Source organism: Electrona antarctica (assembly GCF_951216825.1).
Source record: "Electrona antarctica genome assembly, chromosome: 3".
NCBI classification, from domain to species: domain Eukaryota; kingdom Metazoa; phylum Chordata; class Actinopteri; order Myctophiformes; family Myctophidae; genus Electrona; species Electrona antarctica.
In genome coordinates, this window is record NC_136808.1 from 27,969,879 (window position 1) to 28,258,236 (window position 288,358).

Below are 288,358 nucleotides of genomic sequence, written 5' to 3' on the forward strand. Positions count from 1 at the left end.
GACGTAGCGTGTGGAAGGAACACGTTATTCTGACCAGTTCCTTTCCCCTCCATCAGGCGCCCGGCTGGCCAGGGGGAGGTAGTTTAGAGACCAGGATTACTGCATGTTTTTTGTGAGGGTACCTACCCTAGGGTACACGGGGAGAACATGCAAACTCCACACAGAAAGCCCCTTTCGCCAACCCCGCCTCGGGTATGGGCACTGATGACGCGGAGGAGAGAACATTCTTGAGAGAATCTCCGAGGGGTGGTCGATAAAGTGCCTCATAAATGGCATTGGAAAAAGTCTTGAGAAACATCGGACCATAATGGTGAGTGTAAATAATAGTGTTACTAGCTGCTAGAAATGGTACAGAATGAGCTCATCAACGCTCCACTGCTCAGCCATCTTTAAGCATAGCTAACTGAGCCGCCAGCGATGCTCCGTAATTCAGCTCGATGCTGAAGCTCGACTTTCCCCTCGTTAATCCAGTCCTAATAGCTTGCCTTGATAACCTGCTTCTTATCCCGATCACACAACCCCCTGCAGTCTTCTCACTTTACATCTTAAACGTTACTTCATCCTCTAAATGTCTCTTTCTACACTTCCTTCCTTCAAACCCCTCTGTTTTTTTTGTACAATCCTTCATGCTTGGCTTCTCTTCCTGCATATAGACGCCTGAGTCATGTTGTCATAAGAGCAGGCCATCTTCTCTGCTCTCCCTCTCTCACCTCGTGCTCCCCTCTTGTCCTCTTTATTTGGCTCTTGAGTTACAGAACAAGACGATTGTTAAAGCAGATCTCTCCGCTCCGGTCCAACTCTGCCGTAAATCTGAGGTCGCTTTAAGCTGTATGAAATGAGGCAGCTTCCTGGAAGGGGTCAGCTCGATGACGGATGAGGACGAACTGAGCCCCCCCCCCACAGAGAGTGAATGGAGTGTGCACGCCATCTGCTACCATGAGGTGAACTGTGAGTGTGCCTTAAGATAGAGAGAGAGACTGGCAGAGGAGAATAGGTAATTGCAAAGTGCTACATTGACATGGGGGGGTTATAACTTATGACAGTGTGTGTGTGTGTGTGTGTGTGTGCGCGTGCGTGCGTGCGTGCGTGCGTGCGTGCGTGCGTGCGTGCGTGCGTGTGTGCGTGCGTGCATATATTATGTGTAAATGTGTATGTCGTGGGCTATGGACCGGGGCATGTGGAGAGCTGGTGCAGGAGGCTTAGGGCAGAGGAGGAGGAGGAGATGGTGGGGGTTGGTGATCGATAGGCCTGCCAAGCGGCATTAGCCCCCCTCGGCCCAGAGGGCCCGTCTCTGGACACAAGAGCACAGAGACTTTAACTCTGATCTTATTTATGGGCACACAAAGGGCAGCACAAGGGGTCCTCCGGCTGGGCCTGTTCAAACAGAGGGCCGATGCGGAGCGGCCTTTGAGGGGGCCGGCCCGCATTGACTCCGAGGGGGGTGAGGGGTGGCGGTGGGGGTGGAGGCTGACAGGTCGCTCTTAAAAGTCTAAAAAATGGGGCCAGGATCAGGGGGTATAGCGAGAGAGGGGAGGTAAAGCCCCCCCGCTCCCCAGACACAGACAGAGGCAGTGGAGACAATGTAGTTTGTGTGGTTTAGCCGAGTGGAGAGGAGAGAGAGAGCTGGCCGGAGACCGGAGAGAGTTAAAGAAGGGAGGGACCCTGCGCCCTGTCCCAGCTGTCACACAGTGGAGCAGAAGTGTGGATCATTTCCGATGCTACGTGGTCCTCCACGGATCCTGGAAAATAGGTGCTAAATCACTGAGTCATTCCGCATGCCCCTCTCCTCTCCAGCCAGGACAGGCCAGGATCAAAGCCCCTCAGGAGAGGAACTCAACAATTCCATCCTACTGAACGCTTCCCTTCTGTCACCTCAGTAGGGGGGCTGCCCAACACACAGCATTATAAAATACAAACCTGTGTGGTGTGCGTACGTGCGTTCATACGTGCGTAGGGGGGGGTCGGTTAAAGTCAGATGTGATGCTGTCTGAGCCAAAGCGCAGATCTGTCACGGCCGTCACTGTTGCTTAGCAATGAGACGAAGAGAGGGAGTGTGGCAAAGGTGAGAATGAAAGAGCAAGAATAGAACAGAGGAACTGAGAAGACAGGACGCATGAGGAGAGTGCAGTGAAAAACAAAAATAATTGTGAGAAATAAGACAAGGAAGTGTATCTGCTAATGCGAGTTCGCATTCAAGTATGCATTCTTATTTAGTCGCACGTGACAATCACATCTGCGGTTGTGTTTTTCACATTAGCAAAGTCCTCAAAATCCCATCCAGCAGAACACAAAAAAAAAGGTGCCCGGTCATCAGATTTATGGTTGCTCCGACCCCGGCGTGACCCTTTCACCCCACGTCCATTGACCTGGAAGTTACTTCCATTTGGGGCAGCCATTTCCTGACTCCATAAAGCCGCCCGGCGGAACTGAGGGAGACTCTAGGGTGAAAATGGAGGGGCAGAATCATTAACTACCGGCACAATGACAGCAACTGTGTTCAAGTCCGGACCAGCCTTTGGAGGGGTCAAACCTCTGCTCCGCTCAACTCATAAAGATCTGAGAGGCCCACGGCCGACCACAACACCGCCTTCACAGCTGAGGGAGAAAAACAAGCCGGGGAGGAGGGCCGAGGCGAGGCCAGTCCATTAACAGCTGGCCACGCTCGCAAACAACAAAGGAGGGGGCCCAGGGGGGGGCACTCTTTGGAGGGGGGCAATCAATCTTTGTTTTTTCCAGCATCCCGAAAACCTGGGACAGCAACTCCTTTTGCGTGAATTGCTGCTGCGACACACTCGCATGAGGGAATCAGATCCACATCCAACTGGAGAAGGCAAATACCAGTAGGCGTGTGACGGACCCGCATCAAGACTACTAATGTTCCTCACCCAGCACACACACTCTCACTGCCAGCCTACTTGGAGGTATCTCCAGTGTCACTGAGCTTTGCAACAGCATGGCAGCACCTCCAATCTCAGAGGCACCGGCAGGAATTGGGGGTGGCTCTTGTCTGGACATGACAGACTTAATACACTGGCCCAGCCTTGGAGCGGGCATGGAGCCCGGCCGCCCCACACCGTCTGCGCAGCCATCTCCAGTCCAGCCGAGGTCACATCGGTGGGCGGACAGCCACACACTTGGCCGGGCAGTGGAGAGAGAGCGAGAGAGGGAGATGGAAAGATGAAGATAGAAGGGGGGGGGGCTAGAAATAGGGAGGGGTGAGGAGAGCAAGGAACAAAGACAGGAGGCAGGTAGAACCAGTAAATTCTGGCAGTCATCCAACAGCCTTCCTTCCAGCGCCCATCTGTCCCTCCCCAAAACCTCGGCCACGTTCAATCCAAAGTCCAGTGAGGGCCAGATAACATTCATGCCTCTCACTCTCCCTCCGTCAATGGAGCTGCATATACAGGCACCGCTCACAAAAGGAGCCGGTGCTTGGCAGCAGCTCAGATAAGCCCTAAACAAAGTCAACAGTGTGATACAGCGATGGGCGTGTGATGGACAGGGAGGAGGGGAGGGTTCTCGCCATGCACAAAAATGAAAGGCGTAGAGAAAAAGAGAGAAAACCTGTTCATTAGATTCATTGCGGGGGCTCCACCTTCACTTTGCCTGCTTCTGTCTTCCCTTTTCAACTCAAGACTGCTGAACATGTTCTTTGAAATTGGGTTTGATATCCCACTGCTATCTACAAAGTCAAATTGCGAGTCCAACTGTCCATGTGTATCAGAATTAAATTAACACTCAGGATTTTACAGTGCAACTTCATATAGCGCTCATGACATGAATGAGATTGGACTTTACAAGGCAATGTACGAGAGAGAGTTTGTGTGTGTGTGTGTGTGTGTGCGTGTGCGTGTGCGCGTGCGCGCGCGCGCATCCTTGCAACACAGCTGCCCCACTTAATCGAAAGTTGTTTTGTTGTGAAGCAGCCTCCTGTAGCACAATATACATTGTGGTACTGTGCATTGTACTATATACAATGGCACTACACAATTTGTTTTGCCATCGCAAAGGGAGAATAGAGCCGATCTCAAAACGGACAGTGAGTAAATCTAGCGTTCCTCCCCTTCCCTTCTGATGTTTAATTTCAATCTCTCTCTTTGGCGTCTTTGTGTTACTTAGTCTCTCTCTTCGAGTCTCTCCCCCATTACACATCTAGTGTTGTTCTCTCCCACAGGAATGGGAGTATCTGCATGGAAACAGTAAGCCAAGCAAAAAGCACAACACCACTAACTCATTTGTGGCTCAGATCTAAAGCCTGATTCATAGTCATACTTCATCGTACAACGGTGTCGCCTGCCAAAAATAGGCACTCTACAAGCTCAAAATGCATCGTGCTGCGTTGTGAGCTTGAAGATCTTCTGTTGTATCTCACTGTGTGCATGATTGGCCAACAATGGACATATTATATGACTTGACTTGGCTATTGTTCACAATTGTGTCCAATAAAAAAAAAAGATGGGAAAATAAATTAAGCAGAAGATTCTGAGCTCACCAGAAGCTAGAGAGCAGCACAGGCTATATGCAGATTGTCACATCAGTGCATTAACATCAATGCAGATCATAGGGATCATTAATCAGATCTGAATGGCTTGATTCAAGCCCTCATTCAAACCAACAGCCTGGGAAAACATGTCATCTGCTGTTTGCACTGCAGCCCAGCTGATAGAGTTCGACATCAGATTCAGAATCACTTGGCTGCCGAGTGTGTAGTTCAGACAAGGTATTGGCATCGACAGTAGTGCTGCGACAACCCAACAACAAAGAAACATTTGACAAGGCTAATAACAATATACATGGACATACAGGACTCTTATTAGGCTTGTCACAATTATTGCAAAATTGTCAAATCACAATTATTTGACATGATCATTATTTCGCATAATCGTCATAATCATAAAATATTCATACATATTCAAACATTTTCCAAGAACAGAAGAAATAGCTGAACTACAAGCTTACAACACGTCACGTCAGCTATTTCCCAAAACATTTTACATAAAGTATCGTAATTGTTTATTATTATTATTTTTTTTTTATTGATATGTTCCAATGCTCAATGCCAATAGCACAATTAAATCGTTAATCGCAATTATTTGACAATTAATCGTCAACCTAAATGTGTAATCGTGACAGCCCTAACTCTTATTATTCCGACATTTCATTACATTCAGAGAACAGACTGCAGTACATTATACACAGACAATATACAATGCTCAACCAAACGATTAATGTCAAGGATGTGTTGTTAAATGTATGTTAATGCAGTTAATAATTATTTTACTTTTTTTCACGTTTTACTTAACTTTATAAAAAGGTAGGTTAAGTGATATTTCATGGGTTAAGTGTAAATAGCTCTCTATATTCAGATATAGTAATCACTGCTATAGAGTGTTTGTTCAGCAACAGGGGTCTTCTCCGTCTCTCCAGCTCTTTCGTATAAGCTGAACTGCATTTTCAGGTGGGGATTTTATCTCGACAGGCTCAAGGATGTAAGTGAAATTGGAAGAGATGACACGAAAAAATGAGCAGACAAATTGAAACTAGAACACTATAAAATGGATGCTGATTATGTTGCTGATTATGTTGGGTTTTTTTGGGGGGGCTTTTTATGCCTTTATTGACAGTGACAGTACTAGACAGACAGGAAAGGGGGAGAGAGATGGGGAGTGTTTTTGAGGGGCGCTAGCCCCTCCTATGCCCAGCTTTCTGGGTCTGTGTGAAGACAAGCATTGGCTTGTGATTAGCTGATCACCCCATAGTGATGATTTGATTGGCTGAGCAAAGTACATATTGAAGATAAATGTGAGGGCAGAAAAGTTGATGAGAGCGCCCCTGGTGAATTGAGGATGCCACAAGTGAGAAAAAAAGGACTCGAGGATAAAAAGTGAGGACAGAAAAGTGAAGACGTAAATTGTGAATGGCCAGAATGAGATGATGTATATGATGATAAGTGCCCCTCACTTCACACGGGTGTGATTTTTATCATAAAGTTACGACCAAAATATAGTGCATATAGTCATGCAACTTATGTGCACGCTGCCGGGTGTGCGTTTTGTCACCGTCAGCGGTCGTGCATGCCATGTGGTCCCACAGTGAATGGTAGTTTTGTTTAGCACACACGCAACCCTGAGCTCTCCAACGGAACAGCGGCAGCACGAGGTCGAGGCCGATGTCCCCTCGACATCATCTCAAAGCTATCAATCTCTCCATGGTTTTCCCCAAAGTCATGTGATGTGACTCCCAGACAGTGCACGGCTCCAGTAGGTCTCTGCGACTGGTATCTCTCAGGCGGGGTTAGTTAGTTAGCTAGTTGGTACTTGGTAGCACACCAGTCATGAGAACTGTTGTGTTTTGAGTTTTGACAATGCATGTTATCGAATTGAATTCCCTTTTTGATACGGCTTTTGACCCCACACGTCTCATTATTTGCCATTGACAATGAATGGGGAAACTAGGTCAAATGTCCGCTAAATGTTGTCCCCACACGGCTCAATATTTGCCATTGACAATGAAAGGAGAAATTAGGTAAAATGTCCGCCAAATAAGACGTAAATTAAACATTAAAACATTAAACGCCATTGACAATGAAGGGAAACTTTACGTCATATGTAGACGAGCAAATCGGCTAACCAATCACATAAATTCAGTTGTCATCTTACATGATCATTGTGAAAAGGGGGACTTTTTGAGGGGAATCAAACATTGTTATAATAAATTGTCATTATTACATTAATTAATAAATCCTTACTTTATGCCTCTGTGTGGACAGAACAGTCAATCATGTTCATCACCTAAAGGGCGGCAGTGTCTCAGGGGTAGAGTGGCCGGATGGTAACGGCAAGGTTGCCAGTTCGAACCCGGGCTCCCCCAGAGTTAGTGTCGAAGTGTCCTTGAGCAAGACACTGAACCCCTAATTGCTCCTGATGTACTGGTTGGTTCCTTGGTTACTGCCACCATCGGTGTATGAATGTGTGTGTGAATGTAATGCACAATCTATGTAAAGCGCCTTGGATAAAGGCGCTATTTAAATGCACTATTTACATCATATATCATCATATATCATATCATATATGTTGTAAGAGCGCCCCTCACTTCACACAGGTGTGATTTTGATTAAAGCTCCAAATTCGGGATTTATTTGAATTAATAAATCCTTACTTTATTTCTGTGTGGTCAATTATGTTTGCCAACAAAAAAAGGAGATCTGATTAAAACATGAGAAATGGCTAGGAAAACTCTCTTCAATGGTTAGGAAAACTCTCTTCAATGGCTAGGAAAACTCTCTTCAGAGTAAACTGCAGTTTAGTAGAGAGATACATTTGAGGTGAGCTACAGGCAACGTGGCTCACACCATGGCTCACATTGTGGCTCACACCATGGCTCACACCGTGGCTCACATCGTGGCTCACATCGTGGCTCACACCGTGGCTCACACCGTGGCACCGTGGCTCACACCGTGGCACCGTGGCTCACACCGTGGCTCACACCGTGGCTCACACCGTGGCTCACACCGTGGCACCGTGGCTCACACCGTGGCACCGTGGCTCACACCGTGGCTCACACCGTGGCTCACACCGTGGCACCGTGGCTCACACCGTGGCACCGTGGCTCACACCGTGGCTCACACCGTGGCTCACACCGTGGCTCACACCGTGGCTCACACCGTGGCTCACACCGTGGCTCACATCGTGGCTCACATCGTGGCTCACACCGTGGCTCACACCGTGGCTCACACCGTGGCTCACACCGTGGCTCACATCGTGGCTCACACCGTGGCTCACACCGTGGCTCACACCGTGGCTCACATCGTGGCTCACATCGTGGCTCACATCGTGGCTCACATCGTGGCTCACACCGTGGCTCACACCGTGGCTCACACCGTGGCTCACACCGTGGCTCACACCGTGGCTCACATCGTGGCTCACACCGTGGCTCACACCGTGGCTCACATCGTGGCTCACATCGTGGCTCACACCATGGCTCACACCATGGCTCACACCGTGGCTCACACCGTGGCTCACACCGTGGCTCACATCGTGGCTCACATCGTGGCTCACACCGTGGCTCACACCGTGGCTCACATCGTGGCTCACACCGTGGCTCACATCGTGGCTCACATCGTGGCTCACATCGTGGCTCACACTGTGGCTCACACTGTGGCGTGTCAGCTTGTAGATCTGCAGGTTTTTGGTGTGCAACACCCGCGTGCCACTACGTTTAACTTGGGCTTAAGGTCAACAACAGTTCAAGGGTAAAGGGGAGAATGTGTTTGCATTCCAGGGCCGCTCTCTGCTTGCCTGAGTGACCGGGTAGCTTGTGTTTGGAGTGCTGACAACATGGGGGGCGGGGCAAGGGGGAGTGGGGCAGTTGTATACAGTAAGTGTGTTACACCAAGAATAACCGTCGGTTCAAAAAACACCAGACGCGAGGACAGAGCGTTCTTACACCTTACGCATGAGATGGAGATGGGTACAAGGGGCTTGGCGAGGGATACGGGGTGGGTTTGGGACGGGTAGTATTACAGGAAGTCATATTACAGTATATGCAATCCATCATTCTCCGCTCCACGGCCAACTGATCAGTGGAACGCTGATCATACCAACACTCCCTGCATCAGAAAATGTAGCAGCCGTTGTCATCTCCACTCAGCACTCCCAACAGAAACATCTAGCACCCCGTAGTACAAAACGGTGTGAGAGCCGCGCGGTCCGACCAACCTCCTTTTCATATCAGCTCACCTGTTCCAATAAGTCTAACTGTATAGCACCAATTGATTTTACTGGCCATTATTAGATCGGACGTGTACAGGGCAAGAACGCGGGTGGGGGCGGGGGTCCCAAGGCTTTGAGACCGAGGCTCTTGAAGGAGCTCAGCTCAGTGGTTACATACAGCAGAGTATACCCCAGGCCCCGGCTCATAAATCAATGCCATCCGGCTGAGAGAGGAGGGGGGGCAGCGTGCCAACACTAAATCCAATTATACCCAGGCACTGGCACCACTCAGCCTGATGAGTGTCTCTACCTTAGCCCTTGGGGGACCAGAGCACAACCAGCGGTGCCAGCTTCAGTGGTGGCAGTAGTGAGCAGAGGGAAAAAAAGAAAAGCCAGGGAAAGAAGCTGTTGAGAAAGCCGAGTGTGTGCGTGTGTTCATGCAAGCGTGTGCATGTGTGTATGGCATGCAGCCAGGGCCACATATCTGACTGGAGGCGCCAGCGGAGTCCCTGTATTCGGCCTGCCACTATGGCTAGCTGGCAACTGGTCTGAGCCCTGCACTGCCACCTGTCACACACAATCTCTCACACACACACCCCCCCCCCCCTGGGATAAATGAAGACAACATATAGGGACACCTTTAAAGTGTGCACCCAGTCGAAGCATGTGAGTGGTACCCGTGTGATGCATGATGGGAACCGTTACATATTTCTTTATATATATATATATATATTTTTTTTTTAAAGATTTGTTTTTGGGGGCTTTTTATGCCTTTATTTAACAGTAGTCAGACAGGAAAGGGGGAGAGAGATGGGGAGTGACACACGGCAAAGGCCGTCAGGCTCAGGGGTTGAGCTAACCTTCCGGGCCATTTATATTTTATTTTTAAGTCTACAGTCTACTTACAGATAGACTCACTTAGAAGTAGGTGACCGGCGTGACCCCAGAGCTAGTAACCAACAATATGTTGAGATTATAAGAAATCAACAGGCAAAAAGAAGATTGAGTTGAATGAGGGGTCAATTGACTGACTATATGAAATGAATAGTCTTTCAGGGGCAAGCCTAATGGACATGAAGCCAACGCTTCTCTATTGAGTAACAGGGAGGGTGGCATGCGTAAAAAGCCTTGAAACATGCTATTAGCTTGCTGCCTGCTTCACTATGAGCAAGTGAGCCCACACAGCGACAGCGTCCCCATTAAATGAACCATTTCAGGAGCACTTGTGTATTATGAAGTTCCCTTCTAAAGTGTGTCCCTGCCTCCCCTTTGTCTGCCAAGGTTGCAACAATCAATCTGGCGTCTAAAGCAGCCTGCAGGCAGGCATTCAGAGTGAGAGAGAGAGGGAGGGAGCGAGAGACCACTGGCTGACATTGTCTGAAGGCATGCCTGTGGAAGAGCTCTATCTGCGAGGCATACACATAGGAGACGGTCTGTGTTAATCAAGTTCAGTGCCTAGCCAGTTCACCTATCGGGCTCGGTGCTGTAGATAATATGACCTTGCAACGAGGCCACGGCTCTAAAGATGCATTCATCTTTGCTTCAAGCAATTACCCGTCTTCCTGAACATCCCCACAGCCCCCGACCTAAATCTCAAGCATATAAGCCACAGTTAAGGTAGAGCTGGGAGATAAGATGGAAGTACTGTATATACAGCAAGAATGGCGAGGTCATATGATTGATGCATATACTACAACACATCTTATTAGCCCAAGACCCTCTCCGGTAGCCCCCATGCACTACAACACATCTTATTAGCCCAAGACACTCTCCGGTAGCCCCCATGCAGCCTCCATTCCAGACCTTTAATGATCTCAACTGGGCTGAACTTCAAACATGGTGGCTGTGTAAGTCGTATATTTTTCCCGTTAAAGCAAGTGCGAAAGAAATGAAAACAGTTTGGACAGATGGGCACCAACCAGGAAATCAGTAGAGGAATATTCCACTCATTGTTCCCCATTCTGATTTAATTCTGCTTAGGCCCTGCAGGGCTATATGTCCGATGCCTGCTTCCGATTAGGCCTTGTCCCAGATACCCAACCCCCTCCCAGGCCAACACCTGGACAGGATCTCTGAACAGCACCAACCTTCTGGGTCTGATCAACACTAACAACAACGCTACATGGCCCCCTCATCCCTCGTCCCCTCACAACTGATGAGTTAGTATCAGATACAGCACCAACATAGCAAAGTACAATTACTGTAACTGGAGCCATCTCCATTGTTCTTCCATCCGTGCATGAAATGTATCAAGCCACGGATTTCCATCAGGACAAAAAACAAACAAACCTTGCACCGTGACCAGCCTATGCATTAAATTCACCCAGATAACTTCTGGTTAGCTTGATTTCTGATCCATATGTCACACTGTCCTATGATCTACCTTTGGCCTCTCTCCTTAAATAAAAGCCAGAAGCTCAGGCATATTGTCTGGATTAGATTTAGGAAACTCCCAGAGCAGAGCCCCCTTGTCTGTTCCACAGCGGTTGGCCATTCGCAGGGCCCGTCTCCGCGGGCTTCCAGGAAAGCAATTAACCCATATGAGCATGTGGCGTCCCTGCCATGTGTGACAATGACAGTGAACAGACACACAAGGGCCGAGGCCTCCCAGTTAACAGCCATTAATACACATTACTCACAGAGGAACGGAAACTGGCCTTCAAGAACAACCATTTGGTATCATTCCTGAGCTTTTGGAGTATTGCAGTGTGCTAAAGGAAGATGAGGACTATTTGTGATCCTGGACTCTGATCCACAGTGCATTTCACCTCTGTGATACTAGGCAATGCAAGATAGGCAGCAGGCATTATACCTGGGATTTCAGAGTGGTTTGTGTCGAATTAACGCCCGTTAAACAAAGACAGGGCCAGATGACTTTCCCCAGACAAACAGCACATAGCAGCTGAATTTGCGATAACAACCGAAGGGGATACTCCTCAGAATAGAAACCCTATGCATCATACCATGCAGGAACAAGAGCCACTTTTGGTGACCCAATTAGAGCCAACTTTCAGCAGAAAATTGTTCATGCAATGTCCCAGTCAGTTCTGTCGTGTCTAGCAGATGGTCCCTCTAGTTGCGTTAAGAGACTGGTGTTGTTGTTATTTCTCCTCTAAGTTCCCCTCAAGGCATGAAGTGATTTAGTTTGTGTCCTCAGGGATCATTTAGTACAGCACATCCGTAGGCAGTGCCACTAAAACCTCCGTCCATATGACTTACACTCCAAGACTACTCTCTTCTTATCCTTGCTTCTAATGCTTCCCATCTTTAATATTGATTACATTTTGCAGAGGGACAAATGTATGCTATCCTCGCAGCTATGCACCCACATCCAATTAGACAAGTCACTCTGGATAAGGCTGGAAGGCCAAAAGGCTGGAATTTGAGGCCCAATCTAAATTTGTAGTATTTGTGTGTACTCTAATATGTAACCTGAGGGTACGGTCCATTTATGTATGTGGGATGGTGACAGGGCATTCTGAGGTTAAGCGAGACAGACTGGGGTCTTCTGAATACAGCCTTGTGTGGATAAACATCCGTTCCAAAGATCCCCCCACGGAAAAAACAATGCAGCTTTTGTTTGTGCTGCAGTGCTGCTTGGCACGAGTACAGGGGTCAACTGATGCAGGACTGCTGTGGGGTTATTTTGGCAAACGAAGACACGGCACACTCACTTCAGAGATAGCGTGGCAAATTGAGAGGACGATTGAATCGCAGATGAAAGCTGGCCAGCCAAAATGCCATTTAGTGAGTGAGTGCGATTGTATGTGCACACCTCAAAGAAGTCCTGACATAGCCTTCGTCAGGCCAACTCCAGGCTACTGTCCTCCGATCTCTAAAGTGAGTCACTGAACAAATTTACAGCATCAAGTTGTCTGTATTACAACTCCACACCACTGCAACGCATAAACCGTTTATTCAGCCAGCCGAAGAGCCGAGAGTCTGGGTGGGGGTGTGCATCTTATCGACCACTGTGGAAGTGGAACTGTGGGGGTGACTTTATGAAACAAGTGAGTAGGTGTCAAAGTATTACACATAGCTGCCGGTGGAGGAGGCTGCCTCTTTAATCAGCCACCATAATCGCCGGGATGGACTAATTGCCACTCTTCATCTGTGGTTACACAAGCGGACGGGGGCTGCCGGTCGGTGGCTGCAGCTGGGGGTTGAGAGGAGAGAGAGAGAGAGAGAGAGAGAGAGAGAGAGAGAGAGAATCTTCTAGGGGGTCACATACATGTGGGTAGAGTTTTGGCCAAGTGGGGGGGGGATCGGTGAGGAGTAGGGGTGTGTTTAAAAAGAGGGATAGAGAAGGACGAAAAAACCATGGCGAACGGAGAGGATGAGGCAGTACAGAGGTCCTCAGTGACAGATTGAGTGCTGCTGAGGAGCCTAAACTGGACTCTCCTCTGAATACTAAGACAATTCTTTTCTGGAGTCTGGCACCACACAAACACACACACACAGCCTCCCATTTGAGGCACCCCCTTGAAATGCATGGGCCTTTCAAACTCATGTGAGATAGTAGGTTCTAATTGGATGTAGTGGGCAATACATGATGGGGGGGTTTTAGGGGAGAGGGTTGGTGTTTGGTGGAAGAGCTAAAGAGGGAAAAAGAGGAGGCGAGGTGTTGGGGGGGCTGCCTGCTTAAGCTTAAGAGGCCATTGTTTTAAGAAGTGAATCGGCACCTCCCCCTGCCTTTCTCCCGTCAGCGTCCCCTTCAGGCACTCCACGCTCCGCAGAGTCAAAAGGCGGCGTTTAGCCCCAGCGAGCAGTGAGGGGCTGGGCTTGTTTTGACACTTTGTGGTCCCTGCCTTCCATGAAAAGAGCCCCCACCCCATGCTTCTATGGGACTCTCAAGTTCATTAGAGGGAGTGCAGCGCTTTCAGCCGCCACCACCACCACCCCCATCATCCAGTCCAAGCCTTCAATGAGGCCTCCACTTTAAGCTGTTTGTTTAACAAAAGGGAACTCTTACCCCACCCAACACCACCATTGCTCTCCTCCTAAAACTACCTGATTTGTGTGATTTGCGGGGTAAGAGCATGAGTGATACATGTATAGAAATGAAAGACCTGCAAGCAAACGAAAAGACGGCTGAGTAAGAGAGTGGGGTGGGGTGTAACTACAGAGCCAATGCGTGAACACGGTGTTAATTACACAGGTACTTCACACACTACTACTGCGAAAACAACAAGTGCAACTCGCTGCGAGGCAACACACATTAGCTCTCAACAGCCATTGTGCTGTGTCCAGCATAGAGTTTCAGCTCTCACACTCGAGGGTGACATCACCGCTCGCCGACGTTGGATGAGACAAAAGTGAGAGGTGTCACTCTAGAAGGGGCAAAGCTCTCTGAGATCATGCAAGGCCTGCGGGGAACACACTGCCCATGTGAGTGTGTGTTGTGCATGTTGTGTGACTGTCCTTGAGCTAACTCTGACTATAAAGAACCCTGTTATGAAAAAGATGAGCACATTTTCTCCATTATCCAGTGGACCTCCTCTATCGGTTCACACACTACCATCTTGTGGTCTTCATCAGAGTGTGTGTGTGCGTGTGCGTGTGCACTTTGTTTTGATTGTATTGTTGAATTGTTCCACTTTTTTCTGTACCAGTGGTTGGGAACCTCTGAAGTAGAGGAGTGGGAGAGGGCTGAGGACAGGTGATGTAGAGAGAGGGCAGGACAGGTGATGTAGATGAGATTTTAGATTTTTAAAGATTTTGGAGAATGCCACGATTAATCGAAAGATTTATTAAAATCAATCAATTAATTAATTAATGATTAATTATATGTGCCACCGACCGGCACATATATATATATTTCACACACACACAAAACATAAATACAACAACATTACTTCAACCAGCATTATTAAGAAAAAGATAAAGAATAGTGTGTGCATGGCTGCGTGCATGCGTGCGCTCATCTACTGTAGTCATTCATGGCTGGCAGAACGATAAAGCAATGGCAATAAGCAGTATATAACCATACAGTCCTCACAACAGTGAAAGGGGGGAAAACGACTCTTTCTCCCTCTTTCCTTGCGTGTCTTCTCAGGAAGCAAGGAGAAGTGTGCGGGGGCGTTGCAACAGAGAGCGCACAGGCGCACACATGGCCTCACCCCAATGACCTTGACGTAGTCAGTGCGGGGCTGTGTCCAGTTCGCGAAGAGCCCTGTGTCTGTTTCTGTCTGCCTCGGGAGTTATTTATACCCTGACCTCTCACCCAATCTCGTGTCTACTCCTACTGTATGGATAGTAGGAGGGAGCGAGGGTCGGGACACTCGGGAGAGAGACAACGGAGGGCAAACTGTGCTCTCCTGCCGATAACGGCCCTCTGGCTGTGGCCCCCGCCTGTGAGGAACCGACATGCCACCGCCTCCTTGTCCTGTGGCACTTTGCAAAACACAATGTTGGGAGTATAATTCACTGCACACAGATAGTTTTGATGTTTTCAAAGAAAAACTGCCTTACCATGATGACAGTATTTGTAAGTGGTTCAATTCTGATGTGTGACTGAAAGGCTGTCGAGATGGAGAGATGAGAGAGAGAGAGAGAGACACAGGTGTTTCTATTGTAACAGTCCTTATGTCTTTATGCCTTGCTCACAAACAAAGTGGGAGCAGCGAGGGCTTAGATTTGTCAAACTTCAGATTAAGGCCCAACCGATGGCAGATCTTTTGGGTCCGATGCCGATCCTGAGACTGAATCCTAGACCTGTTTTGACGGATATTTTGTCAAAAAGTCTAAAGGGGCTAAATCATTTCTAATCAATTTCCCAAATTTAAAAAGAAAACTTAAAAAAAGACAAATAATGTCTGATATCAGCCAGACCATACACAACACAAATATCATAACCCGGCCGGTCCGGCTCTACTCCACTCCATTGAGCCATGCACAACATAGGCCGACAACAACCCAAAAAGAAGGGAGAGGTGCATCCACTAATGCCTCCAAAAAAGAAGGAAATAAAAAACTGTTACCGTGTATTAACTGTATTTGTGTTTGAGTACATGTCCTTCACAATGTCATTGTCCACTATGCCTCCTGTGGGCTGTGTTCAGTCAGCAAGTCTCCACTTCCCTCCTCTACGCAGGCTTATCTTGTATGTCCTCTACAGCACCCCCCCATTGAGACCTTCGCACTCACACACAAACTCACAGTTTGAGTTTATTACAGCCTACAGATCCCCCAATAATCTATACAACCCAGGGGAAGTTGGATTAGTGCATTAGCGCTAAGTAGACAGAAACAAATAAATGTCCTCTTCAATGCCAACCCTTTCGCTGTACCGAGAGCATGGACCCCACTAGGGGCCGAGCGCCATTTGTTTGCTTGTGTCCTCTAAAAAACATGGAACATCGGTGACATATATTAGTGCAAGTGAGAACCTAATTGAAACAGGTCCCCGGGGACATGCCATGGCATCGTGTTCCGAAACCAGACACTCCCACTCCCAAGCACAGCACAGCATGTCTGAGGCTCTTCTCTGGTGGGGTGCACAGAGAGCCAGGTGATTTATGGGAAGGTTGTAGGAATAGGACGGCGAGTGGGGTGGGGGTTGGATTTGGCGTATGTATGGGGTGCTTGCAGGGGTGCTGTGCGCCTCTGTGTTGGAGGCAAGTTATGGAAATGTGCAGGGCGGACGGACATAAATCCATACCACACTCAGCCATCTGCTCTGTGTGTGCACTGTGCATGTCTTTTTGTTTATCTCCATTCTCTGCCTCCACCTTCCCAAATCAGGAAGAAAAAAGTCAAGCCCTTGAGGGTGGTTATGGTGGTGGTGGCGTGGGGATGGGGGTAGGGTGGGAAACTGAGTAATATCACAGGTTACCTCTCCGCTACCTTGGAGGTGCAATTCCATCCGTTGAACAGAGACACATGGTGCGCAGAGGGGGTATCAGGTGGCCGCACCCCCTCCCCTTAGGTGAAAGCAAGAGTCCTAGCACTAGCACATGCACTGACCTAACCAGCTAGACCAGGGGAGGGCACGCACACACACACACACACACACACACACACAAAACTACCTGATACACAGCATTCATAAGTAACAGAAACACAATAACACATACAGTACATGACGCACACACACACACAGTACATGACGAGCGCACACACACACACACACACACACACACACACACACACACACACACACACACACACACACACACACACACACACACACACACACACACACACACACACACACACACACACACACACACACACACACACACACACACACACACACACACACACACAGTCACGCATAGAATCAGCTAGAAACAAAACATATGTGCTCCCCGCATTTGTGTATCAGTGCTTTCCAGTTATACAAATGAAAAGAATATATAACACATGCACCCTCATAGTTACACGCACAAACCCACCACCCACTTATCCACATTTAGGCAGCAAACATCACATGCACTTATGCAACAGCAGCACGCAGCAGTGCTGGTCTCAGATCCATTATTAAAGTGTTCCCTCTCCCTTTGGGCCCCTCCACTAAGCAGAAAGAGAGCGTGCGTTTGACCAAAATAAAAAAGACAAAATACAAAATCAGCCAACCAACCATACAGTCGAAAGCAAGTTAACATGGTCCTTCACTCATTCCTAGGTCCTCTGTTTTGCTACATTATAGCCTGTGCATCAGACATTGTGTATCATAGCTAAAATGCTAGTTATGGATATAATCCACCCAGGTAAACTAATACAGCAATACATTTATTCTATACGCTATTAATAGCATTATAATTACACACAACTTCATGAAATGTGCTAGCTGCAATAACCATACATTTTCATATTAAGAGCCTAATTATAATCGTGCCTGCGGGCTCGGCGAACATCACACCGACGTGTCCGTGTGTTTTGCCCAGGCGGAGATGGATGGCGGCAGGGGACTAATCAATCCGCTCAGGGGAACCCAGGGCAACGGAGAAAGAGCAAGAGCAACCTGAGACCCAAACGAGTGAACACAAAAGACCCTCTCAAGCCCAGGATGGCCCTCCTACAGCGCTCTCCTTATCACTCACAGCCCAGTTTCAGCTTAACCTCAGTGTTCTCCAAACGCTTATTCCCCATCTGCATTTGTCATGTTTTGCTTCCCATCTCCCCCTCTAATTAATTGACCATCTCTGGTCACTCCTTCTAGAAATATGCTTGTGTGCATTATTTCAACTGTCAATACTACATTTAATAAAGGCGACATCCAAATGCAGCACGTGGATATTTTCCACGTTTCTCAGATGGACGATGATGACACATCTCTGGTTCAGTGTCCTGCCTCTCAGAACTATAGAGCAACAGCAGAATGCCTTCCTAAGTTCCTCGTCCCACCCACCTATACTCCAAGAAAATGTAGGCCTCATCAATAGTTGATTTGTAAATGAGTGGGACTTAAGGGATGAATGCAGGGTGCCTTGATTTTATTAGCGGTACAATAAAGGCCGGCCCCATTCCCAGAGCACATCATTAAAGAGCATAATACACTCTCCAACGTGCCCATTAGACCAACTGAGCCCCATTACTGTGAGACCATGAGACTTAGCTGAGAAGGCATCTTGACCACAGACACACATTGGAGACACAAAGACATCACACACACACACACACACACACACACACACACACACACACACACACACACACACACACACACACACACACACACACACACACACACACACACACACACACACACACACACACACACACACACACACACACACACACACACACACACACACACAGCTATTGTCGGATGGGACTGGCCTTTGTTACGCCACGCAAGATTTACATCCTTATGACTAGCTATATGAAAATCAAAACCATGTACCGCTCCATTCCTCTTTATTCTCCCAGATTCTACATCATGTTACACATAACACTATACAGAAAAATGTGCCTCTTATGTGCAAGAATGGAAACACTAACCGCAATAAAAATCAAAAACACACGCACACCAAGTCAATAACTTGGCAGAGAAAGATTACGGCCGGGGCCCCAGGAGACCTAATTGCTTTATGATAGGACACGTCTAGCATCAAAGCCTGCGTGCGTGACCCCCCCAGCCTAGAGATAAAGGGGGTGGGGGGACGGGGGCCAACGTTGATAAGTATGGCCTACAATATCTTTGAAGGACAACAAGAGCCGACTAAAAATAGGTTCCTGGATGATCCGAGAGCCTTTTTGTTTTTGATGAGATATTGAATCCTATCTGGCTGACATTTTGGCGCCAGGCTCAGGATGCAGGTGACATTTACGGAGTCTGTCACAATTACTGCTATGTAGCCCCCATCGGAAGGAGAGCAGCACAAGGCACAACCAGCCAATTACACAAGTATTTCACTAGTCTATATGGGTGTATTGTGGAGGTTGGGAGAGAGAGAGCGATAGACAGCAAGAGAGAGAGAGAGAGAGAGAGATGCTTCACTGGTGTTTCTTTAGAGGGGCCCTCTTCACTAAGGTCCTTGCATTCCAGCAGTTGTTCCAACATGTTGTAAATACAAGGTGTTAGAGAAAACATAGCAAGAAAGAAAACGGGGGTGTGTGTGTGGGGGTGGGCAGGGGGGTCACTTTCCCTAAAACTAGAGGTCCGCGGCGTGGGAATAGAAAATGAGGCTATGGACAGCCAAACATGACATGTATACAAGTTATCACATGGCATCCTCCAAGTGACAAGGGTCCAACTGTAAACACAACACACACACACACACATGCACACTCTCTCTCGCTCTCTCCCTCACCATTAAGCTAAAAGCCACGCCAACTGTGACCTATAATATATGAAAAACTGAAAAACTGAAATTGCCCGAAGTTTTAAATTTTAAAATATCCTCATTTGATTGAAATCTACAATATCCTTATCGTATTTGCTCAGTTGCAAAGACCATTCAGAGCTTGTTGAGTGATTTGACAGTTAACGTGTTGTCAGTCAGACTCAAACAAGACAAAGTACATTCTCTCCCACAACTGTCGTGCAGGTATTCTCCAACTATGGCAACATTTCTGGGCTGGCTGGCACATTTCGCCTGAGAAAATCGTAGACACCACACACACACACATCAATCAAAACAACCGAGAGATTCCGCACTCACTGTTCCATTCCAAACATGCATATGACGCACCTCCATGGTTTTTATTCAAGCAATGAGTCTTCGTAGACCCAAGAGAGTGTATGTAGTACTACTGTGTGCCTTCCAAATTCCATGGAACAACGTGGGGGTAAAGATCTTACCTTCTCCGCACAGCAACAAAGTTAAGAAGAGCGTGGCTCCACAGAGCACGGCGGCGGACTGCTGCTGCTGCTGCATCTTGGACCCCCTCTTTCTTTCTCTGTCGCTTCTCTCCGCGGTCCGTCTTCTCTTCTTCTTTAACACACTCTCTCTCTCTCTCTCTCTCTCTCATACACACTCTCTCTCAGAAATATAAACTCTGTTATCAGAGAGCGACGCGGACACAGGCGAGTGTCATAATTAAACTCATACCGTGACTGGAATTGCGGACTTTCCTGAACCGCCACGATATGAGAGAGCTGTAGAGGAACAAATGTTAAAAAGTTACCGCTGGACTCTCCAACATGTTGTGCTCCAGCTCCGACGCGGAGGAGCGATCAAAAGGAGCTGTGGTGGGCTGTACCAAATATACGTCAAAGCGGGAGGACTTCGCAACAGAACGCAAACATGTAAAGAGAACATAGCGCGTAAAAAGCCGAGACAACACGCCCATCTGCATTTGTACATCAAACGCAAAATATGCACTCATGTCACGTGGCAGCTTTTTAACAGTTACGCGTCATATGTCGCTTCTTTGTTTGCGGGACACCCCCATCCCGCAAAGTTGGTCCTTGAACCCCCCTCTCTCTCTCTCTCCCTCCCTCTCTCTCTTTCTATCTCTCGTCTCGTTGTGTCATTTAAAAGTTACAATAATTCTTAAAACTCTAGCGGCCACTCCGGCCAGTAAATCAAAGGATGCAGCTAGGACACAGCAGCTGCACATGCAGCAAGGACACAGCAGCTAGAAGTGGAAGCGGGCTTTGACGTATGTGCGTTCTCTTGTTTTTATTTTCTCTTTTTCCAAAGTGCAAAGCAGCAAAACCCTTCTCTCTCTCTCTCTCTCTCTCTCTCACACACACACACACACACACACAAACACACGCGCGCACACACACACACACACACACACACACACACACACACACACACACACACACACACACACACACACACACACACACACACACGCGCGCGCACACACACACGTTGATTGATTAAATTCTTAAATTCATCAATACATTTAAAGACACCGCCCCCCCTTTTCCCCTCACTGTATATGTTTCTTTTCCCTTTTTACCTCCTTTATGATGAATTCATGATCTGTTCTGTTCTTTGACTATATAGAAGTGTCTATTTGTACGTCTCTAAATGTTTTGATGAATTGAACATGGTGGACCCTCTTGTAAACAAGTGTAATGCTTAATTGGGTCGTCCACTCACAGTTAACAGTCTTTGTATTGAGTTTGTGCTTGAAATGTACTGTAATTCTGCAAACTGTTAATAAATATTTCAATCAATCAATCAATCAATCAACAAATATGCACATCTATAAAAGTAGTGTCTCTTCCCCATGACGAAAGCAATCGGTCTACCTTAAATATGTGACTTGTCTCAGAAGGCATGTTTTGGGCTATTACTAGTTACTTAACACCCTATATACAGCTGTGTGTAGCCTATCATACCTAGGCTATTATTATTATTATTATTATTATTATTATTATTATTATTATTATTATTATTATTAGTAGTAGTAGTAGTAGTAGTAGTAGTAGTAGTAGTAGTAGTAGTACTATTATTATTATTATTATTATTATTATTATTATTATTATTGACAATTGTTAAAATCATCAATGCCTGTGACAGTGTCCTCTTCTGCAGGGGACCGTCTTCTTCACTCATGTAAACTAGGGTCCTGGGGCAATTTCTGGTTATTTTTATACGCAACAGCCTGTTATTAAAACTCCATATAAAATGACTGAAACCCCGACTTGCCAGACATCCTGGCAGTTTCCTCCCCCACATTCCTTGGAAACGAGGCTTGACAATCCATTTCTAATTAGCGGCTTTAGCTGGGATATCAGTATACTACTCTCCTCTCTAAGCAGGTGATGTTCATTCTCAACACGGATCCATTCTGTACTTGCTGGCACTGTGCGAGATCCCCAGCATAAGACTGCGTCAATCTGATTCATTTTGTTATTCTGATGTAAAATGAGTATGAAAGAGACCATGTTTGTGTGAGAAACAAACACTTTTGTCTAGTTTGTCAAATTAGAAAATATAAACAGTAACAATTAAGGGGGTGTAAATGTTTTGTTTGTTTTTTCTGTCATAGAGTGTTTGTTTGCAGTAGCCTACAGGGTCCATCTGTCTCTCCAGCTCTTAAATAAAAAGAAAATAATTGTTTAGGTCGGGATACCAAATATATCCAATCAGGAGAGAGAAAACTACATAGGGTATAATCTGCTTTAAATCAAACAACAAACACCCTATATAGCAATGACTGTGTGTGTATAGAGCTATATATAACAACACTATTTTAACAAATATCACTTGTTACAACCCCTTTATGCTTGATGTTCATGGGGAGTACTGAAAACTTTAAGAGTACAGTTCAATGCAGTTGTTAGCTCCTGCTTTTTAACTTTGATTGATTGATTGATTGATTGATTGATTGATTGATTGATTGATTGATTGATTGATTAACAGTTTGCAGAATTACAGTACATTTCAAGTACAACTCAATAAAATAAACTGTTAACAGTGAGTGGACGACACCATAAAGCATTACACTTGTTTACAATAGGGCCCACCATTTTCAATTCATCAAAACATTTAGAGACGTACGAATATACACAACTATATAGTCAAAAATAAATCATCATAGGAGGTAAAAAGGGAAAAGAAATATATACAGTGAGGGGAAACAGGGGTGGGTGGGGGATTCAGATTTTTCGGGGGGCAGTTTCGAATTGCGGCCGTCCGTAGGTGCCCTTTGAGAGCAGTTTTGAAGGAGTCAAGGGATTCGCATGTCTTAATGACTAACTTCCCCCCCCCCCTTAATGCACCACATATCAGTTATGTATCTGCTGCTATTTGAACTGCCTCATCTGAACATGCACCTTATGTGCATATTAATACGTTAATTTTGGCGTGCCAGTGTTGCACTGCGACAAATGTCAATCGCACACGCTCAAAACGCATTGCATTGCAACGTGGTTGAGCTTGTAGATCTGCTATTTTTTTACACAACAAAGTATAAATCAGGCTTTAGCCACCAGAGCAGAGGTGATAGCTGCTGCACTGTTGACCCTTTAAACTGCGCCTGTCTTTGGCAAAAAAATAAAGAAAAAAAGGCAGAGACATTTTAATTGTGATTAATGTGTTCATAGTTAAGAGTAGCCTAATAGCACTCTGCTCACCATTCTGTTATTTCTACGGCACATATAACTTTCCTCTTATGACATCACACTATATTTATTAAATGACAAAACCTGTTATCCGTAGCTAATTTGAGGGCCGCTGTCAGATAGGGGCCCGGAGCCCCTATTCCCTTCACTTTTTATTCAGCTAGTGTAGCCTAGATTTTTGTCTTACACAAACATTAAATTCCCATTGACAATGAATGGAGAATTTATGTCATATAGGCCTATGTGTCTGAGCAAATCGGCTATTTTTGTCCTAACAAATATTAAATTCCCATTGACAATGTGTGTGTGTGTGTGTGTGTGTGTGTGTGCATGATACGTGCATGCATACGTGCGTGTCGTATCAGCTTACATTTTATATAAGGCTACATTTTTATTCCCTTCTTCTCTGGAGTTCTGCCTCAAAGCAGACCAGAGGTAGAAAACTGTCGTTCCCTGATGCCATCGCTAGGGACACAGGCATCGTAAGCAGGAACTGGGGATGGCAATGAAGGACCGGGAAGTCTGGCGTAATATTGTGAAATCCATGATCTCGACCGCGGTCGAAAAATATAGTATAAATCAGATTATTATACTATGCATGTGATTGCAGGAATCCATTCTTCAAACATGTCCTTACGTCTGTGTTTCTGGTCGTGTACGAGTGTACTTGTGTGTGCATCCATATATGCGTGCATGCGTGCGTGCAATGCGTGCATGTGTGGTGAGAACAGATGTGGCCTGATCACTGATATAAAACAGTTGGATGTGGACATGTGCTCTTATGTTGCGCTCAAACTAACAGCGACAAATGGACAGGCTACAAGTAATTTTCAATGGACGTCAGCAACATAAAGCTATAAGAAACACCCGACACTTCGCTTAGTGGTGGGGGTTACTATACCGAAAGAAAAGTTGAACAACTAACAAGCTTAAAAAATGTTCACTATTCCAATTAATGACACAATGAAGCGTCAATTAATTACGTATTTGTTTTAACATCTCCAATTACCTTCTCCCCCCACAATTCCTGCTCTATTCCATAAAAGTAACAAACATGTATGATGTATTTCTGATAAACAGTTCCCTGTGCTTAATTCTACCCATTTTATTTATGCAATGTGTACTGTATACAGCAATTAACACTTAAACAGTTCAAGAACCCTCTTTTTTACATACAGAACCTACATAAAGTTTGTGTGTTCCTGCTCCATATTCAATGCCAATGACTGCAGCTGTTCTGCAGGACAAACTCTACCGGCTGGTGGTGGATCACTACAATCTTGACAGATAGAAAGCAGCACACATGGCTGGATTAGCACTGCAGGGCATCATAAGGTCTTCCGTGGTCTTACCGTCTTCACCGTGTGTGTGTGCATGCACATGTGTGTCTGCCTGCAACGTGCGTGCACGTGTTGTTTTATGTGTGCTTGTTTTTGCCTATGTGCGTGCATGTGTGTATGTGCATGTGTGTGTGACATGACCTTTCGTTCCATTGCTATAAGGCTCATGAACAATTTTCCCAGGAACCTATGATTAACACAGATCGAGTTTAATTTCCTGAAGCCGAATCTCTATTTCTTTCTGTCTCTCTAGTGCAGGGGTGGGCAACTGGCGGCCCGGGGGCCACATGCGGCCCCCACCTTCACTAAATGTGGCCCTCAGGTTAATGTCACAATACTGATATAATATTGGTTTCAGCTGTTACAATCTATCTATCTATCTATCTATCTATCTATCTATCTATCTATCTATCTATCTATCTATCTATCTATCTATCTATCTATCTATCTATCTATCTATCTATCTCCCAAATATCTATCTATCTCCCAAATATCTATCTATCTCCCAAATATCTATCTCTCTCCCATGCTCCCTTTCCTTCTCTCTCTCTCTTTCGCTCTCGCTCTGCCTCACTCCATATTTTTCTAGAATATTCTCTCTAACCCTTTCTCTCTTTATCTCTCCATTTCCCCGGTCCATGATGTAACTACAGACACTCTTATTAAATGTAGTCAGGGAACCTCAATACACCACAACCCACATGATTCTGACTGCTGCAGTACCACAGTCTTATACTGTATCCCCTACCACACGCACGCACGCACGCACGCACGCACGCACGCACGCACGCACGCACGCACGCACGCACGCACGCACGCACGCACGCACGCACGCACGCACGCACGCACAGACAGACACACACACAGACACACAGACATGCGCGCGCAAGCTCACACACACATGACATGCATACACTAATCAAATACATGCACAGACGCGCACGCATAGACATGCATAAATCAAATACATGCACGCACGCACCCACGCACGCACCCACACACGCGCACACACACACACACACACACACACACACACACACACACACACACACACACACACACACACACAGAGTCGCCATGTCCTGGTGTGGTGTGGGTCAGAGCCCAGAAGCCTGTTCTGTGGGATGTGTATAACTACAGGCTCTTTTCTACATGAGGTTTATTTTAGTGGACGTTCTGCTCTCTCCGTGTTCCTCTCCGTACAATGGGCTCGTTTACGTAGGGCCAAAATCAAACATGCGCTGCCTGACACAGACATAAGGCTTTGCCTCTGGAAGCCGCCGGGCCATTTGAAGTTGCGGAGGCTCTGGGGTTTGTGAACCACAAGCCTGCCCCCCCCCCAAAGAAATGAGAAGGACCAGCGAAAAGCTTGTTGTTGTTTCAGATCGAGCCGTAACTGTGTCCTCTTTGTGTCTTTAAAATACGCTGCAGATCCTGTCAGGCGCGGCAGTTGTTTATTTTTTAATTTTTCTTTGTAGATTCGTCAATCGCTTTTCAAACAGCACCTGTGAAGTGACATTGTGATAAATGTGATTTCCATAAAACATTTGGGGAGTGTCCGATGTACAACTGTCAATGTCGGCAATGAGCGGCAAAGAGATTGTGTGTGTGTGTGTGTGTGTGTGTGTGTGTGTGTGTGTGTGTGTGTGTGTGTGTGTGTGTGTGTGTGTGTGTGTGTGTGTGTGTCTGTGTGTGTCTGTGTGTGTGTCTGTGTGCGAGAGAGTGCGAACATGCGCTTGCGCACATGTGGGCTATTTTATCTCTCATTCACTCATGCATTCATTCATTCACATTCCTCTCATACACAAAGTAAGTACATACACCACAAAAACCCACCTATACAGACTGCAGCACCTGGCTTGCTGGTATATAGCCTTTGAACTTCTTCGGCGGTGGAGAGAGCCGATGAGAGAAAGCCATTAGATCTTAAATGACTCACATTGCCAGAGGGCCCCCAGCTCCTGTCAGAGAGAGGCCCCGGTTTTGAGGCGTTGCACCCAAAGGTAGAGCATCGAGGTCTGGGTTGAGAGAAGAGGTGATGCAGGGCAGCTATGGAGGTTGTGGAAGAGACAGGGACTGAGCTTTTAGCTAAACCCCTGTTGAAATGGATACTGAGGCCTCAAACTCTTTGATATGGCTTTGTGGAGGGGATTACCTCTGAGGGCAAGATTATAGTTTGAAAAAAGTGGATCAATTGCTGGCAAACGTGTCACATGCAAACAGAGCAAAGTGGCATGCATTAGATAGGAAACATGCACAGACCTAACAACATGCATACATGTGTTGTGGCTCTAAAATATAATCTCTGCACACACACGTATACCTGTAAAGCATTCATAAAGACTGTCTGGCGATTAGCTCAACTGATGCATGTGGATACAGGTCTCTGTTATGTCACTGTTCACTTTTTGTGAACCCTTTTCTCTGTGAGGAAATTTCAACGGTTATTTTTTAAGGAATATTTCTCAAAGCGTATTATATAAATAGCACAGTGGGAAGAGGGGAGACATGCAGCAGTCTTTATGAGCATGACTTGAACTTGACTTGTAATGACGTTTCTGGAACACACACACACACACATGCACGCATGCATGCACACACACACACACACACACACACACACACACACACACACACACACACACACACACACACACACACACACACACACACACACACACACACACACACACACACACACACACACACACACACACAGTGAGAGAGAGAGAGAGAGAGAGAGAGAGAGGAGAGAGAGAGAGAGAGAGAGAGATTTTTGGCTGATGTGAAGCATAATCTTCATTAGATCTTGACTGATTGCCTGTAGATCAAGAATCAAGAACAGTTTTACTTGTCACTTATACAAGTACAAGCAGCAAAATGTTGGTGGGACCTGTTCCACAGAACTGTGCTAACATAACAATATTTCAGTACATTTGACTACATTTCAGTAGCAGGAGGAATAGTAATAAAATAAAATAAGGATAGAAATACTGGATGCATGTGCGACAGAAATAAAACTTAGAGTAGGGGTCTTTTTTTTAGAGACAGGTACAATGTCTTATCTTTTAGCAGCAGTGTCAAAAAGCGCACAAGCAGAGAACAACCTGTATCTTTCTATCTTTAGCAGCAGTGTCAAATCAAATGTGCAAGAGAAGGCAAAGAGAATCTTTGTTCTTCTGTTTTTGTTTTTTGACCATTATCCTTATTTAGAGCTCTGACAGCCGCAGAGGAGAATCTCTTTCTAAGCCTTGAGCCCGGCCGGGGCTGTGAGGCATCTTCCCATTTTGCATTATCACAAACAGTCCGTTGCTAGGATGATGTTTGCCCTTCATAAGGGCTCAAGCCTGTTCTCGTATATACTGTATCTTGCAGAGATGGGAGAGAGCTCCCTATGGTGCACTCCAACGACCACACATCTTCCTCCAGATGAGGAAGATGTGGGGCTAGGACTCCAATTAACAAATACACATTGAGCGTAATGCGCACCACAGCTCCAGCTACAACGCATGGAACCAAACATCAATGAGTCCTGCCTGTGCAATACCGGTCCCGTCACAAAGCTGGCTGGGCAGCGTGTATGCTCTTAGCGCAAACAAATTATGCAAATTATGCCTTCCATCATTTCATGGCTATCACCTGTTTTAAAATTGCTAGTACTTGACTTAGGTGTTATAGGCTACCCAACATTAGCGGGCTATCTAGCCAATGTAAACGATTATGGCATGATTTGCATAATTTGTCTGAGTGAATATACACAGGGTCAAAGTTATTTCCCAGAGGCTTTTGATTTAGAGTTCCTCCATCATGTATTGTTGAAATTAACATAACCCTATATGTACTGTACGTATTAACCAGGGTTTCCCAGGGCTCTATACTAGTATTTCCCTCTAGGCTACACCAAATAGCCGATCAACAATTTGCTTTGTTTTCTCCAGAATAGGGATGTTAGGGTCAATCGGTATACACACTCATCACCATTAAAGGAATTAAAGGGTTATTTTCATTTCTATCTCCATGTATTAGTCCTCACTAATGTATTTTGTCCAGTTTTTCATGTGTTTATGAGGTGACAGTACTTCATTAGACCCCTTGGTGTGGTTCTTATGTGCAATGATGTCTTCCCTTTGTATTTAGGGTTTCTTCCTGGAGGCTGAAACCTTGACAGTGCACTCCATCTTTAAACTATATCCTTTCTATGGACTGATGAATAGTAGCCCATGCAGTAGCCCTCACACACAGAGTTTGAAGTCTAGGGTTAGGGTAGTGTAAAACATCTCATGGATTGTTGTTGTGAATGATTGTGTCCATGAATTGTGTCCATCCAAGATAGATGGAGAGTGAGTACCACAGACGAATAACAGTCTAAGTCCACACTATTGATCCATAATATATAAATGATAGATAAGGGTTCAGGACAACGAGGCCTTTTCGTGGAGGGGTCAGTCTGAAATTTGGACTTAGACTGTTTTTCGTCTGTGGTACTCATATTATTAGACAAGCTCAGGAGCTTCTGACCAGAGTTGAGGCAGAGTGTGCCAAGGTCGGCCTTCGGCTTAATTCCAAGAAGACTGAAGTTATCAACTACAACATCCCTTCGGAAAATCCACCTCTGACAACAACAGAAGGCACTGCTCTGAAGGAAGTCAAAGACTTCAAGTACCTGGGTTCATGTGTCAACTCAACTAAGCAAGATCTTAAAGTGAGGAAGGCACTTTCATGGAGGGCATGGCCAGCGTATGGAACTCCAATCTCCCCCGTCAAATCAAACTCAGCTTCTTGATGTAGTACTTAACATCAGCAAGAGTATACATGTTACCAACATGAATCTGTATGATAGAATGCCAAGGGTGAGCCGAATAGCAGCCAGGAGAATGAGACAAGCAGGACACTGCCAAAGACACCAAGAGCTTCCAGCCAGCAAGTTAGTGCATGTGAACCAACACACGGGCAAAAAAACAATATGCATTGTATATTGCGATTGAACAGATGTGAAATTTCAGAGCCTCAATAAAAATACATACAAAAAAAAGAAAAAGATGCAGGGGCGCAAAGCACCAAAGAGCTGGCCAGATGTATGGAGAACATGGATGACAGGAAGCGACGATGGAGAACTCGTCTGAGGACACCTAGAGAGATGATGCCTTACAGTACAGAAACCTAAAGCCTGGTACACTAAAGTACAGTATCACATTCACTGTTGTATCTTTAATCCATTTATTGCAAATGACTTAGCAAAGACTGGGATTAATTACTCATTACATGCCTATGTTTTTAAGATATTTCAGGCTTGTGATGAACGATAAACAGGGATATTATTAAGGATATTTTATTCTAAAGATAAAGAAAATATATTTCATGGTCAATTAATATCATTTGCTGTATGGTTTGGTTTCATCTCCGCTAAACTATCGGCTTTCTTCTGCAACTGCTTGTGGAATAGAGCAGATCAAGGTCCCTTTACCCTTTGGCATTTCTTTGCATTTGTAAATCAATACCCTATACATAGGACTTGTGATGTTTGCTCTACTAAACCACTAAGCCTGTATACACACACATATAACTGAAAAAGAAAAAATATATATTTGAAATTCTTTGGCCGCCGTCAATAACAAAGCTTTCTGAAATGTGTCCTTTCGCATCTCTGCAAAATGATAGGTCAGACGCGTAACAGGCTGTAATTATGTAAAAATTTCCTTCATCCAAATGTATGGGGGTAGAATCATGCCAGAATTCAAAACTGTGCGTGTGTGTGTGTGTGTGTGTGTGTGTGTGTGTGTGTGTGGTGTGTGTGTGTGTGTGTGTGTGTGTGTGTGTGTGTGTGTGTGTGTGTGTGTGTGTACATGTGTGTGTGTGTGTGTGTGTGTACATGTGTGTGTGTGTGTGTGTGTGTGTGTGTGTGTGTGTGTGTGTGTGTGTGTGTGTGTGTGTGTGTGTGTGTGTGTGTGTGTGTGTGTGCGCGTGCGTGTGTGTACACTCCTCGTGTGCACTGTCTCTCTCCAGCTGTTTGGAGGAAAAGTGCCATTCCTGGAAAGATATGACACAATTACAACGTTACTGTACATTCTGAGGAGCACGAAGCAGGTCAACAGGCCGATAGAAAAGCCACGTGTTTTATCGGGACAGACGGACAGTGTGCACTTATACAGAGGCTGTGTCTGTTGTTTGTTTGTGATGGAACATGTGTATGGGATTTGGGATCATCTGAAAAATAATCTGAATCTCCAAAAAAACATTATCATCTATTTTAGCTTTCCTTCTTCACAAATGCAATACTCTTTTTACATTGTTTCTCCAGCACATTTTCTAATTTAGAGCAGGTTGGTGCATTGGCCGCAGGTCGGTGTGAATGGGTGCGTAATTTACATTTAAAGTGCTTTGGATAAAGGTGGTATACGTATACGTATACTTTACCAAGCCAGAATGGCAAAAAAACAAAAAACTTGTTTTCAGTTGTGAAGAAGGAAAACTAAAATACAAAATGATGTTAAATAAAAATAAGCCTATCAAAAGTTTATGCAAGCATTCAAAACGTTTCAATCATCGAAACCGTTTTTAGTCAAGCTTTCAAACACATGAAAATGTGTTTTTCAGTTTTGAATTATGGCATGATTCTGAATTCCATACACATGTTCAATCACAAACAAACTGACAAAGCCGCTCGGCCTCGGTTAGTGCACACAAAGTCCCTATAAATAGTTGGCTTTTGTAACGGCCGGGTGACCTGCTTTGTGCTCCTCAGAATGGAACTTGTAATTGTGTTGCATCTTTCTCTCCAAACAGCTGGAGAGCTGCAGTGCGTACACACACACACGCACGCACACGCACACGCACGCACGCACGCACGCACGCACGCACGCACGCACGCACGCACGCACGCACGCACGCACGCACGCACGCACGCACGCACGCACGCACGCACGCACGCACGCACGCACACACACACACACACACACACACACACACACACACACACACACACACATGTGTACATGGATAAGCCCGCACACAAATTCTCCTCCTCCTTTTCTATCCAGGTTGCCTCTTCAATAATCCACACAATAGCCACAGAGGCTCTAGTGGATATAAAGGATGTATGGGGTGTTTTATGCACAGGGCCCTCAGAATGTCTTCCAGGCCCTTGGACTCCCTTTTAACCTGCAAAATAACAGATTATTATGTCCCACGCAAGCTTCTTTTCTTTGGGGCAATATGGGCAAAGGGTGGGGCACACAGCTGTGTCAATAGGCTACCGAGAAATCCTAAAACCCCCTGGAAAACTGCCTTTTATCTCTCCCTTCTGGCGAGAATGGAGCAGGTATTTACATTTTGCATTTGTACAAGGCCTCCGTAAAAAGAGCCTTCCACCTGTGTTTGGTGGGGGTGAGAGAGGTGAATGGGGTGCACGCAGCTTTGGGGGAAGGTGTGTGCCTATTCGTGTTGAGTGATTTGCAGCACCTGTTGCGCAAACGGACTCTGTGAACCTCCAGCACCTCGTCCTGAGAAGGAGTAGACTGTCGGAAAGGCCTGAGCAAGATTCCTGAGATAACAGGGGCCAGGTATCTGTGGTGCTATTGTTTGTTGTATAATATAATACATAGCCTAATAATTTATACATTTATAACACCTTAAAAAGTACAAATCACCTCCATTTCTTTACAGAAGGGTAAAAAAACCAAAGCAGCCTGCTTATGAAGTATAGTGATTCAGAATCTTCTTGCGTTTTCTTGTATTTTTGAGTGGTGCAGCCACTTTATTGTCCAGCAATGTGTGTCCCTGCCTGCCTGGTTCCCTGGGTCCCTGGGTCCCTGGGTCCGTCCGAGCATGGAAATAGCGTCACGGTAACTCCATCATTTCTCAACCGTTTCGGATGCGGGTGGCTTGCCGGAACCGGGCTGGCACCCTGGACACGTTCTTGAGAGTCTGGAAGTTCCGGCGACCCCACGGGGACCCCCAGATGGAGTTGCACCACTCGGTTCACAAGGGTGTGATTTCTATTTATTTCTTAGCAAAAATAAAAATTATATACTCGAACAATACTGACAAGGTGGCCTCCAGTAACATCAATTATTGCCATCGTTCCAGAGTCAAATGATTACTTTTCTCTCTAATGACATCAATGCTATTACAATGCAAAATACTTTAATGGAATGCAGATTCTGAAGACAAAACCACCTTAAGTAGGCTAGCAAAAGTAATAAAAAAAAGATCACACCCGTGTGAACTGAGTGGTGCAGTGACGCCACACACTAACCATAGCAACCATGCTCGTTTTTTTGGTACGAACATGTGTACACGGGTACAAAGCCAGTTGTTGGAGTGGTTTGCACCACTCAATAATGTGTAAGTTTAAGTTAATAAGTATAACAATGTAAGTGTCTACTGGCAGATAGGAGCTGTGTCCATGATTGTGTTAAGTACTGTACAAAAACAGACTGTCCACAGAATTCATTTCATGCTTCATCTCTTGTCCCTAAGGAGCCTGGACAAAACAGTCCCTGAGTGATAATTGTAGAACTGAATCCAGCGTGAACAAACATATTGGTTACAGAGGAGGGGCTCCAATGACAAGCATGCAGACACATCCAATGACTTTCATTAGTGTAGAAAATAGGCGGACGGATATGCATTTACTCATGGTTGTCCTGTCTGAAGACCAGAAACATAATGGCCCTCATTTATCAAAGTGGTGTAGACAAAAAAAAGGGTGTGTGGCGAGATCACCACAATAATGTCTGCATTTATCATTCCATCGTGACTTTGACTTTTGACGTGAAAGTCTGGTCTGAGCTTGTGTAGGCTTTGTTTCTATACTCCACACCCGCTTTTCCACATAGACACGTGGAGCAGCATTGTCTAATAAATTGACAGGCATCTGGACAAATATATGCACTCCAAAATGTATGACAGTCATGTTTCAGGGCTACAAACTATATACTATATATATATCCTCTGGAATTATGTACAACCTATTGGATAAAAAACAGACGCTCCAAACCTGTGCCCAGCGCAACATTTGGGCCACTGGGAGATCGGAGATATAACCATCCAGCACACACATCAGCCTTCATCCATATGTTTATGCATTCATTCATCGCGCGCACGGGCAGACAAACATGACAGGCAGCGAGGCGGGCGGGGTAAACTCTTTCTTATTGGCTTTCCATACACTGCTTGGTACGGTTGTTCATGAAATTCAGGAGGTTACATTACATCTGAGCTGGGATTCCCAGTGACGTCAAGGTCAAATGAATGTAGTTCTGCCTGAAGACCAAACGCACACACACACACACACACACACACACACACACACACACACACACACACACACACACACACACACACACACACACACACAGCTTTTGAGCTCTCTGAGAAAGCATTCACTTGCTTAGAGCTACTGTAAGAGGAAAATGCAGAAAAACATTTCTAAATTGTACTGTGTGTGGCGTGCCATGGTAGATCAACCGGTTCTTGCACTGTCCACAAAAACGTGACATCCTGTGTTATAATGTGGCTAAAAACCTGGGAAGCAAACCACCACCCGCCCCCCTCTCTCTATCCTCTCCTTCGTGTCTCTCTCCACTGTATCTGAGTAAATGCCTTAGAAAAATGTACTGTGTCATGTTACGGATCAGATTGGCCACATTGAATTCCGCAAAATTCATACCACTTAGAAAAAAATACAGAGTCTGGGCCCAGCACCAATTGTTTAGACGCTTTTCTGTAAAGACGTATTACTCGAGTGTTAAACATTTTTGACAAAACAGCTTCGTCCTCAAATAATAACTGTGGCGTGGGCCTATTGAACTGTCTGGCGCCGTTGTGCCTAGCAACATGTCATTACCCCAACCACAAGGTCAGCAACAGCACAACCCCATGCCATTCATCAGGAATAAAAGACCCCTTTTCACTGTAAGTATGTACCAAAAGACTATGTAACACGCCACAAGTAAAACCTTACACATGACGTTAGTGCCAAGCATGTTGTGACATAGGATAATTGGATGACTATTTGTTATCAAGGTCTTATAGGTAACATCAGCATTCACAATGTCACACATGTCTTATTACATACAAGGCATTGCATGGCCTTGAATTTATTGCCAAACCTCTAAACCTAGTATTTTACAGTAGCTTCCCCAACCGCCAAGACGGAATTAAGTCAAAGGGTGATTTATGGGATCCTAAACCCTGGAAGACTGTACCTCCAAATGGTCAAATCAGTCATGTGTTGGATCGGAGTTCCCTACTTTCCCCAATATACTGTAGTTGTTGACAATTCCCCATGTGTGCTGTGGTTTATGTTGCTGCCAACATCCGCTGTTGGTCTGGGGATGGTGATAACCCCATGTCTCTTCCGAAGTCTCCAGAATTTTCACTAGGAGATTTTTCGGAGATTCACACTCGACTGTTCCAGATGCCCTGACCAAGCACTAGGACAGCTAATGCAAGGACGTGAACATTAATTTTGCTGGCTCCCTATACTCGGCTCTCGTGTTGGGCAATATATTGTCATCATCACATATAGGCACCACATAGGCACCATGTTCATAGGTTCATTTGGGTCTGAATGTCCCCGCACTATTGGGAGATAGTGTATTTATTTATTTTACACGACCGGCGCTGTTGCATGCTATGCCCAAGTGATTCAACTGGTTCAATTCAATGGCCTAAACCACACCAATGGGTCGCCATGCAACTCCTCACAACTGTTTGTCCGTTTGCCCCCCCAGAAAAATGTCCCCGCACTTTTTACGTCCCGACGGCGCCACTTGATCATCATATGTCAAAATTACCCATGCCATTGGTAAATAAAATAATACATATATACTGCATACAAAGATGCAATGGGAATTGACAGAATTATGGCGCGTGGGGTGGGTGGGTTGGAGAGTCCATGTTGACTTGTTACGCCACTGTCTGAAAGTATCCCATAAAGAAGCATGAAAGCCAACAGTATTCAGTGCTGTGAAAGGGAAATAGAATGCCTTTGAACCTAAATACCATAGCCTATATCTCCAGTGTATACTCACACTGTATGTGAAATGCAGAAGTGTATACCCAATGATGATCATCGAGGAACACTTTAGGATTTAGGTTAAAAAATGGAAATCAGCAAATCAGCATGGGATGGGAAGGACAAAGGAGCTAAAAATGACCAAGATGGTTCCTGTTCTGTTTCCCCTCCAGCAAGGTCTCTAATGCAGGCCTTCATCACTACTCCCTTGTCTCTCAATGCAGCTATGAGCATGAGGCACTCAAACTGTAGATGGAGAGCGTTTTGGAGATGAGTGTGTTGTGGGGAGAGACGAGAGAGCGATCGAGCAAAGAGAGAGAGAGAGAGAGAGAGAGAGAGAGAGAGAGAGAGAGAGAGAGAGAGAGAGAGAGAGAGAGAGAGAAAGACGGGGGGCTGGTGTGGGCGACTGCAGCCATAGCTCTTGCACCAGTGGTCTGTGGTGTGGTCGCCAATATACCCAAGAGGCTCATTTAGCCTTATTTCTCCTCTCCTCTCCTCTTCCCTTCCTTCCCTTCCCTCCCCTCCCTTCTCCTCTCCTCTATTATCCTCTCCTCCCCTGCTCCCTTTCCTTGACAGATTGGGAGAAATTAATGTCTGCAAATTGGTCCTGGTGGTGATGTGCAGGGCCACACTCCTCCAAGACACTGCCAGCTCTGCTTTCCCGACCAGCTCGCTTGCGGGTTGCTTCCCCCCTCACTCCCAGCTCTGCCCCTATGTTCAATTAGCATCACAAAGCCAACCCAGATTTGACATATAGCTGATTATATAGACTTTCAGCTGCGTGTTTAGATTAGACAGCCTAACTGTGGTTATCAGAGACTCATCACAGTGGAGCGGGTTGCTGTGATGGTGGAAATACTTTTTTTGTGCTGTTGTGCGCATGTGTGACGAGTTAGCAGTGCGCTGTCAAGACAATGAAGACTGTTGCCCCCATGAATATTACTTTATTTTGCCAGCCGGTAAGTTTTGGAGAGACTGTCAATTTATCCATTTGTAACTCTAAGATGTAACATTTTAATAACATGGACCTGTACATTTTTACACTGTCTGAATTCAATTCAGAGCGTAAACAGAATTCACTAACAAGGCTGTGCAAAAAGCAGGTAGTGTTGGGCTGTCTAGTAGGTTTGTTTGCTGAGAGTACAAAACGGTGTTCTGCATCGTCTGTGTTCCCATGTCCATATATAGCAGTGAACCTGCCACAGCATGCGGAGGCCTTCTCCCTATTAGCCCTTCACTAAGTCCCTCCCCAACCCATCATTGTCCAATAGGCACGTTAGCAAAGAAAGCTTGACCTGCATAGCAACTGTTGCTAAACTATTTGGATTGGCATTGGACAATCGCTTTTTGGGGTGGGATTTAGTGAAGGGCTAATTGGCTCCACCTATAGCACCAATCTTTTTTTGTTTGTTTTTGACAGATTTTCTGAATTGCTAATACTATACACCTATTGTTTTAACCAAAATGCTCAGTGGCCTATACTGTAGCCATTTGTCGAATCAATCACTCGTTTAGCAAAATCTTAAACAAGTTCAGGTACACACACCATTTGCAAATTTCTAATCTATCAAGACATGTGCTGCACCACATCTCTAAACATTTACTGTAGTGTTTAGGAATAAACACAGGATTGGTTGTCAACCGCCAATCAAGCCTACATAGACTGTAAGCCCTACACTACAGGCATATGTTGGTCCAATTGTCCAGAACTGTCAATCCGACCAATATGCCTATAGGACTGGTACAAGATGGGTACAACGGGCACTCTAACAATGGGTATGCCAGCACGGGTACTAGTACCACGGGTATTGTATAAGGGCATGCTTCCAAACTTGCATCGTTCCTGATTTGCATCATACCCGAGTAGGCCAGTGCCCAGTCTAGTTTAGCTAAATGTAAGTACATTTTAGCTACAGGAAGTGGTGTTGTAACATAGTCTTGCGTGAATATTACCAGATACAAAGCTGTAGCATTATGCTCGACTCCGTTTCTTTATGAAACTATAATTTCCATAGTGTACCAAGTTAACCATATCATACTGTGCACTTCCTCACAGATGGTGTTTTGCACCCCTCATGTGAAAATCATGCCCCTAATTGACTGCCTATGTCGCATCATTGTTTGAAAATGTTTATACTTTCAAAAGTATAGCAACATGATATAGCATATCCACTGAGTTTGTAGATCTGCTTTTTTCAGTGTGCAACTGCAACCGCAAGTGCAGCCAAGTATAATTCAGGCATTAGGGTTTGAATGAAAAGAAGCCTGGCAAAACCGTGGCATGCCCTTGCCACTCTCCACTCTCAGCAGACGTAGCTGCATGCTGTTAGACTTCCTCTTGCAATACCACAGCAAAAACAGACAGCACACAACAAGCATTCTGAGCCAGATTTGAACTCGCAACATTGACAATACATGGTAATGCTATGCACAATGACCACTCAACCGCCAACCGCCAAGTGATGTCCAGGAACTTTGTTGAAGTTCACTGCCTGTGAACTTTCTGCCTGTCCTCAACCTCAAAACATTCACAGCATGCCTGAGAGGGTATGCGTGGTGCTGTGTGACATTCAACCCAAGTCATCTATAGACCAGACCAAGTCACATGACAGCATTAATGGAAAGACAGGCCAGACAGCCGCTGACTTTAAGCAGGTTCACTGTCCCTGGCAATTGCTGCAAGGCTGAGCGAGTAGCCAAAACGTTGCCTTGCATATTGTTAAAGATGGAGTGTCGTGATTTTTGTACTTTTTCCAATTTTTCATGTGTTTAAGAGGTGACAGTACTTCATTAGACCCCTTGGTGTGGCTGTTATGTGCAATGATGTCTTCTCTTTGTATGTAGGGTTTCTTCCTGGAGGCTGAAACCTTAACAGTCAAACGTGCCAATGAAAAAAACAGTAATATAGTGACATCACACTATCAGCCCCTCCCCTAACCCCTCCCCCTTTATCATACAACAACAGCTGTGGGTGTGGCTTCAGTTCAGGTGGATCACCACCCACCAGGCAAACCAATAATGAACTTGTGGGCGTACACACATAAAAACAACATTTTAACAAATACTGTACACTTTTTTTTAAATAATTCTTCCTCCTTATATAACAATAAGACCTGATGATCATGTTTTAGGGTGGAAAAAAATCATGGCACTCCATCTTTAAGTGAGATTCCTATACAATTATGTTGCTTTTTCAATAAACAGAGATAGAGACTAAAATGTCTTTCTTTCTTTCTTTCTTTCTTTCTTTCTTTCTTTCTTTGTTTAGCAGGTCTCCTTCTGCTCTGCAGGGGTGGGATTACAGTAAGTTAAACTTTTGCTAGTTTTTCAGTAGGTATACAGTACGCTCCAGAAGAACCACAAAGACCCTGAGGCATAGTGCCCTTCGACCGTCAATATAATTTATTTCATTTGTACATTCTTACTGAAGGAGCAAACAAACTCACTAACTGACACACACATGAACACTAAAGCTTCCCAGCAATCCCTCTGCATACATCTGTTGTCCCATACAAAAGGAGATGGTTATGCCAGCAGCTGAGCTAGCCCAGACTCTGTACCGACCACAATGGTAAGATTTGTTGCTGCATGTGTGCGTGCGTGCGTGCGTGCGTGCGTGCGTGAGAGAGGGAGAAAGTTCATAATGCCATTGTGTTTATATGTGTAGGTGCGTGTAAATGTGTGAGAGACAGATTCATTCTTCCTTGCCAGTAACAAGTGAGTGATAACTCTATAGTAAAGCAGAGCTTCAGGCAAACATCGCTTGATCTACTTAATTTTGCACTTTTTGTAAACTTAAGACCTTGATAATTAACTTCAGCCAGTCTTTCATCTTATTCATAGCGATTACCTTTGACAGGACATGTTACCAGCTGGAAGCATATCTGATGTGCGATCCATTAGGACATTATTATCAGTGGTGGAAAGTAACTAGAAACTAAAAAAATACCTCAAAATTGTACTTAAGTAAATGTACTTACATTTACTTAAGTACAATTTTGTAAAAAAAAAATCAACTTTTTTCCCCATTCCCAATTCTTTTACTTCTACTCCACTACATCTCAGATCCAAATATTGTACTTTTACTCCACTACATTTATTTGAAAACTTTAGTAACTAGTGACTTTGTAGATTATTATTACAAAACATACAGTAACCACTTCAGCATATACATTGTTGGCCATTTGAAAATAGCCGATCTACAAGCTCACAATGTCAATGTCATTGTGAGTTTGTAGATCTGCTATTTTCAAAAGATTTATTTAATACATTTTGAACTTGTGAAATGTGTCATTCTGCACAATGAGTACTTTCTCCCTTTGGAAGTGTACATTGTGACATTTTAATTACCAGACTTTTACTTGTAACAGAGTAGTTCTACATTGCGGTATTGATACTTTTACCTAAGTAACACGCGTGAATACATTCCCCACCACTGCATGTTACCAGCTGGAAGCCTATCTGACATGTGATCCATTAGGACATTAGTTATCATCAATAGCAAAGTGTTGCTGTGTGCAGAGAAGCTACTTGAAAATAGCTCTTAACCACTTACAGCTGGGGTTCTGAACCTGAACATTAATATAAAAACCAAATGTGGCATATGTCAGCACACACACACACACACACACACACACACACACACACACACACACACACACACACACAGACACGCGCGTGCGCACGCGCACATGCACACGCACAGTCGCACACACACACACACACACACACACACACACACACACACACACACACACACACACACACACACACACACACACACACACACACAGTCACACGCGCGCGCGCGCACACACACACACACACACACACACACACACACACACACACACACACACACACACACACACACAGTCGCACACACACACACACACACACACACACACACATTTTTACAAACAGCCATACTCAACCTAACACCCCATATAATTTGTGGGGGCTCGCTCAGCATTAGTGTTAATGGATAGTTAAGCCCTCACAGTAAAATCCTCAGAGTTAATTAATCCATTTATAAACTCTCTATAACACAGGTGATTTTACAGTGCTGTGTAGATTATTATTTCCTGAGTCTGTGATGAGAGATGGGAAGCATACGGTTGACCACCTGATTTTTGAATTATGCAGAACTACGGTGTTCCTGTATACAGTATGTTCTTATTCTTAAGATATGAGACTCAATCAAGCTGTGTGTATGGTAGTTAATATACACTTCAATTTAAACATTCTCTACTTTGGTCATCACAACAAAACAGCACAGTCTTTGATACGTTTTGACCTGTATGTTGTCTGTATTGTGCAGCCCTAGCTGAAGCTCTCATTCCCTTTGTCTCTTTCTGTGCTTCTCAGTTCTCGCCCGGTTACAGACTGCAGTGCCAGGATAATGACCCAATTTCTCCCCGGTGAGCCATAAAGCATTTCACCCAATCTTACTTTGATTGGGAAATACCACACTAAAACATATTTAGGTGGAAAAGGCAAACATTTGAAGGCTAATTTCACAGATGAATGGGGCGACCTTTGGTGGCTAAAGCTGTGGCAGGCTTGGAATAGGAAAGGTATAGGCCGGCGGCAGCTCGTTAAGACCGGAGGGGCTCCAGCCCTGTGTCAGAGTGATGAAAGGAGGCGTGAAGGAAGGCAGGAGAGGGAATTGTGCTGAATGTTGACTCGGAGAAGCACTAAAAGATGTTGACATAGGAAAAGTTAAACACCCCTCGCTCATATTATTTCACCTCTGTCTCAGACTCCCTGATTAAAGTCAAATCCTCAGTTTCAAATTAACATTCAGGATATTACAGTATAGCTTTTCGCTCTCACACACTTTTTCTCTTTCCTCCTCTCTCTCTCTCTCTCTCTCTCTCTCTCTCTCTCTCTCTCTCTCTCTCTCTCTCATCTATCTATATGCCATCTGTCAGAACTGTCTTACTTGATCTAGGCATGTTGTGATCTGTTTGTGATGTCCCACAGCTAAACACTTTCACTCTTGCTGTAGTATGGATGACAGTGTGTGTGTGTGCGTACATGCGTACGTACGTGTGTGCGTGCGTGCGTGCGTGCGTGCGTGCGTGCGTGCGTGCGGCGTGAGTGCGTGCATACGTATGTGCAAGCACGTTGGTGTGGAAATGTGGGCCAGCAAAGTGCTGTGTGCCTTAGGAAAACATTTCCATGTTTCCACTGCTTTGGCTGCTCACACTAAATCCTATTACACCATACCCTTTCCTCAACAGCAGGCAGAATGTCTTTATGCCGTGACACTCTATCTCTATAACCAGCACTTGATTACAGTAATAAACTTTTCACATCAAATGGAAGTTTTCCACAATGGCAGTAAAAGTGCCGTACAGTATGATTTTGGGGAAAATGTCAGAAACCTCACTTTGAGATGTTCTGGGTGGATGTACAGTAGGCTACCTTTAGCTGTGATTCTCTTTGTTGCTGATGCATGGCAAAGCTGTGACTCCCCGTCAAGACTTTCTCATTGTAAAGGGATAGCCCTCCCAAAATCACCTGACGCTATACTTTACACAAACCGGACGAGTTTACATTTGCCTCAAACAACACCTTCTGGAAGGATTCTGCATGGACGCCAAAGCCCAAACAATTCTGAGGGTGAATTCCCAATCAAGACATGGATAGATCCTCTCCAGTTCCCTCTCTTAACAAAGGACAGTGTTGGCCAGAGTGGAACATATTCCAGAAGAGACAGAGGAGTAAGATTAAGATAGCAGAGGGGTGGTGATATGGTAACTCTTTGAAGTGCACTGTACTACGCCTGTCAAATGCTGCATTTACCGAAACACCAACTTTACATGTTGTAGTTATGAATGTAAAATCTATCAGGTTTTATTTATTATTTTGCAATCAGTACACCATTTCATGGCTGTGAACTGTATCCAATCATGGCTAATAGAGTCAGTGGCTGTCATATACGGAGAGGGATAGACAAGCTAGCAGAAATGAGTACAATCAAGGCAAGGGAGGGAATACATGGACCGAGAGGAGGTAGGCGGCCATGGAGGATAGATTTAGGGAGCAAGACAGTGGTAGAGAGAGGACCGTAAGCTGTGAAATTTCATAGCCATTATTTGACGGCAGCTTAAATGCGCCGCAGCACGGTCCACCTGGTCCTCTCTGAGCCCGCCAGGAACCCACACGCCGAGGAAACCATTTCCAGGTGTGAAATAGATCCACTGTGGCAAGGCTTCGGGGATTTAAGAGGGCGAAATGGAAACTCTGACTTGATGAAGACCTCAGCTAAGAGATACCCCCCCCCCCCCTCCCCCGAACTGGGTCTTCACAGCTTAGCTGTAAAGATATTAGCACCTGCTGTGGCTGAATAAGGAAATATTATACGCCGCTCAACCTGACTTTATAGTGATATATTTATTTAAATCTCAATGTCAGCTTTTTGACATTGGTAATTCTTTCACATTTTTTATTGGGGTTTTTTTTTCTTCAGTTTAAGCACAAAGGAATGCCTGAGAATTTAAATAAAATAATCATACAAATACAATACACTATACAATACCAAACTTTTACAGAAAAGATACAGAATACAGGATTGGCAGGGTTGCTGCATATGAAGAAATCATATAGGAGGTCCGACAGACTGGATGAACATATCCGTAAATGGGGAGGATATACTGTATGCATATTGCTGTAAGAGATCCCAATATGGTGTGAGCGCAACATACTTCTTTTTGTCTTTTGTTTTTCCTTGGATATAGTGCAAATGAATATTACCCAGGTTCAAATGGCATTGTCTTACTTTCTTCAGGAGGCTACAGTACGTGTATAAGAGAAGCATGCTCGTCTGGCATTGCCATACAGATCACGTGGGGGGAGCCCGAGTTCGAACTAGCAACCTTGCGTTTACCTGCAGCCAGTAGCCACTCTACTCCTGAGCCAACGCCGCCCCTAGATACACATACTGTATGATGAGACACAGATACACATGTAAAGCATTCCATGGCTTATAAGGTCAAGTACAATTATATTTCATAATTGATGAACATTCATCTGTTTGCAAGGATCAAAGTACAATTATCATATAGAAGTACAGCGAGATCTCTGTCCGCCGGTAATCCACGGATCTCAATAACCGTCAGACTTCAAACCTACTGCTGCAGGTTCCATGTTCCAAGTAAAGTAATTCCAGTACATAACTGTCTCAGCTGTTGGTTGCGCAAATGCGCCTCACATGCCTTTGATCTACCGTGCAGAAAACATTTTGACGACGCATGCGCACTGGCGCACCTGCTGTGTGCAGGCCTGATTATACAGTAGTAGGCTATATGATTATTTAAGTAATGACATTCCTGGAGTTGTAGGCAGAAACATTTGGTATGTGTAAATTGTTCTTCTTAGATATAATGAATAATAACATTTATGGCTACCGTATTCTTTTGCAGACATGTGACAGGTCAACAACTGTTCTAAGTCATGAAATGAATATTCATCAGTTCCCAGATATGTCCACCGTGTCAGCGGTGTCCCTGCTCTCCTAACCCGGGTAGGCTCATCTTGCGGCGACCGTCATGCCTCAGCGCTCCGGCCCTCACAGCACATATCATTACTGAGACCCGTGGGTCAGGAACACAGCAGCGAATGGCTGTTGCTACTCCACTGAAGGGAAGCAAGAGACTTGCCTTCAGGGATGTGGAGGATTTTGCCTCCACATGTGTGTGCATGTGTCAGTGATGGAAGAAGTACTCACATGTTTTACTTAAGTCAAAGTATCAATACTGCAATGTACTGTAGATATACTCTATTACAAGTCCTGTATTCAAAATGTACTTGAGTAAAAGTACAAAAGTATCAGTATCAAAATATACTTGCCAAAAGTATAGTATAGTATAGTATATATATATATATATATATATATATATATATAAAATCTACAAAGTAACTAAGTTTGAATTTAATTGTAGTGGAGTACAATATCTTCCTCTGAGATGTAGTGGATTAGAAGTAAAAGTATTGAAATTGTACTACTACACTAAAAAAGTAATACATACCTCAAAATTGTACTTAAGTACAGTACTTTACACCGTGCGTGCGTGCGTGCGTGCGTGCATGCGTGCGTGCGTGCGTGCGTGCGTGCGTGAGTGCGTGCGTGTGTGCGTGCGTGCGTGCATTTGTGTGTGAGTGCACTGCAGCAGCATTTGTGTGTGAGTACACTGCAGCAGCAGAGTTCTCACAACAGCCAGTGCCACAAGGGACTGTCATAAAACTTAACAGCCCTTTTCGAAAACACCATGCTCCCCTGGCCTAAGACTGCTGGAGGATGGCAGAGGAGGCGGGAGGTTAAGTAGCCTTGGAAGTAAGACTGTTATTGGAACAAATTGACCCGATATCCTCTCAGTGGCTATACAAAAGCACAGACATTTGCTACAATTTACATTTCAGAGATTTTGCTAGTGGGGACGAATGTTTCTTCTAAGATGAAAAGTGAACATAGATGACCACAGACATAATACAAATGTGGCCAGGGTGAGAACAGGTGAGATTGATTGTGGCTTTGAATCTCTTGGCCCACTGTACCGACCATACAGTAACACTGCTGCTTGTTACATAGGCCCTGTAACTAATCTCCCACCAGTTTTAAATATGCATATGTGACATTTTCTACAGGCTAGAGTTGTTAAAAGCAATTTCATCACATTTGCTCATGATTTTATAAAGAAGCGATAAAGTCAAAGGGAGCTGAAAGGTCAGGGAAGATACTCTGGCCTGTCCTGTATCTTACTTTCTTGACTTTCAGATGGGCAGAAAAGGCCTCAGGCCTACTGTTCTCTTGAGAGAGGTACACAGTGTAGCCATTATTGCCGTTAGCCTCATTACAGTTCACTCCTGGGTGCAGTAAACGCAGAGAGGACAATTAGTTTGGTGTTGAGGGCTCAGTGTTTGAGTTCCGCTCCCCGTTCTCTCTGTTTATCTGTGTCTGTTTCCACAGTCATTACTAGTACCATTGTAACGAAGACTCTGACTAGGACGTTGGGCTATATGATATATGACATGTTTAGTATGACAATCCCTATATTTGGGCCCGAGCCGACCTAGTGCTGATATCGATAGATATGGTAGAACCATATATGGATAGAACCATATATGGATAGATCTAACTGGCTTAGTCATCGTGACAAGCCTGGTCGGAGAATATATAGAGGGTCAGCTTCAGGGAGAAGGGAGAAGTCAAAGCATCCTGGTTTAAGTTCTAACCGGACACCACTGCGGGGGTCCTAAGCTAAGTAATCAGCAATACAGCCTTGAGCTATTTTATAACCATCATCCTGACCTATTGTCTCAGCAGCCCAGGGATTTGTCACGGACCAAAATTGTAGAAACTATAGACAAAATGTTTATCAGGTCGTCCTCTGAGGCTTGTCCTGGATAGACAGCATCACACACACAAAGTGAATGAATCCTTAAGCCTGACTTGTCTTAAGCAGTGTCACTCGTATAAATCTAGATCTGCAATTTTCGTATAAAGGTACAAAGGCATCGACATAGTCTGAACAGCCGAAGTTTGTTTGGCTGGGTATAGTCAATAACTACAAAATGACACAATTCACAACTTCAGTAGGACCTCTCCAAACTTATTTTTGGCTGTTCTTGCACCTCTGAGATGCTCTGACCAACCAAAGAAAGTCAGCCCTAGTGTGATTGGTCAGACTTTGGTCAGAAGTTCAAGGTGAGTGTGATTTATTTAGCTTTGTTTCCACTTCATTCTGCCAGCATTGAAAGCGGCATTAGTTTTGAACAGACATTGGCTGAGGATGAGGTAGGTCTACTAGTCTCATGAGCCAGGACCCTCTGTAATCCTTCCCTATGGCCCATGCAACACAACCTGTCGCAAGAAATTGCAAAACCTTCGTACCTCCGTGACACATTTCCCACTGTGCGTTGGAGGGAGATCCAGCACCAGTTCCAATTCTGGCTAAACATATAGAGACATCTTCAGTGGCTGGAGCAACGGAGCGTGCCATGGTGTTGCTGGGCAGATAATGATTCATTGTGGGCAGATTACTGAGTGGGCGGGTTCTGGCATTCAGAACGCAGGAGGTGCTCTGTGGCAGAACATCTCAAGCAACTTATATAGGATAACCGCCTCGAAGTTGCAATACTCTTTTTACTCATTGACAGCTCTATTCACAAAAGAGAAAAGTCCAATCTGATTGTATTAAACAATGAAAAACTCAACAATATTGCACCTCTAATGACAGCTTGGGTTGTCCTCTTTGTCTCTGTCAAAATCCACCATTGTAAATGATGCAACATCCTGCATGTTTGCAAAGCCTAAACCGGTGGTACGCAGGACGCTGACTGATTTAAAACGACTAACGCTTCCTAACTCTTTGAAAAAAAATCATTTCTACACAGAGTTTAGTGACAGAACGGTGGATTTCTTTGAAAGAAAGACTTGACAAAGACAAAGAGGATCACCCAAGCTATCCGTAGAGGTGCAATATTGTCATTTAATACATTCATATAATGGGACCTTTCTGTTTCTTGACTGAAGCTGTCAATGGAAGGTATTGCAAAAACGATTTGTTGGGACAACATATTTACAGTTTTGAGCAGCCAAATTATATGAAATAGGCCTATGTCAATATTAATTTTCACTTTCAGTACTATGCAATACGTTTTGCATTGGAGTTGACCTATTGCTTAGTTGTTCTTTGCTGGATCTGTACTGGAGCCTGGATTCTACATTGAACATGTCTTGAAGGTACATCAAGCAGTGATTTCATCCGTTGACATATCGGATGTGAAATGCTAACACATGACATCAGCAGATTGTCACAGAGGCACCTGGGCTGACGTTTGATTTGGTTGCTGTGAATGTTCAAGTGTGACGTGGTGTCAGCGAGAGAGAGAACGGTAAAGCAAGACAGAGAGACAGAGAGGAAAAGGGGCCGTATGGTTCTTCTAAAGCCCCTTCACTTCCCAGGGCTGGTGCCCTTCGTGCCAAAGTCAATGTTGTCTTAACGGTCCGGGCCCAATTTCAGGAGGTGAAAAATCTATCCACGCTGAAAGGATCTGGAGGGAAAAATAGAGGGTGAAACCCAGAGCTGAAATTAAAATATCACTTGGGTAAACAGACCGAGTTTCCTGATGTGGTTAACCAGCCTCGTCACCTCTCCTCACCCTCACCTGCCTCTCAACTTTCACCTCTCGGAATGCTAAGAGCTAGACCGTGTAGCCTATGGCAGACAGAAGAGATGGTTCTGTGGGATTAAATCCCAGTCTATCTCTCCTAGTGCTGTTATTACTGGCTGTTTTTGCTGTGCGTGCATGTGTGTATTCACCCTTGTAAATGTGTAATCTCTAGGTGCGTGTGTGCATACATTTTTACATGAGAAAGAGAGAGAGAAAGAGAGAGAGAGTGTGTTTGTGTGTGTGTGTGTGTGTGTGTGTGTGTGTGTGTGTGTGTGTTTGTATGTGTGTGTTTGTATGTGTGCGTGCGTGCGTGTGCGTGTGTGCGGGCTTGCATGTGTGCTGCGTGCGTGTGTGTGTGCATTACGTGTGCATGCACATGTATATATGTATGTGTGTGCGTGGCTACGTGCGTGCTTGAGTGCGTAGTGTTTGGCCGGAGGCACTGTGTTTTGATTGACAGGGAGAGCAGCTGAGTCCCAGAGGTAGCGGGGTCTCTACTGGGGGCTGACGTGCCTGCTTCAACTCCCCCATCCTCACGCAGCTCTCAGGCTCCTTTTCCACCAGGGTTGAACCGCTTCCGTTCTTTTTCCCCCTGCTAATATTGAACCAGTTCAGAGTGTTTCCACTGAAAAATTAATTGGTTCAGGACCCTAAAAGTTGGTTCGGAACTGGAACCAAAAAATGACCACCGGTTTCGTGAAAGCATCAAGGTTCCAATAATCTAGAACGGAACCAGTTCTAGAACAAAAGTTATTTTGAAAAGGGGCCACAGTGTTCCAACTCCCCCATCATCAACCAGCTCTCACAGTGCTCCAACTCCCCATCATCAACCAGCTCTCACAGTGCTCCAACTCTCCATCATCAACCAGCTCTCACAGTGCTCCAACTCCCCATCATCAACCAGCTCTCACAGTGCTCCAACTCCCCATCATCAACCAGCTCTCACAGTGTTCCAACTCCCCATCATCAACCAGCTCACACAGTGCTCCAACTCCCCATCATCAACCAGCTCTCACAGTGTTCCAACTCCCCATCATCAACCAGCTCTCACAGTGCTCCAACTCCCCATCATCAACCAGCTCTCACAGTGCTCCAACTCCCCATCATCAACCAGCTCACACAGTGCTCCAACTCCCCATCATCAACCAGCTCTCACAGTGCTCCAACTCCCCATCATCAACCAGCTCTCACAGTGCTCCAACTCCCCATCATCAACCAGCTCTCACAGTGCTCCAACTCCCCATCATCAACCAGCTCACACAGTGCTCCAACTCCCCATCATCAACCAGCTCTCACAGTGCTCATCTCTGCACAGCCAACCTCTCAAACACATCTCTGTTTGCTCTCTTTTCATTAAGACCAGTGGTGGAAAAAGTATCAATACTGAAATAGAATACTCTGTTACAAGTAAAAGTAGGGAATTCTAAATGTACTTGAGTAAAAGTACAAAGGTATTGGCATAAAAATGTACCAAAAGTAGAAAGTACTCATTATGCAGAAGGTCCAATTTCACAAATTAAAGTTCACATCTTTTGAAAATAGTTCACAAGTCTAGTTCACAAGTCTAGTTCACAAGTCTAGTTCACAAGTCTAGTTCACAAGACTAAATCTAGTTCACAAGTTCACAATGCGTCACATCGTGACACATTGTGAGCTTGTACATCGGCTATATTCAAATGGCCGAAATGTATATAGGGCTGAACTTAAGTGGTTCATCCATGATTTGTTATGTTTTGTGTTTTGTTATATGGGCCATTCTACCAAATTGGTTGGAAATTGTGTGAAATTTGTATTCTATTTTGGAAAACCTTTGACCTTATTCATGTTGCACCAGATCTAAGGGACACATATCTAGTAAAGGCACAGTCAATTATCATATTGTATTTTAATAATGTATTGGAATATCTTTTGGGAGAGGTACCGAAACATAGACTTACGAAACATAGACTTACTTATTTTAATAATACCTTTTTTTTTTTTTTTTTATAGCAAAAATATCTGATCTACAAGGTCACAACGCGCCACATTGCGACAAGGTTATACTTCGGCTATCTTTCCTACAAGGAGCAAGGCTATTCAAAGTGTGTGCAACTCATACAGACATGCAATCGCTGTATGAGCTGTATGTGGCTGTGCACATGAGTGAGTCCTTGTGTGTGTTTCTGTTTCTGAGCCTATGTGTATGTGCGCCCGTGCGTGTATGCGTACCGTATGTGCAGTTTCCGGAGGTTTCTTGCCGACAGCAACGATATCATATATTTATTGAGAGTATTGCTGTGAATACCATACAAGAAACAAGTATCATCACCTGTCTGATCCGCCCTGTCTCTCGGCCCTCTGGGCATTTAACCTGTACTTGCTCTAAGCAACAGTGTGAATACTGCAACAGATGTTCAATGATTCTTTTGACACTTTATGTGGAAAACAAAATACCATGTTTCTTTTTCTCACCTGTTTGAGACAGAAACCCAGAACCACCCAGGTTCCAGCGGAGAAGTTTCCAATCCTTCCACTCTCAACCACGGAGGAAAGGAATGCCTGGGAATACAATGAGATTTATTGTCTTCAATAACTTTGCGGCCGGAGCTTGGCGAACCTTTAAATTTCAGAGTAGGGAGGAGGAGAGAGAGACTGATGGCTGATGGACTATGCTGGGGCTTCACCACATCAAATTAAGATGACTCCTCTCTCCTGATATCTGGAGTCTGGAAGCAATGGCCATCACTCAGAGTTAACCAATTGCCATGTCCTGTCTTATTGCCAGAGACATGAACGAACACAGATGGAGCATGATTCCTCACGGTACTAACGGAGATATCATCGCAGAGTGACAGAAACGGAGAACGGGAGAGAACAAAAGAGAAATGCACACACACACGCACGCATGCACACACACACACACACACACACACACACACACACACACACACACACACACACACACACACACACACACACACACACACACACACACACACACACACACACACACACACACACACACACACACACACACACACACACACACACAAATAAAATGCTAAAAATGCAACAACCACAAAAAAGATGAACAGTCACCCTGACCAGATAATTGAAAATGAGTGTGAAAGAGAGAAAATGAGGGAGAGCAAGAGAGTTGGAAAGCAGGTGTAGCTAGGCGAGATCATTTGTTCAGGTCTGACAGTGGAATCCAGGGGCTGTGTGTGTACGGTGCAGGTGTTGCTACGTCAGGTTTGGAACATGAAGAGGACAGAATGCTGCATTCCTCAGTTCCTCCTTGTTAGAGGGAGGGGAACTCTGGCTACATGGATTTTAAAGCTTGATTCATCCAAGCAAAGGTCACTGAACACATTGTTAGCTACAGTACAACCCAGTACACAAGAAAATACAACAGGTAGATACAGACACGGATCGTGACAATAAAAACTACATTGGATCCACTGGTTGTTTTTTCTATTTGCTAAAAAGTAACGGATTTGGACATATACAGTACTGTACAACAGTACCTAGAGTACATCATTCTGCCACAGTTTCCCAGCACTATAAGCAGGGCTGAATGGCACAATGGCAGGGGTTACATGAGGAAAGGGATTGTTGATACTCGTGTTGCTTTCCTCGACACATAATGCCTCCACAGTCTGGGGATTCAAGGTAGAGACTTTACCGTCACAAGGCTTCACCATCACAGGCCTGCTCTGCCACTTCTTTTTGAGTGGTGTAAACCACTCCTACAACTGGCTTTGTTAGTTTACGTGTCCGTCCGTACCAACAAAAAAAAATCACACCCGTGTGAACTGAGTGGTGTAAGGTCTATATAGACTGATCAGCTGTGGTCTGACGTAATGTCTGACGTAATGAAATCACACCCGTGTGAACTGGGTGACCATAGCAACCATGCTCATTTTTTGGTACGAACAGACAGACAGACAAACTAACAAAGCCAGTTGTAGGAGTAGTTTACACCACTCAAAAATGAGCATGGTTGCTATGGTCACCCAGTTCACACGGGTGCTTTGTTAGTTTACGTGTCTGTCTGTACCCCAAAAAATGAGCATGGTTGCTATGGTCACCCAGTTCACACGGGTGTGATTTCATTACGTCAGACATTACGTCAGACCACATCTGATCAGTCTATATAAGACCTTACACCACTCAGTTCACACGGGTGTGATTTTTTTTAAAGCACCACCTGGTTTCAGAAAAAGTTCACGGTATAACTCAGAAATCAGAGAAGACCTTATTGTCTAGAGAACAATGATTCCTGAGTATTCATTTAAAGGCTGAGAATGTACTGGTCCATTAAGTTTACTGTATACAGTACAGGACACACATCAGTGCAAACATTGAGGAACATACATTCAGACAGTAGACTAAACTAGGCTGCAGATGTAACACTCGAAGCTATGTATTAGGTGACCTTATTAGAATAACGCCCCCAATGCCCTCCACCTCTCTCTCTCTCTCTCTCTCTGAGCTCACCATCTTTCATCTCTTACCGTAACAAATCACCTTGACCATATCCGCATGTATGCAAATCCATCCTGGGATGGTTTATGTGTGTTTCTGGTTTTGCTCTCACACACACACGCAGCTTTTGTTTGAACTCCAGGACATATCAGTCACGTGCAAATGCAATCACATACAGAACTTTACTCTTACACACACACATGAACACAGATAAACTTATCGGAGAGATGTAGATGTCATAGATGCATACACATGTGCATGCATGCATGCATGCACGCATGCATCACACACACGCAGACATGTGGATGACAGACAGACAGACAGACAGACAGACAGACAGACAGACAGACAGACAGACAGACAGACAGGCAAGCAGGCAGGCAGGCAGGCAGGCAGGCAGGCAGGCAGGCAGGCAGGCAGGCAGGCAGACAGACAGACAGACAGACAGACAGACAGACAGACAGACAGACAGACAGACAGACAGACAGACAGACAGACAGACAGACAGACAGACAGACAGACAGACAGACAGAAGGTTTTAGAAACAGGCACTCTCATAGTCTCATACAGACACTTGCATGTGGCATGTGGGCATATTGAACGTATGGTCTTGCTCTGGGAGGTGGAAGGTGAATGAGCAAGGGGATGAGAGTTAATCATGGGTTTATTTTCCCTGGGGTGTAGCAGCAGTCTAATGGCAGCTTTTACAACGGAATCCGAGGACTCCAATAAGAACGGGGGCCCCTAGAAAGCAGACGCCGCGATGACATCATGGAGTTCAAGAGGACTCCAGAGCTAAAAACGGACAAGGGGCCTTTGAAGAACAACGGACTGTGCTAAAGATGATTACCTCCCTGTCAGTGGTGATTTAAAGTCCAGCTTTCTCCGTCCCTATGACTCATGGTAGGATAGCAGCAGAAGTGGAACAAGAAGGACAGCAGACAGAGGCTCCTCGTGGATTTCAAGTTGTCTTCACAGCAGGTGGTCAGAATCTTGAATCCAAATACAAAGCCAAAAATCACTTAGGATGCATGCGAGGAATGTGCTTTAGTACAACATCCAGGGTCAAGACCTACAGTTCAAGAGTCAGAGGTCAACATGTGAATTGGGCTGGCTGCAGTGCAGTGCCATCATGAGGCCAACAACATGTGGGGTGTGTGTCATCCTTGGCCTACTGCCAGCGTGCATGAAAGGTTTGATGATGATCAGACTAGCAGTTTGCTAGATTTGCTGACGACACACACACACACACACACACACACACACACACACACACACACACACACACACACACACACACACACACTCACACTCACACTCACACACACACACACACACACACACACACACACACACACACACACACACACACACACACACACACACACACCAGCTCCCTTTGGAGATTTGCCAGCGTGTTGTCAAGCCAAGATTGGGTAGGCTTTCCTTCTTCCTTCAGGAGTAAAAACATTGCCCTGACATACAGTACACTGTATGACTTGTATGATGTACGTTTTGTTGCACAATGTGACAGGTAGAAGGTTGTATCGTGTGGGATATATGAGATGGCCAAAATCTTGCAGTGCGCAGCCAGACTCCAGTGTGGCTGTACCAAAACCAAATAATCGTATAACCGTGTTATTATTAACGCAGCAGGCGTTTGGGTCCACATGGTCTGCATTTCAGACAAGCCATATACATTATTGACATATTTTTGACGTGGATAAGCATAACATCCTGACAGGTTTAGGCAACAGAGCCGTGCTCTGCCAGTGACCAGTATATGTCTTTGAGAATCAAATATCATGGATGTCCACACAGACAGTGGACTGAACTGCTGTCCACATAGACAGTAATAATAATAATAATATCTCAAACTTATATAGCGCTTTTCTGAGTACCCAAAGACGCTTTACATGGGGGGGGGGGGCTTTACAGAGGTAACAATAAAATAAAAACAACTTTATTAGAAAAAGGAAAAACACTAAAAGCTAAAAACATTAAAAAGAAAGACAGTGAGAAGGGTTAGCTAGGGAAGGCAATATTGAAGAGGTGGGTCTTGAGGGCGGTTTTGAAAGTTTGGAGGGTGGGGGCATCTCTGAGTGCCTTAGGGAGGGCATTCCACAGGGTTGGGGCAGCAAAGGCAAAAGCTCTGTCCCCCCACGTACGGAGTTTGGTTTTGGGGACGTCGAGGAGGTTTGCGTCACCAGACCTGAGGGAGCGGGAGGGGACATGACGTTTGAGGAGGTCACAGAGGTAAGGGGGAGCCAGGTTGTTTAGTGCTTTGTAGGTGGTCAGGAGTGTTTTGAAGTGGATTGGACTGCTGTCCACACAGACAGTGGACTGGACTGCTGTCCACACAGACAGTGGACTGGACTGCTGTCCACAAAGACAGTGGACTGGACTGCTGTCCACACAGACAGTGGACTGGACTGCTGTCCACACAGACAGTGGACTGGACTGCTGTCCACACAGACAGTGGACTTGACTGCTGTCCACACAGACAGTGGACTGGACTGCTGTCCACACAGACAGTGGACTGGACTGCTGTCCACACAGACAGTGGACTGGACTGCTGTCCACACAGACAGTGGACTGGACTGCTGTCCACACAGACAGTGGACTGGACTGCTGTCCACACAGACAGTGGATGGACTGCTGTCCACACAGACAGTGGACTGGACTGCTGTCCACACAGACAGTGGATGGACTGCTGTCCACACAGACAGTGGACTGGACTGCTGTCCACACAGACAGTGGACTGGACTGCTGTCCACACAGACAGTGGATGGACTGCTGTCCACACAGACAGTGGACTGGACTGCTGTCCACACAGACAGTGGACTGGACTGCTGTCCACACAGACAGTGGACTGGACTGCTGTCCACAGACAGTGGACTGGACTGCTGTCCACACAGACAGTGGACTGGACTGCTGTCCACATAGACAGTGGACTGGACTGCTGTCCACATAGACAGTGGACTGGACTGCTGTCCACAGACAGTGGACTGGACTGCTGTCCACACAGACAGTGGACTGAACTACTGTCCACACAGACAGTGGACTGAACTACTGTCCACATAGACAGTGGACTGGACTGCTGTCCACATAGACAGTGGACTGGACTGCTGTCCACAGACAGTGGACTGGACTGCTGTCCACATAGACAGTGGACTGGACTGCTGTCCACAGACAGTGGACTGGACTGCTGTCCACATAGACAGTGGACTGAACTACTGTCCACATAGACAGTGGACTGGACTGCTGTCCACATAGACAGTGGACTGGACTGCTGTCCACAGACAGTGGACTGGACTGCTGTCCACACAGACAGTGGACTGAACTACTGTCCACATAGACAGTGAACTGGACTGCTGTCCACACAGACAGTGGACTGGACTGCTGTCCACAGACAGTGGACTGGACTACTGTCCACAGACAGTGGACTGCGTTACGGTACCACATACAGCAGGAATCCTTCAGCACATTATTGTGATGATGTGACGACCCGGCATGCAGTGGTGGAAAGTAACTAAATAAATGTACAATTGTGAGGTATTTGTACTTTACTTGAGTATTTCCAATTTCCAATACTTTTACTTATACTCCACTACTGTATATATGTGTCACATACCATGTATGTATGATTTTTATAGATTTGAAAACTTGAAATGAGACATTCTGCATAACGAGTACTTTTACTTTTGGTACTTGAAGTACATTTGGATACCAATACTTTTACTCTACTTAGTACATTTTGAATTCCGGACGTTTACTTTGTAACAGTGAATGAATGCACGTGTGTTCAGCGCACTGCCAGCACTGTCGCCGCTGCTCCCATAGAGTTATATAGAGAGTCGCAGTCCCGCCCTCTACCATGGACCAGGAAATGATTCTCCGTTCATTTTCCTCATAGACATTTCAGAAAGTATTTATTTAAAGACGTTTACGCCGCGGACAAAGCCAACTCGAGTCGTGACAAATCATGATAACAAACACAATTTTTGGGGCCGAAAAAATTATTAGAAAGAAGAAAAAACGGCAGGTTCTGTTACAACACTTTTTTTGTTGTTTTTGTAATTATTTGTTTTGTTCAAAATATTGTGTGTGTTGTCATGATTTGTCACGACTCGAGTTGGCTTCGTACGACGCTTAAAAGGTCTTTAAATAAATACTTTACGAAATGTCTATGGGAAAAATGCATTGGGATTCATTTCCTGGTCCATGGTAAGGGGCGGGACTGCGACGCTCTATAAGGCTGCTCCCCGACTGGATCTGCTATTTTTGAGTCTCCTCCCACCTAGTGGTTAAGAAACAGAAACTGTTGGTCGACCAAAAACACTAGCAATGGTTTCTGTGTTGGCTGTGTTGCGTTACATTGAAATTGGTGACCTATGAATACGGTTTCGACCGTGTTCACAGCTGTACCTATTTGAAATAGTCTCGCACAGGGCCCTGCAAGGTCTGGGCCGTGGGGCTTAAGCAGCACTAAGTTCCATTGTTAATCCGGGCCTGGCTAGCGCCCCTCAAAAAATGTGAGTATTTTTTCCACCGCTGGCTATGACGACCCAGCATGACTGCCGATGTCAGCCTGCAACCCGAAGCCCGCAGGTTGCTGTTTTAAAGCCCCAGACATCCCAAGTGGCACTTATATGGTGGTGCCTCATCCCGTGGGACGGGAGGCAGAGACCCATACACTGGAGCGCAGCCCGAGGGAGAGTTGCTGTATAGTCGTCAAGAGGAGCGCAGCCCGAGGGAAGGTTTTGCTGTGTAGTCGTCAAGAGGAATTTATGGCGTACATGTGTTAACAGGAGTGGAACCATGGTGCGTTGTGTTGACAGCGCGGCGCGGCGGTGTTCCTGCAGTGCAGGAGGATGACCTCACCGTCTCCTCCCATGTGTTTGTGCCCTGGGAGCTGTTGCTCTGATCTCCTCAATGGTTGCATTATGTGTCATGCCACCCATGCTGGGTTAGCGTAGATACTAGACTGTGTGTGTGTGTGTGTGTGTGTGTGTGTACGCGCGTGCAGTGGAGGAAAAAGTTAACACAATTGTTACTTAAAGGTTTCATGACATTAATTTGCATTTATTTATATTTTTCGTTTTTCTTTTAGGTTGTATGACCTCAATTACACCCAAAAAACCTGAACTTTGAACTTTTAGTGAATTTTCGGTGGTCTTCTTTCTGTGTCTGTGAAGCCTTTTTGAGCTGAAATGAAAACAGGCAAAACAGTGAAAACAGTGACATCTGCTGGCAAATTGCATTGTCATAATGGGATTTGCAGGCTGTGACATCACAGTCAGCAGGAAAGAGCACTTGTTTGAGCCAGAAAACCCCAGACCAAAATATACTGAATGTTAAAAGTTCAGGTTTTTTGGGTGCAAATGAGCTCAGAAAACCTAAAACAATGAATAATGTCACAATCCCTAGTAAAAGTATCAAGACTGCAATCTAGAAATACTCTGTTACAAGTACAATTCTGGAATTCAAAACTTACTTGAGTAAACGTTCTAAACTAGTATTGGTATCAAAATTAGTAAGTACTCATTATGCAGAATGTCCCACTTCAAATTTCAAAAGTGGTTAATGTATGTTTTGTGTTCATAATCGGAAAATAGCTACAGTAGTTACTAAAGTTATCAATTAATTTACTCAAGTAAAGTACAAATACCTTTTTACTTAAGTACAATACTTAAGTAAATGTACTTAGTTACTTTCCACCACTGGCTATAACGTGTGTCCTGAGAGATCTCACATTGTTTTGCCAGCAGCAGTGGATCAGTTCCCCCCCTGGCTTCTGGCTATTGGCTGGTTTTGATCAGACTGGTGGGGGGATGCCTTCCTTCTCATCATCCAACCCAGACATGAGGCCAGATGAGGGGGCCATGGCTGCATGGGGGCCTGGAGGTGAGCCGGAGGCCATTGAAAGTAGCATTATCTTGATTGGAACAGCCTTGATGCTAGCATGATAAGGAGAGAAAAACATGCGAACGCGCGCTCACTGTCGCGCACGCACTGTCACGCGCACATGCACGCGCACACGCGCACACACACACGCACACGCACACGCACGCACGCACGCACGCACACGCACACACACACACACACACACACACACACACACACACACACACACACACACACACACACACACACACACACTCAAAACTGATTAGCTTCATATAAACAGTGATAATGAGACAGGACAAGAGTAGAATTAGATTAGCCACAGATTGTCTAGGAGACAAGAGACAGAAGAATGAGTTGTTTAACCACTTGCACCCCAGCATCCATATTCTGGGGGAACATTACCCAAAAATAGCACAAGCTACTTTTGGCCAATTAAGAGGTTTGTTTGGTGTAGATGGAAAAAAGCGGTCCAAGTACAGGTGCAATCAGGTCCAGCTATGTATTACAGGGTTTAAGTGGTTCAAAAAGCAGACCATCTGCTTTTCTTAAAGCAAAACTTGATGGACAAAACCTGTCCATCAAGGAAGTGATTGATTGGCCTTGAAAAAGACTGTCATTTTCAGATTACAATTACATTACATTACATTACATCCACTGTAATCCGATTACTCGATAATCCCATTCCATGTCATCCTTTTTTTGTAGCTGCTCATTATGTATAATTGCAACCTTCCCCTGCTCTCCGGGAACTGGCGATCCCCCACCCCCGAAACCTGAAGCGAACTGGCGTAAACAGCCAGTGACCTGTTCAGTGTTACGTACCGGCCAGTGCAGGCCACTGATCAATATTTTTACTGTAACCCCATCAAGTGTTATGAAAGCTACAGCTCAGCTCCACAGAGACTGGGAATGGGAATGGGGTGTTCAAGAAGACTTTTACTTATTACTTACAGACTAGTACAAGAACATGTAGATGAGAGGAAAAAGAATTAAGTTGGGGGAAAGTTTGGAAAACAAGTGATTGTGCTTGTACATTGTGTTGGACCAAACCCCTGTCCCGCTGCGCTCATTTACAGCCAATCTACACCATAAAAAAACCAGACTCACGCATTGTTTCATTTTTTATTTGGAAACTCCACAGGCTGTTCTTTGAAAGTAGGTCTCACCTCGGCTGGTTCTGGCAGCAGTCGGGATCAGTTCTGAATCAGAACCCAGCGGATCATAAAAAAGAAGAGAATAAAGAGTCCGAGATGGCAGTGAAAAAACACTCAATCGGTTTTATGGCCCGCACAAAACGCAACGCATAAGGTGTCTGGGTGAGGGAAGAAATAGAACAGAGACAGACAGACAGACAGACAGACAGTCGAAGGCAAAGACTGGTGATAGATACAAAGTTGCTGATTTATTTGGTCTAAGAGTCTCTCTGGGTCGTAAAACAAAGAATGGCTCTCATACTGTAGGTCGGCAACATTTTAGTATAGTTGGGTCAGAAAACTTGACATTTGTGTTGCATCTTGCATGTCTCCCTAAATTGTCTGAGGGCCGTTGGTCCTTAGCCTGGCTGATTCGGTCTGGCTTATTAGCCAGGCTAATTGGTCCTGTCAAATCGTAGACTGGCCTGGTACTTCTGCAATGCTACAATTTACTTCAGACATAATCGAAATTATTGTGATTTACAGACAATCGTCTCCAGTGGATTTATGGTGAAGTCATGCAGGGCATACCAATGTCAATTTAAATGAACCCTCAGAATTTTGCAGTGTAATTACACTCAGCCATCACTATGTTGGGATAGAGTTGAAGGGTATCTGGTGTGCGCAGAGTTTCAACCTTATGTCAGCCTGACATGACTTGAATCCACAGCCACAATGAATACACATTTAAGCAATTATTGATCGATAAAGATCGATAAAGCGACCTCTGATCACACCCTGTTTCAACTTACCGTGGTTATTCACAGGTAACCATGCCATGGAGGCTTGTGGTGGACATTGTGGTGGACATTTTTGTCAAAATGCTATTTTTGCCATGGACATACAAAATGAGTGGACAATAATATTATCATTACCAGAAACAGATACAGAGCTATAGCTTAAATGGCCTTTACAGGTTTGTAACTCTTGAGAGTGCACAAATGGAACCAAATGGACTCATAGGCTTCATTTGGTTCAATTCATGCAGTTATGGGGAGTTAGGGGGAGTCCACTAGGACTAGGACCACTGTCCTAGTCCTAGTGGACTTCTATGTGCCATAGAGTCATGGTAAATCAGTGTCATATTCCGAGGAAAACCTGGAATGAATTGGGTCAAAGTAAAGTAAAGTAAAGTAAAGTAAAGTAAAGTAAAGTAAAGTAAAGTAAAGTAAAGTAAAGTAAAGTGAAATATGGACAAGGCAAAGTCGACACATTGCTGACCCAGTAAAAGCAGTCTTCTACTTGGCCACAGAGGGCTGTCCTTTACTACCACAGGCCTCTTCTGTTGGCAACAGGGAACTGCTCAGTAAAATCACAATCTGTGATTTCGCCCACTGGGAGCTGCCCAGTATAACCACAGTCTCCTACTGCTGTCCACTGAGCAGCGTCACAGCAATTGTGGTTAGATGCCTTGCTTAAGGGAATCCCAGTTGAGCGACATGGAAACAATAAATAAATACATAATGAGAAAGTGAGAAGTGAGAGATGATGAAGATAAAGATGATGGGTTTCAAGAGACAAACTAGAAAAATGTGCTCCTGTTTGTCTCCGCTTGGCCAGGCAGTAGAAGTCAATCTTAGCCAATCAGGATGAAATGTAAAACAAAAACGGACAGGACCGTTGTAGTACTATAGCTGTTCCCTCCGTGGTTGACGGGGATTCAAGGCTGAGACGTTGATTATAAATCCATCTTTGTTGTGTTTGTGTTTATGTGCGTACTGCGTGCATCTTAGTAGTGAATATGTTCCACATGCATGATGTATAGAACACAATGCCACACATTTTCAGGATGACACATATGTGGAGCATGAGGAATTACACACACATTTGCTTGAGTGCTTGATTGTGTGCATGGACAGTTGGACACACACAAAAAACGATCACTCTCTCCTGCTGCTGTGACTGCCTACGACTTACAACCAATCAAACACAATAGAGGTCCTCTTTTCTGTGTTATGAAGACAACAATTGCTTCGATAGAGGGAGAGAGTGGCTGAGAGAGCTGCCAGCCCCATATAGTATTGATTTTAGGTTTCCAGCGGAATCAAAAAGAGAGGAAGAGATGTGTGTGTGTGTGTGGGGGGGGGGGGGTGCTTTGAGGTAGAAAATACATGTGCGCACGTGCACGCACGCACGCACGCACGCACGCACGCACGCACGCACGCACGCACACACGCACACACGCACACACACACACACACACACACACACACACACACAGTATTATATTTAACGAGACAGCTCTCAGTGTAGGCCATTCCTATAAACTGTGCTATTTGTCATAATAATTTGTCAGTATGGTGGGGAGTTGAGGTTTTCAATCAGTACACGCCAGCAGGCCCTTATCCTTAACATGGCCTCTTTCCAATAATAGACCACCCGCAGCTAGCCACCAACAGCTGAGGTTAAACTGATCATTAATGGACAGTAAAGCCATATCCCTATAGAGGGAACATCATCCACTCCGAAACAGAACCCACAAGGCATAGGGCTCCATTTTCGTCACCGCTAAACCCCTTATCCCTAAACTTCTTTGCCTTTTTTTTTACTATTTTGAAAAACATTTTTGAATAGTTCAACTAGCCAATCTACATTGACACGTTGTGAGCCTGTAGACTGGCCATTTTAACTATTCAAAAATGTTTTGCAAAATAGTAAAAAAAAGACAAAGAATGGAGCCCTATGTCTCTGTTTTTAGGACAGGGTTCGTCTGAATGTTGGTCTGTCTCCTCAAAAGCAGACCAATCACAGCTCATGCTGCTATATGCATGAGGTCATAAAACAGAACCACATCCAGTTGTTAAGTGAAACCCATGAACAATGTGAAAGATGGGTCCTATACTTAGTTGAAAATCTTACCTTTGGGTGACCACATATACTGTCCACATCGTAGCATAAACGTGGCAAAATTGTTTGTTGTAAGTCGCCTATGAACTGAGCCACGGTTGTAGGCTATGATGGAGTTTCAGGCCATGTTCATATACAGTGTGGCTTGTGCTACGATGATTGTCAACATGCTACGTCGATTGTCAACATGCAACCGTTATATCAGCTACTGTTCCAACATGTCAAAATAAACAGTAGGTCATTGTTTGTATTGGAAACTGCTACCTTTACAGGATAACGACTGCAGCAATTTTAGCGGTTCAATAAATCACTATCTGTTAGCTGCTAGTCTATGTGCATACAGTGTCATGAACAATGGCTGCATGTGCATGGATATTGTCAGCTCCTTTTGGAGAATTGCCAATCTATGTTCTCTTCTGACAAGTCAAGACTGGGTCCAAATTGTCATTGCACAATGTGACTTAATTCCGAAAGTCTGACAAGGTGGATAATCATGATTTTTACCCCTGCATTGCACAGTGACATTAACATGTAATGATTTTATAAGATGATGTATAAGAAAATCATGCAGTGTACGTATATACAAGCACCTTTAGGTAGACCAACATTGTTCTTGTTTCAAGGGAGCAGATGGGAACTGCCTTGTTCCCAACCAAAGACATCAGGCAGATCCTGTGAGCTTGCCTATTCGCCTCCAACACTCAAACAAGATTTAGATGACACATTGAACAAGCATTTCACACACAACAACCACTTTACCACTCTGCTGCAGGTGGCCATGGTAATTTATTTCACTAGCCTCAATATTCGTCGCCGGTTTGTTTGGTCTCTGGGTTATAATTGATTTAAAAATGTTTTATCAGTTTTTATTTCTAGTCGTATTTATGTTTTACAACACACTTAAACATGTTACTTTATTGCTGGATTGTGGTTCACAGACAGCTGTTCCTGGCTTGGCTTTGGATTTGTTTGTAGCCTGGAGGCTAAGCTAGCCGGCTGTGATTTCAGATGGCTGTGTGGGATTTCATTCTCTCAGTGGCAGCTAAAAATGACATCTGCCGCTTGCAGGAGGAACTCAAAGAACTCAAGGACTTATTTTAAGTTCCATGTATTGCCTCCGTCCAGGCCAAACACATATCGTTCTTAGGTGTGTCGAGTATCTTTGTCAACTTCTGATACCACCCTCCCACAGTCGCCCATCTATTGATGATTTTTTAATGAAAAACTGTCCCCAACCCAAATCTCAAGCTTGTTCTACCCCAGAGACAATTGGACCATTGTCAAGTTACCCCTATGTCTCTGTCGAAATAAATGCAAAGTTTTGGAATCACTGGAGGAGTGTGAAATCATCACAGCCCCCTTGTCGCCTCGTCCCCTGACCAAACAGTTTCCAGGATAGCGGCCTACTTGGGGGGGGGGGGACGACACTCACAATCGCTATCTATCTATTCGCGCAGTTCCCCTCTCTGTATTCGTTGTGGTCTCATCCATGGTCCGCGTGGATGAACAGAGAAGATGACCTCTACAATCTATATTTATTAACAATGTCCTGTTCTACTAAGGCAAAAGATGAATTATCACAGGTCCCTTCCCATCTCCCTACTACTGGGACACGGTGTTCAGCCAAATCTGTAACCTCCTCATTTGACATAAAGGTTATTGTTGCACTCAGGGCATTAATTTAGTTGACAACTCTAGGACAGGAACGACCTCTTTGCACTGGACAGCCTAGATCCAAACAGGATGGTATATCTCTCTCTCTTTGTCTCAAGGAACATGGATCTTGCCCTGAAGTCATAGCAAAGTTACAGTGATTGCCAATATTACCGTCATCAGATGTATTGCAGATCTTCCTTGTCAGAAAGCTATACCAAAAAGGTATTATAACATACTGGTCTCGATCTCAGTGAGATTAACCTGTATATATATATATAAAGAAACATAGTGCGGCTGTGCAAAACAGAAAGTAATGGTGTAATAACAGTGTGCCATAATCGTGTAAGAACAGTACAGCCTGGATAATGTCACAGCATCCACAAAACTAGCCTTCTGTTTCCTGCTAATGATGCAGGACCAGTTTGATGACATCACATACTAGTGCCGTGGCATACACTCCTTTAAGTTTTGGTAAATAGTTTCTCGTACACATCTGGATATAAGTAAATTAAACAAACTATCTAGGAGAGATTACTCGAATGCAGTATATCTAAGTGATACATGTATCTGTCTGTGTATGTCTGTACTTGTGTTGAGTCCCTCACACCCTGCTGCACAGACACTGCTTTGTCCTTGCCAATAGTGGTTAATGAGTCTTATAATATGAGCATGTGGGATGTGGTATGACACATTATAAACCTGATTAATTATTTCATTACATAATGGCTTTCCAGCCGAGAGGTCGACCACTTGAATTGTGGGGGCTGACAAAAACTGTACTCGTCATTGCTTTGGGTGAGAGATAGGTTAACCGTCTACATTTAGTATGTTGTTCATTATTGTGTAACGATGGCCCATACGAATACGTTATAGTATGGTCAGGTCTACACATGGGGTTTTCAACTGGTGGTTCGTGGACCACTGGTGGTCGGTGGAGGTATTGCATGTGGTCCCTGGTCATGCATTCCGTATTGTAGGAAAGTGAAGATTTTAGAGAGCTTATATGCTTCATTTCCAAAAGTGTTTCAAGCATAGCAAGCAACTACAAAGAGGGTCAGCGTATTGACATGTCCACACTCAGTCAAGAAGCACATGCAACACAGTCTCATTTTGATTGATTGATTGGTTTATTGAAAATGAATTAAAAAGGATAAACACACAACAAAGCTTGTATAGGCTTGTTTCCATTGTGGTCCTTGTAAAGGGAATTCTGTCTCACAACTCCTCCAGAACTTCACAACTACGTATCTCTGTGAAAGTATAGTATTTTCATGCTAGCATACCTTACGAATATGTACAGGGCAAAGGTTCGAGCCAGAAGATGAGAGTTAAAATCTCAAGAAGGAGAAGTGTACCGGATTGTCTTGGTCATCATAGGAAATGTGCCCATGTAATAGCATGTGTCTTCTCACTCATACATAAGTTACACATCAGTATATCAGTTAACAACATGAGTTATAAGGCTGGATAAAGTAAGTTGCAGATATATTGGAATGATATTTCTACTATTTTGTAGGCTTAGGCCTACTGCTCGTCCAGTATTAGTTTCTCGCTAATGTTGATCTATCGAATAATTTCATTTAAAATCACTTCATGAGCCGTCAACAACTATAGAGCACCCTTTGTTTTCAGCAGCGTTGAAAAGTAAATAAAAAGATTATAAAGTTGACTCCATAACCGTTAATATATAGCCTATATTTGGTCCCTCATTAGCTATGAGGCTTGAGATATTCAAACCTCTTTTCATGATTAAAGTAAAAGGCATTACATCCACGCGCACTGGCCAACCTTAGGGCGGAATACTGGATCTTTTTGTTGTTGTTATAATTGTTGCCATAAACGGCTCCACTCCTAATGTCCTGATGTCAGGGAAAATGTGAATATTGCAATGACACCATTGTTCTGGTTCTGGACACATCAATCACCAGAGAGGATGCGAGGGTGGGCAGGGAAGAGATTGTCTTTTCATTTCTGTCATCCCCTCTCCACAATCCTCCCCTCTTCCCTCCTCTCTTTTGTCTCTCTCTCTCTCACTCTCCGTTCGTCTTCTTCCTGCAAATTTCTCACTGTTTCTACGAAACCCCCACTCCCTCGTTTTTTCTATTTCTCCCCATGTCTCGTCCACATTCCTCCCTCCCTTGGCTTCTTGTCTGTCTCCACAATAGCAGCGCTGTGCAGTACTGGGACACATCATTATCTCCCATCAGACCTGGTGGGATGAAAAGACAGGAGGGTGGGCTAGACAGATACAGACAGGTAGGGAAACGCGGTAAAGAGAAGAGGGAAAAAAAGGTGACAGTGACTGAGAAATTGCTGTTATAGTATGTAGGCCAATAGCCTGAGCGCATGCAGGCAGAAGCTACCAGCTCTAAATCCATAGCCTATATAGAACTGTTCCCAAAACAGTTTAGTTGGGTATTGAATATCCTCTTTTGTTTTGCGCGATTGCCCTCACTGCACCGCCCCGCCGCGCGGTTTGGATTATTAATCCGTAATGCCTTGCAGATGTGTCCTGTTTTGTTTAAGTCCTCAAGTCTTGTGTTACACAGAATTTGGCACAATGCTGTTTGTGCATAAACAGGCACGCACAGGCCCGAGCTGGCACGCACGCGCACACCACACACCGCACGCACACGCACACACACACACACACACACACACACACACACACACACACACACACACACACACACACACACACATTCCACTGATTCATCCTAATAAAGATTTTAAACAATGTAAAAGACGAATGAAAGGAGGTGAGGTGAGGAAAAAAGGAGAAGGCAAATGAGGCGGGGGAAGATAAGGAGGAAGGGGAGGGGCACCGTGGGCACGAGGAAGAGAGTTGGTGGTGAATTATCTCAGGACGAGGTGTCATTATGCTGTGTGTGTCATTATATCACAAGGCCTCTCATTATCCGCTGGTATATTCTCCCTAACTTCGGTCTCTCTTTTTTGTGTCTTGCTGTTTGTTGCCTTTTATTTTCATGGCAATAAAATACAAGAAATCAACAGTAGGCCTAGTTATCCTCATTTAAACTCTCTCTCTCTCATGCTTGCTTGCTTGCTTGCTTGCTTGCTTGCTTGCGCAGGCAGGCAGGCAGGCAGGCAGGCAGGCAGGCAGGCAGGCAGGCACGCACGCACACACGCACGCACGCACGCACACACACACACACACACACACACACACACACACACACACACACACACACACGCACGCACGCACGCACACACACACACACACACACACACACACACCCCCCTAATGTAGCCAGCCTATTGCTGAACAAGCACAGATTTACATTTTCTGCTCCTACCTTGCAGCTCGAGGAGTGCTTTTGCTTAAGTCAATTGAAAAGGAAAAGGGGGAAACTGAACCAAGTGCAGGTCTTTAACGTCTGTCAGGTGTGCTTTTTTTGTGATGCACTAGCTGAGGCAAACACTCTGCATTTCCAGATGGTTTGCAGACATATGCCCTCATTTATCATTTATCAACCCAAATTTGGGCATACACCACGTTGATAAATAAGGGCCTATGTCTTTACTAGGCTGCTTTACCGTTCAATAGCTGTTTTTTGTCCACAGAATACTACGGTCTCCCAAAGCTACGAATGCAAAAACAACCAAGGCTTGCCGAGAACTTTGTTTGTTAGACCTTATTTCACAGTTGTGTTAGAATGTAATGAACCAAAACATTTCACAATTGTCATCATCCATGTCCTCATTAGCTCATCCACCGACTCGGCCCTAATCTTCACAGGGGTTGTGTTTTTAAGAGAAGCTATACACTTATTTTAGAAATTACCCCTTTTTTATTATTATAAGATTGAGACTGAAGATGTGTTTGCATAGTTGGGATCATGACATGAAGTGGTGGACTTGGACATACCTAAATAAGAGTGAGAGCAAATGTGTGTGATATAGAGAATCAAAGCTTACTAAGTAAGGCCTATGCCCGAAACCCCGTTGACCTCAGGATACATCACTGAGGATACGTCCCAGGTGCATCCATGCGATGTATTTTTAGTTATAGTTATTCTATTTATAGTGACTCATAGGAATAGACATGTGACAACCGGGTATAGTCTGGTGACCACCGGAGAGACGGGTGACAGCCGGAATGTAGACGGCACCCGGGTGAGCAGTATGGGTTAGCACCCCAGCCTATGTCCTCCGTGAGGAGGAAGCCCAAAAACCTTCGATGAGGCCTTTAGGAGGGCCATTATAATCCACCACTCCTGAATTAAGTGCCTGGTGCTGGGAGTCTGGTACAACGCACAGGTCCGCCTGGTGAGAGCAGGAGTGGACCTGGTGAGACGTAGGAGGGGCCCGGAGTCAGCCCACAGAGCCTAGTCCTTCCACGTGCCAGAATTTGGTTCTCCCAGTCCCAGCAGAGTAGTTCCGGAGCAACGGATTGTGTGGCCTTGCTCATTCCCTGATGGACTGATCGAGGGTAGCTACTGGGACATAAGTCGGGATTTGATCAACCCCGGCTGGGTCGCCTGAGTGAGGGGTATGATGTTGGTAGACCCGAAACCCCGTTGACCTCAGGATACATCACTGAGGATACGTCCCAGGTGCATCCATGCAATGTATTTTTAGTTACAGTTTTAGATGGTCACTGTATGAGGTGACGACCTTTGCAGTGGTCACCTCATACCTCAACTGGAGTATGAATAGGCCTTTACTAATCACAGTTTATGTTCACTAGACCGCACCGGCATACTCAGGAATGATGCAGTGTCAGTGTTGAGAAAGTTACTTTAATAGTAACTACTAGGTTTAGTTACTATAGTTGCTTTCAAAACGTAACTTAGTTAATACATTATAAAAGTAACTAGTTACGTTAGTAGTTGCTTTTGCATCACCTTTATTTATTTCAACTTCAATTAATTCATACATTTGAATGTTGCTGCAGGCAGCACAAGACAACAACTTTCATCTATTGTAGCTCACAATGATGGAAACTAGTTGATATGCAGTAGGAATCATGCCTTTACTCTTCAAGCTCAGAGGCTACATCACTCCAAGGAAATTATAGGCCTATCTTTAAGGGCAACTTCACCCCTTTTGCAACCAGATCTTGTTTTAATGATGTTTGGGAGACAAGAAACACTTTCCTGGGGTTTTTATGTGGGTAATTTGTGTTTTTAGACATTTCAGTATATCAAAGTGTCCATGAGCTCCATGATGTCATGGACACTGGGCTCACTTACTTCCTGGTCTCAGTCAAGGACTATTTAAAGAGGATGGGCAGCGAAGACCGTACGGTGGACTCCATGTTGCTCCCTGGAAGGAAAGAAACATGCGCAATGGGCTATATGCAGCCAACACTTCCGCGTTCAGCTTCCTTGGTCTCAACTGCGCATGTTTATTTCCTTCCAGGGAGCAACATGGAGTCCACCGTACGGTCTTCGCTTCCCGTCGTCTTTAAATAGTCCTTGGTCTCAGTAAGACAGCCCTCCCCCTATCCACAAGGAGGAGCAGTGCACCAAATCATTATGGGAATTGTAGTCCAGGAAGGAAGTGAGCCCAGTGTCCATGACATAATGGAGCTCGTGGACACTTTGAAATACTGAAATATCTAAAAATTGCATATTTGTGGGGATAGAAAATACATATAGGGGAGCACAAAAAACACCCCAAAAGTTGAATTTCATGTTGCAGGACCTTTAAATGTATTGATGATAATTGAATTGTGAGTAAACTGTGAAATAGAACAGGGAAGACTGGAAGTAACCCGAGATGTCAGATGTTGAGATACAAGATGTGGCTCCATCATTATAAGTGTATAAGTGAAGAAACAAGCATATAAGTGATAGAAACAAGGATTTGGAAGTGCTAAGCCACCCTGTAGTAAGCCTCTGTGGTAATTCTTTACATACTCTAGGCCAGGGCTCTTGGTCAACTTTCCATATAAATGAAATAAAAGCTTTAGCAATAGATTTGAAGAAAGATTTAGGGAGAAAGTGGTACATTGAAATAGAGATGCATTTGGGGAGTACATTCATTTTCATACATTTCCTGCCAAGAACAATTTCTTTGACTTTCTCAAATAGAGGAGAAAAGATTTCCTGATAAAGGCTTGCATGTGTTGTGATATTAACTTACAGTAGCATACTTAGTTGACATTTGTTATTAAAACATAAAAAATCCCATTCAACCCTAAAGTTTCCTCCACTGGAGAGTGAATAATGTACTGTAAATGGATGTCATCCTCGAAGGAAATCGGTTTGATCAACAGAGATCATGCATTGTGCTTTCTAGGTGTAGGGCAAGAGGGCAAGACCAAAATCACACTTTAAACTTAGCCCCATATTTTGGCCTTCTGTTTAATTATAATTAGCATATATAGATTTGGTTTCTTAAAGTCAAAGTGATGTCATGAAGTCAGCACCAACAAAGAGGTATAGGAGCGGACACCAATAGTGAGGTGCTGACCAAGGGAGACAAAACTTGTAAAGAAATTGGACACACACTGGACACGCGCGCGCGAGCATGCGCATGCGCATGCGCGTGCGCGAGCGTGCGTGCGTGCGTGCGTGCGTGCACCTGCATGCGTGAGAGAGAGAGAGAGAGATTCAATTTACAATTTAGGCATTTAGCGCATTTAACGCTCTTAATCCAGAGCGACTTAAATGAGGATAACTAGGCCTACTGATGATTTCTTAATGGGAGGAGAGGTCAGCACTGAGCACATGCATAATTGAGAAATTGCAGATCTAAATCCAGCGTGATTATAGCTTCTTTGGATCTATGGCAAACCTGATTTCCGGATAGAGATCTGTTTTGTATGTCCTTTCACCTCTCTGCCCTCAGTTCCCTGCCTCTCTACCATAACAAATAAGATAAAATATAATTGCATGTCTATTCTCAACCAATTGTAGGCCCCTTCCTATTTTTCTTCCAAATCTCTTCCAAAAATACCAGATCTACAAGCTCAAGATCAGTGATGAGATGTAGATCTCATATTTTCACTGAATGTTCGCCACAGAATAGGGATGCTTGGGTTAATGTGGACAATCTTCAAGAGTTACAGGTGCACTACTGTAACATTTTTAAAAGTGTACTGTTGAATAGTGTACTGTTGAATAGTGATGAGCATATGGGACTGTGCATGCGTGCGTGTGTGTACACTCGTTTGCACTCGCCTGCAGATAAGTGTCTATGCTAAATAAATAGGTGCTATATAAATAAAGTTTTATTATTATTATTATTATGCGTGCGTGTCTGTTAGTGAATGCGACACAGCTGTAGGTTGATGCGAGGCCTGTGTCACTCCGTGTTTCCTTCTTCCCCATGGGAGGACGCATTCCGATTCTGTCAACACCATCCAACGCTCGCCGACTTCACCGCAGCCTCCTCGGCCCACGATCGCCTATGGAGAGATCCTCCTCACTGACACGGAAGCAGACAGGATGAAAGAGGAGACACTGAGCGAATGACAAATAATAACAAAGTGATCCGCTCATCAGACGCAGAAAAAGATGAGCAGAAAGAGAGATCCAGATCTAATGAATTGGATATAGAGCCTGATGGAGCGGAGGACAGTTCGGTGAATGGAAATATACGGAAATTATTTTTATACTTCTCGCCCTCTGCAGTGAGACGCTGTATTCTTTTTAGCAACCCTGGTGACCTATTTTCTGCACACTGCTTCAGTTTGCTGCTGTTGCAGTGCTTGGTAAACACTGTCAGAGCAGAATTCCACTAGTAAACAGAATCGCCATCATGTTCTCTTTTGGTCCAAACACTCAGGTTTTTGGGATAACACTGCCTTATAAAGTCTTGTCAGTGTGCTGCCGGCGGTCTGATCCCTCAAGTACTGTTAGCAATTATTTTGTCTGAGTGGCAAGTACGTTTATGACAGCATGAGCCCACCTGGGAGTCCACTCAACGGAGAATCAATTACACTGAAAATGAGAGAGAGAATGTGTGTGTGTGTGTGTGTGTGTGTGTGTGTGTGTGCGTGCGTGCGCGTGCGCGTGTGCGTGCGTGTATTCCGTGTATATCATGTCAGGGCATCCATTCCACGCTCCCCTGCATGAAGCATAATTTCACAACGGTGCCCAAACAGTACTGGGCACTGCATGAACCTTGCACATTAAGAATGCAACTATCGACAATGATTTAAACTCAAGGCCCCAATATCATAATATAAAAGGAGACGTTTTTACGTCAACAACACATCCATTAGGTAAGTGTGTGGGGCCAGGCATGATCTTTCCCATGACCTTTGATTTATTGAATCATGTCTTCCTGGTAGTCTATAATATATATCTATGGATGTGTTGAACAGCTAGCTGGGTTTCTTTAAGCCACCTCCAGACAAAGAGTTAAATTCTATATACAGTATGTTATACTGTACCTTACTGGTCTGCTACCATATGCCCAGCAAAACACATGTATGCTTTGAGTTAAACTTCATAGAAATGTGTTCTTGACTATAATTTTGTAAGAAGGCAGAGGCATACTCATAAATGTGATGGTCAAACAAATGAATGATGGCATGTTTAAACGACCACATTAGCATATGTCAGGCTACAGCATATAGTACAGTATAGAATAGCATAATATATTTATAGACTAGTGGTATTGTGACAGAATCACAACTGTTACCAATGGCAGTCTTAAAACAAATCAGACACAATACAAACACCGTGAAATGACCACGCGCCACTCTCTGAGAGCTGCATACGGAACTCTGTAGCCATTAAGCTGAAGATTCGACATGAGTAACTCTGGTCCAAAGATAATTGCACTCTTTGGCTCAACAGGACTTGTCGAATCTTTGTGGAAAATTCCATGGCTTGGTGGTCTTCACTGTTCCGCATATTTTATTTATTTATTTTGACTTGACTGCGGTCGACTTAACAAAGAATGGCATAGAGCGAACAGCCACCCGCGCTCACTCTGGTAAGACAGAGACATGCATGCAGTAGAAGAGACAGCTTCAGACCGCTAAATGGCTACTCACTGGGGCGGCCAGGTTCTTACTGCTGTAGGACAGCTCTTTCAGTCATACCCAGTGCTGGACACGAGATGGAGATAGCTTCTGCTGAGGTGGCAACCAAAGAATTAGGATGTGGTAGGGCATTTACAGGATGCCTCCTATATCAATCTTCTGCTACACATGTACTAGTGAGGACAAATCAAATGTCATCATGATATTGTAAAGAATGCCGTCTGTGGATGTGTTTTGTATTTTCTTTTTTTTAGGGGGGTGGGATGACTCAGTGCTTTAGCTATACAGTAGGTGACTCACACCATGAGTTACCATGGCAGACTGTCCCCCTCGAACTCCAAGCAGATTCTCCCATCATGTCTATGCTTGACGAGAGGCTCCCAGAGGGGCAGTCATTAAGAGGCCATATGCCTTCAAGTTCAAAGCCTATTGTAAGCCTTATTTCTCTGTTCTCTTACTCGCTCTTTGACCTGTTCTCTATCGCTTACTCTCACTCCCTTTCTCTCTACCTCCTTGTCTTTCACACTTTCTCCCGAGCCTGTATATGCCCCTCTCCCACTGCACTCTGCACACCTCCCACTGCTTTCTTGTCTCCCTTTCTCTACTTAGCACACTATCTACCGAGCTTTAGAGGCACTTTGACAGCAAACGCAGCCCCCTTTCTTTTCAAAAAATTAAGCATCCTAATTAGCCTTTGACGCGCAGAGCCATATGCGGAACTGAATATTCATGCCGTCCGCAAGGCCTGGCTGTCCCCAGACCATCCCTTAAACATCGCCTTTCCCTGTGCCCTCATTATTCTGATGTGCTGACAAAGAGCAACAAGGCAAAGCAACAAGAGGACGAGAGCAAAGTCAACGCTCGGGCAAAGTTACTCCAACTCCATGAGACAGGACAGGAGACACAAAGAAGCGGACAAAATGAAGAGCAAATTGAGAACTCTACTCCTACATACTCCGTTGACCGGAGTCTGCCAGTTGTCTGTACTCCTTTTATCCCTGTACACCAAATCTCTTTGCCGAAAAGAGCAAATCTAACAAGCTTGTGAGCTGGCAGATCTACTATTTTCCCTGAATGTTCGCCCACAGGACTCTAGGGTTCATGTCGTTAAACGCACAAAGCAAAGTAATGCAAAACAAATACTACTACTATAGTTTGTAAATAATCCAGGCAGGGACAAACTGGTCGCTAGAAAATACTATTGCAGGAATTGAATGAAAGCCGGCGAGTTCAGGTAATTGAGGAGCAATGCGAGGGGAAGAACAATGGCAGCCAAAATAAACAGAGCAAAAAGTGTTGACAGGGCAAGCCGTCCTTCAAGATACTTTGCTCTGAAGCTTCAACACCTCTGGCAGGCAGCATGACACTTGGACAACATCCAGACTCTGGCAAGGTCAGCAGAACACTGCCACTCACCACAGGTGTGTGTGTGTGTGTGTGTGTGTGTATGTGTGTGTGTGTGTGTGTGTGTGTGTGTGTGTGTGTGTGTGTGTGTGTGTGAATATGTAATCATGTACAGTAAGACTCAAAGACCGTAAGTGTGTTTGCAGGCATGTGTGTGCATATACAGTATTATGTTTATATAGCCAACTCTATTTGTTTGTGTAGGTGTCTGTGTGTCTATATGCCTGCCACCTGCATGCATTTATGTGCACAAACATGTGCGTGCTTCCAAGCGTGTGCATATTTATATGTCGGTTTCCATGGTACCACGCAGCAACATACAGTCACTGACAGAGGAACAGGAACAAGACTGTGTCTGTTCCTCTGACAGCGCTGTTAAAATGTACATCATAATATTAAAGTCCTCTACTCAGAGCGGTCTAGTTTCGACAGGACCCCAGAGCCTAAATAATCTGATGTCATTATTTCTGTCGCGGCTGCAGCCCCGCTACCATCTCCTATACCTATAGCATTGCCCAATCTTTGCCGAAAATAGCCAGTGTGACACATTGTGAGCTTGTAGATCTGCTATTTGGGCGAATGTTCTTATGTCATGCCCCCAGGGTGCATGAGCTTATCAACTATTTTGTTATAACGGCGTTCCAGTTCTCCAAAATATCAGAATCGGTATCGGACTTGAAAGTAATTTGCTAATCACATAATAGAATGCTAATAACAGGGCTAAGCACTAAGGTGTTTTAGTGGCTGGTACACGCATGCCATTAATGTCACATGCTTAATGTCACATGCTACTGTATAAGCTGTCTGTGAGTCTTATGTGTGCTGCTGTCTAGTTTAATAATGTCGGATTAGAACCCGGGTTCTCCCCTGTGGGAAACCATGAAACGCTTAATACTCATCAAAAGGGGAATCTCCGTGACCAAAGGGAGATATTAGGTTTCTGGACTTCACACAGGGATACTCTGCTTAATTCATCCCGGACAAGGACCCCTTAATTGGCTTCAAACCTGGGTCGTCCTTATGGGAAACCAAACATCTACTGCTACGTTATTCTCCTATGACCCATTGTGAACCCGGTGTATCCATGTACTCTGTCTATGTCTTAACCAATGAATTGCTTCTGACAGAATTCTCTGTCATTTAAAATCCAACCCTTGTATGCTTCTGACGGAATACTCATTTAATGTTCTTTATCGATATGAAACGGTTATGAAACGTCTTTGTCACTCCCAGCACAAGGACGAGTGCGTGCGCACGCCATATAGCGACCCATATAAAGTAGAATCTTTGTTGGCTGTTCTCTGGTTTTGGGCAATCCATCCGAGGTTCGGATGTGATTTGTGATTTTTGATCGCATCACTCCGTTTCTGGTGAAAGATAAACATCGTAAGGTATACTGCTAACATGAGCAGCTGCCGTAGCGTGAGGTAACTACCCAAAATGACCACTAGGTTGCATGTGTCTTAAATGGCAGTACTCAGGTTTAGGAGTCCTAAACAGCGAGACATGGAATGCGTGGAGTGGTGAGCAGAGGCAGGGACGTGCAGAGAGTGTTAAGAGGGGCAGGGGCTAAAATCCCGGAAGAGGGCACTTTTGGATAAAAGAAATTGCGAAAATAGCAGATCTACAAGCTCACAACGCGTCACAGCGCGACACGTTGAGAGCTACCAGATCAGCTATTTTCGGGGCACAACCCAACACTCTTTAGCTATAGAGATGCGGTGTATACGACATGGATTTCTAAACAAATTTGTTCAACGCAAAATACTGTGTTCAAGTTCAGGAGACTTCGGATAAAAGCAATTCTCCTGAAGGCTGCCTTCCGACATCGCATGGAAAGGAGATGAGGGCATTTGCATTTCTTTCACCATAGTAAATGCTGCATTTGTGGTCTGGAAAGGGCAGTTGTTTTACAGACGGGTAAAAGGGCAGGGGCTGAAGCCCCCTTTGATGTCTATGTGTGCACGTCCCTGAGCAGAGGTCACAGTCGACATGCCGCCATGTTTAAGTGATGGCGAAGAAAATAATTTGTGTGCGGGCGGACAAATTATTCAGTGGCAGGATGTTCAAATGATACTAATAAAAACACAAGGAATAATCTGGGAGAGAGCAGAGATAATTATAGTCCTAAAGTCTTTCCTTTTGTTGTTGTCATGCTTCCAGCATACTGACGTGTCCCTCTCAACCACTGGCAAGCACTGTCCAAATACTCCCTGACAGGCCTCTATTAAAAGAGTGAATTTTTGAATGCTTGTATTGGCCACAGCTCTGTATTGTGGCCATAAAAATGATTCCACTGACCTTATTTTTTTATTTTTTACATTTGAGCTTGAGCTACAGTATTAGGTAAACCATAATAGAAAAGAAAACCCTCTGTTTTAGGTATCCTCCACAGTGGTTCCCAGAGCAGGGTCCAGGGACCGCAGGAGACTTTTTGAGGACGTTTGCCGAGTTTAATATCAGTGTATTCATTGTATGCCAGATGAGACACAATACAACTGCCCTTGACATCAATGGAGAGTAGTTTGCAGCTTCGCAGACTTGTTACACTCTGGGGTGACGGTGAGCGCAGTGGCATTCTGCCAGGTTTCCACTGCTCAATGTTCAACTAAATTAAACTTTGACACCTCCGCCGACCTTTCAATGTGCAGTCATTTGCATGCCAGAAAGGATGGGATTGAACGGCAGACATCCAGACAGTCTGTCACATACAGAATGAACTGTGTGTGTGACCACAGGGCTGTACCAGTCGGTACATTCAGGAGTCGTGTGTAACATGATTTAAATTGGTTGGGTAAAAATGTGCATTGGCGAAACATCAATTTCAATTAGGGCTACAGGTTTGTAACAAATAAGCACTAATACATTGATATCTAGCTACCTTTGCCTGGCAGCTTTAGCTCACTATGTTTGGTATGATGTAACGTCTCGGGTGGTTGAGTATGCAGTATAGAGTGGAGAATCACTTTTTTTGTACTTGCTTTCCACAGCGGCAAGCAATGCGGCAAGTTACCGCCGTACCGCATCCAGTGTGAACGGGCCATTAAGAGTTATTATCAGATGGGATGCCATCCATTCCTCTGCAACTATCCTGGCTTCACTTCTCTCCTGTCGAAAGTAAGGAGATGGGAGGTGAGGAAGAGCGTGGGTTGGGAAGGAAATAATAATGAAATAAATTCTTCTCCAGTGACCCTGTTTCTCTCAGGTATATACCGTATGACTTAGCTATACAGACCCTGTGTGAGGTTAAGTACTCCCCTCCCCCTCTCTCTCTCCCTTGGTTTCTCACTTTCCCCTGACTCCTTTTCTTTTTTCATTCAACAGCACACCCTCGCTCCCTCTCCTCCTGACTCCGTCTCTCCTCCCTCCTCGCTCCCTGTCCTCCTGACTCCGTCTCTTTACCCTCACTCCCTCTCCTCCTGACTCCGTCTCTTTTTCTCCCCGGTTTTTAATTGCCACTCATCCCTCCTTCGCTCCGCTGCACTAAGTGCCACAAGCCGGTCGTTCAGCTGAATGGGGCAGAATTTAGTCAGAGGTTTGCTGTTGTATGCCAGTGTGTGTGTGTGTGTGTGTGTGTGTGTGTGTGTGTGTGTGTGTGTGTGTGTGTGTGTGTGTGTGTGTGTAGTCGGGTCTTTGTGTGCTTAAGTGTGTGCGCTTGTCTGTGTTGTGTACATGCATCTTAAGTCTTAATTTGTCTGTCCATTGCTTTGTGTGCATTTTTGTATGTGTATGCCTTCCTATTAACCATGTACTAGGGGTGTAACGATACATTTTAACAGCGACGACACGTACCACGATACATTATTTGATGATACGATACATGGACGATATTGGTTAATTCATGGCGATAAAATATATGATTTTAAATCGATACAGTAAGTGTTTAGCAAAGACATTAAATCAGTGTGAAACGTGTGAATAGTGCAGTTATTTTTTTGCAGTAGTTGCTCCTACACTGTGGAACGCCCTACCTTTCGCTTTAAAAAACGCTGAGTCAGTCGACATTTTTAAGAGCAGGTTCAAAACGTTTTCCCCATTTTGTTATCTGACCCTCTTGTTTGTTTTATTTTAATCATGTTTTTGCATTATTACACTTCTACTGTATGTCTTGTTTTAACTTGATTGTTTATATTGTGTCCATTGTACAGAACTTTGTAACATTGTTTTTCGAAAGTTGCTTTATAAATAAAATTTACCGTACTTACTTACTTTTAAGGGAAACATTTATTATTACGGAAGTAAACACAGTGATGGACATTATATTTGACCACCTTGACATGAACACATACAGAGAATACACACATTTATCGATAGACGCCACTATATATGGTCGTCAGTCCGTCACGCCTCGTGACACGTCATGCCACCATATGGTCGTCAGTCCGTCTCCATATATGAATAGCCGTACATGGAAAAGACTGGATCATCACCTAGATGTGCATATATGGAGCCGGCCAGCAACCCTACATCTGACCTCAAACCCTTAGATCTCCATATATGTTGCTGACCTGTTCTGACATTCCATATGTTTATCCTTCCCCACCCGTCCTTCCTCTTCGATATCTCCCTTTTGACTGATACCTGTCCATTCAAACTCTAGACGGGCCCGCCCCAAAGTTATTAGTGAAAACGGCGAAAACGGCAAAAAATAGAGTTCTCAACAAGCCCGAAAATGAAGGCCCAGCTCTTCCTGGGCCCTCATCAAACCCTGTACACTCAAGGCACTGCCCCCGCTGCCACCTTTAGATCTCCATATATGGAGCTGACCTGTTCTGACAAGCCATATGTTGATCTAACCTCATCAAACCCTGTACACTCAAGACACGCTCCATATATGGCCAGACCTCATCAAACCCTGTACACTCAAGACACTGCCCCCGCTGCCACCCTTAGATCTCAATATATGGAACCCACCTGTTCTGACATTCCATATGTTTGGTCAAGACGTTATCAAACCCTGTACACTCAAGACACGCTCCATATACTGTATGCATTGGCCAGTACAGAATTCATTCCATATGTTGATCTGATCCCCCATGCCAAAGCGCCAGCGCTCGCCCAGCAGTCTGCCGTCAACGAGGTAGATGCATGCACGCGACCAGGGCGTCTTGGTATACTACATTACCTCAGGTATACTCTGACTATCTTTTTTAATCTCTGTATGTGTGTCTGTGAATATCTGCGTCTGTGTCTATATGCTCGGAAAGTATATGCATGTGAGCATATGGCCCAGGCCGCATGTGAGCATGTTATTGGTATGTGAGTGTGTGCATGTCCATGCACTTTCAGCTCCTCTTATTGTTCTTCATCACCTGATTCGCGGGGACAGCGCTAACAGCCCAAGCACAGCCTCAAGCTGAGCTCGGTGCTGGGCCCCCTGAAAACAATGATATCCTATTCCGCACGTCCCTCACTGCATCCCCGCTTGTCAACACGTCAGCCAGTAGTGAGATTTAATAAATAAAATGCGGGGGCGTGTGCTGTGCCGTGGGCTGAAATGTTCAGTCTGGGGCCCCTGAAAGAGCCTCAGGGGCCTGAGGAGTAAGCTATGCCTGCTCTGTGGACTTCCCCTTAATCAGCCTCTGTCCATCACAACGTATCCCTCCCCTCCTCCGCGCTCTGCTCCACTGAGAGGGCCCTTCCAACGTATCCCTCCCCTCCTCCTGCTCTGCTCCACTGAGAGGGCCCTTCCAACAGCTACCGTCTACTAGCAGCGGTGGCGGTAGGCAAACCTGCTGCCTCCGAAATAGGCACAAATTAGCCGCGTGGCTGAGACATGCTCCGGGGCATTATTTAATTGGCAGTCACTCTGTGACACCTTCCCATCACTCCGACCGCGATGGGAAGACAGAGGGGATCGACGCGGGATATTTTTGGGAGTCGGTGTGCACCACTACTACGCAATCCTGGTTCCCCCCGCGTTCTACGCACCTCGCTCGCACACACATGCGTACAATGCCTTTACAACCCATAATTACCTACAGCTATACAGCTAGAGTGTAACCAACTGTCAGGCCTCGATGAACTAATTAAGAGATGGTTATTTAATTGTAGGAACCACAGACTGCGGAGGGGGCCAGACGTGGGGAGTGTTGAGAGCGCTCCACCATTAGGCATTATGGGGTTCACGCTTTGCTGACTCAACACAATGAGAATGAGAAGAAGCCGTCCTTACACGGGCGAGGACAACAGACGTTAATGCAAGCAAAGGATTTTCACTATGTCCCTCCATTCCTCTATTTCTCTTGTTTCTTCTATTTGTTTGACATGCTCTTCAGAAGAAACAATAAGGTGACCCCTTCCCCCTATAACCCTGAGGTGCCTTCTGGGGGGGGGGGGCTCTGACATAGAGTGAAGTGTATGTAGCACATTGTGTGCGGGTGTATTAGTGTGTGCGTACGTGCGTGCATGCGTGCGTGTGTGTAATTAAGTGTGTAATGTTGCCCCTGTGTGTATCTGGCTGTGGCTGTGTGCTTGTATGAGGTTGCACGTGCCCGTGCTCATGTGTGCATGCACGCATGTATGTGATTGCGTGAGTAGACGCGATCACAAGTGTTGAGTGCTCGGTGTGATCTCTTTCCAATTAGCTCTCCTGTGTCCTGCGGTAGCCTCGAGGCATGACTAATGTCTTGGTGGGCCGTGTATTCTGGGCTCCAGCTGATTTCCCTGAAAGGCCCCCATCTGCTGTGAGCAGACACAAAGAGGAGCTGGCCGGTCCCAGACGGACTGCCACCACAGAAGACTGTGGACGGGGCAACATCCTGGGAACGACTGCTGTAGGGAATAAACTATTAGGGACAAATTGCTATCAGGGGGCCAACATTACATGCTGGTATGAACGCCAATGTCGCTCTCCAGCACGCAATCTTCGAGCACATGTGTGTACATGCATGAACGTGCAAAGCCTGAGACACACTCTAATTCCAACTATACATAAGGCCTCTACTACTACTCGCACACACACACACACACACACACACACACACACACACACACACACACACTAAAGCCTGAGTATAACTGTGCGCTTGTGTCGCACACCTAAAATAGACGATCTACAAGCTCAAAATGTGTCGAGCAGGGGTGTAGTGGGGAGACGGGTCGCGGGGGAGTGCCATCACCCCACTTCTCTCACACCTAAAATAATCTTTGGGCAAAAATATGATTTTGGGCTTGTCATTGACTTTTATGGATACAATTAAGCACTGTGAACCCTGTTTTAAATAGGCTATACACGTCTGCATGTTCTGCAGAATGATGCTGGCAAAAGCATTCAAGATAGAAGAGAGTTTATTTGTCACTCACAGATACAGGTACAGTGAAATGATCATGATGGTACTGGCAGAATGGCAGCACGCCCGGACCTTTCCTGGTGGCCTGCCGTCTATTGGCCTGCCTGCCTTTTTTTTTTTAATATCATGGCGGCCCCCTACGGTCGCGGCCCACCGGGAATATGCCCTGTCCTGCGTGCGCACGCAAGCACACACACACACACACACACACACACACACACACACACACACACACACACACACACACACACACACACACAAGCACGTGTTAAAAATAATGAGTGCTGAACCCGTGCTTATACCTCTGACTCTGTCAAAGTGACAAATTCATAACTGGGAATACTTGAATAGACATTTCAGATGTTTAGCAATGTATAAAAAAAATTAAAAAAAGGAAAGAAAAGGAAAAGAAATGAAAATAAACTAAAAGCGGGGGAAAAAAGAAAATATTTTATGCTGATGAAGAGAATATACTTCCTAGAACCTCTAGGCCCACTTGTGGGTCTTTTTATTTAGACTCTTTGAGCTTTCTCCTACATCCAACGCAAAACAGTGGAAAGCACAGCACACGTGTCCTTGCTAGTTTGCAACGGTAGTGAAGTCAGATGTTGATAATCTAAAAATGTACTTAAGTGAGGTTATGTACTTACGACTGTCCACCACAGCAGGTTTGAATAATTGGGTGACCAGGCTTATAATTCTCACCTGTCATTTTGAGATACAGTTTGTCACAGTAGTAAGGGTTCAGACTAATTCAGAAACATTCAGGTAGAACATAGGATCACACTTTGATTGGCTGCGAGCTTCTTCCTGCTCCTGCAGAAACCATAGATGAAACATTCATCACAGAGGGTTATGTTTACTGTCGTGATCTCCTCAACCCTGCTTGAGCTACTGTACTATACCCTCTGTCTAGTGCCAGGAAGGTGTAATAGCAGATGTCTCCATTGGAAATTGCTAAACCTGACCTGCTATTACCAGAGATAACTGAACAGGAGCAGACGTCACAGGAAGAAAAAAAAGTGCAATTTTTCTCAATTATCTAAATTGTCTGAACAATTTATGTGACTATGACAGGCTCACGCTCACCTGGACACAATAAGGCAGTGGCAGCTCAAGACCCTAAAGAAAAATTAGATGTTTGCCCGGGACCCAAAGTAGTAAAAATAGCAGATCTACAAGCTCACAACGTGATGCTTCGTGGAATACATTGATTCCAATGTATTTCACCAAACGTCCGGTTCCAGTTTTGCCTTCCATGCGTGTCAATGGTGACTGCCTGGCCCGTATCGCTTCCGTCAAGAACATCAAATGCGTGCGGATATTGGTCTCTGTGTGACATACCTAGCTAGGGTATTTCCACACATCTCACACATTTTTCTGCTCTCGCGCACCGTGACAGCATGTTCTACGTGCGCTGAATTTGTCTATGGATCTGCCATTTGAATCGTTTTGATGTCAGCACGCTGGTTTTAAGGTCATACGGCATGGCGCATCTGTTTCCATAACAGCCCGTTACCAAGCAACTACGTAATTACTGTAGCATCATGGATAAGCTTCCCCTGCAGTTTTGACACACATTCTCTTCTCTCCCTTTCCATCTTAGTCCCATCTCTCTCTCCAAATTACCCCATGATTTATCCGGATGTATATTACTAAGGCTGTTTCTGTGATTTTGAGCCACCCTGCTCTGATTTCTTGGGCTTTGCAGATTAAGTGGATTTTGTTTGATTACACTGATAAAACAATGGATCAGCTGTCTGTCACACTAGGCCTGTTTCACTTTGGAACTGTCGACAGTCTAACCGCACACACACACATCTACTGTACACGCGCGTGCGCACACACACGCGCACACGCACACGCACACACACGCACACGCACACACAGGAAAATACACATTTAAATTATTTACTTTCATAAACACTGTGGTCCTATTGTCACATGTACAATGTGTAACAATGTACACACTGCACACAATCCTATACATATGCACATACACACACACACACTATACAGGAACGAATCTAATTCAATTCAAAAGGGATTTAAAACATACGTTAACATTGTCAAAGCAAAGGTGTGACAATACAATCAAAACAAAATAATGTATGTACAATTGAAAGGGAATTGGAGAAATTATGTGTACACAGAGCTGTTACATTGCAACTGAGGGAAAACTAACTTACAAAACCATAAGAATGGTGCATTTGCTGTCAGAAATAGTTGGTCACGCTATTAGTCACACTGTCTCTACGCACGCATGCACACACGCACTTTTGGGTGGAGGATGTGTTCACAGGGGAGATGAGGTAGGTAGGCTGAAGACTTGGATGGAGCTGACAGCTATACATAACTCCAAAAACAACATGAGGCATTCGTTTGAACAGGCTATAGGTGGATAGGGTCTTTCTGTTGCTAACCCAGAAGAGAGGTGGTTCGGTAGATAGGGATATGATGGATACAGGGGAAGGTTGGTGTTGTGGGTAGGCAGCCAGGGGGAGCTGGGCAGTATGGGGCATACAGGTAGGATAGACTGGGCGCCATTCCATTTTGGGTTTATGATCCGATCTGGAGCGGATGATATCGCTACGTCATGTTGTAGTCAGCAGGCAGGAACAATCAAACGGAACTTCCTTTTCCCTCAATCTGATTTTTCTCAATAAAAGCACTAGGCTACGAGAGCTTTTATTGTTATTCTTCCGGTTTGAGGGAAAAGGAAGTTCTGTTTGATTGTTCCTGCCTGTTGACTACAAAACAATACTACAACATGACGTAGCGACATCATCCGTTCCAGACCGGTTCACATGGCACTTTTGTAACAGAGACCAGGCTTTCCTCCGAGGTGGAAATGAGGCAAGGTTACAGGTAGGAGGTTAACATAGCCTACAGCACACACACACACACACAGCTACAGTAGTTGAGTCTCTAGGGCGGGTAGTAACTCCTTCCTTACTGGCCTACCGGCATGCCTCTGATCCAAAATGCCGCAGCTCGCCTGGTCTTCAGGAGGGTGCAGTATGCATGTGGGAGTAGGCTGCTGGTTGAGTCAATGCACCTCTGCAGTTACAGCACCTTCATTTTTGCAACTACTTACACAGGTGTGGAATTTGGAATTGTGTGTCAAAACTCAAGCCAAATAACACACACAACTCACTAGTAAAAGACTAAGAGACCTTCATGCCTTCAAACTACAAATGATATCGACTTGGGTTGTTAATGTATTAAACAGGAAATTGATGAGATGATGACCACTTCGGAGTAAAAAGGGGTGAAGGATGAAAGGATGAGGGGATGGAGGGATGAGGCGACATTGAGGAGGGGATGGAGGGGTGAGGCGATGTAGAGAGGAGGGGATGGAGGGGTAAGGCGATGTAGAGAGGAGGGGATGGAGGGGTGAGGCGATGTAGAGAGGAGGGGATGGAGGGGTAAGGCGATGTAGAGAGGAGGGGATGGAGGGGTGAGGCGATGAAGAGAGGAGGGGATGGAGGGGTAAGGCGATGAAGAGAGGAGGGGATGGAGGGGTAAGGCGATGTAGAGAGGAGGGGATGGAGGGGTGAGGCGATGTAGAGAGGAGGGGATGGAGGGGTAAGGCGATGTAGAGAGGAGGGGATGGAGGGGTAAGGCGATGTAGAGAGGAGGGGATGGAGGGGTAAGGCGATGTAGAGAGGAGCGGATGGAGGGGTAAGGCGATGTAGAGAGGAGCGGATGGAGGGGTAAGGCGATGTAGAGAGGAGGGGATGGAGGGGTAAGGCGATGTAGAGAGGAGGGGATGGAGGGGTAAGGCGATGTAGAGAGGAGCGGATGGAGGGGTAAGGCGATGTAGAGAGGAGGGGATGGAGGGGTAAGGCGATGTAGAGAGGAGGGGATGGAGGGGTAAGGCGATGTAGAGAGGAGGGGATGGAGGGGTAAGGCGATGTAGAGAGGAGGGGATGGAGGGGTAAGGCGATGTAGAGAGGAGCGGATGGAGGGGTAAGGCGATGTAGAGAGGAGGGGATGGAGGGGTAAGGCGATGTAGAGAGGAGGGGATGGAGGGGTAAGGCGATGTAGAGAGGAGCGGATGGAGGGGTAAGGCGATGTAGAGAGGAGCGGATGGAGGGGTAAGGCGATGAAGAGAGGAGGGGATGGAGGGGTAAGGCGATGTAGAGAGGAGCGGATGGAGGGATGAAGAGAGGAGGGGATGGAGGGATGAAGAGAGGAGGGGATGGAGGGATGAAGAGAGGAGGGGATGGAGGGATGAAGAGAGGAGAGGATGGAGGGATGAAGAGAGGAGAGGATGGAGGGATGAAGAGAGGAGGGGATGGAGGGATGAAGAGAGGAGAGGATGGAGGGATGAAGAGAGGAGAGGATGGAGGGATGAAGAGAGGAGAGGATGGAGGGATGAAGAGAGGAGAGGATGGAGGGATGAAGAGAGGAGAGGATGGAGGGATGAAGAGAGGAGAGGATGGAGGGATGAAGAGAGGAGAGGATGGAGGGATGAAGAGAGGAGAGGATGGAGGAGTGAAGAGAGGAGGGGATGGAGGGATGAAGAGAGGAGAGGATGGAGGGATGAAGAGAGGAGAGGATGGAGGGATGAAGAGAGGAGGGGATGGAGGGATGAAGAGAGGAGAGGATGGAGGGATGAAGAGAGGAGGGGATGGAGGGATGAAGAGAGGAGGGGATGGAGGGATGAAGAGAGGAGAGGATGGAGGAGTGAAGAGAGGAGAGGATGGAGGGATGAAGAGAGGAGAGGATGGAGGAGTGAAGAGAGGAGAGGATGGAGGAGTGAAGAGAGGAGAGGATGGAGGGATGAAGAGAGGAGAGGATGGAGGAGTGAAGAGAGGAGAGGATGGAGGGATGAAGAGAGGAGAGGATGGAGGGATGAAGAGAGGAGAGGATGGAGGGATGAAGAGAGGAGAGGATGGAGGGATGAAGAGAGGAGAGGATGGAGGGATGAAGAGAGGAGAGGATGGAGGGATGAAGAGAGGAGAGGATGGAGGGATGAAGAGAGGAGAGGATGGAGGGATGAAGAGAGGAGAGGATGGAGGGATGAAGAGAGGAGAGGATGGAGGAGTGAAGAGAGGAGAGGATGGAGGGATGAAGAGAGGAGAGGATGGAGGAGTGAAGAGAGGAGAGGATGGAGGGATGAAGAGAGGAGGGGATGGAGGGATGAAGAGAGGAGAGGATGGAGGGATGAAGAGAGGAGGGGATGGAGGGATGAAGAGAGGAGGGGATGGAGGGATGAAGAGAGGAGAGGATGGAGGAGTGAAGAGAGGAGAGGATGGAGGGATGAAGAGAGGAGAGGATGGAGGAGTGAAGAGAGGAGAGGATGGAGGAGTGAAGAGAGGAGAGGATGGAGGGATGAAGAGAGGAGAGGATGGAGGAGTGAAGAGAGGAGAGGATGGAGGGATGAAGAGAGGAGAGGATGGAGGGATGAAGAGAGGAGGGGATGGAGGGATGAAGAGAGGAGAGGATGGAGGGATGAAGAGAGGAGAGGATGGAGGGATGAAGAGAGGAGGGGATGGAGGAGTGAAGAGAGGAGAGGATGGAGGGATGAAGAGAGGAGAGGATGGAGGGATGAAGAGAGGAGGGGATGGAGGGATGAAGAGAGGAGAGGATGGAGGGATGAAGAGAGGAGAGGATGGAGGGATGAAGAGAGGAGAGGATGGAGGGATGAAGAGAGGTGAGGATGGAGGGATGAAGAGAGGAGAGGATGGAGGGATGAAGAGAGGAGAGGATGGAGGGATGAAGAGAGGAGAGGATGGAGGGGATGGAGGGATGAAGAGAGGAGAGGATGGAGGGATGAAGAGAGGAGAGGATGGAGGGGATGGAGGGATGAAGAGAGGAGGGGATGGAGGGATGAAGAGAGGAGAGGATGGAGGGATGAAGAGAGGAGAGGATGGAGGGGATGGAGGGATGAAGAGAGGAGAGGAGGGGATGGAGGGATGAAGAGAGGAGAGGATGGAGGAGTGAAGAGAGGAGGGGATGGAGGGATGAAGAGAGGAGAGGATGGAGGAGTGAAGAGAGGAGGGGATGGAGGAGATGGAGGGGATGAATGATGGGAAGAGAAAGAATGGGATGAAGGACGAGAGGCATGAGGTGAGGGGATGAAGTCATTGTTTACCTAAAGAAAGGTTATTAGAAAACACAGGTTCAACTACAAATGATTCAAACGTATTGAATTTAAATTTAATAAGGTTAGGTAATAACATAGTTTAAATAAAAGCACAAGGATATTAAGCTACACTATATAACCTTTTTGTAAATATTTCTGTATTTTAATCTGTATGGTATGGTGTAGGTCTCCCTGATCTTCTAGAGAAATGTAGATGGTGTAGTATAGACTACTGGTACTGATACTGCCTGAAGGTGAAGATTTGTCCTCTGAGCCAACAGGTGTGGGTGCTCTCTTGGCTCAGTGGTTAAAATGTCAGCCGTGGGGGCCAGCCACGTGTATACTAGGCTCTTTGACAGCCAATAGAATTGCAGACAAATTCCACATTATTTCCACATCGAGGCGAGCACACATCACTCCAACATCATTTGTCATCAGAAGGTGGTAGGACTGTGTTGTAATGACAGATCCATGAGGCCTCATTAGTATACTGTTACTATCTCTAGCTGTCACGCGCCTGCCAGCCACGTACAGCCAATAGAATTGCAGTAAATTGTCCCTGCACAAGGCACTGTAGTATCAGTATCTTGCTACCTTGAGGCAACATACCGTTGTAATACCACATCAAGGTGAGCGTACATCACTCCAATATAATCTCTTGTCAGAAGGTGGTAGGATTGCACAGTAGCAACAGATCGATGCAGCCTCATTAGTATACTGTTACTACTATCCCTAGATGCCACACAGCACTGCGTGTGGCATCTAGATGTAGAGATGTAGATATAGAGCCGGCTCCATATATGCAGATTTAGGTGATGATCCAGTCTTCTCCATGTAGTGTAGGCTATGGTTATCCAGGGTTAGTTGAGGTCAGTGTCGTGATCTTCCTATATGGAGATGGCCATATATGGTGGCGTGACGTGTCACGAGGCAGGGTGTCGGACGGGAGATGCATGTTTAAAAAAATCAAATAACGACTTTCCTCAGGCTTTTATCCTTGGTGTCCCGCTTCTTACATGACCAATGTTGAGACCACACACACTCACGCATGTCTATGCACACATTCAGTGGTTCCCATTTATCAACTACTGTATACCATGGCGGCCCGCCATGGTCTAAATTGTCCCACCATGAACAGATTTCATCATATCATATCATATACCATAGTTTCAGAAAGTCCTGTGTGAAACACTGTACGTTAATTTGTCCCTGTGTGTATTTGCTTTTGTTGCATGTTTTTATTAATTAACATCTTGTATGTTTTTTGTATTGGGATGTTTATCTTTTACGGTTGCAGCAGCACGCACGGCGCACGCGTGCACGCACACACACACACACACACACACACACACACACACACACACACACACACACACACACACACACACACACACACACACACACACACACACACACACACGCACACACCATTGTCTTGGTTGGGAGAAACTGGGCTAGAGTGAATTACAGGGGGTATTTATAGTTTAAAGACAGTTTGTTTCCTGGCACAAACAGACCATGTGGATCCTTCAAAATCTTTTCATCTCTGCTCAGTAGTGTTGTGACGTTCACAAGCGAGTCATTCAAGTGATTCATTGTTTTTGGTAAACGGGAACAAACTCGGTCATTATCTCAAAAGTAATCGTTCCTCGAGTCGTTTCCTCCGTGTGGAAAGACATGTTGAGGCAAGATTCAGTCAGTCAGTTGCAAAATGCAACATTTTGACTGGCTGACGAGAGACGTTCCTCTTTCGTCAACGTGGAACGGTGAACATTAGTCAACTCCCATCAATAAAGCTCAGACACCTCTTTTGAAGTCTGACAGGGAGGGCAGTGAAGTTATTACCCTCTGCAGGGGTCCATGCAGGGGTCCAGGCCAGGGAGCGATATTCCTGTACCAAACAGTAATAGTCACCATCTGAATTATGAGAAGGATTTCAGGACCTTCTCTGAGACTTTGAATTTCCTCAGCTGTCGAGGTGGTACAGGTACGCACTGCCTACCATTCCTGGCCACAGCACAGGGTCTGTGTGCATAGTCCATGACAAGTCCAAGTAACCAAACAATGATCATTGTCAGAGAGGAGCTTCTTCTACAGCAAAACGTGGATAGAACACAAGGAAGTTGCAGTCATAAGAGACAGGGGAGTGAATAGTTGTTGCTGTGGTGGTGGAGGGTATGGAGGAGTGAAGGGGAGAGATAAAACGACGAGAAGAGCAGAGGAATGATAATAAAACCGGTTGGACCACAGAGACACATGTCTCTCTCTCTCTAAGGAGAGTGAGAGAGAGAGAGAGAGAGAGAGAGAGAGAGAGAGAGAGAGAGAGAGAGAGAGAGAGAGAGAGAAAGAGAAAGAGAGAGTAGCGAGGGAAGCAGTTGAGTTTAAATAACACAACACCTTTGGCAAATGTCCTTCTTTGTCCTTGTGGTTCACATGGGGGTGAAGAGAGAGAGAGAGAGAGAGAGAGAGAGAGAGAGAGAGAGAGAGAGAGAGAGAGAGAGAGAGAGAGAGAGAGAGAGAGAGAGAGAGAGAGTTTGCTTTCATTAGCTACTGCTTTGGCTGTGGGTGACCTTGGGACTGAATTCTGAAACCATTGGAAGTAGAACATACAGTTTACTGCTTTCGGTTTTTTGTTGTTCAAATTAATCCTAAGACTTTAAGCTCCCCTCCCCAGGATGCTCTCAGATCTGTTGAACCTCATTCTGTCTTTAAAATGTGCTCATTAAAATCATCCCATACCGATGTTTCCCACAACAGCATTTACTTAGATTTACTTCTAACTGCACTTAGGGCTGAATGGCCAATGTATTAACCAATGTAGTAGCCACTAGCCAGATATATTTAAACTCCCAACCTTGTCACTTGCCATAACACTGAAGCCTGAAGGAAGCTGGGATGTTGTACATGCTAGAATATGGAGAATATAGAAGCCATGCAGAAAGGATCTTCAAGCACGTCAATGTGCACTTTGCTATGATTAATGCACATACTTTGTTATTTTTCGTTACTTTCTACGTATATTTAGGAAGAAATACCAATCTACATTTTTCATATCGGCCTCATGGTGGCGTTATAACATGCAGGCTGATTTGCGTTATGGCCTCTAACTGTATAGACCAAATACACTGTAATAATTTCTACCTGAATTCCTTGGATCATTACGCAGCACTCCAAATGGGTCAGGCCCATTTCCACCTGACAATATTAACGCCATTTTGAGTTTTCTTTGCTAAACACATTTTTTGTTACTACTCCTATAGAAAAATTCAGAAATGGGTCTCATGGTCGCAGCCAACGTATTTCCTGTAGGCGGAGACGACATATCTGCGGTGTAAACAGGCAGGTCTTCCACTACAGTGAATGGTAGAGTGACTGATGTTAGTCTGCTCAAACCTTACTTTTTTACCTGCTTTTTACTAACACTAACTTTACAAAGATGCCCAGAACATCGGGATGAACCTGTGTAGTTTATGGCTGCTCCAACAGTAGGGATGAACCTGTGTAGTTTATGGCTGCTCCAACAGTAGTGGCAAAATTCTACTTTGGAGAAAAACGGAATGTCAAAAAATACACCGCGGTGGCTGAGACCAGAGTCATAGAGTAATGGTTGAGACGAAGCAGTGAAAGGTCCTGAAAGATACATAACGTCAGTCCTACCCAATCTTTTCTGTTGTATGAACACAAGGCTGCTGTACTTTATACCTCATACTAAGCTGTACTTTATACCTCATACCTCATACCACATACGAAATGATACTTCTGTGTGTCAAATGTGTTTCCCTGCAATTTCAGAACTTTTTGTTCTATGTATTATGTAGTGCTACTCAATGTCTGTGCTGCCATTCCTATCTAGATATTTCCCATGTCCTCAAGCACTGTGGCCTTGACATGTCATTATTATCCAGTCAATATATAATCAATTCTTTGTCTCTCTAGAGACAATCCACTTCATTGTTCATCTCTATCTTAATGTGTTATGCTATTGAACCATAAACTCGTTATGGTCAATATGAATAGACCTTGGCTGTTACTCTTGATCGTAAAATGTACCAAGAGCACATTGTGTGCATAAAAAAATAGAATGGCTCCATTATCTTTACATCAAGGTCACGTCAAGTTCCGCAACTTTCAGCAACAAAAACGACTTTGTGCTATACGTCTCGATGAGTTCAGTTCACGCACACTAACTCGAGAAAGATGGCAGGGCCACACAGAGAGAGCAAAAGTGAGAAATGACTCAAAGAAAGAGAGAGCAGCAGAAGATGAAACGAGGAAATGGTGGGAGAGAAACAGATGAGAAAGAGAATGTGAGGGTAGAGAGGTGATAAGGTGAGATTAACCACTTAACCCATTAAGACCTGAGGCTGATTCTAGCCTCACGTAGTCAGCTTTCATCTGTCTTTGCAATGCATATTGACCCAGGCGGATTAAGTCTGGCCACTCTCAAATTGTGGGAGGACTTCACAGCCGAAGCGGTGACGAGCCAACCAGATTCGTCTGGAACCAGGCTGACCAACCAGGGCCCAGTATGCAAATATGGGGCGGGACATTGCAGAAAAAAAACACTGAGAGGGACGAGACTAATATCCACACAGTGATATTAGTATCGCTACGCGAGGCTAGGGTGATTCTAGAAACAGCTTTTCCATGACAAGGACCCCCACATTGATATGTATTATTTGACCCACCATCTGAAAATGTTTTGTGCCAGGGACCACCCAGAAGAGAAAAAAAAATCACACCCCTGTGAAGTGAGGGGCGCTAATATATTAAAGTCTAACTCATGTTGATTAGGTGATGTAATACTGATAAAATAAACGGTGCCAACACAAACATTAAACGCCTTTAACAATAAAGAGACAATATGACGTATTGAGGCACATTATGACGTCAATTTTCCCTTCATTGTCAATGGCGTTTACAAAACAAACATTGAACTAAAGACAAACATTAAACCTGTATATAGGAGGGGCTAGCGCCCCACAAAAATCACTTTCAAGATCTTTCTAATATTCAGAAATAGAAGATGTACAAGCTCATACAAGTTTGCTGAGTTTGTAGATCTTTTGAATAGCCAACATCTAACATCTGTCTCTTCCTGGAGAGGAGCTGGGAGCACCACAGGTGCCTAAATTGATGCATTATACGTACAGTACATACGTTTGATCTTTTCTGATACAGAATGTCCTTTTTAGTATTCGTTTAGTTTGTTTATGCCTAAGCTTTTTTATACCTTTATTAATTTGCACTACTGATACTATGTTTCTTTTCTCTGTTCAGTTAAAATCATCATTCATCACCCTCAGTCATCATTGCCATCATGCCTTGGCTTAAACCATCTATAAAGCCTGAATAAACTGCTGTGACACTTGTCCTCATGCTCTAATAGGCATGCTGGTGTAGGGGTGCATACATATAGCCAGCAGACTCCAAAGAAGCCAAATAATTTCTTTCATGGTATAGTGTATATGTAATGACACAGAGATGCTTTCCCGGTGTTAATGGGTTAAGACCTATATATATAGCCGATCTACAAGTTAGAAGGAGATTTTTCGTTGAGGGAGCACTCCTTCTGCAGAGACAGCGTGTGAGTTAAATGAACACTCTGGATTACTCTGTGCACCCTCTGTCTTCACACACAACACACGTAACATGTTTCCAAAAGCATACACTGTGTGAAAGACACCACAAATACTTTCACACATAAGGGCATATGAAGACAAAGTGGCGGAAGTGGCCTTTGCTATGTTTGTGAGGGACAGGGTCTTTGTGTTGTGGAGTGTGTTACTTTGCTGCTCCCCCAGGGCTATGCTATAGGGTTCATGTGGTTAAACTTTCACGTTTTCTTTCTTCTGGTAAAGTAAGTTCCACAGGGAACAGATCAGATACTGTACCAGCACAGACAAACTGCTAATCCTGATTCATCACTGCAGAAGCAGAGGCCAATTATTGGGGACCCCTGCTGTGTCACAAGCTTTTGAAGGAGTGTCTGGGATTGACAAGACACTGTGTGTGATCAAGCGTTGGCACTTGCTGTTTCCTTGCCTTCTGCTTCTGTTAACTTTTGAATCTGCAAATTCCCTCACCAAACCATGTACAGTTGCTGCAGTGCTTGAGTAGGGACAGCCTTGACCTACAACTGTGAAAAACAAGGACAAGAATTTCTACCCAGAATGCCAGGTGTTTGGTTTTTCGGTCATGCATTATGGATTTCCCTGCCACATTCCTGCTGGTGGCCTTCTGTACTTCAAGTAAGATGTCTCCACCACTGGGCATCATTTTTCATCCTTCAGAGCCTCAGTCATACTCTAATGCTGGCCATACACCAAATTACTTTTCAACGATTTCATTGTCAGACACATATTTCCCAATGTCCCAACTCTGTTTTCTCGTGTCATCTCGATCGTTTGGTGTAAGGTGTAAGTCTGAGCTGTCTTAAATCAGTCTGTTTCTCTGCTTGACGGTTCCAATCAAATCAAACATGTGAACTTGAATGGCGTGATTCTTGTCAAGAAACAATATAAATATATATTAATTTATTAAGTTTCAAACATTTATAAATCATCTAGAATGACATGCCCAAAACAAGGTGGTTAAATTAACACTCTTACTTGTACTAGGTTGGCGACTGCAGTACTGCAACAGGATATAGCCTTGATGGGGGGGACAGCTACCACTGTGCACGCACACACGCACGCACGCACGCACACACGCACGCACGCACGCACGCACGCACGCACGCACGCACGCACGCACGCACGCGCGCACACAGACACACACACATACGCACACACACACACACACACACACACACACACACACACACACACACACACACACACACACACACACCTCTGTCTAGACACCGTTAACGTCACCATCATCGACACGATAAGATGGAAATATAATGATGTCCAGGGGGACATTTGATACCTTCAGTAGCCAGACCTTAGCAATGGAAAGATGGAAACAATGTTCAGAACCCCCGCAAAAACTCCCCAAAATAAATATCGAACTCGCAATACAAAATGTGCTGTCCATGAGCTGGTGGAAAGAGTATTTTACCATGTTTTCTTTGTAGTGAGGGTGCATGTATCCATGTCACATGTGCACATTACAGATGCATATGCACATGCACACCGATGAACACACTCTCAATCTGTGTGTTAATATTGAGGTAGAGTACATATGCTACACACGCATGCACGCACACACACACACACACACACACACACACACACACACACACACACACACACACACACACACACACACACACACACACACACACACACACACACACACACACACACACACACACACACACACACACACAGCACACGGCATGTATACAGTATGCAGCTCTCTAAACACAGATGTATTAAGTATGGTAAGCAGAGTGTGAGGTCATAGGCAGATCAAACCATATTCTCTCAGTGTTTTTCTGTTCTCTGTATATATATATATATATATGAAATAACATAAAATATACAAAAAGAGGAATGATTGCGCTTCTACTACTATATATTATTACAATTTGTGTGAATATGTGTCTGTGTGCAATTGTGTATGTGCTGATTGTGCTCGTATGTGTGTGTATTTGCACTTGTGTATGGGGGGTTGGGCGGCAGTGGCTGATCAGGAGGTAGAGTGGCCGTCTTGGAATCCGAAGGTTCCAGGTTCATCATTTATGATCATAATGTAGTAGATTGTGTGTGTGTGTGTGTGTGTGTGTGTGTGCGTGCGTGCGTGCGTGCGTGCGTGCGTGCGTGCGTGCGTGCGTGCGTGCGTGCAATGCATGTCCACTAAAGACAGTTCCTGAAGAAAATGGTGCATGTGCTTGTGCACAATGTGTGTCTGTGGACACGTAACACGCTATAGCTACTGGGGACAGGCCCAGGCTTTGTGGGCTATGGAGTGAATGCATGCCAATGGAATATTGTCCCAAGTACAGTACAGTAAAGTAAGTACACAGTGTGTGACGCTCTGTGACGCTCTGGATGCGTCTCCGGGGCCGGTGGTTTGTGGACTTTGCAGCTGTGGCCTTTTGAAGACCGACTAACTCTATAAATATGAAGCTTTACATAAGCGTGGTTGTCATTAATGTGGCCGGCCCTCAGGGGCCACACCCCCCCCCCCCCAGGCTCTGCTTACTAACACACAAATAGCTACACCAGTGTTTCCCAAACTGTGGGTCAGGACCCATTTTTATATAGGTTGTGAATAGATATCCCTATGTTTAGTTTTTTGTACGCTACATCTAGTTTTTTAATTATTAGCCTATTATTTTTAAAACATTTTCAAAAATGCCCCCCCCCCCCCCCCCCCACCAAAAATGAAATATAAATCACACCTGTGTGAAGTGAGGGGCACTCTTATCATCATTCAATCATCATCTCATTCCGGCCAATCTCTCCTAAGTACTGCGTAATGTCTGACATCTCTCTACCAGCAACATTAACCCCCCCCCCCCCTTGGCACAATCGTTATGGGATGCTCAAACAATGACACATCTCCAATCTTCTCTTTCCGGCCAATTAGAATTGGCTCCTCACCTTTTTTGCACAAACACTCAAAGCTACCTATTCATTGTCAATGGCATTCAATGTTTGTGTTAGGACAATGTTTGTGTTTACACAAACCTTCAAAGCTGGACATAGGACGGGTCCCCCTCGAAGATAATACAATAAATTCCATAAATTAATAAAAACAACTTTTAAGAAGTTGTGAAATTAGTAGATCTTCAAGCATACAGTGCCGTATTCACTAGTTCTGGTCCCAAGCAGAATTTCCCTTCTGGTAGTCTACTGGAAGCCCCCATATGTCCCATGTTAGACCCAGAAATGTTGTGACATATGTATATATGAGGTTTGTTTATGGTTATGTCTTAGTCATAGTGACATGCATATAGATGGCTGCATCGTATTTGTTTATGGTTATGTCTGAGTCAAAGTGATGTGGCAGTGATCCTGCCTATATATGGGCATATCAGGTTTTTTTATGGTCATCATGTCAGAGTCATCATGGTTGCCTATGGGCGTATTTTTATGGTAATGTCTGAATTATAGTGACGGCCCTCCCATTATCCAATATGAAGGATTGGCCCTTACGGGTACAGTTGGGTGCATTTCGCATGATCGGAGTTACAAATGAATGAATTAACACTGAGGATTTTACTGTGATTTTACTGCACCCCATGGAATTCTACTGTACAGCATGCTATTATTATATTGCATTGTCTGCTGTAGAAATATTAACATGCAATATAAACATGCAATGTATATATTGGTGTGCGTGCGTAGGAGTGTAGTGTGTTTTTTTAAGACAGGTTCTCCGTTTACAGCTAAAGATACCATTCCCATGAATTTTAATGTATTTTTGTGGGTTTGTGATCCATATTGCCAAAGTGAACCGATGAAAAAGTGAGAAAGTGAATAATCTAAAAGGCAAAGAGGGGACGTACTGTGTAGAGGAGGAGAGACATCAAACGAAGGAGAGGACATGATGGAGCAGGCCCAAGGGAAAAGCAATCAAACACCTCTATGCCCCACACACACACACACACACACACACACACACACACACACACACACACACACACACACACACACACACACACACACACACACACACACACACACACACACACACACACACACACACACACACACACACACACACACACACACACACACACACACACACACACACACACACACACACGTCAGTCATATGTCAGAGGCAGGGCAAACCCCTGCTGGAGATTAATTACTCAGTGCCATTCACAGGGGGGAATTTGGGGATTTTCTTTTTTTTTTTTGCTCCCGCGTACCATTTACAGGACACACACCTCTGGCCTGAGGCCGCTTTCTGCGGCACTCTGTGGGCTCGCTCAGCCTGCTCAGAAGTTACCTCCACCTTCTGTTCACACAGACAGAGGGGCCAAGCTTCTCCAGCACCCCGTTTAACAGTGTTAACGGGCAAATAACAGGTTGTGCTCTGTTGCTGCTCCTCCCACTGGGGGTTGAACTTAAGTGTACATGACCTTGACTACAGAGAAAAAAACTTCTTGTTGTTAATTGCAGGGATGTGTGGAGGAGGGCTCTGATGACAAAGGCTTGACTGTGCATGCATATACCGTGCACTGTCAATGCATGAGCACTCCCTGCTGTTTGGTCATGGTAATGGTTCTGCTGGAAGAAAAGGAGGCATGCAGGGAGATAGTACCAAGGAGAGGGAGCATATTGCCATGCCTTGCATGCACTTTATGTATATATTTTGCTTTGCTCATATTAGGAATATTAGACAAATCTAACCGATTGCCCTTGTTTCTTTCAATTCTTTAAAATGAAAACGACAGGCAAAATATTAACGCTTGCCCGTTTTAATTTTTTTAATCAAACCTGTGATGTGACAAAGCAAAATATGCTGGACAGGCATTTCTGGTCTGTTGGAAGTTGGAACCCAAACGTTGGTCAATGAACAATGTCTTATTTCATGATATAATGGGGTCAGAAATTCACTTAAAAAAGTGAGTGGAGAGTATGTGCATGCAGGATAGAGCTATTAAACCCACTCCAGTTTCCATTCATGTGTGTTCACATTTTCAACATCCGTTATTGTGTTGACAGAAATAGGAGACAAGCAGATGGACTTACAGGTCCTCAGATATTTCAAACTTCAAAATTGTAGCCTTTTGCTTTTTTCCATCACCACGGCCACAGAACAATGGTGGACACATGCATACTCAGACGTTAAAACCTCTGTTCTCGAAGGCCTTTGAAGATATTCAATGCTGCGGCTGGTTATGGAAAGATCAGACAGGTGTGAAGGCTGAACAGGTGTGGGGGTGCTGTGAAAACAGTAGTGTGCCATACACACGTGCAAGTGTATGCTACACGCACAGTTGCATGCACACACACACGCACGCACGCACGAACACACGCACACGCATACAGTGCACATCTTGTCTTTTACAAGCGTGGGTCGCTTCAGATAACAGTGCGGTAGTGTAACGCTCCACTCTTCCGAAGTTCTTGTCATCTCTACCCTTTGCCCCTCCCCTACACTCTACCGTACACATTCATTTACAGGTAGTGTTAAAACTGTCAGCCCATAACTCTGCACAAGGGAAATGGCTCAAGGCCAAATGTGTGAGTTTGCAGGAGAGTGCGAGTATGTGCGCGACAGAGAGAAAGCTATAGCATGAGAGAATATCGCTATGTTGCCACATGTGCGTTTCTATTAGGATGTGTATATGTACAGTGTGGGTGCATGGGACAGAGCCGTTGTCGTTGAATGTTTGTGTCTCTGACAACGAATGGGTGTGTGTGTGTGTGTGTGTGTGTGTGTGTGTGTGTGTGTGTTAACTTATAGGTAGCTGGCTTGCAGCGAGGATATGAGTCACAGACACACTGGAATACAAAGGTGCTTTGTGAGCGTGTCAGTCAGGAATGCGTATGATGGGCAGAATGAGCCATCTCATAGATACCTCTGTGGCGGTGAGGTGGACCAGCATATTCTTCACAACTCTAATTCATACACCTGATTTTCTCTCTCTCTCTCTCTCTCTCTCTCTCTCTCATAGGGAAGTGAGTCTATTCACACATCCTTGGCCATTACCACCAAGGAATGCCAGAGTGAGAGAGAAGTGATACATGGGAGTATGAGGTTACGCGGTTGACACGGATCCTCTGACAAGGGCACCAGAAGGTGGGAGGCTGTGTATTGTCCACAGACCCTATCAAAGCCACACTCGTCAACGTCAAAGAGTGGTTTGAGAGCTAACTCGGCCAGTAAAACCCACCTCTGAAACCTCGAAAATCTGCCCACCGATCCGCAGAACAAAGGCCCTGTTCTTTTTTTTCTTTTTTACATGTTACTTATTAAAGAAAGAAGAAGAAAATGAATCAACAAGGAAGATAATACTCAAGAATGTCCTTTGAGCTTGGGTTGGGTTTCTGCTGGCCCCTGGCAGCGTCATGGACGTCATTGTGTTGGGGGGGAAACACAGAACTCAGCGGCGACGAATATTGCGAAGAGATCCGATAGATATTTAAAACTATAACACTAATTGGGTCTTCCTTTTGAAAATACGGGTACACGGTGCACATAAGACGTGATTGCGTTTTGTGTGCGAGTGTGTGTAATACAAGGTGAGGAGGGATTAGACAGGCCTTTCACTGTCACCACCATAGCTTCAGGATGGGACCCCCTTTGCCGTGGCCCCAAATTTGAAGCAAGCCTTAGGCTACAATTGAACAACATAATCTACAGGTATAAATTTGTATAGCCTGTTCTGAAATGCTGCAATGATTTAAGAGACTGGAGAACTTTACCCTGCTTACTTTTGACATTGTCATTGTCATTTTTGTCACTGGCAACCTACGGAACTATACCATGATGGCATATAATGTTACTCATTCAGCAAGGTTCATTACACAGTGAGTGCTTCTCACAGCCAGAGTCTACCTTTGAATGGGTTTGAGCTCAGGTATCATAATGAAGGCTAGCGGTTAACCAGTGTGAAGGAATAGCCGTAAGTGCTTTCACTACAGCAACCTTAGTGCTCAGAAGTAGTGCCCTCTCCCATGCTGTGGGAAGCAGAACACCCAGGCCTGCCAGCACTTTAAGTAGTTTCGGTTCAAACCTATTGACACAGAAAGAGATGCCATTTTTGTTGTTTGGACAGCCAAGCCTTATGTACAGATGTACACATGTTGAAAAATACATTCGGGACTGGAGTTAGTACAAAAACAAGCCTGGCAAATACACAAATGTTTGCAGAGTAAAACCAGATTTATACTTTGTCGTGTGCCGATCTACGTCATATGACAGTGTACATTCAGAAGTTATGTACGCATGCACATTAGTAAGTTGCATCATGAGGAAATGAGCACTCCTTGTGACAGAATATGCTCAACAACCTTGCCACTAAAATATTTCAAACACGTTTGCAAAAGGCATACCATGTTTACAGCACAAGAGTTCTTTAAAGGTTCAATACCTTTGAGTAAAGATCAATGTGGAGGGAGGTAAGAAGGTGGCTAACTTTAAAGAGCAGCTATGTGCAGTTGAGGTAGAACAATCCTTTATTTCAACACGTTTCGGCCTGCAACTCAGTTGACTCTGATGAAGGCCCATGAAGGATTTTTCTACCTCAACTGCACAGAGCTGCCTTGGATCCTCTTTAAAGTTCGCCACCTTCTTACCTCCTTCCACATTGATCTTTACTCAAAGGTATCAAACTTTTACAGAACTCTTGTGCTGTATTATTGAAACCCTCTCCAAAGAGCACCTGTCTGCATGAGGACCCACGAAGCACTTCTTCTTTTCTTTTTTTCCCCATTCCCAGGCATACCATGTTTATTTGTGGCTATCAAATGAAGAATAACCACCTGGGGTCACGCATTTGTGGTGGAGCCAGATTTGAGATTTATTTATTTTCTTTAGGCACCCCCAAAGTTAGATTCCTCCACCGAGCACCATACACTACAGTTAGAAATCTCATCCAACCAGATCTTTATCACTATGATTTAAAAATAATAATAATAATAATAATAATCTGACAGCCTGTATCACTGACTGCATCTTGTTATCTTGTTAATGCAAGAACCACACACACACTGCATGTTTCTCTGTAGAGCCAGTAGCGTCAAAAGACAGTGAGCCCGACAGCCTATCTTGCCTGCTATCATGTCAGAAAGTGGGGTTAAATAAAGCAAAAAAATGTTGTGAGAAGACGATCTATGTTACAATTTGTGCAAGGTAGCGCATGGTAAAATGTTGCGCCTTGGGGCGGTAGTCCAACTCCCAATTGTAATGGCGGATAATGCCAGCATAAATTAAAGTGCAAAGCGCAAAGGGTTGTTATCTAATGAATCTGTGAATTACTAATGGATGTGTTTTGGGCATAAGATAAATAGTCCTATCAAGAGTGTCATCTCCCAGTGCCTTTAAGAGCTACGTACGTGCCCCTGCACCATGATGCATTGTTATTTAAATGACGGATTGGGCAAGTTGGAAAAGACACAAATAATTTTTTTGCTGAGGAAACGGACGTGCCTGTGTGTGAAGTGAAACCATTCAATCTACAAGAGTAGCATTCATAATGTCATTTAGGGAACAAAATCTCTTTGCTTACCAAAACATCAAATGGACACCTATTCTCTCTCTTTCTTTCTCGTGAGTGTGTGCGTACGTGTGTGCGTGCGCAGAGCCTTTCAGTGGTTATGAGACCATAAAATACATCTACTATGTGAGGGGTCAAGGTTGAATTAAGCTCCACATTAAGTATGTGGTTTGGCTTTAAAAACCACTTGTGGAACAGCTTGTCACATGCATGCGCGCGCACACACACACACACACACACACACACACACACACACACACACACACACACACACACACACACACACACACACACACACACACACACACACACACACACACACACACACACACACACTTGTGGAATTTACAAGAGAACACACACACACACACACACACACACACACACACACACACACACACACACACACACACACACACACACACACACACACACACACACACACACACACACACACACACACACACACACTTGCGGAATTTACAAGAGAACTCTGTAACTCATCGGGTGTAAAAATTATTCAGGAACCCACTGACAGAGACAGCTGGTATCGCTTTCACTACAGCTATGCACCTTATTACATGCTTGTAATGACCTCGGTATCTCCATGCAATACAGTGTACTTGCTATTGTTGTTTATGCTATCTGTTGTCTTTACTCAATTGTTTTAGGGCATTGCTCTGCAGGTGTCTAGCCATCCATATTGGGTCGGTCTCTCTGTCCAGAGCTACTCTTATTACTTGCGCAAGCAGAGCGTGCAAGTCATGTTTTTCGTCAGGTGCTACGATGCGTATGTTCCGTAGCAGCATATGACGTGATGAAGATATGTACCAATGCCAGGGTATAATTGGCTTTCGATGGTGACGTAATGATGATATGTTTCAGTGTCGGGTGGATTAAAGGTAATGCCCCTATGTACAGTGAAAAGAAGAGAGTCTGCACACAGGATTGCTCCAATGGTGTTCTTTTATTGAAACACCATAGTTAAGACACAACGTTTCGACCGCAGGCGGCCTTCATCACCTGATGAAGGCCGCCTGCAGTCGAAACGTTGAACCAAAGGTTGTACAGTCATTTCTTCCCCTAGGTTCCTTGGATCCTGACGCAACTCCCCATAAAGGCCATGCCCATTTCTGCCTGAAAGGATTTGTAAATTTTTCACGGAAATCAGTACATATTGTCTCTGTGGTCACACACTCAAGAGTTCCATCATTCACATTTTCAAAGTTTCTGGGAAGGGCCCGTTTTGCACAAAATGCCACAACTCATGAGTGTATCCAATTACTGTGAAACTTTGCACGCACACTCCCAGTAGGGTGGCTCTATAATAGCCCACTTCACATTTTGGCCTATATTTTGGGCTTGAATTCCCAGGATTCCTTTGATCATGACGCAACTCCGCATATAAGCCCTCGCCATTTGTGCCATACTAGATTTTCTTCAAAACACATTGATTGATTGATTGAAGAATTTATTAACAGTTTGCAGAATTACAGTACATTTCAAGCACAAACTCAATACAAAGGCTGTTAACTGTGAGTGGACGACCCAATTAAGCATTACACTTGTTTCCAATAGGGTCCACCATGTTCAAATCATCAAAACATTTAGAGACGTACAAATAGACACTTCTATAGACAGAACAGGAATTCATCAAAAAGGAGGTAAAAAGGGAAAATAAATATATACAGTGAGGGGAAAAAAGGGGGGGGCGGGGGGGGGGATTCAGATTTTACGGGGGCCAGTTTCGAATTGCAGCCATCCGTAGGTGCCCTTTGAGAGCGGTTTTGAAGGAGTCAAGGGATTCGCATGTCTTAATGACAGTTGGTAGGGCGTTCCACATTTTGGTGGCATAGGAGCGAAAAGAATTTAGTCCCTTGTTTGTGCCGAATCTGGGTTGTACATGGTTCGTTGCACTCCCTCTGGTGTTGTGGGTGTGGACTTCGTTAACATTAAGGAAGTATCTAGACAGGTACATGGGTATCTTGGTGGTGTATCGAATCTTGTGGACCAGACCCATTGCAAGATGCTGTACTCTGTCGTCGACCCTAAGCCATTCCAGCCTGTCGAAGTGGGCAGGGGTGAGGTGGGTTCGGGGGGCTAGATCAAGTAGGAGCCTGACCAGTTTGTTTTGGGAAGTCTGGAGCCTGGTTTTAAGGGCCTTTGAGGTGCTGTGGTACCAGGAGGTGCATGCATAGTCAAAGAAACCCTGTACAAGGGCTCCTGTTAAGGTCTTCAAGGTGTTTTTGTTGACCAGTGAGGAGATCCTGTAGAGGAATCTTGTTCTATGGTTGACTTTTTTGATTACGTTGGTGGCCATTTTATCACCGGAAAGATTAGCCTCCAGGATGGAACCTAGGTAGGTAATTTCATCTTTACGTGTGATAACATTGTCACCCACTCTAACCAAGAAGCCATTTGCCTTGCTGAGATTACTAATAGAGCCAAAGAGAATGGATTCAGTTTTTCCCAGGTGTAAAGATAGTTTGTTATCAGCGAGCCAGGTGCAGATTCTACCGAGTTCAGAGCTGAGGGCATTTTCAACCTGCAGTTTGTCCCTGTCCGAGACCAGCAGTGCTGAGTCATCTGCGAACAGGAACAAGTTGCATTCACAGGCTGAAGTCATGTCGTTTACATATATTAGGAACAGTAGAGGCCCTAGTATGCTTCCTTGTGGAACGCCACAGCTCACTGGGAGGGGGGGGGACAGTGTTCCGTTCACTTCCACCATCTGTTCTCTCCCCTCCAGGTAGGATTGCATCCAGCTCACTGATGTGCTATCGAAACCAATTGCTTTTAGCTTGTTAACCAGTATGGAGTGGTTCACGGTGTCAAAAGCCTTTTGGAGGTCCAGCATGACCATGCCGCAGTATTTGCCAGCGTCCACCTCTTGTTTGATGTGGTCGCTCAAATAGAGAAGGCATGTGTCAGTGGAGTGGGATGTTCTGAAGCCAGATTGGAACTCGTACAATAATTTATTAGTGGCAAGATACTTTTCAACCTGTTCATAGACTATTTTTTCCATCACTTTCGAGATGGAACTAAGAATAGAAATAGGGCGGTAGTTGCCGGGGTCTAATTTACTCCCTTTCTTGTGCAAGGGGGTTACTTTGGCCAGTTTGAAATCTTGGGGGACCTGTCCCTGTTTGATGGAGAGGTTTACTATGTGGGTGATGATTGGAGCTATAGAGATGGCTGAGTCTCTGAGAAATTTGGAGGGAATGTTGTCATGGCCTGTGGCCTTGTGGGGTTGGAGGGCACTCAGTTTCTTAATTACCTCATCAGTTGTTACCATAACTAGTTTAAAATCGTCTTTACAAACACCTAGGTTTTTGTAGAAGGTTGTAATGTGCTCTACACCAAAGAGCCCAGAGTGGGAGGGCAGTTTGTTAACCAGAGTTGTTGCTATGTTTGTAAAGAAGATATTCAAGTAGTTGGCCACATCAAGGTTGTCAGTGATGAGAGTGTTGTCAGATTTGATGTTTATGTTCGAAAATCTGGTTTTTAGTTTCTGACCATAGCTTAGTTGATTGTTTAGTAGCTTCCAGAGCTCATGAGGATTGTTTTTGTTTTCCTGAGCTTTATCATTAATGAAGTTAATCTCTGGGGTCATGTGAAAAAGAGATTTTTCAGATTTTATTCCAGTTAGTTTGGAGGCCTTGGGTAGGCAACCCAACACATGCATATGGTGATGTATGCTGTGCACGTTTTAGAAATAAAATCAATCAATCAATCAATGCATTTGATTTAGCTGATTCTCTATTCTACCAGTTTGCACTCACCTTCAGACCCAGGTTTAAATAGTGCCTGATTTACACTGTGGGAATGGCAGGGACACCAGGGGAGTGCAATTCAGTGGTATAGGACAAAAAAAAGAACAGGCAACACCAGGGTTTCCCTGAGGACCAGCATTGGAAATCGCTGATATTGTATAAACAGAGCTGTGTTTGTTTAGTTGAGCCACATGCATGACTTCACTACAGCCATCAATGGGTAATGCCATTGCATTCCAATGAGTGTGGCAGCTTGGGAGGCTTTCCAAACAGAAGAGGCAATTATGTACGTGACTTACCAGGGCAGGGGACCAGGAAGGTGACATCACTTGCTCCATGTTGTGATGACGTAGAAAAGCAAACACACCTGCTTTAGATGCCAGAGCCATGGACTGAGTGTTGGACAGGAGAGAGGGGACAGGTATAGTGCACCTAGAATATGATGGGATAGGATAAGGCATAAGGATAATCCTTGAATTTGCCTGACAGTGAGGTTATGAATTTGGCTTATTAAAAAACAATGCGTCACTTGAAGTGAGCAGAGTAGAACTGTACACAGAACTGTGCTGCATTGAAGTGAACTGGAAAGGAATGGATCTGACTTTCAAAACAGAACAGTACATTCAAGACATGCAGTATGCAGATCAACCTTGGACACTAAACTATTTTAAACGCTTGTGAATATGTGTAATTAGACTTTTAAGTCTTGCTTTAGAAATGGAGATGGATGATGCTCCAGAGCCTCTGTGCGCTGACCTCACAGACACATTAAACATGGACTTGGAGACTGCAGAAAAGCCACAAGTGATGATGGGATCAGCCCATTATTACCTTTAAAAGGGGCAACAGTGACACCTACTGATAAAAGTTTCAACTGCAATATTACAGGTAATAAGGGTATCTAGGGTAACTTTTTGAGGGTTTGATATTGTTCCTGCACTCATGCCCTCTTCAGCACCACGGACAGCTAAAAGGAGATGCCCGTTTCCGTTGAAATGGGCGTTAAAATTATTACAGACAGTAACCAGCTTTTCAAAATTACATAGTTGCAGATAACGGCATCAATACAAGAAGAATACATTGGCCGTTGTTTATGGTTACCTTACAGTTCAGTTCAGTTTCTCAGAGACTCACATGGTGCATGGAAACTAAAGCCAGCGAGTTGCTCCGAACCGCCGTCGGCCAAGTTGCAAAATGCAACTGTTACACACTTCAATGACTGACTGAGCCCATTTCAGTGTGGTTTTGCCATTTTACTGGACATCACGGAACTGCAACAAGACAGTTAAAGACACAATAAAGTATTAGACACGTTTCTGACTTTCTGTTCAGCAGCATTCACACTACTATGTATTGGCCTCCTCATTGACTGACAGGATGACAGCTATACTGTGACTTGACATAAACAGGATAATACATAAAAAGAAATAACATATCACATGAACACAAATTCGTTTTAAACAAAATAACAAAAACACATGAAACCAAACAGTTCTGTTTCCAAACTAGCATATTAGGCTAGCCTACTATTATAGTGGATTGGGATTATTGCATTAAATAACATCATAAAGTCCCACAGTAGCAGCTTGGGGCTTCTGCAGTCACCCTTTAGTTGCTAAACTCTTTCTTACCAAGTAGCCTACTAGGCTGGCTGTACACCTCAATGACCTCATGCCTCCATGCAGGTCCAAAACAAACACACAAATCAGGCCAATCATAACGCCTCAAACCGAATACCAAACAACTCGCCCCCGCGAAAAGTGTTAATTTATAGACAGTTAACAGAAGTGTGTGTGTGTGTGTATTCCCCAACACAAACTATTAAACAAAAAATAAAGTACTGAATACTTGAAACATGAGAAAGGGTTCTTTTAACTCACACGTATGAAGTAAATTGAGCAGGTTTTTCCCTTTGAGTAATATGAAGTGCTAATTTTCTAGTAATCTGAACTGGTTTAGTGCATTTAATTAATCGGAGCTCTATGGCTTTTATTCCCATTTACTCAAACACCCTTGCCTTGAACGTGACTGCATCTGACGTCATAAGTGGGCGGGCATTGAAGTTCTCTCTCAACTTTCTTTAATGGCTGCCGGTTGCTCGCAGTGCGGTCGGAGCGTTCAGTTGGACTAAAACGAATTTATTTTCTTCAATTGATCAAGAATTGTCTCACCACATCAACTGTAAGTATATTATACATGAAATCAATATATTGTTTTGATAATTTGTTCATATTAACATGTAGTTTTCCGTGTCGACTGGCGAGGTGGTTTGCCCGCCTAAACTTGTGTTTGTTTGTGTGCGCGCGCTTGCGTATTAAATCGGCAGTAGTTTGAATAACTTTTTCATATTTGGAATTTGTTGAGCTTGAGTATTGCTTTATTAAACATTCGGCAGTAGTTTAAATTACTTTTTTTAGCCCATATGCACCCGCTTTGCGGTACAGTGGAACTATCCCATTGAGATAGAATGAACACTTCCCCATTCCATTGTTACAATGGGAGTTAGCCCTGAAACATGACTGCCATGATAATCATCATGACAGTCATGACGCAACTGCAGCCTGTTTTACGCGATCGCTACATTTACAATCCAAACGTGTATATAAACATTCCGTTTTCAAATATAAAGTACTCACAATTTGTCCCACGGGTGTTAGAGATTTGCTGGTACAGCGATTAGCATTGCTGCATCCCGCGTTGTTTAATAAAAAGCATGTTTATCCGAGCTGTTCATCCAAATTAACTCACAACGCATCTTTGCAGCGTTTCATCTACCCGTGTTAAGCATGCCGACAAGAACGGATTCAATCAATCGATAACAAGCCGACATCATGTCACATGTTTGCTTGTATCTGTTATTTTCGGCAAATGGAAATTCTCTAAGGTCTGGTTATAGTTCCAGACCGACATACATAAAATAACGTGTTGGGATGAGAAGAGGTGCTCTTTGCTCTTAGAGTTTGCACTTCTTAGATCTGTTTTTGGTGAACTATTATGAATGTATTGACCTTTAAGCTTTCTCCTTTGGTTTTAAAGGTCCCTCAGTTGTGCCTCAGAATACTTTGTTGTTTTATCAAGTATAGAGAGATTAGTCTGGACAAACTCACAGCATGGAGTCGTTTTAATATGATATTGAATAAAATAAACGTCTACAGTATGTTTGGCACAACATATGTGAGCAGGCTTTCTCTGTAATGAATATGAATAAATTCAAACTGCTTTTTATTGGGGCTCCTTATTGCATTGTTAGTTAATAATTAAAGTAGCTATATATATATATATATATATATATATATATATATATATATATATATATATATCACACACACCAAAATGAGTGACACCACTGGACTAGAGGGTCTAAGTTGCACTGTACTTGGTGCGTTCTTTAAAACAAATCTATATCAAAGTCTCTTCACCAAAATAGCAGATCTACAAGCTTGTGACATGTGAGCTGTTGTATGCCATTTTGTGTGACGGCCCCCCCCCCCCCCCCCCCCCAGAATGGGGATGCTGGGGTTCAAGTGGTTGAATGTCAACTATGATGTTTATTTTCAATCTGTCCTATCATGGAAACTACTATTCTCTAGTTTTCCTTGTGACATACACTGAATCTCTGCTATAGTTGTATTTTGCAACCATTTCAATTATTGTCTTTGCAGTGGTTGGTTCGTGTACGAGGCTAAGATGTCCGTGACCCAGGGGTAGTGAGTGACATCAGGACTTTGGTTTGGTACAATATATCTGGACATTCTACAAATAATTACCGTGGGGTTATACAAAAGGTAATGATGAATAAATAAATGTCAATGTAATCCACATGCCAAAAACCTACACTGTCAATGTGTGTGTGTGTGTTTTAATCTATTCTAGTGCCAGTGTCTGCTCCAATCGCTGCACCCCAGGCAACAACCTTTTTCATCCCAGGCAGAGGAACTTTTCAAGCTTCAGGACTGCAACCCATCTCTATCAGACCCCCCCACCGACAGCCACAACCTCCACCACAGCCCGGAACTCCAAGCAGCGTCAGTTGCAGTGGCTGTTCAAAGGTAATGTCGTGTTCATGGGTTAAAGTTCTTGGTAGAGGAAAAAATTGTCTGCAACACTGGTATGAAAACTCAGCTCCACTGGTTTATTTGATTCAACGTTTCGATCACTAGGATCTTCTTCAGGAAGAAGCACTGAAGAAGATCCTAGTGATCGAAACGTTGAATCAAATAAACCAGTGGAGCTGAGTTTTCATATCAGTGTTGCAGACTCTATTTTTTCCTCTTGTACTGCCTTTTGTCCAGCACCTGGGCTAGAGTGGAGGTGCATGCTCTATTACCTTTGTTAAAGTTCTTGGTAACCTACACTGATTTCAGTCATTTGAATTCTATAGAAGAGGGGCAGGTCTGCTATGAAAGCATGTCATGCGCTGAAACCATTTGACATCATGGATGAGTTTGGAAACACATTGGAAAGAACTAACGGCACAAATCTTCTCTTATGGGTGTCGCTGGGACAGTCTTTTTCAGAGGAGCATCACTTAAATACATCTTTTTTGAGAGCTGCTGTTCTGCAAATCACTATGACTAATGATATATTGCATGTATTGTGTACGTGCTGATATCTTGTATGTTGGGACATTTGAATGTGTAGGTGCTGCGCAAGGGCCAGACGGCATTCCAGAGAAAAGGCTCCACGCAGCTCTTCTGTTCCACCGTCTGTCTGACTGGCCACCTACCGACGACAAGCAAAGCCTGCTCCTGTCACCAGTGCCTCAAGTATGTCTGTCTCTGGCTGCATGAAATTATTTCTTTCCCCAAGTTTTCAATTTCATTTCGACTGCTATTCTCAGGGCTTAAAGTTCTCTGTCCTGGGGCCGGATTTCCGGATTTATGGGCCATTTATGAGATCAGTGCAGATCTGCAAAAAAAATGAATAAGGGGGTGGGGGGTGTATGTAGCCATGGTCAAGGTGTGAATGACAATAAGTGATCAAAACGAGATCTCTCCAAAGTCCAAACTACCAAGCATCCATTCGCACTCAAATAATATTTACATCAGCTGCCCAGAATGGACCACGCGCTGCTGAATGTAACCTGAATGTAATGTTGTCGTGCACACTGCTGCGCAGACAGTAAATAGCAGATCTGCAAGCTCACAGCGTGTCACGAATGCTACGCGCTGTGAGCGTGTATATCTGCTATTTGCTGCACGCAACACCAGTGCGCAACTAAGTGTTGTGCTTGATTGTCTGAAAATCATTTTCCATCTTGGCTTTTTTTTTGCTTTAACACCTGAACTCATTAGACCTATTATTTTGTGTGTGGATTTGCATCATGCGCAACCATTTTCAATTATTGTCTTTGCAGTGGTTGGTTCGTGTTCGTAGTACCATATCTCCCCCGGTTACACTGAAGGCCCTGCTCAGTCACCACATCGAACTAAATGTAAGTATCTCCACTCTTAACACTGTTCTAGTTTTAGACCTATTATTTTGTGTATGCTATAGTAGCAGCTATATATACCAAGGTTAAGCCATATATTTTGTGTAAAGTTTCTTTATGTTGGCTATGTGGAGGATGTAGTCTATCCTCATTGCTAAGTGCCAAAACGTGTCTTCTGTTTCCAGGTCACTGACGGTGCCCATATGACTTGGCCGTGTAAGTTGTGTTCAGTGTCCTTCACTGGCCGAACACAGTTATTTACACATTATAGGCTACAGCACAGTCAATGTTCAGGAGTCAGTCCACTGCCATGCCTGTATGGCCATTGCATGTGCACATTTAAGACACTTAGTGCACTGGGGTCACATTTATCTAGGAACCACACTGCTGAAATTAGCAGTAGTACAAGTCAGAGTCAGGAGCATGTGTCATTCAAGTGTCCTCTGTGCACATTTGAGCAGCCCTTTTCCGGATCTGAGGTTCTCTATCATTTGAGAAGGCATTTAAAGTGACATTATGAGCAGCCAGTTTGGTGTTAAAGGTGACTGTGCCTTGCACAAATCATTGCAGTACTTTCACCCTGTAACAGGTTTTCCTCCAGATATTCTCCATGTTCTTTTGGAAGGTGCTGTCCCTGTTGAGCTTGCTCTTTGCATTAAAGAGATGATCCGGCTGAAGTACTTTACGTTAGAGTATTTAAATCAAAAGATCAAATCGTTCCCCTATCAGCACACTGATAAAGTAGACAGACCTCAGCCAATTCCCAAAACATTCATGACTCGAGGCACAATAGGAGGCAATGGGCATGAAAATGCCACCATGCTCAGACTACTTCCATTGTTTGTAGGCAATAAAAGAGTTAAAAGAGGTGGTCGAATTGGCATTGTGCCAATCATTTACCAAAGACTCCTTATACTATTTTCAGGGCAAAATTAGTGATCACAAACAGTCACTGCAAGAGGTCTTCCCAGAGTATAAGCTTCGTCCTAAACATCACTATCCCGCCCTAGTTAGGTGCTTTGGTCCCCTAGTGCACGTTTGGACTATGAGGTTCGAAGGGAAACACAGTTTTTTTTTAAGAAGGTAGTTCATGACTCTATGAACTTTAAAAATGTTTTGAAGACGTTGGCAAACAGACACTAAAACATGATGGCATATCACCTTAGTTCACCATCCTTTTTCAGACCTGAAGTCCAAACATCCAGAGTTGACTCTGTATTGGTTTCAACTCTTCCAGAGGTAGCCCAGGCACATATTAGACAACACACAGACAGTCTACAGCACACCCAAGGTGACCATTGTCTGTTGGACATAGTGGGGGACTGTCCTAATTCAGCAAAATTGCACAGATCTACCTTGTAAATCAAAAGGTAAACTTTTTCTGTTATGATTTTGAGACCTGGTATTTAGAGCATCTCCGTTCATATGAGCTGTCAGCCACATGGTCAAGCCAATCCGTCTATGTGCTGTCAGATCTCAACGACACTGTCACATTCTCAGCATACAATATTGATGGCTTGGTGCTGTTAACTCCAAAGAGGTTCATTCATGTTAAAGAGAATTAGTGCACTCGTCTCTGGACAGGCACAGGCTCCTTGTGAAACGCTTGTCTGATCAACTTTACACATGGTTGTATTAGAAGCCAAGGAAGTGCATTGTTGACTGTAAAGTCGATCAGAAAAGTGGTTCTCAAGAACTGATCACTCTAAATTGGTACACACACACTGCACTGTAAATGTGGATACACTTGTAAATAGCAAAGTATTCTTTTAACCTCTCAAATTTCTTGTTATTCATTAGTGCAATGGCTGCCACAGACCCTCAACCTATGATTCTACGCGTCGTTGAGCCAAACCGTGTACGGAAAGTAAAGCTCAGCACACGGCCAGACTCTGTAGATGCACTGATTCGGATCATAAAAGAACAACTGGAATTAGACTTTGACTTCAGATTGGAATATGAAGACCCAGACTTTGATGGAAAAATAACTGAACTAAGTCAAATAGAGGAGTTGCCACAAAAGTCTGTAGTACACATCTTACTGGAAAAAGATTCCACTTCTACTGAAACACTGTCAGATGTCTCGACCACGACCACAGAACGTCTAGAGGGCTGGCCAACAGGTCCATTTCCTATTCCCAAATTTGCGTTTGATGTTGAACTGGTACTTCAAGAAGGAAATGCCGAATATGAAAAAAGTGGAAAACTGCTGAAGTTGAAAATGCACCAAAAGCATGACATCATGGAAACGCTTGGAAAAACCATATATAGATACAAGGCTTATGACGGAGACTGTGACAGACAACAGGTAGCAGAGGCACTCGTGACCAAACATCCATGTTTGAAAGAAGCAGGAAATCACAGTTTTGAAGAATGGGCAGGCAGACTCAAATTTAAGATGGGCAATTTCAGGGGGAAGCTGAGGAAGGCAGGATGTCAGGAGCTCCTTGTAAATGCTGGAAGAAGAAGTCTAAAGCAGCCTGGAAATGCACCTCCGCACAAAGCCATTCAAAAAGCCAGACGTGCAGAATCCAACTATCTACCCAACTTTCCCCAAGGACATGATCCGGCAAGTCTTGAGGGTTTGAGGTTGAACATTGTTCAAGAAGTTCAGAAGACTGATAGAAACCTACCCCTCATTAGTAAGATGACGCAGGATGATCCAACGGTGAGGGAGATCATGGACCAGTGGCCTGCACTCCGAATGGAGTCTGAGGTAGGTTCAGTAAGCACAAGTGCCTTTATAAGTGACTGTCTATGACTGTATATACGAGTATGACCCATTGACTCCAATGACCAACTTTGTGTGTATGTCTCTATGCATGTATGAGTATGTACTATGTATGAGTAACCACCCATTGACCCCTGTAACTAATTGGGGACGCATTCGGGACACACACACAGCCTGCACCGCTCGTTCACATGGGTGTGATTTAACAATGCCCTGCTTCACACCCATACAGTTAACACACACATTCACACATGAGAGCTAACCAGTACAACCCCAATCCTACACCATTGAGCAGTTGGAAGTTAAGTTGTCCCCATTTGTTTTTCCCATCCAGGGGATGTAAAAGGCAACATTGCATTCTCATCTAAACTCATAGGGCCCACACAATAATCTACCAAACATCTGAACTTTGTTCTTTGTTTGCTTGTTTTTTGTTTAATGTAGGTGTATGCCGAATTCCAGCGCCTTACGAACCAGAACCTGCCAAATAGATTCTATGCTGAGCTGGATCGTCACACTCCACGGTTGATAGCCATGTTTCGTCAGAAAGCATTCCAAAGTGGAAAAATTGCAGAGGCTTTGGCTGAAATCTTAAAAGTCCACGATGAACAGGTAAAAATGATTTAGCATAGAAACGGGTATTGTCCCTAAGACTCTTCAGGCTAATCGTGTTTAATTTGTAAATTATGTCTAAAAATGTACACTTCTATTTTAATCTTCATAGGAATTGTCCGATGTCCACACAAGGCGTACCACTGTGCTCCATGCTCTTCCTGTATTTCTGCGAGAGGATGCCTCTGCAGTCTTCAAGACATGCACGGTGAGTCCTCACAGACCTAAATTAACTTAAAAACATCTTGTTTGGGCCGATGGTATTTCATTGTTTCAGCGATGAACTCTAAACACTTGCTGCCTAACACGTTGGATGCTAGAGATGTCCACAGACCTAATCAAAAAAAGCTGTGAGGTGCCTAGGACGTCTATTGCCAATCTAACCATCTCTGTGAAGGTCTCTGGTGCTGGGTGAACCTCTTTGCTTACAGGACTGACATTGCCTTTATAGAAGTCCAGGGATTGTGATGTTATGTTGAGCTGTTACACACACACACACACACACACACACACACACACACACACACACACACTCTAGATACCATCTTTAAACATGTACAATGTATTTGCAGAACAGATGCGACTAATTCAGTGAAGCTCTTAATTTGGGTGCCATTTGGCAATCTGGCCATCTCTCCAGCTCTTTTGGTAACAGACAATTTATATCAGGATACAAATTCTATATAGAACAAAGATAATGTATTCGCTTCAATTCTCTAGTATAACAGTTCAAAATTGGCTGCTTTTTGAAAATCAGCTCTTGTTTATCCTGTGAGTTCTTTCTCTGATCAAACATATAATATCCTATAAAACGGTATTTCTAAAGAGCTAAACATTTACTGAACACTCCATAGCAATGATGGTTATTGAACTATACAGTGATGTGATTAGTATGTGATGTGCATTTTTGTCATTCCTTCAGGAAGATGATGATCCAGGGCCTTTTGGTGCGGTGTGCCTCCTGACGGCTGCAGCAGTCGGTGAAAATGTCAAGCAGCCAATCCACTACAACCCAAAGAAAGTAACCATCATCATTGAAGGTGATGCGGTGATCAGTCTCCCCCAATTTCCAGATGCTGCCGTTGTTCTGTTTGGTCTGATGTACGCACTGCATCTTAATTATCCCAAAGGACTGACCAACACGTTTGATTTTTTCCAGAAGATTTTGATGGGTTTGGACAGTGCTAAACTGTCACTCAGACTGCAGAGCCTTTAGAACGAGTTGCTTAAAAATATATAGATTGTGGATGGCAGAAATGGCCACTCTACAAACTACGAGCATCTGCTTTTTCTGATTAAGAGATTATGTGTAGAAGGAAACAACCAAATGCAACACCTGCAGGTGCAGACTTGTCTTCTTTCAAGGGAAAACAATAACTTTCATTAACTAGTAACTATCCATTGGTCACATGAGTTACACTCAACAGAAGATCTAACCTTGTCACTTCAGCTTTATATAGTCTGCACATCCTGTCAAATTCAATCTACTGGGTCCTTGCCTATGTGAATTTGGTTGTTAACTTGTTTCCTACATTGTGTTAATGTGTTTGGCCACAAATGAAGAGTTTCAGAAATTTGAAGTCAGAAGGACACTTTATTGAGAGAACCCGTTTGAATTTGTTCTGAAGGTTTTGATGGGTTATAGTGGTAATGCAGAGCCTTAAGAATGAGTTTAATACGTAATTGTGAGTTTGTAAAGCGGCCATCCACAACTTTTTCCATGTGTAGTGCAACTCAGGTCTGTCTCACTTAAAATAGAGGGTTTAACAGTCATAGCTTCTTAGAGGGCAATTCCAAACCTCTTGCATGCAATTAACTTTGGCAGACCGAACATTTCCATTGATGGGAGGGAGGGCTAAGATAAGTTTCTATGTCCAAGTCTGTTAGATGCGGTCATGCTGAATAGTTTTACAAAACTCCAGAAAAGAAAAGTATAACGCAGGTTCCGAGGAGTGAATAGTATTTTAGGTTCCAGGTTCAAGTCTGTTCGATGGGGTCATGCTGAATAGTTTTACAAAACTCCAGAAAAGAAAAGTATAACACAGGTTCTGAGGAGTGAATAGTACTTTTCCAGTCCAGGGCCTTCCTTCATGCCATTGTGGTCATAGTGTAACCGCAGTTCCACACTATGAAAAGCACATACTGTAGTTGGATAAGATTCTCAATTTTTTTCCCCTGTCTTCCAAGAATATTCCTGTTAAGTGGTATTTACTAAAACATTGTTTGTGACAATTTCATTTGTTTAGTATGTTTACAATCTGCTCATGACATTTATCGATGTATTCAACTGTTAAAAAGTACATGGTACATTCATTCCACTGTTATAAAATAGTTTTAAGAGTTAACCAAACACATTTGCATCAAATGACCTGAAGGTCATAAAGTTTGCTATACTAGTCCAGTTTTTCCAACTGTGACCAGTGTAGCTGCGCACCATCGCAGAGTCTGGGGGATAGAATCAACCGCGGTGCATCTGCCTTTTCGAGCATCCTTGCGAACACAATTGGCCTGTGTTCGGGGGGGGGGGGAAGCTATAATTGTCACTGCAATTACTCCTACGGGCTGGGGTGGCACCTGTCAGAGAAGAGTATGACGTAGGCTCTACGTTCTCCTGGTGGGGTGAGCCCATAGGATACAACAGCAGTGACATCATGTGGTTGGGGAGGAAGAAATTGGCATAATGACTAAATTTGGGGGGGATGATAAAATGGCAATTTTACATTTTTATAGCTTTTATCGCTTTTACATGTGTGAAGATGTGTATGGTCAAAACTCTTAATTGTTTGCACTTTCAATTGTTCCACTATATGCCTCAGGTTTAAAACTATAGGAACACTATAGTGCCACGCACTTGAAATGTGTATATTTGATAGAATTTGCATTACTGTATTGTTTAATTTGTTTTGTCAGTCTATTTATTTAATTTGTTATTATTTATTGCTTTTTTATTTAAAGGAGAAATCCACGCAAACATGTACCCTGAATCAGCTTATAATCCTGTCCCAACATGCATGTTGCCTTGAAATGTTTCATACATGTCCCTTTTCCACCACCCTGGCACTAGTCCTGGCACTCTCAGATGCACCATTTGTCACCCTTGAGCTGCCGTTCATACAGAACCTAGCATTGTAGTTCTTGAAATTGCAAACCCTCTCGGCACATTCACAAACTCACAAACATTCACAAACCATACCGATCAATGTTGCACAATATACAACCAAACTAGGCATGCTAGTTAAAGACGTCCAAGAGTATCTGTAAAGCGACTACATGAGAAAAGGACCTTAAAGTCGCTGAGAGGCGATGGGATGGGCCAGGTTGTCCGACGCGCTCCGCTCCACAAACAAAAGGAATTCGCTGGGTCCAAAACAATGCGTTTAAGGGGTTTTATTAAAGCAATGTAACTCAAAGGGTGCTCAAACATAAAGTAAAGTAACCACAGCGATCAACGTAAATAAAGTAAATAAAAAGAAAGCAAAATAAAGCGGTCAACAAAAGGTATGGCGTCCCACACACCCCCTCTCTCTCTGTGTCCACAGCAGGTGAACAGGTGATGTTAAAGGTAACCTTGGGTCCGCCCCTATGCCCGTCAATCATCCACATCAACACCAGTGACAGCCTACTCATTCCTTGACCAATGTATAATCAACATAACAGAACCAATTCATGGCTCTTACACGCCAGCCCCTAATTATTAGGTTATTACATAATAATTACATCAAATACATGATAGGAGGCATGAAATAACTAATCCAATTCCCAAACTTTTTCTCATATGATCTCTTCAGCCAATTGCGAAAACGAGTCATTGTTCATGAGGCCAGATGTTCCCGCACAAAGTCATTTTCAGAGTCATTGTAAAGTCAATGTCAAAAGTCAAACCCAGTCAAGATGAAAGCAATCCAAGTAATTGTAATCATATTCAACCTGAATTCAACAGGTCCTGGAATAGTCCAAACATTCGTCCTCCTCTGCCTCCTGAATTAAGCTTGTCTTGGTTATTGGCAGTTCCAGGGATCTGTTCTTTATTATTTTCCATTCGTAAGGGTGGTAGGGAGATGTGACTAATTACCCCCTTCACACTTTTGCCTTTGTGCGGTTTTGAGAAGTCCTCTGGAATCCTCGTCAGTATGGTGAACTCCACGATTTCCAGTTCTGCCTTCTCAAGATCATCCCCTGGCAAGCAACTTGAAACTTTCTCTTTCTCAAAGGTCTCCATATTATTTTCTATTGAACATCTATTTTGGTCCACGTCCAAGTCAGACTGTTCAAGGTCCACTTTTATGTCTTGTTTCTCACAAAGAGACAAGAGCCAGGTCATGAATATTAAAATCCAAGCTACAGACTTTACCATACGTGTCCAAGATTCCCAGTATGGGATCACGTGAGTCAGTGCACCAACCTCCTCCTTGGTCTGTATAGCATTGACCACAACAGCCTTCTTGACCTCAGGGTCATCCGATAGTGGTTGATGTGTTTCATCTGGATCCGTGTGTAGCTCTTTCCTCCACGAGACATCCATGCGACTCGGCTTGGTGGCAGTAATGACCTTAATTTGCGGGATGGTGATGTCCCTTCTCCTCAATGGTGAGCCGGTCTGATACTGGCCATTGAGCAGTTCCATAAATATATGATCTTCTCTTGAGATGCCAAGTTGTTCATCACTGTTACGTTCTGGGAAATCTTTCTTAAACTGAGGCTGCCACAGTTCGTCCAAGTTCATGACAGACGCCCCGTTCACAGAAAACTCTGGCTGTTGACGATCATTTGCATTCTCGCTGCCTCCTCTCATCGGCCCATTCACAGTCCAGCCCAGTCTGGTCCTGATGGCATAAGGACCATTATTAACACTGCGAATGACATGCAGCGGTTCTAAAGCCTCAGGAACATTTGTTCCTATCAACAGCTCGATGTCAGCATCAATCTCAGGCAGATGAACACGATTTAAATGAGGCCATCTCTGAAGATCCTTCTGTCTTGGAATGTTCCTTTTGTGGACAGGCATGCACACCTGTGTGTAAGCCTTGGGCAGTTCACAGAAGTGCTTCTCATTCAAGGCAGAGACTTCCAGCCCTGATATGATGTGACTAGAAACAACTTTCTCTTGGCCCATTGTCTTCAAGAGAACATTTGTCTTCCTCCCTGTGAGGCCAAGTTTGTGCATTAGGGCTTCAGTACAGAATACTGCAGAGCTTCCTGGGTCCAAGAAAGCATAGATGTTAACAGTCTTGCTCCCCTTCTTGGACTTAACCTGCACTGGAACAATAGGCAGCTTGCAGTCATTGTCGCCAGCCCCAGTAAGGCCACTCGATACTACTGTGCCGTCCACTGATAGCCCTGACCTCCTTTCAGCTTGGTCAGACTCTTTGTCCAGTTCCGTTAAAGTTATGTGAAGTATTGTTGGATGTTTAAGACCACAGGTTTCACAGCTCATCCGTTTTCTACAAAATCGGTTTAAATGTCCTATACACAGACAGCCAAAACAGACACCGTTTTCTCTCAAGAAATCCATCTTCTCTTGGTGAGGTCTTTTTTCCAACTGGGGGCACGAATCCAACACATGTTCTTCTCCACAGCAAAGACATGTCTTCATTATTTGAACATGTTCCATCTCTTCAACTTCACGCCGAGACATGGGTTCCACAGGGGTCATGGTAGTTGCATAGCTGGTTCCTCTCATTCCAGAATGAGGTTGTGAAGTATATTTGCTCACACCTTTAGTTGTAGTTAGTGACGGAGCATCCTGTATGTTTCCAAATATTGGGTCGGTTAAGATTCTCACTTGTTTCCCAATAAAATCAGTGATGTCCATAAATGTAGCTCTACGTTTGTGCCTTTCCTGCAGTTCACAGGCTACATTTCTCCACATGTCCCGGTGTTTGTATGGCAACTTTCTTATAATGGTCAGCATATTTGCAGGCATGTCTAGCTCGTGTAAATATTGCACCTCCTCCATGGCATTACAGCAGCCTCTAAGGAAAAGACTGTACTCTTGAAGGGCTTTTACATCTTCGATTTTAATGGGCGGCCATGAAAGAGCTTTGTCCATGTATGCAGATGCAATTTTCTGCTCGTTTCCAAACTCCTCTCTTAACAGGGCCTTGGCTTTAGCATACCCCCTCACAGGGTCCAGGTGCTGGCAGCTCCTGACAAGTTCCCGGGGAAGACCCTTTGTCTGCTGCTCCAGATAATATAGACGATCACTGTCATTTTGAGTATTATTCTCAACTCCATTCTCAAAAGCCTTAACAAAAGCATGATACTTTAATGGATCCCCATTAAAGATCGGTACCTCTCTCTTTGGCAAAAAGGAGAGGCATTGTTGCTGTATCAACAGTGTGGTTATTTCATTTTGCTTTCTCATAATGCCAAGCATCTCATTTTGACAGTTATTTGCATTTTCATTTCCAGAATTAACATTTGGATTTCCAGAATGAGTATTTGTATTATCCGGATGATTAGTATTGGAATTATTGAAAACATGTTGCATTGGTGTATTTCCATGTGTGTTTAAAGTTGACTGACCTTCACTGGTCTCCTGCCACTCATCACTGTCTTCAGTGTCAGATTCAGAACAGTTTGAAGAGAGGAGCTGGTCGTCACTAGTTGGTTGTGATGTTCCACAGTCCTCTACATCAGCTTGTGTTTTCAAGTGTTCAGTTGAGGTGCCGGCTACAGGCTCTGTCTCTCTGTTTTCATCATCATGATCATCTTCACTTTTCACTGCTTGTAATGTCAACGTTGACCCATCAGCCTCCATTGGTCTTTGAAGTAGCTCCTCTTGTTCATCTTTAATCTGTGGTGGTTGTGGTTCCTCCTGGACCAGACTGGAGCTCCTCTCCTGTTGTTCAGTGACAACTTCCTCTTTACACACAGGGAGGTGCGGGACGGCTATACGGTACAACTTTACTACAGGTTGCATCTTCGCATCAAACAGTCCACGTCTCTGATCCACCTCTGGCTGTTCCTCTGACACCGTTGAATGTCTTTTGGAGGCCATCTCTCTAGATACTGTAGACCTCTCCCTGTGGTGCTCAGTCTCATCTTCCTGTTCATCTTTAATCTGTGGAGGTTGTGGTTCCTCCTGGACCAGACTGGATCTCCTCTCCTGTTGTTCCTCTTTAATCTGTGGAGGGTGTGGTTCCTCCTGGACCAGACTGGAACTCCTCTCCTGTTGTTCCTCTTTAATCTGTGGAGGGTGTGGTTCCTCCTGGACCACACTGGATCGCCTCTCCTCATATTCAGATGAAACCTCAGTCTCATCTTCCTGTTCATCTTTAATCTATTTGTGTTTGACCTGCAATGCTGCCAAGTCAGCTTGAACAATCAGACATTCGGAAGAAACCCTAGAAGTGGTAGATTTCCCTCCTGTATCAGAGTTTTGCATTATAGATTTCCTTCCCACATTTGACACACTGTCATTTGGATGTACATCATCTTGTATGTCATGCGTCATTATTGATGCAGCTTGCGTTATTGAATGAGGGTCCTCCATTTGGCCTACTGAGGGAGTGGCCACATTTTCGTTAATCATGTCAGTTTCAAATCCCAAAAGTGAACTCGTTTCATTTGTAACAAATTGAATTTGCGCACCAGTGTCAACAGGTTCTGTTTCCTTTGGTTCAGTCAACCACTTTTCCACATCACATTTAAATGAATTGCTGTATTTTGCAATGCTGTAAAACCATTCCTCTTGTCTTTCCTTTTCCTCGTCATCAGGCAATAAAGGCAATAATGTATTGTGAGACATTGTGGCATTTGCGTAATGTTCGTCCAGAGTAACCAACAAAGATTTCACCCTCAAAACATTTCCCCTTTTTTCCATAAAAGATTTTATTTGTGGTATTAGTGATTTCATTGTATTGACAGAAAGGCGGCGCTCCCGTTCAAGTTTGTCAATTTTGTTCAGCGCGGCCTTGGCCGTGAGCATAATTTCTCGTTTTCCACGTTCCATTTCTGACTGAGAACTGGTAACTTCCCCAGTATTTATTTGACTCATTTTCCTCTTAATTTCAAAGCTATTCGTGCAATTTAACACATCCACATTGCACACATTGAATTGAAAGGAAACCTATCCACAGAACATCATTCATCAGTATTCGGCAATATTCGCACACCAACAGCACAGCAGTTTGACAGACAAGCGGATTTGAATAGACGGCGGATTCCTTTGACAGCTACGAGAGGATTCATCAAACTTTACTCATGAGCGTCAACTCAACCCGTTTCGTGATCAGGTAGGTTACTCGTCCCCAATGGACTTGTGCAGACTGCGTTCCTTCCTTTATACAGTCTACAAGCGTAGGCTACTACCTGACTTTCGTGGTTGACTTTGACCGTGACTCACGGAAATCGGAATGTTTGTTGTCAGCAGCGGCCATGCAGAGCCGACGAGCCGTGATCCTCCGTCCTTGTCTCCGACCGTCTTTCTTCAATTCTTGTCCATTTGATCCGAACTTCTGCTGTTTAATGCCGCCGTTGACAATGCCGACTTTTGTTGACAATGTAAAGCGACTACATGAGAAAAGGACCTTAAAGTCGCTGAGAGGCGATGGGATGGGCCAGGTTGTCCGACGCGCTCCGCTCCACAAACAAAAGGAATTCGCTGGGTCCAAAACAATGCGTTTAAGGGGTTTTATTAAAGCAATGTAACTCAAAGGGTGCTCAAACATAAAGTAAAGTAACCACAGCGATCAACGTAAATAAAGTAAATAAAAAGAAAGCAAAATAAAGCGGTCAACAAAAGGTATGGCGTCCCACACACCCCCTCTCTCTCTGTGTCCACAGCAGGTGAACAGGTGATGTTAAAGGTAACCTTGGGTCCGCCCCTATGCCCGTCAATCATCCACATCAACACCAGTGACAGCCTACTAATTCCTTGACCAATGTATAATCAACATAACAAAACCAATTCATGGCTCTTACAGTATCTTTATGAAGCTGTACTTGCTCCATTGTTTCATGATATTCGTATTCTAGAGCAGGATGGTGTCTTCATTGAATCACTTGGTCAGAATATCAAAGGCACCATCTTTTGTGTTTCTTCTGACAATTTGGCAGCCCGTGGAGTCATTCAGGGCTGAGTATGTTTGCATATTATGTTAGGCCACAAATGAGTTTCAGAAATTTGTTAAAGGACACTTCATTGAGAGAACAGCTTCATAACAATACTCCTGGACATCTTTTCCCCCAGCGATGAAGTTCAACCGGCCTGACAATTTAGGCCCCTGGGTTCTGTATAAACGGCAGCTCGAGGGTGACAAACATTTGGAGCTAGCCTACTAAAATACCCGCATTAGAATGAAGACTAGCTTATTACCATTCTCGCTGCAAGGTCAACATATGTTGGGACAGGATTATAGGACCGATTCATGTGTTTTGGTGTGGATTTCTCCTCAAACATTTGTGCCACATTGTCATGATTTTTCAAAAATAGTAGATCTACAAGCTTGTAGCGCTGCACTCTGTGCCCGCTATGAGCTTTTAGATCTGCTATTTTTGAGAAATCGCTGCTGCATATCTACAAGCTTGTAGCGCTGCACTCTGTGCCCGCTATGAGCTTTTAGATCTGCTATTTTTGAGAAATCGCTGCTGCAGATCTACAAGCTTGTAGCGATGCACTCTGTGCCCGCTATGAGCTTTTAGATCTGCTATTTTTGAAAAATCAATGCTGTTTATTATTTTTGCACAATTTCAAGGAGGAAAGCCATTGTCATTGCATTGTTGTTGGAACAACTGTTCTGTTCCATATAAATAAATGTTCATGGAACATGAAATACTGTTGTGATTATAATTTATAGTTTAATTTAGAACAATTGTTTGAGTTGACATAATATATATTTAATTAATCATTTTAAAAGGTAATGTAGAACAAAAAAAACATGTCCAGTAACTACAAGGTTTAAGTTTTAAGTACATCTAATTTTTGAGTTATATTAGTAAAAAAGATTAAGTTATGAATACATCTAATATTTGAGTTTCATAGCTAAAAAGGTTAAGTTATGAATACATCTATTTTTTGAGTTTCATAGCTAAAAGGGTTAAGTTCTGAATACATCTAATTTTTGAGTTTCATAACTAAAAGGGTTAAGTTCTGAATACATCTATTTTCTGAGTTTCATAACTATAAAGGTTAAGTTCTGAATACATCTATTTTTTGAGTTTCATAGCTAAAAGGGTTAAGTTCTGAATACATCACATTTTTGAGTTTCATAACTAAAAGGGTTAAGTTCTGAATACATCTATTTTTTGAGTTTCATAACTAAAAGGGCTAAGTTCTGAATACATCTAATTTTTGAGTAGTATAACTTAAAAAGGTTAAGTTCTGAATACATTAATGTTTTGAGTTTGGTCATCCAAATATTGAAGTACAATTTACTTAACTTCAAGTAATGAGTTACTCTAACTTTTAAGTTTGCCAACTCAAAAAAATTGAGGCAAATGCTTCCGCTAAAAGATTTGAGTATTTCGTACTCATTGGGGTTGTGTGTGTGTGTGTGTGTGTGTGTGTGTGTGTGTGTGTGTGTGTGTGTGTGTGTGTGTGTGTGTGTGTGTGTGTGTGTGTGTGTGTGTGTGTGTGTGTGTGTGTGTGTGTGTGTGTGTGTGTGTGTGTGTGTGTGTGTGTGTGTGTGTGTGTGTGTGTGTGTGTGTGTGTGTGTGTGTGTGTGTGTGTGTTCTACAGTGTGAGATGACTCAGCAGTGTCACAAGAAGAAATGTAATTGTAAATGTGGAGAGGAGCACCCAGACTGTGCCCGAGACCCTCACTCTTTCTTACCTCGATACATCTGCATGTAATCCTATACTCTAAGATACATCTGCATAGTGTAATAGGTATAGGCCTATACTCTAAAATACATATGCATGTAGTGTAATTTGTAGGCTACACTCTCTGAGTTAAATTAACAGTGGTTTTACAATATAAATTGGGGTACCAGAGATAGAAATGCCATTAAATCGGGGGTCCGTAGCATAATGCGTGTTAAACTTGGGGGTCCTTGAAATTAATGTTTCGGAATCACTGCTAGAGCCATAAAAATCCTCCCTTATCGGGGTCACTGGCATATGTTTTCAAATGGGGGTCCCTGGCCTAATACATGTTGATTTGGGGGTCCTTGACATGAAAAAGTTTGGGAACCACTGCTATAGGCTATATAGGCCTACTCTAAGATATCTGCATGTAATCCTATACTCCAACTACATCTGCATGTAGTATAATCCTATAGGCTGTATACTCTAAATCAGGGGTAACCAACCAGGGGTTCGCGAGCTACCAGTAGCTCGCACGAGCCATCCAAGTAGATCCCGGAGTGAGCGGGTGTCAGACTGACAGGCAGCCAGTCCATCACTACCAATACACAGAATAATACACGTGCATTTAGAATAGCTCGCAGTGATGGCCCCAGACATGTGTTGGGCCATCAACGTTTGTTGCACTATTATGCACAACTTGTGCATAATAGTCAAGCATATCAGAACAGAACAGTATAAAAACCCACAGAGCTAAACAGCCTCTCACGCACTACTATACCTACACAGGCAAGCATGCAGTGACTACTCTACTCTGACTATGGAAGATCTGGCGGAAAGAACTCATAATCATCAATAATCATTTCCACCAGGAATTGGGAGCATGCATCCTTCCGACTTAGCCATGTTTTGGCTCAGCGCAAGGAACCATTTACGGACAGGGACATGGTTAAAGAATTGCTGAACTGCTTGTTTTCTAACCATAAAAACAAGGAGGAATTTAAAGCATTGATACAAACGTATTCAAAGACTTGAATACTTTTCACTTCAATTTGACGAGTCCACTGATATGTCATGGACACCGCCCAGCTAATTGTGTTTTTCCCTGATTTTACCACCAAAGAGGACTTTCTCGCCCTTTATTCTGTTGAAAAAAAGGACCCGGGGTGAGGATGTGTACAATGCATTCAAGGATTGCGTGCATGAGGACAAGATTCCTCTTCATAAAATCCTATCAATGACAACAGACAGGATTTGTGTTTGCATTAATTAACTTCGGACTATCCACTGGAGGACAGAGCTAGAAAGCAGGACTTTTTTGTTCACTTGTGAGCAGAGAGAACTAGAGAAGTATCCCCTGATTGTGTCTTGTGCACTCAAATGCCTACTTTGGCTCCACTTACTTATGTGAAATGGCCTTTTTACAAATGAAAATAATAAAATCCAAGTTTAGAACTCGTATGACTGACTGACTCACATCTTAATGACAGCCTCAGACTGGCAATCACTAACTACCAAATTTCAAAACGCTTGCAGATAATGTGCAGTCACAGCAGTCTCATTAAAGGTGGGCTGACACTTGTATCAGTCACCATAACTGTTCAAATATATGGTCATGTACTGTATGCATTTGTCATTTGAACATCTGTAAATGTGAATATTCATCGAACTGAGAAACTAAATATTGTGCTATATAAGCAATTAATTTCATGTCCTTTGCGTTTTGTTTTATTAAAAAAAACTCAACAAATAAGAATAATAATAATATGTATATTTCTAATACATTTGTCTTAATATTTAGGCATTAATTATATAACTATCAGTTATTTATTCTTAAACTATAGACTATAGATGTGTGCACATGCATTGAGCCTGTCAGAAATCGCAAAAAAACAAGTGTTTTTTTTAACAAACTTTAGTGGTAGATCATGGCTTACACTTGGGAATAAAATGGGCTCTTGGGCTTGAAAAGGTTGGTTACCACTGGTATAGAGGGTATGCGCATGCATAAAGTGAATGGCAGATCGAGTGGCAAAGTTAGTGACAAAGTGAATTTAATGTTATTTGACTATATAGAAGTGTCTATTTGTACGTATCTAAATGTTTTGATGAATTGAACAAGGTGGACCCTTTTGTAAACAAGTGTAATGCTTAATTGGGTCGTCCACTCACAGTTAACAGTCTTTGTATTGAGTTTGTGCTTGAAATGTACTGTAATTCTGGAAACTGTTAATAAATATTTCAATCAATCAATCAATCAATCAATGTTGTTTAAAGTCAGTTAATGCATTTAATGGTTTGATTGTTGGCTGTGATAAAGGAACTAAAAGGTGACGAAGAAGAACAGCAGAGGAAAAAAACACAAAAGTCAGTTGGCAGTGAAATTCAGAACAGCGCCACAGCGCGTTGAGAAATATCATTACCTCGATCAGTAGTAGTTCATCAGCAGTTGAGCCGTTGAGCTAAAGAATCCGCCAGAATGTTCCATTTGTACACCCTCAGAGTTAAATTAACCTTGATTTCACAATATAAATTGGGGGTCCCAGAGATAGAAATGCCATTAAATGGGGGTCCGTGGACCGTGGACTAATTCATGTCAAATTCGCCCTAACCGTAACCTCAAAAAAACAAGTAATCCGTGGTTGTTGGAAAAACATTAGAATGGTTCGAACCAATTAAGTTATGAAGTTAGGACTCAAAGTCGGATATCTAGCCCACTAGACCACTGAGGACACTGTCAGGACGGGGATCAGTGTCTGTATTGACTATTTAAGCCGTGACGTAACCCGCTTTTCCAGAGCCACTTCCGGGTCTTTCTTAAGGAAGCTTCCACATCATATATTTTCTTTGTCATAGACACTTGTACAGTTACGTTAATAATTCTACTCGAGTTGGAAGCATTAAGGCCCATTTTAACCCTCAATGGCTTCCATTCTGAAAAATTACGTCATTGTAAAAAGATTCAAGCGTTGCTGTTTACAATGAGAAGCGGACCGGAGCGGGTGCCTACTAGTACCCGGATGTAACGTAGGAGGACTACAATATGACTACAAGAAATTCGCGGGAAAAAACTCGCGGGCGTGGCCTCACACCGGAAGGAAGTGACGCCCCCCTCAAATACGGCGCAGAAGCGTTGAGGCACGTTTGGTCAGTGTTTGTTTGAGAGTGCCACGTCACACACCGTGTCCGTCGTCGTCTGCAGGCAGCAGGTAAATAAGGAAATGTTATTTAATGCTTAACGCTGTTGTTTTTGTTCAAACATGTTATCGCTTATGAAGTTACTTGTTATAATGTTCATATGTTACTACTACTTTTTAAAACCGTATCCCAGTAGCAGAGTGGGTACTGTCTTCAGTTTGTCCAGGCCCTGATAAGTGCATCTAGTCGAGGTTTATTATTCATTCAGTATTTGAGCCACGGACCACCACTCTACATTAATAGACTCTCACAATGGTGGTCAGTGGCTCAAATGGGTCTGAGAGGCTAGATGGCCTCAAATGGTGGTCCGTGGCTCAGATACTGAATGAATAATGGACCTCGACTAGATGCAAAAACAGTTTTGTTTGGTAAGAAGGAAACACAATCACAGTCCTCGACGGGGGCGAGAACCCAGGCACTGATGTTTGCAATCCGCCGACTGTACCCACTCGGTCACTGAAATACTGTTTAAGAGAGTAGTGGTAACATATATAAACATTTTAACAAGTAACTTCATAAGTGACTCAAATGGTGGTCCGTGGCTCAAATGCTGAATGAATAAATAATCGACTATAGGTGAAAAGAGTATTGTTTGGTTGGTAAAAGGACAAACGTTCTGTGAAATTGGCGGGAAGCAACAAACATTCTTTGAAATTGGCGGGAAACGATCCCGGGCACTTTTGTTATCAAAGCCCCGAGAGTTCTCCCTGAAAAATGTCTAATATTGCAGCCCGTTCAGTCGCAGCGGTCGGTTTGTTTGGGCCCCCCAGGGGGGGCTGCGACGGCCGCGCGTCGCTTCCTCCTCCCAAACGGAGTCACTTCTTCATCCTCCCGGACAAGCGACGCCCGGCCGTCCCGTCGTGGGGCTCCCTGTTGTCCCCCTCTGGGGCTCTGAACCTGCTGCCTGGCCGCATCATCAGCGTCGCGCATCGCATGTAGTATGAATCCACCCGTGCCGTGCACTGCAGAATTAGAGCAGATCTACAAGCTCCGACGCGTTGTGAACTTTAGGGAACAGCAAAGTCTATGGACTGTTTGTTTAGTGCACTAAAGCACAGTGGGCACATGTTTTAAGTTAAAGCAATTTATTCCCGAATCCCTATATTGTTCCTGATGAACAAAGTAAACATTTTCTCATACTTTATCTACAGCTTCTGTGTTGCTTTAAATAATTATATTATCAGTATTACATGAATGTGAATCAGTGAATGTATTTGTTTTGCACTGGCATAGTAATGGCATCTTCTTAATTAGCCTATTTGTTTTCTATGATCTCATCAGGGAATTGAAGTTATTAATATATCTTGCTCAATAATATAGCTTTGTACTGATTGATAAAATCATAGACAAAATCTGAGATGCTTATTTACTCAATGTTCATATCTTGCTCAATACTGAGTGTAGATTTGTACTGATTGACTCAAGTATAGTTAGTATAACCTTGTATCCCCATCCCCCGCAAAATGTGTCTAGCACCCCTAAAGTGCCCTTTTCAAATGTCGGCCCCTGCCCCTCCAAGTCCCTGTGCACGTCCCTGAGCTAATGGCACAGTTTTTTCAGTACATGCATTGTACAGTTGGGGCGTGTGGGAGCGCACACTGTACTTTGTCTGCTATGCCGTTTTGCCTGGTAGTCTGCTATGCCGTTTTGCCTGGTAGTCTGCTATGCTGTTTTGCCTGGTAGTCTGCTATGCTGTTTTGCCTGGTAGTCTGCTATGCTGTTTTGCCTGGTAGTCTGCTATGCTGTTTTGCCTGGTAGTCTGCTATGCTGTTTTGCCTGGTAGTTTGCTATGCTGTTTTGCCTGGTAGTCTGCTATGCCGTTTGCCTGGTAGTCTGCTATGCCGTTTTGCCTGGTAGTCTGCTATGCTGTTTTGCCTGGTAGTCTGCTATGCTGTTTTGCCTGGTAGTCTGCTATGCTGTTTTGCCTGGTAGTCTGCTATGCCGTTTTGCCTGGTAGTCTGCTATGCCGTTTTGCCTGGTAGTCTGCTATGCCGTTTTGCCTGGTAGTCTGCTATGCCGTTTTGCCTGGTAGTCTGCTATGCTGTTTTGCCTGGTGGTCTGCTATGCTGTTTTGCCTGGTGGTCTGCTATGCTGTTTTGCCTGGTAGTCTGCTATGCTGTTTTGCCTGGTAGTCTGCTATGCCGTTTTGCGCACACACGGCCAATCTTCCGCGCGCGCGTGCGACGCAAGGGCCCCCTGACAATCCTTTGCTTAGAGCCCCCTGAATGGTAAATCCGGCCCTGATCAAAGCAGTCACACTAACCACTCCACTATACTAATATATATATAAATATCATCAGCATTGTACAAAGGATCAAAAGTAGCAATCTTCTACATTCTCTAATTGTGTAGTTTTTTGGAAATTAAGCAGTTGCTTAACAACAATTAAACTATTGAGAGTGTAAAGATCTACTACTGGGGTCCATTTGGTTACCTAATTTAAATTGCTCTGTATTGTGACAGTAATCATTGCTATAGTGTTTGTTCAGTAACAGAGGTCTCCCGGTCTCTCCAGCTTTTTGTTAAACAGAAAAAGCATTTTCTGAAACTGCAATTTTATCCAATCAGGAACGCAGTCAGGATACAGATTAAACAACTGAGATTGTAATGTAACAGACACAATTAGAACTGGAACAATATAGCTGCAAGCAGCGATAAGGCGGGACCAAGAAAGAAGACAATACGCAATAAGAACAATATGCACAAATAAGAATCACAGGCTGAGTGGTCGTTACCCGGATTTGAACACACAACCTTGTGGTCTGAAGGTGAGAGCTCAACCGACTGAGCTAAAGCTGGGGAACACTAGACTGTAAGAGGGGGGGAAGAAGAAAAATGGAGGGGGAAGAAGGGGGGAGAAAGAAAAGAGAAGAAAGAAGAGAAAAGGAGAGAAAACTTGAGAAAATGGAAGGGAATGGATGCAATTCTAACTCAGCTTCATGTACAATCCTGCTGCAAGCGATAATGTATCCGAATATTTTCAAAACGCACTGAAATGTTAAAACTAGCGTTTCTAGGAAGGGGAAGTACGGATCCCAGTGTCACCAGTTCAAGCCCCGCTTTAAGCAAACTGTATGAGTAGACTTTACAGCAAACGTTCAGTGTCCCCGGTTCAAGCCCCGCTTTAAACAAAACTGTATTGAGTAGACTTATGACAGCAGTGAATGGCAAACGTTTAGCATTGGATTCAGAGTGATTTCACGTAACTGCTACAGTCAACCAAATTATTTTTCTCTGCAGGGAGTCAAGTATGCGTTTACTGAACGTCATCATTCATCAGCATGCTCACATTTAGTTATATATCTGCTGTCTTTGCATAAACACCTTGGTTCCTGCTTTAAGGAACTGACAAGCCCTTCCAGCACATAATGTTTGATAATTTCTTCAGTTTTTTTAAGTCCCATTTTGTAAAACCCAAGTTTAAAGCATACAATTCTGTATTGTGTAGGCCATTCTGTAGCTCATTATTAAATGTGACAATTGTTATTGAGTCATAACAAATCTTTCAAATATCACTTAATCAAATTAAAGTAGCCTACCACCATTATGACTTACACTAAAATACAGTAGCATACACATACCCTATCCCATCCTATTCACACAGGAGGCAAATCAATTCTAATTACTATATAAAATATATGAACCATGTTAGGTTATTATTAATACAAGTAAACATTATATGGACAGGGTTTGAGCCACTGCAATTTCCTGACATTTGGACATTTAAACATCACCCTCTAGTCTAGTCCTAGAGTGTCCTAGGAGGAGGTGAAGACATGGTGGAAGACCATCTAGAGGTAATTTGTTGTCTATTCTGACACCTGCCACACAGCCTCTTTGGACACAGTTTTCAACAGCTTCAGTGAAATTGTTCATTTGTTTAATGGACAGTGTGACAATGAATTTAGACAGACAGCAGCGCAGGGATGTGACCCTGATTCTAGCTATGTAGAATGTACCAACTGCCACTGCTTGTTTTCTGACATCATCCGTACTTCATGTCAATACAGAAAATATTAAAATAGGGAGGAGTAACCTGTGTTGCAATTAAATAATGAACCGCAATACTATAAAATCCTAACTAAGAGTATACAAATGGAACCAAATTGATCTGCCCTATCTTCTACAGAGCATAGGAGCAATACATAAATAAATCAGGTACAGTAAACATATCTGTAATGCATATTGTCTAAAATCATCAATCACTCATTTGATTTCTAACTGTTGTAGCATTTGGCCTATATACAGCATCAAACTCATTTTTACCCATTATAAAATGTTGCCTAGTTTGCCATTATCTAGGTGAATTTCCCATGCACCTGTCATTAATGGCTATGAGTCATTGAAAATATTGATTGGGGTCAGCTAGGGGACCCCCAGGGGTCCTTAAGTCAGTTCCAAGTGGTCCCCAACATACATATACAAATTATATATACATCAGAGCTATGTGAAAATAACCGATCTACAAGCTCACAGTGTTGGGTGAACTATACAGTCAGGGTGGAACAAAAAAAACGTGTTAGACAAAATCTGCTATGTGAAAATAGCCAATCTACAAGCTTCTAGATTTGATTATTATAGGCTATTTGTCTAGCATGGACAATCTGTTAGAGATAGCACACAACTTATAGCCTATTATAAAATCCCAGGTTGATATAATACACAATCCTCTGTGATCACCAACTCACCAGAACATCTCACAATAAAAACGTTTGGATTGTCATGTTTGAAAGTGTTCTATTCATGCAACACTGAGCCTGTAAGCTGTGTGATGCTAACGCGCTAACGCCGTTAGCATGGTCTGCCTTGGTCAAATAAAAAACGGGCAATCTAGACACACAAGGTTACATGAGTTTATAATGTTACATCAAGTGTTTCTGTGAAACAACTCACGTTACTTGTGGTCTGCGCACACTGTACGTTGCTATGGTAACATAAACACAAATGCTGCTAACGTTATGGTCACCACCACTGTTAGCATGTGTGCTATCAGGCAAAAGCTCAGATAGATATAAAACTCCTGGCCAAAATGTCATACAAAACACAACACATAAAATCGGAATGTTATTGTGACCTATTGAGCACAAACAGACCATCATGATTTTCTTGCTGGACCTATAATTAATTTATTTGCATTAAATTTCCACTCGCCCATATAAATAAAAAGAAAGATGGCTGCCGTCAAGGCATTCCAGCTTCATTCCATTGGCCAGTTAATGAAGCCGGGATCTTCCCCAGCTTCCGTCATTGGTCAGTTAATGAAGCCTGGAGAGCCGTGAATGGTCAATTAATGAAGCCTCCTCCTGCGATTCGTCAGTTAATGAAGCTCAAAGCCCCGTGAATGGTCAATAGGCCTATCTCACAGCCCGTTTTTCACGCCCACTTCCGGTAAATAGTGGTGACTTTAACATGGGCATTTACACGTTTTTTTCTCTGGAGAATCTAAGTACATTTTCTAATGTAAAAATGTGACAGACCAATATTATTATGAAGCAAACAAGATGGTAAATCAGGTCGAGCAGATAGAACAAACCTTACCTTGAGAAAACAAAAGTTGTAGACTTCTTAAATAACCTCTTTTAACATGTAGCGTCTATGGAGTGACGTCACGCTATCACCACTAACCCCGAAAGGGGGCGTATTTAGGGGGGCGGGGAAATTCTGTGAGATAGGCTTATTAATGAAGCCTCCTTACAGTCTTTCAGGGGCTGGGTAGAGCTATCTGGACAGTCAGTTGTTTCATTGTAAACTGTAACATCATTCAGTGTTTTGGTAACGTAAAGTGTGTGTCCTCATTTTGGGCATGTCATTATCCATTACTACAGTGTGTTTTGCTGCAATTCTTTTCACGTACAAACTTCTCTTCAACTGGTATTTCAGATAATGGTCCATACATTGTGTGTAAAACGTTTCACGCAAATTGCTCAGCAAAGGAAGTCAGGTATAAGCATTTTTCAAACTGCTCAAAATGGTGGAAAATATGAGGGCGGAGCTTACTTGTCAATGTGACAGATGTGTTCCCCATGAGTCAAGGAACATGTGGAAACAAGTGCCATGAATTTTGACCAAACAAAGCATGATTTATGACTGTTAAAAGGTTTCATTTTCAAAAAATTGCTATAGCGCCCCTTTTGGCCAATTGGAGTAAGACTGCTTTCAGTGCTATTTGGCATGACCCTCTACTATACTGTAAAGTGACATAAGCATATGACGCTGCGTGTATGAATTAGAGGCAGAAGAAGAATCTTCACAAACCAGCAATTTTCATTGGCTCATAAAAACTTTTTTCACTTAAATAAAATGTACTACGATTTTTTGGTCAGGTGAAAAGTCAGAACACGAAAGTTGTTCGGCATGAGGAGACACATATGTGTATCAAAGTGTCATTACCAACGGTCAAACGGTTCATGAGATATGCACGTTCAAAGTTAAAATTTTAAATTGAGTGCTATAGCGCCACCCTTTGGCCAATTGTCATGGGCTTCGCATAGTCACCGTTTGGCATGGTCCTCTACCAGATTACAGCGTTTGCACCGTTCAGTCAGAACTGCAATTTTTGGCGGAAGTTGAAGAAGAAGAAGGAGAAGAAAAATAAACACAAAAACAATAAGTGACCAAAGTCACTGCGTGACTTCTTGGTCTCTTAATTAAGCTCATAAATAGCTACTTTCTCCTGATTGGCTGAAAATGTGTCACCTACCCGAAGATTCTTTTTTTAAACCCTTTTCTATTTATTTAAGGAGCATTCAGTGATTTGGGTGATTTGGAAAACCACCCAGTCCGCCCCGGGTAACAAAATGTGCACATGCACGCTCTACAGTGGGGGGAAGTGCAACAGGCCAACAGCATGTGCCCGCCCCCACTCGATCATGATTGGAGGAAGGCCCCTCTCATCCTGATTGGATGACGGTTTTGCCACCCGCCACCAAAACTGAAACTAGGGTTTTTTTACCCCAGGGGCTCACTGGGGACAGGGAGGAACTCCTTATATGGTCAGCACACTCTATAGTAGGGAGGATTATCCAGAAAAAACAAGTGATATTTGAATTAAGTCAAATCACTGAATATACCTTTAAAGAGCTGGAGAGACAGGAATATTCCTGTTACTGAACACACACTCTATACTATAGAGTCTATAGTAATGATTAGCAATCATTACTGCACAATATAGAACTATTTAACACTGTTACTGAACACACACTATAGCAATTATTACTGTCACAATAACTTTGTAATGCTACTGATGTTTGTGTGCAACATTTGAGCTGACAGGCCTTTTTTTATGTCAATCCATCAAGTCACCTTAATTCAAGTGATAGATTATATACAGGGGCATGCCATGTGGTCTACCTGCACAGCCTTTGTGATCTACTGGTAGATCACGATGTACCTTTTGGGCACCCCTGCAATACAGGATTCCTGTCCAGAATTGTTTTATTAAATATAGAGGATTTAAGTCGTTCTGAATTTATGTGTGTTTCTTTTTCTGTCTTTCTTTCTTAGGACGGAGATCAAGGTAGATGCCGTTGGAAGGCTCAACACAAGCTGAGGCCCCTAGAGATCCATCCCAAAGCTTCCCTCAGGGAGCCCAGCTAGCCAGCAAGCCCGCCCAGTCAGCCAACGCAGCCAGCCAGCCCCACCAGTCAGCCAGTGTAGAAAGTCAGGCTGCCAAGCCAGTGCACATCAGCCCTTGCAACCAGCCATTGCAGCCAGCCTTGCTCAGTCAGCTCAGCCAGGCCTCTCTCGCGGCCTGGCCCTCTGTCTGTCTGGGCCGGTCTTCCCCGCCTTGCCTTGCAGCAACAGAACTAGCCGGCCTGGCAAGCCAGCCAGCTCAGAATGTGAGCCCAGCAAGCCAGCGCAGCGAAAACTTTTACAAGCCCAGACTCAGGGTGCCCAGACAGCCTGTGCAGCCAACAGCCAGCCAGCCCAGACCAGCATTTGCAGCAAGCCAGGATCCAACCCTTGCAGCGCAGCCTTAGGCCGGATAGTCCCCCTGCCTGCACTTTGTTGCTTAACTGTGCCTTGCCTGCTTGCCTCGGTCTGCCACAAACTGTCTGTCCTGGCCTGCCTGTCTGAAACTGGCTCGCCTGACTGCGTGCTTGCCTGCGTTCTCTGGGCTCGCATTCAGAGCTGGCTGCCTTGCCAGGCCGGCTGGTTCTGTTGCTGCAAGGCAAGGCGGGGCAGACCGGGCCAGGCAGACAGAGAGCCAGGCCGCGAGAGAGGCCTGGCTGAGCTGACTGAGCAAGGCTGGCTGCAATGGCTGGTTGCAAGGGCTGATGTGCGCTGGCTTGGCAGCCTGACTTTCTACACTGGCTGACTGGCGGGGCTGGCTGGCTGCGTTGGCTGACTGGGTGGGCTTGCTGGCTAGCTGGGCTCCCTGAGGGAAGCTTTGGGATGGATCTGCCTGCCTGCCTGCCTGCCTGCAACTTGAATGAGGTGTGTAAACATTTATTTCACGGGTATGGGTGTTGACCTTGGCTTTTGTGTTCTCCAGGTGTTTTTTGAAGGAGAGTCCTGTCCAGTGTAACTCCAAGTTACATGGTGTGTGTATGGTTGGAGAGTTTGTGACCATCCCAAGTGACGCTCAGTTCTTTTTTCGCGTCTCGGTTCCTCAGGTGGAAGCTGCATAGTTGGGTTTTTGATGGGTTGGGTTTCAGGTGGTTGTATTGTAGTAGCTTGACATTTCTTGGAGGGCACTTTCAAGGACAGACTCAATCTTCTGGAAGTCTGCTTGTTGAGTGGTAATGCAGAGGTCGCCGGCGTAGATGAAGCGCTGGCATTCTGTCTGGTCGTTTGTGTAGATATTGAAAAGGAGGGGGGCGAGCACGCTACCTTGTGTGAGGCCGTTCTTTTGGGCTTTCCATTTACTCCTCTGGTCATTTAACTGGACATAGAAGCGCCTGTTGTTGAGGAGGCTTTTCCTGACCATTGTGCTGTGTTGGACAGTTTCATAGGCAGCAGAGAGATCTCTGAATGCTGCTCCAGTTATTTGTTTTCCCTCAAACCCATCCTCAATGTGTTGGGTGAGGTTGAGCTCTGTCCAGCACAGGAGCGGCCGGTACGGAAACCAGCTTGGTCTTTAGTCAGCTTGTTGTCTGAGTGGCATGAGGCGTTGGAGTAGCAGCCTCTCATAGAGCTTGTAGGTGATGCAGAGGAGGGAAATGGGTCGGTAGCTCTTTGGGGATGGTCTTTGCCAGGTTTGTGGCTTGTAACCACTTTGGCCTTTCTCCAGACAGAAGGGATGGTTTTCTGTGCCATGCATGTGTTCAGCATCCCCACGAGCCAGGTCTTTGCGTTAGGTCCCAGGTGCTGTATAATGTCTGCCAGTATGTCATCAATCCCTGCTGCTTTTCCGGGTTTCAACTTTCCCATTGCAGTTTCGAGTTCTTCTAGGTCGAAGGGTTTGGTTTGAGGGCTGGCTGATTGTGGTTCGTCTGATACCACTGTGTGATGGTATTCTCCTGTGGGTCGGCGGCGGTGTTGGTTACGACTGTTGGCTACCAGTTGTGATGCAACAGAGTTTGCTGTGACCGTTTTGATTATGGGTGGCTCCCTGAGGTCCCTGATCCCCATGGGGTCCAACAGTGGTCGTTGAAGCGTGTGCACACACACACACACACACACACGCACCGGCGCACATGCGCATGCACACGCTAACCAAATGTAACTCTGAGAGTGTAACACATGTAACCAAATGGACCCTTACAGGTCTGTCATTCTGAGAGTGTAACACATGTAACCAAATGGACCATCCATTACATGTATGTAACTCTGCGAGTTTAACACATGTAACCAAATGGACACTTACAGGTCTGTAACTCTGAGAGTGTAACACACATGTAACCAAATGGACCCTTACAGGTCTAACTCTGAGAGTATATATGGTGGCCGACGTGCACGTACAGGTCTAGTGTAACCATATGGACCATTTGGTCCATGTCTAAGCAGGGCTGGACTGGGACAAAAATTCGGCCCGGGCATTTTCGCGTGAATTTGGCCCAGACCGGCCCACCACAACCAGCGCGCATAGCAGAAACTCTACCACCCACTCCGTCGAGGCGCACACACACACAAACAAGCCCTAATACCACCACTTTTACAGAACAACATAAATGATACAAACAGTGCCGGTTCTAGGCGTTTAGTGGCCCTAAGCAACATAATATTATGTGCCCCCCCCCCTGCACTGCACCGCCGGGGGGGGGTCCAGAAAAATCTGTAAATTTGCCATGAAAATGCTTCAATCTGGTGCACTTTGAGATCAAAATTAAGAGGTTAGATCAGGCCACCAGTTGATATTAACCTGCGGGCCGCATTAGGTGAAGGTGGGGGCCACATGTGGGGGCCCAGTGTGGAGGGATGGTATGACAGACTGACTGGTATAAACAGTGCCCCCAGTGGGGAGGGATGGTATGACAGACTGACTGGTATAAACAGTGCCCCCAGTGGGGAGGGATGGTATGACAGAGAGACTGGTATAAACAGCGTCCCCAGTGGGGAGGGATGGTATAAACAGCACCCCCAGTGTAGAGGGATGGTATAAACAGCGCCCCCAGTGGGGAGGGATGGTATGACAGACTGACTGGTATAAACAGCGCCCCCAGTGGGGAGGGATGGTATGACAGAGAGACTGGTATAAACAGCGCCCCCAGTGGGGAGGGATGGTATGACAGAGAGACTGGTATAAACAGCGCCCCCAGTGGGGAGGGATGGTATGACAGACTGACTGGTATAAACAGTGCCCCCAGTGGGGAGGGATGGTATGACAGACTGACTGGTATAAACAGTGCCCCCCAGTGGGGAGGGATGGTATGACAGAGAGACTGGTATAAACAGCATCCCCAGTGGGGAGGGATGGTATGACAGACTGACTGGTATAAACAGCGTCCCCAGTGGGGAGGGATGGTATGACAGACTGACTGGTATAAACAGCGTCCCCAGTGGGGAGGGATGGTATAAACAGCACCCCCAGTGTAGAGGGATGGTATAAACAGCGCCCCCAGTGTAGAGGGATGGTATAAACAGCGCCCCCAGTGTAGAGGGATGGTATAAACAGTGCCCCCAGTGTAGAGGGATGGTATAAACATCCCTCACCTGTAGACTGGGGGCCACATGTGGCCCCCAGCCTACAGTAGATATTAACCTGCGGGCTGCATTAAGTGAAGGTGGGGGCCACATGTGGCCCTCAGGCCGCCAGTAGCCCATGTATGGGATAGGGGATACATTAAAAAAAATATATATATATCTTCTCCCTGTGATGTGGCCCCCTCAGTGGTTGTGGCCCTAAGCGACCGCTTATACCGCTTATGCCTAGAACCGGCCCTGGATACAAACCAACAGACAACTACACAACCCTTTGTAGAGGGTTTATTTGTCACTCACTGATACAGGTACAGTGAAATTATCATGATAGTACTGGCAGAATGGCAGCACACCCGGACCTTTCCTGGTGGCCTGCCGCCTATTGGCCTGCCTGCCTTTTTTTTTTAAATCATGGGGGCCCCCTACGGTCGCGGCCCACCGGGAAAATGCCCGGTATGCCCTGTGGCCAGTCCAGCCCTGTGTCTAAGTCTGAGAGTGTAACACATGTAACCAAATGGACCCTTACAACACTGGTTATTGAAGCGTGCACACACACATACACACACACGCACGTGTAACCAAATGGATCCTTACAGGTCCAACACTGTTTTTTGTTAATCATCGAATGAAATGTGGGAGGTCGGCAAGAGAAAGTTTAAAAAATCAAAGCAAATACCGGTAATTCGAAAATGTTATTTTTGTGCTTCTGTGTTTTTCTTCTTTATATATTACTTTACTGTTGAAATGTAAAATTAAAGGACCTGTAAATGACAACACAAAAACTAAGGCACTGGTGTCGTACTTCTGGTTTACCAGAACGGGGTTCAACTCCCTGCAGTGCCCTGCTCAATGTGTTGTATTTACATGGTTCATTGGTCCATGGTCTCAGAGGTCATTGAGCGTTAGGTCCCAGGTGCTGTATCATTTCTGCCAGTATGTCATCAATCCAACACTGTTTTTTGTTAATCATCGAATGAAATGTGGGAGGTCGTCAAGAGAAAGTTTAAAAAATCATAGCAAACTTGAAAAAGTGCCACTCGGGGCACAGGTCGATCTCCACCAGGGCAGGTCAAGTTATGGCCTCCTGGTGGCGCTATTATAGGCCAATGTGAAAAGGGTGCAATTTCTTCTTATGCCTTGGATGGCAATTGGATGATTTGAGGCATTTTGTTCCAAAAATGTGTTTTGCAAAAATCCACCTGTTGTTGGCGCTATAACAGGCCAATGTGAAAAGGGTGTGATATATTCCTCAGCCTAGTAGGAAAGTCTGTGAAAGATTTCACGTAAATTGCACGCTGCATTCATGATTTGAGGCTTTTTGTTCAAAATGGGCAAATCCTGCAAACTTTGAAAGCCAATGTTAGCCAATTAGGATGGAATAAGAAATATGGGACAGATCCGTCTTTAACACATGAATATAGAGATGGTGTGTAACGATTTGCGGGATTTTTGGACACAATCTGGAGGAGTAATATAAAAAAAAAATGTTTTTCAAAAGTCGGCCTCCTGGTGGCGCTATAACAGGCCGTTCTGGAAAATTTGGGGCAGAGGTTCATCGTTGGCATCCAGGGAGTGTGTGCAAAATTTGGCATCGACCGGGTTAATAGTGCCGGAGATTAGCTGTTAACAAACTGACGGACACACTCACACACGGACGGAGTGCAAAACATACTCTCTCCCCATGCCTTTGGCCTGGTGGAGACAATAATTCAAAAATGTTAGTTTTGTGCTTCTGTGTTTTTCTTCTTTATATACCGTTATTAATTATTGCCTACAATGTCAATTGTGAAATTTCTTTACCGTTGAAATGTAAAATTTACATTTCAACGTATGGACCTGTACAACAAAACAAAAACTAAGGCACTGGTGTGGTACTTCTGGTTTACCGGAATGGGGTTCAACTCCCTGCAGTGCTCTGCTCAATTTGTTGTATTTACATGGTTCAATGTTTTTGTATTGACTTTTCATAGATAGCCCCCAGGTTCTTTACTGTGTTTGCACTCCCTACAGTTGGGTTACCAACTATTTATTTATTATTTCTGTTCACTAGAACTAGAACCAATTGATGGAACCTTACAGGTCTGTAACTCTGAGAGTATGTATGATGGCCGACGGGCACGTACAGGACTTTTACACGGCTGCCATCTTGCCAGCAAGGTGCTACCTAGGTGCAACTTCCCATAGACAGTCCATTCATCCAAACAGAAGTCCTATTTAATTGTATTAAATTACATCAAACTCACCAACATTGCAACTGTACGAAAAGCTTGAATTATCATCTTACTATCTGCAAAGTGTTTGTTTCATAAAAATCCACTGATACTGGTGAAAGTAATTTACTAGTCTTATGAAGGTCATCTATTCTGGTCAAGGTCATTTATACTGGCCAAGGTAATTTATGCTGGTCAAGGTCATTTATACTGGTGAAGGTCATTGACCAGCATATAGTATGTTGTTTTTCACAATTTCGAAGGATTTGGGAAAAAGGTGAAAGCTGGAAGTACCCTCACTAAAAACGCCGGGACAACGCTCCACACGTCCCAAACTCTTCTCCCTTCTGGCCCCAAAACTGTGGAATGCACTCCCCGTTGCAATCAGAACTGCAGCATCACTCCCAATCTTCCGCCGTAGTCTGAAGACCCACCTTTTCAGACTCCATCATGGCCCATAGCACTTATCCTACCCCCTTAGATAGCACTTTTTAGACTTAGATAGCATTTGAAACAGACTTATAGCATGTCATGTAGACAGCACAAGAATTGCATTGTATGTAGTCATAGCACATCATAGTACATATGTATAGCATAGTATAGTATATATGTATAGTTAATATGTATAGTGTCATTATATAGATATGTTCTAGTTACGTTCTTAGCTTACGCATGTTTCTTGATAAATGCATTTTATATATGTGATGTATTCCCATACTTTTGTTCTTGCCTAATGTAAATCGCTCTGGATTAAGAGCGTCTGCTAAATGCCTAAATTGTAAATTGTATCAAACCCTTTCCTCACTAGTGATTCTACTGTCATTGAACAGCTGTCCGATAAAATGCAGGATGTGTTCATTAACTTCAGATATTGAAATGGAGATTATTGAATTAGTAAATGACTGTCAACTGCATGGCAGAGCTAAAGATAAGGACTTTTGGTCACTTGTGAGCAGAGAGAAGTATCCGCTGATTGTGTCGTGTGCATTCAAGCTAGCCTGGCTAATAAGCCAGACCGAATCAGCCGTTGGCAAGCCAGGCTACATTCAAGCTGCATGCCTACTTTGGTTCCACTTACTTATGTGAAATGGCCTTTTCACAAATGAAAATAATAAAATCCAAGTTTAGAACTCGTATGACTCGCATCTTAATGACACCCTCAGACTGGCAATCACTAACTATGAACCAGATTTCAAAACGCTTGCAGATAATGTGCAGTCACAGCAGTCTCATTAAAGGTGGGCTGACCCTGAGAGTATCTGTCACCATATCTGTGCAAATATATGTATGCCTATGTCATTTGAACATCTGCCAATGTGAATATTCATTGAAATGAGAAACAAAATATTGTGCTGGAAAAGCAATTAATGTCCTTTGCATTTTGTTTTATTAAAAAGAAACTCAACAAAGAAGTATTTGTATTTGTGTCCTAATATTTTTATTTCTAATACATTTGTCTTAATATTTTTTGACATTGATAATATAACTTACTTTAAGTATTTATTCTAATTTAAGCTATAGTCTTTGTGTGGATGTGTGCACATGCATTGAGCCTGTCAGAATAGCAAAAAACAAGTGTTTTTTTCTAACACGTTTTAGTGGTAGATCTTGGCTTACAATTGGGAATAAAATGGGCTCTTGGGCTTGAAAAGGTTGGTTACCACTGCTCTAAATCTAAGATACATCTGCATCTAATGCTATATCAAGAGGACCTCCTAGAACCCTGACAAGGTCCCCTGAGGGTCCCTGGACTGCGCTTTTGAGAGCCACTGGTAGAAAGGTCAACGGTCAGGGTACAGACCACTGGAGGAAAGGTCAACGGTCAGGGTACAGACCACTGGTGGAAAGGTCAACGGTCAGGGTACAGACCACTGGTGGAAAGGTCAACGGTCAGGGTACAGACCACTGGTGGAAAGGTCAACGGTCAGGGTACAGACCACTGGTGGAAAGGTCAACGGTCAGGGTACAGACCACTGGTGGAAAGGTCAACGGTCAGGGTACAGACCACTGGTGGAAAGGTCAACGGTCAGGGTACAGACCACTGGTGGAAAGGTCAACGGTCAGGGTACAGACCACTGGTGGAAAGGTCAACGGTCAGGGTACAGACCACTGGTGGAAAGGTCAACGGTCAGGGTACAGACCACTGTTGGAAAGGTCAACGGTCAGGGTACAGACCACTGGTGGAAAGGTCAACGGTCAGGGTACAGACCACTGGTGGAAAGGTCAACGGTCAGGGTACAGATGAAGTGCTAAGAATATAAACTTTATTTGTATGAAGTCTCTGGCACAAAACTAGCCCCGATACGTTCCCTCAGTCCCTACGCTCATTCTGTAGCTCGGAACAACAGAATGAGCGTATGGGACTGAGGGAACGTATCGGGGCTATAGAACAAAACGAGGTTCATATTAAAGAATATAAACATTACTAAGAAGTATCTGGGGATCAATTCATTGTTTTAAAGACAAGGTTAATTGTTTGAGTTTTTTGCATATTACACTAATACACAGTGCGCACGCGCTCACACACACACACACACACACACACACACACACACACACACACACACACACACACACACACACACACACACACACACACACACACACTGACCTCATCAAACCCTGGATAGCCATACATGGAGAAGACTGGATCATCACCTAGATCTGCATATATGGAGCCGGCCAGCAACCCTACATCTGGTCTCACGTAACCATGTTGAGCTGACCTAAAAAAATAAATAATAATTTTAAAAAGTCTGGTAAATTATGCTGTGAGATTTGAGAGAAGTGCTCAGAGCTCTGGACATGATTTCTAATGGTTCTCCTCCTCTCATGCAAGTATCTGGCATTTAGCAATATATAAAGTCACAATACCAACCAGGGCCTCTAATTCAGCCCAGGAAATGCATGGAGAAGCCATTACCAAATACTAACCGTTGAACAGTGACAGTGATTTGGCCTCTAATTCAGCCTGGTAAGGCGCGCAGCCAAATTAAATAGGCCTTATATACCATAGGATCTTATTTATTTATCTTTTTTTTTGTCCTTTCCTAAAACGGCTGGCCTGGTTCAGCCTGGACTGGACCGGCTGTTTGGGAGTTGTCACAGATTTCCCCCAATGGTCAGCATATCGCTGATAGCAACTTTGATGAGGCAGTTGTTTTAAAAAAAATCACACCCGTGTGAACTGAGTGGTGCAGTGACGTCACACACTAACCATAGCAACCATGCTCACCTCTACGTGGGGCCACGTACAGGTACACGGGTACATACACGGGTACAGACAAAGCTGGTTGTTGGACTGGTTTGCACCACTCAAAAATATAAGGTTTTCTTAATTTCCTGATGAATGTATATTTTTCATTATCTTAGCTAGCTGGTTTCTGCCTGACAGTGCAGAGATGTATATAAACAACACAATGTGACATAGCTCTGTTTACACAATGCTGTACCCCCCTCTAACTGTATACTTTCCACATTTCAACATCTATTTTTTTACACTTGCTTTGCTTGGCAATGTAAACATATGTTTTCTCATGCCAGTGCAATGCTATAACAGCAGGGCTTGGTTGGTTTATAAATGAGTATATTCTTAAAATGGCCACAAGAGGGAAGTGCACACTCAAAATATGTAAATCTAATCAATCTAATCTAAAACTAGCCACAAGCTACAACCATATAACTCTATGGTTACAACTGATGGATTTCCAATACAGGAAGTGTGCATTTGTGTGTACGTGACTTACATCTCGTGAGCTCTAGTCTACTTTAGCTAGACTGACAGGATGCTGCAGTCAGATACATCAAGAACTTCAAACGGCTTCAAACAGGTGAAATTTGTTCCCACATTTACAGCTGCATCTATGACTAGATGTCTCTGGTTTCAAGGATGAACTTACTGCATGTGCCTAACAATGTTAATTAATACTTGAATGATTGAGGTTTTATTTTATATCTATAATCTATTCTAGGGGGTACCTATAGGACATTAAAATGACAGGATTTATCCAAATGATGAGAAAGAGAAAAGAGGTGAGTGTTTACATTTTAAATAATATCCAAGTGTTTCAGGATTGAATCAATCTGTGCCATGATACTTGAAATGACTTATAATATAATTATTGTATTATATTGACACCCAATATTGATATATTCCAGTTGATCCCTCTGGTTGGTTTGGTGGCATTTGCTGGAATAGGAGCTGCGTCTGCTTCCATGTATTTCCTATTTACAAAATCTGATGTCATGTGAGTGTATATAGTTTTTTTTCTTCTTCTTCTTCTTCTTTATGATTATCTTATTTTAATTTATAATAATACGTTTGCTGCTGTAATCTGACATGTACTGCCAAGCTCCTCTGTCTGAGTCTGACTCGTATTATTTTTGTATTTAATTACTCTTCTCTAGTTTGAATAAGACCAAAAACCCAGAACCATGGGAGAGAGTAGACCCATCAAAACCCCAAAAGGTGACCCACAACATTCCTATTATGTACAGTAGTCATATCATATGACTACTTATGTCATTCAGATTCAGTTCAGACCAGAATTGACTTTTTCACACACTGCTGCAGATTCCTGTTAAAAAGTAATGTCACTTACTGTTATCAATTGTGTTTTGCCTGGCAGCTACATGAGTGTACCCCTATTCATCACTATAAGATTACTATCTTATAGTGATGAATAGGGGTACACTCACTGTACCCCTATTCACAACTTCTTTGTGTATATTTTAATAGTTGACACTGGATCAAAGACTTATTTGATTTGATTTCCAGCTTATCACCATCAACCAAAAATGGAAGCCAGTTGAGGAACTGGAATTGGTGAGAAAACTAACCAAGTGAAGGCTGGAATCTGTGCTGGAGAGATGCCGTCAATCAATACCTCACCACCTTCACCCCCATCAGTCTGACGGAATCATTTCTGCACAGACTAGGCATTTGAACAGTGTGCGGAAATGCTTCTGCTACACTGGTAGGGTATAGCCTGCTTTGCGGTGGCCCATTGACTCACACTTGTGTGGGCTGGGTTCCAGGATAACAGCAATATTATACATAGCACAGCACACCCTCCTCAGTAGGGCATAGCAGTATTGGGGCCAGTTTGTTAATGTCAATATGTATTCTCTTTGTCTCTTTTCTGTTTAATCTCTACAACCCAAACAAGAGTGATTTGTGAAGACAATGCTAATATGTTGGGTTGCATTCTACTCCCTAAGTGTCAATACACATACCTTTCAAAGTTTGAAAAGAAACTTGTCCTGTGACCATGGTTAATAATATCAATCTAAAAGATAATAAAGTACACACATATTTAACCCACGTCTTTACACATGTAAACCTGTGATGTGACAATAAAATTGATTCTGATATTTCTGAAATTCACAAAGACCATTTGGTGTAAACGTTGAAGAACAATAAATGAAAGGAGCATTTAACCAGTGTGCAGACTGTTGCACCTGAATTGGAAGATCTAACTTTAAAATACATATGATATACCTGCTTGTATAGTCAGACATTGGACTAAACCCCAGCATGATGACATGTACAGACATTGTAACACACTGGGACATTGGTTGTTGATGTTTTGTTGTGTTCAAGCTGATGAGTCAGTAGTAACAGTAGTTAGAAAGTAATAATCCTTTACAGAGCACTGGTTGAGCAAACACAGGCTGCTCCCTTTATGGCTGCCCACTTCCATTGCAATAGGTAACCGTTAGACATTCATTAATCCTCTTATTGTCCTATACTAGAATCTCAGAAAAGAACAATAACAATAAAAGCAGTCCATCTAAAAATTGCTCATCTGCTCATCTGCAGATTTTGATTATTATTACAAAACATACAGTAAATTAACCCCTACAGTCTTATATAGCCTATTGGGTATTTGAATAGCTGATCTACAAGCTCACAATGCGTAACGATGTGATGCGAATGCGATGCATTGTGAGCTCGTAGATCAGCTATTTTCAATAGGTTTGTAGGCCTATATATTTTGAAAACTTGAATACGGTTACATTCTGCAATCTCTCAAGAACAAATTCAAAGGGAACAAACAGCAGAGGGCTCCGTTTTTTCAGATTGCATTCTGCATAATGAATACTTTTACTTTTGGTACTTTATATGTATGATCGATTAAGTAAAGTAAGTAAACCTTGCCGAGCCATATGAGGTCCATAGAAGGGCAGGAGTCTATTTCCTGTTTCTGTAGTGTGAGGCACTTTAATGTACAAGTACACCCCCTGGACATGATGTACAAGTGCACCCCTAGACATGACCCTATATGTCGCAGGGACTACCCCAATCAAACCCTTGATGCCGAGTGCAAAGCAGGGAGGCACTCGGTCCCATTTTTCAGAGTCTTTGGTATGACCCGGCAGAGATAGAACACCGACCTCCCAGTCTCAGGGCGAACCCTCTAACCACAAGGCCAGTGTGTTGATGCGATTGCCGATACTTTGTCCTATACTCAAAGTACATTTTAAATACCAGATTTACTTGAGAAACAGAGCATCTCTACATTGTGGAATCGTGTCCACTTTGCAGTCTCTGAATTAAATTAACACTAAGGATTTTATGTGTACTTCACAATGTCTTGCATCAATGCATTGAAAGAGAATTTAAAAAGGGAGGTTAGGTTTAGGGTGAGGGTTTGAGCTATTTTTGTCCTACACAAAGTTCCCATTCCCATTGACAATGAATGGAGAATTTACGTCATGATGGTGGATCCTGTTGTAAACAAGTGTAATGCTTAATCATGGTGTCGTCCACAGTAACAGTTTTTGTATTGACTTGTGCTTTGTACCCATTCTGCATACTGTGAATAGTCAATGTAATGGCTGCTAATGACTCTCCTTCAAGCTGTATTAGTACTCCTACTGTAGGTGACAGCCTACTGTATATAGTTACACTGCCACATTAGTTCCAAATATTACTAGCAACAGACACGGTCCAGAGGTGGTCACGACTGACGACTCAGTGTTTTATGGTGTTCCAAAGTAAAACAAGACCATCAGATGGGAGCTATAATCCCTTGGCTCTCTTCATGCAAACTGTTGGCACTCGCTAGGTTCCTTTAACCTCACCCAATGCCGGTTGCCTGGAAACCAGGGCACTCCCTGTGTTTGTCTAATGCTTCCATTATCAACTGGAAACCATTTTATGGTTTTCAACTTCAATTTTTTACTTCAATATGTCCAGAACTGCCCACCTGCTCACCAGTACCCGCTCCAGAGCCCATATTATACCAGTCCTCCGTGACTGGCTCCTGGTTAAACAAAGAATCAATTTCAAAACACTAAACACCTACAAAGCACTAAATAATCGGACTCCCCCCTACCTCTGCAATCTCCTCAAACATCATTCCCCTCCCGCTCCCTCAGGTCTGGTGACGCAAACCTCATTGGAGGTCCCCAAGACCCAATACCGTATATACCTGGGGCGACAAGAGCTTTTGCTGTTGCTGCCCCTCTCCAAAACGCTCAGAGATGCTCCGGGCCCCCACCCTCCAAAACCGCCCTCAAAACCCACGTCAATATTGCTTTCCCTAGCCAACTCTTTCCACTGTATTTATTGATTATATTCCTTAGCCTGTTTTTTCATCCTAATATAAAGTTGTTTTTGTCGCTTCCTCTTGCTCCCCACATAAAGCGTCTTGGAGTACTTAAAGCGCTATATAAGTTTGAGATATTATTATTAAGATATAATGCTGCATTACCAAGTAACTCAAAATGACAACTCGGGTCTACACTAGGAGTAATAAACAGTAGAATCAATATGACAAGTAAGACACCTGAGTGCGAGAAGCATGCATCCGCCTGGGTGACAGCAGACTGCTGAGCGAGCGCTGGCGCTTTGGCATGGGGGGTAAGTAATTAATGTTCGGGCCCGTTGTTGCCGGGAGCGGCTGCACTAATAACTTCGGGGCAGGCCCGTCAGAGTTTAAATGGACAGGTATCAGTCAAAAGGGAGACATCGAAGAGGAAGAATGGACGGGGAAGGATCAACATGGAATGTCAGAACAGGTCAGCTCCATATATGGAGGGTTTGAGGTCAGATGTAGAGTTGCTGGCCAATATTGATGACATCAGGGATCTCCATATATGGGCTTAATATTGATGACATTAGGGCTGCAACTAGCGATTATTTTCATAATCGATTCATCTGCCGATTATTTAATCGGATTATGACACTTATTTAGCTATCACCTTAAAAATATATTTTAGGTTATTTTAGACATGTTCTAACAAAAAATATAATTCATTCAAAAATTAATTTGCTTAGCTGCTGATTAGGCTGCTATTCAAATAAAAGACAAACTAAATAAAAATTAATGAAAGCAACTCATGGTGTCTTTAGGCTTATTCTGACTGCATACATTTGATTAAAGAATAGCTACACGTGTCAGTCTAGAAGGAACAAAAATAAATATTCAAGCCATTTGTTTTGTTCTTGATACTATAATACTTATGTGTCATATTTTGCTTTGCAGTCGCTACTGTGCAACTATCAGATTGTAAGGGAAGAGATGGATCACTCCTCTTTAGTTTAGTTACACTTAACACTGGACAAACTATGGTTAAGTGGGAAATCATCTATGATAAATTGCATAAAACTCTAGTGATTAGTTGCCAATTCGATTACTAAATTAGTTGACAACTAATTGAATAATCGATTCGATTACGATTAATAGATTAATTAATTAATCGTTGCAGCCCTAGATGACATCAGGGATCTCCATCCCTGATGATGTCACATGCTATCTCACCCCGACACACTGACGGGGTGAGATTCCATAGTTAACTGCGACCTTTGGTCACAATAAAATAAAATATCCAATTTTAGGTAGGATTTCCTGACAGCTTTTGGCAAACAATACCTCCTTGTGCTGAGAATATATAACACAGTTTATAGACATTGAGCATTCAGGTTCAAGTCTACCCAGCAAACCATACAATGTTCATGTTCTTGAGCTCACATTTTACAACATTTCATTTATTTTCATATTAGTATTAATTGATATTTCAGCAGAGAAAGTTATAATCATGCAAGTTGTACTGTATGTAAGCATGACTGAGGCATTCTCACAAATTATAAAATACATTTAGCAAGACGATCACACACTTAAAACAGTAACCAATACAATGTGTTGAAATGTTACTTCCTGTACAGATTTACAGGAGAAGCTTCATGCTGGAATGTGCAAATACATGAATCAATCTTGTGAAGGAGAGGAATATTAAAATTAACAGTTTCTCATGAAAATACTGCAATGCCAAAATACTGTAAATGCCCACTCTGTATAGTTTACTGTACTGAGACAAGTGCATTACATGAACATATGACGTTATGAAATCTTAACATGTTGCATAATGTGGAACTATGTAATATATTTTGAATGATAGAAAAGTCATCATAATTTGATTGTCACTTGGCCGTTCTCCAAAGCAATAAATTAGCATTAAAGAACCATCGCACAAACAAAAATAACTGCAGGGGTAAAGTTGCTGCCGACCACTGCAGAGACGAGGGGTTTGAATCCTCTGCAGTTCCTCCAGTTTGGGGCTGGGCGTCCATATGAACGCAATTGTCTGTTTTCGTGGGAGGGAAGCCAGGCAGAGAGGGTGCTCTCTGCCACAGCACTAGCAACTCCTACAGGTTGGTCAGGGCACCTGTTCAGTGGTATGTGCTACTAGGATTATATGAACCTCTGCATACGTTACATCCTTCCGGTAAAACTCCTGTCAAGTGAAAAGAAGCGTCCATGACATTACTCGTATCGGAGGAGACTCTCGGTTGTGCCAACCAAGTGGAAGAGTTACCAGTGACAAGGGACTAGAATACATGGAGAATCGCAAATTGGCACAACTAAACTGGAAGAAAAAGGTAAAATAAATGAAGAGAATTATCGTTATTACTGTTGGCCAATACAGACAAATTAGACAACTTACAGAGTACAGCAAATGTCAGTAATATGAGAGCCTTAATAATAATTATGAGAACATGATTAGGTGGATAAGAATGAGAACATGATTAGGTGCATATGTTTGGAGATCAAACTCCTAGCCACAACCTCTAAAAGGATCCATCAACAGAGGCAGTTGACCATCTGAATACAGAGAGTAAAAGCCACCGTGATAAAACAAATTCATTTGTACAGTTAAATTAACACTGGGTATTGTACTGCACACATTGTACTGCACACATGACATGTGTTACTTTGGTGCTGCCCAGGAAAATGTGAAGACTGGATTCCACCTCAGGAGTTCAGATGAATTCGCTCTTTAAATAACAGCGAGTGGTTTCTGTCAACCTCAGTGAAAAAAAAAACACAACAGTAGACAGGCCCCCCCCACACAAACACAGTGATAAATTGTACAATTACACCTGGAAACATGACTTAGGCTTCCATGGTGATTTAAGAGCATGAGGACAGTACTTAGAAATTAAGTAAAAATAAAAAAAAACCCTGGAGGAGAAAATCATCCTTTAAAACCCAAATGTGCATGATAGTGATAATTTCCTATGACATGACATTTGGCACATGTGTTCAAACACTGTCCACTTGCACAGAGCCATTGAGTAAGACAGAGTTACGACAACTCTGTTCACTTCATGGGGCCAGGCTGTTCTACATAGACTTCTCTTGAAAAGGGACAACTGGAAGTTTACGGAATGCATTGGAGTCTATGGGCTCGCGCGAGTACATGAACCACGTGACCAGGCTGTTTTATGCCCCCTCAATGTCGTAACTCTGTCTTACTCTATTGCTCTGCACTTGCATATACTGCTGGTCCTGCTATGGCACTGAGCTGAGACATTCTGTATTCTGTAGCTCTCTGCCAAGAGGCTCCACCAAGCGCATCCTGTCAGCTAGTGTGAAGTGCTGCGTCCTCAGGCACTGGGAAGCTGACAGTGAGCACAAGTGTGTACTGTCCTTTGTCTGTGTGTCTGGACCTGCACGGTGCACCGCGTGACACTGTAGGTGTGCAGCAACAGGTGGCGAGCCTTGGCCTGGACGTCTTCCCATGCACTGGCACTAGAGGGTGCTGCAAACACAGAAGTAGACATGGTTGAAAACAAATAGAAGAAAAGGTGAACATGATATAAGCTCAGTTCAGCAGCCAAACAACTGTTTCTTTTTGTTTTAAACAACCAACCACTATGAGCAGTCAGCACTTATGCTAAAGGTCCCAAATAAACATGTGTTTTGAGCATGAAAGTAGACAGTAGAGAGAGGCTATTAAATGATATCCAAGAGAAATGAGACATATATAGTAAGATGAGTATGTAATAATCACAAATGAATCCACTGCATGTGCATGCAGTGCACACACACACACCACACGCACGCACAATGGCAACTAATTCATAACATTCATAACAATTAAAGTTACAAATGTAAACATCCTAAGAGATGTTGATGTGCTGACTGGTTACTTTGACATGGTTTATCCTGAAACACTATAGATTTGTGAGCATGTTTAGAAACGTGCAGTTTAAGCCGTTCATAGTTTTTATAGATGTAAATGTGTTATGGATACAGTAACTTCAAAAGGAGTCTTGGGTCTCGTTCAAGTTCTGAGTTCAACACACCATACCGTACCGCTTGTTAACATACATGTATTCATCTGTTGTCTATTTATTAAATGCTACCATTTGTATAGGGGTAGATATTAGTTAGATGCTGTTACTCCCTCTTTCTAGTGATAACACTGCCAGTGGTTTGTTGAAATAGTAATGTCATGCACATTTTCCCCGTTCCAGTATCTACCCTCGATCAGACCCACTAGGGAAAGACCAGGGCCACACAATCCGTTGGAACCACTCCGGAACTACTATGCCGGGACTGAGAGGTACAATTCTGGCATGTGGAGGGAGTCGAGGGACTAGGCTCTGTGGGTTGCCTCCTGTCCGGACAAGACAATATGACGTAAAATTGTCCATTCATTGTCGATGGGAATTTAATCTTTGTGTAGGACGAAAATAGACACAAAGCCGATTTGCTCAGACACTATGAAGCAAAATTCTCCATTCATTGTCAATTTAGGCCCTTATTTATCAACGTGGTGTACAGGTGTACACCACGTTGATAAATAAGGGCCTTAATGTTTGTGTAAGATGAAAATCTACACTAATAGCTGATATCCCACCCCCTACGAGAACCTAGGAAATTATTTCCCTCATAGACTTTTCAAAAAGTATTTATTTAAAGACGGTTACGCCGCAGACAAAGCCAACTCGGATTGTGACAAATCATGACAATAAACACAATGTTTTGTGCAGATCAAATAATTAGAAAGAAGAATAATTTGATCGGCCCAAAACAGTATTTGTTGTCATGATTTGTCACAACTAGAGTTGGCTTTGTACAAGGCTTAAAAGCTCTTTAAATAAATACTTTTTGAAATGTCTATGGGGGAAATGAATGGGGAATTATTTCCTGGGCCCTCGTCGTTCTGAAAGGGGGCGGGACTGCGACGCTCTATAGCGTGTGACAACGTGTACGTCACCAAGAGGGGGGCGGCGTCTAAAAAGCTAGGGACGGCCCCCTGGTGGGCATTCAATTCTAGCCCGCATCACTCAGAATAGAATGACGGTGGTATGTTTTTATAAATATTGAGCTCGTTCTTGGCGATAACATAGTGAACAAACACCAGGATGGATAGAAAGAACGTCGGGCCCAAATACATTACAAGGAAAAGGAAAATGTTGTGAACAAACACGGCTGTGCTTAGATACTTGAACGTTATGTCTCTGCGCCCGTGCGCCGATCCAAGTCATTCTACGTCTTTTTGTAAACTCGTCAATCTGGGTTCCTTGATGCTGTCTCCATGCTGGAAAGCTGAACACAACCGTTTTCTGGCTCATTTCCTCGACGCGACCTGCTGTGGCACTTATTTACTGAGCAAGTCTGCACCATTGTGAGGTCAGTTTAGAAAAAGAACGTATACAAGCATACGGATGGTCGCTCAATGTAAACAAACCAGACAAGCCAGCAAGTATGGCGGAAGCTACCACGTGACACATATGTTGACGCCCCCTCCAGGAGATTTTGGTACACCCTATAGCTAGCGGCCCTCAATAATGGACTTGAATCCTAATGGCAACTGAACTTAGATCCGAGACCTGATTGGTTACGACATAGGACCTGAACCATAATGGAGTATGGAGCCGTTCAATTTGTTCAGAGATTTTGGACAGGTGCAATACTTAGTTTAGACAGTACTTGGTTTAGACTAGTCATTGGTTAGACCAGTCATTAGTCCTACAACTACAATCTTAAACCCTCACCCTAACCCTAACCTCCCACGGGGCAGCACACCCAAACCTAAACTTAACCCATGTCTAGTCTATGACTAGTCTAAACTAAGTATGTACCCCTTTTGGACCTCAACCCAAATTGTAACTGTGAAAGTCATTCCGAGATCTGATTTGTTCCAAGATATTACCGAACCGAGTCAACCGCCCCCCACTGTCTGAGTTACATTGACCTGACAAAGCTAATAATTAAATGTGTTCAAATTAACAAATTAAATTGCGTTTAATCACCTCAGTGAAGAAGCAATCCATGATTACACATGGTGTTCGCACTTTTGATCTCAGGAGCTATTGTTTTATAGGCTCTCCCAAGTCACTGAACCCAGCTAGCAGCCTGCCATGCATGCGCAGCTGAGCTTTTCCCTCCCATTTGCGCTGCAGTAATATGATCCTAGTTCATGTAGTTATGCACTTCATGCTGTTCTCTCCTGATCAGCAAATTCTGAGAACAGGTAACAGACCTGGGACACAAGTCAGAACCGACCCGGACCCCAATGAGCCCTCGTATGGGATGAGCGAGAGTTATGTGGCCACTCACAGAGCTGGAGGTGTACAAGGGCGGCAGTCTTGTCGCCGGTCAACGCCCACACATTCAGCTCATCCACTGACTGCACGTCCTCCATCTTAAGCAGGTCCTCTTCAATTTGCTGAACATGCAAGTGCTTGGGAGCACCTAACATGAAACAATAAACAAACAAAACAATACAATACACAGCCATTAGGTTCCACTAAATTACAGTGGCATAATGCACCCCCACATGCAATGATGCCAGTGGTTGTTGTCCCCTAGCTATTAAGTTTCAATAAAGTTGATGGTGAAAAAAATAAAAAACTAGAAATATCAGGAACAACTGGTTCGCTGGGGGTCCACAATTGAAGGAAGCCTAATGATCATTCCCACCAAGTTTTTTAACAATCCATCCATCCGTTCTTGAGTAACTTTGCTGAGAAAAGCCTTTGGTTCAATTCTGTATCTCACGTCTGGAGGGAATGATCCCTGACACGATGATACACCGAAAACACACAGTAAAAACGTGTTCATTTGGTTATATTTGTACACCCTTACCCTCTAGCAAGATGAGTCCTGTGTCTCTTATGATGCGGACAGTGGTGAATAGTACCAGAATGGAGAAGATGTAGGTACAGATGGGGTCTGCCAGCTTATAGTCCGGCTGTTAAGATTAAAAGGCAACATGGGTCCATTTTAAATAAATCACCTCATCAATTACAATTAGACAATCAAACTTACAACTTGATAGGTATGTAATGATGCATCAGGACTCAGGAGACAGCTAATTATTTAATATTTATATATATATATATATATATATATATATATATATATGTGAAGATTCAAATTGGTGCATTTTGTAAAGGAAATGGCATTTTCAGCTCGGTATATAAATTTGATCCAATTAAACAAATACACATAGTATTAAAGCCAAAGCATAATAACAGCAAGGCACCTTGAAGCGGACAATGTAGGCAGCTATGAGCACCCCAACACTCTGGACGAGGTCCCCCAGGGCGTGAATGAAGGCAGCCCTGACAGCCAGGCTGCCATGAGGCCGCTGCTGGCCTGTCCCAGCCGGGGGCTGGGAAGCTGCAGGACCATGGGAGTGACCATGGCCATGGGAGTGACCATTCTGGTTGAGCAGGAAACCCATGCTGATGGCACAGAAGGACAGAGAATGAGCATGTGACCCTTATCAATATGCATTTGGTCCAAACCACTTAAAGACATCCTGGCTAACACATTGAGTGCCATCTGGTGGACGAAAGTGGAGGTGCTTGGGTGCCGGATGATTTCAGGCTATTCCACTATGACTCGTGTCCGGTTTTGGCTTACATCTTGGATGCTGAAGTATTAGCGTTAATGCTACCGTGATAAAATGAGGCCAATCCTTTCTCTAGAAATGCCAATGTTCCAATCGCGATCACCGGATCTCCGAACATCGGCGAATAGTTCAAAACCACGGACAGCGGCATAGTTTCAGAGAAAAGAGCGTGCAAAGGCCACGGCTAAAACAGAAGCTAATGGCTATGGAGATTGGAGAAACAAAAACAGTGCGGACGGGGCCCTGGCAACCGTGCATAGCAACCGGAGTGGTTCCAAAAATTAAACACAGCGAGGCAATGTTATAGCGATATCAAACGCCTAACACCGGGGCTCCACCGGGCGCGTCAGCGTCGCGCCTCCGTCACCGTCAGGGAATGTTCCCTTTTTAATCAATGAAGGGTGGCTCCACTGCCCGTGTTGTGTGACATTAACGCGTGCAATAAAATTGAACCGGTGCGTTTTTGGACGCACGCGACGGAGACGCAGCGCGTCCGGTGGAGCCCTGGCGTTAGGATGAGCTTGCTCGTCATGCGTAATTAATTTATGGATGAGTATGAGTCTATTTGAGTCTATGTATTTATTCTCTCATTTACTGCATTATTGAACTTCTGGCTAGACCCCACTCTTCATTTCATTGTCAAAGTATTTGCATACTATGTGTAGTGACAATAAATGTAATCTAATCTAAAACCTGTCCTAGGGATCCAATGTGCCAATAGTACAAGGTGTACTCCTGTAGGATTTTTGTGCTAAAATCTTTTCAGATCTTGGTTCTATAGAGTCCAACCTATGAGAAATTGATGGGGGTTCGGGTAATCTGTTTTGGAATGTCCGAGAACTTGACATTGTTCTGGAGGTGGAGCAGAGTGAGGAATGTAATGAGTACTGAGATAGGCACAGTGGTCAGTCCAGGGTGGTCCAAGTGAGAAAATTAACCAAATGGGCTATGAAGGTGAAGAAATAAAAATGTCCGGAGAGGATTGATTCCCTGAATCGAGCTGGAAAGGAAAATTAGCATCCCCATGAAGCTTGTCAACATACTGAAGCACACAGTGCTGTAAAATATAATAGATGGTTGTGTTGAGACTCTGGACATGACAAAACACAGTGATGATTTAGGCCATGTTATCTGCTGGTGTTGATCCACTGACTGACTCATGACTGAAAATTCAACAATGGTTTCAACACAGCCATCTTTTTAGATTACATTGTGCTTCAGTATGTTGACAAGCTTCATGGAGATGCTAATTTTCCTTTCCAGCTCGATTTGGCACCTGCCCACAGTGCCAAAACTACTAGTAACTGATGTACTGACCATGGTATTACTGTGCTTAACTGACCAGCCAACTGGCCTGACCTGAACCCCACAGAGAATCTTGGTTGTATTGTCAAGAGGAAGGTGTGAGACATAAGACTGAACAATACAAATTCATTTACGGCTGTTATCAAAGCAAACCTGGGCTTCCATAACACCTCAACAATGCCACAGGCTGATCACCTCCATGCCACGCCCCATTGATGAAATAATTTGTTCAAAAATAGCACAGACCAAGTAGTAACTGCATACATTAATATACTTTTCAGATGGTCAACATTTCTCGTTTAAAACATTTTTTTTTTAGTGGTAAAATATTCTAATTCACTGAGATAGGATTTTTTTATTTTCATGAGCTGTACGCCATAATCATCAATATAAAAGGCTTGAATTATTTCAGTTGTTGTGTAATGAATCTAAAATATATGAAAGTTTATTTATTTGTATTACATTATGGACAATAATTAACTTTTTCAGATTATTCTAATTCGTTGGGATGGACCTGTATATATACATACTGAAAGCGTATTTCCCGTTTAGCAAAGCTGGAGAGTTGGGGAGATCCTGATCTCATTTTCAGAGCTTCTGTTCTCCAGACTGTATGACGGAAGTATGGGAGGCAACAGTCTGGATCGTGAGACTAGGAGACCCCTGTGACTGTGACTGAGTTGTTGTTGCAGGTTATTTATCTGGTGTGTGATAAATTTTTTATATGCATTACATATTGTAAAAAAGAACATTTCAAGCACTACACTACACTTATGTACCCATTTAGAGTGCTTGAAATGTAAAATGTGGCCAACAATAAACATGCGTTCCAGTAATGAAAGGTACGTGTGTAGCCAATGGAATCAGATGACTTTTAGGCTATAGAGTTCACTACATTTATCTTGGATGTTAGAATCTTAGGGATCCACATAGGAATGGCGTGGCTCCATTGTGGAACCTGGACTTTTCTTCAAATGTGGATCTCGGACTTCATGTGACGTGACAGCCTATTTCGGCAATGTTTTCAGCTCAATCACAACTACATTGACTTCCATTATATAATTAGAGTTGTTTCAGAAAGTACAAAATATGTGGAAAAAGATTGAGTAGAAGTACTTCTGTGGCCTACTGGCAGCGTGCTCTACAAAGTTTGGCACTGTCGGTCGAGTGGTTTGCAACTCCAACCAGACAGATGGAGAGAGAGAGAGACCCCCCCACCCTCGGAGCCATAAAGATTGGTTGATATTCCTGATATACCTGATCTCCCAAAAAAGATATATAGCCTTGAAAAATCCATATCAACTCTTCACAGTCACAGTATCACTGAGCCAGTAAAACAATGCCCAGTCAGGTGGGGCCCATCTCTATTACCCAGAGTGCTCAGTGCTGTGAATATAATTTGGACTGAATTGTTACATTTCCACAGACAGCAGATGCAGACAATTTTAGAATACAGGGTTAATTTAGCAAAACCAGACAATAGTTTTGTACAGATATTTCATGCAATCTAGTACAAAATAATAATAATAATAGATGTGTGTGCAACTGTGCATGTCTCACTGACTCACATAAGGTTGACAGCCACGCCCACAGCTGCTGTGATGAGCATGACATCCCCATCTATGTTGAAGTCCTGGTGTACCGTCCTCTGGACCGCCTCGTTCAGCAGCACCCCCGTCAAAATGTAGATGAGCAGCACACTAATGGCTGCCGAAATCACCTCTGTGCCAGGGAGCCACAGTCTCAAATCAGAATCCATTTATTCTTTCAAAGTGCATTTGACATAGTGAACCAAGGCTAGTACCACATTATAAGTTAAGTTTAGGAATAGGGTTAGCTTTTGGCACCGTTTACTGAGGTTAAGGTTAGGAATAACGTTAAGTTTAACCGTTTAAGCATAGTTTACACAGGTTACGTTTAGGAATAACAGCCTGCGCAGTTCCGCCGGCTGTACGCCCGGGGCAACGGTGTTTTGAGGCGAGATTGTTGGTATTCAAACAAACAACGTGCAGACAGTATGTACTGAAACAGGCAGGTCTGTAATAGCAGGGAGAAACAGAGTGTGGCTATTTAGCTGACTATAAAAACAGCCAACCTAAGGTGATGATGTCAAAGACATAATTGATACTGTTTAGTGCCACTGTTGACAACACACATTATTATTTGAATATGATTCATGGATTTGCTCATAGCCAGACGAGAGATGCGAACATGGAATCTTCTTCGGGTTTGAGTATTAAGGATGCGCTAGCAGTGATGTAAATAGGTTTTCAATGTAATGAGTCCCAGGGACATTTTATGAGTCCCACTTCAACGACGTCATATTTTGCCATTATTACAAATTGCAGCATTTAACTCCCATTTCATTTTATATGGTTATAATGTGGTTATATTCATGTAGAAAACAGAAGAAGAAATGATTATTATAACTAAAGCTAGCAAAATAAACTAGAATAAAAAACAGTACAGTAGTGCTACTACTACTACTACTACTACTACTACTACTAAGGAATGGGTCAGAAATCAGAGACCACCTACCCAGACGTTGCAGCCCAAAGGTGTATCTCTTGGTGGGGGGTTTGGCAGACAGCCAGAGGGCCAGCAGAGAAAGCACAATGCCTATCAGGTCTGTGAGGATGTGCAGTGCGTCTGTCATGATCGCTAAGCTGTTTGCCATGTAGCCACCTAAACAACATAAATAGTTAGATTATTCCAATGTGCACGACACAGTAATAGATTATTTTAAATACACACATCTAAACAACTTGAACATTCATGATGTTGGGTATAAGATTATACAGGCACAATTGTAGACTGTTATTTAAGAAGATGGATTTGGGTTTATTTATATACTGTAGAAGCTTTATTTAATTATAGGGACATAATTATGGGACCTGTATTATATGCAAACCTGTGTGATGCAAAACCTCCTCGCTTGACACAAACTGAGCTAATAGCAAACCACGTTTAAGATGAGGAATGTATTAAGTTTATTAACTCAGTCAGAATTAGTGACAATATAATTGTGACACATTTGTGATACTATACCTTACTTAATATGTATTACAGTATACCCCCATTATGGAGACAGCTTGTGCCTGGGTTGTATGTCTCTCTGCAATGTCTGTACAATGCTGCTATCTGTGTATTGTCTGTGTGTTTTTAAAAACGTTGATGTACTAGTGCACTTTGCCCAAGACAATTTTTCCCTATATCTCATCATCTCAATAGGTGTGGTTGACTTGACACCTTGTCTGTTCTGCAGCTCTCTGACTTGATTGTTTTTGGTCATTAAGCTGACTGCTGACCAATCACTGTACATACAAACACTGAGAGCATGTTGGATAGTGGTACCCATCAATTATCAGCCAGCCACCTGACTTCATACCTATGAGTTCCCCGATCATGAAGAGGAAATAGAGCACAGCTGCAAAGCCAAGCTTCTTCATGACTTTCCTCTGCTTGATCGTCTCCCTCTTCTTGGCGCAGCTGTCACAAGGGCCCAGGCCCGGACTGCCCAGGCTAGAGGAAGAGTCCAGAAGCGAGTCGTCGTCGGACGCGACCACCGTGTTTACCAACACTCCGTTGGAAGGGGATCCGGCGGAGTAGTCCGTCATTTCTCCCGAGACGACCACTTTCAGTTTGTTAAACTTGGGCGCTTCGTCGTCGGCGAGCTCGTCCGACGAGAAGTCAAAGGGCGCCGTGTCGCTCAGGTCCCAGTCCTCCCGGTCCCGTTTGAAAACGGACCGGACCTTGCTCATGAAGTTAGCACCTGACATCTTGAAGGTGTGTGTGTGTGTGTGTGTGTGTGTGTGTGTGTGTGTGTGTGTGCTGACAGGGTTCAGTGGGAGCTAATCATTCACATTGTTGACGCATCGCTCCAATAATGTCGCACCTGGAGGACAATGACAATCCTCATTATCATCAGACAAACATTAACAGATGCAATATGACATTCTATTTTAGATTCATTCGTTTAATTTTTTTTAACCCAGTGCCATTTCCCACACACTACTTAGTCATACACCCAGGTCATTTACAGGCTTTGATTGACTTAAGTACGGCTATAACTGAGACATTAAGCGCTGACGTAACGTATACTTCCCAAAGTGACATTATTAATCATTATCCCAGAATATAGACTGTGTATGCTACAACATAAAGGCGTGTTAACAAGTAATTAAGGTGAAAAGTTAATTAGCTAAAAGGCTAGCTTATGCTAACTTGTCAGTTGGCATTATGCACTTGTTTGCAGACAAGTGGAGGCACTTAAACATTATAGTTGCGTAAATCCAAAACACACAAATCCAAAACACTTACCAATGTGGTATTTTCCTAATACATAAAGTTATCCATTTAAACATGAATTGTTATAATTCCCAATGAAAGTAAGCATCTGTCTGTCGACTTGTCGGATCAGGAAGTGAAGTTTGTTTTTGTTTTTTTCCGCTTGAACCACGGCTTGAACGGAGATGCCAAGGGTAGGTCTGTGACGTCACACACACGTGTGTGTGTGCGTGTGTGTGTGTGTGTGTGTGTGTGTGTGTGTGTGTGTGTGTGTGTGCGCGCGCGCGCGCGCGCGTGCGTCACAGTGCGCGCCACAGTGCGCGCGTTTCACGGAGCCCAGTGCATAGACAAATATATCTATGGCCCAGTGGGCCCACATGACGCACCTGACGAAACCTTGTAATGTTTATTGTGGGTTTCATGATCGCAGTCACTGAATATAGTCACATGACTGACGCCACGCGTGGTCACATGATGTTTCTTTTCCAGACGCAGCAGTAACATTTTATTAGAAGGTAAATGTCTACACTTTTGCCGACACTATACACGTGTTAGAACACTATAGAGAGTAGAGACCTCTGCCAGACAACTAAAGCTAACCTAAACGTACGCTTACTTTAGGTAAAGCTTCTTTTGCTGTCAGGATTGCAGCCTGGAATACTTTAATAGCCCTGGTCCAGTGCTTACAGGGCTATAGAATACTGTACATATACACGCAACACGAACCACAGCTGAGTGAGAGTGAGTGAGTCGACATCATTCTAATGCTGTATAACTCGTATTGTTTTGATGAGAAGAACTGATAGTTGCTGTCTGCTGATCGGCATTCGAGATAGGACGAAGATATTGTCTGATCATTGCTTCCTCATTTCAGGTGATAGGCCTACAAGCAGTCTGGGTAAATAGCTTCACCCATGGAGGTAGAAGGACTGGAAGATGAGGGTCCATCGTCACAGAGTGATTCTCCACACAATACAGGTGTTTGCTTCTTTGACAATAATAACCACAACACTCCTTGCTGAGCTGAGAGAGCACAACTTGATTCATGCTATAAAATGACTAGACATGTGTAGAACTGTAGATGCTTTAATAGGTCACTAGAAATGCATCCACAAAGGCATGTGGATTTATAAAGTGATTGTTAGTCTGTCAATTTAGTCTGTCAATTTACAGTGAGGTTCTGTGACGGTGACGCAGTAGCCTACATTTAGTTTGTCTTTTAACAGATCTCAGGCTGACACTCCCAGAGTCACTGTCTTCTGAGAACTCAGGGCCTGTAGAGGAAGTGGTAGTAGTGGATAAGAACACAATAATGAAGCTCACAGAAGGACTACTCTCCCACTACCTGCCTGACCTACAGAATTCAAAACAGGTCCTCCAAGAGCTTACGTAAGTAACCTCCAGGGATGATGCTACGCACAATGTTGCATTTGTAAGTGGCACTGTCCAGCACAGGCATGTCAACCTCTGCCATTGTATGGCATGAATCAACCTATTTAATGAGCAGCGTCACTCATCCATTTAAATGTAAGTCATGTGCTACAAATGTCCCAGCTAAAAACTCGATGATATCCACGTTTTATTATCCAACATATGGCAGATCTTTGTCAGATGCAAAATCCAGATTTTGGAGATTCTTAGACCACCGATTACCAATGTTTGACCAATTTTTGATGAATACGCAAACAAGTAGTAAATAATAAACCCATTGAACTTTATTTTATTTTATTTAACCAATTGAGCCCTATTCCAAACATTTGTTGTGAATCAACTTTTCTACTGTTTTATAAACATTTTGATTTTGAAAACTGGGAACTTAAGTGGTTAAAAATCGGGACACATCAGCTGCTGCTGTATAATTGCAAGACACTGAACCCCAAATTGCTCCCGATGTGCTGGTTGGTACCTTGCATGGCTTCCGCCGCAATCGGTGTATGAATGTGTGTGTGAATGGGTGAATGTAATGCACAATCTATGTAAAGTGCCTTGGATAAAGGCGCTATATATGCACCATTTACCATTACTAAAAGCCAGGCCATGATGACTAATATGCTCCTGTCATAGATGTAAGCCCAAGTGGGAACAATTGCTGGGCATTGCTGCCTGACGCACCTCCGACGGTGCCATGGTGCTGTTTGCAGGGGCATCAGCCGGAAGCCACCCTTCACTAATATTTCACTCCTTTCTTCTCTTCTTGATCCCAAGTTAGGTATCCGGCTAGCCGCTGGGTGGATACTCCTATAGCCTCTACACCCGACGGCCCTCCACCCACCTCTGAATATTTGTCCCTCTTTCTCAAAGGCAGCCTCCATTCCCTCTTCCCATGGTACATTCAGCTCTACCATGATGATCATCTTAGTTGGGGTTGGACCACAATGTCTGGTCATAGAGCGGTTGTGGTTATGGGAACTTCCAACTGACGTACCGTACTAGGCCGGCCCTCATGTTCCACTCGCCTCCGGCTGACAGGAGAGACTGTGTGCTCTTGCTGCTGCTCTGAGGCCTGTGCCCTTGCTTGACAAACTGGATCGACCACCTCGTTGTTACCGGACTGCCCCTGTTTGCTTACAGCCAGAACAGATGTGATACAAGCGTGAGTTCTGGGAGTCACAGAGCTTGCAAGTCACCTCTGTCCCATACCACATGTGCAGATTCCAGGGACTGTGAAGGGTAACGTCTGTGGCCCTGATGTGGAAGCTCAGCCTCGTTTTGGGCCTGTTCACATAATGACCCTGTTGACTACGGTCTCCCAATTGGTCCATCTCCCTTGTTGCTGTTGGCCCACAAGCCTTTATCATATATACATTATACAGTACATGTAGCTCTCCTCTTCCATCTTCACCACTTCTGAAATCACAAGGTATTTCCTTTCCTTCTTTGAGGTTTTGGACCACATCATAGGTGCTGTTTCCCATCCGAAACGGCCCTGCCAGACTGCAGTTGTCCTACCATCTCCTGATGTTTCAGTCGGATGATGGCCTGGTCTACTGTCTGCATAGCATTCCACTTACGTCCTGTGCGGATTGAGAGACTGCAGGACTTGTCGGTTTTTATTTTCACCCGGGCCGATGTTAGAAGCTCCCCAAGTCTTTTCAGGAGTCGTACTGACGCTGCTGTCTGGAGGATTGATTGATTGATTGATTGATTGATTGATTGATTCAGTATGTAGAATGGGTACATTTCAAACGAAAGCACAAGTCAATACAAAAACTGTTACTTGTGGACGAACCATGATAAAGCATTAACACTTGTTTACAACAGGGTCCACCTTTTTCAATTCATCAGAAATTCACCAGAAAGGATGGTGGTGACATAATCCATTATATAGCCTTGTTATAATAAAATATTATTAAAATAAAAAGATAGTTTACACGAACATGCAGCATCATCAATCGTATCATATGTATGTATACTAAGACAACATACAATCAAAAAGGCATTGCCTGACCCTGGATTACATCAAGGGCCCGCAACATGACCGAGGAACACGTTCCACTTCAAATCATATTTATCTAATTGATTATTCATCTTAAAAGATAGCTTCTCCAAAGCAGCCACAATACCAACTTGAGTGAACCACATGTGCCGGAGGCAAATCCTCAGACTTCCATTCTTTAACGATGATCCTCCTGCCCACCATTAATGCTGTATGAATCCAGTCAGCTAGAGGCGCGGAGAGATGTTTTAATGGCGATGGATCACCCAGAATAAACAGCAGGTGTATAAGGAATATCCTGGTCTGTGATTTGCATTATATTCTCATGAATAGCACACCATAGAGTCTGTACCCTAGGGCACTCCCACAACACATGAATAAGTGTACCGGAGTCCTCGCCACACCTCCAGCAAACGGGACTCTCTGAGCTTAGCCCTGAACAATCTTGTCGGAGTCCAATAGACTATTCATTATTTTAAATTGAACTAATCTGGTTCTAAGTTCACAGGGCATCTTCTTTGAGTTCCATAGAATCATCTTCCATTCACTGTCAGTAAAGGATTGATTTATATCAGCCTCCCAAATCCTCTTTACGCTTGAGGGCTAACCTTGGTGTGCTATCATCATAGAATAATATTTGAATGCCTCATGTCCAGTTCCAAATATAGCTAACACTGTTTTCAGAAGGTCTAACTCTGTTGGCCCCTTCTTGAGATTCGAACTTCCTTGGTGACCTATGATGAGGCCTCAATGTTGTAATTTACTTACAGAAAAAGGAAGTTCGAATCTCAAGAAGGGGCCGGGTGTGTAGCGTTAGTCCAACGTCCCAATAATCCGACAGTTACCCTATCCCCAAACCCTAACCCTAAACATAACCGCACACGGAAGTCACGGGGGAGTAGTCGGACTAACGGTATGTCTGATTAATGCACATCCTCCTAGTAGGGTCTCCTCATTGGCAGTTGAGCCAGTAGGGTACAAAAGCAGTGGCACTTGACAACACAAACTCGTTGTCTTGTCTTTGACAGTTTATTCAGAAAGGAGAGTGTGGTTAGTGCACTTACTGGCTCTGTTACACCAGGCACTCCCTAATATACATTTTGATGAAGTATATTGTTGTGTTAATTTTCATCACTGTACTTGTGCCCTCAATTTTTTTTAATGTTTTGTTTTAAACAGGCAAAACCAAGTGATACTCCTTGACACTATGGAACAGGAAGTAACCAAGTTCAGAGAGTGTAATGCCCTGTTGGACCTCAATTCACTGGTATATTAAAACATTATGTAATATTATTATTACTAAATATTCATAATGAAATGTCAAAGTACAACAAATGGCATGGATTTTGCTTTATCTATTTATTTTTAGTCCTTTGTTAATCATCAGGAATTATTAGTAATTCAGTGTGATGATATTAGTTTACAGAGGCAAAGGTTTACCACAATAAGCTGGTCAACATACGTAAAGAGATGCTGATGCTCCACGAGAAGACGACAAAGTTAAAGGTATGACTTGGCTTTACCTTTCTTTTACATAATAATACTACTTTTATTTCAATTGCAACGCATATTTGTGACATTTAGCAATCGTATTTATCGTAAGGTAAATATAGATGACCAGAAAGAAATATACGTTTTTGTCCATATTCACACGGCTGCTATTTTGCTTTTCCCCCAAGTATGATGGAAGAGCAAAATGGCCACTGTGTCAATACGGTGGGTGATGTTCTGAGTGTGACGGTTGTTTGTCTCATAGAAAAGAGCTCTGAAGCTGCAGCAACAAAAGCAGAAGGAAGCACTGGAGAAAGAGCAGCAGCGTGAGAAGGAGCTGGAAAGAGAGCGGCAGCTGATCGCCAAACCTGCTAAAAGAACGTAGGACCACCAGCCAACACTACTCTATTAACTCTGTCATTGCCAAGAACACCACAAACCAAAGACATGAACAGAAGCATACCTGGTTTATCCTGCTGTCCAACTTGGATACATTATTTCTATTTCTATTGGTCTATTTAATACATTAAATTTAATACATTAAATAGACCCATCTGAGAATGGCAGAATTTACTCAAGAGACTCGGTCGTCAGATAACGGCCAACAGAGTAAAATCAACGTACTGACTTTTTTGTCAAAGGTGAAAGGTACAGTAATTACGTCTTGGTGCTGGACCTCAGGGTCCTGGCTACATTGCTCCATTAATGCTGAATGTGAATCAGTGTATTTATTGTTTTAGAGGCAGAGATACTTCTACATCTACAGTGTACAGTATGTTGTAGACGTTCTGTCTGGTGTCTGACATTATGTTAAACGGCTAACGGTATAATATAACGTACCACCCATCCACTGCAATTACAAAGGCCAGAGATTCATTGTTGCCATTCATTATTGGTCAAAATCAACTATAATTTCCTTAGTGTAAAGTGACTTCTTGTTGCTTTTTTCACTTTTGTTTTAAGCAGAATCTCTCCTAAATTTATAATGAAGACAACATGATGTGCCTGTGTGGTCTCGTATTGGAGGTGTGATGCTCTATATTCCTGTCCCATACATATTGTTCCCCCCAAAGAAATTTGCTTATGAAATCCAAGATTCTTGTTAATTAAAAAGCCTGATGTTTTCCCAATGCTTTATTTTTATCTTAATCGAGTGTGCGATACCATTTAGTCCACTAGATGTCAGCAAAGCCTTTTTGGAGGAGTGGCCAGTGTTCCTTCTCTGTACTACTTGTGCTTTTACTCCAGACAGTGCAAGCCACTTCTGCTCACAAATGTTTAGGTTGATAAACAGTACACAGATGTCGACAACAAAATAGTTGTCTTTATACAGATATTTGAGAGATCTGAAGCAATGCCAGTGGCAGTTGGTTAAGGTTTACAGAAAAGGAGGCTACATTCCTCCCCTTACCAGAGGGCTCTTATGTGTCTCTCCCACCTCCTACAGTTCACATAAAACTCTAATTTTACTCTCACTACTACTGCAGGAAACAACCAAAACCACCGTTGAGTACTCCACCCCGCACCCACCTCTGTATGAAACGGAAACAACACTGGCACCACAATGCGGCTGAGAAAATGTCTAGAGACCCAAGGCCCAGGATGTTCTTGAATCAAGCTAATAAGGCAAATTACTACTCGGCACATTCATTATCATAGTTTTTTTTACACATTGTTTAATTTCTTTCATTTTGAAGGGAGGGATCAAAACAAGTAGGGCTGTTATGCAATACATGAAACTGGGCCAGTGTGTTCGATGAAAATGCGTACCCTTGCTTCCACATCGTTAGGGGGGCTGCGGGGGTTAAGTGATGAGGGGGCCAGAGTAGCAGTGGTTTCCGAGGCTGGGCTGTGCTCCTCTCAGCCCCTTGCTTTGGTTTTAACTTGTCTCCTCTTTTAGAAACTTGGCCGTCGGGGGAAAAAACAAACCCCACCTCGCCGTAGCCACAAGCGAGTCACAGACATGCAGCAGCAGATGGTGTTGTAGCGGCCAGCCTTCCTGTCTAAGTAAACAGTGATTCAGACGGGTGAGGAGTGGGTGGCTGTGGCCCGCTTCGGGCCAAGCACCGAGCCTCTCCCAGACCTACCAAAACAGGATATGGTCCTACGGCCCACACTAGTAATTGTTGCATCATGTTATTATTACCCTTACGTTTTGCCATTTGGTTGACATGGTCGTATTCCATGCACATCGTTTACCATGTGAAGTGACTAGTGCTCTGGAAAACACATCCCCTTGTGGTGGTTTGAACCAAAGGGAGACTGTATGAGGTTACTTTTCCTTACCCAATGAACTCCTATATAACTCCATACGTAATTCAGGACAGATTGGCATGGAGAACATTTGTAATTATGTTTCTATGACTCAACAATATGGTTTTGAACATAATAATCCAGTATGTAACCAAAATGTTAGCTTTGCAAACTCTGTCATAGAATTTGACAGTCTGACTGCTGCGAAATAGAGAAGTGTGAAGGTAAGCGGTCAAGTGTCGCCTCTGAGATAAACAATGTCTTGTTGTCTCTCAATTGTGGTATGATTTCTTCCCGAGGCCAATTCCGTGCTTCCAGCGTAAACACAGGCAGTCTTGGTGTACCACAGTCAGTGAAATATGTCTAGCGCCAACCCAAGGTACTGGCTCAACCTTGTTCAGCTCACTGACTTAATGGCCTAAGTGGGTCAAGCATTTTCAAAACAAGGTCTCGCAAAAAAAGCCCATTAGAAAACAAAAGGTTTTATAGAGTCAGTGCCTGGTTTCCGTGGGCTGCTCTCGGGCTGCAGTAAATAAGTAAATATAGACATGAGTTTTATACTGGCAAAGAGGCTTTGAAGAGCAGCATAATTGTGGCGAAGTGAAAGGATGATTTGATTAAACATTTGTGCCTTGTGCCTGTTATTTTCCTCTGCTGGGCTGGGTAACAAAAACGGAGGAAAAAATATGACTGAGTGAGCATAGCAAAGCTGTGAAAAAGACAATGTTGGTACTTAGAGACAGATGTAGTCAGACATTTACACATCCAAAGTCCCCTCTGATGCCAGTGTGGTTGTGGGGTGTTTATATTGTGCGTATGTGTGCATACGCCCACACACTGGCTGACCTGGATGCAGTGAAGGTGCGACAGTCTAAACCTTACAGTATGGAGTTTAAAGGTCTAGGATTTATAGTGTTGTTTACATGCACTATTTGACTTAACCACAGCAGACTGTCTGTCGTTTGCCCTGCTCTCTCTATCCACTGTGGAGACGAGAGAAATGGCAAGTGCAGACAGATACGTACGTCGTACGCACGCACACGCACAGAAACACTCACACGCATACACGATCCAGAAAGATGCAGCCTTATAACTCCTGGTTTGGTGGTTGGTGGTTTAGATAACTGCAGGGTTCAGTGCGGGCGACCTAGAGGCTCTATGCATGTCTGAAGACGACAGCACCATCACCTCAATTCTATGTGTGTTTACTTTTAGCCTTTTATATGCACCCATCAAGTAGATGGACCCTGGCTAGCCCACAGCAGAGCCAACCAAGCCGGGACATGTTCATTTTTAAGATCACTTGATTTTCTCCTTTTTAAATTTTGTATAATTTGCTACAGGTAATAGTTGGGCCATAGCTTAAAAACTGTTTTTTAGTATAACAAATGTTTTTTAAAAGCTAAGAAAGGCTGAAAATGTATGGTGACATCACACTATACATAATAGTGTGTGTATAGTATATGCCTCAGTGAAGCTCTGGAACTTTTTTTGCAGGATGGCTTGGAACTCAAGGTTACATAACTGCTTATCTCGCACATTTATGTCTAGGTCGACTGAACATGGCAGGTTTGCACACTTTTGAGAACAAGGGGAAGGGGGACAGTAAAAGGAGTGAGCTTGTATTGACCCAAAAATGCAGAAATGTTTTCACTTATTAAAGGATGTAGCCTAAATGTTGCGATGGGTGTCTTGTACTGTATGCATGACTATTTTATGCATGGTTTGAAGTTAAGAAGCGGGAAGTGACAGGAGGCTTTGTATATATTAAATATATACCCGTGACTGTACAGGGTAAACAATTTGTAGATCTTTAGAACAACCAAAGACTTTTGTTACTAAAATAGTTGTATACCATTGAAGAAATTGACAATTAAAGAAAGTTCATAACATATTTGTCTTCTCATTTGCTTTTTGTATAGATCCTGTAAGTACACGTGTATTTTTAAATGGTGACTGGAACTTTTGTAAAGGACCTTTGTTTGAAGGAAATTAAAATCTGCAAGCAAAAATGGACACATTAGTTAGATGGTATGCAATGTGGGATGGCGGAAAATTGCAAAATAAGAGTAAATGGTACAACCCAATAGTCAACAAAGTATACTACAAAGAGAACACTGCAGTGTTTCAAAGAAACCAGGATACCAGGTAAACATCAAACCTAGCATCTGTGTAAACAAAATACCAATGCTATCAAAATATGAGACAAGAAGGGATAAAGGAAAGAGGTGTGGGGTGATTGAGGTTCAAGCAGGGGTGCTTGCATTCCAGTATATGCCAATGGGTTTGAGTGTGCACTAACATACACAATATATACACCTACTACAGTATGTTCACATGATAAAGAATAGTATGTGGGTGTGTTAGGTATGGAATGTGAGGCCCTAACTTTTAGGGCAATGTCACATGCAGTGTAGTGTTAGGGCCTAACACTACACTGCATGTGACAACATTGCCTTTATATATTATAACAAACTGAATTATCAAAAACCCATTAAATGTTGACAATTCAATTTTTATTTCTCAATATACATATATAGGCTACTGTGTGTGTGTGTGTGTACAGTAGAGAGAGAACAACCTAGATCAGTCATCTGACATTGAGACGGACAGAAGACAGGTTCACTGTGCGTGTGAGTGAGTATGCATGCACATGTGTGAGCTGTCTGTCTCGATCCAGAAACACTCAATAGCGGCATTGTTTTCTATAGAACACATGGGTCACTCAGAATTCTCTCCTGCTCAGGCTTGTTTCAACAATCGTACATATACACAAATAGATATACAGTGACTTGACTATGTGATATGTATTTATGTCGTTGCTGTTTAAATATATAAAAGGGCTACGTTGCATTATATACTGCAAACCTCATTATATAAGGAAACAAAAACAATAACAAGGTTCCACATAACGAAAAAGGAAACTCATAACCACATGCTTTCAATATGTAGGCCAAAAGGCAATTCCATCATGCCCGACTTCTCCAGCAACATATGCATTGCATAATACTTCACTATAAGTGAAATAAAGACTGCTGGAAATCTCCCCGCCCCCTCAGTGCTCATGGTTCAAGATGTTCCAGTCAGACCTCCGTTTCACTTATTGTACATAATTTCCAGTGTGGGAAATTATAGCAAAAGGATAATTTGTGTTGATTGGCCAGAGCATAAATTGATTTGTTAAAGTGATTATTGCAACTGTTAATGTAATTGTGTTTGCTTCAAGACATTTTATAACATAGTGAAGTTATTACACTGGTAGTTCACCTGTTACATAAACCAAAAAAATAGCAGCCGTGTTTAACACAGCAGCCCTATTTTCCATTCTTGAGGTGGTTGGGGTGTGTAGCGTTTTGAAATCTAATATGCTGGACTCAGTGAATTCACACACAAAAATAATTATGTAACTCAGCGATTGTAGAGTAGAAAGTTTCCTCTTTCAACATCACGTGGCTGAGTCTCGTGATGCTGCTCTGTTATCACTCACACCAACTGTCGCCTGTAGGTCAGATAATGAATATTGTACACTCGCTGTATTCCAACGCCTCAGGGGCTGACAACCATAATGAGCAGTAATATAATAAGACATGCTAGGGCTGAGGACACCACACAGTCATGGTAGAGTACAATTGTTGTATAGTGTACTTCATAATAATGCATACGTTTGACATGAGCAAAATAGCAACTGAATGTCAACAAAACGGGTTTGCAGAAGGATCTTTTATTGATGTTATGTAACCATCCTCTGAACTTCTCCATCAGCTGCAGGAGTTTAAGCTGGTAACAAAGCAATAAATATGGTGGATATAAAAATCATGCCAGCATTGATGCCATCAGGTAAAGAATAATTTACATTTATAAAAGTCGTAGCAGTCAATCTGTTGAGCTGCCAGGTAGAAACTGTTATGGCAAGGCGGTCTTTTTCCTCTAGGCTGAATATGATGAACTCCTCTAAGCCGATCATTTGACCTGTCAAAAATATGAATAAGAAATCCATTAATTCACAGGTTTATGCTTACAAAACAATTGTTCTAATAAATAAAATGTATAAAAGTATACTGATGAGCTGTGTACCTTTGTTTATTGCAAACGCTTCTGGTCGTTCTGGATGCCATTCAGGATCTCTCCATAGACAAAGTTGTACAGTTGCTCCTTTGACTTGGTTCCATCTAGCTGCACTGTAATGGAACATGTTTGCACTTAGTTAATGTATTTAATTTATTATATTACTCACCTGCTTAAAGGGTATGCAATATTACAGTTATATACTGATTTACCATTTATGACTGTATAGGTGCCATTATTTCATTTCATCTGTAATCATTTAGGTGTTAGTTCCTTTTGTTAAAGGGATCATAAACACCTTGCCCTGAAGGCCCACCGATTTTGCTTTGGAAGAAGGATTTGCACACGTTGCTCCCACACCGATAAGATTCCCATTAAACATTATCAAAGTTCTTAAAGCACTTCACTGATGACACAAAAATTAGACCAAAATGAAATGCATAACAGTAGTGTACCAAAACAATACTTACAAACATCAACTCTAGATTCCTCCATGATGTTCTTGTGTTTGACGTACATGGGCCAGACATGTCCGTCAAACAGACCGGGCGGATCTGGCACATTGTAGTTTCTTGAGCTGTCGGGGTGACACAAAATCAGATGAGACATGGACCAAACCTCACTACATTAAGTCTCGTACTACAAACAGCATGCCGAAGCACTTACCACCTCCTCTTTTTGCATTCTTCGTATGGAATGGAAATGAAATAACGTTGGTTCAGCACGTCGATCAAAGGTCTGCAAGAAGAACACAGAAGGACAAAGTGTGAAAATGCAGGCACTAAAGGGGAATACCACTCATTTTCAACTCATGTCATTAATAGACCTTAGAGTTATGTGGAAATAAAAAAAATCCCCCCTTCCGTTTAGCCTAGAACTGGAGGTCTAGAACTTCATAGCATGTTGGTGTACTCTGCAGGCCAAAGAGTAGTTATTTGGGATGTCACTGATCACATGAAGTTCTAGACCAGTTCTAGGCTAAACAGACTCTAAGGTATATTAATGACATAGTTTAATGTTGAAATTGAGTGGTATTCCCCTTTAAAGATTACCAATTAATGTAATTTCGGTTTACATCATTCAATGTTGTATGCCATTGATTTTAGAGTATGCAAAAAATAAATCAGGTTACTGCATTACTAACTACATGCATTACACTACAATAACATGCAAGTAATTAGCCATCTATTACCTCATTATATATTTTGTAATAGATTAACCTTTCCAATAATCAGAATAAGGTTAGAGTGAGCCACTAAAACACACATTCAGCTTCTTTCTTACCCATAGGTGAAAAGCAGGAAACCTTCCACAATCAGGATGTGAGTCTCCTCCTCCTTGTTGTGGTCAGACTCCAAAAGAATGTCGGAATCCAAGGTGTTATTAACGCCATGCGACTTCTCAAACTTCACAGGGTTCTCTTCCCATGCATAGATCGTACTCATCATGGCGTCCATGTCCAGAGCAGTAATGACTGAGATAGAGAGAGAGATAGAGATAGAGAGAGGGAAGCACAAATGTGTGGAGAGTCAGAAAGGACATCACACTGCTTAGATATTATGCATGCAGATTACATCAAATAAGGCACCACACACACACCACACACACACTGTCCCTCCACATCCACACACCCACATGTAAACAAAAGCCCTCCATAAAGACCCAGGCTTACCATCATACTGCTTAAAGCCATCTTCGCCAACTTCAATCTGATCTTGTGGCTGAAAGATACATGGATAAGATGTACCCAGGTACATTTCCACGTCTATGTACAGTACTAGACTGCTACATGGAAGTCTCTGATAGTGTTTCGATACACTACTATGGCACTTAAACACCACAACATCAGAACGAGCAATCTGTATCCTTCGTTACACATTAACTCCATTCAATGTAACAGATATCCAGTATCACATGGGACTGGTAAACGCTCCACAAATTAAACCCTTTATCCACAAAGGGGTAAAGACGGGAAATTTTATGAAACTCACCTTGAAGAAGTCATCCTGATGTACCACGCAACAGTTGGGCAAGTTCTTGATCAGCTTGTTGGTGAGGGTGGTCTTCCCTCCATTGGTGACCCTGGTTAAAAACAAACACATGGTCGATATTAATGCACGCCCAGCTAACGTTACATGGCACACTGAACTTAGTTTACACCCTATCATGGTAAATAAACAATGTGTAGTGTTCATTTAGTTGCCGTTTCTGATGTTATACGCTTATTCTACGTAACCTACATTACAATATGTAATAGTCTTAATAAAGACGATTCATTATAACATGTTAGTTAATGTCAAAGAGGCGGTAATTTACATGTGGTATGCTGTGATGACCGACCATTTTTGAAAATTAAAAACATATACGTAATATATATATATATATATATACATATAATACGTATACGTAAAGTAAAACGAGGCCGGGTGGTTAACCGGTTTAAACCGACCAGCACACACCCCGTTTCCACGTGCGAGGCCGAGGGCCTAGCTACACACGTACAGCTATCATTCATTTACACTCACCCGCCAATGCCGATAATGTACTTCATGTTTGGATCTTGGGAGCTCAGAGAAAGTCGCAAGGAAACGTCGATAAAACCCGGGCCGGTCAGTTCACTTCGGGAGTCAGTGATCAGACGGAAGAAAGCTTAAAAGAGAAGGTTTCAGTAAACGTCAACTACTTGAGTCCTCCATTGTAATGAGTGGGGTGAAAGGCTGGGCGATGACACTCTGCTGAGTTCTTCCACACAAGAGAACCGGATGGCCAGACAAGCTCTACTCATACTGAGTACTGAGCTATGATTGGATATATAAAGCATTTTGTCCTGCGGAAGAAAACCCACGCAGCCAATTGCTACCTCTTGTCCCCGCCTACCTCCCTTAACGTAGGACAAGGAAGGTGGGCGGGTACAAGAAGTATTTTTTTCCCCATTAAAATGAAAGAATGGTTAACCCAACAAATGAATTTGAACATAAAAAACCAAGAGAAATGTACATGAAACAGGGGCCAGGGCAGGGGAAAATGCGTATGTATGAATTTGTTTTTACAACCAGGTAGCCAAATGTTATCTAACTCTTAGGTAGCATAATAGATAGCCCTATCTATCAACTTGAGGTCCCTAACACTAGTTTGTAAATTGCAAGAGAGTCTGCAGAAGGTACTTTATTTGCTGATTAGCACACACCTGTTGAATCTAGTATGTAGTCTTTATAATCTTTGTCCCTATGTCTGGCAGTTAACAGTGTTACTGTATGATATTATGTAAACTGAGATTGTTCTGTACTTGACAACCAAGTGAGAAAGCCAGAAAACTACTAGAGGTAGCTATCTAGCCTGGGGTTATCTGAAAAAGATAATAAAGTCTATAATTTATTAACAAATACCGTATTCCTGCTTTGGTCTATACCAGGTTGTTGTTTATAATTTAATTTTACCCAGCCAGTGCCATGACACAGTTTCCTGAGGTTACAATGAAAACATCACTTACTCTGGGGTTTACACCCTCGAGAACCTCAGCTATGAAGGGGAAGTTGCCAAGTAAAGGAATCCAATGATTTCTATTTAAAGCTTGCTTGATTCTGAGCCCATTTTGTCATATGAAACTTAGCTCTTCCTTTTCTCAATTTACAATTTACAATTTAGGCATTTAGCAGACGCTCTTAATCCAGAGCGATTTACATTAGGCAAGAACAAAAGTATGGGAATACATCACATATATAAAATGCATTTATCAAGAAACATGCGTAAGCTAAGAACGTAACTAGAACATATCTATATAATGACACTATACATATATACTATACTATGCTATACATATGTACTATGATGTGCTATGACTATACATACAATGCAATTATTGTGCAGTCTACATGACTCCTAAGTATACATGCACATTTATTTCCACAGACGAATTGAATAATCTATGAGAGGCGTGGCTCTCTTCATGTGATGCTAAGAACACAGTTTTCTGTGACTGATCAATTCGGGAAAAATCATGAGTCAGAATCACTTTTTAAGTAGCCTACAATGACTTTACAGGAATTTAATGGTGACGTTGGTGCAAATATGTCGCTACTTTTATAAATAAACTCAGAGTCAGGACCTCAAGTTCAGCATAAGGAGACATTGGAATAGACATGCAATAGAAAATATAAATTATTATTATCGGCTGACTGACATTGAAATTTGCATACAAATTAAATTAACAGGCAAGCAATATTGAATAACAGTTATGATTGAATTAATATGATAATTGATAGAGTGGTGATTGTTCATAATTATTAACTATTAATATGGTTAGAACTTCAGTTCAGGGAGGCTGGTAGTGATGATGTACAACATCCATTGAAATAATACCTGCCTTGTCTTTGAAACTCCACAGGGTGGTGACACGGAGAAACTTTCAAGGAGTGCAAGTTTGTTTGACAAAAATCCCTTTCTCAAATGGGTAATACAGGCTTACTCTGTGGTTAATATACAGTAAGGCCAGCAGTTCAAAACACATTTTGCAGTGAAAAGGTTATTCAAGAGGTATTTTGTGTCCAGTATGTTGACCTGTTGAAACAAAACTGATTACCATTGTATCAAGTAATATCTTTCATTGTCATGGTCCTCTACTCTACTTGACATCATGGGATACTATTGTACCACACAATACATGATCTTATATACTGTTGTATTGTCTTGTATTGCTGTTTTAAAGTATGTTTTCTTGTGCCTTGAGGCCAAAGATGATTTTCCAGCTTTGGTATTATATTCTGTTCTATTCTGCCAATGCCTTCTCCCAAGCTCCTTATTTGCTTAATAATGTATAAATACTTTTCAACAATAATTCAACATTTCATGGACTTGATTATATTGTTAGTGTAAGTGGCAACCTCTGGAGGCACAGGATCATGCAAGATTTTTATAAGTGTATATATTACAAAATTAAGAAAGGGGAAGGGGGCAAAAGAAAACAAATGCAGTTAAAACAGGGAGGAAGGAAAAAGAAAAGGACACAATGGATGCACGGTAGGCCTATTCATTCTGCTCACAAGGCTAAATGCCAATATGGCACCGGGCCAATTGCTAGTATAACATTCATTCACATGAACCTTGTGTGACGCACATTCAAGTCACAGGATTGTGTCAAAATTGTGAGGGTCAGAGTGTGAAACTGCTCTCTAGCAGATCTGCACAATTACCTGCCAGCTCCATGAATGACTTGACAAGGCAAGGCAAGTTTATTTGTATAGCACATTTCAACAAGAAAACAAAAAAACAAAACAAAAGACCACCGATCATACATGTATATGGCTGTCCACAGTTGGTTTAGGTATATAGGATCATGTGGCTTCAGGACAATCATTTACGCAGAGAGCCAATCAACTCCAATTATATCCCATTTACTTATGGTTATATTTCATACTCTGTTCAGTTGTATGATGAATGAAAAAAAAAATAAGACACACATATTATCTCTACACATTGTGCATGATGTCTCCCAGCTGATTCTAATGTTATTTACTGTGCAACACAGGATTTAATTAATGTAAAGATGGACATATAAAAACACTTCTGCCTCTGTAATACATTTGTGGTCTTTGTAAAATAACTTTAACTAGAAAAAGTGCCCTTCTGGGCACAGGTCTCCACCAGGAGGATAGGAGTGTGTGTGTGATGTTTGGCAAAATGTTTAGGAGCAATATAAACATGTTTTTGTGTGTGTGTGTGTGTGTGTGTGTGTGTGTGTGTGTGTGTGTGTGTGTGTGTGTGTGTGTGTGTGTGTGTGTGTGTGTGTGTGTGTGTGTGTGTGTGTGTGTGTGTGTGACGCAGTTTGGCAAGTGGCATTTCTTCCAAAGCCTAGTGGGAATATGCATGCACAGTTTCACCACAATCGGACGCTGCGTTGAGTAGTTGTGGCGATTTGTACAAAACGGGTACAAAGCGGGCTACTCCTGAAAAGTTTAGAAGCCAATCGTAGCCAATCAGGGTGGATTATGAGAAATCAAACAAACCCGTCTTGATCACATGACTATGAAGAGCATGTGTACCGATTTGCGTGAAATTTGGATAAAATCTGAAGGAGTAATATTAGAAAATGTGTTTTACATATGTCGGCCTCCTGGTGGCGCTATAAAGAGCAGATGTGAAAAATGCCAGGCAAAGGTTTGTCCTTGGCCTCTAGGGAGTTGGCATACAAAGTTATCCACAGATCCGTGCAGTTAGAGGTAAAAACACTTTTCGGCCAGTTATAGCGCCACCATGAGGCCGAGTTGAAAATGTTCATGTGGCATTTCTTCCTCGGCCTAGTGGGAATGTGCGTGCATAATTTCACGGAAATCACACGATGTGTTCATGATTTGCAGCATTTTGTTTGAAACTGAGCACTCCTGCGAACTTTGGAAACCAATCTTAGCCAATCAGGATGGAGTCTGAGAAATCTGAAAGACCTGTTTCGTTGAATGGCTCTAGAGAGACTGTGTACCAATTTGCGTGATGTTTGGAAAAAATCTGTAGGTGTACTGTCTAAAAACTTGTTTTGCACAAAGCGGCCTCCTGGTGGCGCTATAACAGGCCATTCTGGAAATTCTGGGGCAGAGTTTCATCGTTGGCATCCAGGGAGTGTGTGTGCAAAATTTGGCATCGACCGGGTTAACGGTGCCGGAGGTTAACGGACGGACGGACGGACGGACACACGGACGGACGGAGTGCAAAACATACTCTCTCCCCATGCCTTCGGCCTGGTGGAGACAATAATCCTAATCCTAGCCCTATTAAAAAAACCATCTGAAGCATACACTTACATATTAGGCTATTAGGCAGCTAGGAGGCAGTGCAGTGGCATAACAAGATTAGCAAATCCGAATCTGCTTTCCTGGCAGTGTGTGTGTGTGTGTGTGTGTGTGTGTGTGTGTGTGTGTGTGTGTGTGTGTGTGTGTGTGTGTGTGTGTGTGTGTGTGTGTGTGTGTGTGTGTGTGTGTGTGTGTGTGTGTGTGTGTGTGTGTGTGTGTGTGTGTGTGTGTGTTTCACCCGTACATGTGATGTGTATGTGCGTACGTAATGTGTATGTGTGCATGTAGGCTAGACGGCTAGTTAATGTTACATTAATAATGTATTTGTGCAAATCACCAGCACCATCTTGTCCCTGTGGTCTTTGCAGATAGAGCCACTGCACAGAGAGCACAATGAGCTCACTTCTCTCATTTTCAGACAGAACTGACACCTATTTCTTCTTTGACTCTGGCAGCTGGCAGCTCTACTCTGCCCTTGTGGTAGGCCCTAGTGGTTGGGCAGGGCTCTGTAGCCAATGTTGTAGGCATTTATATCCAGGTTATACCACAATACCATACCACAATAACATTATGTAAACTTGGAGTAGTATTGCACATTGCATAACATTGCAATATAACACTTTTGATTCAAAAGGTAAACAAACACACAAAAAACACAGAAGATCACAAATGTGGTATTTCGGTTATTGTAACTGACCGTGTGTGCGTGCGTGTGCGTGCGTGCGTAAGGGGGAGTTTATGAAACTTGGTAGGAATGAACACCAGGTCAAAATGTAAAAGTTCAAGGTCACAATCAAGGTCAAGGTCAAAATCAAGAACTGATGTGTAGATAGGAATCTTGGTGGGAATAATGCTTATAGGCTACAGTGAAGACTACAGTGGTCCAAGGCCAAGGTCACCACCATCAATGTCACTGTCAATACAAAAATCTGACATTTCAGAGAATAAGAGATGTTGGTATGGGCAGTTGTTTTAATCTACAGGTGGAGTAATAACCAAAAAGTAAACGGCCAGTATACTAATGCATTGAATTCCAACACGGGATAATACCTGACCTGACATAACGAAACATGGGTAATAAAAAAAACAAATTTAGAAAAGAATGGGTTAAGACCATTAAGAATGAATGTTGACTCATTGTATATATATTCTGCGTTCCTACTCACTCTATAGATTCCTTGCTTTTATAAGTAGTAGTATTTTCTACAGTTTGCTAAGTCCATAAATGCAGTTCATCAAGGACTTGCACTAAAGCAAAGAGAATGCATGTAACATACATTGCAATGTTTTTTGTATTATAAACAAACATTATTTCTAAGCTTCAAAAACGCATGATTAGACCATGCTTTTTATGTAAAATTACATTTTATTTGTGGACTAACAAATATTACCATTATGAGTGATATAGCTACATCAAGATTACTTTGAATGAAAGCAGAATGAAAGCAGAACAAAATGTTTGTACATTTTGTTCTATCCATTCACGCATCTGAAACATTTGACTGCCATCTGCTGGCAGTTACCAAATCTCCATTTGAGTTAGGCTCTCAATATAAATTTGAAGTTTCCCAGATTATGAAATGTGCTGCAGCAGGTTTAAACAAAATAGCACTATTTCCCATGGTTTCTATTTATGGAATGAAGAATTCTATAAAACTTGAGATTTGATTTGATGTAATCTCTCTGCTTAAGATATACTTAGGCCTATCTGACGATAAAACTACTTAAAAAGTTAGATAACAAAATGATCTCAACATAATGTATAAAATTAGACTGATAGGCCTATTCCTTTTTGTAGTTGCAGATACCATTCACTTGTCAAATTTCTCCCTCTGGTGGTCAACTGTTCTTAGAGCATGTAATTCAACATAACATATTCTATGTATATGATCCTCTATACAAGGTGTTTGAAGGGACAGATAATGTAATTGTAATACAAAAATATTTTTTATTATGTAAAAAAAATTCATATCACAGAATTTCTTTAAATCACCACCTATTATATTGTGGAAATTAACTGAGGTATTGGTAAAGCCTTTACACTACAGTAATGCTTTTTGTGCTTATAACAACGTAGTGAGACTACCTTTTAGAGTCCATCACATAAAAGTACAGGAGACATACAGTAGATAAGTACAACTCAATATATATTGAAAGTTCCCCTTTCATTGTAATTTATGTAATTTATGGATGGACCGATGGATGCACCAGAAATGTACTATACGACCATTACTCTGAAATTATACACAATAAAATCAAGTGTTAATTTATACATGTGTAACTCATTACAGTTTAACACTGAGCATGTTACTGTGTCATGATTGAAATTCAACGGATTTATACAGTCCCTGAAATTATGGAGGAATCCCATCTGTATGTCACAGCATGCTCTAAAATGGACAACAACACTGAAGGAATCTAAATCAACTTGCTGTTTCTGACAGTGGCGTGCACAGACATTTAGAGGGGCAGGTGCTCAAGTGGGAAAAAAGGGCACTTTGTGCAGCGCGTGGAACCGGCCGGTTGCCTTAATAGTGTGAGATTTATAGATTGTGGGGCCTAAATAAATATTAGAAGCTTTTTATCAAGAATTGATCAATGTTACCATGGTCCACATACTGTACAGTGTAACTGTACAAAATAAGAAAAGGGCACATTGCCAAAAGGGCAGGGGGTGCTCTAGCACCCCCTAGTGTCTATCTGTGCACGCCACTGGTTTCTGACATCTCTGAATGGTAGGCATATATTATATTCACTCAGTAACGGACTTAAAGCAGTACACTCCGTGCTTGTGCTGTGGAGGTGGGAACCCAAAGCTGCGTATTCCTGGTTCAGAGAGACCACAGTTGATGCGGGGCCTGGTGATAGGATAGCGAAGACTTCCATCTGCTAGCCAGCCAGCATCACAGCTGTCAAGCCCTGTGAATTTCCATGCAGCATAGAGCTGGCCCACTTTAGCTATCTCAGCACCCTCCTGTTGACATGCCACCTGGGCCTCAGTCAGGTTCAGCTTGAGCGGGTGCTGGAGATAGTAGACTTCCCCTAGAGAAGCAAAACCAATTAATTAATTATTTATTTATTTTCTGAAATGTTGTCTTATACAGTATTCTCCCCCAGTCCTTTCCCATTTCCAATATGCATTGCAGGCTGCCAGCAACCTCACCTTCAGCAGCAGGGGGAATGATAGATTAATTTCCCCTCCAGGGACAACCAATAGACTTTGACATTGACACACATTGGTCGCTCACCTCGCTCAGCGGACTAAATAATTGCTCGGAAACAAGCAGTTCAGTATGGTATGCTTCTTATTCTCGCTTCTGTGTGTTGTCGTGCACTTTGACTTGTCTTGCACCATGCTAGCACTACTGAGGGTGTATTAGTGTTGTATATTGTAAGCATATGTTTTATATCTTATATATTTATATTTGTACTCTTTTGTATTTCTTTTGTTTTTGCCACCTTACTGATTGTGTTGGCTTGACTGTGATGTGTCACCAATGTCATGCTGTATCTACTGTACTTCCCCTTGCCCTGTAATCTGTTTTGAACTGTCTCTTGAGCCTGTATTTCCCCAGCGCGATCAATAAAGGTCTTATCTTATCTCTCTTATCTTCAATACATAAATCTGCCAGCCACTTCCTTTCACCTGACAACAAGGAATTTCGTGGGAGACAACATTACTCATATGGAGGTTCACACTATCTCACCTGACCCAGATCAACACCAATGCCCACCCGCCTGGGAATCAAAGTCTCTTGTATTCCAGGCCAGAAATGTGTCCCCGAGCAAGACTCTTATAACCTCTAATTGCGCCGCGATGCTCCTAGTGATTATGGGATCACTCCGAATCATACCTCACCAGCATCCCAACCATTAACACAGTCAATAATATTGTGTTCGGAGGTGCACAATTGGCAGCTGGTTTAGAATAGTTTAAATAGACCTATATTGATTTTTTTAAACTTTCAGAAATTCAGAGTTAAACTAACACTCTGGCGTTTGCTGTGGATAAAAACGCAAACATTATGCAATTGCAACTGCATTGACGAATGCACAAGCACATAGTCAGGACCCACCACGAAGTGAGGAAGAGAAGCAGAACACATCGTAGCGATGATGGTGGCGATTGCGTCTGCCATAGTTCCTCACACCTGCAGCAAGGCCAGGTCCTCCACAAGGTATTTTGGGCTGGGTGATGGGATACTGGACTGTCCCATCAGCAAGCCAGCCTGCATTACACCAATTCAGACCCTCTTCCCAGGACTGGTAGAGCTGCTCAAAGGTCGCCAAGGTTGAGTCTTGATCCTCACAGGCCTGCTGGGCCCCCAGGAAATTCAGATGGTAGCGTCCATGTGGGGGCTGATAGGGAAACACCACACCTACAGTAAGTATATGTACAGTAAGAACAAATGAGTTATCCACCATTTATAAAAGGTCATTCAAAGGTGAAGTTCACTATGACTGAACAATTATGAACTAAAGAATAATCAATAAATAAAAACATTGTAGTGGAGTGAATTATTTCATGCAACGTTTGAAGTCATGTTAACTCTGAATAGCAATCGTCCAAAAACAATTTAAAGATGGATTTACCGTGTAGCTCAAGGTCCACTAAACTGCTCTGGTCCTCAAGCCCATGTGTGACCTCACAGCGATAGCGGCCCATGTCATTCAGCTGAAGCTCCGTCATCAAGAGTGTAGCATCTCCTGGACCATCCTGTCTTAGATGCACGCGGCCCCTGTTCAACAGAGACACAGACATCAGTTTATGTTGTGTGAAACAAATTAATATTTATCATAAAATAGTCTCATCTTCAGAACATCGATAACCTGAACGGTCCAAAGCTTCGATTGCGGGACCCAACGGCCACCAGCACATCTGTCTCTTGGCCGCCGACTGTAGGCACCCAGGACCACTTGACCCGGACCATCTTGGCGGAGCTCAGCTCAGGTTCATACCAGTATCTGCATGGTAGGGTAGCATTGCCCCCACGCAGAGAAAATACAGATGCCTTGGAGGTGTCCACATTGAGCTTCTCACCATTCATACGGACTGGAAAGGGTAAAGCCATAGGGAGAAGAGGTCAGCTGCACTTTAACAAAGCCAAGATTCCACTGTTGCACCAATAGGCATTGCAATATGACATATCAGATTGACTACATACAGGTTTTCTTGCCATTTCCATTGAGGAAGTCTTGGTAGAAGAAGTGGCTGTGGTCAGGGACAGCCTGGACTACCCATGCAAAGAGAAGCCCCGTCATCAGTAGTGGCTGAAGGTAGTTTGCCATCAGGATGTTTCTCAAAGCTACTATGAATAACTGGTATTTTTTTTTAGGAAACGCAGGAAGCCTGGGGCCCTAATAAGAGAGATCACATCTTGATATTATTACTTAACCATTTCCAATTTCAGTTCAGTCAAAAACGCATATTAGCTTGTAGATCTACTATTTTCACTAAATTTGAAATAGGCAAGTTGCTGAACTTACATTTTCAACCTAGCCTAGTTTTATATTGGTGGTGTATCCTCCAACGATTTTCTAGGAATGGAAAAGAGTACATTATGAATGAACCACATAAGCCATATTTCTAATATAGTGAAAATAGTAGATCTACAAGCTAATATGCGTTTTTAGCGGAATATTTCAGAAAATGTAGTTTGACACTTGTCAGTATGTACTTTTACTATTATATTGTATTATATTATATTGTAATGTAGGCTATTAACATACTCTACCATACAGATTGGACAAAATTACATTTTGTTAATTTAAAAAAGTTACATACTAGTGCTACTTAAAGTACCAATTTGACAGAGCAACTTTCACTTATAGTTGAGTAAGATTTGACCAGGAGTATAACTATACTTTTAATCAAGTAGTCTACTGGGGTCGAGAAACCTACTTTTTCCACCACTGATTAATTGCATCTTGATCATCACTTACCACAAAATGTCTTTTTGAAGGGCTACAAAGACTGCTGTTTTCTTAAAATTCCATAAGTAGCAACAAAGCAAAGTGGAAGAGCATTACCGTCCAGGACCAGAAATGAAAGATGTGCACGGCGGAGCGGTGTAAAAGTGTAAGCCAAATGACAGCAGAATGTCCATGACGCTACCTTCCTGTTAAGCCTACAGTTAAAACTTTTTTTTTTCCTGTACAGATTATTATTATTTCCCCGGAATCCTGTTGTTGTGGTGGAAATCACATAGGTCTACACAAGTCAAATATGTAACCACATAACTTAGAGACCACAGATACTGTATATTATGGATGGTCTGTCTTGTGTATTCATTTCATAGTGAACAGATGAAAGCCGTTGCCAGGGGCTAGAAATACCAGGGCATTGTGTGTAGCTGAGAGATGAGGGGTCGACATGACAGGGTGTAATTACTGTCATAAAAAGCAGGCCAATTCCCGTTAGTCTAACGTAGAGAATGTAAGCCAAAAACTCACCGAAGTTGTGAGTAAACCATTTCCGAGCAAATTTCATACAATTTCATTGTAAATAGAAGACACTTCAGATTCTTTGACCTGGTGACATTTTGATAAGGTCACCTGACCTCTCCTTTAAAACATTTGTTTTAAAGGAGAGGTCAGGTAAAATTTGAAAAATCACACAGCTCCAGACCCCAAGGAACCTGCCCAGGGGGCCGGGCCGGTTGAGAAATGACAGAGTTACCGTGTGCCAGTCCCTGTACAGTACAGTACAGTACAGTACAGTACAGTACAGTACAGTACAGTACAGTACAGTACAGTACAGTACAGTACAGTACAGTACAGTACAGTACAGTACAGTACAGTACTGTACACTGTACTGTACTGTACTGTACTGTACTGTACTGTACTCCCGAAATCATCATATATACAGTTAATATGTGCGTGTGTGTTTGTGTGTGTGTTAGGTTGCGCACAGTTGGTGAAAAACAACCATGTTGTTTTCGTGCTCATACCTAGCCAGGCAGGCACCCACCCAGCCAGCCAGCCACCCACCCACCCACACACATAGCTCCGTAAGGGAGTGGTTGCACCACTCAAAAATGTTATAATATATAGACCATGGTGAGCCCTATCATTCACCATTCCATCTATTTCTGTGTCCGGCCACTGGCCAGCAACTCTACATCTGACCTCAAACATCAAACCCGGCTTAGATCTCCATATATGGAGTTGACCTGTTCTGACATTCCATATGTTGATCCTTCCCCATCCGTCCTTCCTCTTCGATGTCTCCATTTTGACTACCTGTCCATTCAAACTCTAGACAAAGATAGACAAAGTTATTAGCGCAGCCACGCCCGGCAGCCTGGCGACAACTCAGGCGAGTTTTCAACAGGCCTGCAAATTAAGGCCCTGTCCTACCTGGGCCCTAACTGGGCTGGCTCGAGGCCCCGCCTGGCCTAACTAGCACAAATTTTACACCCTTCCTGGCCAGAAAATGTCAAATTTAAAAATAATAATAAATTTTAAAAAATGGTCCATATATGGGCATTCCCAGACCTGTTGTTTCAGCCCGGTCGCTTCTCGCCCTCAGTATTTTGTATTTATTTTGTATAGAACGAAGTATAGGACTTTGGACAGATAATAAATAATTTAATATCAACTCTATGGAAACGTTTTGGACTTCAGTTATTGAACAGACGTCTGAACTTCCTCTGCAACCAGTGGCACCTAAAGTATAGGACTTGGGCGCTGCATGCTCTTGCAAACAATGGGAAGAAATATCTGGTTGAATAAAGTGTCCAGTGTTTCATATACTAATTCTTGAATATAGACATGTTTTAATTATATCTCATAAATGAATTATACACCTTAAATAAGTGATTTCCATTCCAGACCAATTTATTTAAAAAATACATATAATTATACATATACATATTATTCTAACTATTTCACATTTGGAATGAAAATGACTGGTTGATGATCAAATCATATGCATAAAAGTACATCCTGCTAAAATGTGTAAAACATTCAATTAATTTCTTATTATGAAACATTATGCAGAAAATCCATATGACCCTATCATATTTACACAGTGCCTGTCTGCCCATCACTTGATATGTGCGATTTTGCAAAGCACTGCAATTAAAAAGTGTTAGTATTCTGACATAGATATCCTCAAAAAGCTATATTGCACACAGGCCCTGCTTCAGTATGCCAAATCCTGCTCTGTTAACAAAACAGCAGCCGAATTTCCAGATACTACAAATGAGAAACGTGTGGATGTCTGTCCACCATGGACTTTGCATGAAAATGATGAACTAGGCAAGTTGATCCCTGGTCTACTACAAAAGGCAAGCTACCACATGAGTCAGCATAATATAATAATAAGAAGAAGAAGAAGAAGAACAGGTTAAGCCCATGAAACTGTCAGCGTAGTTTTAGTTCATAGCATAACTGTAGGAGTTGAAAGCAACAATCACAAGGTGCCAATTTTGGGGGGAGACTACAGTATAGCAACCAATAAAAATCCTCCTATGTGGCAAGTAAAGTTCATGAACGTGGAGGGAAACCACTTGCTGAGCCACTAGAATGTCCTCTCTGTGAATAAATGCATACATAGTATAAACTCAAAGTCACATTATTCCAGCTATTCAGCTGACGTTAGCTTTATCCACACTATGCAGAAATGAATGGAAAATGAAATCCCATTGCCAGCCAGGTACATTCTATACATGTTCAGCTTCTGTGTCCTTAGGTAGGATGTTTCTACCCCGGTGCAGCCTGAAGTATGGACAGGAGAGAAAGGGAGGCTGGAAACAAATACTGTACACATTACAATCCTAAAATGTAACTTTGACAGTAAAAAAAGATTACGTTAAATTTGACCTTTCAGAGTTAAATAAATTAACACTGAGTATGTTTCTGTGTATAGCACTGTTGGTTTATGGGTAATGAAGCGTTAATCATCACATCCCAAAAGCTCCATACGCAGGGTGATGCGTTCATGCCACTCCCATGGCACAACACGGACATAACGGGTGTAGAACGGAGGCTCAAACAGGTTCTTCTTATGAGTGTTGTTGTCAACGTTGCCTTGGAATATCTGCAAGAGAAATAGAGAGCCAACTCACCCCTGACACCTTTCAGTTTATATTCTACTGACCCCACCCAGCAGTTCAGAGTTAATGGTTTGAGCAGTCATTATGTTATTATACGAGTAGTCTGTCATGGTCCTGCTGACGCTACACTCAATCAAGAGATCAAAGAGATGAGGGTTTATGCAATAATACTTCACTAAAAGTATCTCAAACCCGAAAAACTTTAAAGGAATACATATAACCCATGACCCAAAAGGACCTTTTCCTCTTGAAGACCTTTTTATTTTGTGTCATATTCCTTCACGGTATATCAAAACTCAAAACAGCTCTCAGTCTGCAATTCATTATTTCCAAAACACCACATTTTCACTGAAACTTGACTGTTTGTAACACACGAACCACACACGTACATGCCTGGGGGGGGGGGGGGGGGGGGGGAAGTCCGCTCAGCTGTGTTGAACCGCACAGGACTTTAATTCATCAAGTATTTTCTTTGTTTTTTGGATTCTTCATTCAACATGAAGGAATGCAACACAACCAAGAATTGTCCATGAGTTCAAGGTTTCACAACATAAATTAAAAAAAGTAATTGGGGGCTAAGTATTCCTTTAAACTTGTGTTAGCAGTAATGATCAGAAATAGTACAATGCAACTTGGCTCATTCAGAAAGATGTGCTCGGAGTGGACGTTCTTTTATGATATTTTTGGGGGCTTTTTGCCTTTATTGATAGATTAACAGTAGGAATGGACATTTTAGAGATTTGTCTGACCTTGTCATTTTGCGAGTTCTCCTCTTTTGCCATGCTCCAAGACTGTCCATCATTACTGTAGGCTATTTTGTACATTGATACAAACTGCACCACCCCAAAATCCTTGGCACCCTGGGTGATAATCCCTGTGATTCGCTTGGTCTTCTCTAGATCCACCTACAGTAGGAACACAGAGAACAATTATACATCAGAATATCAACATGATACAGAGCCATTGTGAATAATAAAGTGATTATCTTGCCTGAATCCACTCTGAGCGGTTGGTGGTGGCAGCCGACCAGGCGTTGGTCTTCCCCTGTTTATCCAGCCTGGCATACTGGGGGTGCCAGGTGAAGCTATCGATGCCCCAAGTGCGGAAAGAGCTTGAGGCTGTCAGCTGCCCGTCAGAAATAAGGCGGGATTTCATTCCCAGAGTCTCACAGCAACCTGCCGCGTTTGAATAAACTGTGAATAAAAGGCAGGGACAGAGAAGGAGAGGGAAAATAACAAGGATAGAGAGAAAGAGAGGACAGGAAGAACAGCAGAGATGAAACAACCCAATGATCTCAAGACTCACCCATAGAGAAAGAAAGAGAACAGATAAAGGATGTCCTTTCATGGATATACATGAAACTTCAGGAAAATGGTGAAAAGTTCTCTGATCTGATTTAACCCATAACCAAGCAGAGAAAAACAGATACGAAGGATATATATGGAAATAAAAAAGCCTTAATGCAACTTTTGCTCAGGAGGTAGAGTGGCGGCTACTTTTAAACGGAAGGTTTTCCTGGGTTAGTGTTGGTGACTATTAACTGTGACCTATGAGCAATTGGTGCCTTGCATGGCTTCCTCTGGCGTAGGAGTGTGAATGGATTAATTCTAAAGTGCTTTGGATAAAAGGGTTATATGAATGCACTGTTTACAGAATCCAATCCACTTTATTTATATATTTATTTATATATGTAGGCCTATTATTATATTATATATTATTATGGATATTATGGGATATTATGGAAAAGCAAAAGTGTGCGTGTGTCTTCAGGCTTGAAAGGACATGTGTTTCAATTACTGCTGCCCACTGAATACTGTTCATAACATTTTCTGTGCAGTCTAACCACAGCCAAATGGGGCTAAAATAAGCATCATGTTTGTGAGGGAAACCACAACAAGAGTCAAACCACACCATAACAAATACAGAGTGGGAAAGTTAACGAAAACATTTCTACATTTGTTGTTTTACTAACGTCAGGGGTGTAGAGGTTTTTCTCTCAGTTAAAATGGAAACTATAGCCTCTACAAAGAGTCTAAAAAGCCCTACTAGTTGTTCCTACGGGTCGTGCTGCTCCAAGTTTTATGGCAATCAGTCTTTTTGAGATACACAAGCTTTTAAGATACACATGTTGTGTGCAATTGGGACAATGAGGAAATGTCAATGGCAATCCATCCAATTGTTTTCAAGTGGATAGATAGACTGACGACCAAGCAACATTGCCGTCTTTAGAGCCTTGGCATTGGCAATTAACCTCATTCCCTGGTTTTTCTTATCTCACAAGGAGAAAACCCTGGTGAAGAACTGCAACAGAAAGTGTCTAGAGGGCAGGACTTCAGTTGTACATACTTTCTCCGGAAGCTGTCTTTTTGAACTAATCTCAATTCTCAACGTGGTTCTCATGTCTGGTAATGTAAACATAACTGTAGCCTACAGTATTCATGTATAAACTTCCTTCCTTACTTACTACTTCCTGTACTGCTTAGATACTTTCAGTAGCAGTTCTTGCCCAAAGGATCATAAAAATGGATTTGAATTCAGGATAGGAATTGTCCTTTTTCTCTTTAGTCTGAATTAAGGAAAAGGCATTGTTCTGGTAGCCAGTGAATGGAAGTAGGCTAGACAAGAAAGTGCACCAAACAGTACTGTACTTGGATTTGGTTACCATTAAGCTCACAGCCCACCAGCTCCATGCGAAGTGTGCAGGCTTTACGGCACACCACAGGGATGATCCGGATGTACTGGGCCACGATTGGAGGGTCAAACATGTTGGTCTTTGTGCTTTCGTTATCTGTGTTACCAAAAAAAACCTATACCAACCAAAAAGGTAACAGAGTTGGTTAATTAAATAAGTTGTTTGATTAAACCTTTAGTCAAATGACTGTATGTGAAAGTTGCTACTACAGTAAACACAAACCAGAAGAATGTATGGTAGGCTACAGTAATCCAACTGTAAAGTAGGCTACAGTTGAGACATGGCAAATCTCCTGACCTTGTCCTTCCTCTGGCCGTCTGCTCGATAGGTGGCGAAAGCCTTTCCATCAAAGCTGGCGGACACCTTGAAGTGCTTGATGTACTCGGCCGTGCCCATGCGACTGGCACCCTGGGTAATGATGCCTGTCAGACGCATCTTCTTCTGCATATCGATCTAAGAGGAGGATCCATTTTACTCTCTCGGTGATAGGGTTAGATTTTCAATAATGTTAATCCTGACTGAGTCATCATCACAAAGGCAAGCATTAGATCAAAGAAAGAGGCCTAATCACACAATGATGGGATTATTGGAGTTACCGGCAGAGGCTGAGCATGTTCCTGTACATTCAGCTCACCTCAATCCAGGGGTTCCTGTCATGGGCAGCAGAGGTCCAGGCGTTGACTAAGCCTTGGTTGTTGAGCCGAGCCAGCTCGGGGCCCCAGCGCTGAAGTCCCAGAATACCATAATGCACAGAGGAGGCTGTCATCTGGGACTCTACAATTCCCCCTCCCTCCATTCCCAGCAGAGATATACAGCCTGAGATGCAAACATATCATACATTTTAACACACACAAAGAGATGCTACCATCTTGTTTAATTGGAATAAAGGTATGGTTGAAAATACACATACATGAAAATTAAATGATATGTAATGATGGTGGACCTACGTAAATGGCATTGCTTTCCAACATAGGGTGAGGGGCAGTGGCAAGTGTAGTCTCCATCTAGATCTCTGCATTTCCCTCCATTCTTACAGGGCTGGTTGGCACAGTCATTCACATCTTCAATAAGAAAACAATACACAGTCCATGATTAATTTCATCTAAACCTTTTGACGAATACATGTAGTAAGAAGTAGTGATTGACTTACTGTATAAGAACTATGATAACACATACTATGAGTTAAAATGTCTAGTGTTCTGGTGAACAGCTTTGCTCAATACATCCCAGACAAAATACACTGTCAAATCCTGAATGTTATGGTCCATTTCTTCGCACACTGAGTGACATTAACACTGGATTATTTTACTGTTTACCTTAAATTCCAGAGTGTTCCTTTAAGGTTTGATTTTGAGGTAGCCTATACATGTACCTCTAACTCACCACTGATGGTTCATATTTTGCCTTTCTGCACCAGGTGACGACAGACATGCCCCTATAAGGAGCAACACTTGAGGGGGGACATGATACACCTCCAAACTGATTTTGATTAAAAGTTAAAAGTTATTAAAACATGATGTTTTGCATGGAGCCATGCAATTCATTCTTCTCCCCACAGGGAGGCAGCCTTGTTTCATGACATAGGGCACACGGATAGAGAGGCTTGTTTGGGTGCCACCCTGCAGGGGAAAATCTGAATCACTATCATAAGGATAATACTGTAGGATATTTTACCAAGTACTGCTACCGCTTTTGGACAAACCAAACCATATCAAACTGAGAAAGCTGATGTACACTATGCATAACATCATCCATATTTCGACAACAGGTCTGTCAACCTGTGGAAGATGATGCTCTACCCTTCTTGCTGGACCTCAGAGACTCCTCTAGACTTCATTCTAAAACCCAGACAAAGACCTGTTTAGCTCATGTTCATGTTAATACAAACAAACAAACAGACAGACAGACAGACAGACAGACAGACAGACAGACAGACAGACAGACAGACAGACAGACAGACAGACAGACAGACAGACAGACAGACAGACAGACAGACAGACAGACAGACAGACAGAGGTAGAGTACACATCTTGTGAACATACATGAGGAACAAGTGATGTTTGTGTGACTACACCGAAAGACACTAATGGTCATCGAATGCGTGATTCAGAATAGAGTGGAGTAATATTGGTGCTATGTAAGGAAGTGGTTAGTTGGACAGACTGTGTGTTCCACCCAATCCCCCACCTACAGTACTGTATACGGAGTCTACGGACCCATAGAAACCATGACGTCTGTGACTTAATACGTACAGTGGGAGTGAACAGCCAGACTGCACAAACATTGTAATTGGTGGTCAAACTGGAACTTTGAAGGATGAGTTGTTTTTTCCCCAATAAATGCCAGGTCAGCACTGGTCTGATTCTCTGGTAAGGCTTCAGTGGCTGAATACAGTAAGCTAGTTTACTTTAGCACAAAACACAGGTGCACGCAAACTAATGAATGGGTTTGTTTGTCACGTTCTGAATAATTATTATTTATTTATTGATAATATATGTTTTTAAATCCTTCTTCTCTATAAAACTAAAATATGACTTGCTTGTGGTGAAAAGCAATTCCAGGTATATTCCCTTTCTTAAAACTTATAATTTATTATTATTATTATTTGAATTTGATCTTATTTGACTGTAATTGTATTGTTTGACACTGTTAAGGAAGTTCAAATACAAGAATTCCCTGCAGTTGCTACGAAACAAAACTGTTGAATCTTGAACCACTGAAAATTGCTCAAACTGCAACCCAAATCAGTAATCCAGGGTTTATTTTAAGAGGATATGGCATTCGTCATAATTAAGTTCTTTGATCCATAAAGCCTGATTTATACTGTGCATCGAAAATAGCAGATCTATAGCGCACAACACGCCACGGCACGACACGTTGTGAGCTTGTAGATCAGCTATTTTCGGTTGGCACGCAACTGAGGATAACTCAGGCTTATGGTGAAGCTGAAGTCTGTGGGAAGCACAAACAGACACAATCTTAACGTGGACGTTTGCTGCATGCTAAAAGACCTGGAGTGGCATTTTGCTAATTAGCTAAACAAACGCACGGCCAGCTGAATAAAGGTCTTTCATGAAATTCCCAAGATAGCTGCTACCCCGTTCTCACACTGCTGTGGAAGTGTGGAAAATAACTTTGGGTGGTTGCACTTTTTGCAAGCAAAGAATCTACAGTACATGCCAGCCAATACCATGTACACTACATACACTGTCCATTGTCTTACCTAGAGGATCGCCTCCTTGACTGAATGCTGCTAAATGTGTGTGTGTACAGTGCACGCATGCGGGCGTGCGTCTGTCCATATTTTGTGTCCTTTTAGAATTTAGAATCACAAATGGCATTAATCTTGCAAACAAAAGTTATATTAATAATAATGATGCCTTGGGTAATATTAGGAGTTGAATTGCGTCCAGGCAACAGAGCAGAATTAATAAGATGTCGCAGCGTCAGCGTGGGCAGACGGACAGATGTATGTGTGAAGGGCAGTCAGACAAGACAGGATGTACCCATGAGTCACAGTCAGACAGGAATGCAGGTAGTGGTATACTTACTGATCTGACAGTGGACGCCCTCAAAGCCTGGCTGGCACTTGCAGATGTACTCATTGAACACGTCACCTCGCCGGGTTGGAGCGATGATCTCACATGAGCCATCATTCTTGCAGGGGTTAGGACTGCAAGGTCCTGAGAGGAGATTCCAGAGAAGTAATTAGTTTTGGAGTATGATAAAACTGTGGTGCTGTACTATTCTCCAAAAGTGTCCTCTTCCTGTCTGTACCGGTCTCTGTTTGGTCGCAGGTATCTCCAGCAAAGCCATCAGCACAGATACATATGAAGGGATCTTCCCCTACCCCCGTCACACATGTTCCACCATTATGACAATGATTCACCTTACAGTAGTCACCTGAGAAACACAGAGATTAGATAGAGAGAGACAAACAGACAGCAAGAGAGAAAGTAAGAAGGAGAGGAAATAAAGAGAGAAGGGAGAGACATCAAATTACTAGAGGTATACACGTGACATCATCATCATACCCAGAAGTTATGTGGGAACACCTATACGCCTACTGAGTGTGGCAGAAATATACTTTCTGGCCTTCGCATACATCCAAACAGAAAAGTCCTATCTGATTGCATGAAACGATGTTAAAGTTATATGCAATTTCATGGCCTTGTGTTATGATGTGATGATGATCCAGTGTATTGAACAATTATTGTAGACAGACTGACAGAGTGACATACAAACCAATAGCGGCAGTGGCTCAGGAGGTAGAGCAGCCGCTTTTTTCGATCCCAGGCCCCCCCTAGAGTTACTGTCGAGGTGTCCTTGAGCAAGACGCTGAACCCCTAGCAGGTTGGTGCGTTCATTACGTTCAGTGCATGGTATTGGTTTCCTCTGCCATTGGTGTATGAATGTATGTGTGAATGAGCGAATGTAATGCACAATCTATGTCAAGCGCCTTGGATAAAGCCGCTATTATATAAATGCACCATTTACCATAGTTACAATATAGTTACAATAGTTACATAATTACAATAGTTTTGCAATTACTTCGCAGCTCAACTAAAATCCACTGAGAACAATGGCTATATATTTAACATGGCTACAGTAAATCATGGGTATCATTCAAAAATGGAACAAGGGCAAACAAAAAGTGGTGTAGCAGCAAGGCCCATCACCTACTGTGTCCTCCCAAACAATTGCCCAAGACAAGCTTTCAAATACAATCAGTCTCATTTTTCTACGTTGAACATTCAGACGCTATGTAGGCTACCACAGTTCATCAACAATTTTACCTTTTGACCCTTGGCCACTAAGATGCACCCCTGCCAGATATGTGACATTCAATGGCCTTATCTTATGATTTGACGATGATACAGTGCATTGAGTCATTGTGGAAAAGGTGACATACATATACATTTAGTATATACACCTACAGTAGGAGTTTAGCGGTTGTAGACACCTCTGAATTCTCATTTAAATAAATCACAGTTGATTTCGGCATCTTGTTGGTTACTCATTGGATTTCTTCTCACTATTTTGATCCCTGCATGCCCGAAGTGAATTTGTGGACAATATTCCAGTGACCTTTTATTTTTACATCACAGATTTAATTTTTCTTTCCTTTAACAATATGTACGCATAGAGTTGCATGTACTGTATAAGAACAGCAGTTTAAGTCGTCCTAACAGTGGCTGTGTAACCTTTGCACTGAACAGACTGGCTCTTCAACCATACTGTACATGTTTCAGCATGAACATCAGTATCAAAAGCCTTTCTTTCATAGCCAGATAAACCAGTAAGATTTAATATTTAGCAGACCAGGACTTGTTTCTCCTTATCCAGAAACAACAAATAAACACTGCAAATACATGGGTAATAGCACTAGTTAGAAAATATCCAATTTAAAAGGATAATTATCACGTCCTCTTCTTTAGAACAAATGCATCACAGTTTCCTATACCATTTCTATAGATTTGTAGGTTTTAAAATTAAGAACACACACTATACTACTGCTCTATTACTGAAAATCAACCTCAGCAAGGCTTTATGAGTATGAATCTTCGAGAACCTCTTGAATAGACAGCTAATCTTAATTTGGTTGCCGCTTAATAACAGAATGTGTTTACAGTATGTATGCATAGGATTAAGAGATTGGGGGATTAGTTAGGTCAGTCCGTCCACGTGCAATACACCTTTCTCAGTCATGACTAATTACACACCAGTGAAGAGGCTCAGAGGTCCTAAAAGAATCCCACGTCCCACCTGATCTCATGACAACAAGTGGACAGGTGCAGGTGGACAGAGGGTAATCCTTGGGTACACACAAACATCAGCGATACCGCAATCATATCCTGATGTATACCCTCAATATCATTATCTCAGTACATTTATATTTTGAAGTGACCCTACATGACACAGTGACACAAATCTGAGGATTCTATATCTTTGCAGGCCACACACAAAGGCAGATCCTTATACAGTATTGGATATGTGGTTCATACTAGCCACAGACAAACAACAAAGGACAATATTTTCCATATTTAGGTCTATACTGTAACTAGAACATCCACTGATGAAACGTTATTCGCTATACATGCTGCTAATTACATGACATTTAACTAACATGCTTCTTATTATAATCACTGGGTGTGTTAATGCTATAGTATAAGCTATAGTATAATGCTATACTATATGCTGACCTGAAATACAAACAGTCCAACATCTGCTCATTCATTACACAATGACAATGTTCATTTGGACTTTGTTATTTAAGTCTTCTTAATTATATGTGGATGACAGTTTAAGAATTAACCGAGGTTTAGGGGAAAAAGCATTTGATTATTCTTCAAGTTTGGTAGTAAATGCCTTTAATTACATTTTATTTATTTATTTGTGTTGTGGTGTTGCCATGCAATTGAATTAACGTAGAAAGAGAACCCTCTCTCTTTTTTGTCTTTTTGTCTTCTGTTTTTATTCTCCGGTATATCAAAAGATACTGACAACAATTTGTTTGTTTTTGTTTAAGATCACAGATCAGTGTAACTAACCTATAGAGCTATAGATGGTTAAGAAAATATATAAAAATGTTAGGCCTACAGCTACAAGTTGCCACATTCAGATCAAAGTCTATCAAATAGGCCTACGGGTGACATTAACTGGCATCTTTGAGTTCTATACAGCAGCCCCCGTAATGAATAAATACCGGTTCATATAAGCAAGTCGGTTTAGTAAATTTAAATTTTCAGTTGCTTCACAAAAACAGTTAACAAAGGGACTTACCGTTCACCGAACACAGACAAATCAAGGCAATAAAGTTTGTCAAGTATATGTTTAAGTGCCCAGGACGTTTCATGTTTGTTTCCTTTGCGCTGCGTTTCTCTCAAATTCTCTGCGACGCTGTACCGCTAGATGGCCGCTGAACAGATTGACAGGGTGGATAAGATATAGGCGGGTTTGAAATTAGATTCATGGTCATGGTCATGGATTAGCAACACCGGAAACTATGTGGCCATTCACGCAGTTAATTCATTATTAACTACACATAAAATATCATAAATGAGATTAATTTTAGCCCCCTATTTATTACTACCATATTTATTTTGGAATAAAGGCTGATTCAGCCTGGCTGAACTTCGCTGAAGTCTTAAAACCGTTTGAGCAACTCTCCAGCCTCCAGGAGTAGGCTATGGAATAAGGTTGACATGCTATGCAAAAATTGTGCTGCGCACCATTTAAGGGGTTAGCACGCCACCTAGTGTCTAGAAACCTCTCCTTCAGGCGGACGCCAGCGTGACGAATACAATAGCTAACCCCCCTTTTTTGTTAAAAGGTTAAGGTCGCTTAACCTTGGTGTAAAAAAAGTGGTTGTCTGTAAAAGTCTACTACTCCATCTCTCCATCTATAATATACACATAAAGAGTTCTGGATGTTTATGAACCTTAAATGATTTCCTTGTTGTTATTTATTATTTTTTTTTTTTTAACTGTTCTGTTTCTTGGACTGGCTATCTGTAAGGTATGTTGTAATGTTTGTAATGCTGCTTTCTATACTGAACCTAGATTTTGTACGATTTTGAAAAACAAATACAAATTTGAATTATAATATACACAGAAAATACATTTTCAGGTGGGTTGCCAATTTCAGCCTATCAGGAGCTTCACTTGTATAATATTCAAGTTCCATATTTGTCTGCTCATTTCTGTGTCATTGCTTCAACCTCTGAAAAACATTGTCTGTATAGGAGAAACAGGGAGACCCCCATGCACTTATTTAACAAACAAACGGGCCGTACGTGACCCACGTAGGTCTACACATTTTTATGGGTCCCTTTATTTTTTTGTTCAAAAACATTCCCAAAAAAGCTAAAAGTAGGCCTACACGGGTGGCAGGTATGCCGCCTACGGACTCAAACTTGTAGATCTCCTTGTAGACCCCCAGGCACTGCAGGCAGAGGCCAGGGCAAGACATCAAAGACCAGGCAGCCCAGCGAGCCTCAGCCTGTGTGTGTGTGTGTGTGTGTGTGTGTGTGTGTGTGTGTGTGTGTGTGTGTGTGTGTGTGTGTGTGTGTGTGTGTGTGTGTGTGTGTGTGTGTGTGTGTGTGTGTGTGTGTGTGTGTGTGTGTGTGTGCGTGCGTGCGTGCGTGCGTGTGTGTGTGTGTGTGTGTGTGTGTGTGTGTGTGTGTGTGTGTGTGTGTAATTATAATAATTGGGGAGGCACTGAGGGGACTGGGGAGGTACTGGGGAGACACTGGGGAGACACTGAGGCACTGGGGAGGCACTGCATGGGGAGTCACTAGGGAGTAGGGAGGCCCTGGCAGACATTGGGGAGGTACTGGGGAGGCACTGCATGGGGAGGCACTGGGGGGACACTGGGCAGACAGAGTTGGGCCTGTGTGTGTGTAGTGTACTGTGGCTATAATATTATCAAAATAATAATAATAATAATAATAATAATTATTATTATTATTATTATTATAAAGTAGGTGTAGTAACACATGGGTAACTGGGTTATACAACATTCCTTGTGTATGCTTTTAACGCTCCTCTCATGTTTAGGGGCGGGCGTGGACTTTAAAGTTAGGCTACTAATACTATAGAGAGACAGTGGTTGTAAATGTTCAACGCTTTTTCACTAGCTGTTCAGAGGGCCCGAGGCGACCGACGACGACCGTTACTAGTAGGCTGCCTATACACGAGGCATGCAGGAGGCTATTGATTGATTGATTGATATATTTATTAACAGTTTGCAGAATTACAGTACATTTCAAGCACAAACTCAATACAAAGACTGTTAAAGATGGAGTGCCGTGATTTTTTTCCACCCTAAAACATGATCATCAGGTCTGATTGTTATATAAGGAGGTATCATTTTTTCAAAAAAGTGTACAGTATTTGTTAAAATGTTGTTTTTATGTGGGCATGCCCACCAGTTCATTAAGTATGCCTGGTTTGCCTGGTGGGTGGTGATGGGTGGTGAAACTGGTGATCCACCTGAACTGAAGCCGCACCCACAGCTGTAGTTGTATGATAAAGGGGGAGGGGTTAGGGGAGGGGCTGATAGTGTGGTGTCACTATATTACTGTTTATTTCATTGGCCCGTTTGACTGTCAAGGGTTCAGCCTCCAGGAAGAAACCCTAAATACAAAGTTAATACACCATTGCAACGACTCCAGGGTGTCTAATGAAGTACTGTTACCTCATAGACACATGAAAAACTGGAAAAATACAAAAATGGTGGCACTCCAGCTTTAACTGTGAGTGGACAACCCAATTAAGCATTACACTTGTTTACAAGAGGGTCCACCTTGTTCAATTCATCAACACATTTAGAGACGTACAAATAGACACTTCTATATAGTCAAAGAACAGAACAGGAATTCATCATAAGGGAGGTAAAAAGGGAAAAGAAACATATACAGTGAGGGGAAAAAGGGGGTGGGCAGTGCAGGGGGATTCAGATTTTACGGAGGCCAGTTTCGAATTGCAGCCGTCCGTAGGTGCCCTTTGAGAGCGGCTTTGAAGGAGTCAAGGGATTCGCATGTCTTAATGACTGTTGGTAGGGCGTTCCACATTTTGGTGGCATAGGAGCAAAAATAATTTAGTCCCTTGTTTGTGCCGAATCTGGGTTGTACATGGTTCGTTGCACTTCCTCTGGTGTTATGGGTGTGGACTTCGTTAACATTAAGGAAGTATCTAGACAGGTACATGGGTATCTTGGTGGTGTATCGAATCTTGTGGACCAGACCCATTGCAAGATGCTGTACTCTGTCGTCGACCCTAAGCCATTCCAGCCTGTCAAAGTGGGCAGGAGTGAGGTGGGTTCGGGGGGTGAGGCCAAGTAGGAGCCTGACCAGTTTGTTTTGGGAAGTCTGGAGCCTAGTTTTAAGGGCCTTAGAGGTGCTGTGGTACCAGGAGGTGCATACATAGTCAAAGAAACCTTGTACGAGGGCTCCTGTTAAGGTCTTCAAGGTGTTTTTGTTGACCAGTGAGGAGATCCTGTAAAGGAATCTTGTTCTTTGGTTGACTTTTTTGATTACGTTGGTGGCCATTTTATCACCGGAAAGATTAGCCTCAAGGATGGAACCTAGGTAGGTAATTTCATCTTTACGTGTGATAACATTGTCACCCGGCCACTCTAACCAAGAAGCCATTTGCCTTACTGAGATTACTATTAGATCCGAAGAGAATGGATTCAGTTTTTCCCAGGTGTAAAGATAGTTTGTTATCAGAGAGCCTGGTGCAGATTCTACCGAGTTCAGAGCTGAGGGCCTTTTCAACCTGCAGTGAGCACAGCAGTGAGCACAGCTCTCTGGGAGGGGGGGGGGACAGTGTTCCATTCAATTCAATTCAATTCAAAGGGCTTTATTGGCATTCACCTCCACCATCTGTTCTCTCCCCTCCAGGTAGGATTGCATACAGCTCACTGATGTGCTATCAAAACCAATTGCTTTTAGCTTTTTAACCAGTATGGAGTGGTTCACGGTGTCAAAAGCCTTTTGGAGGTCCAGCATTTGCCAGCATCCACCTCATGTATGATGTGGTAATATGCTACTGTCTGCAACATTGTGAATTTGTGACTGCTTGGCCTTTAATAGAAGTCTCTAACGTTTAGTCAGTCAGTCTACACTCGCCATCTGTTGTCCGGTGTGTCGAGTCGGTACGACAAAAAAATAAACAGCCGATCTGCAAGCTCACAACGCGTGGCCGTGTTGTGAGCTTGTAGATCGGCCCTACTCATCTCAATTCAATGCAATTCAAATGTTAACATTAAGGAAAGATTAGCCTCAAGGATGGAACCTAGGTAGGTAATTTCATCTTTACGTGTGATAACATTGTCACCCACTCTAACCAAGAAGCCATTTGCCTTACTGAGATTACTATTAGATCCGAAGAGAATGGATTCAGTTTTTCCCAGGTGTAAAGATAGTTTGTTATCAGAGAGCCTGGTGCAGATTCTACCGAGTTCAGAGCTGAGGGCCTTTTCAACCTGCAGTGAGCACAGCAGTGAGCACAGCTCTCTGGGAGGGGGGGGGGGGGGGGGGGGGGACAGTGTTCCATTCAATTCAATTCAATTCAAAGGGCTTTATTGGCATTCACCTCCACCATCTGTTCTCTCCCCTCCAGGTAGGATTGCATACAGCTCACTGATGTGCTATCAAAACCAATTGCTTTTAGCTTGTTAACCAGTATGGAGTGGTTCACGGTGTCAAAAGCCTTTTGGAGGTCCAGCATTTGCCAGCATCCACCTCATGTTTGATGTGGTAATATGCTACTGTCTGCAACATTGTGAATTTGTGACTGCTTGGCCTTTAATAGAAGTCTCTAACGTTTAGTCAGTCAGTCTACACTCGCCATCTGTTGTCCGGTGTGTCGAGTCGGTACGACAAAAAAATAAACAGCCGATCTGCAAGCTCACAACGCGTGGCCGTGTTGTGAGCTTGTAGATCGGCCCTACTCAACTCAATTCAATGCAATTCAAATGGCTTTATTAGCACGAGGAAACGTTAATATTGCTAGAAGCAAAAGTGCAACAATACAATCAAAAGTTCAAAACTAAATAATGTACAGTATATGTTATTCCAAACGAGGCTATTACAGTACGTATTTCTAGGAAATACTGTATAGCCAGCCCCGTTTTGCCGTTTGGAACTTCGGAGAGAGAGCAGACCTTTATAACTCTATGGTGAACAGATCTAGGTAGGTACAGTGCGTTGTTGCGTTCCCATCAGGGTTCCCATCCTAGATTCCAATCCAAACGGGGCCTAATACTGTATGGTAATGAGTGTAGCCCATAGGCGTGGCCAGTGACGAGGGAGTCGGGAAGTAGTCCTCTCTCCACCAATCAGAGGTGTGTTATGTAAACTAAGGACAGCCCGCTGCAGGAAGTGGACTCATTCCGAGATGTCAGCTGATGTTTAGTACTGTATGTACACTCATTTATGATCATATAGAGAGCCAGAAACACCATCCCATATGGAAAGCCACACAGACGAAGACGTATCGAGTCAGAAAACACCCGGCGCGTTTTAGCAGCTCAGGTAAGGAAGGACACCGTCGATAACGCCACTTCATTCTGCTGTCTCACTAGCTACTGTTAGCTGTTGAAAAATGCTATCATATCCCAAGTGTTCCCGCTGTGCTGCTTTCCACAGAATCTGCAACCTTTTATTATGTTACATTATAGAAAAAGGACAGACGCTCACAATTATGTGTATAATTGATGATTATTAAGATGATGATTATTAACAGTTAATATCACGAAAGGTTGTTATTCCATTTTGCCAATGCAACTTGAAACGTTCTAACATACATGCGATGCGCAGCAGCAGGAGATGGTTCGCCAGCGGTTGCAACTTTTTACATGAGGAGATAAACGTGACAATTAAAACAGACACTTTAATTAAGTAATTAAGTCTTGCTACTAAATTACACCCCATCCCTGCTTTAATTTTAGCGGTCAAATTCAACCTGAGTTTGATCCAGATTAATACTAGCACAGTTCAGGACAGCAGACTTGAGCAATACAATAATGAACCCACCTGGCTGACATCAGCCACAGTTGGACAGATTTATATGGGGTTCTGTAAGTGACTAAATTCTTAGTTTAGGAAAAACAAATTATAGAACAACTTGTATTGAGGTTTGTGTTCCATTTGGAACCACAGAGAACTGTGGGCTACTGAACATGTGGGCTCATAAAAGATAGGGCTACAGACAGTTTTTTAGTTGCTTGAGTCATAATTTAGATATGTTATATTCATTTTTATATTCAATATCAGTTGCCAAAAAAAACGATGGGTGTTTTTGATGAATCTAACATGGTTAAAATTGGGTTTGAAGTTGCAATGGGTTTTATAGGAAGGGGGCGGGGCAGTTAAAATGAATATCAAATATCTTAATACTAAATCGAGCAACTTAAAAACTGTCTGGGGTGTTCACATAAGCATACCAGGATTTTTTTTTAAAGTGAAATATTCCTTAAGTGATGTCATGTCTGTCTGTTATCCATAGTTAAGTGGTGTCATCAGTCCTTCCTTATCAGGCTGCTCTTAATAACAGCAAAGCGGGGAAATTCTATTTGCATGAGCATTTGGCTACAAAATAGAATATCCATTCTATTTATTCTGCGTCATTGTCTGTCAATCATTGCTTCTCTGTTGGGTGTGCACACCACACACAGTAGTCAGTCACACCATGCCACAGACCCACCCAATTTTTGTTTTGTAATTTAAGGTGTGAATATGTAGTATATTTGTATTAGCACATTGGTGTTTGAGGAAAGACATTTCGTTCAGCCATATTTTACTTGTATGCGGAATTGCGGATGAGTGACTTGATTTTGGGGTTTGATACTGTCGAAACCTTTTTGATAATTCTAATCTTGGTGGTTTTGCAGGTTAGGAAATGCAAGCAGGTGTCATTCAAGCACTTGATAGCAATTTGACTTTTGATTTTAAATTTGTGGATTTGCTCAATTATCTTTTTTCTCATTTTTTTGACACCCCTAATTAATACCAAAATGTATTGCAGTAATTTCATTAGATTTTTTTGTTTGTTTTTAGGGTTGACCAAATCACTGTGAGATTACATCTTCACAAATTAAGAATTGTTGGACAGCAAGTGCCATTATTAATCAGACTACCATTACCCACCACTGTAAGTAAATGTATTTATTTATATTTATTTTGAAACTGAAAATGTGTCCTTTTTTGACAAATGCCCTTATGTTATCCTGTTATGCTGCTAAGAGTTAATAAACTTGAAATATTTTTACAGCGATAGTACATTTGTAAATCAGACAGGATAGCCTGTCGCCTACTGTATATTTGACTGAATTGTCTATCGCAACTTCAAGTTCCTATTTCTTCATTTTGTAATTTTTGCAGTTCCTCTTTGGTGTCTGTTCTCATAGCTCAGTATCAACAATGTTTTTATTTTCTCACTGCGACAATCTATGGCTATGCTGTCACCTACACTTGACTTAGTGGTCTACCTCAAGTTCCTCTTTCTTCATCAACATAGGATGACTTAATATCCGCAGTTCTTCTTTAGTGTACATTCTCATAGGTCAAGTGCAAGATCAGATTAAATGGCAAAAACTCTGGTCAAGTGAAAGTGGGTAAACGTACAAAGATATTTTGTTGTTGCTACAATGTATTTAATTAGGATATCGGGTAAATATCAAACCTAGTGTTTGTCTAAACAACTCGCTATCTAAACATTCTTGGCATCTGTGATCAAGTATCTGTCTATTTTACACATTGAAGTAGCCAGCCACCACTGATAACCTTCCTACAGTATGTGTACGCTATGTGTACAACTGTACATACAGTATAACCTGATTAAATCCTAGCTATAGATTGCCCTGTCTGATTAAGCTGACTCCATAGCCTCTGAATCTGGCATTGATTGCCCTGCCTAATTATGTAAATGCTAAATGAAGCAAACGTGTGTGGTCTCCCTGTCCAGTTTTTGGCTGTCAATATGTTAATACAAAAGTTACTATGTGTGCCTTTTTTGAACCAAGCCGCATAATCAATATAATCAATCACACTGCACAAAGCAGTGTTCAGTAGTGAAGACCCACTACTGTATATACAGGCTGGTGGCATGTGTGCATAATATATATGTTATTTCTTATTATTTCAAATTCACATGCATAGCTTAACCAAAGTGTTGCGAAGGCTTTCACTTAGAGTTCCATATATGGGATAACCCATAGTCCCATATATGGAGACAACAGCGATATCCAGCGCTGACATCAGATTAATGTAGAAACTCCAAAGATGGATATACACAGTGGTGACATCATCGTAACACTAGACTTGCACAGCATAAAAGGCGGCTCCCATGGCTTCTAAACCTGGGATTCCAGGCAACGCACGCGGTATCTCCAACAGGTCAACATATACGAATCAAGGTATCTGGCTTTACAACCCATATACATTGAATGGCTTGTATTACCTTGGGTACTTGAGTCTTCTAGATGAGACAGAATAACTGGCTAATGGCTAAGCAACTCGTAGAGCATTGAAGTAGAGGTTTCCACATCCCGGTTAAGTTCGTATCGAACACCACTGTAGCGCGTCCTAACGAAATAATCAGCACTGGTTCGAGCTATTTTACACAAAGTATGATCCAATTTTTAGCTTTTGCTGTTAGGGCTCTTGTTCAGGGACACTTCGACATGTATATTGGAACGATGGGGCGACTCGGCGATCACCTGATTACCAGACGGCCTCTTTCTTTACCCACTAAGCCGCGCTGCCCAATGTAAAATTGTCTTCTCTTTCAGAGCAATCATGACTACCCACGAGTCGGACGTGATCACCATTGCTCCAGAGCAGCCATTAATGTTCGATGGCATGAAGCTGGCAGCAGTGGCCACGGTGCTCTACATCATTGTCCGTTGCCTGAACCTCAAGAGCCCCACTGCAGCCCCATCCCTCTACTACCAGGATACGGCACTTAACCGCTTTCTTCTCAAATCCTGTCCTCATCTGACCAAAGAGTGAGTTGCTGTGATTCTGTCATTGTTGGGTTACCATGGAAATGCTAGGATGGCACAGACAGGCCATCTGGACTTACTGGCTGTAGCAGTTTGTCTGAGGTGGCTCCCATCTGTTGTCATCTGTGTCCCTAAGTTCTGTACAGAGTAGACACACCAGCATATAACATTTCTTAATTCAATTGTATTCAGCCCTACTAGAATTTTGGAATTGTATCCAGAGAGACTTACAATTGTGAGATTAGAGTATGGCATGAACCACAAACGGCAGCGTAAATGCAAATGGTCATGTTAGTACGGGGCAGAGTGCAAAGAAAACAATTTAGTACTTCAGAAAAACTAGGATACCAGGTAAACATCGAACCTAGCATCTGTGTAAACTACACTGCTATCTAACATAACATTCTTAGCATTTGTGGTCAAGTAAAAAACAAATAACTAAATAATGTAACAACAATACATGTGAACGTGTATATCTGCATAGCAATTGAAAAGATTGCAAGAGAAGTGCTGGGGGGTGAGGTGGAGTCTTTAAACTGTAACAGAAAATGGTGATGAACAAACAGAAAATCTAAGCGAGCACGCACTGAGGGGTGTGGATATTTTTGAACAGTTTTTTTTTTTTAAATATATTTTTGGAGGCTTTTTGCCTTTATTGATAGATATACAGTAGGTTGACATGAGATGGGGGGGGGGGGGGGGGGTTTGAACAGTTAAGGTAGAATTAAATTGAAGACATTTTTTTGGGGGGGGAATGTCTCAATGTAGGCACATTTGTTTATAGGGACATTCATAAGCTTGAATTCAGTTGTGTTTAGAGTAATTAGAATCTAGAATGAAAACCGCTAATGCAAAGGCAGGGATAGGCTGGTCTTCCACAAGAATGAGATGTTCTGAGTATATGAGATGTTCTGAGACCCTGTGCTATACCCGGTGCTATATCCCTTACCCCTTATCCCTAAACTTATTTGACATTTTTAACTATTTTGAAAAACATTTAAAAATAGTTCAAATAGCCGATCTACAATCTAACAACGTGTCAATGTAGATCAGCTAGTTGAACTATTTTAAAATGTTTCTCAAGATAGTAGAATATGGCAAAGAAGTTTAGGGATAAAGGGTAAGGCGCATAGGGCCAGGGTGTTAAGGTGCGTTCAGACTTGAATTTAAATATTTGCCTCGGTTCGTCCCGTTTGTGCTGCGCCAGGTCGTGCCGCCCCCGTTCGCGGCGCTCGTGCAACTTCTCGTCTTTGTATTGACTTTGTATGTAACCGTGCCGCTCTAACCATCCAAGTCTGAACGCACCTTTATACATTTAAAAGTATACCCACATGCTGTGGAGAATAGCCAGTCGACCACTATTGCCCTTTGGAACAGAATGAACTCCTACTGTAAATAGATATACTATTTCCTGAATGTATGTCATGGTTCAGATTTAGTTATGCCAGTCTTCTGATGACCTTGAGGAGCATTCAGCTCAGAGGCGAGGGAGACTATTTTGTTCTGTTAGCTTAAGTAAGCCATTGTTGCCGAGTCTCTTTCCTTTCGACAACAGGGCGAGAATTGGTTAATGTACAATTAGCCGATACTGATGGTCATGTACCTCCCTGATTTGTTGTGGTGGATTGACTGTCGATTTTGCTACGTTTGACTTTACTTGTAAACTTCGGAAACCCTAGCCTATATTTTTACCATACCATACCACCTTTTATTTATATAGCACATTTAAAAACAACAACGTTGTACCAAAGTGCTTTACAGTAAAACATTAAAAAACACAACTTCATTAAAAAAAAACAACAACAACATACACAGTGTCACATTGAACATCAGAAAACAGCTCATACTGTGCTTGGAAATGCCAAGGAATACAAAATGTATTTAATTAATTGAAGCGGTAGCACACATTGGCTTTGTTGATAGTCTATCTAATGGCCTCTGTGCTGTGCTGTGAAGTCAAGCTTTATAAAAGATATTGACGCCCCGGTTGAGTTGCATAACAGAGTTTCCAGACCAGCCACCCCCCATGACCAATGAGAGATTAATCACAGAGAGGGAAGGGATAGTTATAGTTAGGTTGCCATTAAAATGAAAACAGCTGGTGATCACTTAACCCCTATATATATATATATATATATATATATATATATATATATATATATATATATATATATATATATATATATATATATATACTTTGTTAACTGAGGTCCCCCAGGGGTATACATACTGTACAGTCCCCTGCTTTTTCCCCTCTACACCAAATCTATTTGGCAAAAATAGCAGATCTACAACCTCACAACGTGTATGTGTGTGTGTAATTCTGTTCACCCAAAGAACTCATTTAACTGTGCCATCAGCAACCTGTGCCTGCCTTCCCTTCAGGGAATTTGAATTTGTTTTTCACTGTTATTATTCATTCAGGCAGAACAATGACATTGTGTATAGGAAGAGGAGACTATAAGAAAGTAAAATGGTTTAACTGGTGTTGAGTGGCTTGAGCCCATCAGGTGTTGATTGTCTTGACCAATGTCCGCATGACAACGATGCGTTGAGGTCATCCCACGCTCATAGATTAAGCCCTACCTACACTACACACAGGGAATGAACATTCTAGAACAGCTTATCTAATAGTGAAATCAGCAACAGTATCACCTGCTGCTTTAACACATCAATGATTTTGACATTGGAATGTATTCAATGTATTAAATGTAACTAATAATGAGTGCAGTAGTGGTCAGGTACAGTGACCGTTCCTGTGGAAAGGATGACCAGGGGATGTTGGTGGTGGTTGTCTGCGGATATTGACTGTGCGTCTTAATATGTGTATGCAGGCCCTTCAGTTGACTGTCGTGACGATCTTCCTTGTTATTAATATACAGCTATTCAGCTGATAGAGTGGGAACGTTTTATTAGAAGGGAGTCTTGGATACAGTGCATGCCAAGTCAGTCAAACAAGTACCGGGTAGTACTGAAATGTTTGCTAACATGTCATTCTCATTCTCAATCATCATTGCAGTGTTTCCTTTGGCATTCTGAAGGCCAACGTTTCAAAACAAAATAGGCTAGCATTGGATAAAAGGCAGCAGTGATTACTTAGATTTTACTGAACATAATGATCAACCTTGAATTCCATCTTTCTATTCAACCTTGACGGCACACGACAAGCTTAAAGTGCTAGATTCTGAGTTATCTGTTATTTGTTTACGCGCAATGTTCCATGATGAGATAACATGGTGAATGTGTCATGATAATCAGTAGTAGAAAGACACGCGATTGCAAAATAATGTTACATAATCCAAACAGTTGAAGCTGTACACTCCTAGATGCAGTGGGTGTCTTATGTACTGTGTATACAAACATTCTTGCAATCTTGCGATTTATATATAGTTCCATGCTGGAAATAACCAATCGACAAGCTCAACAATGCGCTGCGGTGTGTTGTGAGCTTGTAGATCGGCTATTTGCCTCACACAACCAACTCAGGTTTTAGTTTACACTGTAAAACTCAAAAACACTAGTGCATCGTAATAATTATTCTTTAAAAATGAATAGTTCTCTCTCTGTTGTGTAATGTGTGTACTGTACACATAACAAGAGCAGAATGCTTTGAGGGAACTGATATGCAATGCCATCCATGGCTCTGTTGAAATGATGTTGCAGGCAACACATGCATACTGTTACATGACATGTATTCAGCAGATGGCATAACAAGCCACAGGCATCAATGGAACCTTACAGCTGTTATGGAAATAATATATGAATGTATATCTTAGAAGTGTATTCAGAAGAACAGCAACAAGCAAACAACATCTACTAGTCTAGCAGGCTTAGCCTGCATCACTCCAACTTTCTCTCTCAGTACATCTCTCTCGTCGTCTCCATCCCATGCACTCGCCTCCCTTAGCTTCTCCGTAGGTCCTCTCTTATACCCCAGAAGCAGGTCCACAGATAAACATGACCTTCACAAAGGTACAATACAGTACAGACCCCTGACTGAGACAGGAACTACCTAGTGATACCTATTCAGGCCCAGCAGGGTCTTTATAACAAACAATAGGTGTGACATGGTCTTTTACATACAGCTTGATCAAAGGGTTGATTGGATTAAGACAGGCTTTTCATATTTCCCACAACACAGCTTAATGTTTCATGGATGTTGCTTTGTGCTAACAGCGGCCCATCATTGTTTTATTTCTACAAGGTACATTCCCCCCTTGTTGTGGGGTAAGAGCGGTCACCTCCAGACTGCCCTGTATGGAAAGTTGGGCCGGGTCAGTTCGCCCCACCCCTATGGAATCAGGAAGTACCTACCCATGCAGGATGGGGCTACTGCCACCTTTGACCTCTTTGAACCAATGGTGGACCATAAAACAGGAGGTGAGAGAGACGCTTGTTTGAAATATATGAAAATGTCTGGAAAACGTTGGACGACTGTCTGTTTTGGTTCTATAGCAACTCTGTCCTAAATTAGACAGTTTGCATACAGTACATGTTTTAGCGAATGCTGCCTAATAACAAGATATTACATCCAGAGAGGGCTTTTACAAAATGTGTGGAATAATTGTATTGCTTTTTCCAAAGGGTACAGGCTTTAGTTCCGTCATACTATTGGTCCGACTGTCATTAGAACGACAACCTACCTCAAACCATAACCTAACCAAAACAGCAAGCACGGGAGCAGCGCATGTCCGACGGTTGTTTCCGCATGTCGGACCTTTGGTGTGTCGGATCTGCGTGTATATTTTATTATGATGATTGAAATAACAATTTTAATAAGCTGACGGCTGCCATTATCCATGCACATAATTATTGCACACTTCTGTTTTTGTTTTGTTTGGAGAAGCACACACACACACCCCAATCCTTTATTTAGTCATGCAGTGTTGTTTCATTTACATTTCTGTTTGTTTGCTGTTCCAACAGATGATATCACCATGGTGATATGCCCCGGTATTGGTAACCATAGTGAGAAGCACTACATCCGGACCTTTGTGGACTATGCTCAGAAGGAGGGCTACCGCTGTGCTGTTCTCAACCACCTGGGAGCTTTACCAAATATCGAGCTCACCTCTCCGCGCATGTTCACCTATGGTGAGAGTGAGATCCATTATAGACTTACTAAGCTAGACCTTGAGTTGAAAGGCATTGTTAAACAAATCATCATCAGCAGTCTTTAAAATAAAAACACAAACAAGAAAGTGTATGTGGGAGAAGCACAGCCTGCCTCTCATATGTACACTGCAGAATCGACTCTCGGGTGTTAATTTGTACATTCTCGTGAGTTAAATTAACAAATATTTGTATTACTAAAAGAGTTGTTACATTATGGCTTGTGCTGCTACTGGTTTGTTTAGACCAACATTTCTATGCAGGTAATATCAAGGCTGTCAGGAACTGCCTTCATCTGGACACAATTTAAATATGCTTTTGAATTACAGAAGTGGCATGTTTAGCCCATTGCCTATCACTGACTATATAATTTATACATTACTGCTGTCATGTGTCTGTGGTGTGTTTGATTTTCAAGGAAGCTATAGGATTCTGTGCATTTCAATATGATGTGAAAATCGACTTGAAAGTTGAGATGGGTGATCTAACATGCTAAGTTACATTCCCAATTTCCATCATATTTAGCCTCTAGAGAAAAGATTGATTTATTAACTAACTTGACATCACAGGAGTTGGTACGACAATTACTTTTTATACCTGTAAACCTGTGTGGTGACAGTAAAGTTTAATCTGAATCTAGATCTGAATGTTTAAATATTTGGTCTCACAGTTTGATATCTCAAGCACAAATCACGTTCAGCAGTCACTGCTGAGTAATGAAAGAAGAGTCCAAAGGGAAGCATGCACATCTAAAACAATTCTACAGGTGCTGAACAAAAGATACGTAAAGTGAAAAATGAAGGCAATCCACACACTGAGTACTTTATTTGGAATGAACAACGTGCCTGACGAAGACCGGCAAGGGTCGATACGTTGTTCATTCCAAATAAAGTACCTGGGAGCTCAAGCTCAGTGTACGGACTGCCTTCCTTTTTCACTAACTAAATAAGACTCTCAAACAGATAAGGGTATTAATTGGTCGTCTGTGTGCCGTTTACCTTGCAGGATGCACATGGGAGTTTGCAGCCATGGTGGGCTACATTAAGAAGACTTATCCCCAAACAAAGCTGATTGTGGTTGGCTTCAGTCTGGGTGGCAACATTGTGTGCAAGTTCCTGGGAGAGAACCGGGTCAACCAGGAGAGAGTGCTCTGTTGTGTCAGTGTCTGCCAGGGGTATAGTGCTCTAAGGTGGGTAGTTGTCTTCACACTGTGCCATAATGGGTGACTCTTATGTGTCCTTTGGGATCCTACAGGACGCAAGGGCCTACAACTCTAACCCTAATTTATTATAGCTACAGCCAACTGAGCGCTATTTTGTGCAATTAATTGGTATAAATTTTAACTGCTGTTTGTGTTAATACAATGTACAGACGCAAATAAAATCAACCTGTATGAATTAGGCATCACCAAAATAAGTCTAATCTGAAATAATTGTATTATTATCGTTATTAATGATTAATAATAATTAAAGTAGTCTTGCTTCTCTGCAGGCTTGATTGCATCCTCATTCCTGCATTTCCAAACTAAATCAATGGTGTAGTGAAGGGTTTACAAAGGTGTATACTAGTGCTTTTTCCAGTGGGAAAAGTGCATACTCACTTATCGTGTGTGCAGCATTACATTTTTGTGTTACAAATGAAATCTCAGTTTTTCAATATGATTCTGAATATTTGAAACTCTTTCAATACACATTTCAATGCTAGTCGCTCATTCTCCTATGTCTCTTTTAATTTGTGGAAAAGTCAAGAAAACAGCATTTTTCTCACTCCTCAGCGACTCACACAAACCCAGTTTGTGGGTGTGAACTTGCTAAAGGTTGCAAGTGCGCAGACTGTCCGCAAATGGTTTTGAGTGAAAGATTTATTGAGTTGCCCTGGAGTCAGATAATTGTGCTCCCTCTTTCCATCTCCCAGCCACAAACAATTACTCATTCATCATCAGTTTGACTACTTGGTCATAACCAATCTAACGATGAGCTGTATCGTAGAGCATGACATAAGGGCCCCCTGTCTCCCAACGGAATGTCTCTTTGTCCAGCGGATTATGCAAAGCATTCAGGAATGCTCACAGGCCCCACACAGCTGACTTCCTGTTTGTGTGTCTGTTTACTTTGTCTCACAGGGCCCAGGAAACCTTTCTACAGTGGGACCAGTGCAGGCGCTTCTATAACTTCCTCATGGCAGATAACATGAAGAAAATCATCCTCTCACACAGGTATGAGTCTGGATGCTACCGTATTCCCATGTCGCTTCTCATTTATCTTGGAGTTCTGCCCCTGTGTTTTCAGTGTCGAAGTAATGTGTGAGTAAGGTGTGTTTAAAATCGTATGGCCTAATGGGTACATTTTATTTGTTTTTCATTTCTGATGATTCTGGTGGTGATTCTGTCTCTTTCTCACCCCGATGTACGTTAAAACCCTGTCTTCATCCAGTCTACATGACCCTTTATTATACTATAGTTAAGGGAGAGCTGCCACGGTTGTAACGCGTCATGGTTGTAACATGCACGTTATCTCTTGATTGGTCAACGCCATCATGACGCCATCGCGTCAGTATGTGTACAGCAACGTACTCTACGTGCCCAGGAAGTTTGAAGTGTTTACCTTCATCCTACGGGGAGTTATTGGTGAAAAACAGATTTTCTCAAAATGCGTAAAATTTTACACCTGGAGTATATGTGGGCTACAATTTTTTTCTTAGATGTTGGTGAATAAAAATCCACATGGATGTCTTCATGCTTATGTTCTTCATTAGTTTGCATCGTGTTTAGACGGAATGCACGTTCATTCTGGTCTGTAGCAACGCCAAAGAACAACTTGCAAAAGTGGGTCAATTGTAACACGCCTATCCATTAAATACCATTATAAGTCATATTTCCATATTTGATATATTGGCCAATATTATATGTTCAGTCAGTTGTCTTTCATTACAGAGTGTATTCTAAATTAGTATAGGGTTGTATAACATTGTACAACTCAATCAAACGTTTGTTTAATCAATGTTTGAACTGACTCAAACGCCAAAACTGGTACACCCGGTACTATTTAATATTTCCCTATGTTTGATACATTTTCGTATCACATCCATGGTATGAAAACAATTTTAAGGAGTTGCTTCAATGAAATATAATTGCTTTAAGCTGAAAACGATATGTTTAATTTTTTAGCGTTACATTTATCACGCATGCCGTTACAATTAATCCGATATGCACAGCAAATGTAACACTGGAACAGCGTCCACGTTCGGTTTAATAACTCCCGACCTGTTTTATCAATTGAAAAACTTGAAGTGGTTTATGGTAGCAGACATGTGTAGGTCCGTTGCCTGAAAATATTACATATGTAGATAAACGGATCTGAGTAAAAAAATGAAACGTGCAAAGTGTTACAACCGTGGCGGCTCTCCCCTACTTATACATGCAGAATTTTGCAGATAGATTGTACATTTCCATTGAATTAGATTACATCTGATTAAATTAATTAGACAAATTGAATCTGTGCTATTCAAGTAGACTGCAACAGCAACCTCAGCCTCAAACCTCACTATGCAGACATAGTTCAGCTAATGCAAGTAATACAAATTTGACCTAATATTCCTGGTATGGTATGCTGGGTGGATCCATTTCTTAAGAGGTGGTGCACAGTGCTGGGTCTGTACAATAATTAAGTGTATGGAAATGTTACGCATGTTTTGAGTACAATTGTATCAGTATCAGTCTGGGCCCATTTGTGTGTCTTACAGGGGCAGTCTGTTTGGGGGAAGCTCTAAAATGGTAGAAGCAGATGTCAGTCGGCTTTACACAGCGACCTCCCTCATGCAGATTGATGATTGCATCATGAGGTATGTATTGTACTTCATTGACCAAAGCACAAATAAATCCAATATTGGCATAATGCATAGGCATAGGTTACTAGTTAATGACTACTAGTTAATGTATTTTGAATGTATGTTGAATGGTGGTCAATCCGCTTGGGTCTCCACTGCATGGAGGTTCAACCGGCTTGGGTCTCCACTGCATGGAGGTTCAACCGGCTTGGGTCTCCACTGCATGGAGGTTCAGCCCGCATGGGTCTCCACTGCATTAGAATATTATAACATACAAGAGCTATTGCCTTTTATGTCTGGCTTTAACCTGAACACAGACGACTAGTACGGCCGTTTAGTCTCGCTATGTGACCTCCGGTAACTAGGGGGCGAGACAATAATGGTATAACATAATACAGCGGCAATGTACAGTCGTTCTGCATGGAAACACTCGATCCACCATCGATGGTCGAGATCATAGTCATAGCGATCATAGTTGGCCAAATTGGCCAAATCGGGGAAGTGGTCCTTGGATGTTAAGTTATGTTAAGGCCTTAATGGGACATGAATGCATACTATATTGGAGTTTGGTGTGACGAGCTGTCAATTCTTCCATTTTCAACAGGAAATTCCATGGCCACCATTCGCTGAAGGAGTACTATGAGAAGGAAAGCTGTGTGCATTACATCCACAATGTGAGCACTGTCATGTTCTATTTTTAAACTATTATCTCGTTATCGTAAAATGTATTTTGCATATTCATGTGGTGGGCCTTTTCTGTGTTTTCATTTCGAGAACTCTTTTTCAAAAGAGGCCTTGGTTTATACTGTACTGTGGTTCTCAAACATTTCAGGACGCGACCCCCCATAATAATCATATTTGAACTGGGCACTCCCCAACCTGCACTTAGAGTTTTAGGAGACAGGAGTTGAGACATAAAATTCACTCGGTTCCACAGATAGACATTGTGAAAACAGCCAATCTAGAGCTTGGAGATTGGTCATAAAAACAATCGCCACTTAGATCACATTTGTCTTTTTGAGTGGTGTAAACCACTCCTACAACTGGCTTTTGTGTGCAGAAAAAAATGAGCATGGTTGCTATGTTCAAAATAATTTCTGACGTAATTAAATCACACCCGGGTGAACTGGATGACCGTAGCAACCATGGTCATTTTCTCTGCACAGAAAAAGCCAGTTGTGAAATCACATCCGGGTGTGATTTCATTACGTCAGATCAGAGCTGATCAGGCTACATAATACCTTATCTTATTTCATTACGTTAGACATTACGTCAGACCACAGCTGATCATGCTATATAAAACCTTACACCACTCAGTTCACACGGGTGTGATTTTTTTAAATGTAGTTTGTTGATTACCTTTGAAGTAGTAATGTACATCATTTTTAATTTTATAGGTATTAAAAATGTCTTAAAGAGTCCTTAAATTGTCATACCCTGTATACACTTATACCATATGTTGGTTTACTGTTGACGAGTGAGAAAACAATGTTCCACATTAAGCAAATCATCTGTGCTAATCATGTGACTACCATTAACGCTATGTTTAAACGCAGCAGTGATAAAAGGGAATTATCAGTGGCAGTCTTAATAAAATACATTCCCTTCTCTTAGTTATATAAAATGCATTTTAATGCAATGATGTTGATTAAATGTACTTCTATTCTAAATGTATGACCTATTAGTGTAGATTTTTGTCTTACACAAAGATTAAATTCCCATTGACAATGAATGGAGAATTTACGTCATATGTAGACGAGCAAATCGGCTATTTTTGTCCTACACAAAACTTAAATTCATGATGTATGTTGATAAGAGCGCCCCTCACTTCATACGGGAGTGATTTTTTTCCCTCTTCATATTCAGTGGGTGTATGATGTATAAATTGATACCCTGCGTCTGAATGGCACTTGAAGGTCTTTTTTGATTCAGTTGAGATAAATGGTGCTGTTTCTTTCCACAGGTAAACGTGCCACTGTTGCTGGTGAACTCTGCAGACGATCCTCTGGTTCACGACTCACTGCTCACCATCCCTCGCACGCTAGCAGGTAAACTAATGTGCCAATGACGGTAGTACTGTATGTAAAACAGTGTTTGTCAGCTGGTACACTGCAGAATCCTGACTGTTAATGTAACTGTTTTTACTGAGTGACACCTACTATCTCACACCGACTTGGCACATCAGGTTCTAACAGACGTCATATAAAAGCTGTCTATTTAAAAACATAGTGGAAGTGATTCAAATGCTGGTCCCAATGCAGAGCCAAGCAGCTTGTGTAGTCCACTCCATAATCTTCTCATGTTCACATTATTAGCCGTGATAAGCCCATTGGTGTGTTCCTGTGGAATTTACCTTATATGACATGTGCACTGGAGCACACTTGACTCGAGTTGTGCTCTCTGGCTGTCTGATGACTAACTAGAAAAAGTGCCCCTCGGGGCCTACCAGAGTAGGTCAGGTTGTGGCCTCCTGGTGGTGCTATAATAGGCCAATGTGAAAATGGTCGGATATATTCCTCAGCCTAGTAGGAAAGTCTGTGAAAGATTTCACGTAAATTGCACGCTGCGTTCATGATTTGAGGCTTTTTGTTCAAAATGGGCCAATCCTGCAAACTTTGAAAGCCAATGTTAGCCAATTGGGATGGAATATGAAATATCGGACAGATCTGTCTTGAACACATGACTATAGAGATGGTGTATAACGATTTGCGGGATTTTTGGACAGCATCTGGAGGAGTAATATCAAAAAATGTGGCACAGACCGGGTTAACGGTGCCGGAGATTAGCTGTACACAGATTGACGGACAGACAACACACACGGACGGACAGACAGACACACGCACGGAGTGCAAAACATTCTCTCTCCGGGTTAACGGTGCCAGAGATTAGCTGTACACAGACGGACACACACGGACGGACGGAGTGCAAAACATACTCTCTCCCCATGCCTTCGGCCTGGTGGAGACAATAATTCCATAGCTTTGATGACTGTAATGCACAAAGACCCTTTGAGGACTTTCCTCCACGCCCAGCTTGTACTAGGCTACAGGGTGTGGTATGGAGGCCAATATCCCTGGAATGTCTCACTGTATTACAACCCCTCTCACACACGGCGACATCTGGAGTGTGAATTCTACTTTGAATTCTGAAAGTGTGAAACTGGACCCAAGTTTCCAGAATTTACTCTGCAGAGCCTTTTCAAGTGTGCGCCTGTCTACATTTTAGCTAGAAAAAATGTTTTGGGGGGTAATAAAATGGTTCCTGGAAAGGAGCACAAGGAGTACGGATGCAGTATAAACACGTGTGTTTATGGAGGCAGGATATTTAGTAGAAAGGATTACCTTAGTATTTTCTATTTTCCAGATCCTTACCTATAGCTTCCTCCATCTGTCACATTTACTTTTTGAAGAGAGGGACGCACTCATGTTTTCCACACAAGAGATCAGAGCCTAGACTGGAAGTCTGTCCTACATGCAACTAGATCCCGACTGCTTCTGTAGAGAGAATGCTGACTGATCCAAACAACCAGGCAGTCGGCAGCCTGTGCCACACTGACCGAGAGAGGACCAGCCAGTGTCTGAACCCTTTGCCCTATAAGTGATACTCTGACTCACACTGACACACCTACAGAGGAAATAAATAAGTGGACAGGAATACAACCAAAATAAGAATATCTGTTGCCCTAGTACTAGCTTAATGTATTGGGTACAAATGATACAATTCATCAAAATGTAACTGATTGCTTTGCTACTGCAACTTGAAAATTGGTTTCTATTAAGGCTCATCAAAATGGTCAAATAATAATTTACTGTAGCCTATATTCCTTCATCTTCCCCAGCCAGGACAAATAGTGGAGCAGATTAAGTCAATATATCATAAGAATCGTTCACTTGATCATACAAGCACCAAAATTGGCACACACGCGCTTCAGAACCTACTCTCTCAGAAAAGTACGTTGTCCACTTGAAAAAACAAAATGGACACCATTTTGCAAGATGGCCGCCATTCGAGGTGGTTTTAAACGGTGTTTGAGCTATATTGAGTTCTAAAATCCTACTTTGATGGCCTTTACTTCAAAATATATGTTTTTGAGTATCCAATTCTGAATTAAAAAATATATATGTATATATATTTGATGATACAATGGTAATTAAACGATAAAATGGGTCAGATTAAGTCAATATTCCATAATAATCCTTCACTTGGTGGTACAAGCACCAAGTCTGGCACAAATGATGTCCAGGATGTACTTTCTAAGAAAAGTATGTTATCCAGCTGAAAATCCAAGATGGCCACCAGTTTTCAAGATGGCCGCCTCGTCAAATGCACAAAGGTTTTCGATGTAGAACTTGCATGCACAGAAAGGTGTTAATGATCCAAATATCAAAATGAATGTATTTTGATGTGGAAAAACTCAATGGTGTCAATTGAATTCCAATATGGCCACCATTTTTCATGATGGCGCCCATTACGTGACTCAAATTTAGTGTTTTCAGAAGTTGTCTGATCACAGATATTGCAGGGCAACAGCCATGATCATTTATTCACTTTTTATACGAGTGATGTCAAAGCACAACCAGGGCATACTGGTAACGTGATATTATTGTAATCCATTGATTATTTAATGCACAATGAATTAATGAAACTGAACGGACCGATGGCATCCACACGATGCATGGCATAAATAGCCTATTGTCTTATTTTAATAGATTATCATCTTATACAAATACAATTAATTGTGGGGATGTGTAAATGTGTCCAAATGAAAATTGATTAGTATAATTAAATATTAACGATTAATCGAGAAAATAAATTGTCATGTTAAAAAAATGTACCATAAAAAAGCTTCAATTGCAATTGCACCTCAAAGACCACTGGTGGTTTTAAAACAGTCAACCAGTATGAGTTGGCATCACAGGTCAAAGTAGCAAATGAAGATATCAGGCATCATGAGCAGACCATACAGTCTCAGAAGTCCTTCACTGACATGGTCCAGAAGTTGTTTAGTGTGATGAAGGATCTGGGCAATCCTTTCCAGGAAGAGTCCAAAGATCTGCTCACATTGGACACAAAAAAACGTTGCACATCCCAGTGCTGCTGAGCTTGTAAGAACTCACTTTGAGAAAGGCCAAGTTGCCTTCAGAGACTTTTTCAATGGTCTGGGTGATGAGGCTTCCTTCTATAGACCCATTAAAAAGAACAAAGCTGACTTATTTCGCCAAGAGGCAGCTGCAGCTTCCAGTGAGGGGAAGAGGCAGGTACTCAAAGACAATTGTCGTCTGTTCTCGCAGCTCTTTATATCCTGCCAATCACGAGAGTGTGACCTGCTTGAGTTCTTTAAGCATGAGAATCAGTCTTTCCCTGCAGCACTGAGCGACACAGGTAAACTCCACTCTTGTCAAAAAATTCTGGAAGATACCATTTCTCCTCCTGACAAACAACCAAAATGTGATGCTATTATCATTGATGGTTCCTCTCTTGTGTATTCATTGTCTCCAAAAGACATCAAAGACCTTTGAGGAATATGCTGTCCAATATCTAGTTCCAAAAATCCTGACATACTCATCAAAGTATGAGCGAACAGACATCATTTTTGATGTCTACTGGACTTCAAGCCTGAAGGCTGAAACAAGGACAAACATAGGTAAGGGAGGACGACGTAGAGTGACAGAAAAATACAAACTACCACCCAACTGGAAAAGCTTCCTTCGAGACGACGACAACAAGACTGAGCTCTTCGGGTTCCTAGCTGACAAGATAGTGACCCTGTGTCCCGACAATGTCGTAGTTGTGACCAAGGGAGAGCAGGCTCTTTCAAACAAACCCATCAGCCTTGAAGGCTTAAGTCCTTGCAACCATGAAGAAGCTGACTCCAGAATCTTCACACATGCTCTTCATGCAGCCAAGCAACAGATGAAGTCTGTGTTGATTGAAGGCATGCGACACAGATATTCTTGTTGTTGCAGTCAATGTTTTTGCGACTCTTCAGGATGCAGGCTTAGAAATGATTTGGGTAGAATTTGGTCAGGGTCAGTCCATTAGGTGGTTGCCAATTCATGATATGGTGGTGAATCTTGGCCCAGAGAAATCCAGTGGCATGCTGTTCTTTCACGCCTTCACTGGCTGTGATGTAGTTTCAGCCTTTCGCGGTAAAGGCAAGAAAACTGCATGGCAAGCATGGCGGGTTTGCCCTGAAGTGAGCCCTGTCTTCAAAAAGCTCAGTCAATACCCACCTATCATAGAAGATGCGGAACTCAACATCCTTGAGAAGTTTGTCATCACCATGTATGACAAGCACAGCACTACATGCAAGGTTGATGAGGCAAGACTGGACTTGTTTGCTCGGAAGCAAAGGTCTTATGATGCCATTCCACCGACAAGCGCATCCCTCGTTCAGCATGTGAAGCGGTCTGCCTTCCAAGCTGCCTGCATATGGGGCCAGGCAACAGTGTGCAAAATGCAAACTGAAAGCCCTGCCAACTGGGGCTGGCAAAAAGATGGTGAGGTCTGGCAGGTTCTCTGGACAACCCTTCCACCCATTGCTCAGTCTTGTGAGCAGTTGACAAAATGCGGCTGCAAGACTGAATGCAGAGGACGATGCAAATGCTATCGCTTCGGCCTGAAGTGTACACGGTTGTGTGCCTGCAAATGTGAGGAGTAAAATAATTAACAACTAATATCTTTAACGCATCTTTTAGAAAAATGCTCCATCATTAGTTATTTGGTGGCCATTTTGGGAAAAAAAATACATCTACGTCTTCTAGCACTGCTGAAATGCAATATGCACAGTGTACTGTCCTACCACATGTGTCTACATTGGGTGGTCACGTACCTAGACGTCACATCGGAAACATCACCAAGAGAGTGTTTTTTCGTTTAATTCCCATTGTATCGTCATAATATTCAATATTTTTTTATTTTCTAAATTCAGAATTGGATTTCTCATACTCAAGAACATATATTTTGAAGTATAGGCCATCAAAATAGAATTTTAGAGCTCAATATAGCTCAAACACTGTTTAAAACTACCTCGAATGGCGGCCATCTTGAAAAATGGCGTCCATTTTGTTTTTTTCAGGTGGACAACGTACTTTTCTGAGAGAGTAGGTTCTGAAGCACCTGTGTGCCAAATTTGGTGCTTGTATGATCAAGTGAACGATCGTTTCAGTAATCTGCTCCACTAAAACCGACTGAACTTTAAGCACAGTGGAGAAACGTTGTTAGTTATTGAATGGAGATCTCGTTTCATGGAGACACAGAACAGCAGCAAGGAGCTGTGTTCTTCAAAATGACTTTTCACTAGTAAGAGACCACACCTCAATCAAACAGTTGATTGAAACGTAATGAGATGAATGTGGAACGGGGTGAGGAACCCAAGGTAGGGCGAGACTCAGGGTGAGTCTCTGGAGCTGACAGCCATCATTGCTCTACTCTGGATGAGCGGTTGATCGTCTCTGTGCCGTTACTGCCCCCCCTGGATTCCTAGAAAAATCGAGACGGAGGGAGAAGGAGGAGGTTGTGGTGGAGGAGGATGGCAAATTCTAAGCAAAGAATAGCAGAAATAGCCGATCTACAAGCAACGGCTTGTTTGAGAGATCGCAGCAGATGTATTTATACTGTGGTGATTGCACCAGGGATAGGCTGTGGTGAGAGGAGGCAGGTGTAGTGGATACAAGTGATTGTGAATGGGGAGTGGCCGCTGTGTGAAGGCGGGATGTGATTAAGAACAGGGAGTGGCAGTGATAAGCAGAGGGTGGTCTCTACTCCTGAAACTATGTTGTATAGTTTGTAAAAACGTGTACGTCACCAAGAGGGGGGCGTCGTCTGAAAAGCTAGCGGCGCCCTTTTTCTGGGATTTAAACTCTAGCCCACATGACTGACGGTGGTCTGTTTTTGTAAATATTGAGCTCGTTCTTGGCGACAACATAGTGAACCAACACCAGGATGGATAGAAAGAACGTCGGGCTCGACATACCTTACAAGGAAAATGTCGTGAACAAACACGGCTGTGCTTAAATACTTTGCAGCCATCTTGCCAGCAAGGTGCTAACTACGTACAACTTCCCATAGACTTCCTGTCAAGAAATTCTGTGCATGATATTTTTTTTCTAAGTGTCAGAGTTTGGGAGTGCTCATTGGATATCACTCAACAGCCCTGCGTACCACCTGTTTTGAATTTGCACATAATGCAGGAGGCAGCAGGAGGTTGCTTTACTGAAAACGAGTGCTTCCAAACTCCAATAGAAAAAAAAGAAAAAATATCACCTGCAAGGAATTTCTTGACAGGAAGTAGCACATAACAAGTCTACAGTGGATTTTTATGAAAGAAACACTTTGCAGATAATAAGAGGATAATTCAAGCTTTTCGGACAGCTGCAATGTTGGTGAGTTTGACGTTGTTTAATACAAATCAGATAGGACTTTTCTGTTTGGATGAATGGGCTGTCTATGGGAAGTTGCACCTAGTTAGCACCTTGCTGGCAAGATGGCTGCGGTTTGAATATCGTCATCGCCATCTTTTTCCCCACATCTGTGGTTGTCTGGCAGACTGGTGGCTCAGCAGTCAGTATCCCAGTGGGTTGAGGCTGCTGTCATGAATTGCACATAGTAGACTAGTGAGAGCCTTGTGGGATCTTAATCACTAGCCAACTGCATCACAGTTGCCAGCAAGTAGAGAATAGGAAAGGAAAAGTGGAGATCCAGCCCAATCCAATTCCCCAAACCAGTGTTATTTGTGAGTCACAGGTGGATCACAGGATCCTGTCATGTTTTTTCAGTTATTTGTGTGTGCCAGTAGTTTTGGAGGGTTATATTATCTGTGAAAGGATTATTGTGGCTGTGAATGGATTTGCACTGCCTTTCATATGGCAGATATGAAAGGCCGTTCCGTGGAACACATTTTTGTCTACTACTCAAAGTTTTTGAGAATTTTGAACAGAATGGCTCAAATCATGAGTGCAGTGTCCGATTGACGTAAAGGTTCACACACACGCCTGTTTTTTAGCACCACCAGGAGACCTGTGTCCAACTCCAACCATCACGCAATGTCATCAAGACGGAGCTGATTTTTCATATTTCATTCTGATTGGCTAAGATTGACTTCTACTACCTGGCCTCAGTGGCCTGGCTGAGACCTGTGCTCCGAGGAGCACAGTTACATTTGTTTTGCTAATGTGTCATATATTTGTTCTGGGATAAGGAGTGTGCATTGGCCCAGCCACAATAACTAGATGAAACTAGATTACATTTGTGTGTTATGCATATGTAGTTATGGAAGTTCGAATATAAATGATAAATTATGTGCAATGTCTCAGGGACAGAAATACACCTCCTTGTGTCCTCTGTTTGCCCCTGCAGAGAAGAAGGAGAATGTGGTCTTTGCCCTGACGTTACACGGTGGCCACCTGGGCTTCTTCGAGGGTGCAGTGCTTTTCCCCCAGCCCCTCACGTGGATGGACAAAGTGATTGTGGGATACGCCAATGCCATGTCCCAGTGGGAGAAGCAGAAACCGCCATGCCAAAGTGACCCCTTGGGCAAGAGTGTATGCCTAGAGGGTAAAGCGTAACCCTTGACCTCTCACGCATGTCGTCAATCCACCCCATCCCCTGGACACCATTGCACTGAGAGGAGATGCCTTGAACCAAATCCGAATCTGCAATCTTCTCCTCTGCCTTCTCCTCTCATGCATTGAGCTACTGACTGCCCTACTTGTGTCCCCCCCCCCCCCCCCCCTGCCCTCACCGCAATCCCCCTTTCCAGCCACCACCTTATTACAGTACAAGAGAGAATTTGAAAATTACTAACTGCCTTTTGAGCTCTTCCGTCATGTGGGATGTGAATGCATTTTATTTCCCCACATAGATATAAGACCAAGATGGATCCATTAACCAGACAAGAAAACGGATGGATTATAGATCCAATAACCATAAACGGGTGAAGTGAGTTGGCATCCTGGACTGAAAAGTATAGTGAAGCACCATATACATTGAGTAGTCCAATGCCAATAAGAGCACAGACAAAGCCTCCTACTATACAAGGACTGTGCCACCACCAGGCCCACTCACTACATCTATGGAGCTCACCGCTTATCACCACCAAGGCCATAGCCTAATCTACTGTCTTAACCAACACAGCCTCTTTGTAATACGTATGTAAATCACATAGACGTAAAAGGTGTGTGTGTGTGTGTGTGTGTGTGTGTGTGTGTGTGTGTGTGTGTGTGTGTGTGTGTGTGTGTGTGTGTGTGTGTGTGTGTGTGTGTGTGTGTGTGTGTGTGTGTGTGTGTGTGTGTGTGTGTGTGTGTGTGTGTGTGTGTGTGTGTGTGTGTGTGTTCATTTCTCTGTTCCTAGTATCTTGACCCTTCGTGTTCCTTTAGTTTAGTACATTGAGAGTATCTGTGTTTGCCACTTCATGTGACTTAATGTGGTCGTGGTTTAGCTGTTATAAATGGAAAGCAGAGGGCAGAGGGCGCCTGGATGGTGCAGGCGTATAGTTCCCGTCTACCACTGTGCAGACGGGTGCTTTTTCGGACATAGCAACCAACGCAATTTGCCATGTTTGCACGTGGGAAGCCAGCCAGGTAGGGAGGGTTGTTGCTGCAATATGGCTCCTGCATGTTGGTCACTGGTTCAGCATTGAAGAAAACTTGAAGAATAGCGTGTTCTTGGATGCGTTATGTCCTCCCTATGAAACTCCTCACTGTCTGTGGAAAAGAAGTGGCTGGCAATGTCATGTGTATGGGAGGAGACACATCGTTGTCTACACTCTCCATGTCGTCCCCGTCTCACAGTGACGGGGACTTCATGGGAGAAGTGGAAATTTACAAAACGAGGAGAAAGCGAAAGAAAAAAGAAAGGGTTAGAAAGCGGTTCCACATGGCTCTTGGGATCAGACCCAATGCACATTCCTGTTGTCTTATTCTGTCACCTTTTAGTTGATGCACTTTATAACTTGTACATCAAAAGAAAAATCTTTCCTTTTTCATGTTTTTTTTTTCATCCCTCATTTTATCAACAGTTTAGGCTGATATATGAGGTATATTTAATACTTGATGTAACTGGTTGAAGAAACTAGTGGGAGAGAGAGTTACATAACATCTGAATTTATGATGACTCTGATGATCCCTGCGTTCAGACCAGACCCTGTGGTCCAATGTTCCTTGACTCTTCTGATTAACACCTACTCTGTTAATAATACTTTTGCCTTTGATCAGCTCAGACTTAGCCTACAGTATGCTGAGAGACACACCGTGTGGGTTCACTGCAGCATAGACAGCCCACTGCCAAAATCAGACACCGTAGTCGTGTCCATACAGGGCCTTCAGACACTTCCTAACTGCTAAACGTGAGTTACAAGGGTCTGAATCGATTAATCATAGTCGAAGCTGCTTTAGACTTACAGCACTGGATGTGCTGAAGTGCTGCTGAGTCGGAGGCTGAGCTGTGAGGCATGCAGAGTAGGTTGACCAAACGATACTAGTGCTAATCCAAATATTAGTGGATCTGTTAACTGTGATGTCATACATCCTACTGGAGACCACTGCACACATTTGTGACAAGAAAGAAAAGTGAAATTATAATGCAAGGGAATGTTTTTGTTTATATATATTATCTGTTTAAAAAAGGCTTCTTCTGTTCTTGAATTGGCTGAGGGTTAGAAGGTCAAATATTTGTGTGGGTGCAGTAGTTCAGAAAGATAGTATTTGTTTTATTTAAGCCTATCAAAAAATGTACTTTGTTTAAACAACGTGAGAAAATGACTGGTAGCCATTTCAAAACTATTCAAATCTAGACTGTTGTCACCTTCTGGAATTTCATGCAACTATAATTCCTGGAACTATTGTTATCATTTGACCCCACAATGCCAAGTTCAGCCAAGACACCTGATGATTCTTTTGATCACTGTGATAAAAGTAAACAGATTGATAGTTTGAAATACTAACTAGTGGGCTGGCAGTACTGTATCTGTAAAATGGGTCTGGCTTCTTTTTTTATTTTATGTTATCAGACTTTGATGAAATAGTATGTGAAAATAATCCTTAGTCTGAACCCACTTGGAGCACCAGATGCTATTCACAATCAGATTTGGACCAGAACAATATTACATTTCCTGACGGTTTTATTTTTCTGGCCGTCCAAAGTGCTCTTATCTGATACTCCAAGCAGGATATAGCCAATAGCAGGAATTATTTACTAGCTCTTTTTGACCCAGGTCTGATTCTCACCTTCATGCCCTTCCATTGCCTGTCAAGACTGGCCTGTCACCTTGCACTTGTCTAAACGCTATTCAATGGTGCCATCTGCTGACAGGGAGAGCTAACTACAACTGCCTAATTCTCAGCCAGTCCATCACAGCTCACTATTTCAGCCAGTAAGAAACCGCTGTAGAATATGATACACCAGCACAATCCCAGTCTCTGCTGTGATGCCACAAGAATCTTTGTGTTATTTCTTAAAAGATGTTTGCCTCTCCCTAACTTTGCACAGAAATGCAGGTTTGGATGTATTACATTTGTTGTTGTTTTTCCTTCCTAGATTATTATTTTGTGTATTTTTGTAATTTGTATTGTTATTGTGACTTGTTTTTGTTATAATTCTATTGTGCAAATGCATCGGTTTGAGTGTTTATGAATGACCATAGACACACTCAACACCTGGTTGTCAGAACCAAAACATAGTAACATAGTCATACCAATATGTACAAAGTTACACGTACATAATTATAATGGTTACATTTTGAGGGATCGGGCGGGGACAATGTAGGAAGCCAGTAATGCCCCGCACATGTTAATGTGAAGATTGTGTCCAAACATTTCAAAACAAAGTTACTGTAAGTTTTAAACCGGAGAATTTGAGATACCCTAATGTTACTGTTTTAATATTAAGCTGTATCTGTCTGTCCTCATTCTAACCCCAGTGCTTCAAAACAGGCTAATTTGGAAAAATAGTTTATTTAAACAGAATATTAGCTTACTGAGGAAATTTCAAGGTGTTCAGAAAGAAATGTTGAACTGAAATCAACATTTGTCTTTGTCACGCGCCACTAAAAGGGAGTTTCCAACCAGAAATGCATAAGGGTTCAGTGCAGAAAACCACACTTGCCTATAACACATTGATTAAACATGCTACTGCTTTATGTTTACATTGTGATGTTATAAGACGATTATAAGACATTACAACAAAATACAACTGGCACATTGGTATAGTGATAGTCCTATGCCATTATTGAACACGCATCATGTTTGTTTGGTTTTGTTGGTGAAACCAATGGTGGGTGATTTGATATCTTGAGAAATTCTTGTTATTGTGTCCCAAAATAAATTATTTTCTCAAATGAAGGAGTGTCTTAACGTCATGGTTTTCTTACCTGGGTAACATCATCACTGGCTTGACAAGGAGGACCCATTCTTTTACCTGCTCTTTTGCATGACTGTCTCATGCTGGAAATACCATCTATAAGCATTAAGCTCAATGCGTAGACACAGCGTTGTACGAAGTACAGTGGTATAAAGTAACTAAGAGTATATTTGCTTAAGTACTGTACACGTGAGCTTGTAGACTATACCAATACTTTTACTCAAGTACATTTTGTAACAATTACATTACTACATTGCAGTATAAAATTGTGAGTACTTTTTCCACCACTGGCTAAGTATAAATTGGTTATTAGTGGAGTGTTGTACTTGTTCCTGACAGAAGATTTTACTGTATAGTCTGAGGGCTGTGTTTTCTAGCCACATCTACTAGATTAATTTGATGAGGAAAACCTGTCCTGGGCTCTTTCTCACTTGTGTTGTTGAGACCCGCCTCCATTACAATTACAGATCATTTTCATTTATCATCATTTATGATGATAAATTAAATAAATGTATCATTTATAAATGTATCATTTATGATCATTTATATTATCTGCAAATGCACTCCGTAGCACCGTATGTCTGCATCTGTTTAAATCTATATTACATATCATATACCCAATTAAATATGGTTCAGGGTGAGGACCTGGTAAAGGGACATTCATGTGACTTAAATGACAGAAGAACAAGAACAGGACAGAAAAAATGAATTCATATTTTATTGAAAATAGTTAGTTGGAACTTGGAACTAATCTGATCATTATAAGTGACAATTCTAATAAAGGTACATATTTATGTTCAGTGCCAAAGGTATTGGGACATGATGTCCATCTGAGTGTTGAACTCTGCTTAATAACTGCAGACAATCACATGGTTGACAAACAAGGCTGTATAGATTAAAACAACAACAAAAAAGGCATTGCACTGCTTCCGGAAATTGAGCTGCTTGATCTTTCCACTGAAAATGTAATGCAGGAAATCCCATTTTACACATCAATTATATAATTCTACAATACACTCCTGAGACCATAATATATAGGCTTAAATACATTCTATATTACCATTTTAAACTAGAGGCACATGGCTGCTCTCTAGAGCTACCATTTTAAGGCAATGAACAGTTTGAACACCAAACCCATGGCCTTGTACTGGTCTGGTTATGAGCATGGCCATCACATTGTGAGTTGTCTCTTCCTCAGTGCTCTTATAGTAGGCTACTATACAGTAGGTGATGCATTCACAGGTTGTGAAGAAGCTACATGTGCTGTAAAGAAGAATACCACCATTAAGTTTCACAATAATGTTCCACTCCCAAGGTTTTCTAAACCACATCCTTTTTCTTTCTTATTTATACAATATATCCTTGTTGTGGTGTTGACCCACCTGCAAATCATTCCTCACTTCTTCTAACATTACATACAGTAGTCTATGTCTTAAATGACCATGAAGGGATTTCTCCAACACAATGAAACATTCCACCCTATGGCTTCATAATAGATCATAAACCTGATCTGAACAAGGCAGAGACATCTAGAGGTGAAGGCCACTATAATTTGTTGGTTTTGGAAAGGACTGACAAACTGTTCCAGCCTCATGTTTGGTGGCATTAACATCATGCTTTTACAGAGCAGTATCTTCAGAGCCAAAAAGCTTGGTGGCGATGGCCTTGTAGTCAGAAACTGGAGCTGTCCCATCAAAGTCTGCAGGCAAGATGTCTGCGTCAAAGTCCTTCAAATAGCCATCTAGCACATCGCCATGGACAAAGACCTGGGGGAAGTTATTGGCAGAGTTTAAGCATTATAAAACTGTCATGATGCGATGCACTGTGAACTTGTAGATCAGCTATTTTAGAACATTTTTTAAAACTAGGGCTTAAGTAGGCCTACTTAAACGATCATAATATCCATTGCCAGAGAATAGGCACTATGGGAAATATAGGCCTAAATTGCATGTACATTACGTGTTGGATTGATCAGAAGAATTAGCAGTACACCTCATAATCACACAGAAAGTGTTTTTTTTTTACAAAGATCCAATCTAAGAGTTTCTGAGACAAAATGTAACATGTTCATTCATAAATGTAACATGTTCATTTATACATTGGAGGTAATTAGTCAATCATCATGGTTAGCGAGTGCCCTCTAGTGTAAAGTACATAATTTCTCTTCAAAATGGAATGTATTTAATGCCACAACTTTCATCCCCCCTCTCCCACCCCTGAGTACCCCTGCCCAGAGGGCCAAGCTGGGCCATCCACCCACCACCTCCACCCCTCTCCCACCCCTGAGTACCCCTGCCCAGAGGGCCAAGCTGGGCCATCCACCCACCACCTCCACCCCTCTCCCACCCCTGAGTAGCCCTGCCCAGAGGGCCAAGCTGGGACATCCACCCACCCCCTCCACCCCTCTCACCCTCTCCAGCAGTTTGCGCTTCATGAAGGGTTTAACCACATTATAGGTAGTGGTGAAATACCAGGGCTGGTGAGTGATATGGACTGCCTTGAAGCGGGCCGGGAAGGAGTCCTGCGCATGACACACAAAACAGACAAAAGGTATTAGGAAAAAGGAATGTTTTTGGAAGTAACGACAACATTGGTTCATAACTTTAAGTGTTTTTTTTGTTTTTTTATCCCTCGATTTTGTAACCCATTTTTTCACCCCTGTGCCAATTATCTAATGTGATCCTGGGCTCTCTACACACCCGCCAACCTAGTCCCCATATATGGGGGACATGGGGAGAGCAACGGACTTGAACTCATGCTTCCTTCCTGCCTGAGTGTCCAAGTTGCTCCTTTACACGTGACAGGGGGGAGTTTCCCTGGTTGGACGTAGCGTGTGGAAGGAACACGTTATTCCAACCAGTTCCTTTCCCCTCCATCAGGCGCCCCGGCTGGCCAGGGGGAGGCAGTTTGTTTAGAGACCAGGATTACTGCATGTTTTTGTGAGGGTACCTACCCTAGGGGACACGGGGAGAACATGCAAACTCCGCACAGAAAGGCCCTTTCGCCAACCCCGCCTCGGGTATGGGCACTGATGACGCGGAGGAGGAAACACGCCGCCAGCACCCACAGCGCCCAGAGCGGGAATCGAACCCAGGACCTTCTAGTTGTGAGGCGACAGCACTACCAACTGTGCCACCGTGCCCCCTCAACTTTAAGTGGTTTGTTTATTATTTTAACTCAGGATTTTAGAAGTAGTAATGGCTGTCTGACCTGTAGCATATCCACCATCTTCTTAAGTTCCATGGGCTTTATCCCTGAGGCATGTTGCATGGAGAAGCCTTTGAAGTTCTCAATCAGGACAAATCCATTGATCTGGGTCTCTTCGTTCTCAAGCAGCTTCTCCAGGATCACACAGTATGCCTTCAATATCTATAATGCATAGTTTCATTCTGTTGCATTATTCTTGCATTAGTAATTATTCTGACAGATTCTATGCACCCATGATAGGCCTGCAGTATTGTACAAACACACACACACATATACACATTGCGTGCATCTGTGCATGTATGTATGTGTGTGTGTGCGCGCGTGCGTGCGCGCGTGCGTGTGTATATAATGTATACTGTATATATCATTCGATGTGACTCTTTGGGAACCCTGTTATAGATTTGGTGTTAATGTATGTAAACATTGCATTAAAACAGACATATATTTTGATTTATGATGTAGTAAGAATGTGTATATGAATATATAATGCCCTATGCTCAAAACAATCCCAAATTGTGTCTTTCACCTGCGCAGACACAGACATTGTCTACAAATCGATTTGTACGATGCGATGCATTTTTATAATGAATGATGATTTATAATGATTTTCTCCTCCTGCCGTACACAATTATTGAACAAGCACAATATCACATTGTCCTTGTCTGTGACAAAGGCGATTCACTTTGCTGTGTATAGTCACCGACCTCATCAAAGTTGATTTCCTCCAGATCCCAGTTCTCAATGTTAAAGAGCATGACCACCCGTCCGTATTTGTCTCTGCTGGGCAGAACCACAGGGTAGCCTGCATCGATGGTGCTGCGCACCGCTTCAGGGGTCACGTTCTCAAACAGCTCAGGGTACTCCTTCCTGAAGTGGACATAACCTACAGCACCCACATGCAGAAACAACACAAACCCTTACAACAGGCCTCATGTACTGTATGTTCAGTAGTACACGTGTACAGTGTACACAGTACAGTAGCACAATTCATTAAAATGCTCATTTGTTAATTGCATGGTCTTCTTTCTCTCAAGTTCAGTCTTGTTTCTATGGCTTATTGTGCATAATATTGCAAATATATTTTTTCTTATTGCTGCATCCCTTGGTCCCTGTTATCGCTGCTTGCAGCTATATTGTAAAATTGTCTTCATAACCTTGAAAAATGAATTATCGCTGTGATAAATAGGTACCTCGGCTACATTGAAAATGAGGCAGAGGCAAGGAAGCAACCAGGTGCTCAACTGCGACGTGCAGGTAGATACAAAATATAAAAATTGTAAAAAGGTGCTCCTGGGATCAATTGGGATAAAACATCTATAGAAGAAAGGCGGAGATCCGGGCACACTTAATAGTTAAAAAGGAGGAAAACTATATTAAACCAACATGTTTCGACCAATACCAGTCTTCATCAGGGCTGACACATTGAAAATGAGTTGGAAATACTCAATTGTACTCCAGAGTATAAATAAAGGTGATGATGATGATGATAATGATAAATAGGTACTATATTGATCCAAGCCGGAACACAATCCATTGATTGACCATTAAAATGTCATGCTCTGAAAATGCACGCGGCCCACCCATCTGAACACTCAACACTGTAGCCTGCCATGTATGGCCAGAGATGGGTGGGCCACGAACACTTCTGAGATTTTCAAATCTAATCCAGAAAAGGTTGAGAAGCACTGCAGTTGTACACATGGCTTATCAATGTCTCACTGCTGCACTCTGCCACTCCATACCAATTAGCCAAGTGGAACAAATCTCTGCTGGACTGGTTGCGCGTGTGTGTGTGTGTGTGTGTGTGTGTGTGCGTGCGTGCGTGCGTGCGTGCGTGCGTGCGTGCGTGCGTGCGTGCGTGCGTTTTCAGCACTTTGCTCTGGAAACCCAATTAACCCCATTGAACAATTCATGTTCACATAACATTCCTCTCACACTACAAAGAAGCCCCTCTACAGTATAGTCACACAGAACGATGTGTGTGTGTGTGTGTGTGTGTGTGTGTGTGTGTGTGTGTGTGTGTGTGTTTGTGTGTGTGTTTGTGTGTGTGTGTGTGTGTGTGTGTGTGTGTGTGTGTATGTGTGTGTGCCTGCATGCGTGTGCTTCTGCAAATGTACAGTACAATTGAGTGTGGTCGCATGTACACATATGATTCTTTATGTTACACAAGTAAGCCCCAGACAACAATACTGGAATAATGTGCTTTAACCCCTCCCCCCCCCCCCCCCATTCTCTCTCTCTCTCTCTCTCTCTCCCCTCCTCTCTCTCTCTCTCACACACACACACACACGCACGCACGCACGCACGCACGCACGCACGCACGCACGCACGCACGCACACACACACACACACACACACACACGCGCACACAGCACTGGGATGTTCCCAGGAGAATACTAGGTTGCACATGAAACGTAAACTTGCTGCCCTATTTGAACACAAGGGATGCCTTTGTCAGGGAAAACGGAGGCATCTAAGAGTCCCCAATTAATGTGGCCCATCCTCCCTGTCTCAGAACAAAAGAGTTTGGACCTCAATTACTTACCACAGAATTGGAATACACTACACTACAGTACTTTTGAGGTGGATGGGATGAATGGTTGTAGGGGGTCAAATGTGGTCAAAATGATAATCAAATGTAATCTTAGTAATCGAATAATGAAATAATCAGTTCAGTGAAGTACAGATATCAAGTAAATAATTTGAATATGTGCTAATCTGAAGATTATTATTATTATTATGACAGCATGCCATCCTAGATGGATGGATGGATGGATGACAGTTGAATGGATGGATAGATGGCAGAGCCAACTCAGTTCTACCTCATGTAAAGTCTCATATGACTCACCCTTCAGGAGCTCATGGGATCTAGTGACATCAAACTTGCGTGCCCTGAGGAAACGTAGCAGCAGAGCATCAGGCTTGTCTCCGAATCGCTCTAGCACCAGTTTGGCCAGGTCATCTCCCTCTCCTGCTCTCTCCTTCATCAAGGCCCTCAGCTCTTTCACAGCGGATATCCGCCTCTCATCTGTCTCATTTAGCTCATCTTTTGCCTGAGTGGAACACAGCACATTCTTTACAACAGAGAACTTGTAATACAGAATGTGTATCATAAGTGCCTGGATAGTACAATGGTTATTGCCACATGAGAGGTTTCATCCAGACTTATTGCCCAACTTGATTTCTTGAAGAAAATTACTGTCTGTCTAAATAATGAATGTTTTGTTGGTGCGTTACCTTTTGTACCGTGTGGCCAGGCAGCTTGATGCAAGGACCAAACACAGGACCATGATCCTTCACTGTCAAATGCTCTAACTTGGACCTCATGGCCTGCTCCTCTTCTGACACCATGCGGAATGTTCCGGTCTGCACAAAGACAGAGGTGTTTATGAACTTCATTAGTGTGAGGGTTAACTGTATGGTTTTCAACACACGCAGGCACACACAAAGTTCACAAACACAGACACATGCACTTGTTTCAGGACAGACCTCAAATGATTATCTGATCAGATTATCTGTCTCACACAATTACAGAAAATACTTTCAAAGCCACTTCACAAAAACAGTCTTTTCCAAAGACAGAGGGCTATATCTTGTGCCACGCCTTACCCCTTATCCCTAAACTTATTTGCCATTTTTTACTATTTTGAAAAACATTTGAAAATACATCAAATAGCCGATCTACATCGACACGTTGTAGATCGGCTATTTGAACTATTTTAAAAGGGTTTTCAAAATACCGTAGTAAAAAATGATAGCCAAGAGTCTTTGACACAATTTCATGCAATAAACCAAGGTTGGAAACAGAGACAAATTATTGGCAATGTATGCAAAGTAAACTTACCGCAGCCATGGTTACAGGGTCTCAGTGGTGTCACTGGCTCTGCGAACACAACAAAGACAAGTTGGAACCTACAGTATTCGACTGAACAATCCTATATGAACTCGGCAAGCTGAAGTAATCTTCAATTTGGTCACAAATGAAAGCACATAGGATTAGAGTTGTATTAATCTAGCAAACAGCACCTGGCCACCCTAACCATGATTTGTCAGAGTGGTTTAATTATTTAATGATCAGTAGTAACTCATTCGACCATTCAGTACATCCATAAAATGATGTGAGACAGACCTACACTGTGAAACTGACTGCAGTCACTTCAGTTGTTAATTACTTCTAGTTGTTCCTTCCATTGTCAATATAATTAGACAACTGCAACATGTTTACAATATTACGCAAAACAATAATAATTTAGCTTAATGCCAAGAAAATGAAACAGCCTTACCTTAGTTGCAGATAAGTGATCACTCTGCAGACAGACAGCAGAGATGGGCTGAGGGAATAACAGAGGGAGAGAGAGAGAATGGCAAAGAAGACAGCATGCAGTTCAGATTAAGGAGGAGAGCGCTATGAGGGGAGGGGTTATATAAAGTGGCACTCAAACAGGGATTAAGGTGCCATATGTAATTACTATGAGTGGCTAATCTACATAAGGCAAACGACAGAAAGAAAGTAAGAGATGTAGGCCTACGAAATGAAATTGACAATTTATTAATTGAAGTGAGCTCGACTCCAAAGTAAGTGTGATTCAGGGCTCCGCAGCTGAATCTGTCGCACCAACTCCCGTTATGTGTAGAGTTTGTTGTTAGTAGGAATGTACAAAAGGCGCACCACTGGTAGAAGAGGGCTGAGTGCGAGTGAACAGGCCAAAATCCGGTCTCTTCATGCAGCGCCCACAGAAGCAAATTCAAAGGAGATTTCTTTTTCTGATGGGTTCCCAGAATGGTAAATCATGCCGAGCCATGAGGCCCATAGGGCAGGAGACCCTTGAGTGTCAAGCAGGGAGGCACTGGGTCCCATTTTTACAGTCTTTGGTATGACCCGGCCGGGGATTGAACTCTGACCTCCCAGTCTCAGGGCGGACACTCTAACCACAAGGCCACTGAGCTCCCAGAATGGTGGCTGACTCTTCTGCACACATACATCACTTTCTCAAGCTTTGTAAGAAGCATTGACTGTAGGGTTATGTTTCAGTTTCTCTTTCTTTCTGCATTGTTCATGTAAACACAAAATACTTAATTGTCTAAGTAATTGCACGGACAGTTTAGCAAATGTAATGTTAGTAAACCAGACGCCCTGAGGGCGAGAAGCAACCTCGCCCTAAAGGGGGTGTGCACGCATCTGCCTGTGTGACGGCAGACTGCTGGGCAAGCACTGGCGCTTTGGCATGGGGGGTCAGATCTAGCCTGGCTAATAAGCCAGACTCAAATCACACTCGTGTGGTCCGGCAGGCAATTTATTTTTGCCAACGGCTGATTCGGTCTGGCTTATTAGCCAGGCTAGGTCAGATCATCATATGGAATGAATTCTGCACTGGCCATATATGGAGAGTGTCTTGAGTGTACAGGGTTTTATGAGGGTAGATCAACATTATGGAATGTCAGAACCTGATCCAGTCTTCTCCATGTATGGCTATCCATCCAGGGTTTGATGAGGCCAGTGTCATGATCTTCATATATGGAGACGGCCATATATGGAGCGTGTCACGAGGCGTGACAGACTGACAACCATAATGGAGCGTATCATCACGAGGCGTGCCGGACTAGCGACCATATATGGTGGTGTGACGTGTCACGAGGCGTGATGGACTGACAACCATATATGGAGGCATGACGGATCGACAGACTGACAGGTTTTGCAGATTTTCATAGTAATCTGCGACCTATGGTCAATGTGTTCATGTGAAAACACTGGAATAGCTGCATATGGGAGTATTATACTGGTGTGTGGATGCATGGATTTTTATTTTTGTTACCTTTTTTATCCAGAACCCAGCCTGGTAGGTCTGGGATGTGCGTGTCTTTTAGCTATTTCTCAGCTTTTATTAATGTGAAAACGTTTCATTTATTTTAAGATGGAGTGCCGTGAAAGTTTGGCCTGATGTTGGCGATAGAGAACATATTTGGTGTCACCAAAGTCATCTTGACTTTCTTCCTGTTCAGAGCATGAAATTGAAAATATTTTCATTTAATTTAAATTCTATCATCACTTTTCAAGAAGATGTGGTCATGGTCACAGAAAGACAGACAGACAGACAGACATGGGTGAAAACATCCACTTGGTCCTTCTTACCATTCATACCACCAGAGCAGAATAGAGTTTAGCTCACAAATTAGAGGAAAGTCATGCAATCAGTTTTTGACAATGTATCAAGAAAAATGAAATCTACTGAAAAATAATATATTTAAAGAAATTGGAGCAAATACAGCATTTTCCCCTCACTATAATATACCGTTATGCTAAATCCCTTTCATCTACAACGAGACCCTGGTCACATCCACTTACTGCACACATATTCAGTCGTGTCAGAAAACATTAACCCTTGCACACGTGTGATGAATGGTGGTATTTGAACCCTTGTACCTCAATCTTTTCCTGGGAACCTGTCATACGAGAGACCAGTGTAGACAGAGCTGGGGACTTCACTTGAACAGAATACCTTACTTCACTTTACACATTCCTTTCTGCACATTCCATGCCTGGAAATTCTTAGTAGTGGCACTTCAGTAGTGAGACCAGTTGTTTTGCACCCAAATTAGGGATTATTTCCCCATGATTGCACAGCATCAGACTACTCCATGTAAACAAACGTTGCACGGTAGTCACAGTCCCGGGTACAGGCCATATCAATTATGATTTGTAATTATTTGTAATTTATTAGCTTTTCAACAGAACAACATTATGAAAGTAAAAACAATAAATCTACATAACAAAATGTGTTATGCATACTATGATGCATATAGTATCACAACAGTGTTACTATATGCATCCGGATACCCCACATTTGCTCAAAGCTATGACAAACTACTGTAAAAGGGTAGGGGGGTGGAGTGTGTATGCCGGTATACAACAGAAGAAAGGTAAAAGGAGGAAGAAAGGTAATAGCATGGGTGTTTGCAGCATACGGTCTGTGCCTGATAGCTGAGTAACAGTGCATGTATAATGCACAACCACTGTAGTGTAGTATCGAGGACAAAGGTTTCGATCACACATCAACGTAATGGAAACATTGACTTTGCAATAAACAGACCTTACTGTATGTTTTCTTGCTGTGCTTAATAACTTCCCTCAACAAATGTCACCTGTCTTTGCCATTTGTAAAGATTCTGTTCATCAGTTTAAATTAAAGTGCGGTTAACAATGCTGCTATTGTTACAATAAAGGTGTGTGTATCAGTGTGTGTGTGTGTCTGTCTGTGAGTGTGTGTGTGTGTGTGTGTGTGTGTGTGTGTGTGTGTGTGTGTGTGTGTGTGTGTGTGTGTGTGTGTGTGTGTGTGTGTGTGCGTGGATGCACCTGGGACGTATCCTCAGTGATGTATCCCAAGGTCCTCGGGGTTTCGGGTCTCACAACATCATACCCCTCACTCGGGTAACCCAGCCGTGGTGATCAAGTCCCAATTTACGTCCCAGTAGCTACCCTAAATTAGTCCCATTAGGGAAAAACTAGGGACACACAATCCGCTGCTCCAGAACTACTCTGCCAGTACTGGGCGGGCCATCCGGTACTGGGCGGGCCATCTGGCGTGTGGACAAGGAAGCTTTGAGAAGGAAAGGAAATGGTCACGTGAATGGACACTTTCATGGGAGCCAAACTCACACCGGAAGTTCAATGAATACATGGCAGTGAATGGAGTCGGCTGGACCAGCTCATAATAAAACATTGTTTCTGAACAATATTGAGACCTTTGTCATATAATCGGTTCAGGAATATAAAAGAAGACATATCACAGGTTGTTTTCTAATCACTTGCTTTTCGATGTGCACAGAGTGCACAGTATATAATTTCATCTGAGGATCTAAACAGCAGCAGGTATCGTTTCTGGCTCGGAGGTATCGCAAGATTTGGCTGCCAGACAGGAAACGGCAGCCCAGTCACGTGACCCTTTCCTTTCCTTCTCAAAGCTTCCTTGCGTGTGGAGGGACTAGGCACTGTGGGTTGACTCCTGGCCGGGCAGCTCCTATGCCTCACCAGGTGCAGCACCAGACACCTCATTCGGTTAGTGGTGGATTCTGCAGGCTCCACCCGCAGGCTCCACTTACGGCTTGAATGGCCCTCCTAAACCTTCTGTTTTCCCTTACATATTGCACAAGCACGGGCATCAATGTCGTGGTCACTGAACGTGCACTTTTGACCACAATTCCCGACCCAGTTTACTGATGTCTCTCCCATAGATCAAAATGCAGATGTCAATTTAGTCACTATTTGCTACTGATCAGCTGGTTCCTTTATCACAGTTGCAATGACAGAGCAGATCAGTATGGGCCATTTGGCTTTACTTAATCCAAAGAAATGTTAACATATGAAACAATGATTGTTAAATACAAAACTTGACTATAATGCTGCAGTTTCTATGCTAGGTTAGGCTTGATTAATTTGTTCACCTTTTGTACCAGATAAATGCCTAACTTATATCTTATAGTCAGGTATGTTTATCTCTATTTTATAAATGTATGTTTGTATATGAAGATTATATATGTACCTAATTTTAGATTCTCAACCATTTGTTCGTACCCTAAATGTTGCTTCTTTTCTTTTTTAAGATTTGTTTTTCGCTTTTCTGCCTTTATTGATAGTATCAAGTGAAGAATGACAGGAAAGAGATAAGGGGAGAAGACACGCAGCAAAGGTCGTCATGAACGGGACTCGAACACGTGACGCCCTGTCAGGCCAAAGCCTATATGTGGCATTCGCCTGGACCACTTGAAAAATGTTTTCAGATGCAGAAGGGATTTCCAATTCCTTCTATATAATGTATAGTCAGACCCTAAACAGATATGCAGGTTTTAGCATTAGACAACATTGGCAAATTATGCTGCCCAAACATTTGCAGTGGCAGCAGTACGTTTATTCTCAATTTATTTGTCACGGTGAAAATAATGTTGTCATTATATTGAGTGTTCTAACTTCTAACATAATCCTTTAGAATTCAGGTTTCCTCATTATTAGAGATACATATGAAGACCAACACTGGCACCTAGTGGCACCAGCATTATATAGACTAGACATACTGTATTATGAATGAATACTAATAATTTAGATGCAAAGCACAGAGAGGCAGAACACAGTAAAATAGGTACACATCAAGGTCTCAACTGCATCTGTGTTCTGTTATGTGAAATCTAACTATAAATGCACCAAGTCTCTGTATGTCTGTACGTACGTAACTCGAGAACCGTTCGCCCCACCTACTTCAAATTCGACACACACGTTCCACACCCCCACAAGGTGCCCGGTGTCGAGTCAGTTGGACCCACGGTTGTCCAGAACAACCACAAAAGGCCTCTTTCCGGGTTCTGGACAGGGCCCCTGCCCAGAACCATATGGTCATAAAAGGGACACAGACATAATATCTGCGTGGGGCATGCATTTCCAACTTGCATCGTTCCAAGTAGGCCAGTGCCCAACAGGCACCGCTGTAGAGGCTCCATTGGGCACCGCTCTAGTATGACAAAACAGGACAGAAAGAGAAACTAAAATGTACTGTAACTAAAATAATCCCTGACCAAAGCAACAGTCTGCAGAGGCAGCTGGTAGCAAAATAGAAGCAATGTTGTTGTTACTCAATCTCAAATCAACTAACATCTGAGTGGAGATGCTCTACCCAACCTACTTTCCTTCCTTCCTTACAACCTAGCCTACATACCACCCACATGGGTTGGAAACCAAGAAAGAGGAGCATTTTCTGAAACATGATGATGTATTGTCATACACCAAGACAGCCAGGTGACTTTACACAGTAAAATCATCAATGTTCATTTAATTCCGAGAGTGAAAAGCGTCAACCAAAAGAGTTTGATTCTATCCTCCAAGAAAAGAATCATAGACAATACACAAAAATTACACAATGGTTCAAAGGACAACAAAGTGTCCTTTGCACTATTTACAAACTGAAAGATCTCATGGTAATGTGTTTCATAACACTGCACTACTGTTTGCTGTAATGACTATTTTGTCTTAGCAGACATTTTTTGCTAACATTTGCATTACTGTTGCAAGCCAGCTGCCATGTTATTTGTGTCCAAACAAGTAGCCACTGATACGGCAAACTACATGCTGCCGCTTACATTTGTGCAAATTGTTTTACATGATGTGTTGGATGTCATCCATGGTGGTGCAAGGTTACAGATACCAAAAGATACAATGGATGTAGAAGACCTTTTCTACGATGTAAAAGGAACTAACAGCAATAAAGTGGGGTAGCAGTATAACCATTGTAGCCAAATAGTAAAAATCTGCATTTGTGTCAGAGACTGGATATACCTAATGTAATAACTGACATTTTATAGTAAAAGTGCAACTGGCAGAACGAAAATACATCGCATGGATGCAACTGGGACGTATCCTCAGTGATGTATCCCAAAGTCATCAGGGTTTCGGGTCTCGCGAACATCATACCCCTCACTCAGGTGACCCATCCGGGGTGATCAAGTCCCGATTTACGTCTCAGTAGCTACCCTCGATCAGACCCACTAGGGAAAGACCAGGGCCACACAATCCTTTGGAACCACTTCAGAACTACAATGCCGGGACTGAGAGATACAATTCTGGCATGTGGAGGGACTAGGCTCTGTGGGTTGCCTCCTGTCCGGGCCCCTCCTACGTCTCACCAGGTCCACTCCTGCTCTCACCAGGAGTACAGAGAGGACCTGTAAAGTCCTGTATGCAAAGTTATATTCAAAAAATAATCTCTGGGTCTTGTTCAGGAGTGAGGGGAGGACGAAGGAGATCAGCCGGGGAATCGGAGCGGCTGGGGCGTTATTGCAGTCGCTACCGCACTGTGACGAAAAGAGAGATGAGGCAGAAGGCAAAGGCCTCTGTCTAGCGAGCAATCTTCATTCCTACTCACACCTATGGTCATGAAGTGTGGGTCATGTCTGAAAGAATGAGGTCGCAAATACAAGCGGCCAAAATGAGTTTTCTCCGACGGGGGGCTGACATCTCCCTTAGAGAATACATAGGGTGAGAAGTTCAGTCACGTGAGAGAGACTCGGAGTAGAGTCGCTGCTTCTTCGACTGGAAAGGAGCCAGCTTAGGTGGTTCGGGCATCTGGTTAGGATTCCTCTCGAGCATCTCCCTAGGGAGATCCTTGATGCCCACTGGGAGACCCCGGGGCAGACCAAGGACCAGATGGATGGATTACATTGCCACATTGGCCTTGGAATGCCTCGGGATCCCCCAGGAGGAAGTTACTAATGTTGCTCTGGAGAGAGAAGTCTGGAGCTCTCTGGTGGAGCTGTTTTTTTTCTTCTTAACTACATCATATATTATTACCAGAGGGGAGATTAATTCCTATATGTACATTAAATGGATGAATTAAAAACAATTAGGTGCACACTGCAGTGTTTATGTTGGGAACAAGAAGCTACTAATTCCTCCTTTAAGTTAGTTTAATAAGTGTAAAGCTAAATACAGAATTTTTCTTTTTATTTAATTTTTTTGTTTTTTTAAAAAAAACATTTAAAAAGAGAAAATAGCCGTAGATCATAGAGCTTGCAGATTGGCTATTTTCACAATTTTAAGTACAATAGTGCTTAAGTGATTAATGGAACAATTACAAGATAGTATTTATATAGTTACTGCCCAATCTGGGAATCCATTTTACAGTTACTGCCCAATCTGGGAATCCATTCTTTTTTCTTGAGAGATTACATACTGCCAGGTATCAGTCCTTTTGTTTTGAGTGTCCTCTTCAGTAGTGTCAAAGTTCAGACAACATTCCTAAAACAACCCTATTGCATTTAGGATCTAAAACAGATTTCAACACACCAAACTAACACGATAGTCCACCCTGTTCCTTTAGTCTTGTCACCGTTTCTATTTACATAAAATCCAAGATAAAGAACGATAAACACAGTTCTTTCAAACATCCTCATGTGAAATTGAAAACATATTAAAAGTATTAAAACATGTATGCTTTGACATCAAACGCCCATTACAACCTCACAGTGTGGCAGTATGCGAACAAATAAGTTTGTCTTCAAGTGGAACAATCTTCCTGATGCTTGTACACAGTAACATCTTCAGTGTTCACGTATCCACTGTGTGTAGTGAGTTAACACGGGTAAATTTGGTTACGTTTTGTACACTCTCAGGATTTTACTGGGCAAGGACTGTACTGCATTGGTACAAAGGTCTCCGGTCTCATGATTCTCATCATGCCACAGGTCACAATTTCTCTAGTACAAGGCGTGCTGTCCTTCTCAGTCCACAAAGGTGAGGCCTGCCATGACACTGAAGCCCAGCAGAATGAACAGCACCTTGAGGAGCTGCCTCCCTGGGGAGTTGAGTTCATGTGGAAGGATCTCCATGAAGGTGATGTAAACAAATGTCCCTGCGGCAAGTCCTTCCAGGACGGCCTGGATTAGAGCCCCTGATGTTAGCTGGGCCTCCATGACACTGATGCCAATGGCGATGCCAATGGGTGACATCATGGCAAACACTCCGATGTAAGCTGCCACCCATATAGGTGGCAGTGCACTCTGCACAAGCTTCACTGATAGGCTGAAAACTATGATACTCTTGTGGATCAGAATGGCAATGCAGATCTCTAAAACCTAGGGGGAAAAAACAAAACAAAACATAAAAATCACACTTGTGTGAAGTGAGGGGCGCTCAATGTGATCATACATGATCACATTCCAGCCAATCACTTTTGGCGTCCTCACTTTCCTGTCCTCAATTTTTATCCTCACTTTATAAGCCCTCAGCATATCAAACTAGAAAAAGTGCCCCTCAGGGCGCTATAATAGGCCAATGTGAAAAGGGTGCCATTTGTTCTTATGCCTTAAATGGCAATTGGATGATTTGAGGCATTTTGTTCCAAAAATGTGTCTTGCAAAAAATCCACCTGTTGGTGGTATAACAGGCCAATGTGAAAAGGGTGGGATATATTCCTCAGCCTAGTAGGAAAGTGCGTGAAAAATGTCACGTAAATTGCACGCTGCGTTCATGATTTGGGGCTTTTTGTTCAAAACGGGCCAGTCCTGCAAACGTTGAAAGCCAATGTTCGCCAATTAGGATGGAATATGAAATATCGGACAGATCCGTCTTGAGCACATGACTATAGAGATACTGTGTAACGATTTGCGGGATCTGGAGTAATAGCAAGAAATCTAAAGTCGGCCTCCTGGTGGCGCTATAACAGGCCGTTCATGAAAATGTACACACACACACCTAATGGGACTGATTGAGGGTAGGTACTGGGACGTAAGTCGGGACTTGATCACCCCGGCTGGGTCACCCGAGTGAGGGGTATGATGTTGTGAGAACCGAAAACCCAGAGGACCTTGGGATACATCACTGAGCATACGTCCATGCAATGTTTTCAAAAAGGTTTTACTCTCATTAGTCAGACATTTAACCAGCTCACCCATAGCCTGCCCCATACTGCACAGCATGGCTTGAGTTTGAATGAAGCACAGCAACACTGAATGTTTGGTTTAGAGTAAATCAGTTAACTTAAAAGAGGAACTCTTTACTAAAAAGGTAAACAGAGTTAGCTGGCTCTTTGTGAGAGGGAAGGTATTTGCACAAGATGTCAGTAAAGGCTAAGGAAAGCATGTGATAGTCTGATGATTTTGTTCTGAGTACTAGAGCAGTGGTTTTCAAACTGTGGGTCAGTATATTGTGTGTGTGTGTGTGTGTGTGTGTGTGTGTGTGTGTGTGGGGGGGGGGGGGGGGGGCTGGGGGTTGCTAAAAACAGCTGAAAAATGGTTAAACTTATCAAATACTAGACCGGTGCCCGGCTGTAGAGCACTGAGTCCGTAACGATGGAAGTTGGAGATTCATGCCCCCCCGGCTATGCAATACCCGTTGTACCCATGTCAGAGTACCCATTCCACCCATCTGTCTGTGTCCCTTTTATGCCCATATATGGAGATTTCTGTATCTGTCTCTCTGTGTCCCTTTATTCCTATATATGGAGTTCTGTGTCAGGCATGCCACGGTTCTGGACAACCGTGGGTCCGACCGACTCGACACCGGACTCGACACCGGGAGAGTGTGCCGGTTCTCGAGTTACGTGGATTACAGACATACGTACACACATTGGTGCATTTATAGATAGATTAGAGGCAGAAATTGTGAAAATGGCAGAGCTTCATACTCAACATTTTGAGCATGTGGATCGGTTATTTTCACAATGGAACCGAGTTAAACTAAATGTAATACCTCAACTCTAATCGTTTATATGATGTTTTGCATAGTATTATATTTGTCATTAAAATTGAGTATGAAGGACCCCAATGGAAAAAGCCATAGTGCTTTCTTGGATCTAAATCCTCTTAACAGACTTGTATGAATGATGAATCTTGTCAGTGTGGGAGGGTCACCAGTTTTAATTTACGATTATTTTGGGGGTCACGGCCTGAAAACGCTGAGAAGCACTGTACTAGAGAAAGGGGCTAATTGTATGACTGCAATGACGTCAAGCAAACTCAAATGCGTGGTCACATGCATGGTCTTGAGGTTGTTCTGAAAGTATTGGCTGCACAGTGTATGGAAGTCGCATGACCAGAAGATAGCATGTATAACCAGAAGATAACGTCTATGACAAGATAGTGAAACCACAATGTTGTTAAAAGTGTCCTTTGAGCTTAAAAAGGAGAGAGAAAAAGAGATTATTTTGGAGACCATATGAGTTACGTGGGATAATATGCCTCCCAACCTAACCAAGATATTGGAACAAGTGTCAAATTATTGGAAATACCAGATCATCACTAATCCAGACTCCTTTCTCCTCAGAGGCTGACCGCTGACAGCCATGAAGTAAGGGCTAACTTATACCGGTACTTTGTTGTACAACAGACAGGTGTCAAATTATTTTAAGAAACAAATATTTTGGAAGCTTTCAGCATAAATCTTAGATTTTCCTATGACCATATTGAAAAAGGAAAAACATAATAGCAAGCAATAATTAAAATATCCCTCATCCGTCGGACGATGGCCAGTGTGGACAGACATTTAGTTGTGTGCCTTTATAAATGACTACTTCACCTACAAGCGGAAGAGCCTTTGGTATGTTTCTCCTACAATTCAATTGGGTCAGAATTATAGGAATTCCACACATTGCCTCCCCACAGAGTGTATGCAATTGGGAATATAACATTCATTATCAAGACCACAGGACAGTCAACTTAAGTGAAGTAAGGCTTTTATTGTTCTTACCTTGGAATCAGTGCTCTGTAGGCCTATGGCCAACCCCTCAAACAAAGAATGGAAGGAGAGAGAGAGGAAGAGCATGAATGAACGAAAGGACGAGTGGGCATGCAAGTCGAGATGGACATGGTGGCCACTGCTCTCAAGATCATGGCTTGCGGCCTGCCCATGGCCATGTCCGTGGCCATTGGAATGGATCAGGGGGGCTCTCTCCTCGCTTGCCCCTCCAGCCTCCCGACAGTTGAGCACGATCCTCTCTACAATGAGGACAGTGAAGAAGCCAGCAGCAATGATGAACTCTGGGAGGGGGAAGCTGGTCTGTTTGACAGAGAGTGGGAGAGAACAGTCAGTTTTGTTTTCCTTTTTACAAATTAAAAAGGCACGGAAGAGATAATGCAGATTTCCAGATTTCCACTCTTAAATTGTACAATCAATAATACATTATTTGATCATGTCTTCATCTATAAGTTGCATTCATTTGGCCCTTGACAGACCCCAGACTAGGTCACATGATCAAACCTACCTCCACCTTCTGCGCTTCCAACACATCATGGATGTCTGACAGGTAATCTGGGATGATGTCAAGTAGACATGCCGCCAGGAAAACCCCGCCCGCAAAGCAGCTGATCAAACTCAAAACTACACGATGGGTTTCTTAAGGGATTAAAAAAAAAGCATAAACAAATACATTAGGCCAGACATGAAGAAACACACAACAAACAGTATTATTGTCACTGCCGTTATCTAATCAGATCTGTCACCAAAATCAGTTTAGGAATCAGCCCTGGGGGGGGGGGGGGGGGGGGGTTGGGGGTTGCTAAAACAGCTGAAAAATGGTTAAACTATTGTCACTGCCGTTATCTAATCAGATCTGTCACCAAAATCAGTTTAGGAATCAGCCCTGGGGGGTTGATTCCTAAACTGATTTTGGTGACAGGTGACAGGGGGGGGGGGGGGCTGGGGGTTGCTAAAACAGCTGAAAAATGGTTAAACTTTGGCCAAATTATCAAATACTAGACTGGTGCCCGGCTGTAGAGCACTGAGTCCGTGACATTATGGCAAACATCCCATGATTATTAACCAGATTGTTGAACAATTTATTTATGTATTAGTTTTTGTTGTGTCCTACATCAGTGTTGGTGATGTACCCTCAGGAACAGTAGAACATGCATGATGAACATTTAGCTAATGAATCAGTCAATTTAAAACAAAAACTAATAAATAAATAAATCGTTCAATAATCTGGTCAAAGGCACACCTCCTCCGGCAAATTGACAGATGATGGGGTCATCCCTATGTTCCCCAGGTTCTATGTTCCCCCGAATCCCCACTTACCTTAGGGTTTAGGGTTAGCGTTAGGTTTCTGGTTTAAGGACTTCAGTGTTTTGTGCTATACAATTGTATGTAAAGTACAGAACAAAGAATGTTTGTTTTTGCCATCTTTGTTGAAGAGTCTGAGCAATTATGTTTTAGTGTATTTCATGCCAGTGTTAATTAGATAGTTTAAGTAGCCTAGGCAGGCCTAAAGTTCAATGGATTGTTCAAAGACTGAGCTTAAATCTGAATTTGCTACTAAAAGTAACACTAAGACTAAGTTGCTAAAATATTTTTAGTCTTACTAGAATTACTAGGTTAGGTTTCTGGTTTAGGTTTATTCTAAGTGAAAAGAACCTTTTTTGCATGGTGGGGAACATAGGTATGCTCCCCAGTAGCTCCTTTCGGAACCCTACGTTAAAGTTTCTGACATTTGGATGACTTTAGGGGTCCAAAGGAGCTCAACCCGGGGGGTCCGGAGACGGGCTAGCTCCCCAGATGATCCCACATCATATGACCAAATGCAGAACTGAAAATAACTTTGTCAGCTAAGAACAAGAAGTGTTGAAGAGCTAGGTCTGTCTGTCTGTCTGTCTGTGTGTGTGTGTGTGTGGGGGGGGGGGGGGGGGTTCATCCCCATCAGGTGACTCGACTTTCAACTTTCTCCTTATCCTGTCCTTTATACTTTAGTTTAGTCAGTGAGTGACACGGTTAAAATCAAATCACTTTCCACAGTTTCCATCACAATGAAAGCACATTACCAACAAATGACTAACTAAACCATGACAGCAGCAGTCATTGAACTTAACTTTTATCCATTAACATGCATATGATCAAACCATATAGTTTATGTGGCTGCTGTGTGCCGATTATGGACCTATGAGTTTGTAAACAAAATAATATGAATACAATACGAACCAACCTGTTCCACTTGTATCCCTGAACCACTTCAGGCGAGCAGGAATGAATCCGAACAGCAGGGTGAGACACAACAAACCAACGAGGGCGCATATCTTCACCTTTAGTAGGTAGTCCATGTTCGCCTCAAATACGAGCTCGTCGGTGGAAGAAAGGAAGGACCGTTATCTAACTACAATAAGACATAGACAGCTTACTTACAGGTTACAACTCGGACGCTGTCGCGTCATAATGGCTCTCTGGTGCAGGAAACATTGTGTTTTGTTTTGTCAGTTGGACACTACACCACCAGACGACGCGAGGAGGAGACTCCAGTCCACTGGAACATCATGAATCATTAGCATGATTCCTAGTACACACATGGCGCGCATGCGTGTATTTACATCAATACTCCGTAGTACGACGGTGTTGCTGAACCAGTGTTGCCATGTCTGCTTATTATAAGCGACTTTGGGCTTCGTCTTTAAAGTTTGGGATTTTTCTGTAAAGTAGCTTTGCGTTTTTTGGGCTTGTTTCCAAAGTGTAGTTGCTAACCATATTTAAGCTTCTTGACGATTATTATTTTATATTTTTTGTAATAATTATTTAAACCAGTCCATTACAATGTTGTGTAGCCTACCAGGCAGCTGTACCAGATTTGTGTTGTTGGAATGTTTTTTAAAAAAAGTCTAAATATTCCACATAGGCTATTTTATTTCGAGAGTTTTTGAAAATAGCAAAATGAGCTTGTAGATCTGCTATTTTCAAGAGCTCATGTGGCATATTAGTTGCCCCTTTTAGGATTTTACTAGACCTTGCTGCAATTATTTCTCTCACACTGTCGCTGACAGAAAGGTGGGTTGCATCCTCCTTGTATTACTCGGTTGCATCCAAATGGACTTCACTATTTTGTCCATATGTTAAAAAATAGAATATTTGAAAAATTTTCTCTTAAAGGGGATTCCACTCATTTTCATTTTACTACCGTATGTCATTAATATACCTTAGAGCTGTTGTGTGAAAATAAATAAAAGTCATCAAGATGTGATTCACCGAATACGAGACGGCTCGCCCCTTTTCCAACTCGCCCAAAGCGGCGAAGATTGGTCGCCTCAACGGGAAGAGCGGTCGCCCCAACGGGAAGAGCGGTCGCCCCAACGCGCGGAGAATTCGCCCCCGAAAGTCCGGAGAATTCGCCCAAAAGTCCGGAGAAGTCGCCCCAACAAAGAGAGAGAGAGAGATTTTTTACATGTAGCTGTTATGTCTCACTGACAGCTGTTTGATTGTGCTGCGCTCTTGCATATTCCTGTGTTGTTTGTGATGATTGGGGGGATTATCTGGGATCGACTACTTCAGTCTTGACATACAACATGATGTGTGATGATGTTGCTTTGCCTTATTATTGACTCTGAGTTTTGAAAGTAAAGAAGAGTTGTGTTTAAGCTGAAATAATTTTATGTAAGTGGGAAGCATATGACATGCATATGACATGCAACATAAACATGAGTGCATATGGCTAGTAGTAGTAGACTAGTATGAAAGTCTGTGAAAGATTCCACGTAAATTGCCTTCATGATTTGAGTCATTTTCAAAAATCCACCTGTTGGTGGCACTGTAAGTCTGTGAAAGATTTCACAGGCTCCAGGTCCCCAGCTAAACAGTGAAATAAGCAACTCCATGCCATGACATGCAAAAACGAATGTTACTGGATAACATTATGTAAACATGAGTGCATATAATTTCAAGTACTGTACTTATGTAAACATGAGTGCATATAATTTCAAGTACTGTACTTGGAATGGAATTTCCAGAACAATGGAGGGGAGTAAGCCATTCATTATCCATGCATTGACCAACAACAAACGAACGGGTTCTAACTGGTTCTAAATGTTCTCCTTTGACAAACAATGTTCTAATATGATAAATAAGGTAAAATAAACATGAAATAAACACGGGGCGAGATATCCGTGCGTTGGGGCGAGAGATCCATGCTGTGGGGCGAGCCGTCCACACTATGGGGGCGGGCTCTCCACGGCTCGGGGCGAGCCGTCATCACTTTTCGAAATTCTTTGGCGAGCCGTCTTCACGTTTCGAAATTCTGTGGCGAGCCGTCTTCACTTTTCGCGAGGGCGAGTTGGAAAAGGGGCGAGTCGTCTCGGTACCAAGAAAGAAATGTAATCGTCCATGCTGGCACAAACATGTTGATCTAAAAGTGTAGTGAAACTTGCCAATCAGCGCTGTCCGGGTAAACAAAATAACACTTTGAAATTTAGCAGTTTCTTTAATATTATTTTATTGGTAAAAAGGTCAATTGCCTGTTAGAAATGTACTGTATTTGAAGGCCCTAGTAAACTATACTGGTTCTTTTCAGAATTTATTGTCTCCCGTCTTTCCACAAAATAATAGAAAATGCTCGATAAGAACCCGGCTCGATAAGCCTTATTGATAAGGTGATCGTTATCAATAAAAAACAACTTAATACTTCCTAAGGTTAATATGAGCATCAAAGCAATATTTTAAATACTTTTTATTAGCACGTGCATTCCATATATTCCATAGGGCTGGACACACATTGACATATGACATCATCAACTTGAGACAGGAACAGTTCCTATTGAGTGAAAGATTCTTATGAAATATTCTTATGATATTTATGAAAGAAAGAAAATATTTATGGTGTTTTTATTATTTTATTTTAGTCATAGAGGGAAAGTATAATGTTTAAAGGCATATTTGTCTTATTAGCCAGGGTTCCTTTTAACTCATTCATCTGAGTTAACACTTATTGTGCTAAGGACGTGTATACAGACGTGTATACATGTCTTTAGGTCCTTATATAAAATGTGATAGCTGTAATCCATTTTTGACAGCATGCATGCATGCACGCAGCCATTAATTTCTTGTTTATTACTTTATTACAAAACTTGCTATTATCTCTAAATCCACAGCACTGTTCATGGTTTTGATCAGAACGCTGATGTTCTGTCCTAATGTCTGACTTAACCAAGCATCTCGTTTGGAATATTAATGAGATCAAACACGGTAGCGTGAGGTAGTAATCATGGAACATTTTACCACCTGGTTTTGGGGAGAAATGGAAGGCAGGGCTTTTCACAGTACATTCTGCCCATCTGCTTGGGTTGCGTTTCTGGCGACAGGTATAAACAGTGTGCGCTAATGCTAATAATAGCAAATGGTTACAGTGAGTGTGGGCTACAGCTGGGAGGAAACAGATCCTCTTAACTACATTTATGCTACCAGCTAGCAGCAAAAAAAGAGTTAAGTATGCCTGGTTTGCCTGGTGATGGGTGATCCACCTGAACTGAAGCCGCACCCACAGCTGTTGTTGTATGATAAAGTGGGAGGGGCTTAGAGGAGGGGTTGATATTGTTATGTCACTATATCAATGTTTTTTTCATTGGCACGTTTAACTGTCAAGGTTTCAGCCTCCAGGAAGAAACCCTAAATACAAAGGGAAGGCTTCATTGCACATAACAACCACACCAATAATAATAATAATAATAAAACTTTATTTGTATAGCACCTTTCATGACATGAAATGCAGCTCAAAGTGCTTTACACAAAAAAGAAAAGAAAAGCAGGGCATAAACAATACAGTGAGGACATGAATAACATTTTTTTTAAAAGACAGACAAATCAATTAAAAGCAAGGGTGTAAAAGTGGGTCTTGAGCTGAGCTTTAAAAATGTCTACAGAGGCTGCCTGTCGAAGGTACAGTGGGAGTTTGTTCCACGCCGTCGGCCCGTAGAAGCAAAAAGCTGCTTCCCCGTATTTTTTAGTTGCCATTTTTTTAGGCAAAGCGAGCAGGCCAGCAGTGGAAGACCTTAGGGGGCGGTTTGGGACATATTTCGGCAGGCAGTCATGTAGGTAGGAAGGTGCGAGACCATTGAGAGCTTTATAAACAAGTAAAATAATTTTAAAATCAATCCTAAAAACAACCGGAAGCCAGTGCAATGAGGCCAAGACTGGAGTAATATGTTCTCTCATCTTAGTTCTAGTTAAGACTCTGGCTGCTGCATTTTGGACAAGTTGTAATCTGTCAGTTGATTTCTTAGGCAATCCAGAAAAAAGTGCATTGCAGTAATCAAGCCGAGAAAAAACAAAGGCGTGGATTAGCGTTTTTGCATCGTCCAGTGACAAATAGGCTCTGATTCGTGCAATATTTCTAAGATGAAAAAAGGCAATCTTGGTAACATGATTAATGTGTGAATTAAAATTCAGTTCAGAATCAATAGTGATCCCCAAGTTCTTTACTGTACTGTTACTTTCTACAGTCAGGTTGCCAAGTCTGCTTTTTATCGATTATTTCTGCTCACTAGAACCGATTATGAGAACTTCTGTCTTATCCTCATTTAGCTTGAGAAAGTTCTCACTCATCCAGCATTTAATGCTAGACTGACAGGTCAACAGCGGGTCTAAGGCACAGAGATCATCTGGATCTACAGAAAGATATAGTTGGGTATCATCAGCATAGAAATGAAAATTGACTCCGTGATTGGTAATGAGTTCTCTCTCATTTGACACCAAGGGGTCAAATGAAGTACTCTCACGGTCTCACCTCATAAACACATGAAAAACTGGAAAAAATACAAAAATCACGGCACTCAGTAAATAAAAGTGTTCTGGTTGCATACAACTTGATGTGGAGTGTGAGAAAGAAACCCATACTGACCAACAAAGAAGTGTTAATTTTGTGGAACTGCCGACAAAGGCATAGGGCTCCATTTTCGTTTGAGCTTTCTAAATACACAATTTGGGGATTTAGCAGTGGGGAAGGGATGTTCCCCAACTAAAGTTGGTATTTTGGTTACCTGTCTAAATCCCTAAAACACCTCCGTTACCCGTTATATTATGCATAGGTGTGGTTCGGGCGTTACAGTAATTAAACCAATCACCATGCCACATGACATTGCCTAAAGGCAGTGGTTCCCAAACTGTGGTGCGTGCACCCCTTGTGGTGCGTGAGCGCCTTATAGGGGGTGCGTGGCATGAAAAGGCTAATGGTGGTGCTATGGTTTTATTTTAAATATTGACATATGAAGAATAATATTCTTCAATATTCTTCTGAATATGACATATATATGCAGCATAGGCTATATTATAGCCTATGCTGCATATATATGTCATATTCACGTTCATATATGTGGATATATAGGAAATATATGTCTCTATATAGCTTATGCAATTTTTATTTCCATGTGGGGGGGTTGCGTCAGCTAGGTCGGGGGGTAACAGGGGGTGCATGGCCCAAAAGGTTTGAGAACCGCTGGCCTAAGGGATCCCTTATCCGTTGCCCGTTATGCCCAGTTCTATATTGCTTCATAGCCTTACGGTCTATAGCCCATGGAAGTGTTGCTGCCTTGAAGTCTCACTTGTGCTGCACCGCCAACAAAAAAGGAGCCCATTATCTCTTCAAAACCTTCTTCCTCCAACCTGTTCATGTCTTCAGCTTGTCGTTCTCAACTATGAGAAAGATATAATTATGTATTTCACCTTACACAGCTTGCGTTTCACTAATAAAGATTGACTTGATTATAAAACTGTCAAATGAGTCACCATAGGAACACAAGAAAAACATGAGAAGCTCACCAGGTCTGTATCCTTGTCATCTTGGCCGCTTGTCAGCTCATAGTCTTGGCCAGTTGATGTATGGCCACCTGTAACAAATCAATGTTTGGTATAATATTACTGCGATTGTCAAATTGAGAACTTGTAGTTGTCACATTTTGCAGTGTGATCTATTGTTACAAAAACAATAGTGAAGATGTGTACTTTCCCCTTATATTTGAAATCACCCGGCACAGAAAGATAAAGGTGTAAGTAAGACGATCAAAAGCTTCTTAATATGGCACAGTTGAGAAGCAGGAGTTAAACTATTAATCTGGTGTCAGTGAGGTCAGATGTAGAGTTGCTGGCCGGCTCCATATATGCAGATCTAGTATGTCAAACCATGTATGGCTATCCAGGGTTTGATGAGGTCAGTGTCGTGATCTTCATATATGGAGCTCCAGGTGATGATAGTCAGCTCCACATATGGAGATCCATGTGTTGGTTATCATGAGACTGTCACAATATGGCCATATATTGACATTCCCATATATGGGGAAGGGCCCCTGGCGATGTCATCTACGTCCCAGCGCGAAATGATCCGCTGATGAATAACTACCCAATTAAGACAGATGCCTTCCTATGCTGGCGTGCCAACATGGAGATCAAGCCGGTCACAAGCCGCCATGCCATGATCCAGTACCTCACCAAGTACTGCACCAAGTACGAGTCCCCTTCTGAGACACTCAAGGAGGTTACGGAGAAGTTACATAATCGCGACAACGCTAGGTCCGGTTATGCATTGGCCATTTGCCAAGGCAAATGCATAATGCACCATTGGACCATTGTATCAGGGTGATGCAATGGTGCAGAAAAATAATTAATTAACTGCGAACCAACAAACATAAAAAAATAGCAAAGAAACAACTTAAAGCCTACAAGTCCTCCCAAAACCTCGGCACAGCATATAGCATAGGCCTATTTTTTTTCCTATTTTTTAAAACTCGGTTATAAACCTAATTGAGCAGAAGCACAATAACAAATAACAATATAAAATAACACATTTTCAGAATATACTTACTACTTTTGTTTTGAAAAAACAAAATCTAAATTATATGTATGCGAGAGGAGGTCCAAAAGGCCCAAAAGGTTGAGAACCCCTGGACTACACCACTGACAGTAGCTATGGTTAGATCGAGCTTCGGATGGAAACAGCAGCTTGTTTGTTTTGTGGTCTTGGTTTCACTTCTGCAAGTATAAACAAGCAGTAATCTTTTTCTAGAGGGCCATTGAAGACGATTGAATAACCTCATACAGAATATAATTATCCTAACATAAGCATTTTCCTGCAAACAGCTATATTAATATAAAAAAGGTATTCCTGTTAGTTATTACATTTCAATTTGTTTTTTTTCACCACCCAAACACCAACCAACCAGAAATATTAATAATACTGGAGGCCTGTAAAAGGCAGGTTTAATTCAAAGACATATTCATGAGGGTTGCTGCAGACTGCAGACATCAGGTCTCTGAAGAAATCTGATAAACTGTATAGTGTATCCTGCTATAATCATGTTATGATGCTTGCTGAGTCGCTGACACACCTTTAAAGTGTGCTTATTCCACCAATGTTACTGAGGAACTTCAAACCTAGAAAGCTCTCGTCAAGGAAAACCATTTGTCACTTCCCAATATTGGGCCAGTCAAGTATAAAACAGATAGTTGTCTCTTCTTGAATTTATTTCCTTTGCTCTGTTCAAAATGTCTGTATTTAAAGTGCATGGACCACAGTAGTTCAACAGGTTTGCTGATACTAGTCTCAGGTTTCAACATATTGTATGCTTCATCTTTAAGCCCACAACAACGACAAACTGGATAAAATATAGATATTATCACCCCTGTGTTCGTCTTTGCTCGAGCTTGTCCACCTCAGAGTCAGAACTGATGAACCTGAGGGGAATTTCCTGACTGTGAGTTGTCTTAAAACACTGATATATTGTCACGCCTCACCATTCCTCATCAGTAATCGTGTTTGAAGTGAGTTCCTTAATCTAATCTTGTTGATCCAAAGCTGAAGCTCTAGTTTAAGTAGAAGTAGCTCACTGTTTCTATATAGTATAGAGGGTCTGCATATGTATAAAGTGAGTGGCAAATCGAGTTGCAAAGTGAGTTTAACATTGTTTAATGCAATCAGATAGAACTTTTTTGTTTGGATGTACTGTATGGGCTGTCATGGCCAGAAAGTCGTTTTTGCCACTCAGTAGGCGTTCCTGCACAACTTCCGGGTATGATGATGATGTCATGTGCATACCCTCTATTATGCCCACCTAAGTCCACCTTGGAACATTAGCTACACTGATTTGATATTCTGTTGTATAACCCCTGATTTCACAAATCGTCTCTTCTGGGGGTCCCTGGCTTTCGCCTTTTATTTTATCTTTTTTATGAAGGGACAGACAGTAGGCTGACAGGAAATGGGGAGAGAGATGGGGGGAAGACATGCAGTAAAGGCCGTCGGGATCGGGAGTCGAGCACACTGCCAGACTGGATTACCAGCCAAGGTGCCTGGACCACTGAGCCATGGCCCAGGCCAAGCACAAAACATTTCTGATGGGGATCCGCAACCAAATACATATCAGTGTGGGGGTCCTTGGCATGAAAAGGTTTGAGAACAGCTGATTTAGAAGGATTTGTAGAATCGGCCTCAGGTCTTAATGAGTTAAGAAGATACATTTCACATCACTTGAATATATCAATAACCAGACAAAGATGTGTTTGTATACTTACCATTAGAACGCCTTATCTTAAACAGCAGTGCCATCAGGAGTCCTACAATCAATAAGCCAATGACCAGAACAGGAACAACTATTTTGGATACAGCATCACCCACTACTGGATCTGAACCTGAAACTATAATATGTGATATTAGCCATCAACACATTGGGCAAAAATGTTCAAAACTGTAACTGATTTGTAAAAAGAAATCTGTAAATGAAATCTGTATTTACTTTTTATTGAATTTTAATCATACATGCATGAAAACAAAAAGACTAAGACAATACAAAAAAAACAACAATGATGATCATTATACATAAGTACCTCGAACAAGTGCATTGACTTCTACAGGTTAAACAGATTAAAAGTCTTATGGTAGTCTAGAGACATGAGTAATCCATCTAAACCAGTTCAACTTGACCTCTAAAGCTGAATGTAATTCTCTCCATAATAAATATACTATAGATTAAATCAATCCATTAATTTTATAGTTGGTATGACATTTGTAAGCCACTTTTTGTTAGGACTTTTTTGGATGCCACCAGAGTAATGGCTATATTCTAACAAACATGCTCTCTAGTAGAGGAGACAACAACATTCATCATCAAAATCATACGTGTTCAAGAAGAAAAAACACATTCTCTTGCCACAAAATGATCACCTGATACTGTATAGGCATTAAGAGTTTATCTAAGAAGGTTAAAATGCCAAACTGATGGGTTGGAAAGATGGCAGTCACAGCTATTTCAGTTGAATTATCTTTGTCTCTAAATCAAAGGTCATAGTTTTAGTCGACAAAATTAACATTCGTCCTGGGATATACTGTAACTGTACTGTATAAAGATGGTTGAAAAACATACTTGTGTCTTTGAAGGGAAGATCAAATTTCATCTGCCAATCCTCGCCTCTACTGGCGTTCTCCACTGAACATAAGTAGTGGGGGAAAACAGAGTTCTTCAACAAACTCAGTTTACTGGTGAGGTTAAAGCGCCCATCATCCATCATTTGAACCTCCAGTTTAGAGCTGCTGGTCCATTCTTTTTTCTCCTGATCGAACCAGCGAATTCTACCCTTTGGGTAACCACCCTCAGAGTTACAAACAAGGGTCACAGCTGTATTGTATGGAATATCCCTCTCGGGGATGGAGCTTACAATTGGTTTACTGTATTTGGCTGCAAATAGAAAGACATGGTGATGTTAACAAGAAGAAAACCAGAGTCAAGGATGTGCAGTAAACATGGTCATAAAGTATAGCAACGTAGTTGGACCTTAATCCAACTATGGTTGTTAAATTAAACCATTTTCATACATACTGCTTCACATGAGTTCAAAGTCTGAGTATTCAGACCCAAATATAAATTATAACACATTTTCAGATTGTCAGGCAAAGTTGAATGAAGGAGAAGCATTCCATTGTGAAACAGAAAGTTGACACTGCTAGCTAGCTACTACAGATGGCAGAGGCAGGCTACTGCTAAGAAAGGGGAGTTCTTGCGTTCTATGCGTGTTCAACCAGAAAATATTTTCTAATCCCCAGACTATTGTCTATAGTCCTATGGAGGAGTGCAGCTGCAGTTTACAATTTAGACATGTAGCAGATGATCGGGAGAAATTCCCTCCCACCAGTATGAGTAACAGCAAAATGAATGAAAGAATATATGGTCAATAGAGATTAGAGAACTCTCACCTGTGACAGTGAGGTTGGTTTTGATGGTGTCTTTTGAACCACTGTCTGTCTTCACCGTGCATTCATACTCTCCACTGTCATTAATCTGAGTCTTGCTGACCAACAGGGACACATCCCTGCTTGTGCCAGTCAAGTTTCCCACAGAAAACCGAAAACGTGGTTCATTTGCGGGTGGACGACCTTTGAGAAAAACAACTAATGTTTTTTCATTCCCTGTTTTCTTCCATTTCACATATGTGATCATTGCAACCGTTGCTTCTTTTGTAGGATTGATGCCACATTTAAGGACAGAATCCTGGCCATATTGACCAAGGTTTTCAGATGTACAGTCTACCTTTACAAAGGCTGTAGAGTGAGATATAAAAAAAGATAGAAATAAATAAATGACAGTAAAGTAACAGCAGCATGAAAACCAAAACAAACATTAAAATGTCAGATTTGAATTCTGGAAGGTCAGGACAAGTCTTACTTCCTGCACTGATATGGATGATGATGGCCAGAAACAGCATGCATGTTCCAACAGAGGCCATGATCTGAGACCTGTAGTGAAATAAAGAGAGATATTTAGAACACACACTTCCCTTGACATCACAGGTAGTCTATTGGCATTGGTGCTCACTCAATTTTGAAGCTCATATTTAGCCGAACGAGTGCCCACCCACTATCTATATATAGAGTATTCTCTCAGGTCTCCATGCACTCTTCCTCAGTCAGTGAACGTATATTGTGTGTTTTAACCAAGACTTGTGTCCTCATTCCGTGTTCAGGAAAATCTAATGGTCATTGCTGTGTAGACTGTGTCTAGTAAAAGGTGGTTTTCTCTGGTTAAAATAAGTGTTAAAAAGCTTTTTTTTGTGATAGTAATCATTGCTAGTAGGCTATATAGATAGAGTGTTTTTTCAATAGCAGGAGTCTCCATGTCTCTCCAGTTTTTTATTAAACAGAAAATGCATTTTCAGGTTGGGATACCAATTTTATCCAATCAGGATAGAGACACAGTCAGGATACAGATTAAACAAGTGAAATTGGAAGTGATGACACAAAGAAATGGGCAGATACAATTGGAACTGGAATACTATAAAAATTAAGCTGATAAAAGGCTACTCACCTACCTGAAAAATGTATTTTCTGTTTATTAATGAGCTGGAGAGACAAACCCCTGTTACTGAACAAACACTCTATAGTAGGTAATGATTTACTAAAATTGATAACCAAAACATCACTTACCCTACCTTTAAACTTTCACTTCTGCGTCTTAAACTTTCACTTCAGCTTTGAAGAAAACCATTACCCAAACAGAATGGGGAGCTGAAACAACAACAACAAACAGAAAATTCTGTTTTCTCAATTTCACACTTATGGTTTATAACTAGCACTGGTCCAGTGCGTTAGAGAAATCTCAAATTAAAGGACAACTTCACCACTTTTCAACCTATCTTCATATAATTGGTCCTCATTAATGTTCATGATAAAATATCACAATTTTTGAGTGGTGCTCCTTACGGCGCTATGTGTGTGGGTGCCTGGGTGGGTGAGTCTGAGCACGAAAACAGCATGGTTGTTTTTTCTACTCAGTCTGCCCTCCCATGAGACACAGACCAACACTGCACAGACAGAGTAGAAAACAATTGTAGTATTTTATTATTATCATAGTGAGGACCAATTATATGAAGATAGGTTAAAAGTGGTGAAGGGGCAACACCAAAGAAGAAGAAGAAGATGACGCAGTGGTGGAAAAAGTACCAATACTCTGATAGAAGTAATCCGTTACAAGTAAAAGTCCGGAATTCAAAATGTACTTAAGTAAAAGTACAAAAGTATTGATATAAAAATGTACTTAACTTAAAGTACGAAAAGTAAAATACTCAAAATGTGCAGATTGTCCCATTTTAAGTTTTCAAATGTCAAACAATCTTAAAAAAATAGCTGATCTATAAGCTCAATCCTGTTACGCATTGTGAGCTTGTATAGATGTGGCTGAAGTGGTTAATGCATATTTTGTAATAATAATAAAAAAGTAACTAGTAACTAAAGGTTTCACTTTCAAATAATATATAGTGGAGTAAAAGTAGGCTACAATAGCCTACTTGCCTAGTGAACTGTAGTGAGAGTAGATTTAGAAGTAAAAGTATTGGAAATTTAGTATTTAGTAGCCTAAAGAACGAATACCTCAAAATTGTACAGACTATAGTACTTGAGTAAATGTACTTAGTTACTTTACACACTGTATATTAGTAGGTTACTGAAAAAATAATCGGAGCCTGGGGGTCACTGTCTGAAGTCAACTATTATGTTACCGCGCGGTTCAGCGCCCTTGTCGCGTAGGCAACGCAAATATCGATTTGATCAAATTGATTGTTTATAAACTTGCGCGTGCACAAAACATGACAAAACAGCTCATGTTTGTGAGGGTATCCGACGGTGTGCACGATTGCACAGTGTTAAATAACTAGTGTAGTCCTATAATAAAAGAGGCAATGGCACAAATCGTGATTTACGATCGCTTACGATCAAGCCAATCCACTGCGATCCGTCCCGGGTCTCAGGGTCTGTCTTCTCCTCTCTTGGTCTTCTGAGCTGAAACTGTCTGAGATCCCTGTCTGCCTTACATGAAATAATTACCGCAGCTGAATACTTTCGCTTTCATTTTGAGTAGTAGTGCGGCGGATAACCAAACCAATTGTGCATTTTATGACTAAAGCATGAAACTTTCAGAATATCATCTACACACCCCAAGGTTTGATTTCAGACGTGGAACCACTTTCTGACTGACATCTGGTGACCTTGAGGGGTCATTGACCTCAAAATTGCATTTTTGCACGTTTTGCTCCATTATTTTCCACTATAATAATGATTTATGTTTGTTAAATGGACGTTTTGTTCTAATGAATGACAACTTAAACCCCAATAGTCTACAGAGATGGTGAATCATGTCAACTTTTATGATATAAATGTTATGACATTGTTATAACATTAAAAACATCTAGGAGAGAGAGAGTGCGGAGAGAGAGAGAGTGCGGCGGTTAAGCTCATATATGGAAGGTATTGTGCATGTTATGACTAAAGCATGACACTTTCTACAGTGTTTCTATATATCATGAAGTTTGTTTTTAGACATGGAAACACTTCTGAATTTACATCTGGAACTTGTCAGTGAGGCTGTACACATTTCGGGCTGGCAAACCATGCTGTAAACCGCCATAGGGCCCATGTTAAACCCATAAATGTTGTTTCCTTTTATGATTAAAATGTCATCTATAGGCTAGCAGATGATGATTGTTTGCAAAAAGGTATATGTTGGACAATTTGAGTAATTAGCATAATGAGCAAATCAATTGCTTAATGAGCAAATTAACTGGAAATGGCTATCATTTTGCATCCATTTAACTTTGAAAGGTGACTTAAGAGTCAAAGTCTATGTTTGTGATATCCAGAAATTCATCTGTTATTATGGGGAAGTCATACACCCTTTCTTCATTAGCATAATTGGCATAAATTATGTAAAACATAGGTACAAATTAGGAATTAGCTATACAGTGTTATTGCTTTTAGTCAACATATCAAGGTTGTTTTAGAGTCTACATCTATATTATGTTACATAAATTAATCTCTTGCCATAACTAAATTATGAAATTGTTCCTCATTTGCATAATTTGCATAAAGTATATAATAATTAGTCTTTCGGCCTATTTTATGACATGTCTAATCCAGTGGAGTGACGGGGCAGCAGTGGCTCATGAGGTAGATCGGACGTCTTGGAATCTGAAAGCAAGGCATGATGCACACTCTGCATTGGAACATTGATGAACATGTCTGTGATAAAAGCAGGCATCGAGTGTTATCAGATGCTTGTGCTTGTCCTCCTTCCTGTTAGGATGTCAATGTGATACTGTCTCCTTACTCTCCTACCCCGTGAGAAAGTACCATGCCTACCTAGTCTCTCAATACAGTTCCTGTTGGAACTTCTACAACCCATTCACAAGAAGGATGGCCATAGCTGAATGAGCCACCTGGGAAACAGACGGTCCCAGGTTCAATTCCAGGCCCCGGCAATGTGTCGAGGTATACATAAGCAAGACCCTTAATCCCCAACTACCCCCTGACCTCAAAGGTCTGACGGCCTTGAGCAGCAATAACCTAATTGAAGCAGAAAACAGAATTTTCCAATATGATTAATATAAGGTCTAATACACAAAGATAAAGACAAAGAAGTGGAGATGAGGAGAGAGATGATGAAGATAGTGGTAAAAGACCATTGAGTGTGAGGTTGTGGTTCTAAGTGAACTCACAAGTGCTCATTATGGTACAATTTTTGTCCACTCAGTCTGTGTCTCAGAGTAGGGCTGTGGACAGTTCAGAGACTTGCCTACCGGTGACATTGTCGGTAGGCAGGTTTGTTCATTTCGAACATTTAAATGTTTTAATTTGATTTTGTATTAATGTGAGAACAATGACTTCTAGAATAGCTAACTTTCCAAAAATATAAAGTCTTCAGTTTATATTAGCTTGGATTGTGTTATGACAGAAATGGTATCATATTATCTCGCAAAATCTCCTTCAATTCCTGCCACCTAGTAGGAGGTTTAAGAGTATCCAACAGTTACTTCCCCCAAAACGTATGAACCCTGAACGCTCGCCATATACTGCCCCCAGAACCAAAATCATGAGATGAATAGGGCATACAGTAGCATTGGCAGCCATTTTCGGGTTCCATCATTCCAGACCCCATTGTTTTTTTTAGAATCAAGCCATCCAGGACCCTACTGAATCATGACAATAAAACATTTGATTCTGTGATTTATTTTTAAATATTTAATTATATAATATACTATTAGCCTTTATAATAGCATTTGTTTTGAGGTTTTTTCATTTGTTTTTCACATAATTTATGGTCATTAATTACCAGGATCCTGGATGGCTTGATTACATAGGCTTAGAATGATTGATATTGTTTGGAAATCTCTATATGTGAAATTAAATGAAATTAAATGAATGGGGTCTGGATGGATGGAACCAGAAAATGAATGGAGTCTGGATTACAATTTACAATTTAGGCATTTAGCAGACGCTCTTAATCCAGAGCGATGGAACCAGAAAATGGCCACCACTGCTATGCCCTATAGCACCTTTGAATATACTGTAACGATATTCATTGGATATAAAAAACAAACAAACTCATCAATCAAGTCTTTCTGTATTTTTTTCTTCCATAACTTCATTAAAAAAAATTAAGACCAGCAATTGGAAAAGATAAAGTTTGAATTGAGAGGGAGTGAAGATAGATGTTACCAGACATGGCAACCCTTCATTGACTATTTCAATAGGTGCACGCTAACCCCTCCTACACAATAGATAACAAAATCAAAAATTGGAAAGGAAAAAAAAAAGGAACTGAGTTTTTTCTTATTTTATTTTCTCATTTAAAAAGAAAAATGTCGGTGTTGGGAAAGTTTGAGAGCAAGAGTGTCTGTCCTGTTGTCTTTATTTTGTTTGTCTGTTCACATTTGTCACTGTTTAACTGTTTTTTGTTTTTTCTTGTTTATCACATTTATGTACCTTTTTTATTATGTATTGTATGTCACTTAAGTACTCATTATCTGTCAATGATATTTTGAAGTTATGTCATAATACAAAATGCCTAATAAAAACAGTATTTAAAAAAAAAAAAATTAAGACCAATACAATGTTAAAATAACGACAACTATCTCTTCTGTGGTTCTTGTCATTTTTTACTCTTCGCTGCCACAAGCTCCTGTGCAGCTTTCTTGGCTTTGACCATCTCCACCAATTCCTTATACCTCTTCATACAGTCCTTTTTGTAGCTGTGTGAAGAGCTGCATCTTTATTTTATTGGGCTTTCACTGTAGAAAGTGTCATGCTTTAGTCGTAAAATGCACAATACCTTCCATATGAGCTTAACTGCTCTCCTAGATGTTTTTAATGTTATATGATTGAAGTTGACATGATTCACCATCTCTGTAGACTATTGGGGTTTAAGTTGTCATTCATTAGAACAAAACTTCCATTTAACAAACATAAATAATTATTATAGTGGAAAATAATGGAGCAAAACGTGCAAAAAATGCAATTCTGAGGTCAATGATCCCTCAAGGTCACCAGAGGTCAGTCAGAAAGTGGTTCCACGTCTGAAACCAAACCTTGGGGTGTGTAGATGATATTCTGAAAGTTTCATGCTTTAGTCATAAAATGCACAATACCTTCCATATATGAGCTTAACCGCCGCACTATAGTCCCGTAGGCCTACGGCGCGTTCCCCCCAGAGAACGTATCGTTTCACTCTCTCATGTCGTTATCTGGATTCTGGAATCTGGAGAGACCTGCATGTTTGTTTTGTTTGGCGCTTTGGCGGTTGGCGCAGCTCTTGCGCGCACACGCACACGCACTCACATGCATTTTTAACCTGAGAGAAGTATAGGCCTAGCAGAGTAAAAACGACTATAGGCCTACCGAAAAAAATTACCATCAACAATGAATAGTATACAAAGCCTGCCCGTCAGGGTCGGTCAGGGATGTGTCTGACAGTATAACAATCTTGACATAGGCCTAGCCTACTGCAGTGGTGTTAGGCTTAGGCTATGTAGGTTAATGGTTACTGCTGTATGTAGGTTAAGTGTAGGCTATGAATGTAGGTTAAGTGTAGCAATTGCGTTCCCACGCCAACAGGAGGCCAATAGAGCGCCCAAAATCGGGCTATACGAAATGAGTGCTTGGGCAAAATTGTTTATAGGCCTATAGGGCCAGTGTCTAGTTATAGTGAGAGTGGAGGGGGCCCAAGGGGGGTCATCAGCCTCTTTTGTTTGAGTGTGCTGGGTCGTTACTACAACAAGAACAACAACAACAGATCAACTGTAGGAATGTAACCATTTATTTGAGAGAAATACTATATACAGATGCCACTTTAAAAAATAGTTGAACAAAAAAAATATATACAACGCTTCTTCAATACTAGAAGAAAAAAAGTTGAACAAAAATATATATACACAACGCTACTTCAATACTAGCAGCAAAAAAAGTTGAACAAAAATATATATACAATGCTACTTCAATACTAGCAGCAAAAACTAGTGTCCCATATTTAGTTTCAAAGTCCAGCAAAAAGGTAACGGAAATGGTCTTCAGTGTCACGTAGTGGGCACTGGGACATGCACTTTAGTTGCCCTCCTCAGCAACTGTGGAACGGTTAAGTTGCCCCTTTCAAAGTCCTTCCATAACTGGGCAAGGTTGGACTCTGTCTGCTTAGTGTTTCTTCGCTGGAAACAGCGTAACTGGTTCTCTGAGATCATATGCAGTTGGTAGTTGATCAAGAGAGCTTCCTTGTGCAGCAAAGACATCAGTGTATAACTTGGAAGGTTTGCGCGCTGTGCTTTGTGATTCAGGCCATCATTGATTCATTGACTTAATTCATGGGATTCTGTTCTACAGAATGGCCCATCATCAAAGGTGTCTGGCATGGAATTCTGGGATTCTGTTCTACAGAATGGCCCATCATCAAAGGTGTCTGGCAGGCCATCATAGTCTAAGGTTTTAAATTCCTGTAATCTATAGGACTATATGGACCTGTATTGAGGTTGGAGCATTTGCATTCTGTAGGCTACCTGTTCTACAGAATGGCCCATCATCAAAGGTGTCTGGCAGGCAATTTTATGTAAGTGGGAAGCAACAAGAACTTGACACACACAAATAAATGCAAAATTGCAGGTAGGCCTATATTATTATGTTGTTATTATTATTATTATTATGTATATTGGTACAACAACAAAATTGCAGGTAGGCCTACCATGACATGCAACATAAACATGAGTGCATATGGCTAGTAGTAGTAGACTAGTATGAAAGTCTGTGAAAGATTCCACGTAAATTGCCTTCATGATTTGAGTCATTTTCAAAAATCCACCTGTTGGTGGCACTGTAAGTCTGTGAAAGATTTCACAGGCTCCAGGTCCCCAGCTAAACAATGAAATAAGCAACTCCATACCATGACATGCAAAAACGAATGTTACTGGATAACATTATGTAAACATGAGTGCATATAATTTCAAGTACTGTACTTATGTAAACATGAGTGCATATAATTGCAAGTACTGTACTTGGAATGGAATTTCCAGAACAATGGAGGGGAGTAAGCCATTCATTATCCATGCATCATTTTAATTTGACCAACAACAAACGAACGGGTTCTAACTGGTTCTAAATGTTCTCCTTTGACAAACAATGTTCTAATATGATAAATAAGGTAAAATAAACATGAAATAAACACGGGCGAGATATCCGTGCGTTTGGGCGAGATATCCACGCTGTGGGGCGAGCTGTCCACACTATGGGGGCGGGCTCTCCACGGCTCGGGGCGAGCCGTCATCACTTTTCGAAAATCTGTGGCGAGCCGTCTTGTGGCGAGTTGGAAAAGGGGCGAGTCGTCTCGGTACTGATTCACCATGTTAATGATTTTTCATACCTCCAGTTCTAGGAAACACAGAATGGGGGAACTGTTTTTATTATTTCCGCTAACAGCTCTAAGGTATATTAATGACATGAAAATGAGTGGAATGCCCCTTTAAGTAAAGTAAAGTAAACATAAACATTCTACAATTGCTACACAAGGCCGTTTTGGGGCATAAACAAGAAGCTGAAGGATACAATTCAACTTCTTGTTCGTTATCAATGACAGTGATAATGCTCAAATCTACTCGATATGTTGGATGTTTTAGAAACGTATTTTCGGTTTCAGCGAGACAGCGATTCCCTCTGTTCTCGGCAGTGAGATCACAGTGTATAGACAGTAAGTACAACACATTGCACGTTTACTTTCAGCACAAAAGGTGGCGCTCAATCACAAAGATTTTAAGAAGTAAACATCGATGACGTAAATGTCGTGCGCCGGATGCGTAGTATACAGCGGTGTGCAAGTGCTGATGTGTTACTGTGGAATCGGCTGTCATTCACATAGATAGATCATTCAGACTCCACTGGCTCTGCTTTGATAAAGAAGTATACTTGAGACATTAAGGAAGGGCGTATAGATCGATGTCCAAAAGGACAACCAACGCTCCCGTGAAGCGAACTGCAGTACCGGGTGGAAAACCGAATGGCGGTGAGTCAGTCAGTGTGTGTCAGACTAGTCAGTCAGTGTGTGTCAGACTGTCAGTGTGTGTCAGTCTCTCTCTCTCTCTCTCTCTCACTCACTCACTTTCTGTAGCTGACAGCAGCTGAATCTACTATTTACTAGTACTATTTGATTGGTTGATTCATATCTTTTTGATTGATTTTTTTATTTCACAGTGACTAGTATGCAGTCAAACGAAAGCTCAAGTCAATACAAAAACTGTTACTTTGTGGACGAACCATGATTATTAAGCACTTGTTTACTTTATAGTCTAGAATACAACTAACATCTGTTTTATTTGTCCTCCAGCCCAAAGGTAAGGTTGGCACCAAGGGGAAGAAGCAGATCTTTGAGGAGAATGATGCCACATTGAAGTTCTACACAAGAGTCATTCTAGGAGCTAATGTAAGATTCCTCTAGTGCAGCACTATATCAGTCAGTAGTAGGCAGCCTTTGTTCAGTTTGAAACTTAAAACACTATTTTTGTACATCATTCCTCATCATAGCTGTAAGCAACTCTTAGATTGCTTCCCATTCTATTCAAGTATAATAATAGGTTATGCTTAGTAATGTGTGGTAAATAAATATGCACACCTTTTTGACATCTTTTGTCATTTGAACATAATTCAAAAAGTTATATTTTTTCCATCACAGGCAATATATGGTGCTATAAATCTTTTGGTCTTCTATGGTTCTTCCACATTTTGGACATGGGTGAGTACCTGCTTCCATCAAGAAATGGAACAATAAAATATGATGGCTGGCATAATATTACTAATAATGGTCTTCTATTTTTTTTTCCTTCTGCATCACACCCACTACCCCACCTCCTTTGTGTCCACCTAGCTGCTACTTTTGTTTGCATTGGCAGTGTATATAGGTAGCTACCGATCCATGTCTGCCATGGCCAAGCCAGCGTTCGCAGAGGATGGCACTCTATTGGACGGGGGAATAGACTTGAATATGGAACAGGGCTTGGCAGAGTGAGTACACCTCAGTCACTACAATATGGAACTTATTTTCATGTATAAAATGTTATTTGGGGCACCGCCGCGCTTAGCCGCAATTTGCAACTCTAGATTTTTTTATAATGGGATGAATCTAGAGTTGCAATACCCTCCATTGACTCCCCACTCATCATTTTGCGTTTGCGATCTGCTTGTCTTAAACAACGTTAAACTCACCAACATTGCAGCTGTAGTCCAAGCTTGAATTATTCTCTTTCAATCTGCCGAGCTTGTTTTTCATAAAAATCCCGTAGACATGTTATGAGCTACTTTCTCTCAAGAAATTCTGTGCAAGTGATTATTTTTCTAAGTGCTGGAGTTTAGAAGCGCTCGTCGTAAGTCACTGAACGTCCCTGCATGCATCTGTTTCGCATTTGCACATAATGCAGGAGGCAGCAGCGCGACCCCTTAATACAAACGAGCGCTTCCAAACTCCAACATTTCTTCTTCTTGACAGAAAGTAGCATAACATGTCTACGGGGGATTTTTATGAAAAACAAGCTCGGCAGATTGAAAGAGAATAATTCAAGCTTGGACTACAGCTGCAATGTTGGTGAGTTTAACGTCGTTTAAGACAAGCAGATCGCAAACGCAAAATGATGAGTGCGGAGTCAATGGAGGGTATTGCAACTCTAGATTCATCCCATTATAAAAATATCTAGAGTTGCAAATTGCGGCTACGCCGCGCTGGCTCATCTGATAAGAAAGAAAACACTTCCTGCAACTGACCCGGGTTCGAGTCGGACCAGAGGCTCTTTGCTGCTCACTGTTCTCTGAGTCTGTCTCTATCGAAAAGAAGCAGACATGCAGCAAATTAACTTTTTTTGTAACTGTAATAGTTCTGAATATGTGGTTATAAATAATATCCAGCCCCAAACTGTACATGACTCAAGCATCTTTCTTGTACTGTGGAGTCGGGTCAAGTCGACCTGACCAATATGGCGGCATTGCGTTCCGTTCATTGTAGATCTGACACATGGCTGCAGTTAAGTTAACTCTCTTTTGGGAGAGACATGAAACCTACGGATTGTAGCTTAGAATGGAAGTTGTTTTCAATGATCTCTGATCTCTTTTATGGTAATGGCGCACAACATTGCTCATGCAATGTTGTGTAGTCCTGTATGTAGTCCTGTATTATTTTTCAGTGGTGATGGTGAATACTTTATGATTTTAGGCACCTGAAGGATGTCATCTTGCTTACAGCCATTGTACAAGTTCTCAGCACCATCTCCTCCTACTTCTGGTATCTTTGGCTGTTGGTAAGAACCCCTGTTGATCCTTTTATTACCACAGAGCTAGGATTCTTTCTGTCATCCATTTACTGTATATGCTAAAATGCTCCATGTTAGAAATTAGTTAGTTATTCCTTGTGATGGTTCCCTTTCATCTTCAACACACGCCTTTTCTTATGTTTTGATCCATTATTTCCCTTTGTGTAACACATTGCGTAACACAAACATTGAAGATGAAGGTGAGGATGCAGATTGGCCGGAATGAGATGATGTACGATAAGAGAGTCCCCCACGGGTACGATTTTTTAAAATAGTGTGTGTGTGTGTGTGTGTGTGTGCGTGTGTGCGTGTGTGCGTGTGTTTTAGGCCCCTTTCCGTGCATTGCACCTGCTGTGGGTGAATTTCTTGGGACCATGGTTTTCAGCTGATAGTCCTTCGGCACCAGAAGAAGTGAATGAGAAGAAGCAGAGACGACAAGAGCGCAGACAGATGAAGAGATTCTGACCCTGATGAGTGGACTGATGAGTATTTTTATACACAAAATATAATACACAGTAGCCAGAAACCATTTATTCAGGAAGAACATTTTGATATGTAAGTTAAAAGAAGTAGAAATCAGATGCTGTGGAATAACTCTTTGTCCTTGCTGATGTCATTGTCCAGTTTTAAATTAAATCTATGTCGTGTTTCTGTCATGGTCAAAACATTACTTGTCCTCATCCTGAGATTAATATAATTTGACAATGAATTTGTCACAATATTTAATGCCAATCTCCATTATATGGTGAGTTGCTTTCTCAATAGTTTTTCTTCACACATGGAATACGCAACGCTACAGGATGTATTGGGTTCAGATTTCATTGTTTTCCTAAAGCCAGTCTATCTGGGGAAGCGGATACAAATGTCAGATAAAGACCTTTGATACTTGGTTAAAAAAAAACAATAGGAGGATTTGCCCAAAAATAAAGACATCAGTAGACCCTAAGGGCTAGGGCAGATTGCCTTAATGAAATCCAAAGATTTTTTCCTCAATGTACAATTCCATTGTTCAAGTGTACTTTTCTACATTTGTCTCACGTTTACAGCCATATTTCTGTGTAGCAACATGCAAAGGTTGTAACAGCCCAATTATATGAATGTATATTACTGTAGCAAACCTTAACAGGGCATGCTCTTGCTCCCTCAGTACATATGTAATGGTAAAGGTGGTGTTCATCTCCAGTGATTCTCATCATAATCTTGTGTACGTCCCGACAGAAATCTTGATTCCTTTTTTCTTTGCTTAGCAATCCAAATGTATTTCACTTTCTACATGTTCCTCAGGTCAACGTGATCTCATGTAATGTTTGGTGTTGAGAAAAGGCTTGTCAATTCATTTCGTTTACACTTTCATGTGCATTACTAAAACAAGTCAATGAGGACAAAATGGAATTTGAAAATACTTAATTTGTTTTAATCATTAACCATGGCATCCAGTAATCCTGTCCTGACTCCGCCAGATGGAAGACACCTTGCTTCACATTTGTTTCACAACGTATTTGAACTTGTGAACTCAGTACTGCCACATCTGGCGGTGTCAGGTTCGGCATGCAGTTCATTAAATGGATACATTACATTAGCCTGGTATTAGCCAGACTGATAACGTGGATTCACCCACAAGTTCCTCCACTGTATTACATCGTACAGCAAGCGGAACCATTGCCTACCAGATGTAATTTTTTAATCATGTCTGTATCAATATATTCTGTACGTACATACGTATACATAAACTGTATATAGTTTATGCTTAGATATACTGTTATTCAAAGTATTATGAGAAAACTAATATTGAATCAGCAATGATGTATCATGTATGGTAGAATGCCGCCCTCTGGTGGCTGCATTCAAAGTTAAATGAAAAATGTCTGACCTGTCTACATTGGAGTAATGTATTTTCCAAATATATTAAACTCTGAATTGAATTAAACTTCTCAATAAAAGTCTTCCTTTACATATTGAAATTGAATGCAATACAAGTGTGGTTTTAGATCTATAGTTACAGGTCAAGTTGTGTGTCTAGGTCTTCCTGAAGTGGTAGATATAACCAGTTTTATAGGGGGTGCAGGGGGTTTTGAGGTTAGCATTTAAACACCCCCAAAAAGTCTGTTTTCTGTTTTTCAAGGGACAATCATTGAAATATTAACATTGACATTAAAATTAATATTTTGTTGTTGGAGGTGTGGGGTATTATGACTTTATGACTCTCATTGTCATGGTTTTGACCAAGAGGTGAGTGAAGTGAAGTATTTGATATGATCAATACTGCTCATGTGCTGGATATAGCCCAAATGCTCTTCAATATATACAAAAGAGTAAATAAGTACCAGCAAGACGCCTGAGGGCGAGGTCGTTTGTACGCATCCGCCTAGGTGACAGCAGACTGCTGGGCGAGTGCTGGCGCTTTGCCATGGGGGGTCAGATCAACATATAGAACGAATTCTGTACTGGCCATATATGGACCATAACATTCCTTGTTCAGTTACATTGTCCATACAGTATATGGTTAAGGCCATGGTTAATGTGTTTGTAGGATCCCTCACTCCTATCTGTGAGGGTGGTGTAGTCATTTCATAATATAGCCCTGCTACACAAAGAAAAGAATAAGTAAATATGGGGTCTCTCACAGAGGGTTCATCTTCCTGGGAGCATGCACCGTTCAGCAAGTCTTCTACAAGGGGAGAGTTTGTCATAAGGGTTGCAATGACCACAATGCCATTTGGAAGGATGGCCTCTACTGATTTTGGTGACGCAATGGCAACATGCACACACTCAACAAGTTTCACGGCAATACACCCATCTTGTGTACAAGTGGAAAAGTTGGGCTAATGGTGGAGCTAGATGAAAGGCCTTTTGATCACCAAAAACCATAGGGGTCATTCTACTGAAGTTTATCATGGTGCACAGAACATTTCATTGCAATGCAGCCGTTTTTGAAAAGGTTATTTTGGACCAAAGTGGTGGACCATAACATCAAAATAACCCTGCTGCTAGCAAGGCTAAAAGTATAATGATTGTTTGAATGTTGCGTATTAATGTGATAGTCAGATTACACAAGCCAACAGAGCTACCATGTGAAACATTAAGATTCCCCATAACACCAAAAGTCAACAAAGTTTTCTGCTTGTTTATTGGGTCAATGTAGCTCCACAAGCTTTTTGAAAATGCCTGCTTTTACTTTGAGCTCTTGGTTGTGTTCCGCCCTCCCCCATCCCGGCCCTGTGGTGCTATACTGCCTCTATTATAGGGTTATAAACAAAGTTACCAAAATTAGAGCAGCACGGCATCCAGTTGTCAGGGCCAATCCCAGATGTGGGCTTTGAGAGGGACCATGCTGCAGTGTAATTTAGCACTGGGGCCACTCACTCTACCCCACCCCCCAAAAAACTTGCCCACACGTTTTTTTTGTTCTGTACTGCAAATGTTGTCGATATAGGATGATATCTCAGAATGATAGTCTTTGCATGTTTACCTAAAAGCTATTGTTTAGGGAAACATGTCTGTGATTTTCTTTTGTGAAAGCAGAGATTGATATGTATCAGGCCCAAGACCTTGTAGACAGATCAAGAACCTTATTTTTGCCTTGTGTTAATGGCCTCTGCCTCTGCTCAGTGTCCATGGTGCATAACGTCAGCATAGTAGAGAAGACACATTAAACTGAGAGGGAGAGAGCATAGCTAAAGAGAGCATCTTGGCAGTTGATTACTGTGAAAATGAGCCGACGGAGACGCGTGAGAGATGCTCACACTGGTAACTTTGTTGTATTTACTTTTGCATTTCATACTTTCTAATTCCTAGAAGAATATCACTGATTTGAAGGTAATGCCATTGTCTGTTCAGGAGCACATGGCCGTCATCTCAGATCTTTCTTGACTCAGACAGGCAGACAGAAACAGGAAATTGGGGGACGTTTGGCCAACAGTCTAGCCTTTGACCCCAGAACTATCGTACACCCACCTTTGAAGTCGAGGGAGAATCACAAGTAATTAAATGCAATATGAAGCACGCTCTCTGTAGCATCCAGCCCACACTGCATGGACAGAACTGGGCTGGGAAGCAGTATGGGTGTTGTCTTCTTCATGTTTAGTTCTCTGCTCTTTAGTTCTGATCCAGTTTCCACTTTGGACCAAACATTTTGGTCAGAATTTTATTGAAAGGATAGCCCCTTGAGATGCAGCATCTCATTTTAGAGGGGGTTCCATACACAGGGAAAACATTACATACAGTACAGTGCAGTTACACAAATAGACAGTACATACATAGTTGCGTTTATTTCATTGAAAGAGTTGTCACTTTTCGGTTACAATAAATATACAGTTCCCTAAGGCACCCTTGTTATCTCTGCCAGGCTGCAACGGCCGGGGAAGAGGCTATAAGATACGAAACGTGATGCTAATAGGAAAGAAATCCGAAGATTGAAAAGAACACGATCAGAAATGTACGCTGTGATAAGAATGCAGACGCAAAACAGTATGCCATTGTAAGAATCAATGTCCAGATCAATCATAGCAAATCTCTTGTACATGCTGCCAGTACGCAAAATAAGTATGATGATGTATGGTGATAAGAGCGCCCCTCACTTCACATGGGTGTGATTTTTGAGTGGTGCAACCACTCCTATATGCTAAGGGTCCCTGGCTGGCCGTCCGTCAGAGCACGAAAATAGCGTTTGGTTGGTTTTCACCAGCAAGTGTCACTGTTGCGCAGCCTAACACACACACACACACACACACACTCCTTTAAGGGTGTACCAGGCAGTGCTTTGTTCCTTTAAGGGTGTACCGGGCAGTGCTTTGTTCCTTTAAGGGTGTACCAGGCAGTGCTTTGTTCCTTTAAGGGTGTACCAGGCAGTGCTTTGTTCCTTTAAGGGTGTACCAGGCAGTGCTTTGTTCCTTTAAGGGTGTACCAGGCAGTGCTCATCGGACCCCACACCATGTCCTTAAAGGGGAAAACCACCCATTTTCAACATTTTACTATGTCATTAATATACCTTAGAGCTGTTGTGTGGAAATAATAAAAAAGTCCCCCCCATTCTGTTTTTCCTAGAACTGTAAGTATGAAAAAAATCATTAACATGGTGAAACACATCTTGATGACATCATCAAGATGTGTTTCACCATGTTAATGATTTTTTTCAGACCTCTAGTTCTAGTAAACACAGAATGGGGGGGACTTTTTTATTATTTCCACACAACAGCTCTAAGGTATATTAATGACATAGTAAAATGTTGAAAATGAGTGGAATGCCCCTTTAAGGAATCTGTGAAGAACCCATCCACACAGATGCACATGTCTGTGCTGTCTATGTCTATGTACATAACCGTGATGATGACAGATGTCCTTGTGTCAGTGGGGAGCATATTTAATTGGTGGTAAATAGCCCACCTTTCATATAGATTGTCACCTCCTTTTCGGTCTGTCTACTTTGCACCTCAACAGTATCCAGCAGCTCTGTGAACTTCATAGTCAGGAAGCAGAAGCTACAGTAGCTAATCATCACGACCCCGTCACCTGCTCCTGCATGTAACTGGTTGCATGTGAAAAAGAGACACAATATATTTTTTAGATTGCTTAAAACGTGAAGTGGGTGGGCTGTTGTAGCGCCACCATGAGGAGAGTTGAAATATTTTGGATGGAGGTTCTTCCTTGGCTACGTGTGTGCGTGCGTGCGTGCGTGCGTGCATGCGTGCGTGTCCAAACTAAGCTTATCCTGCATCCTACTTGGCCGTTCAGCTTCATATTTCCTGTGTTATATATTAATTTTATGTTTGTGTTAGGACAAAAATCAACACTATAGCTGAATATAGGAGGGGCTAGCGCCCTCAAAAAACCTTTAAGAAACTTTCAAACTAGCCAATTATGGCTAGTTCGTCCTGTCCTTCCGGCTTACCGCTACTAGCCAATAGCAGATGGAATTTGCTGCACTAGCAGTTGTCCAGAACTGCCGACCCGACCGATATGCCCAGGCATACCGTACCGTATATGGAGATCCGGCTTAGTCTATATGAATTCTTCTTTCATTCGGTATTTGTAGTTTTTTGTTGTTTTTGAGACAGACAGGTCTTCTGTGAATGACACACAGTCTATCACTTGGTCCAGTAGTGGCGCCATGGTCTGCATGACACCAGCATGGCCAGGAACAGTGCAGGGCACGCTATATCACGTTAGGTTCCCTTCCTTTTCCTTTGTTTTCATCCTGTTTCCTTCCTCGTTTTCTTAGATACCGTTCTCCCTCGGATGGAAGTCTAAACATTATAGAATATTTTGAAAGCAAATAAACGTAGGAGTATATTGTCCTAGAACTCTAGCCCTTGTCTTGGTCCTGGTCCAGATTTGTGGAGACCCAAAGGAAGACCATGTAGACCTCAAGACCTCATTCCCAGAGCCATGAGCCTGCATTTTATATTAAACCAATATATATTCAGTGATGTTTATTTCATAAACTTTGGTTGGAATGACACTGTGTACATGTATCAAACTGTGGTTGACTTGGCCTATATGCTGACGTTTATACTGCTGACGTTTTACGTACTATTTATACAGTGATCGTTTGTAGACTTACTCTCCAAACTTTTCCATCATTTTAAGCCACCCATCACCACCCTCCTCACGCTAAATATGCAATTAGACATATAATGGAAGTCTAGATTAGGGGTTAATTTCCAGGAAACTCCCATGTACTGTCATAAAGTGCTTTCCATTAATTAGTGACTCTCAGATTCTGGAGAGGGGACAATGATTAATGAGCAAACTAAAGCAGCCAGTTTGCCCAGCCCCAAAGTGAGAGTGAGACCTGCAATGAGAGAGGAAGAAAAATAAACATGAAACACTAGGGGGGGGGGGGGGGGTGTATGGAAACTCATTGAAAGGTTAGCTGGGAACTGTTTCAAAGGGGTGATGGAGCATTGGTGTTGAATGTGTGAGGGGGCAGGGCAGGGGATGGCTTCTTGATTAGGTCCTCCCGGGTGCCAGTAGTGAGGCTGACCATGGGTGTGGGCTTGCTCGTGAGCTGCTGACAGGGAAAGTAGTTCCTGCAGCTCAGAGCTGCTCTGGACTGATTTCACTAACTAGCTTTGATGATTTTGTCAATCTACTGGGCGTGATGTGTCCGTTTTTAGGTTAGTTAATATCAGGTTATGTATGGATTCATGGTATAAAAAAGAAAAAGATCTGTCTAAAATACATCTTAAATTGATGAATGGTTTTGATCTTGAATAGATGTTGGACTTGTATTAGCAAAAATTAGAAAGGCTGTTAAAAAGTTCAAACATCTTCTTTAAAGTAACTGTTGAACAGTACAAATCCATCTTTGTGTATGTTACAGGATGAGTCCCTCTCTACCCAGAGGACATAACCAGTAAAATTCTCAGTGTTACTTTATCCATTTGCACACTCTCAGTGTTACGTAAATTAACAGTCTGTATTTTACTGTGTACTAACATCTCAAAGTAATTGAGAAGCGAGTTCAAACAGACACATATTTTAATTGGCTGATATTAGTAACACTTGGCAGCTCCTCTGTGCAGAGAGATTCATATGGACCTAAGATTAAGAGGGCAGGCTGGCATCAGTCCAGAGTTCTGGGCAGACATTATCTCAAGCACCCTGTGTGTTTTCATAAAGGGGCCTCCTAGTCTTTCCAGTTCTAAATTGTAAGTGGCTGGGTAGCATGCAGGCGACTGGGTGGGGTGCGTGCGTGTGCGCGCTTGTGTGTGTTCATGTGCGTGTGTGTGTGTGTGCGTGTTATGCTGATGCCGTGGTGCGACAACACACTCTTTGCCGTGTCTCTAGTGGAGAGGAGAGCCATTAGGGAAGCAGTGGAGCTGATGACATGTTGTTCCTGCAACATGCCCATGGCTTCAGACTCTCTTCTATTCTGCTGGGACTGAGGAAGCCCATAGGTCTACAAGTGGACAGACCAAGAGACGAATGGACGGGGTTTATTTTAGGAGGTGGTCTGGTGCCGGACACCCTGTCTACTCTCCTTCCAACCTCCAGCACTGCACAAATGCACACGCACGCACACACGCACAAACACACACACACACACACACACACACACACACACACACACACACACTGGAGCCATGGCTATGGCTAGACGTCAAGGCTGTGGTGTTATCACAAGTCCTCTTTATATTGAATTCACTCAGCACTTTTTGTTGTTTTGTTTTATTTGTGAGGATGTGACAACAATAACTCCAGTCTGGCTTCAAGTCGGACTTGTAGGATCTAAATGGTATGAAATCCTTGTGTAAAATTGTGGGCAATTTGTTAGAGGGGTATCCAGGTGTGTAATGTCTATAATGTGAATTCCTGGATATGAAATGTTCATCTGCAATTAATATGTAGTGGTCCTATATTGTTCATCTGCAATTTCATGTAGTGGTCCAATTGTAATAATATTAGTTGTTAATGTGTAGTTAAGTAGCACATCACATGAAAGCTATGTGCTGCATGAACTGGTGAAGCAGTGCCCCAAGGCACTGCTTCACCAGTTCATGCAGCATTAGGAAACACTGTCACACAGGTACAGTATGTGACGTCAATGTAGTTGTATGCCTAAATTAACGGCATGGTGTGCTGAAAATAACCGATGACACTTGATGACACCGCATTGTGATGCCATTGTATAAACCAGGCTTTATGCTTTAGTCATGGCAAGGCATGTATGATGAGATTTACACATCTATATCTCAATGGCGGCAGACCATGCTAAATGTTTTTTCTTAAACATGGGTTTGGAATATCACAGGAAAGAGACCTGTGTGTAGGCCTATCTGGTTACAATATCCAAAGAGAGATTCTCAACCCACATATACCTTGGCAAAAGGTGTCAGACGATCAACTGTGTTCATGCCTCTTAAGTTATTTGTTTTTGGCAAGCGACATGATTGGTTATGTGACATCAAACTAAGTAGTGATGTCCCAATGGAATCACCCAAAACATGTTCATTTTAAATCTATCATGTCTGTGATTCTTTTGTCAACATTCTAAACTGCAACATCATAGTTTGGTCAAAACAAGGTCACGGTCAATGTTTTACTCTGAACTATGAACTTTAATCAAATAAAGGTTTTTCAAATTGACTAGAAAATGTGTGGTCTAGGATTGGGTTTGGCATCAGACCTCAAACCAACTGACCAATGCCAGTCAGGGTTTAATATCTTGACCTGGTAGGCCTTGACCTTTATCGGTTTGACCAGTATGTACTGCATAATCATATGCTTGACGCCTTGGCAAAATGGTAAATGGCAAATGGTGCATTTATATAGCGCCTTTATCCAAGGCGCTTTACATAGATTGTGCATTGCATTCACCCATTCACACACACATTCATACACCAATTGCCCAATTGCAGCGGAAGCCATGCAAGGTACCAAACAGCACATCGGGAGCAATTTGGGGTTCAGTGTCTTGCCCAAGGACACTTCGACATGTAGACAGGAGGAGCCGGGATTCGAACCGCCGACCCATGGATCATTGGACAACCTGCTCTACCTCTTGGCCAGTGCTTTATCCCGACATTGTCCAATGCAGGATGCATTTCAGCTGTTGAAGTTAGTGTAATCACATTTTTGTCTCCGCCAAACAGAAGGCATGGGGAGACTATTGCCATCACTATCGCATGACCTGACGAAGATGTATTGACACCGAAACGTTGTCGCTCTGTTTGCCTGCATCCTGTGAATAAAAGGCTTTAATGTCCAAGACTGTTCCAGTGCCTTTCTTTCACTAGCATGGGGAGACTACGTTTTGCACCCTGTCCATTCGTCCGTCCATGTATCCGTCTGTCCATCTGTCTGCCACCAGCTAATCTACACCACCTGCCGCCAAACTGTGCACACACACACTCTGGATGCCGGAGCAGAACCTATAGCCACAGTATCGTCAACACAGTATCTCTATAGTAGTCATGTGATCAAGACAAATCTGACCGATATTTCATATTCCATCCTCATTGGCTAACATTGGCTTCCAACGTTTGCAGGATTTACCTATTTTGAACAAAATGCCTCAAATCATGAACGCATGCAGTGCGCGATTTCCGACACATTTTGCAAGCACATTCCAGAGTTATATATAAACTACAGAGCGGACAGCACTATATTCATTTCAATGGAAGTTGCTTAGTGGCGTTTGAAGAACCCGGAAGAACGCTTTACTTCCGCAAGTGCTGACTCGCCTGAATCGATTCTTGAACGAGCTCTCTGTGTTAAACCCCAGCTGCGCGCTCTTTTGCACGTGCTACATGCACGAACAAAGCCGCTTCCCCAGCCGCTTTGCGGGCTTGGCACATTCCCACTATAGGCCAAGGAACAAATGCCACCCTTTTCACATTGGCTGGTTATTGACCTGCCACCAGCAGGTCAAATTTTTACAAAACATATTTTTGGAACAAAACACCTGAAATCATGAATGCAGATTCTGATTGCCGTGAAAGGCCTATAAAAACACATGGCACCCTTTTGCTGGTCTATTATAGTGCCACCAGGAGGCCGCAATAACCTATCTGAGCTGGCAGAGACCTATACGAGAGAGAGAGAGAGCCCGCGCCTTCTAAAACGTTACATATTCTTATGACAAATACCTTCACCCTTGTGTATCCACATGGAATTTTCAGGCAGCAAGGCATTTGACTCTAGGGAAACTCTCCCAAACAGTTCTCTTTTCTGCCTGCATCCCTGCATCTGATTGAGTTACACAGGGGGACACATTTTGAACAGGTGCCCAGCAACCCCTCACCACACACATTCACACACACACACACACACACACACACACACACACACAGTCACACACACAGTCACACACAGTCACACACACACACACACACACACACACACACACACCCTTCCAGCCCTCTCCTCTTCCCACTTCTTCCATGACTCGCTGATCCTGTCATTGTAACATGATTCCCACACGACACAATCTTCAGCCGGCCCTGTAGCCCATCACATACTCCAGTGGCACTGGGGCACGCAAAAAAGCGGGACATAACACATAGCTGGATGTGCCTCTGACATGCAAGGTTAACTATTCTGATGTGTGGTGTGAACAGTTACCAACCAGGAACATAGTGCTAATGCCGGAGCCATAATATCCACTGCACTGAGCAGAGTTGTGAAAACGACATGACATGGCGTCATGGAGTCAGTCGCACCGGTACACAGTGGCATGGTTGGCACAGTGCCAGGGGGGATACCCTAGCTAGCTCCTCTTTCCATAATACTTCCCATGTTTCATGCAACTCTGATGGGGTCTGTACTCAATAGTATATACTTAGTGTATAGTGTATATTTGTACGTGTTTAAATGTTCTGATGAATTGAAAATGGTGGACAATGTTGTAAACAAGTCTTAGTGCTTTATCATGGTGTCGTCCTCAAAGTAACAGTTTTTGTATTGACTTGTGCTTTTGTTTGAAATGTACCCATGCATTCTACATACGTTGAAATACAAATTTCAATCAATCAACAAGTAAGACGCGCGAACGTGGGAAGCGAACGCAGCTCGTAAATTGCAATAACAACAATTAGAATAAATTACGTACTTTTCTTTTTAGTTTTCTATTTTTTTTTATTTTTTTTTGGTTTTATTTTTTTTAAGTGTGTTTTTTTTTGTGCGATACAGCTGCGCCCTCTGGTGGCGGGCGGGTGGTGTCAGACAGACAGACAGACAGTTCTGCCTGGGTTACATAGTAATAGCTAACTCCATTCGCAATCATAGCCATGCTGTGCATTCATTCATTAATTCATTGCAGTGCTGCTGTACCTAATTTAAATGTAACTCATTTGTATAATATTAACAACTGTAAATAAAAACAATGCAAAGCTTCTTGATGGCCAGTAGATTCACTTTTCCCTGGTAGACCTCATGGAAATATTTCATGTGACTTTGTGAAGACATGTAACTTGAACAAGATACATTTCATACATCTCGATTAATGCAATATAAAAAATATATACAAGGTTTTTTATCCTAAGAATATAAAGAAGAAGATAAAAATCATGTAAACTTCACTTTGATGTCTTCATTTCACCCAAAAGCAACAGACTGACTGACCCACTGTTACAACACTGCATGGAATGCACATATTGTTTATATTATTACAGTTCCCTTATGGAAGCAGGGGTGGAAGTCTCTTGTCTTGATCACAGAGCTCTGCTCCCATGCAAACAATTAGTTAGTTATTCAAATATTTCTAAGTTAAAAAAAAAGAAGAGCCTGTGTGTGTGTGTGTGTGTGTGTGTGTGTGTGTGTGTGTGTGTGTGTGTGTGTGTGTGTGTGTGTGTGTGTGTGTGTGTGTGTGTGTGTGTGTGTGTGTGTGTGTGTGTGTGTGTGTGTGTGGATAGATAGATCAGCTGTATCTTTTATCTAATTTCACAGAACTACCACGGTGTTCTAAATAGACCATTGCATTTGTATCACGCACGCACGCACGCACGCAAACACACACACACGGTTTATTATTATTACGGTATTATTATTATTATTATTATTATTATTATTATTGTTTATTTTTGGAAAATGGCAATTGTGCTATACGTATCTTCAGCCAAAGAAGAAACTACTAACGTTTTGAGTAGGGGGAAAGGAGGATGTTGCGTCTTTAAGAGTTAAGAAACTTGAAACCATGTTTGCGCAACAATCACTGCGGCTCACAGCCCAGCCGCCAAAGTGTCTAGACTGGCACATGATGGCGGGAATCAACCAATGGCTCCAGAGCTTTCCTCGGGGGCCCCGTGTGTGTATGGGAGAGTGTGCATCCGAAAAGGAATGGCAGGGGAGTGGAGAGTCGAGTAATTCCAGCTCTCTTTAAAACAACTTCTCAGCACGGAATAGGAACTGCAGTTTATTGGCACTCGTGTATAACCCAGCCCTTACGTGTGTCTATCACACTTTTATTATCGGATTGCAAAGGGATTTTGATCCACGCAAGTAGAAGAAAACATTGGAATTTGAATGTAGCAAGGATTATTTCGGGGTGAAGCAACTCCGCCGTTGTGCCATGGTGGATTTTAAGGATCAAGGCTGCTGCAAGTAAGAGGACAAAGAAGGGAAACTTTTGGATATGCGATTGTCATCCGTTGTGTTTCTAGTTTCTTAGTAGACTACCTTATGCAGTTCAGGCATGCATTGCGTGTGGGGTCTCCTTAGCTTTGGGGGTTCCATAGTTTTGTGAGAGAGCTGGCAACAGTTGTAGCGTCATTGAGTTTGCTACACCAGGTCACTAAGTGGCCGCTTGCAGTTTTCGGGGTGAATAACCGTCAATCGTTGTTTAATGCAACAAATTAGCAAATATTACTTTCTAATGCTGCGGGTTGGTCATAAATCCATGACCTCCGGCTGCGCATTCTGTGCGCGCCGTATACAAACCCTTCATCTGGTGCGGCGAGTCTAAATCGATGAGGACTCTTCTCAGACCAGGACTGGACCAATAGGCCCTACGACACACTTAAAACTGTCAAGTTGTCGTATGTTCAGGTCTAAACGTTCGGGTCTTGTACGGCGACTCTGGAGAAGCCGTTTGGTCACATATAGAGAAGGGAGAGATGGGAGCAAACGGAGCGAGGAGGGTCGGGACGGCTCGTGTGGCAGTAGTAACCCAGAAGATGTTCCCCAAGCAGAGCGCAGGTCGGTGACCCAAGCGGACCCGTCCGTGGGGAGTTCTGGTGGAGTGTGTGCTGGTGGAAACGTTACGGGCGGCGGCGAGCAGCAGGATGACCCGGGGGCCATGTGTGCACCCGAGCATCGAGGCTCTCGCCAGGGACAGGAGAGTGACAGCGGGACGGTGACGTGTTGTTTGTTTAGGGAATGGGACCTCAGGCCGAGGAAAGGCGCAACAAACAGTCCAAAGTGTCCCACGGCACGCAGGCTCGACGCGAAGTCCCAGGGGGTCGAGCAGGAACTCAAGAACGCTACTTATGCGCTTTTAAAAAGACTAAAGGAGAAAGCACTCGATGCCTTGCTCAAGGCCGTGGAGTCCAAGGGAGGGATCCCCGGTGAATGTGTCCTGGTGCCGCAGACGGAGCTGCGACTTAACAACGGCGCTCATCCTCCCATTTCTCCCCAACATCTCCTCTGTAAACTGTACCGCTGGACCGACCTGCAGCACACGGCCCAGCTGAAGGCACTGTGTCACTGTCACAGCTTCGGCGCAGTGGACAGTCCCACGGTGTGCTGCAACCCCTATCACTACAGTCGTGTATGTGGGCCAGGTAAGAAGAACACGAAAACACGTATAACTTCATTCATGTCCCAATTGGAACATTATGCCTTTTATTTTATTTATTTATTTATTAGGTCTAGCCATTTTATTTCTTTGTTATTTACTATTTATTTATTTGGGGGTGGGGTGGGGGGGTCTCCAAGGTAATTAAGCCTCACCTTTAGGCCTGGGAGGCTGGGACGGATGTAGACACCAAATCACTGAACCATACAGCATTATAAATAAATAAACAGCTGTGAAAACGCACAATTTATCCCCCCCTCCCCCCCTTACATTTATTTCTGGTTTAGAGACTTGGCTCAATGAATCTCGCCCGGTCGCCCCCCACACACCCACCGCACATGCTGTGTAGCTGCACGCAGTGCCATTTGTATGTTAAACATCAGAATAATGAAAACGTTTATTTTAGAGGTGTTAGTTGGTTTTGATAACAACGAACTTGTGTTGGTACTTGGTAGGCTAGTTGTTGGTGTATTTTACAGCCCCAACCCCCAACACACGTTTTTCCCGTCTCACGCACGCACACACACAGTCACGCACGCGCGCGCGCGCACACACACACACACACATTTAATATATATATATATAGGCCTAAAGCCTAATAAGTCTAACAATCTTACTAATGTGTTGACACAGTCGTCATCTATAACACTATTCTCCCAGCATTTAAATGTGTTGAGAGTAGCGTAGCCTACTGCGCAGAACTTCCACATTATCCCTTGAAGATCGTTCTCAAGTTGCACTTAGCCTCTTATTCTTTGACAGGAGGTCCTCCTCTTGTTATTTAGGTGAAGGAGTGCCGATAATATACAGTTTGCATACGGCTGGCGCCAGACTGACTAGCTGGGTATCTCACTGACTGAGTACTCCGGCAATTACTGCCTCTGCTCTTAAAGAGGCCGCAGCCAAAAGACTTCTCTGGGGTAGTTCTAGTGGGGGAACTGTCTCTCACTTCTTTCTGTGATTCAGTTTTTCCCCCCACGTATTTACTGTGTGTGTGTGTGTGTGTGTGTGTGTGTGTGTGTGTGTGTGTGTGTGTGTGTGTGTGTGTGTGTGTGTGTGTGTGTGTGTGTGTGTGTGTGAGAGTGAGTGCCTGCTGCGTGCGTGTGTGTGTCGTGTGTGGTTGCTTGCATAACATTATGTTGTTTGTACCTGTGTTATGTGTTAGTGGGGGGGGGGGGGGGGGGGCTTTGTTAAAACTAAAGAAAGGTTTGGTCCACACAGCCTGGGGAAATAAGCCTCCCTCAAAACCATTTGAGTTGGATTGTTTCATGTCCTAAGTTCCTAACCAATCAAGAATCAAGATGAACTTTGTTCTGAAGTTATTTGTCAAATTATGATTATAACGTTCACATTCCAAGGTTCAGTGCTATTGTACACAATACTATAGCCTCATATTTACATCTCACACAATCTTGTATTTTCAGAATCACCTCCTCCTCCATACTCTCTGTCCCCTTCAGATGAACACAAGCCACTGGGTGAGTGTGAGACAATGGATGCCACATAGCGAGCCAGTAAATGGCACTGAGGGTGTGACCAAACTATCTAATCTAAGATTTGTGACAAAGATGGATTTAAACAGCTGCTCGTGCTCAAGGTTCATGTCAGAGACATCAAAAGACTTGTTGTCAGTGCACATCACCTTTGTGATGATCCCTACGTCCATTCCATTGTAAAACCCTTAATGTTCCAACCCCTTTCCCCCCGGGGTTCGGTTCTTTATTCCACTGAAAATTAATTGTCTCAGAACCCTAGAAGTTGGTTCGGAAACTTGAACCGAAAAATAAACGCCGGTTCCGTGAAAGCACCAAGGTTCCAAGAATCTAGAACAGAACCAGTTCTAGAACCATGCAGGGACGTGCAGAGAGTGTTAGAGAGGCAGGGGCTGAAATTGAGTAAGAGGGCACTTTTGAACAAAAATATCAGATCTACAAGCTCACAACGCGGCGCACTGCGACGCGTTGAGAGGTTGTAGATCAGCTATTTTCGGGGCGCAACCCAGCACCCTTTATCTACTGGAGATGCTGTGTACGACATGGATTTCGAAACAAATTTGTTTAACGCAAAATGGTGCATTCCAAGTTCAAAAGACTTCGGAAAAAGCAATTCTCCTGAATGCTGCCTTCCGGTATGGCATGGAAAGGAGTGGCATTTGCATGTCTTTCACCATGGTAAATGCTGCATTCGTGGTCTGGAAAGGGCAGTTGTTTCACAGACGTGTAAAAGGGCAGGGGCTGAAGCCCCCTTTGATGTCTATGTGTGCAC

General features: G+C 42.8%; 14 protein-coding genes across 22 annotated transcripts in view; 6 read left to right on the top strand and 8 right to left on the bottom strand.

Moving 5' to 3' along the window:
• lrp4 (low density lipoprotein receptor-related protein 4) overlaps positions 1-20,314 on the bottom strand; it is a 117,775-nt gene extending 97,461 nt beyond the window's left edge. For all 3 annotated transcript variants that reach the window (XM_079496607.1, XM_079496606.1, XM_079496608.1), the window contains exon 1: positions 19,960-20,314. In XM_079496607.1, the coding sequence (XP_079352733.1) occupies positions 19,960-20,035 (76 nt within the window). In that variant the 5' untranslated portion in view covers positions 20,036-20,314. The remainder of the gene's footprint in view (positions 1-19,959) is intronic.
• A 93,176-nt stretch (positions 20,315-113,490) lies between these two features.
• Positions 113,491-115,480, top strand: LOC306920399 (uncharacterized protein). The gene is made up of 4 exons (XM_079497139.1): positions 113,491-113,606; positions 114,066-114,233; positions 114,346-114,441; positions 115,156-115,480. The coding sequence occupies exons 1-4, from the start codon at positions 113,538-113,540 to the stop codon at positions 115,447-115,449; spliced, it is 627 nt and encodes a 208-aa protein (XP_079353265.1). The 5' UTR covers positions 113,491-113,537; the 3' UTR covers positions 115,450-115,480.
• Positions 115,481-145,440: 29,960 nt separating this feature from the next.
• cUnh15orf48 (chromosome Un C15orf48 homolog) lies at positions 145,441-146,722 on the top strand. Its single transcript, XM_079496960.1, has 4 exons — positions 145,441-145,502; positions 145,629-145,717; positions 145,878-145,938; positions 146,248-146,722. The coding sequence occupies exons 1-4, from the start codon at positions 145,464-145,466 to the stop codon at positions 146,314-146,316; spliced, it is 258 nt and encodes an 85-aa protein (XP_079353086.1). The 5' UTR covers positions 145,441-145,463; the 3' UTR covers positions 146,317-146,722.
• Positions 146,723-150,416: 3,694 nt separating this feature from the next.
• On the bottom strand, positions 150,417-162,378 carry slc30a4 (solute carrier family 30 member 4). The gene is made up of 8 exons (XM_079496886.1): positions 162,255-162,378; positions 161,323-161,829; positions 160,473-160,619; positions 159,503-159,656; positions 156,258-156,459; positions 155,858-155,963; positions 155,330-155,464; positions 150,417-152,519 (listed from the first exon to the last, which is right to left on the bottom strand). Exons 2-8 carry the CDS (start codon positions 161,711-161,713, stop codon positions 152,365-152,367), a joined length of 1,290 nt encoding a protein of 429 aa, XP_079353012.1. The 5' UTR covers positions 161,714-161,829; positions 162,255-162,378; the 3' UTR covers positions 150,417-152,364.
• On the top strand, positions 161,702-168,273 carry bloc1s6 (biogenesis of lysosomal organelles complex-1, subunit 6, pallidin). Of its 6 annotated transcripts, XM_079496888.1 has the most exons (7): positions 162,719-162,736; positions 162,843-162,962; positions 163,096-163,199; positions 163,448-163,610; positions 166,837-166,924; positions 167,077-167,163; positions 167,414-168,273. In XM_079496888.1, the coding sequence occupies exons 3-7, from the start codon at positions 163,136-163,138 to the stop codon at positions 167,531-167,533; spliced, it is 522 nt and encodes a 173-aa protein (XP_079353014.1). In that variant the 5' UTR covers positions 162,719-162,736; positions 162,843-162,962; positions 163,096-163,135; the 3' UTR covers positions 167,534-168,273. The 6 variants fall into 6 exon arrangements, with proteins under 6 accessions (XP_079353018.1, XP_079353016.1, XP_079353014.1 ...); XM_079496892.1 differs by lacking the exons at positions 162,719-162,736; positions 162,843-162,962 and adding an exon at positions 161,702-161,720; XM_079496890.1 differs by lacking the exon at positions 162,843-162,962 and having other exon boundaries at positions 162,625-162,736.
• A 4,833-nt stretch (positions 168,274-173,106) lies between these two features.
• mibp2 (muscle-specific beta 1 integrin binding protein 2) lies at positions 173,107-176,241 on the bottom strand. The gene is made up of 8 exons (XM_079496443.1): positions 175,992-176,241; positions 175,458-175,548; positions 175,139-175,187; positions 174,751-174,940; positions 174,133-174,204; positions 173,937-174,043; positions 173,476-173,579; positions 173,107-173,370 (listed from the first exon to the last, which is right to left on the bottom strand). Exons 1-7 carry the CDS (start codon positions 176,015-176,017, stop codon positions 173,482-173,484), a joined length of 633 nt encoding a protein of 210 aa, XP_079352569.1. The 5' UTR covers positions 176,018-176,241; the 3' UTR covers positions 173,107-173,370; positions 173,476-173,481.
• Positions 176,242-182,997: 6,756 nt separating this feature from the next.
• LOC306920567 (hyaluronan and proteoglycan link protein 3-like) lies at positions 182,998-185,534 on the bottom strand (the record flags this gene model as incomplete). The annotated part of the gene is made up of 5 exons (XM_079497380.1): positions 182,998-183,287; positions 184,322-184,624; positions 184,839-184,984; positions 185,076-185,298; positions 185,411-185,534. 5 exons carry the CDS (start codon positions 185,532-185,534, stop codon positions 182,998-183,000), a joined length of 1,086 nt encoding a protein of 361 aa, XP_079353506.1.
• Positions 185,535-188,063: 2,529 nt separating this feature from the next.
• Positions 188,064-198,908, bottom strand: LOC306920243 (lactadherin-like). The gene is made up of 10 exons (XM_079496935.1): positions 198,780-198,908; positions 195,774-195,899; positions 195,548-195,679; positions 192,944-193,057; positions 192,631-192,812; positions 192,294-192,449; positions 191,967-192,111; positions 190,295-190,497; positions 190,054-190,209; positions 188,064-189,288 (listed from the first exon to the last, which is right to left on the bottom strand). Exons 1-10 carry the CDS (start codon positions 198,850-198,852, stop codon positions 189,145-189,147), a joined length of 1,431 nt encoding a protein of 476 aa, XP_079353061.1. The 5' UTR covers positions 198,853-198,908; the 3' UTR covers positions 188,064-189,144.
• A 4,980-nt stretch (positions 198,909-203,888) lies between these two features.
• On the top strand, positions 203,889-229,780 carry LOC306920731 (monoacylglycerol lipase ABHD2). The gene is made up of 11 exons (XM_079497580.1): positions 203,889-204,036; positions 205,561-205,654; positions 207,294-207,509; positions 211,711-211,886; positions 212,433-212,600; positions 213,624-213,807; positions 214,741-214,833; positions 216,360-216,458; positions 217,048-217,117; positions 218,407-218,491; positions 225,801-229,780. The coding sequence occupies exons 3-11, from the start codon at positions 207,301-207,303 to the stop codon at positions 226,007-226,009; spliced, it is 1,293 nt and encodes a 430-aa protein (XP_079353706.1). The 5' UTR covers positions 203,889-204,036; positions 205,561-205,654; positions 207,294-207,300; the 3' UTR covers positions 226,010-229,780.
• Positions 229,781-230,500: 720 nt separating this feature from the next.
• On the bottom strand, positions 230,501-237,402 carry rlbp1a (retinaldehyde binding protein 1a). 2 transcript variants are annotated; one of them, XM_079496546.1, is made up of 8 exons: positions 237,290-237,388; positions 236,851-236,889; positions 236,244-236,372; positions 235,855-236,059; positions 233,711-233,889; positions 233,010-233,168; positions 232,210-232,320; positions 230,501-231,565 (listed from the first exon to the last, which is right to left on the bottom strand). In XM_079496546.1, exons 2-8 carry the CDS (start codon positions 236,857-236,859, stop codon positions 231,419-231,421), a joined length of 939 nt encoding a protein of 312 aa, XP_079352672.1. In that variant the 5' UTR covers positions 236,860-236,889; positions 237,290-237,388; the 3' UTR covers positions 230,501-231,418. The 2 variants fall into 2 exon arrangements, with proteins under 2 accessions (XP_079352672.1, XP_079352673.1); XM_079496547.1 differs by having other exon boundaries at positions 231,415-231,565; positions 232,271-232,320; positions 237,290-237,402.
• A 7,112-nt stretch (positions 237,403-244,514) lies between these two features.
• slc39a1 (solute carrier family 39 member 1) lies at positions 244,515-250,804 on the bottom strand. Its single transcript, XM_079496588.1, has 4 exons — positions 250,457-250,804; positions 248,744-248,874; positions 248,230-248,538; positions 244,515-245,618 (listed from the first exon to the last, which is right to left on the bottom strand). Exons 1-4 carry the CDS (start codon positions 250,569-250,571, stop codon positions 245,265-245,267), a joined length of 909 nt encoding a protein of 302 aa, XP_079352714.1. The 5' UTR covers positions 250,572-250,804; the 3' UTR covers positions 244,515-245,264.
• Positions 250,805-255,594: 4,790 nt separating this feature from the next.
• LOC306920014 (CD276 antigen-like) lies at positions 255,595-263,081 on the bottom strand. Its single transcript, XM_079496605.1, has 8 exons — positions 262,970-263,081; positions 261,694-261,769; positions 260,931-261,001; positions 260,462-260,806; positions 259,635-259,946; positions 258,787-258,909; positions 256,042-256,109; positions 255,595-255,915 (listed from the first exon to the last, which is right to left on the bottom strand). The coding sequence occupies exons 3-8, from the start codon at positions 260,989-260,991 to the stop codon at positions 255,898-255,900; spliced, it is 927 nt and encodes a 308-aa protein (XP_079352731.1). The 5' UTR covers positions 260,992-261,001; positions 261,694-261,769; positions 262,970-263,081; the 3' UTR covers positions 255,595-255,897.
• Positions 263,082-269,018: 5,937 nt separating this feature from the next.
• On the top strand, positions 269,019-273,828 carry tmem208 (transmembrane protein 208). The gene is made up of 6 exons (XM_079497010.1): positions 269,019-269,570; positions 269,892-269,987; positions 270,237-270,296; positions 270,429-270,565; positions 271,764-271,848; positions 272,188-273,828. Exons 1-6 carry the CDS (start codon positions 269,565-269,567, stop codon positions 272,323-272,325), a joined length of 522 nt encoding a protein of 173 aa, XP_079353136.1. The 5' UTR covers positions 269,019-269,564; the 3' UTR covers positions 272,326-273,828.
• A 10,791-nt stretch (positions 273,829-284,619) lies between these two features.
• Positions 284,620-288,358, top strand: part of LOC306920114 (mothers against decapentaplegic homolog 6-like) — a 21,377-nt gene continuing 17,638 nt past the window's right edge. Inside the window, exons 1-2 of the mRNA XM_079496743.1 lie at positions 284,620-286,079; positions 287,518-287,571. Coding sequence (XP_079352869.1) covers positions 285,338-286,079; positions 287,518-287,571 — 796 coding nt within the window. The 5' untranslated portion in view covers positions 284,620-285,337. The remainder of the gene's footprint in view (positions 286,080-287,517; positions 287,572-288,358) is intronic.

Coding starts and splice junctions, on each gene's coding strand:
- rlbp1a (XM_079496546.1), bottom strand. Junction 236,060..236,243: donor CTGGCCACACGGTACAAAAG/GTAACGCACCAA, acceptor TGTTCCACTCAG/GCAAAAGATGAGCTAAATGA. Junction 231,566..232,209: donor AGCGCAAACTGCTGGAGAGG/GTGAGAGGGGTG, acceptor AACTTCCCCCAG/GTCTTTGTCCATGGCGATGT.
- slc30a4 (XM_079496886.1), bottom strand. CDS start 161,713: ATGTCAGGTGCTAACTTCATGAGCAAGGTCCGGTCCGTTTTCAAACGG. Junction 155,964..156,257: donor CCTACATTGTCCGCTTCAAG/GTGCCTTGCTGT, acceptor TAATCTTAACAG/CCGGACTATAAGCTGGCAGA. Junction 152,520..155,329: donor CCTTGTACACCTCCAGCTCT/GTGAGTGGCCAC, acceptor CTGTGTTTGCAG/CACCCTCTAGTGCCAGTGCA.
- mibp2 (XM_079496443.1), bottom strand. CDS start 176,017: ATGAAGTACATTATCGGCATTGGCGG. Junction 174,941..175,138: donor TGGCTTTAAGCAGTATGATG/GTAAGCCTGGGT, acceptor TCTCTATCTCAG/TCATTACTGCTCTGGACATG. Junction 174,044..174,132: donor GAATGCAAAAAGAGGAGGTG/GTAAGTGCTTCG, acceptor TCACCCCGACAG/CTCAAGAAACTACAATGTGC.
- LOC306920731 (XM_079497580.1), top strand. CDS start 207,301: ATGACTACCCACGAGTCGGACGTGATCACCATTGCTCCAGAGCAGCCA. Junction 212,601..213,623: donor TCCGCGCATGTTCACCTATG/GTGAGAGTGAGA, acceptor TTTACCTTGCAG/GATGCACATGGGAGTTTGCA. Junction 218,492..225,800: donor CATCCCTCGCACGCTAGCAG/GTAAACTAATGT, acceptor TTGCCCCTGCAG/AGAAGAAGGAGAATGTGGTC.
- tmem208 (XM_079497010.1), top strand. Junction 269,988..270,236: donor GAGTCATTCTAGGAGCTAAT/GTAAGATTCCTC, acceptor TTTCCATCACAG/GCAATATATGGTGCTATAAA. Junction 271,849..272,187: donor TCTGGTATCTTTGGCTGTTG/GTAAGAACCCCT, acceptor CGTGTGTTTTAG/GCCCCTTTCCGTGCATTGCA.
- LOC306920399 (XM_079497139.1), top strand. CDS start 113,538: ATGACGCAGGATGATCCAACGGTGAGGGAGATCATGGACCAGTGGCCT. Junction 114,234..114,345: donor TAAAAGTCCACGATGAACAG/GTAAAAATGATT, acceptor TAATCTTCATAG/GAATTGTCCGATGTCCACAC. Junction 114,442..115,155: donor CAGTCTTCAAGACATGCACG/GTGAGTCCTCAC, acceptor TCATTCCTTCAG/GAAGATGATGATCCAGGGCC.
- LOC306920014 (XM_079496605.1), bottom strand. CDS start 260,991: ATGGCCTCTGTTGGAACATGCATGCTGTTTCTGGCCATCATCATCCAT. Junction 260,807..260,930: donor CATCCATATCAGTGCAGGAA/GTAAGACTTGTC, acceptor CTCACTCTACAG/CCTTTGTAAAGGTAGACTGT. Junction 258,910..259,634: donor TCTTCCCTTCAAAGACACAA/GTATGTTTTTCA, acceptor CACATATTATAG/TTTCAGGTTCAGATCCAGTA.
- bloc1s6 (XM_079496892.1), top strand. CDS start 163,136: ATGGAGGTAGAAGGACTGGAAGATGAGGGTCCATCGTCACAGAGTGAT. Junction 163,611..166,836: donor CAGGTCCTCCAAGAGCTTAC/GTAAGTAACCTC, acceptor TGTTTTAAACAG/GCAAAACCAAGTGATACTCC. Junction 167,164..167,413: donor AGAAGACGACAAAGTTAAAG/GTATGACTTGGC, acceptor TTTGTCTCATAG/AAAAGAGCTCTGAAGCTGCA.
- LOC306920243 (XM_079496935.1), bottom strand. CDS start 198,852: ATGAAACGTCCTGGGCACTTAAACATATACTTGACAAACTTTATTGCC. Junction 195,900..198,779: donor TTGTCTGTGTTCGGTGAACG/GTAAGTCCCTTT, acceptor TGTGTTTCTCAG/GTGACTACTGTAAGGTGAAT. Junction 190,210..190,294: donor ACCGCTCAGAGTGGATTCAG/GCAAGATAATCA, acceptor TTCCTACTGTAG/GTGGATCTAGAGAAGACCAA.
- slc39a1 (XM_079496588.1), bottom strand. CDS start 250,571: ATGGACTACCTACTAAAGGTGAAGATATGCGCCCTCGTTGGTTTGTTG. Junction 248,539..248,743: donor TGGAAGCGCAGAAGGTGGAG/GTAGGTTTGATC, acceptor TCTGTCAAACAG/ACCAGCTTCCCCCTCCCAGA. Junction 245,619..248,229: donor TACAGAGCACTGATTCCAAG/GTAAGAACAATA, acceptor TTTTCCCCCTAG/GTTTTAGAGATCTGCATTGC.
- cUnh15orf48 (XM_079496960.1), top strand. CDS start 145,464: ATGACAGGATTTATCCAAATGATGAGAAAGAGAAAAGAG. Junction 145,503..145,628: donor TGATGAGAAAGAGAAAAGAG/GTGAGTGTTTAC, acceptor GATATATTCCAG/TTGATCCCTCTGGTTGGTTT. Junction 145,718..145,877: donor TTTACAAAATCTGATGTCAT/GTGAGTGTATAT, acceptor ACTCTTCTCTAG/TTTGAATAAGACCAAAAACC.